The 288358-nt window shown below is 42.7% G+C and overlaps 3 protein-coding genes, 1 long non-coding RNA gene and 1 other non-coding gene across 5 annotated transcripts; 2 read left to right on the forward strand and 3 right to left on the reverse strand.

The window, feature by feature from the left end:
- Positions 1-35213: 35213 nt before the first annotated feature.
- LOC140495734 (sodium- and chloride-dependent neutral and basic amino acid transporter B(0+)-like) lies at positions 35214-66197 on the reverse strand. Its single transcript, XM_072594786.1, has 14 exons — positions 65893-66197; positions 65530-65683; positions 61140-61271; positions 58790-58957; positions 56648-56786; positions 54788-54920; positions 53287-53427; positions 51451-51679; positions 49194-49319; positions 46077-46195; positions 41526-41625; positions 38144-38253; positions 37869-38039; positions 35214-37398 (listed from the first exon to the last, which is right to left on the reverse strand). Exons 1-14 carry the CDS (start codon positions 65962-65964, stop codon positions 37273-37275), a joined length of 1920 nt encoding a protein of 639 aa, XP_072450887.1. The 5' UTR covers positions 65965-66197; the 3' UTR covers positions 35214-37272.
- A 13465-nt stretch (positions 66198-79662) lies between these two features.
- Positions 79663-79736, forward strand: trnai-aau (transfer RNA isoleucine (anticodon AAU)). The gene has a single exon. It is a non-coding gene; the product is annotated as a tRNA-Ile (tRNA).
- Positions 79737-93390: 13654 nt separating this feature from the next.
- LOC140495617 (sodium- and chloride-dependent neutral and basic amino acid transporter B(0+)-like) lies at positions 93391-184525 on the reverse strand. The gene is made up of 14 exons (XM_072594616.1): positions 184481-184525; positions 173348-173501; positions 162502-162633; positions 156385-156552; positions 131713-131851; positions 131057-131189; positions 130357-130497; positions 125997-126225; positions 119237-119362; positions 108510-108628; positions 106748-106847; positions 99145-99254; positions 97970-98140; positions 93391-93528 (listed from the first exon to the last, which is right to left on the reverse strand). The coding sequence occupies exons 1-14, from the start codon at positions 184523-184525 to the stop codon at positions 93391-93393; spliced, it is 1905 nt and encodes a 634-aa protein (XP_072450717.1).
- Positions 184526-201612: 17087 nt separating this feature from the next.
- On the forward strand, positions 201613-282932 carry LOC140495739 (sodium- and chloride-dependent neutral and basic amino acid transporter B(0+)-like). The gene is made up of 15 exons (XM_072594790.1): positions 201613-201734; positions 228539-228641; positions 229898-230051; positions 233264-233395; positions 238431-238598; positions 246822-246960; positions 257720-257852; positions 258716-258856; positions 260603-260831; positions 270196-270321; positions 273163-273281; positions 273606-273705; positions 277945-278054; positions 279022-279192; positions 282573-282932. The coding sequence occupies exons 2-15, from the start codon at positions 228579-228581 to the stop codon at positions 282723-282725; spliced, it is 1938 nt and encodes a 645-aa protein (XP_072450891.1). The 5' UTR covers positions 201613-201734; positions 228539-228578; the 3' UTR covers positions 282726-282932.
- LOC140495740 (uncharacterized) lies at positions 260719-266754 on the reverse strand. Its single transcript, XR_011964087.1, has 3 exons — positions 266664-266754; positions 262284-262315; positions 260719-260912 (listed from the first exon to the last, which is right to left on the reverse strand). It is a non-coding gene; the product is annotated as an uncharacterized lncRNA (long non-coding RNA).
- Positions 282933-288358: the final 5426 nt, after the last annotated feature.

Raw genomic sequence — 288358 nt, forward strand, 5'->3', positions numbered from 1 at the left:
GTCCGCGGGTACAGCATGTGCTGATGCCAGTTCCTGTGGGCCGGAAGCCACACAGTGGAACTGACAGACGAAGTGGCCTGTCAGTATCACCCAGCAGAGGAAAGATTAAGTGGGGGATGAAGGGGCCGTTGATAACAGGGAAAGGAGGGGGTCAAGAAGAGTGCAGGTAGGGGTGATGGGGCAGGATCAGGCATACCAGGAGCCTGTCTGATTTGGGGGTTCTTGGATGCGGGTGATTGCCGCCTGCAACATGGAATAGTGGGTGTCTGGGATCTCCAGTGTGAGGCCCTCCGGGGAAGAGTGAATGCTGGCATTTAGTTTGCATAAGGTCTGTCGGCCCAGGAGGGCGACTGGGCAAGTAGCGGAAATGATGGCTGCATCAGGGACAGTGGCTGGCCCGACACTAAAGTTCACGGGTTGGGAGAGTGGCTCTGTCATGGGCACTCCCGAAAACCCCCACCGTATGGACAGTCTTGGAACTCAGGGACAGTTCCGCAGAGGGAGGCGCAGGCGAGTGGGTGACCACGGAATCCACCAGAAAGGAGATGAGCTGCCCCCTGCACCCAACTTCCACATCCATCATCGGGTTTTCCGATGGGGAATTGGAGAGATGTATTGAGACCACCTACCTGCAGAACCTCCCTCTCGCGGCAGCCCCAGTTAGTTTCAGGGGCACAGGGGGAGGGATCAGCCATAGTGTAGGCAGCCTCTGTGGGGTGGGGGGACTGAGGCGGCTGTGCCTGTGGGAAGTGAGGGGGGGAATGGAGTGGCCTGGCCGCCCCTGCCTGGGTGGTAACCAGCAGCGTCTAGCCATGTGGCCTGGTTTGCCACAGTTCCAGCACGGTCCTTTAAAGAATCCTAACAGTCCCTGTACTGGTCTGGCTGTTTCCCGAGGGCAGTCCAGTTGTGCAATTCGGGGGAATGCCCCCATCTGTCTTGGTGTGGTGAACAGTCCATTCCTATCCAGGTTAGTGAGTGTGGTTAGGGTATCCCCCCAGTACATTGTTTGCCAGGTTGTTATGTGGCTTGTATACATGGGCATATGTAGGGAGCATGCAATTGATGAGAGTCTGTACAGCCAGCTTCTCATTCTCTGTTAAGGGGATACCTGCTGAAGAATCCCAGATCTCCCTAAAGCGGGCAATCAAATCTGGCAGGGGCTCGTTTGTTTTCTGCAGACACCGGGTAACAGCACCAAAGTCTACGTGCTGCCTTGCACTAGTTTTTGTCGTCTCTTTTACAGTGCTGTCCAGCCATCTGCAGCAGTGTCCCAGGGTTGGGTGGGGAAGTTAAACTCCCCACATATGTTCGAGACACCACCCACGCCCTCCACCTCCTCCAAGACTTCCGTTTCCCCGGCCCCCAACGCCTTATCTTCACCATGGATATCCAATCCCTCTACACCTCCATTCGCCATGACCAGGGCCTCCAAGCCCTCCGTTTTTTCCTCTCCAGACGTCCCCAACAGTACCCTTCCACTGACACTCTCATTCGTTTGGCCGAACTGGTCCTCACCCTTAACAATTTCTCCTTTGAATCCTCCCACTTCCTCCAGACCAAAGGCGTAGCCATGGGCACACGTATGGGCCCCAGCTATGCCTGTCTCTTTGTTGGCTATGTAGAACAGTTGATCTTCCATAATTACACCGGCACCACTCCCCACCTCTTCCTCCGCTACATTGATGACTGCATTGGCGCCACCTCCTGCTCCCGCGAGGAGGTTGAGCAATTCATCAACTTCACCAACACATTCCACCCTGACCTTAAATTTACCTGGACTATCTCTGACACCTCGCTCCCCTTCCTGGACCTCTCCATCTCCATTAGTGACGACCGACTTGACACTGACATTTTTTACAAACCCACCGACTCCCATAGCTACCTGGATTACACCTCTTCCCACCCTATCTCTTGCAAAAATGCCATCCCATATTCCCAATTTCTCCGCCTCCGCCGTATCTGCTCCCAGGAGGACCAGTTCCACCATAGGACACACCAGATGGCCTCCTTCTTTAGAGACCGCAATTTCCCTTCCCACGTGGTTAAAGATGCCCTCCAACGCATCTCGTCCACATCCCGCACCTCTGCCCTCAGACCCCACCCCTCCAACCGTAACAAGGACAGAACGCCCCTGGTGCTCACCTTCCACCCTACAAACCTTCGCATCAACCAAATCATCCACCGACATTTCCGCCACCTCCAAAAAGACCCCACCACCAGGGATATATTTCCCTCCCCACCCCTTTCCGCCTTCCGCAAAGACCGTTCCCTCCGTGACTACCTGATCAGGTCCACACCCCCCTACGACCCACCCTCCCATTCTGGCACTTACCCCTGCCACCACAGGAACTGTAAAACCTGTGCCCACACCTCCTCCCTCACCTCTATCCAAGGCCCTAAAGGAGCCTTCCACATCCATCAAAGTTTCACCTGCACATCCACCAATATCATTTATTGTATCCGTTGCTCCCGATGTGGTCTCCTCTACATTGGGGAGACTGGGCGCCTCCTAGCAGAGCACTTTAGGGAACATCTCCGAGACACCCGCACCAATCAACCAAACCGCCCCGTGGCCCAACATTTCAACTCCCCCTCCCACTCTGCCGAGGACATGGAGGTCCTGGGCCTCCTTCACCGCCGCTCCCTCACCACCAGACGCCTGGAGGAAGAACGCCTCATCTTCCGCCTCGGAACACTTCAACCCTAGGGCATCAATGTGGACTTCAACAGCTTCCTCATTTCCCCTTCCCCCACCTCATCTAGTTTCAAACTTCCAGCTCAGTTACTGTCTCCTTGACTTGTCCGACCTGCCTATCTTCTTTTCCACCTATCTACTCCACCCTCTCCTCCTTGACCTATCACCTTCATCTCCTCCCCCACTCACCCATTGTACTCTATGCTACTCTCTCCCCACCCCCACCCTCCTCTAGATTATCTCTCCACGCTTCAGGCTCACTGCCTTTATTCCTGATGAAGGGCTTTTGCCCGAAACGTTGATTTCGCTGCTCGTTGGATGCTACCTGAACTGCTGTGCTCTTCCAGCACCACTAATCCAGTATGGGGAAGTTAATGGTAGAGTGTATGGTCGCCCAGTGGGTACCAAAGGCGAGTTGTAACAGGGTCCGCACATCTTGTGGCAGACAGTTGTAAATGGTGGAAGTTTGTAGCAGCCAATTATAAAATGCGAGTGGTCTTTTCAATGGGTCTGGGGCATCCTGTAACATGGCCCGGACCTCTGCGTGGGTCCAGGGCTTATCAAGGGGAGTAGATCCAATCATAATGCGTGGAAGCTGGCATTCAGTGCCCTGGTTTTTCAGGGCAGTAACTGTTGTGTGTGAGCCTGACGTTATTGTCTGAGTGAGGCAGCGGTACTGACTCAGAATGCTCAGCGCCTGCTGTATCCTGCTGCAAGCTCCTCCTGGGCTGCATGGTAACAAAGGCAGCCACTTCATTTAGCAGCGGGTCTGGCTCTGGGACCAGTAAGGGAAGTTTAGGGTATTGCGGGGGGGGGGGGTAGAGTGGTGGAGCTGTGCCTGGGGTGGTAGGGGTCTCCGCAGTCGGGGTTTTATTGCTGCGGCCTTTAACTTTAGGGGGCTGGTGGTGTTTGGCAATGTCCCAAAATTTTGCAAGACCTTGCAACATGCCACCCTGTAATATCCGTGGTCCAGTAATCAATTTTGAAGGGCCCCCTACATGGCCAGTTCCATGGGACCAGGTGTAAAGGTCCCTTGTGAAGGGGATAATGTCACGGCTGTCCCCTGTGTCTTTTAGCACTGTCTGCAGGTGACCCAGGTGTAACAAGAGCATCTCCTACCTTGTTCTTACAGTCAACGTATTTACCATGCCTTTTCAGGGTACTCTCCTCCATTTTTGGCCCCGGGCCGTTCTCACCACATGGTTGGGGTTACCCAGCTCCCACAGCTGGCATCTCCCAGCAGACAGTGGATGTCCGTGCCCCCATGGCATCCTGGATGTCTTGGGATGATTTCTAAGTGCTGTATTAGGTTTCGAGGGAAAAAACAGAAATAGAGAGCTAACAGCATACAGGCAGTGAGTGATTGACAGGCTAGGCAATGCAAGTTACTCAAGCCTGTAACCACTGACCACAAAGTAAGCAAGTGCTGAACAAGCACAGCCAGGTGGGACACCTGACATTGGCAAAGCAGCACTCAGTAAGCACAGAACAAGCAGACATACCCAAAACAAACACTTAGAAACCACAGGACAGGACAACACAGCTGGGCCCGAGTCAATTTTGTTTGAGCTGAATGTATCAGTAGTAAAGCGAGAATTTGATGAGCGGTCTCTCCACGTATTGTGCCGAGCTTTCTCTGCCCGACCGTCCTTTCTCCTGGCTAGAACAGGTTCATGGCAGCAAGTCTGACTCAAGGTGAGTCACGCGTGGGCCAAATTAAGGTTTGTTGTAAAATTTCAGGTAGTTAATTTAGCACAGGTGACGACTTGCTGTGTTGTACTGAATTACCGGCTGCCGGTTCACTTATTTTCCCACCAGGCGATGTCCTCAGGCCCAGAAATGGCAGCTTAAAAGTCAGTTAACAATTTAGGAGCCAAATGCTCACCTCCACAGGCCAGAGTCATTACTCACATTTCAAATTGTAGCAGCAGCCGGCTGCCAGTTAGTTAAATTTGAAAATTAATTTAGCCACTTACTAGATTACCTCCTCAGGCCAAGTTTTGGCAGCAATTTAGGAGGCAAATGCCCACCTCCCCAGGCCAGGGTCACTACTCAATTTCTGAATTACAGGAGGTGAAGCCAATTCACCGCAGATCAGAATTGTAGCCACCCTCTGCAGTCGTCCAGCCTTTCTCTGGTCTGACCCACTGGGCAGGGCTGGCCGCCAGGTACCAATCGGGTTAAATTTAAACTGTAAGGTTCGCTTACCCTGTTGAGAGAGAAAAAAAAGGGCCTGCCGACTAACACTAAACTGTCGCAGAAACTTGCCCAGTAGGTTAGAGATCACAAAACACAGCTCGGAGTGAAATTGACAAACAGTTTATTGCAAGTGATATCGCTGGAGGAGAAACCAGACCAGCTGAGACAGAACTGACAGTCCAGACAGAGAATTTGATTTCTCCTCCCATAGCTGAGGATGCAGTTAGTTTTATAGTAATGCTGCACAATGACACTGATTAAGAAAAGGGAAACTACAATGTTTCTGGAAATGGAGTAATTTAGTTGCAAGGATGCTAATTGGAAAACAGTTTCTCGAATGAATGTCCTGTTCCTTCACACAATGCAACATCCTGACAGTATCATGGTTCCATTCATCTTCCCAGGTAGGTGTTAATGTCTCTTCTGGAGTGGTGAGGTGCTTCCATTGTCCTATGGTGTCTGTCTGTCTGTCCTGCTCTTTGTGTGGCTTTGGTGTTGCTGGGTTTGAAACTGCCCCGAGGGCTTGAGATCTCTGTCATGTCCATGAGAGTTTAAAACGTATTCCATTGTCTGTCTGCCGTCTGACCCGGTTTGTGAGCTGCTCGGGAATTCTGGGTGTCCTGGTACAATTTGGCCAATTTGCTTTTGTGGGCCTATCATGGTTTCGCAAATCTTTTCCCACAATCTCCCATGCACAAAGCCATGTTGACTATCACTTATCAGTCCTTGCCTTTCCAAATACATGTACATCCTGTCCCTCAGGATTGTCTCCAACAACTTGCCCACTACCGACGTCAGGATCACTGGTCTATAGTTCCTTGGCTTGTCCTTACCACATTTCTTAAATAGTGGCATCACGTTAGCCAACCTTCAGTCTTCCGACACCTCACCTGTGACTATCAAATATCTCAGCAAGGGGCCCAGCAATCGCTTCGCTAGCTTCCCACAGAGTTCTCAGGTACCCCTGATCAGGTCCTGGGGATTTATCCACTTTTATGCATTTCAAGACATCCAGCACTTCCTCCTCTGTAATATGGGCATTTTTGCCTTCATTCAATATCTTCCATGTAGTTTTCCACAGTAAATACTGATGCAAAATATTTGTTTAGTATCTCCACCATCTCTTGTGGCTCCACACAAAGGCTGCCTTGCTGATCTTTGAGGGCCCCTATTCTCCCCTAGTTACCCCTTTGTTCATAATGTATTTGTAAAAACCCTTTAGATTCTCCTTAACTCTATTTGCCAAAGCTATCTCATGTTCCCTTTTTGCCCTCCTGATTTCCCTCTTAAGTATACTCCTACTGCCTTTATACTCTCCTAAGGATTCACTCAATCTATCCTGTCTATATCCGACATATGCTTCCTTCTTTTTCTAAACCAAACCCTCAATTTCTTTAGTTATCCAGCATTCCCTATACTACCAGCCTTCCCTTTCACCCTGACAGGGATATACTTTCTCTGGATTCTTGTTATCTCATTTCTAGAGGCTGCCCATTTTCCAGCCATCCCTTTACCTGCGAACATCTGCCCCCAATCAGCTTTCAAAAGGTCTTACCGAACACCGTCAAAATTAGCCTTTCTCCAATTTAGAACTTCAACTTTTAGTCTAACATTTTTCATCTCTATTTTATATCTAATGGAATTATGGTCTCTGGCCCCAAAGTGCTCCCCCACTGACACCTCAGTCACCTGTCCTGCCTTATTTCCCAAGAGTAGGTCAGGTTTTGCACCTTCTCTAGTAAATACATCGACATATTGAATCAGAAAATTTTCTTGTACGCACTTAACAAATTCCTCTCCATCTAAACCCTTAATATCATGGCAGTCCCAGTCTATGTTTGGAAAGTTAAAATCCCCTACCATAATCACCTTATTATTTTTACAAAATACTGAAATCTCCTTATAAATTTGTTTCTCAATTTCTTGCTGATTATCAGGGGATCTACAATACAATCCCAATAAGGTGATCATCCCTTTCTTATTTCTCATTTCAACACAAATAACGTCCCTGGATGTATTTCCGGGAATATCCTCCCTCAGCACAGCTATAATGCTATCCCTTATCAAAAGCACCACTCCCCCTCCTCTCTGCCTCCCTTTTTGTCCTTCCTGTAACATTTGTATCTTGGAACATTAAGCTGCCAGTCCTGTCCATCCCTGAGCCATGTTTCTGTAATTGCTATGATATCCCAGTCCCATGTTCCTAACCATGCCCTGAGTTCATCTGTTTTCCCTGTTAGGCCTCTTGCATTGAAATGAATGCAATTTAGTTTATCAGTCCTACATTGTTCTCTGCTTTGTTCCTGCCTGTCCTGACTGTTTGACTCGCTTCTGTTCCTAACTGTGCCAGTCTCAAATTGATCTCTTTCCTCACTATCTCCCTGGATCCCACCCACTCCTGCCAGCCTTACTAATTTAAATCTTCCTGAGCAGCTCTAGCAAATCTCCCTGCCAGTATATTAATCCCCTTCCAATTCAGGTGCAATCTGTCCTTCTTGTACAGGTCACTTCTACCCCAGAAGAGATTCCAATGATCCAAAAATGTGAATCCTTCTCCCATACACCAGCTCCTCAGCCATGCATTCATCTGCTCTATCCTCCTATTCCTGCCCTCACTAGCTCGTAGCACCAGGAGTAATCCAGGTATTACTACTCTCGAGAACCTCCTTTTTAAATTCTCTATATTCTCCCTTCAGAATCTCATCCTTTTCCCTTCTTATATCATTAGTTACAATGTGGACAATGACCTCCTGCTGGGCCCTTTCCCCCTTGAGAACATTCTGCACCCTCTGAGACATCCTTGATCCTAGCACCAGGAAGGCAATACATGTGTAGTTTTAAAACCAAAAGAGAAAATGCTGGAAAATCTCAGCAGGTCTGGCAGCATCTGTAAGGAGAGAAAAGAGCTGACGATTCGAGTCTAACTGACCCTTTGTCAAAGGGTGAGATTTTCTATTTTGGTTTCAGATTCCAACATCTGCAATAATTTGCTTTTAACACGTGTAGTTTTGTTCTGTTTGGAACAACTCAGTTCCTTGTTTGGTCACTTGAAGGTAGTTAGGAGTCAATCAAATCATGAGTCCCGAGTTACATCGTGACAGGTAAATATTGTAAAATCCCTACAGTGCAAAAGCCATTCAGCCCATCAAGTCCCCATCTACCCCCTTGGCAACATGGTTTGTGAGGCACGACCTACCTTTCACAAAATCATGTTGTCTATCCCTAATCAACTTATTCGTATTGAGATGATTATAAATCCTATCGCTTATAACATTTTCAAACACTTTACCCACAACTGAAGTAAGGCTCACTGGTCTATAATTTCCAGGGTTGTCTCTCCTCCCCTTCTTGAACAAGGGGACAACGTTTGCTATCCACCAGTCTTCTGGCACTATTCCTGTAGACAATGACGACATAAAGATCAAAACCACAGCCTTGGCAGTCTCCTCCCTGACTTCCCGGAGAATCCCATCTGGCACAGGGGACTTAGGTATTTTCACACAGAATTGCTAACGCATCATCCTTGTGAACCTCAGTCCCAGCTAGTCTAGTAGCCTATTTCTCAGTATTCTGCTCGACAACATTGTCTTTTTCTAGTGTGAAAACTGATGGAAAACATTCATTTAGTGCTTCCCCTATCTCCTCGGAACACACGTATAACTTCCCACCGCTGTCCTTGATTGGCCCTAATCTTACTCTAGTCATTGTTTTATCCTTATATACCTGCACAAAGCTTTAGGGTTTCCCTGATCCTACCCACCAACAACTTCTCATGTCCCCTCTTCGCTCGTCTTAGCTCTCTCTTTAGGTCTTTCCTGGCTACCTTTTAACTCTCAAGCGCCCTAACTGAGCCTTCACATCTCATCCTAACAAAATCCTTCTTCTTCCTCTTGACAAGAGATTCAACTTCCTGAGTAAACCACGGTTCCCGCGCTCAACCACATTCTCCCTGCCTGACAAGTACCGACCTATCAAGGGTACGTAGTAGTTGTTCCTTGAATAAACTCCATATTTCTCTTGTGCCCATGCCCTGCAGTTTCCTTCCCCATCCTATACATCCTAAAGCTTGCCTAATCACATCATAATTGCCTTCCCCCCATCTATAACACTTGTACTGTGGTTTAAACCTATCCCTTTCCATCGTTAAAGCAAACACAACCGAATTGTGGTCACTATCACGAAAATGCTCACCTGCCTCCAAATCTAACACCTGGCTGGCTTCATAACCCAGTACCAAATCTAATATGGCTTCACCCCTTGTCTACGTACTGTGTCAGGAAACCCTCTTGCACACGTTGGACAAAAAAAATGACCCATCTAAAGTACTTGTACTATAGTATTCCCAGTCAATATTTGGGAAGTTGAAGTTCCCCATGACAACTACCCTGTCACTCTCGCTCCTATCGAGAATCATCTTTGCTATCCTTTCCTCTACATCTCTGGAACTATTTGGAGGCCTATTGAAAACCCCCAACAGGGTGACCTCTCCTTTCCTGTTTCTAATCTCAGCCCATACTACATCAGTAAAGGAGTGCTCAAATGTCCTTTCTGCAACTGTAATACTGTCCTTGACTAACAGTGCCATACCACCTCTTCTTTTACCATCTTCTCTGTTCTTACTGAAACATCTAAATCCCGGAACCTGCAACAATCATTCCTGTCCCTGCTCTATCCATGTCTCTGAAATGGCCACAACATCAAAATCCCAGGTACTAACCCATGCTGCGAGTTCACCCACCTTATTCTAGATGCTCCTAGCATTGAAGTAGACACACTTCAAACCAACGTCATGCTTGCTGGAGCCTTCCTTCGACCCTGAACTCTTATTTTGGACCTCCCTACTCTCAACCTCCTCTTTACTCAAACTACTACTTTGGTTCCTATGCCCCTGCTGAATTAGTTTAAACCCACCCAAAGAGCATTAGCAAATTTCCCCTCCCAGGATATTGGTATCCCTCTGGTTCAGGTGAAGACCATCCTGTTTGTAGAGGTCCCACTTACCCCAGAAAGAGCCCCAATTATCCAGGTATCTGAAACCCTCCCTCCTGCACCACTCCTGTAGCCACATGTTCAACTCCTCTGTCTCCCTATTCCTCGCCTCTCTACCACAAGGCACGGGTAATAAACCAGAGATAACAACCTTGTTCATCCTAGCTCTTACCTTCCATCCTAGCTCCCTGAATTTCCACCTTAAATCCCTATCTGTTCCCACCTCTGTCATTAGTATCTATGTGGACCACGACTTGGGGCTGCAGCCCCTCCTCCGCAAGAATCCCGAAAACACGATCAGAGACATCACAGACTCTGGCACTGGGAGACAACACACCAACCGTGAATCTCTCTCGTTCCCACAGAACCTCCTATTTGTCCCCCGAACCATGGAATCCCCAGTGTCAAATGCTCTGCTCCTCTTCCCACTTCCCTTCTGAGCAACAGAGATGGACTCCGTGCCAGAGACCTGTGTCCCATTGCTTACCCCTGGTAAGTTGTCCCTCTCAAAATGGCATGCTTGTTGTTGAGGGGAACGGCCACAAGGGATTCCCGCACTGCCTGCCAGTTCCCTTTCCGTCCCTGATGGTAACCCATTTACCTTTTTCTTTTACTTGAAGTGTGTTTACCTGAGATCTGAGGCAATATGTACAGCATTAGTCATCTCATTTAAAGGCGGCTGCAGCTGTATTGGAACCAGTTCAGACAATGTTTAGTAACACCCAGAGGTGGCAGGTTGACTGTGGAAGAATCAAGAACGAGGCTCCACTATTTAAACCAAAGGGTCACCCTTTTAAAATGGAGAAGAGGACATTTTCTTTGTCCTTTGAGTGTTTTGAAAAGATTGTGGGAGCCAAGTCCTTGAATAGTTTTAAGGTAGAGATAGGTCAATTCTTGATAAGCAAGAAGGTGAAATGGTTACTGGGGGAGGCAGGAATGTGGAATGAGGTTACAACCAGATCAGCCGTGATCTTATTAAATGGCGGATCAGACCTGAGAGGCTGAGTAGCCTGCTCCTGCTTCTTGTTTGTCATTGCAGATATACAAGATGTTAGAATGAGAGGTACGCAAATATTTTGCATGGTTCCGGGGCTGGGAGAAATTGCAGAGGTAAAGGGAGGGTTAAAGTGTCCACATGGGCTTTCCTCAACAGTCCAAAGATGTGCAGGTTAGGTGGATTAGCCATGCTAAATTGCCCATAGTGTCCAGGGATGTACAGGCTGTGTAGATTAGCCAGGGGAAATGCAGGGTTACAGTGATAGGATGGGGAAGGGGGGAGTGAGTCTTAGTGGGATGCTCTGCAGAGGGTCGGTGTGGACTCAAAGGGCTGAGCGACCTCATTCCACACTGTTGGGAATTCTATGATTCAGTGATTTGAAAACGAAGGTGATCATTTTAAAGCTAAGATGCTGTTTGATCCAGAGCCACTGTCAGTCAGTGGGGAAAAGTGGATAGGTAAGTGGGACTTAATGCAACTTAAGATGTGGGCAGCAGAGATTTGGAGAACCTCAAGTTTACAGAGTGAAGCAGAAATTAAAATAACTTCGTTTTACAAGGGCCTTTCTTCAGACTGCATTCAGTTTACTTCTTTGATTTTCGAGAAGCCTTCTGTATTTCCAATTATACGTGTATTTTGTCTTGCAGTCACCTATTAGCATTCCAGCCTGAGTTTGCATTAACATATAAAGTACTTGGCCTCTTGCAGAAGAATTTTTAGTTTGAAGAATTTGCCAATATCCTCAATAATCATCAAATTTAAAGTCACAAGACACAATGAAGGCATTAATTTTCTAGATACCGTCAAACTTAAGTTGGCACAAGGCAACACTCAGAAGTTAGCAATAAATGTTTTTGTTAAGAAAGATGACACACTTTTCCATGCAGTAAACCATAACCCTTAGAGCACGTTATGCAAATTGCTGAGGTCACAATTGAAATGTTTCCCCTATTCACAAAGAGATGGAAGACTTTTACCAAGCGGTTGCTATACTTTTTTTTTGAAACTGCATTTGAGATCTCAATCTCAGATTTACATTTAACAATTGATCCAGGATTGATGATGGTTTAGTAAGGTTGCTGTTTGCAGTACAATTCCACCATGGTTTGTGTTTGTGCATTTGAGTGTTTGGATTACCAAGGTGAGCAACTTTGAGAAAGACACATGGAATATTTAGCCCCTTGAATTGTCAGCAGTTAACTCGATATTTATTCATTTATACCTCAATTCTATTTATCTGCTATTGCCGCAAATACTGATACTTTCACACAAAATGATTGATTAATGTCAAATGCCAAAACCTCAATCATTCTAGTCATCCAGCATTCTCTGCATCTACCAGCTTTGCCCTTCAGCCTAACAGGAACATACTGTCTCTAGACTCTCGTTATCTCATTTCTGAAGGCTTCCCATTTTCCAGCCATCCCTTTACCTGTGAACATCTGCCCCAATAAACTTTTGAAAGTTCTTGCCTAATACCTTCAAAATTGACCTTCCTCCAATTTTGAACTTTAACTTTTAGATCCGGTCTACCCTTTTCCATCGCTATTTAAAAACTAATAGAATTATGGTCACTGGCCCCAAAGTGCTCCTCCACTGTCACCTCAGTCACCTGCCCTGCCTTATTTCCCAAGAGTAGGTCTGTGTGGTTTCCTCTGGGTGCTATGACTTTCTCCAACAGTCCAAAGATATGCAGGTTAGGTGTATTGGCAGTGGGAAATACAAGGTTACAAGGATAGGGTGGGGGGGGGGAGGTGGGTCTCTGTGTGATGCTCTTCAGCAGTTGGTGTGGACTTGATGGGCCGAATGGCCTGCTTCCACACTCCAGGAATTCTACAATTCCATCAGTCTTCCTGACTACCTACTGCACCTATGTGCTAGCTTTCGGTTTTTCATGCACAAGTCTCCCCTAACTTCCTTTGCGTTGTAGTGTTTATCCATTTAAATACTATTCAGTTCTTTAGTTCACCCTTTCAAAAAGAACAACTTCACATTTTCCCACATTATACTCCATTTGCCATCATGAAAATGAATCCTTTATCCCCACTTATGGAGTGCTTGACTGTGGACAGAGCAGGATTAGTTTTCTCTGTCAAAACATTCCATTTCAGTTTGAATCTTTGAAATCTTAAATAAAAGCAGAAAATATTGAAAATATTCACAAAGTCTGAGAACACATTTGGAAAGAGCAGCAGGTTACTGGCTTAGGTTTACAACCTCTGCCCAGAACCTATTAATTCAGCTTAAGAATGTTTTAAGCATTCCAAGTCTACTCACAAACATAGCTCCTCATTCCTGGCATCAGTCAAAACAAGCTCTGTTGTATGTTCTCTACGAGTTGAATGACCTTTATATTATGTGACATCAAGTCTGCTCACTGTATTTTAACCACTTGTGACTTCGCTATTGATTTGAAACCATCTATTATTAGTTCTTTGTTTCTTGACTAAAATTATTCTAAGTACAAAATCCTACCTGCATTTGTGCTCTCAAAAGGATTGATACATTTGAGTATTTAGAACTATATTTATCTTCAGTTAGTGTCTTTTGTTTTTTGTGTTCCCTCTCATTTCATATTCTGTCCATGAAATACATTCCCTCCATTCCAACGCATTAATTGCTTCTGACATCTGCATAACTTGATCTAAAATCGTGGAAAGGACATTCAAAACTATGCCGAGCCATTTAAGCAATGCTGTTGCTGTACTCATTTTCTATAGTAACTTAAGTATTTACTGTATGAAGAAAAGAATCCTGCAACTTATGCGCACGGATGCACAGACGCCTAAGAAAAGGCATGCAAGATGAGCAGCCTGCCCTGAGCAATGCAGTCAGTGGAGTCTTATAATTCCACCTGAAGGCTTGGCTGGTTTTGTTGGCAAAGGCAGATCCAAGCAAATAAATCTCAAGCCCGATTAAAAGGTTGCGGAAACATGAGACGCAAGTGGTTGGAGGATGTAACTCATTATGGTAAATGTTGCTCAATCTTTGCAAAAGTTTGAACAATTTTGCCCAGATTGCATGACTGAATAGCGGGAACTATATCTTCTCCTACCACTCCCCCCTCCCCTGCTCACCTTAACCAGATACGATATCTCATGGAAGTTGTGGGAGATTTGTACTCATCTCAATGCCAGATGCTCTGAAGCAATGTTTGAAATACCCACATTATAAGATCTAGATGAGTGTCTCAATCCCCTCTACTGTGTTCTGCACCGTCTCTGCTCTTTATAACCGCAGCACTGCCTTTTCTTTTGGGGCTTGGCCAAGTTATGTGGTACTGGATCCAGTCTCCATCCAATATACCTCTCATCCACAAACAAGTATTAGCCCAAAGTGATAAGTTCCTGCACTTCCATTAATTGCTCACAGAAAGCAGATAGCTCTCCTCAGCAGCCAGACCCCATTCTACTGGGCCTCCAAACTTGGGCCTTTGACATTTGAAGACTCACTGTGGAGATGGGAGCAAAAAATTACATGAGGTTATGAGGACAGGTTTGTATTCCCTTCAAATTAGAAAAATATTGAATATTTTTAACAACAATTTGAAAGAGTACACACAAAGAATGCTATTCCCCCCGCATCTGAACAATGTGGGCAATGAGGAGCAAACTGCGAGAATGAGACACATATGAAGAAATTTGGTTCTAAATGTCAAATAAAAAATATTATTTTCCCCATGAGGTTCTGATGGCCAGGTGAATCTTGCCAGTAAGTAGTGAGGGGCCTATTTGAATGCGGTAATATCTAACCCCACCTGTTTTATAAGCACCCAGGTACTGCAGAGAAACTGGAGGCGAGAGTCAGAGTTGTCACCTGTGAGCCTCTGCTCACTGGCATCATTGCCAGGCTTCCACCTTGGCCCAGCATCCCCCGACATTTCAGTGCATGCTAGTTACACCAGAAGCTGCCACGATGCCTATATCCTTAATACTTCTCAGGTTCCTGCTTCATTGCAAGGGTTGGCTGCATTACAAGGGCGGCTGCTGGGAAACTCAAATCCAAACCTAACCCTCTCTAATCACGCCTCATGGCTCCATTACACAAACCCCTAAAGCTGATCATCGATATAATGCAGCCTATTCAGAAGGTAGGCCTCCTGAAGGTGAGGGTCCAATATTTGGATCAGTCTGGAGGGACCTCACAATACACTCCAGAAAGATTGATTGCATGCTATTCTTTATATAACTGGAGCATCCAAAGAGGCAATGCGATGCTCTCTGGAGAGCTGAGAGAGCATCAGTAGTGTTCTGAGGAGATTGAGCAAGAAAAACATCACCTACACCATTATAAAGGACTTTAGTGTTGGACACAACAAGTCATTGTTGTGGTTCTGTTCACCGAGCTGGGAATTTGTGTTGCAGACGTTTCATCCCCTGTCTAGGTGACATCCTCAGTGTTTGGGAGCCTCCTGTGAAACGCTTCTGTGATGTTTCCTCTGGCGTTTATAGTGATTTGTATCTGCCGCTTCCAGTTGTCAGTTCCAGCTGTCCGCTGCAGTGACCGGTATATTGGGTCCAGGTCGATGTGTTTGTTGATAGAATCTGTGGATGAGTGCCATGCCTCTAGGAATTCCCTGACTGTTCTCTGTTTGGCTTGTCCTATAATAGTAATGTTGTCCCAGCCGAACTCATGTCGCTTGTCATCTGCGTGTGTGGCCACTAAGAATGGCTGGTCATGTCGTTTTGTGACTAGTTGGTGTTCATGGATACGGATCATTAGCTGTCTTCCTGTTTGTCCTATGTAGTGTTTTGTGCAGTCCTTGCATGGGATTTTGTACACTACGCTGGTTTTGCTCATGCTGGGTATTGGGTCCTTCATTCTGGTGAGTTGTTGTCTGAGAGTGGCTGTTGGTTTGTGTGCTGTTATGAGTCCTAGTGGTCGCAGTAGTCAAAACAAGTCAGACAGAACTTAATTAACACTCACTTCCAATACATTTGGGTGAAGTGATCATTCATTGACTGTAAATGTATTGTTCCTCCAAAAGCAAACTCCCAGAAACCACATTCCTTTCTCACTTCACTTTTCCTGTTGTGCAACAACAATCTGACTGAGTGACTGATCACCAGATTCTCCCACATTCAGCAATGACAAGATGTCTTGCTACAATGGGTTGCTGGCAAAGAATAGCACTGTGTCTGACAGGTAACATTGAATGGTGCCTGGGAAACGTCAGTAGATTGAGTGAGAACATGGAGCTTGCTGTGAGTCAGTACCAGCGCAGCAGAATTTTTAATGATCTCAGATTTACAGTAGTTAGAATGAGATACGCCAAACAGGAGCACAATTAGAATGGACAAATCTAGTAGTAACCAAGGCATGAATGCATGTTAGCAACAGATGAGCTGAAATGAGTGTGTGAAACAAAAGCATAGAATGCTGGGGAAACTCAACAGGTCTGACAGCATCCATGGAAAGAAACAGAGTTAACATTTTGAGTCTGCTGTGATCCTGCAGAGGTTTGTTCAGTTCTGAAGAAACGTCATATTATAGAATCATAGAGATGTACAGCATGGAAACAGATCCTTCGGTCCAACCCATCCATGCTGACCAGATAGCCCAACCCAATCTAGTCCCACCTGCCAACACCCAGCCTGTATCCCTCCAAACCCTTCCTATTCCTTTATCCATCCAAATACCTCTTAAATGTTGCAATTGTACCAGCCTCCACCACTTCCCCTGGCAGCTCATTCCATACCCGTGCCACCCTCTGCGTGAAAAAGTTGCCCCTTAGGTCTCTTTTATATTTTTCCCCTCTCACCCTAAACCTATGGGAAAAGACCTTGTCTATTTATCCTCTCCAAGCCCCTCATAATTTTGTAAACCTCTGTAAGGTCACCCCTCAGCCTCCGATGCTCCAGGGAAAACAGCCCCAGCCTGTTCAGCCTCTCCCTATAGCTCAAATCCTCCAACCCTGGCAACATCCTTGTAAATCTTTTCTGAACCCTTTCATGTTTCACAACATCTTTCCAATTGGAAGGAGACCAGAATTTAAAATATTAACTCTGTTTCTCTCTCCACAAATGCTACCAGACCTGCTGAGTTTCTCCAGCAATCACAGCATTTTGCTTTTATTGAAATGGGAGTATAATCAGAGAGTCATACAGCATAGAAACAGACCCTTCATCCATGCCAACCAAATTTCCCACTTGCCCCACTTGTCTGCATCATTCATGCACCTGTTCAAATGCCTTTGAAATGCTGTCATTCTACCTGTGTCTACTGTTTCCTCTGGCAGTTCATTCCACACATGAACCACCGTCTGTGAGGAAAAGCTGCCACTCAAGTCCCTTTTAAATCGTTCTCCTCTCACCTTACAAATATGGCCCCTGGTTTTATCGGTAATGTTACAGAGGTGGAAATAAGAGGGCAGTGTAATTAAATCAGAGGTGAGCTATTCAGAAGGGAAGCACTTTTTTCACGCAATAGTGGAAATCCAAAAACTTTGTCCCAATAGATTGTAGACAAGGGATTTGTACATGATAGGGCCTTGGGGATTGTTGAAGAACAAAGCCACCTAGAGGTTCAGGTACATAGTTCCTTGAAATTTGTGTCACAAGTACATAATGTGGTTAAGAAGGCGTTTGGCATGCTTGCCTTAATTGCTCAGACTTTTGAGTGTAGTAGTTGGGACATCATGTTGAAGTTGTACAGGACGTTGGTGATGCCTCTTCTGGAATAATATGTGCAATTCTGGTCTTCCTGATATGGGAAGGATATTATTAAACAGGAGCTGGTTCAGAAAATATTTACCAGGCTGTTGCCAGGACTGAATGTAAAAATAGATTGGAAAAACTGGGCCTTTTTTCAGTGTAGCATAAAAGGTTTGAGGGGTGACCACATTGAGGTTTATAAAATCATAAGGAGCATAGATAGGATAAATGATAAGGGTCATTTCCCTAAGGTTGGGGGTTGGGAGGCGAAGTTCAAAATTAGGGGGCATATTTTTAAGGTGAGAGAAGAAAGTTTTAAAAAGGACATGAGGGGCAACTATTTTTCATGTGTGGAATGAACTGCTAGAGGAAGTGCTGGATGCAGGTACAGCTATAATGTTTAAAAGACATTTGCATAAATTCATGAATAGGAAACGTTTGGAGGGATATGGACCAAGCACAGCAAATGGGATTAATTTTATTTAAGAATATGGTCAGCGTGGAGTTATTGGACTGAAGGGTCTGTTTCCATGCTGTATGACTCTATGACACTATGACATCGATCACTCTTTGATACTGTTCACATTACTCCAGATGTGGTCTCACCAGAACCTTGTACAATTGCAGTAATACTTCCCTACTCTTAGACCCTATCCTCCTTGCAAAAAAGACATTTGTATGACTTAAGTGAAACATATAAGACCCTGCTGGGACTGACTGGGTGGATGTGGAAAGGGGTAGCGCTGTGTTTAGCACTTCTGCCTTACAGTACCTGGGATCCAGGTTCGATTCCACCCTCTGGCAGCTGTCATAGAGAAGAACAGCACGGAAACAGATCCTTTGGTCAAACCATCCACACTGACCATATATCCTAAATAAATCTAGTCTCATTTGGCTCATATCCCTCTAAACCTTTCCTATTCATATACCCACCCAGATAGTTTTTAAATGCTGTAATTTTCCCAGTTACCACCACTTCCTCTGGCAGCTCATTCCATACACGCACCACCCTCTGTGTGAAAAAGTTGCCCCTTAGGTCTCTTTTATATCTTTCCCCTCTCATCCTAAACCTATGCCCTCTAGTTCTGGACTCTCCCACCCCAGGGAAAAAAAACCTTGTCTATTTACCTCATCTGTGCCCCTCATGATTTTATAAACCTCTATAAGGTCACCCCTCAGTCTCCGACGCTCCAGGGAAAACAACCCCAGCCTGTACAGCCTTCCCTGTAGCTCTCATTCTCCAACATCTTTGTAAATATTTTCTGAACCCTTTCAAGTTTCACAACATTGTGCTGATGGGAGGGAGATCAGAATTGCACACAATATTCCAACAGTGGCCTAACCAATGTCCTGTACAGCCGCAACATGACCTCCCAACTCCTGTACTCCATGCTCTGACCAATAAAGGAAAGCATACCAAATGCCTTCTTCACTATCCTATCTACCCGCGACTCCACTTTCAAGGACCTATGAACCTGCACTCCAAGGTCTCTTTGTTCAGCAACACTCTTTAGGACCTTACCATTAAATGTATAAGTCCAGCCCTGATTTGCCTTTCCAAAATGCAGTACCTCACATTTATCTAAATTAAACTCCATCTGCCACTCCTCAGCCCATTGGCCCATCTGTATACGATCCTATTCTACTCTGAACCAACCTACTTCGCTGTCCACTACACCTCCAATTTTGGTGTCATCTGCAAATTTACTAACTATGTCTCCTGTGTTCACATTCAAATCATTGATGAAATGATGAAAGACAGTGGATCCAACATTGATCCTTGCAGCACTCCACTGGTCTCAGCCTCCAGTCTTCAACCTTCCAACACCACCCTCTGTCTTCTACCTTTGAGCCAGTTCTGTATGCAAGTGGCTAGTTCTCCCTGTATTCCATGAGATCTAACCTTGCTAATCAGTCTCCTATGAGGAACCTTGTTGAACGCCTTACTGAAGTCCACATAGATCACATCCACCACTCTGCCCTCTTCAGTGCTTGGTGTTGAGCCCATTACTATTCATTCATTTATATTAATGACCTGGTTGTTGGTGTTGGGAGCATGAGCAGCCAATTGGCAGGTTACTCTGAAATGTTAGCAAGAATTGAGAAGTAGACAATTACAATCTTTGACAAAAAAGATTGGACGTGCTATAGGAGTGGACTGAACAATGATAGGTGGGCTTTAACCTAGATAAATGCAAAGGCATATTTGATAGTCTAGCACTATCGTCTGATGCTAAGTTGGGAACAGGCAATTAATGCAACCAACTCTTTTATTCCATGAGCGAATGATTCAAATGTTAGCAATATTGAGAGTAGAATCAGTGGACGCTGTTTAAAAAAATGTATTGTTGATTTAAGATGGTAGAAAGGAGCATATTTGTCTCCCAGAAGGTCGTACAGTTGTGAAATTCTGTTCCCTCAAGCGCAGAAGAGGCACTGAGTAATTTTAAGGCTGAGTTGAAAAGATCCCTGCCTAACAGGGGAATCAATGTAGGGAGTAGACAGAAAAATTGAATGCATAATCAGATCGGTCTTGACATTCTGAAATTTCAGAGCAGGGTCAAGGTGCCTACTCCTCCTGCTCCAATTTTGTGTACTCTTCCATTTGTATGTGATGTGATTCCCTTCAGAGCCTTGTTCAAGGAGACAAGAACTACCTCTCATGTTTTACAGCAATCCAATGGAGAAAGTGATTGCTTTTCGGTTTGCCCATTGGTTAATCATTACCGATGGAGGTGCTTTGTGACTTAATTCAGCTCATCAAGCCCAGGTGGCACCTCCTGAAATGACATTTGTGTGATTAAGGTGTACGGTGTTCCTCAACCAAGAACGTTCTTTTAAATTTGGACAAGAAGTGTCAAAACAGCGATATGAATTCAGCCATCATTATAACCTCTCTCCATCTGAACAGAGCGAACATCTACAGAGACGTATAATGGGCATCACTCCCTGTATTAGCTCTTACGATACTGCAAAGGTCAAAATACCATCTCTATGCTTAGTCTGCTGTTTTCAACTAAAGTATGAAAAAAACAACATTTTATACAAAAGTTATTTTCATTAATAAACCAGGAAGAGCATCAATTTCAAGAAACTACCCCACTCCAGTACTGAAACTATGATGTTCATATTAATGTTGCATCATTCTCAATACATTTATTGCATATTGCCCTATGTTTAGCGAACAATCCAGTTTCCTGAGAAAAGACATTTTTTCTGGATAAAGTGGAGGACAGGAAAAATGTCTGGCTGTAACAGACTGTTCCTTTTGGAGGTATTTTCAGTGTTAGAGGTGATTTCCTCGAACTCCAGGAGCAGCAATTACTGTTTTATATGAAGTGCATTGTTTTGGGACTTTGGAGAGAAAAAAGTCAAAAAAACAGCACTTTCAAAAAGGAGAGGAACAGACAAAGGCAGCACATGGTCTGCACTGAAGAGAGAGAGGGAGGGAGAGAGAGAGAAAGAAACCCAGACTGCTAACTGCCACAGCAGTGAACCTGCACAGTTACTGCCTTTGCTGTTGAATTAATGTGTCACTGGACATCAGAGTGCGTCTGGGGAAATTAACAAACAGTGAAATTCACAACTGATCTTGGAGGAACCTGTTTGGGAGAGGCCACAACATCGAAACAGATAAGCAAATAGTTTTAAGTGTGGCCTTGCTGTAAGTCTACAGTAGTGAGTAGAGTGGGTTCTTTCTTGATTATATGTTTTATTGAGATCTGTCTCTTGATTAAACTTAAAAATATAAGCCATAAGTATTACATTAGTCTAGAGCAGTATTTGCAGAGGAATAAGACAGTGCTATTTTCTGGGTCTGTAGATTGGAAGAGCAAAAATGGCCTTTAGTAGAGTGATATGCTCTTCTTGTCGGATGTGGGAATTCAGGGAGAACTGAGGATTATATCTGCAATAAATATCATTGGTCGCAAATCCTATCAGATTGAATGGATTGGTTGGAGAGACAGTTAGAGGCAATGAGGAATCGACAAGAGTTAGGGGGGGGTGATGGACGGCAGTTATAGGAAGGGAGAAACGCTGCAGATACAGTCAAGTAGATGGGTTAGCTCCAGGAAAGGTAAGAGAGGTAGGCAGCTAGTGCAGGAGCCTTCTGTGGCTATCGCCATTTCAAACAAGTATGCTGTTTTGGAAAATGTAGGGGGTGATGGACTCTCAGGGGAATGTGGCATGAATAGCCAAGTTTCTGGTATTGACACTGGCTCTAATGCCACGAGGGATACGTTGTGTTCCAAGAGTTCAATTGTGTTAGGGGACTCTCTAGTCCGAGGTACAGACAGATGTTTCTGTTGCCAGCAGTGAAAAATCAGAATGGTGTGTTGCCTCCCTGGTGTCAGGATCAAGGATGTCTCAGAGAGGGTGCAGAATGTTCTCAAAGAGGAGATGGACCAGCAGGAGGTCATTGTACATATTGGTACCAATGACATTGGAAGGGAGAAGGATGAGATTCTGAAAGGAGAATACAGAGAGTTAGGCAGGAATTTAAAAAGGACGTCCTTGAGGGCAGTAATACTGGGATTATTCCCAGTGCTACGAGCTAGTGAGGGCAGGATTAGGAGGATAGAGCAGATGAATGCATGGCTGAGGAGCTGGTGTATGGAAGAGGAATTCACATTTTTGGATCATTGGAATCTCTTTTAGGGTAGAAGTGACCTGTAAAAGAAGGACAGATTGCACCTAAATTGGAAGGGGACTAAGATACTGGCAGGGAGATTTGCTAGAACTGCTTGGGAGGATTTAAACTAGTAAGTTGGGAGGGGAGAGCGGTGGGACACAGAGAGATAGTGAGGAAAGAGATCGATCTGAGATGGGTACAGCTGAGAACAGAAGTGAGTCAAACAGTCAGGGCAGGTAGGGACATGGTAGGACTAATAAATTAAACTGCATTTATTTCAATGCAAGGGGCTGAACAGGGAAGGCAGATGAACTCAGGGCATGGTTAGGAACATAGGACTGGGATATCATAGCAATTACGGAAACATGGCTCAGGGATGGGCAGGACTGACAGCTTAATGTTCCAGGATACAAATGCTACAGGAAGGATAGAAAGGGAGGCAAGAGAGGTGGTGGAGTGGCATTTTTGATAAGGGATAGCATTACAGCTGTGCTGAGGGAGGATATTCCCATAAATAATCCAGGGAAGTTATTTGAGTGGAACTGAGAAATAAGAAAGGGATGATCACCTTTTTGAGATTGTATTATAGATCCCCCAATAGTCAGAGGGAAATTGAGAAACAAACTTGTAAGGAGATCTCAGCTATCTGTAAGAATAATAGGGTGGTTATGGCAGGGGATTTCAACTTTCCAAACATCGACTGGGACTGCCATAGTGTTAAGGCTTTAGATGGAGAGGAATTTTTTAAGAATGCACAAGAAAAATTTCTGATTCAATATGTGGATGTACCTACCAGAGAAAGTGCAAAACTTGACCTACTCTTGGGAAATAAGGCAGGGCAGGTGACTGAGGTGTCAGTGGGGGAGCACTTTGGGGCCAGCTACCATAATTCTATTAGTTTTAAAATAGTGATGGAAAAGGATACAGCAGATCTAAAAGTTGAAGTTCTAAACTGGAGAAAGGCCAATTTTGACGGTATTAGGCAAGAACTTTCGAAAGCTGATTGGGGGCAGATGTTCACAGGTAAAGGGATGGCTGGAAAATGGGAAGCCTTCAGAAATGAGATAACGAGAATCCAGTGACAATATATTCCTGTTAGGGTTAAAGGTAAGGCTGGTAGGTATAGGGAATGCTGGATGACTGAAGAAAATGAGGGTTTGGTTAAGAGAAAGAAGGAAGCGTATGTCAGGTATAGACAGGATAGATCGAGTGAATCCTTAGGAGAGTATAAAGGCAGACGGAAAGCAGGAGGGAAAAAAGGGGACATGAGATAGCTTTGGCAAATAGAGTTAAGGAGAATCCAAAGGGTCTTTACATATTCATTAAAGACAACAGGGAAATAGGGAGAGAATAGGACCACTCAAAGATCAGCAAGGCAGTCTTTGTGTGGAGCCACAGGAGATTGGGGAGTTATTAAACGAATATTTTGCATTAGTGTGTACTGTGGAAAAGGACATGGAAAACATAAAATTTAGGGAAATAGATGGTGACATCTTGAAAAATGCCCATATTACAGAGGAGGAAGTGCTAGATGTCTTGAAGTGCATAAAAGTGGATAAATCCCCAGGACCTGTTTAGGTGTACCCTAGAACTCTGTGGGAAGCTCGGGAAGCGATTGCTGGGCCTCTTGCTGAGATATTTGTATCATCGATAGTCACAGGTGAGGTGCCAGAAGACTGGAGGTTGGCTAACGTGGTGCCACTATATATGATAGGTGGTAAAGAAAAACCAGGGAACTGTGGACCAGTGATCTTGACGTCGGTGGTGGGCAAGTTGTTGGAGGGAATCCTGAGGGACAGGATGTACATGTATTTGGAAAGGCAAGGACTGATTAGGGATAGTCAACATGGCTTTGTGCGTGGGAAGTCATGCCTCACAAACTTGATTGAATTTCTTTGAAGAAGTAACAGAGGATTGGTGAGGGCAGAGCGGTGGATGTGATTTATACGGACTTCAGTAAGGCTTCAACAAGGTTCCCCATGGGAGACTGGTTAGCAAGGTATACAGGGAATATAAGCAGAATGAGCCATTTGGATACAAAACTTTTTTTAAAGATTAGATTCCCTACAGTGTGGAAACAGACCCTTCGGCCCAACCGAAGAGCAACTCACCTAGACCCATTTCCCTCTGAATGATGCACCTAACACTATGGGCAATTTAGCATGGCCAATTCACCTGAGCTGTGTGAGGAAACCCATGCAGACGCGGGGAGAATGTGCAAACTCTACACAGACAGTCACCCAAGGCTAGAATCGAACCTGGGACCCTGCTACTGTGAGGCAGCAGCGCTAACCACTGAGCCACAGTGCTGCCCAGAATTGTTCAAAGGTAGAAGACAGACATTGGTGGTGGAGGGTTGCTTTTCAGAGTGGAGGCCTGTGACCAGTGGAGTGCCACAAGGATCGGTGCTGGGCCCACTACTTTCCATTATTTATTTAAATGATTTGTATGTGAGCATTAGAAGTATGGTTAGTAAGTTTGCAGATGACATCAACATTGGAGGCATGGTGGTTAGCAAAGAAGGTTATCTCAGATTACAAAGGGATCTTAATCAGGTGGGCCAATGAGCTGAGAAGTGGCAGATGGAGTTTAATTTAGATAAATGCGAGGTGCTGCATTTTGGGAAAGCAAATCTTAGCAGGATTTATACACTTAATGGTAAGGTCCTAGGGAGTGTTGCTGAACAAAGAGACCTTGGAGTGCAGGTTCATAGCTCCTTGAAAGTGGAGTCGCAGGTTGATAGGATAGTGAAGAAGGCGTTTGGTATGCTTTCCTTTATTGGTTAGAGTATCGAGTACAGGAGTTGGGAGGTCATGTTGTGGCTGTACAGGTCATTGGTTAGGCCACTGTTGGAATATTGCATGCAATTCTGGTCTCCTTCCTATCGGAAAGATGTTGTGAAACCTGAAAGGGTCCAGAAAAGATTTACAAGGATGTTGCCAGGGTTGGAGGATTTGAGCTATAGGGAGAGGTTGAATAGGCTGGGGCTGTTTTCCCTGGAGCGTTGGAGGCTGAAGGCGACCTAATAGAGGTCTATAAAATCATGAGGGACATGTATAGGGTAAATAGAGAAGGTCTTTTCCCTGAGGTGGGGGAGTCCAGAAGTAGAGTGCATAGGTTTAGGGTGAGAGGGGAAAGATATAAAAGAGACCTAAGATGCAATGTTTTCAGGCAGAGGGTGGTACGTGTATGGAATGCGCTGCCAGAGGAAGTGCTGGAGGCTGGTACAATTACAACATTTAAAAGGCATCTGGATGGGTTTATGAATAGGAAGGGTTTGGAGGGATATGGGCTGGATGCTAGATTGGGTTGGGATATCTGGTCGGCATGGAAACATTGAACTGAAGGGTCAGTTTCAGTAGTGTACATCTCTATGATTCTGTTGTCGTTCCCCTGATCAAGTGCAGCTACAGCGCTGGCATCTATACAACAATGTGGAAAATTTACCTGGTATGTCTTGAACAAAAAGCAGGACAAATCCAACCCAGCCAATTACTGCTCCATCGGTCTATTTTCGATCATCAGTAAAATGATTGAAGGTGTCATCAACAGTGCTATCAAACAGCACTTGCTCAGCAATAACCTGCTCAGTGACGCCCAGTTTGGCTTCTGCCAGGGCTACTCAGCTCCTGACCTCATTACAGCCTTGGGTCAAACATGGACAAAAGAGGTGAATTCCAGAGAGGAGGTGAGAGTGACAGTCCTTGACATCAAGGCTGCATTCGACCGAGTGTGGCCCCAAGGAGCCCGAGCAAAACTAAAATCAATGGGAATTGTGTGCAAATTCTCTGCCGGTTGGAGTTATACCTGACACACAGGAAGATGGTTGCAGATGTTGGAGGTAGGCATCTCAACTCCAGGACATTGCTGCAGGAGTTCCTCAGGGTAGTGTCCTTGGCCCAACCATCTTCAGCTGCTTCATCAATGACTCCCATCATAAGGGTCAGAAGTAGGGATGTTCCACGGTGGTTGCACAATGTTCAGCACCATTCGTGACACCTTAGATACTGAAACAGTCCATAATCAAATGTAACAGGATCTGGACAATATCCAGGCTTGGGCTGACAAGTGGCAAGTAATATTCACTCCACACAAATGCCAGGCAGTGACCATCTTCAATAAGGGACAATCTAACCACTGCCTTTTGACATTCAATGGTTTTACCATCCCTGAATCCCCACTCTCAATATCCTGGGAATTAACATTGACCAGAACTGAGCTGGATCACCATACTAATACTGTGGCTACAAGGGTAGGTCAGAGGCTTGGAATCCCAAATGAACTCACTTCCTGACTCCCCTAAGCTTGTCCACCATCTACAAGGCACAAGTCAGGAGTATGATAGCGTACTCCCCACTTTCTCATTGAAGTTAGCTCCAACAACACTCAAGAAGCTTGACACTATCTAGAACAAAGCAGCCCACTTGAATGGAACTACATGCACAAACATCCATTCCCTCAACCACTGACACTCAGCAGCAGCAGTGTTTACTATCTAGAAGATGCACTGCAGAAATTCACCAAAGAAACTTGTAGGCGGCACGGTGGCTCAGTGGTTAGCACTGCTGCCTCACAGCGCCAGAGACCCGGGTTCAATTCCCGCCTCGGGCAACTGTCTGTGTGGAGTTTGCACATTCTCTCTGTGACTGCGTGGGTTTCCTCCGGGTGCTCCGGTTTCCTCCCACAGTCCAAAGATGCGCAGGTTAGGTGAATTGGCCATGCTAAATTGCCCGTAGTGTTAGGTATAGGGGAATAGGTCTGGGTGGGTTGCGCTTCGGAGGGTCGGTGTGGACTTGTTGGGCCGAAGGGCCTGTTTCCACACTGTAAGTAATGTAATCCTCAGACAGCATTTTCCAAACACACGACTACTTCAATCTAGAAAGACAAGGGCAGCAGATACGTGGGATCACCAACACCTGCAAGTTCCTGTCCAAACCACTCACTATCTTGACTTGGAAATATATTGTCGTTCCTTCGCTGTCGCTGGGTCAAAATCCTGGAATTCCTTTCCTAATGGCATTGTGGGTCAACCCTCAGCACATGGACTGCAGCAGTTCAACAAAGCAGCTCAGCACCACTTTCTGAAGAGCAACTGTGGATGGGTAATAAATGCTGGCCAGCCAGCGACACCCACATCCCATGAATGAATAAAAAAACAATTGCACTCATTGGGACAATTCATAAGCAAAAGCAATCACGTGAGCTGTCCTGAGGAGTGCACAATGAAACATTTGACACAATGTGCCTTTCTTCAGTACAGGCAGTCTCTGGGTTGCAGATGGATTCTGCTCTGGAGTCCTTTTGCAAATCATTTTATAAATTTGCAGAACACAATGTAAGATAATGGAAAGCAACCATTAATACATCCAGGCGATGTTTACATGTTGGCCCTTAAAAATTAAAGCCATGAATGGGGTGGCATTGGGAAGGAGCCAGTGTTGGGCTGGGGTGTACAAAGTTAAAAATCACACAACACCAGGTTATAATCCAACATGTTTATTTGGAAACACTAGCTTTTGGAACTCTGCTCCTTCATCAGATGGTTGTAAGTTGGCAACTCCCTGTATCGTTCAGGTTCTGTGCTATCATACGATTAAACCACATTTTGTTCTTTATTGGACAGGTTGCTACATACAATGATTCTGCTTGAATCTGTCTGTACTTTCTACGAATAGAAAGAATCGCAGCAAGGTGGAATTACCTGACAGAATTTTAGGAGTTGAAGGAACAATTCCCTCAATGCTGCTGAAAATGAACTTTTCAGAAAGTAAATTGCTCAGTGTTTATAAGTTCTCCAAACTTGAATCGGCAAATTAACTAACCAAGTAAACATTGAATAGGTGAGAACTTGCTAAATGAAGAAGCTATGGACTTTGCTGGGAGCGAAACAATGAGCTTTTAATGGAGACAGTGGGAAAATCCATTCTTATCTTTTACTCAATCCAAAGTCTGCTGATTATTTAGTTAAAGCAGTGGACCAGAAGGTAATTGACAGCATGTTTATTTAATGCATGCCATAGCGTTGATCAGTACAATGGCACTATTGAAGGCTGTGACGAGAGCTTTAAATATGCCCACAGCAGTCAATGAATGAGCTCCATTGTTTGTCATTGATTTTCAACATTCTCTTGATTCTTAGAACGGTGATTAAATAATCAATCAAAATCAACAAGCAGGCACAAGATGATTCTTCAAATGATCCTGTATTCTTATACATATTATAGCTGACCTAATTAATTTGGAGCCTTTCAATCCAGACTTCCAATTTCTGGGGCTAGTAATGTTACCTTCTTTTATATACAAGAGGCTGACCACACAGTAGGGTCCCTTGTACTCGCATTAGTTTTGTTATCAATTGCAGTTTTGTGACAGTATCCTGTCATAGATGGGAACAAATCTGCATTCCAGTGGTTTAATCATTGTCTATATTTCAATGGAATAAAGTGCAGTGTACTCACAAGCCCTGAGCAACATAGGAAGACAATACAAATGCCAATGTCCATTAAGCTTATCTCTCCCGAACGTTTGGCCATAGGTACACAGTCATGGAATTATTGATTAATCATTTTCTACAAAATAGAGTTGCTACAGTTCTAAGCTTAAGATGTGAAAAATCCCAATGGGAGAAAAGATTTGGGAACCATCAGCTCAAAGTCTTCTTGTTTATCAAATGGCACCATTTTCTTTGGTCATAATATTAACACAGAGATGTACAGGGAGTGGGGGCTGCCTGACACCATGTGGGAAAGTAAAAACTAAATTCAGCCCTTCTGTCAGTGACTTCATAACTCAGCAAAAGTATCAGAATTTTACATCCAGCTCTGCCCTCCAGTCCACGGTGGTGGCGGATGTAATAAGGACTTGCCTGACATGATCTTGAAAAAACTCCACAGAGGCTGGTATACTAGAGGACAAGGCTGTGGACTTCAAGAGGTTATTTTGTCCTGTTTTGTTATGAGGAGAAGTTGTAAGGCCGAGGAAGAAAGCTGTCTCTTAGAAAGTAAACAGCTAGTCAGGTGTTTGCTTTTGGAAGTGGCTTGGGTATGGCCATCTTTCAGAGACCTAGCTCTCTAGTTTGTTTTTTAGCTTTTAGATTTAGCTTTAAGCAGAAGCTATTGGGGTCTCAGGAGAGTTGGACACTTCAGTGAAGGCCTCCTGGCTGCTACACTCTCTGACTTTTCTCTTGATGCTTTCCTCCTGGATTGGAGGACTGTGTGTGAGAATTTGTGTCTGAATTTGCCTTTTTTTTGCCAAGGAGTGTGTTTCAGGGATGTTACTATATTGGAACAGTTAATTGGAACAGTTAGTTAGTAATAATAACTGTGTCTATTGTTCTGTTAAGTTTTCCAGTTGAGTTGAATTATTCTAAATGCCTCTTTCTTTGGTTGTATTTTAATTACAGTGTTTTACATAATGTCAAGTAGTTTGACCAGTTGCTTCACATCGCGACGAGACTCTTTACACTTGCCTTTAAAATAAAAAAAGTTTAGGGTATAGTCTACTTTCTTAGAATGTTTTAAAGGGGTCTGGTCAGGTCCAAAACACCCGTCAGCAAGTCATCCTTTACTTACAGAGAGAGAGAGGCCTTGACACTGGTCTAACTCCCTCAGAACCAGCTCTCAGAGTGAACAGAACCTCTGACACTCCTGTTCCTGCCTGTTAGCCAGGGCTCCCTGATTGGATCAGGTTAACAACCCCAATCAGGGAACTCAGATTCTATGAGGTCTACCTGTCTGACCTCATTACTATCACTGCTAATCTCAACTCCTTACTGAAAAGGGCCGACCTAAAATGCAATTTTAGTAATTGGGAAAGAGAGAGAAACAACTTCAACAAGGGATTCAAGACATTGAGGAGCCAGTTCACAGATGCCTTTGTTGATATCGTGCTGCGTGCTGTGAGAAACATACTACTCCTTGGCAACCAAGGGGTGAAAAACGTTAGTCCAAATCAAAGAATGTGTGGCTGCAGATTGCCCAAGGGGTTAACAGCAGGACTGTGTGGACCCACATGTTTGGAGGCAATGCAGTAAGCATTTAATATTGCCCCCAGGACAGGTAAATGTTGCAGATTCATATACATCCTGGTGCGTGCATCACCCTAACTCCCTTAGTCTGCCTTGCCAAGCATAGGTCATATTGCTTTTAACACTTACCTACCCTGAAGATGCACACACCCTGCTATGTCTCTGCACCTTCTCATGTTTCCATTAGGGCACACACCACTGCAACTCACACTCACTTTTTATTGCATCCTTTGATATTCTTTGTCATCAAATGCAGTGCATTCCACCAATTAGGGGAATAAGAGCAGTAACTCATAGATTTATTCTTTCCCTCAATGTAGGAGCTAGAGAGTATGAAACAGAGAAACAAAAAGGCCAGGAAAGAAGGTGGGCCTACAAATATCTGGCAACAGAGGAGCTGAGGAGGAAGGAATGGAAATTAGAGGAGTTTTGGCATCACTTACCCTGGGAGATGGGCAGATTGGGGCTGCCTAGTTACCAAGTGAGACAAATAAAAATTTATGTTATACAGCACACAGTCACATTGACCTGATTTCAAAGCAAGTAAAATATGTTCCTTGGCATAAACATAGCATGCACCATCACCTCACCTTGCCAGCACGAATTCAATTCTTTTATCATTGACATTACTTTTCATGTGTGGGGCAGAAGTAGGTGGGGGTTTCTTCTCACATGAACTTGACAGACCTGAGTGTTTCTTCAGGAACGTAGCCAAGTAAGACCAGGCAATTGGCAACTTAGACCCTCTAGCCAGTTACACCAGTCAATGAGATCATGGCTGTCTGTGATCCAACTCCACTCTGGCTCAGCTTCATGTCTGTTCATACTTTTGTTTAGAAAGAAAAATCAATCAAGCTCAGATCCAAGATTAATAATTGATCCAGCATCAACTGTTATTTGTGGAAGGGAATTCCAAACTAATGCCATCCTTCACATGAAGGAACATTTTTGAATGGCATTTCTGAAACGCCTGATATAAATTTTGGACCATGTCCTCTAATCCTGGCCTCCCCACTTTCTCTATCCTTGTGCAAATATTTTATCTCCATCTAACCTGCAGTTTCCCTCGATACCTTGAAAACATCCATCATACCTTCCCGTGTACCTCTAAATTGCAGGAAATACAACCCTAGTTCATGTAATCTCTTCATCCAATTCAAACTTGAAGCCTGTGTCACTCTGTTTAGTTTATGCTGCACTCTCTACATGGCCACTGTAACCTTCTTAAAGTGTGGTGCCCTGAATTGAATAGTTTTCCAGGTTTGGTTGAATTGGAACCTTAACTTCTCCCGTCCTATATTATCATGCATTGAATTTAAAGTTCAGCCTTCCTTTTGGCTTTCTGATTAATTTCTGAAGAGATGGCCTAGTGGTATGATCACTAGACTATTAATCCAGAGTTCCAAGTAGTGTCTGGGGATCTAGGTTTGAATTCTGCCATAGCAGATGGTAGAATTTGAATTTAATAAAAATCTGGAACTAAGAGTCTCATGATGACAATGACACTATTGTTATTTGTCGGAAAAACCCATCTGATTTACTAATGTCCTTTTAGAGAAGGAAATCTTCTGAAATGGGTCACTTGACCCGAAATGTTAATACTGATTCCCTCCACAGATGTTGCCAGACTTGCTGAGCTGTTCCAGCAATCTCGATTTTTATTTCTGATTTACAGCATCTGCAGTTCTTTCAATTTTAAATCTGCCATCTTTACCTAGTCTGGCCTATATGTGACGCCATACCCAAGTCAGTGTGGTTGACTCTTAATTGCCCTTTGGCCAGTTAGGGATGGACAGTAAATATTGGCCCAGACAGTGATACCTGCATCCCATGAATGAATAACAAAATATTCAGTCGGTTTCTCTTGAAAGATGAAAGGAAAAACAATACTTAGCTTCCTACTGCTGGATAACCTTGAGGAGTAGGCCTCAACTGGGGGAATCTACAGAATGTTGGCCTCTGATTGGCCAGCAGCTTCTGCTGTGTCAAGGCCTCTGATAAGGGCAAGATACACACCCTTACACTCCTCTCAGCTCTTAGTGAGCTGTCTGTTGCGTAAAACAAGAAATTAGCTCACACTAGCAGGGATGATGAATGAATTACCACCTAATGTATTCACCTCCACACTTAGATAATGGGCACAATTGCCCATATTGTCTTTCTAAATATGACCACATCTCAAATTTGATTGAGATTCTTTTTGATATTTAGTAAAAAGGAAGAAATTCCTGTATTCTGAAATCATTTTAGCTGAGTATTTTAAAAAAAGTGAATCTCTGTGGTAAGTAAAATGTGGTGTTCGTGGTGCAGTCATGGTTAGGCGAAACCATTTCTGAGGTGCTTAATGCATCTTCCTAACCCCATCCCCACTCACACTACTCAAATGAAATGATTTGTTGTCTGTATTTCTGGTCTTCATTTATTCAAAATGCCTCACGAGGATGACTGAGCAGTTTTGTAGGTGAATCTGAATGTGTTTGCATTCTTTATAAGACAGGTAAGTGAGAATTGCGTTCAGCTGATGACCTTTCTTCCCGATTGAGTTGGATGACAATGTATTGGATATCTCTATGTATTCCATCGTTGTTAATAGTTCGCAAACACCCAGTTTCTTACTCATAAATTACAAACGCACTTATAGAGGAAAGTCAAAATAATCCTGGTAACTGATTTGATGTTTTGTTGATCAATGTGGCTGAGCAACTGATTTATAGAACATAGAACATTACAGCGCAGTCCAGGCCCTTCAGCCCACCTGTGAAAACCAATCTGGAGCCCATCTAAGCTACACTATTCCATTCTCATCCATATATTTATCTGATGACCATTTAAATGACTTTAAGATTAGCGTCATGATTTGAAGATGCCAGTGTTGGACTGGGGTGTACAAAGTTAAAAATCATGCAACACCAGGTTACAGTCATTTGGAAGCACGAGTTTTCAGAGTGCTGCCCCTTCATCAGATGATTGTCAACCTGATGAATCATCTAATGAAGGAGCAGCGCTCCGAAAGCTAGTGCTTCCAAATAAACCTGTTGGACTGTAATCTGGTGTTGTGTGATTTTTAACTTAAAATTAGCGAGTCTACTCCTGCTGCAGACAGAGCATTCCACACCTCTACTACTCTCAAGGTAAAGAAACTACCTGTGACATCTGTCCTATATCTATCACCCCTTAATTTAAAACTACATCCCCTTGTGCTAGTCATCACCCTCTGAGGAAAAAGGCTCTCACTGTCCAACCTATCTGACCCTCTGATTATCTTATATGTCTCAGTTAAGTCACCTCTCAACCTTCTTCTAATAAAAAAAGCCTCAAGTCCCTCAGCCTTTCCTCGTAGGACCTTCTCTCCAGAACAGGCAACATCATAGTAAATCACCTCAGAACCCTTTCCAAAGCTTTCACATCCTTCCTATAACGCGATGACCAGAACAGTAGCAATACTCTAAGTGTGGCTGCACCAGAGTTTTGTACAGCTGCAGCATGACCTCATGGCTCCAGAATGCAATCCCTTTGCCAATAAAAACTAACACACTGTATGCTTTCTTAACAACCATATCAACCTGGCTGGTAACTTTCAGGGATCTATGTACATGGACACCGAGATCTCTCTGCTCACCTATACCACCAAGAATCTTACCATTAGCCCAGTACTGTTTATTCCTGTTACTCCTTCCAAAGTGAATCACCTCACACTTATCCGCATTAAACTCCATTTGCCACCTCTCAGCCTTTTCTATGTCCCTCTGTAACCTGCAACATCCTTCGGCATTATCTACAACTGTACCGACCTTAGTGTCATCCACAAATTTACTAACCCATCCTTCTACGGATTAAAGTCATTTCATGGTGAAGTAATGTTCAAACAAAAAAGGTAAAGGAGGTGGTAAACCCTTTAATTGATTTTGGGCAGATCAAAACTCAAAAAGGAAGGTTGAAATTGGATCTGAGGATAACATCAGAAGTCACACCACGTGTTATTGTCCAACAGGTTTATTTGAAATATCAAACTTTCGGAGCGCTGCTCCTTTGTCACCTGATGAAGAAGCAGCACCTTGAAAGCCTGTGATTTCAAATAATTTTGTTGGACCATAACCCAGTGTCATGTGACTTCTGACAATATCCAGCTCAGTCCAACACCACTACCTCCACATCACGGAGTTTAGGATGAGTAAAAAGTGGGATTGAACTGGCTTCAGATTTCAAAGTGAAGGAGGAATCTGACACTTTGACTAAATAGGTTCAAATCCAATCTAAAGATGCGCAGGTTAAGTCAGTTGGCCATGCTAAATTGCCTATAGTGTTCAGGGATGTGTGGGTTAGGTACATTAGTCAGGGGTCAGTATAGGATAAAAGGGTAGAAATGTGTCTGGCTGGGATGGTCTTGGGAGGGTCAGTGTGGACTTGTTGGGCCAAATGGCCTGTTTCCACACTGTAGGGATTCTATGACATTCAATGGGTTGGAAGCTTGATTGTGAGGTCAACTAATGGTCATAATCCTGTACTATGAGTTAAAGTGGGGCCTCTGCAATGATGTTCCTTGGATTGGTTTATTAATCATCTCATGGTGAACTCAGGCAGTGCTTGAAGCTGGAGGGACAGTTTGGAAGGAGCACTTTGGGTAGAGAGAGAGAGGGAGAGAAGGAGAGCTGCCATTACCTTGAGCAGTACTCGCTCTGCAGTTTTTAAAACATTTGCATTGATATAGATACTCAGCAGCCGGGAAACTGTAGGTAAAGGAATGCCAACCACCCTGCCATCGCTCCCATAGGACAGCCTGCAACAACTGTCGCCATGTAGATGGTGATGGTGGAAGAAGCATTGATGCCCAGTCCATGGCCAGGAGGCCTCATCAGGTCCAAGGGCCTAGTGCCTACCTATCAGGGTACCAATTGACCTCTGACACTCGGCCTTCATAAACTGCGATCACATTGCGCTGATTACCCAGAATACGGATTGGCTAAAGTGGTGTGAAAGTCCTACCCATTAATTCATAGGAAACAAACACAGAGAAAGAAATCTTCAGTGAGTTAAAGTTATTTTATTTTATAAATGTAATAGATTCTAACACAGAAACACAGTCTTCAACCCAACAGGTCGATGTCATTCTTTATTCTTTCCTTGAGCCTTACCTTAGTAGCACATTTTTGAAGGTCACAATTAATAATATGGTTAGTTGCCCATACCTCCATGGGAAATTACAGAATCATTGGCAGCCATAATGCCCATGTTGTCAGTCCTTGTTCTATGCTACAGAACCTAAACTAATTTCACTTCTCTGATCACCACAACTCGACTGCAACTTGCTTTGACCTGTGTTATTAAATCATTTTGCAGGAATTTGTAGTTTCTTAATTAATATCCATTCTTACTTTGAATATTTTGAGTATTCTGTAATCAGGAAGCGAGCTTATGTTGACAAGTTGGATACTGTAGTTTGGGCCTGTATCCATTGAAGCTTAGAAGAAGGAGAGGGGATCTTATTGAAACATAAGATCCTGAGGGGACAATGAAGAGGAGATCTTTTTAATTCACCCTTGAGAAAGGATGTTTCCCTTGTGGGGGAGACTACAATTTGAGGATACAGTTCAAAAATAAGCAGCCTCTGATGTAAGATGGGCATTTAGAAAATGTCTTTCCCTCAGAGAGGGTTGTGAGGCTGTGAAATGTTCTTCCCCAGAGAGTAGTGGAAGCAGGCTCACTAAATATTTCTAAGGCAGAGGTAGATGAATTGTCAAGAACCAAGGGTGTCATGTGGCACCAGAGGTAGACAGGAAAGTGCAGTTCAGGCAACAATCAGATGGTCTTATCGATTGGTAGTGTAGGTTGAAGGGATCAAATAGCCCATACCTGTTCCTAATCTGTATATGACGGACTCTGATATTTGGATGTTCGTTCAGTTGAATTGTAACTGTGGATTAGATATGTTAACACAGCAAGCACCGCTGCATTGTGTGACAGTGACTGAAGAAATCAAACTGTGCTTTTCTTCGTCTGATGCATTGGGTTGGCGTTTGACCAAGCTTTCAACTGCAGGGAACTGCAAATACTTCTTGTATCTCAGAGCAGTCCATTGATATTATGACAACTCCTTAACTATGATTAAAAGAAGGTGGATTCTTCCTCATCGAAAAAGAATGCCAAAAACTTACAAGCAAAGTATTTATGGGATGTATTTAATTTTACGTGAAACACCAAACTGATCCCTTCGGCATGTGTAGGCTACTAGTGAATAATTCTGGCCTGTAATTTGAGATAATTACACAATTTGTATTTGTGTACCTAGCAGATTATTGTTTGGAGTACAAGAAAGAAATAATAATAATTGCTTCCTGAATTAACTCCACAGAGACTGGTATTCCATCAATAAATCACCACTCTTTCTATCAGAATTGGAAGAAGGAAAGGAAGTACTTTTGGGAAAAAAATAAATCTAGTTTACTTCACTCAGACTTAAAAAAGCCTTAGTCTTTGTTTAAACTTCCTCATTCCTCCTTAAGTATTGCTATAGACAGAGTTGGATTTTCCAAGGATTGACAATCACAGTCAAATTGGTATTTGTTCTACCCCAGTCTAACAGAAGGGGTGTGTGTTTGTGTGTGTGCGAGCACACGTGTGTGTTTGTGTGTCTGTCTGTCTGTCTCTAACACTTTGGGGTGACCACTTACTTAACAGCAGTGATAGTCTCTGAATTCTCTGATTTAATGGACATCTTTGGAGTGGTCCATGCATTGGAAAATCATCCATCAGAATATTCAATGTCCCTTGAGAGTGCTACCTCAGGGTCCCCCTGAGCAAATCCCATCCATGCTACAGAAATGACCATCTGGTCATCAGAAAATCTGGCCAACATATTTTGAGTGAAATGGTAAAAAGGGCAATTTTATGAATGCATACTTCAAATGCAGAGCCTTGTTCACTGGAGTCCTTAAAGGGAATTCAGCCATCTGCTCCATATGATTTGCTATTGAAACGGAAGTCCAAATTCCTACTAAGCGATCCATGCTGGCAAAATTCCAGAGGCATTATGCATTTTTAAATTTAACTTGAGTGGTGTGTCAATGGAACTGAAAATGTTCCTTACATTTTTGCCATCTCAGGAATGCCAGTTTGTGTTGAGTCCCTATTCGTGTCATATCTTTCTCCCCTGTGTTGTTTCAAGTACGGGCCCCAGTCTGGAGTTGGCTTGGAAGCTGCAACAATTTTCTGTGGAAAGAAAATGTTTAAATTAGGTACATGGAACCAAGTGAAGGGATTACATTGAATTACAAAACAGCCATGGTCAATGGTAGAACAGACATGATTGGATGAATTGCCTTTGCATTGTTTCTTATGCTATAAAGTTCCTTGATTACTGCAGTTTTATTCCAATGCATTATCAAAAGGCCTGTTGACAATGTGTTGCTTATTTCCATCCAGCACCATCTGCCTTTCCTATTAATCACAACATTAGTCTATTTATATTGTGCCCTTAACGTTGAGAGAAAAAACATATAATCCCTACAGCTCAGAAAGAGACCATTCTGCCCGTTGAGCCCATACTGACCTGCTGAAGAGCATCACACCCAGGCACATCTTGACCAAATGCTGTGTTGATGATAATGGAGGAAACAGAGAGAAAATTGCTCAACAGAATAGAGTGAGCAATGGAGGAATAGATCAACATATTTTCTTACCTGCCATAAATTGGAGCCCTTGCTTTGGACAATTTTCACAATGGCGACAACGGGGATCCACAAAATAATGAAGATGATCATACACCAGCCAAGTGCTGTCGCCCAAACAGGGTATTCTATTTTTCCATAAGTTGGTGGTACAAATGTCACTAAGGACCAGATTAAGATGGCCTGGATAAAAGGAATTCACAAAACCAGATCAATATCACAATGAAAGACTACCTGCAGTTTGATAATTTCATTTTTATTCATTAAAAGATGCAATATTTGCTTACCATCAACAAACATGGGGTGATAAAAAACCAGCAGGCTCTCCACCACAGCCAGAAGACCCAATTCTTTTCCCCAATCATCATCTCAATGTCCTTGATGAATCTGTTTATCCCTGTGAACAACAAGGAAGCAGACAGATACCATCATTCACTCTGTCCTGTCTTCAGGGCAGCTTATATACTGTTGATGTTCATCACATACTGGCACTAATGAACAGGTTTAGTACAAGAGGGTGGATTAGGAGGTACACAGCATGTAACTCCTGGTCACCCAGGAACATCTCTCATCCTCAGCTCACGCATGCACACACTCCTGACAATGTCAGAGATCGAGCGAACAAACAGTGCCATGCATTAACGACACCTCCCTAGACGCACTGCCAAAGGCTGTCCCAAAATAAGGAAATGGCTTTCCCCTAGTGATGACAACAAAAACCCCATTCTTACTGATGAAGACACAGGTGTTTGTGCAGGACTAGTGGTATTATCTCTGTACTTTTATTCCAGAGACTCAGGCAATGTTCTGAGGACCCGGCTTCGAATCCCGCCCCAGCAGATGGTGGAATTTGGATTCAATAAAGGAAATCTGCAATTAAGAGTCAGAGGAAGACTAGGAAACCATTGTCAATTGTCCAAGAAACCAATCTGGTTCACTAATGTCTTTTAGGGAAGGAAGCTGCCACCCTTACCTGGTCTGGCCTGCATATGACTCCAGATCCGCATCAATGTAGTTGGGTCTGATCTGCCCCATGGGCAATTAGGGGTGGGCAATAAATACTGGTCTAGCCAGTGATGTCCTCATCCCATGAAGGAATTTAAAAAATGAAATCAGCACACTCGGATGGTTTAGGAGAGTCTGGGCCCTGTGCCACAAGGGGATGAAAACTCCACAGTGCCAACCAATGCCTCAAGCTCCAGTCAGGATGAATGAGCATTAGAAAGTTGCCATTGCAGAGGACTGTTGCTCCGCATTTAGCGCTCCAGGTACCACAGGGGTATCACTTCTCATACATCTGCCAGGCTTAAAACATAAGAGGAGCTGCAACGTTCAGCATATCACACCATTGGCTCACTGATATTTAACCACAATGAGGAAAATGTACACAGCTGTTAGCTTTTCACTAAAGCCTTGCCTGAGTAAAGTACACAACCGCAAAGGATGGTCTTCTGAGGTTCAGCTCACCTTCTGAGTTTTGGCCTGTCTGCCAAGCTCAGTCAGGTTTACTGGCATCAGCCAATGGGGTGGCCTCACTTGGGTAGGGTTGCTGATCTAGTCTCCTTCTTACACCATACGGTGTTTAGCAACAAGAAGCCAGACACACACGTTGCTGCGGCTTCTCATGAACTGATCAGCACGGAGAGGCTTCACCCCCGACACTGAGCGTTTCGGTAAAGAAACAGCTTGTAACACAAAGGAGTCAAGTTCCTCAACAGAGCCTGGCAGAAACAGTCTACCCCACCAACTCTGCATCCTATAGTCGGGTTTGTAAATCCACGTGGCTCACATTTCTGACTAACAAAATCGTACCCATGAATATCAGTCTTGCAGCTGGGATCTTAATGAATATGCATGACAAATGTTGATGAGTGCAAAAGAGGGGTCTTGCTCAAATGTTCTGAGAACTTCTCAACACACCTTCGGCTTGCCTCAAGAAACTAAACTTTTTGCCTGCTGTCCAGTGAAGATGCCCCACCATGCCCACCTCTGACTGAGGTAAATTCAGAGAAGGGATTACTGGCTTTTCAGAGTTGTTCCCTGTCCCCGTGAAAGTGAAAGGTTCATGCAAATCCTGAGGAACCCTTCAAAGAAAAGTTTGCACTTTTGATCTGTGCTGAGATAGGGAGGCCTCCGCTGTCAGAATGGGGCAAGGTGGACAGTGTTGTATCATACCTGGAAGGTAGCAAGTGGATTTTACAATCCTCATGGACATGCTACAGCAGAGACTGGCTTGTGGTTCCACTTGGCTCTCCATTTGGGAGAAATTAATAACTGACTGAGGCAAGTGGCAAACTCATGATGAAGATGTTTGAACAACCTCCAAAGTGTAACGAGCTGAAAAGTGGTTGCTCCACAATTAAACCCAATAACTAACCAACTGTAACCCAACAAGAGAAAGGCGAGTTTTTCAAACAAAGTATGCAGCAGATATCGTCTAAGTCATAATGTCCCAAGTGGGGAAAGATTTGACAGGGAATAGGAACACTGGACTAGCTAGTCATCTGTGAAGGATTATCTCTACAACAGCTTTAAATTATGCCACCTTCCAAAACAGTGCTGCTGTCATGGCTTCCTTCTTTCATAACCGGGGTTTCCCACCCACTGTGGTTGACAGGGCCCTCACCCATATCTGACCTATTACCCGTGACTCTGTCCCTGCCCTTTCCTGTCACTCACAACACCGTGATCGGGTCTCTCTAATCTTCACTTTTCATCCTACCAACTTCCGCCTTCAAAGGATCATTCGCTGCCATTTCAGACATCTCCAGCAGAATTCCAAAACCGAACACATCTTCCCCACACTTCCTGTGTCTGCATTTTGCAGGGATTGTTCCCTCCAGAACGCATTAGTCATCCTCCAACCTTGTGCATTATATTCACTGCGCCCAATGTAGCCTACTCTGCATTGGAGAAACCAAATGCAGACTGGGTAATCACTTTGCAGAACACCTCCGATCTGTGCACAAGCATGACCCTGACCTTCCCGTAGCTGGTCATCTTAACAAAGCGTCCTGCTCACGTGCCCACTTGTCTGTCCTTGGCACGCGGCAATACTCCAGTGAAAATGGGAGGAGCAACATCTCGTCTTCAAACTGAGCAGTTTACAACCTTTTGGGCTCAACACTGAGTTCAACACTTTCAAACCGTAAACCCATTCCTTCCCTTTCCTTTAGCGTTGCTTGTTACATTCTCTGTCACCATGACCTCTCTCCCCTCCCCCCACCCCAGGGTTCCTTCCAGTCTGGCAGTTAGACACATCTTCGTTCTGCCATTTTCACATTTCCAAATTTTAATCTGAACCATCAACACCTTTTCTCCCCCAGCACTCCTACACCCCCACCCTCCCACTATTGCATCAATGCTGCCCCCACCATCCTTTACGTCAGCTCTAGTGAAAGGTCATCTCGACTCGAAACGTTAGCTTGTTCTCTCTCCATGAAAGCTGCCTGACCCGCTGTGATCTCCAGCACTTTTTGTTCTCATTATATGATTCACCTTGTCGCTTCTTAAGAGCCGTGATGTGGAGGTGCCAGTATTGGACTGGGGTGGACAAAGTTAAAAATCACACAACACCAGGATGAAGAGGCAAGAACCCACAGGAGTATTATTATCAAAATACAACCATTTCATTTCATTTCATTTTGGTGCTGTCCCTGCTGTACTTACCATAAATCCAACTTATTCCAGCAAGTTCTGCAATCGCAGCAACGAGAATTCCCCATCCAGCGCAGAAGTGGTCAATTAAATTGATCCAGTAAATCCCAGCCTGAAAATACAACAAATATTAGAAAATAGTCAGCATGAAGAAACTGTAATACTCCGCTATTCAAAATAAAAGCTTTCGTTGGCTGTGACAAAACTACATTTTTCTCAACCACAAACCAGCTAGTCCAAAATGGTTTCTGAGATATCAGATCGTTTTTTGTTTCCATGGGGGTGGGGAACAGCCTGGTGGGCAGACCTACAATACCATATGACCAGCTGCTGTGTTGCTCTTCTGTCATGGTTTCACCTCCAGGCCATTATCATTCAGGTCGGATTGGAAGGCGCAGAGATTAGAGACAAAGAAACTGCAGATGCTGGAGTCCAAAGTAGACAGGCAGGAGGCTGGAAGGACGCAACAAGCCAAGCAGCATCACTCCTGCCTGTCCAGAGATTAGTCTCTTATGCCTACAAAAACATCTAATGAGGTCATTATGCAGAACGTTCTGTATTATGAGGTCTCCAGTTGAGACTGAAATAAGGTCAAGAAAGGGAGGCAGCTCTGAGGCAGCAGAGTAGGTTGAGGTGGGGAATGGTTCTATCCCATAATCAGTCCCTTTCCATCTCTCCTATCATCATAGAGTCACTGCTCTCTCCTATCTACATTAGGAGTATTCACATCTGAAGGTGGTGCTGTCAAATTTTCACTGCTGGTAGATCTCTCACTGACTCTGCAAACCTATCCAATATCCGTAATTGGATGGAGAGATTCATCTGAGTATTACAAATAGAGTTATTTATTTATTCATAGGCTGCGAGCATTGCTAGCTGGGCTGGCATCTATTGTTCAACATTAATTGTACCAGCAAAGCTGGTGGTGATCTGTTTCCTTGAATCACCACATTCATTGGAAGGTAAGGATCCCTGCAGTGCTGTTAGGAAGACTTTGGCCCCAGTTACAGGAAGAAAATGACACCAAACCAGGATGGAGGTGTGTGACTGGAGGGAAATGGCAGGTGGCAATGTTGTTGTGCACCTGCTGGCTTTGTGGGAGGGAAAGTTCAAAGTGTTGCATGTGGTGCCAGACCAACAGCCTCCTTTATCCTGGGTTGTAAGTCTCTTAACTGTTGTTGGAGTTGCACTAATTCAGCATAATCAATGGGTTAGCACAGCAGGTGAAAGGGGACCAGAGATATGTTTCACATTTTCTCCCTGTTGAAGAGGTAACATGCTGTTTTGAATCTAGCCTCAGGAGATCTTTGGGAGAGAGAAGGCACCCTTTAGTGCTATGACTCAGCAATACTTAGGTTCTGTACTGTCAAGTGACTTACAAAGGGAACCTGTCATTCTTACTCAGTCAGGGCTGATATGCGGCCTATACCTCAGTAACACATCAACTATCCTCTGAAGTGGATTGTGCATCCCATTCTCCTCAGGAAAGAAATATTTTCTGGCCCCCTGTTATCGACCTCCTCACTCTCAAAAGACTTTACTTGAAATATCTGCTGTCATATATTCAGGGTGAAGCAGTCTAGAATGTGAACCTCAGAATTCGGAATCATACAGTTAAGGCAGAGATCAGGAGGAATTTCTTTTCTCCGAGTGTAGTGAATCTGTAAAATTCTTGACTCCAGAGACTGGGTCATTAAGGCTGAGATAGACACATTTTTCAGCCACGAGGGAATAAAGAGTTCTGTGGCACAGTGGTTAGCACTGCTACCTCACGGCACCTGAGACCCGGGTTCAATTCCCGCCTCAGGCAACTGTCTGTATGGAGTTTGCACATTGTCTGCGTGGGTTTCCTCCTGCAGTCCAAAAAAAATTTGCAGGTTAGGTGAATTAGCCATGCTAAATTGCCTGTTGCATTAGGTGAAGGGGTAAATGTAGGGGAATGGGTCTGGGTGGGTTGCTCCCCTTTGGAGGGTCAGTGTGGACTTGTTGGGCCGAAGGGCCTGTTTCCACACTGTAAGGAATCTAATCTAAAATGAAAAGGCACACTCTGTAATTAATTGCAGAATTGGTATTAGCAAACTGATGCTGACTCATTCACGAAACTTTCCCTACATTAGGGCATGACAGTCCCACTGGATTGCTGAATTCAAATGTTTGTTAATATAAAGGAATTAAACAATTATTTTAAAAGAACGATATAACAATAGACTAGCAACTTTAGTTTGCTGTCATGATGTGCCCTGATTAATGCTGGATATGAGTAAACTGCCATGGAGAAGAAAAGGAAAGAATTCGTGGATAAGACCACATGGTCAGACCACATTTGGAGTATTGTGCGCAGTTTTGGGCCCCATATCTCAGGAAGGATATACTGACCGTGGAGCGCATTCAGAGGAGGTTCACAAGAATGGTCACAGGAATGAAAAGCTCAACGTATGAGGAATGTTTGAGGACTCTGAGTCTATACTCAGTGGGGTTTAGAAGAATGAGGAGGAATCTAATTGAAACATACAGAATACTGAATGGCCTGGACAGAGTAAATGTTGGGAAGATATTTCCATTAGTAGGAGAGAGGAGGACCCTCGGGCACAGCCTTAGAGTAAAGGGAAGACCCTTTAGAATGGAGATAAGGAGAAGCTTCTTCAGCCAGAGAGTGGGGAATCTGTGGAATTCATTGCCACAGAAGGCTGTGGAGGCCAGGTCATTGAGTCTATTTAAGACTGAGATTAATAGATTTTTGGGTTACAGGAAGAAAGTGGGAGAATGGAGTTGAGAAACTTATCAGCCATGATTGAATGGCAGAGCAGACTCAATGGGCTGAATGGCCTAATTTCTGCTTCTAAGCCTTATGAGGTCAGTTGTCAGAAGGGCTAAAGGCAGTTCACCACCACCTTCTTCAGGTCAATTAGAGATTGTCAATGGAGACTGGCCTGTTCCAACATAACAATGTCCAAGGCTAGGGAACAATTGAAAAAAACATTGAGTCCATTGAGAGTATCTTGGCATGAGGGATAACGGGAGATTGCACAGGATGTATGAGTGGCAATATGGGGGTTGACCTCAGGGCCATAGTTTTGTAAAGGGGTTATGAGGGGCCTGGGGAATGGCTGGATTCACCTCGGGTGACACAGGAGTTAAGAAGGACCACAGGGGTTGGTGGTGGGGCATGTGTAGTCATGAGTGGGGCATTGACAGTGAGACAATGGGAGCAAGAATGATGTTTTCCATTTTAATCTGTGTTTCTAAATTTGTTGTATGGTGCCAGAGTCCTCATGGAAAGCTTCCCACCAAGTCCAGCTTGGGAATGGGCAATATTCTAGGTTCACCAATCCAGAGTGCCCAGCCTGGACCAAAATCGTGCCAGCGGTGGCCATTTTTAAAGGTCAAATTCACAGACTTGTGCTTTCTCCCACCATTGTGCTTCCAAGTTGGAAGGACATCACTGCCTAATAGTTTATCTTGTGTAGATCCTATGCTTATAAGGGAAAATACTTCCCATGCAGCAAAATTCCATAATGAACAGTAAAATGAGCCTTTAGTGCCATGGGAAAATGAATTAGAAATTGTGAAGGAAATCTCAGTAGGCAGCTGATCAAGTAGAGGCAGGTCTTGCATAACACTTGCAAAGGATAGCATCTATACTAATGGAGCAGTCCCTTTCTTACTACTTTGAAATCTCAGCCTCGAATATATACTTCAATTTGCATTTTCGGTTTGAACTCCCACTTAACAGTGTAGTGAGTTTCAAATGAGGTGAACAAACTTTAAAACAGAGATTTATCAAGGTGGACAACTCTTGAACAGAAAGAATTCATATCCAAAGACATCCTCGGGATCTAAAATGAATACAATGGTCTACATGTTGAAACAGGTAACAGTGATAAAGTAAATGAAAATAAGGACATGACAGACATCACTTTGCCTCAGTATTTACGACAGGTGAAAACAATAGAATTTCAAATGTTCCTAGGAAACTTGCACTTAATCAAAGTTAAAAATCACACCACACCAGGTTATAGTCCAACAGGTTTAATTGGAAGCACACTAGCTTTCGGAGCGACGCTCCTTCATCAGGTGATAGTGGAGGGCTCGATCGTAACACAGATCGAGCCCTCCACAATCACCTGATGAAGGAGCGTCGCTCCGAAAGCTAGTGTGCTTCCAATTAAACCTGTTGGACTATAACCTGGTGTGGTGTGATTTTTAACTTTGTACACCCCAATCCAACACCGGCATCTCCGAATCATGCACTTAATCAGGTGGAGAGACTAAGTAAACAAAATGCCAGTAATCAAGAAAATGACCATGCTGAAGACTAATGTATCTCCAGAAAATTGCTCTCCTAAGGCTTTAAAGCAAAGAAGGTGACTTTCAACATCTTAACCAGGGGGGAAAATCAGTCAGTTCCATACCATCACTTCGCAATTTTAAATGACTGGGAAAGAAAGACAGAACCAACATAGAAGATCCTTCCTAATCCCTGAATCCTGTGAAACTGCAGATTTCAATGATAATCAGCACCACAATGTAGACACAATGCACAGTATTAAAAGATAGGCATACCTGTGTTACACATACAAGGCCCAAGAAAAAAAATATCAAGCACACGCCAGATGTCACAAAAATGCGTTTTGTTCGTAGAAAGTTAGGGAACTGGTCCAGCAAGGTTGTTATAATTGTTTCTGAAGAAACAAAATATTAAATGCAGTCAATGATTAATAATTTCCACAGCTCAATAAAATCCACCATTACAGCAGAAAGCCTGGTGATGATGTAGTCTTCTCACTAAGTGCCCACTTTCTGAAGCATTCAGGGGTCTGGGTCAGGCCTTTACAAGATTATAAACAGAATGTCATCACAAGGTTTGCTTGTACTCAAGTTGTCCTTACCCCAGGACTACAGGAATCATTTAAACTGACCTTTGGACAAGTTGATAACTTTATCACTCTGCAAGTAAGCTCCTCAATGCCATACCACAGCGGTGAAAAAGCCAAAATTTCATGAATATCTTCAGTGTGGGGCACTGCAGCACAGCCCTCATAATACAGCTTAACATATTCAAAACCAATGAGAGTCATATTAGATTAATTAGCCAGAATTAATGAGCCAGAATTAGTTAAGAGTTTAATGGCCAGTGAAATATTTATTTCACAGTGATCATAACATGATTGAACTCAGTGTTTTGTTTAAAAGGGAGAAATGTGAAACCATTTTTGAAACCAGTCTTGGGCAAATGCCTGTGTGGACTTTGCACATTCTCCCCGCATCTGTGCGGGTTTCCTTCGGGTATTCTGGTTTCCTCCAACAATCAAAAGATGTGCAGCTTAGGTGAGTTAGCCATGCTAAATTGCCCATAGTGTTCAGAGATGTGTTGGTTAGGTGCAATAGTCAGGGGCAAATGTGGAGTAATAGGGTAGAGAATGTGTCTGGAAATACATGTTGCCAGGAGGAATGCATCTCTTGAAATAGATAACAGTAATAAAGTAAATGAAAATCAGGACATGACAGACATATTTGAATATCACTTTGCTTCAGTATTTATGGTAGGTGAAAATGATAGAATTTCAAATGTTCCTAGGAAACTTGCACTTAATCAGGTAGAAAGAATCTTTAAAATTAATGTAAACCAATAATGAAGAAAATGACCATGCTGAAGACTAACATATCTCCAGCATGCAGATGATTGCTCTCCTAAGGCTTTAAGTGAAGTAGAGTGTATGACAATGTTGCAGACACCCTAATCCCAATCTTCAAAGTCCTCTCATTTCGGAAAGTTAAAAATCACACAACACCAGGTTATAGTCCAACAGGTTAACCAGGAAGAGCTTTTGCCCGAAACATCGATTTCGCTGCTCATTGGATGCTGCCTGAACTGCTGTGCTCTTCCAGCACCACTAATCCAGTATTTGGTTTCCAGCATCTGCAGTTATTGTTTTTACCTCGTTGGTTTTAACCAGGAATATAACCTGGTGTTGTGTGATTTTTAACTTTATACACCCCAGTCCAACACCGGCATATCTGAATCATCATTTCAGGAACAGATCCTTTTGATTGGAAATGTATACGTATCTCTCCAGCTGATTAAGAGAAGTAAGTGAGGGAAGCCAGGGAGTTATCATCTAAAACATGTGTTGGGAAATTGCTATCATTAAAGGTGGAATGACTGAACAACTTGAAGATTTCAATCAATCAGAAAAAAAAAATCAGCATGGGTTTTGTTAAGAGTCAATTTTGCCAGGTCATAAAGTCATAGAGATGTACAGCACGGAAACAGAGCCCTCAGTTCAACTCATCCATGCCAACCAGATATTTTTAGATGAGATTAGATTACTTACAGTATGGAAACAGGCCCTTCAAGCCCAACAAGTCCACACTGACCCTCCGAAGAGCAACCCACCCAGACCCATTCCCCTACACATAACTCTACAGGCAATTTAGCATGGCCAATTCACCTGACCTGCACATTTTTGGACTGTGGGAGGAAACCGGAGCACCCAGAGGAAACCCACGCAGACAATGTGCAAACTCCACACAGACAGTTGCCTGAGGCGGGAATTGAACCCAGGTCTCTGGCACTGTAAGGCAGCAGTGCTAACCACTGTACCACTGCACCTTCCTAACTTAATCTAGTCCCACCTGCCAGCATTTGGCCCATGTTCCTCCAAACCCTTCCTATTCATATACCCATTCAGATGCGTTTTAAATGTTGCAATTGTACCAGCCTCTACCACTTCTTCTGGCAGCCCATTCTACATATGTACAACACACACGTGAAAAAGTTGCCCCTTAGGTCTCTTTTATATCTTTCCCCTTTCACCTTAAACCTATGCCCTCTAGTTCTTGATTCCCCCCACCCCAGGGAAAAGACTTTGTCTATTTATCCTATCCCATGCCCCTCATGACTTTATAAACCTCTATGAGGTTGCCCCTCAGCCTCCGATGCTTCAGGGAAAACAGCTCCAGCCTATTCAGCCTCTCCTAATAGCTCAAATTCTCCAACCCTGGCAACATCCTTGTAAATCTTTTCTGAACCCTTTAAAGTTTCACAACATCCTTCCGATAGGTGAATCTGATTGATTTCTTTGAAGGGGTAATAAAAGTTGTGGGTAAGGAAATGTCTGCAGAGGTTGTTATTTATATGGCCTTTTTGACAGCATTTGATTAAGTTTCCTTCTAAGAGATGGTTAGCTAGAGTTGAAACTCATTGAAATTGAGACCAATGATTGACCCTGCTAAGGAAGTTGGATGAGTGGGGAGAGAGAGTAGGTGTTATCGGTCAATTCTCTAAATGACCAAGTGGGATTTTTGATGCCCTCCATGAATTTGTAGAGAGATTTCAACTGTCCACCAAATTTTTAGATGACCTAGATATCAGCATGGAAAGCCACTTATACAAGGTAGCCAATGATAAAAAGATAGGTGACATTTTAATTCATGTAGATGGAAGCATGTCGTTAAGGTGGGATTAGGTTGTGCAAATGAGCAAACTGTGGTAAATGGCTTCCAAGTTAACAAGTGCCATTCATTTTGATCTAAAAGAGGTAGAACAGTGTACGTTTTAAGTAATAAGTGGCTAGACATAATGAAGGCCCACAAAGATTCAGCGCCCTAAATACTTAAATCAGTGATATGTGAGGGATAACTACAGAAGGAAATACTTGGAAATAATGTGACTCTTACCTATACTTGCAAACTGACTATCCAGTCCCAGAGTGACCAACATGAAGAAAAATAAAATGGACCATAAAGGTGCCACTGGCAACTGTGCAAGGGCCTCTGGGTAAGCAATGAAAGCCAAACCGAAACCTAGACAGTGAATCAAAAGAGAAATTGTGCAATTAATGGTACATAAGCTAACGATACTGTAAATTTGCACCATTTATTTAAGACATGTTAATTAATTTACAATCCATTTTACCAAAAAAATATAACTTTTGTTCAGTATTTATATTGCAGCCTGAGATTTTGTATTCATTATATCAGGGACAGTGAGGGTAGAGATGTTAACAGGGCAGTTTTCATTTCACGCCTTGTGACAACTCCTTACAAGACACATGGTAAATCATGAAGGAATCTCCCTGTGGAGCTCAACAAGTGCGAGTTCTCTTGGTAACAGGCAAGGGTCGGCCCAGCTGGAACTCATCACTTGAGCCCTTTATAGCGGTAGTGTCCCTGCCACTTTACCAGGAGGCCCAGGTTCAAGTCCTATCTGCCTCCAGAGGTCTGTATTAACATCTCTGAACAGGTTCATTAGAAAAACAGGTTAAATTAATAAAAAAGAGATAAAGCAGACCCAGAGATTGGTAATTAGAATAGCATGCCCTGGGCCTGGACTAGCTTGTGGACTGGAGTGGCTCTATTTTGGTGTTCAACAATAAAAGATACTCCTTTCAAGTTGGGCTTCCTGAGTTATTGTGCACCTCAAGTTTTTAGCACAGTTGTCTGCAGAGTATAGAACCCTCTACCAATCGTTGTGGCAGTGTGACCATTTCTCATTGCTCATAGAAGCTATTTTGGAGTTGATCAGAGTGATGTTACCAAGTAAGTGCTAATTGGTGCATTAGTTCCTTGCACAGCATGAGCAGCTTGGATCTGCCCAATTCTTCTCAACAGCACTGTAGGTGAACTAACAGCTGCAGGAAAGCAGAGATTCAAGGAGGCATCTCACTAGCACCTTTCTCAGGGCAATTAGGGATGAGCAACAAATACTGACCTAGCCCGTGATGCCCACATCTTGTGAAAAAGATGTACAAACCCTTCATACTCGGTAGCTAGGGAAACATTAATCACATTAGCATTGTACTAGTTATGAGAAGCAAAAATATCACCTTGCCCAAGAATCTAATATTGAAAGGGACCGCATTTTATTTCTTTTGGACAATAAACTGGAAAATGGAAGCTGGACATAGCTATGTAGCTAAAAGCATCAGGAGTATTACATTGCTCCTGCAACTTGAAGCTCAAGTGAGATTGTGTGGTGGACACACTAGCTATGCATTCTATATTAGTTTTCAGAGCAAAGAGGTGTGCACTTTTGAGACAGAGTGACACCAGGTGCCTTTGAGCTAAGGAAACATTGCTTGAGAACAGCCTTTAGATTAGTCCAGCTGTGATTTTCTGTCGATCAGAGGCCATAGACAAGAAGCATTTCCTGTTACACCTCTCTCTGAGTGAAAAGATAAAAACCGAGAGACCTTCTGAAAGAATTCTAATGCAAGGTAAGACCCAGGTACACCCAATTGAATTGAAGAGTAACCATCATTCTGCATACAACATCATGTCATCAGTGCTAGAATCAAAATAATCTTGGAATTAACTATGAGCACCAGAATTCATTACTCCCTATCTATATTCTCCCATGCATAGCATTTGTGTCAAATGAAACTATTCTCTTTTTTGTCAGTCCTATTTGTGAATGAAAGCATGGGTATATGTTTGGGTTTCAAATGGATATAACTTAAGCCACATATTAGTAAATTAGTAATCTTATTTTGCCAACTGTTAAAGAAAAGGTTTGTTTACAATAAATAAAACTATTTTCCTATCAATGACAAAACCATGTAAAATACTTTTATTGTGAATAGCGCTTTGTCTGGCAAATGGTGATTTATTTGGGTGGGTACACATTGGTGATGACATGTGAAATACGAGACTTGATTGTCAGCACACTCTGCCATGATTATATTAAGTCATGATTATGTTGTTCAAGATGTTTTAAGTTGTGAGTCTTGTTGATATTCTTGCAAATCCTTATTATTCTTGTCACAAGCAACTTAACAGTTAGCATTGCTGTTGCTTCTTTAGATTACAGCATTATTACCTTAAACTATTACCAGGTAAAACTACAGGAGGTAAATTGTGGAATAGCTGAGATTGTGGGACAATTTTATCTAACACTTTTTCTTAACAAAAGATGATAAGGTGAATGGGCAGGTACCTGACTGGGCAACCTCTGAAACAAGCTTGTCTTGTTTATGAGCCATATGTCCAAGGATGGAGAAGATGGCGAACCCAGCAAACACACTGGTAGCGCAATTAATAATACAGACAATGATGGCATCTGTATAACAGTTGTTGTGGAATTTGTTGTAGGATGACAGTGCTGTTAAACCTCCCCAAGCGACTGACAGTGAATAGAATATCTGTGTGGCAGCATCTTTCCAGACCTGGAAAATAGAAAGCAGAGTTAATCAGCTGTGGGACTTTTTTACGTGACATTCTGAACTGTGATAGGTAACAGTGTATTAACCATGAGTAATCTGTGGGAAGTAGTATCAGAACTCAATGGTGAGCTGACTGAATGAAAGTCCCTTCAGCCAATGGAGTCTTTGTTGAATAGTATGACATACATTCATTCATTTTCCTTTTCCAATTCCCAAAAGGAGATCAAAAGCTTTGCACAGCTCTGTTTACAAGAAACTTACAGCTAAATTAAGTTACAAAAGCATAAACTACTGGAAAATCTCAGCATCTGTGGAGAGAAATCAGAATTAATACTTCAGGCTCAGCGATCCTTCTTCAGAACAATGTTTAGTTAAGCTTCAGTTTCAGCTTAATGTAAGCCCCTGTCACCATCGTTGAAAGCAGCACAAATCGAAGATTCACCGGAACTCCATCAGAATTGTAGTAAAGCTAACAATCAAATCTCAATGTCAATTAATGGGTTGTTGAATTGTCTTAATTGTTACTCGGTGACTTCCCAGCTAACATATTTAGATACTTAACAGATAATTTTTTACCAGATTGTTTACAAGCTAAAGAGAAATGGTGGCCATTATAATTGTAATCTACTCTGTCCATTCCAATTCAGATATGTCATTCTATGCAATCATTGTTTCATTTAATCACAGCCCATTCTGCTATTGTAATCCCATTCCACCTGCAACTGGCTACATCTTAGGCAGCACACATTAAATCATTAACTTTCATTGCTAGCTTTCACTTACAAATACTTTCTAATTCTAAAGCAATCAGAATACAGAGACTGAAATCAATTTTCCCTAAAGTTCAAGAGCAGCACAAATTTTACTTCAAACGTGTACCGCATATCCTCATGTAAAAGTTGAGTCTTTTTGACTATGTTTTAAGATTAAACTTATGGGGTCAACTATTACATAGAAACAACTTTTGAGGGGCTGAAATTCATTCTACAGTCAAAAAACCATATCATTAGCAGAAGCCCAATTGCTCTCTAAACGAATAAAGAAAAAAAACACAATGAATGATGGTAATTATTGCATAAAGACAATTGAAACAAAAACGAATTAGTTGTTATTCTGTCCACTTTTTTTTTCTTGTTATTCTCACGTTTTTTTAAAAAAAGTACTTACCTTGGAGCGGCGATGACATCACTGGTGCAGCTGAGGGCCAGAATAGAGTAGACTTGAGGCCCGGAGTGGAACAGAATGGCCATACAGAACGTGAATATCAATTATACCAGTAATAGAGCTCGTTTAATAATGAACTTAAGAAATCCATACACTAATGTTGGTGTGAAATTTACATCAAATCACATAATAGCATGAAAAAATATTCATTTCCTCATTGCAACATTTATGTACAGGATAATACCTTGACTCATAAATGTTGATTTGTTATCTAAGAAGAACTAGGGTTGATATTTACTCGAGATATATGGAAAATTCCAGATTTTTTGGCCAAAAGTAGTCGACTTTTGCATGAGATCAACTAATAATTAACCAGGAAATTAAAGGTTAACCAGGTTGACAGAATAACATAATTGAAATTATTTGGTTTACCCTGGCGTATTTACCTCAGCATCTCTCAATTTAGTGATGTTTGATTGGGATCCAATGTAGTATTCAATTCCTTTATAGGCTCCATCCAGAGTAGCACCTCGGATTAGAAGTATGATGAGAACCAGATAAGGGAATGTTGCAGTGAAGTAAACCACCTGACCAGAGAGAGTAAGTTTAGATTACTTACAGTGTGGAAACAGGCCCTTCGGCCCAACAAACCCACACCGCCCCGCCGAAGCGCAACCCACCCAGACCCATTCCCCTACATTTACTCCTTCACCTAACACTACGGGCAATTTAGCGTGGCCAATTCACCTGACCTGCACATTTTTGGACTGTCAGAGGAAACCAGAGTACCCAGAGGAAACCCACGCAGACACAGGGAGAATGTGCAAACTCCACACAGTCAGTCACCTGAGGTGGGAATTGAACCCAGGTCTACTTGCGCTGTGAGGCAGCAGTGCTAACCACTGTGCCACCGTGCCACCCACAAAGTCATTGTTAGATTTTCCTGTTAGTATATCAATTGCATTCAATTTAATGACAAACTAATAAAGCAGAGAATGAACCAATAGCTAAATAAAAGAGTAATGACTACTGTGAAGATACTTCTAACGCAGTTTAAGTATTAGTCTGGATCGTGCTGCAAGAATGATATGTTCATAACACTATTAGTTATGTGCAAATCAACCAGCAAATTCTGGGATAAAGAGCTGTGAGCTAGAAATCTCTCCAATTTGATCAACTTCCTGTCATATTCTGCTGTCGGCTTTACACAAATGCCCTCTAGCCTCCTATTAATTTTAACAGCTTAGTGGATTTACACATATACTACATACTTGAAACATGACAGAAATGTAGTCATTCAATGAAACAAACTGTAAAGACCTTTTTAATGAAGTGACACTTGGTTAATCTCAAGTCAATCAACCTCTGATCTTGAAATTGAACAATCTACACCATGGAACTTCAGGTCTAAAGTTGTTCTTTGAAATTTCCTGTCTTTCCCCTTCCCTTAGCCTCTCTCTATAACATCCTTTGATTTACTCTCCATTTCATTTGTCCATCTGTCAATTTAATGTTTAACTAGGATGCTGATTTCCCTTGCCAATCTGTAACCAGCTCTAATTTCTCATGTTTTTCAACAGAAAATCAGGTTTGAAGTTGTCGCGTGTGGAAAAATGCCTAATCTGCGGCTGTTACATCACACAGGAGAAAATTGCCCACATCCTATTGAGGCCCAAAGTGCTCGTGAACTGCAGATCTCACACTCTCCGCAGAGAGAGTTAGTATTAGCTTTGAGATAAACCTGGCGAAAGTGAGGACTGCAGATGCTGGAGATTAGAGTCGAGAATGTGATGCTGGGAAAGCACAGCAGGTCAGGCAGCATCCAAAGAGATGGAAAATTGACATTTTGGGCAGAAGCCTGTCCATTTTACAAATTTATTCATGTATCATTGCAGAAAAATTTATTTTGTCACTAATTTTAATTCTATTCACAAACTTTCATTTTACCTTGCCTGAAGATTTGATTCCTTTAGATAGTGCTATCCCAACTATAATCCAGGCTAGCAGCAGACAGAGGGCTAAATACCAGACTACCGGCCCAGTCTCATCTATTGAGCTGCTTCGGTGCAAAGCCACACTACTAAATAAAATGAAAAAAAAGTCTTGTCAGGGCATATTATTCATTGCATTTGATTTTTTAGACAATAACACTTCATCATAGAAACCCTACAGTGTGGAAGCAGGCCATTCAGCCAATCAAATCCACACCAACCCTCTGAACAGCATCCCAATCAGACCCGACCCCTTAACCTATCCCTGTAACCTAGCATTTCCCATGGCTAATGTGCACATTCCTGAACACTATGGGCAATTTAGCACGGCCAATCCACCCAACCCTGCACATCTTTGCACTGTGGGAGGAAACCTGAGCACCCAGAGAAAAGCCATGCAGATACGGGGAGAATGTGCAAACTCCACATAGATAGACGTCTGAGGATGGGATTGAACTTGCATCCCTAATGCAGTGCTAATCACTGAGCCATAAAACCATTGTACCACCCATAATAATTGATTTGAAATATAAAGAGAATGAATACTGTGTTTAGAAGTGAATTGGCAATGGATTAAAATTAAATTTCATCTTTATTTCCTTTGTGTTTAAGCTACCCAGTCTTTATTTTCTGCTGCCATCAAGTAAAAGGAGCATAAAGAATATAGAAATTTGTGAACTGAGATTAGCATAGTGCAAATATAAAATACTGGACACCATTGCGGAGAGAGGGACAGTGTTGCCGGGCAGAATTACCCACACTCTCTAGTGGTATCTGGAAGTGGAGGAGCAGGCATTTGATTGGGCAGGAAGATTGGGGAGTGAGCATCCAGCTGCCTTTCTGCATCCATTTTGATTAAATGTGAGGAAAGAAGGCTTCTGATTAGCTTTTCCATCCTGCTTACAATGGACACCCTTAAGTGGACAATTAATGACCACTAATAGCCTCATCCCACTGCTGCTGCGATTGATGGGGCTGCAGGTGGACCATCACCAGAGGGGAGCACTCTACAGGTAAATCAGAGTGGGCTCTGGAGGTTTGGGCCCTTCTTTCTCTGAAAGTAATTCAGCCACTAACTGAAAAATGGTTATTCCGATGAAGGTCCAACTGCGAACCACCACCAAATTGGCTAATGATCCTCCACCATCGAGCACAGCCCTGAAGACTTTGTTGGAAGAACCACAACATGTCCTTGGTTCTATTATGGATGCCAACTGCTGGCAGTTTTTGTTCTTCCCAAAGGATATCCGATGCCAACTCCATAATATTCTTCCACCTGGCTCTTTGGAGGCAATATACCATTTGGGAGTCAGGAGGGTTAGAGGTGACCTGATGAAGTTTATAAAATAATGAGGGCTGTAGATGGAGTTAATGGTAGTTGCCTTTTCCCTAGGGTGGGGGATTTCAAGACCGGGGCACATATTTTAAGGGGAGAGGAGAGAGATATAAAAAAGACACGAGGGGCAAATTGATTAGAAAAGAGGGTGGTTTGCTTGTGGAATGCACTTTCTGAGGAAGTGCTGGATGTGGGTACAATTACAATATTTAAAAGACATTTGGATAAGTACATGAACAGGAAAGCTTGGTTTAGTTTGGGAACATGGTCAGCATGGATTGTTGGACTGAAGGGGCTGTTTCCGTGTTGTACAACTCGATGACTGTAAGTGCTTGTCCTATTTAATTCTCAATGACAATTGCATTTTTATACATTCTTTTCATTGATTAAACAAGGCATTCAGCAATCAAGTGTCTCAAGAGGAGTTACTGGTCCAGCTATGCAGGTTATAGGTGTAGCTCTCCACAGCAACGTACTTACTCCCAGTATTGCTCACTTGGACCCTGGTGAGGAATGGAGATTTCTGATCCATTTGGACAAGTTTCATTGTTTGTCTGCAGCCATGTTGTATTAACGATTTCAAAATATCCATCATTCAGAGTGAGATTGCAGAGTGGATCTAGAAAATATGGAATTTAGAAGACTAAAAGACATGCATTTTCATTAAGGAAGTGACAACATTTGGAATCGCAAAGCGTTCTACAGTAAAAGAAGTACTTTTGAAGCTTTTGCAATGTAGGAATCATAATAGTCAACTTGTGCACTGCTAGATTCCAATTCCTCGTCTTGACTGATGAATCAGCATACTTCGATGGTGAATCACACTTGGAGAAAGCAGTGACTATGGCACTGGACACAGAATATACACTAGGTGGCAGACAACAATACCCGTCACCGAGAGTAACTCAGTAATTCCACTATAATTGGCGATAGAGCTGGCCAAGTCTTAACGGACATACCTACTACACTCGATCTGTAGCATGAACTGAGGCTGTCAACAAAAGGGAAAAATCTACTTGATTTTGTCCTCATCAATTATTTGTTGCAGATGTATTCTTCCATGACAGTATGGTGAGGATTGACCATCGCACAGTCCTAGTGAAGACAAAGTCCTGAGGATTGCAATGTACAATGAAACATAGGTCCTCATTTCTCCTGCTTTATGACCATATAAATGCTCCCATTTTGTATCACAAAGAGAGCAATGATGTACCCATAAACTTGACTAAAGCAATGGCCCAGTGGTATCATCGCTGGACTGTTGATCCAGATAATGTCCTGGGAACCTGGCCTTGAATTCTGCCATGGTAGAATTTCAATTCGGTGGAAGACAAAAAAAAAATCTGGAATTAGGAGTCGAATGATGACCATGAAACAGATTGTTGTGGGGAAAAAAAATCACCCTCTGGTTCACTAATGCCTTTTAGGAAAGGAAACTGCTATCCTGATCTGGACTGGGCCTACATGTGCTTCCAGACCCACAGCAATGAGGATGATTCTCAACTACCCTCTGGGCAATAGATGTTGCCAATGAATGTAGAAATCCCCCTTCAAAAAATAGCACGATGTACCCTGACAGGGGTCTGCTAATCCTGATTTGTGGGCAGGGAGATCTGTATTCTTGATACCACTTTGAGAGCTGTACAAAAGGACTCTTTAAGGAATAGAGTCCCACAGCCAGATTTAGAGGATGCACATTGTTTACAGACAAACAAATTAGAGAGCATATTTTCAATGGAGAAGATTAGTCTCATCAGCCTATTTGTAAAATAAAATTAGCAACTACAAGTTGTAATAAATCCTTATGTATTGGGTCTTTTTAAATTGGGATTTGGGAAGCTGAGTAAGTTTCCATCAGTCATGGTTCTGCTGTGGAAACTTAAAAGGTGGAGAAATGAAGGGGGTTAGTGTGGAATATATAACTGGAAGGAATTGCGGAGGAAGACACTGATTTATTTGAAGATACTAAACAGGATCCAGCAGATATAGTGGCTTGGAATTTTCACTAACATGGGCCTTTAACATAGCTGCTGCTCTGCACTACTGGCTCCAGTCTACTTTGTGCTAAACTTTAACTGAAGAGGATGTGCAGTTTTGAACGTTCAATTAAACATATGTGACTCAGGGCGTTTTGTTAGACTGTTATATGACCTCAAAATGATGTTAATGAAGTAGACCGAAAAAAAGTGGCCGCTTTTGGAGTGTGGTAAGTGAGTCTTGTGCTATTTATTAAGCAGTGTTAGGGACAGGGAGTGGGTTGGACTGGGAGTAAAGAGTGAGTAATTTCATGTAAAGTACAGGGATGAATGATGTAGGTTACCTTGCAATCAGCAGTTTAAGTTCTTGCTTCTTTCACAATTTTAATCTGTATTGAATTTAAAATAAACAGTTGGCATCTATACTCTCGAGAGTGTGGTGCTGGAAAAGCACAGCAGATCAGGCAGCGTCCGAGGAACAGGAGAATCGATGTTTCAGGCATAAGCTCTGATCCTCCCGGTCCTCAGATGCTGCCTGACCTGTTGTGCTTTTCCAGCACCACATTCTCAACTCTGACCTCCAGCATCTGCAGTCCTCACTTTCTCCAGGTATCTATACTTTCCCCACTAGAATTGAGCACTGTACCTTTGGGAGTTCTGCTGCATGTTTCATCTGCTCCCCACCAACTGAAGCAGTCTGCCCACGGCAGGGGCGATTGGAAGGAAGCAAACAGGTAGTATAGACTGTAGCCAATGATGCAGTTGTAGTAAATGGTCACAAATGTCGATACTAGGACCATGGTGATTCCCACACCTTTAAATGGACAGAGAAAGCAATGTAAATTAGAAACTTTTAATGGCAGTATTTGTTTTTTTTACACACATTCAGCTGTCAAACAAATTGATTAACAAACTACTGGCTGTGTGCATGTCTTTCTCTAGAACTAAATAAGGATAAAAGGAGTGATAAATTGAGAACGAGGGAGAATACCAGGGTACACTGAGAGAGTGGGAAGACAGAGTATCATTGAAAGAGTGGAAAGTTGGTTGGTGTATACACTGATTGTCGTTTGGTGAGAAGGAGGTGGGTGGTGTCCAAAACCTGTGCTGTTTTTGGTATTTAAATATTTCATTAGAATGATCTCACTTGATTGCAAAGCAGCTCGATGCAAATGCTTATACTTTTGTCAATGGCTCTGTTCACAGGCCTCTCACTTCAAGATGAGTGGGTTGTGGGCTTACTTGTGCACAGACTGACCCTGCAATGCAGTAGAGAGGGTGCTGCAATATTACAGGTACTGCCGTTTGGTTGTGACATTAAATTGCTCTCTTTACTGCTCTCTCCTGTGGGTGTTAAAAAAGACATGGTGCTATTTCAAAGACAGCAGCTTTCTCCCTGAAGGGTGACAAATTTTAAATAATTATCTCTCAATCAACAGCAGTAAAATAATAAAAAAAATTATGCAGTTACCAAATTGCTATTGTGAGCGCTTGCTGTCTGCAAATTGGTTGCCCTGTTTCTGACGCACCATTGGAAAGGTGAAAGATCCTTTCAGCTGCTGGGGATTTTCAGACCTGAAACTTTCATGCACTCCTGCTGTGGACTTAGGAAGAAAAAGGGATTTTCGGGATTTTCCCTTCCCCCTCCACCCGAACTTCAGGAATATTGCATTTATAACTTTCTTCCAAGTATAGAAATAAATCATGTTGTGGAAACTTCTGAGGTACTTCCCTCTTGTCTGGTTTAGGGAGAATCCTGACACTCATTCTCCTGTATTACCTCCTTCTTGTGCCTGAGAAAGTCCAGCCTGGTTTAGATTTTTAAGAGAACAACAGCGGAAACTCCTCATCGCCTTCATTGACCTGACCAAAACATTTGAATCAATAAATCACATGGAGCTCCGTGCTCCAGAAATTTGGAATGACCAAGAAAGTTCATCGCAATCCTAAAACTTGCCAACTTGTTCCATAGACACACCACAATCTGAATGAAAAAGTTGCCCCTTAAGTCCCTTTTCAAACTTTCCTCCCTCTTCTTAAACCTATGCCTTCAGGTTTTGGCCTCTCCTACACTGCGATAGGCAATTCATCCTATCCGTGGTCCTTATAATTTTATAAACCTCTATGAGGTCACCCCTCAGCCTCCAACGCTCCAGGGAAAATAACCTCAGCCAATTCAGCCTCTCCCTGTAACTCAAACCCTCCAGACCAGGCAACATTTTTGTAAATCTATTCTGCACCCTTTCAAGTTTAACAACCTCTTTCCTATAGCAGGAACATGGTGTTTGTCTATTTTCTGTCCCTTCCTCTGTTTAAGGACCTGGGGGGAGTCTGCAGCCTGGTTGTGCTACTGAGCTGTACACTCTGACAGCTCTCCACCAGGACTGAATTATTTTCTCCACATTTTATGAATAATATCAATCTTTGAATTACCTTCAGTGACCTCAAGGTTTAAAAAAGTGAAACGGAGATACTCTGAGTTAAGTTTCGACTATTCTGGAGAAAGGTGGCAGGATGCAAAGTCTATAACCAGGAAACGAACTTTATGCAGGGCCGATGGCATTGTCTGTAAAAGTGTGGGGTGCAGTTTCCTTCACATTGTTGCTGACCCCCTACCATAGCCATTTCACCTCTGCTGGTTCACAAGTGGACCCCATGCTGTGCAGTCACCCCCCCCCCCCCCCCCCCACCTCCACCCCCAACTACTGTCAATTCACACTTGGGATAAGTGGAAAAAAAATCAGTTGAGATGAAAGGTAGAGAATTTTCTATGTGTTGGGTCTAATATCTTGCAAAAGAGGAAAGCAAACATTTATTTGCTGTGCATGTCACATCATTATCTGTGTCTGTAGTTTTAAAAGTGTACAAAATATCCAATTTTCAACAATAATTCAGTAAGGCCAGCTTATTTTCCTATCTGATGAAGACAGTGTAGCCAAAGTATTACTGTGAAATAAATAGCATTATTTCAGCTTGGTTGCTAAATAAACTTTCACCTTGTAATATTGGCACAGCTTTCCACACTGCCACAGGCCCGAGGCTGGCAAACTGCCCAAAGGAACACTCCAAGAAAAACAAGGGGATTCCAGCAAGTGTCAGCATGACTATGTAGGGAATCAGAAATGCGCCTGAAAAAGATAGAAATGTTAGAAAATGTTACAGGGAATAATTCATGTTGTTTGAGACTGAACATTTAGCGAACAAGAACACAATTTTGATGAGGAAGCTCATTACAGTTTAACTGCAGAAGGCACTCAGTATTGAATATAAAAACAAACGACGAGAAATTAACATTCAGGTTCTTATCCAGTCCCTAGCACTCAAAAAGACACAAATTGCATCTGTAAATATGCGTGTTTACACAGTCATGGGATTTAAATGGAATTGATTATGACATCTGAATTACAATATCTCTTGCTTTGATTTCTCACTAAGAAATAAAGAGTCTGCCATTATGTCAGTGCTGCTGAGTCAAAATCGTGAAACTGGCACCCTAGCAAAGTGTAGGTCAACCTAAACTGTAAATGGACTGCAGCAGTTCAAGACAGCATCTCCCCACCATCTTCTCAAGGGCAACTAGGGGCGGGCAATAAATACTGGCCCAGCCAGCGACGCACTCATTCCATGAATGAATGAAAGTAATTACTTTACTTAAAGAGATGGTTAATTCATCAGATATCACCACTACTTCAGGTAAACAGTGGAGCAAGTTCAAATTTCCAGATAAAGTAAATATCTGCAGTGAATAAAAACCTAACAATCTGGGAAACAAAAAAAGGTCTTTAATAAATTAGGTACTTTTTATAATTGAATGACTGAAAACCCACAGGCAATAGCCTCCCTGAATTTATAATTGGCTTTTAACGATGCATCTACCTTGACATGGCCTCTATTGCTATTGACTGAACTTCAGTTAGAATGTGTGGCAGAGAGCACAGAAAATCAACTTTCACCTTCTTTCCAAGTGAGGCAGTGAAGCAGGTCATTGAACAATTCATGAAACCAATTTATGTTGTTCCTTTACATATTTCATTTAAAAGTACCACATGAATTTTGGGAATTAAATTAGAAACTAAGAAACTAGGGCCAGGATTAGGCCATTTGGCCCTTCGAGCCTGCTCTTTCTCTTCATTATGATCATAGTCGATCATCCAGCACAGTACCCTGTTTCCACTTTCTCACCATAACCTTGATACCTTAAACTCTCAGAGCTTTATCTAAATCCTTCTTGAAAATATCCAACAGTTTGGCCTCAACTACATTCTGTGGCAAAGAATTCCATAGACTATATCTGGGTGAAGAGATTGTTTTCATTTTCGTCCTAAATGGCCCATATGGACTGTGACCCCTAGTTCTGGACTCCCCAGTCATAAAGTCATAGTCATAGAGTCATACAGTATGGAAACAGACCCTTTGGTCCAACTCATCCATGCTGACCAAGTTTCCCATATTAAACTAATCCTACTTGCCTGCGTGTGGCCCAAATCCCTCTGAACCTTTCCTATTCGTGCACCTGTCCAAGTGTTGTAACTGTACCTGCATCTACCACTTCGTCTAGTAGTTTATTCCATTTACAAATTTTCCTTTGTGTGAAAAACTTGCCCCTCAGAAGCCTTTTAAATCTTTCTCCTCCCATAGGGAACATTCTTCCTGCATTTGCTTTTAGATAAGATTCCCTATAGTGTAGAAGCAGGCCATTTGGCACAAATCCACACCAACCCTCCGAACAGTAACCCATCTAGAGACATTCCCCTACATTTACCCTGACTAAAGCACCTAACCTACACATCCCTGAACACTATGGGCAATTTAGCATGGCCAATTCACCCTAACCTGCACATCTTTAGCTTATGGGAGGAAACCCACACAGACAGTGACCTAAGGCAGGAATTGAACCCAGATCCCTGGTGCTGTGAGACAGCAATGCTAACCATTGAGCCCTGTGCCACTCTCATTAGCATGGTTAGAATTTTATAGGGTTCTATGACAGTCCTCACTTCCCCGACTTATTCTTCTAAACTCCAGTAAAAATAGTCTGAACTAATCTAGTCCTTGTTCATACATCAGTCCTACCATCCCAGGGAGTAGTCTGCTAAACTTTCACTGGACTCCCTCCATAGCCAAAACGTCCTTCCTCAGATAAGACCAAAACTGCCTGCAGTATTCCAGCCATCGTCTCACCAAGGCCCTGTACAATTGCAGCATGACATCCCTACTCCTATACTCAAATCCCTTCAAGATCTGAGATATAGGGAGCAGATTGTATTAAGATTGTTTTGACACGTATCAGTGGCATTCAGTGGCAAAGTAGATTTCAATATAATTCTACACATATCTATTTTCACATGATGGTCAGGAAACAGAAAGATGTTTTACACCTGTGTACTTTCAAGTGCCACAGTCCAATGACATTTCATTGGAATGATTTATATTGATGGGAGGTTTCCTTGTAACTTAAAGAATGGGAAAAGAAGCCAATGGGAATATTTTTCAAACTAACTTAAAGGAGCATTCCTAATACTTGCGCATCTCTAGCAAAACTAAGGCAAGAAATGACTTGGAAGTGGAAACCTGAGCTGTAGGTATGTAAGTAAGCTAACCTGTTGTGTGAATAATTCTTTAGCAATTATATATTTAAAGACATCCTGTAATCTGATTCCTAAGGGTGGGGCTCTGTTCAGAAATTGGAGAAGTTGCTTTGTAAATGCTTCTTGTTACACATTATATGGAAATATGAATGTTTCACATAAACATGAGGAAGAAAAAGGCTGGAAGTTCTGTGCACGATCTCCAGGCAGACATATTAAACAGTCTGTGTGAAAGGGCAGTGCTCTGTCTCCCCCCCTTCTGACAATGCCCTGGAGTTGGATATTACTCATTTCTAAAGGATGAAAAATGCTGGAGATGTCTTCATAGAAGTACTATTTTCACGGAAGATCAATTTAATTTTAGATTATTATGGGGCAGCATGGTGGCTCCGTGGTTAGCACTGCTGCCTTACCCGGGCTCGATTCCAATCTTGGGCGGCTAACTGTGTGGAGTTTACACATTCTCCCCACGTCTGCGTGGGTTTCTTTTGGGTGCTCCAATTTCCTCCCACAGTTCAAAGATGTGCAGGTTAGGGTGAATTGGCCATGCTGAATTGTCCACAGTGTTCGGGGATGTGTAGGTAAGGTGCATTAGTCAGGGGTAATGCAGAGTGACAGGGGATTGGGTGTGGATGGGTTACTCTTCACAGGGTCAGTGTTAACCTGTTGGGCCAAATGGCCTGTTTCCACATAGTAGGGATTCTAAAAAAAAGTAATTAGCACTCTAAACCTCTGTAAGGACAGGGCATAGGTATTGTTTTGTTATTGAAAATATGTAATTGTTTGACATTCATCCCTCTATTCTGAAAGACTTCTCTCTGGCACTGCACAGAATAATCAATGAGTCTTCAGTCTCACCTATTCAATTGGCCATATCATAATTTCCAAAGAAATTTATGATGTCAATATACATTAATGTATGGAGCATGTTTAATGCTTAGTTCCAGTTCTGAAATTCAATCCATCAACGAAGTGAAGCCGGAGAAGACCGAGCTTGTCGAGTTCATGTCAAACTGAATTAAAATACTTTCTGTCTCTTTGATACAGTGTATTGATTAAAAATGTTGTGACATTTCTGCTCTTGGTTTCCTTTGATCACTTTCATTGCATTGCATTAACCCGACTTCAATATCATTGAAGTTTACATTATTTGCATGCATGATTCATAGAATCTCTACAGAGTGGAAAGAGGCCATTCATTCATTCTGACCCGTGGAAGACCCCCCCCACCCCGCACCACGTAAACTAGCAATAACCATGGCCAACCCACTTGGCCTTGGATACTACAGGGCAACTTAGCATGGCTCATTCGCCTGCACATTTTTTTAGATTAGATTCCCTACAGTATAAAAACTGGCCCTTCTGCTCAACAAGTCCACGCCGACCCTGTGAAGAGTAACCCACCCAGACCCATTAACCTACCCTATATTTACCCCTGACTAATGCACCTAACATTATGGGCAATTTAGCATTGCCAATTCACCTGACCTGCACATCTTTGTGACTGTGGGAGGAAACTGGAGTGCTAGGGGAAACCCATGCACTCTGTAAAACAGCAGTGCTGACCATTATGTCATTGTGAACTTGCATCTGGAATCCTCACTAGAATTTCTAGACAATGTACAGTTTAAAGCTATAGTGAAATTAGTATTCTTTATACTTAGCTCAAATCTACATGATTTATCTCGTACTAAAGGGTTTCCAGCTTTATTGAATTGAATTTTTTTTACTTCAAGGGTTGACCCCTTTAATTTCTTTCTGCTTTCTCTGCCCTGTAGTTTGGACTTGATTACAGTACCTCCTCCGTTTCTGTAAGCCAGGTACGGGAATCTCCAGACATTGCCCAGACCCACAGCGTAACCGATCATCGAGAGCAAGTAGTCAGCCTTCGAGGACCAGTTCCCTCGTTCTACATTCTCATCACCTTCACTTACATGGTCATTGGTTGCAGCCTGGGGGAGAGAGAGGAAATAACTGAATCAGAAACTACACCTGCTCTGTAAAAGCATATAACTACAAAAACACTGTGCTCTTCTCCATCTGGAGTAACCGGTTGGTAGTTTGGAACCTACTGCAAACCTCCACAATTCACACTTGTCAAATTCCACAACACCTTTCAGGGATTTGTATGAGTTTACTTTCACGACTGGTAAATACTCACTGTGTTCTCTGGAAGTTGTATTTGTTGACTTTTCTTTAAGAACCCAGGTAAAGGCAATTGCTTCTTGTCCATTTTTGAACAATGATGAATTTCTCTTGTTTATTGAGGGTGGGATGGAAAACTCAGCAGCTTTTTTTGTTCAAAGATCTTCCAACTTTGTCTTGCTCCGGGACACTTGTTGAGGTTTACTCAGCTCCACAGTAGGTAATGCCTGTTACACAGTCAGAACCCAGTTCCTTATATGCAATTTAAAAGGGGTGTTGCTCTGTTTATTCAGATTATGATGACATCCAAGTTCCCAGAATATTTCTTCAATTAATACATCGATCTGCTAGAACAAAATGATCAATTGTTAACTATTTGTATTAGTGTTGAAAATTAAAAACAAGTAAAGCTATTCAGTATCCGCAGGTTAGGTAGAGCTGAACTTTTTAAGGGAAAAACATCAAACACACCTGCATCAATCAGGAGGTTAGGCAAAGCAGGACTGCGTGTTGCTTAAAAATAGAACAATCTTTTCAAATGCAGAAACTTAAAGGAAATCTATTGGTGCCTGAGTTTCTTTCAGACTTTGAACTGGCAGTCTGACCATTTGGTCACGCTCCAGTTATTCTGAATCTACCTGCTTCAGCTTCACTTCCAAGTGGGCTCACATCCACCGCAAAGTGAAATCTGTACATTTGTACCTGTGCTGCTTACGGTGTACCTGTTATCTTGTGCATTTGGTATTTACATTGTGTTGCAGTAGCAATGCTGTACTGTTAAATCTAACAGGATCTTGGAATCAACTGTCCTTAACATTGTTAATCTATTACATCGATAGACATTTATTGTTGTTTGTATTTGTGAAAATACAGTAACTGTGTATAAAGTCATCACAAAAACAGCACAATTACATTATTAGTGGACAGATGATATTTCGATTAAATGAAGTTCCTCACTTTAATCTATCTGTGGTAAGGTAACATTGAGCATGCTGTCCAATATCTGAAAGCTCCACATATTTTCTCACGAACATCATTCACAGTAATTGTTACTCAGTTGGGTAAAGGGTGTGATTTATTAAAAAAAAGGTTAGTTGTGTTTAGTAGAGCTGCAAGAACTGGCCTTTGAAGCTGATTTTTAACTGCTCAGATGATAATATTTTTGAAGTGGCATCCATCTCTAAAGAATAATAAAATGATTTAAAAACAATTGCATTGTTGTAAAATCATTTCATTATACTTTTGAGATGGATGTCACTTCAAAATTATTATCATCTGAACAGGTAAAAATCAGCTTCAAACTACATTGTTTTTAATGAGTAAAACATATTTATTTTATAATATCATGTAAAGAATTTTGTGTTTTGAGTAATTTATATTGTACCAATGAGACATTATAGTGTTTCAACAGGACCTTGCAAAACCGGTATGTCCAGGGCAGGAGGGACTTTCCTGAAACTGTTTCAGAATATATTTTCACATTGTGCGGCAGTTTTTTTATAACAAAAACTGCAGTAATTTTGGAATTAAGCTGCTTCGAAGGGATTGATTATTACATTTGTAAAGTATTTGGTAAAAATATCATTGTGATTCTGATTGGTACGAAGCACAGCACAAATTCCATTCCTTAAGATACACACAGTGCTAATAATCAATAAAATAAAACCATCATAAACATGATACTGAAAGTGAGGAATGAAACATTCACAGTTTGCTTTAACCTTCACAGGAGAAAGACAATGACTTTATCTTTGAGGTAATAAAATGCTACAAAGTGCTTCACATGAGCGTTACACAGAAAAAGAGAAAGGCGAGATTAGGTAATGAAAATGATCAGCTTTAAGGAGTGTCTCAAAGGGGAAAAACAAAGTAAGACATTTTTAGGAAAGGCATTCCGGAGTTTAGGTGACTGTAGGCATTGTTATCAGTAGTTAGAGCACTTAAAGTCCAGTTGCTTAAGTGGGCGGAATGAGGCGAACACAGAAATCTCAGTAGGTGGAGGGGCTGGAGGACACAGAAGCATTCAGGAGGAGCAAAGTCGGGGAATGATTTGAAAACAAGGATGAAAAGTTTAAAATCAAGACTTTGCTTGGTTGGGGACCAATATTTCTGTGTGCACATGGGTGCTTGGAAGTTTTTTGGAAGTTGGATGTAGGCGACGAACCGGGGGGTGTGTTGGAATAGTCAGGCTGAGGGAAATTAAGGCATGAATGAGAGTTTCAAGAGCAGTTGAGACGGAGTGACGTTGGTTGATGTTGTGGAGCTAAAAATAGCTGATCTTAGAGGAGACGTCATGATTATGGTCGTGGAATATCATCTTGTGGTAAATTTTGACTCCAAGGTTGCAAACAGACTGGTGTCATTTCAGACTGTTGCCAAAGACTTTGAGTATTTAATAATGCTCTGGGAATATTTGTCAGGTTTACTCAGAGCTCATTACTTGCCAAAGATTGTTGCAGTCTGGTTTCACCCACTGGCTAAATTAGATGAGTCAGATCTATAGGGCAGAACTTAATGAGATTTAAGTACATTTCAGTACAGAGAACAGCACCCAGACTATATCCCATTTACTGAGGATGAATAGAAGATTGCAGTTTCTATAGACATATTTGAATGTCGATATCCACTCTTGTTGTGCCTCAAATTATTCAGGCACTCAGTCATCAAAATGAGTGTCAGTTTCAAATCTCAACAATGCATTTTCACAGTTCATTTCAAATGAACAATATATATCTTTGATGAAGGGCTTATGCCCGGAACATCAATTCTCCTGCTCTTCGGATGCTGTCACCTGCTGTGCTTTTCCAGCATCAGTCTCTCGAGCATCTGCAGTCCTCACTTTCTCCTAATATATATCCCTCAGCAAAGCTAAATATACTTGAACTTGTGGAAATGTTCAGCAGCAGCATGTCAATCCCATTGATTACAAAATCAAAAAATTGCTACAGAAACTCAGCAGATCTGGCAGCATCTGTGGAGAGAAGGCAGAATTAATGTTTCGGGTCCAGTGACCGTTCTTCAGAACTGATGAGGGAGGAAAATATATGATGGAAGGAAGGAGAGGAATGAGAGAGGTAAAATGATCAGGATTCAGGCACTGGGAGGTCTAGGGTAGGTTTGGTTTTATGTTCAAAGGCTCATGCAATAAAGGCAACTTAATAGATGGTCCAAACCATAATGGCAAAGATGTCCACCAGCTCTTTTATTTCTTGGAGAAGATGTGGTTAGAAGGAATAGAGAGATTGGTTGATAATAGGCAAAAGAAACTAGGGGTTTTCTTTGAGCCCCAAGATAATACTGAAATCACAGTCTGTTTTGACAAAGGGAATGATTAGCAATATTGCTTGATGAGGTATTTATATTATATAATCATCACAGTGTGGAAATAGACCATGTGCCCCCTTTGAAAAGCATCCCACCCAGACATATCCCATTCCTGTAAACATGCATTTCCCTTGGCTAACTTGCCTCTCCTTGGACACTGTGAATAATTCAGCATGGCCAATCCCCCCAACCAGAGCAGACACAGGGAGAATGTACAAACTCCACATGGACAGTCACCCGAGGCTGGAATTGAACGTAGGTCCCTGGTGCTGTGAGGCAGGAGTGCTTAGCAGTGAGCCACCATATCGCCCAGTAAACCTGGTGAGTAATGCTGAAACAACTGTGTGCATCTTTTGGGTATGTCTATAGGCCCTATGTTTGGGTGGAGTGGGAGGTTAATGATATCGACTGTTCCGGGGGAATGGACAGAATGGGAAAGGATGAAGGTTTTGCCAGGAGCTGAATATGAGGGAAAGGTTGAGCAAATAAGCAGCTGCATTAATATTGCGTCAAATGATGAGAGGAAAGCCAGTCAGCTGGAAATTGAACGCTCAGTTGGAAGTGAAGGATGGAGGAATTTGGTTTTCTCCTGGGATGGACACAGAAAGAAATGAGGTCAGAACAATATTCTTATATAATTCGCTTGCATTGGAATCTTTGCTGCCTTTGTCCTTCTAGATGGCAGTAGTCATGTGTCTGGAAGTGTTCTCTAAAGAACTTTGGTGAATTTCTGCGGCAAATCTCATAAGTTGAGGAAGCAGGATCAGACAGCGCTGTAGAGAGTTACAACGTAGCCAGGAAGGAACTGAAGAATGGACTTAGAAGAGCTGGAAGGGGGTATGAAAAAGCTTTAGCAGGTAGAATTAAGGAAAACCTTAAGACGTTCTACACTTACATGAGGAACAAGAGGATGGGCAGAATGAGGGTAGGGCTGATCTGAGATAGTTGAGGGAACTTGCGTCTGGGGTTGGAGAAAGTAGTGGATGTCCTTAATAAATACGTTGCTTTAGTATTCACTACTGAGAGGGACCTTGACGTTTCTGAGAACAGCATGAAACAGACTGATATGCTTGAACAGGTTGATGTTAAGAAGGAGGATGAGTTTAACATTTTGAAAGACATAAGGAGAGATAAATCCCCTAGATCAGACAGGATATACCCAAGGTTACTACAGGAAGTGAGGGAAGCGATTGCTGTGCCTTTGGCGATGATCTTTGCATCCTCACTGTCCACTGGAGTAGTAGCAGATGATTGGAGAGTGGCAAATATTATTCCCTTGTTCAAGAAAGGCAATAGGGATAATCCTGAGAGTTACAAAGCAGTCAGTCTTACGTCAGTGGTGGACAAAGGATGGAGAGGATTCTAAGAGACAGGATTTATGATTAATTGGAAATCTATGAATTGAGTAGAAATAATCAGCATGGCTTTGTGAGGGGCAAGTCATGCCTCATAAACCTTATTGAATTCTTTGAGGATGTGACAAAACACGTTGATGAAGGTAGAGCAGTAGATGTGGTGTATATGGATGTTAGCAAGGCATTTGATAAGGTTCCCCATGGTAGGCTAATTCAGAAAGTAAGGAGGTATGGGATATAGGGAAATCTGACTTCTGGTGGCAGAATTGGCTGACCCATAGAAAACAGAGGGTAGTAGATGGAAAGTATTCAGCCTGGAGCTCGGTGACCAGTGGTGTTTCTGCAAGGATCAGTTCTGCTGTTTATGATTTGTATAAATGTCATGGATGAGGAAATGGAAGGGTGGGTTAGTAAATTTGCCGATGATACAAAAGTTGGTGAAATTGTGGAAAGTGTGGAGGGCTGTTGTAGGTTGCAGAAATGGGCTGATAAGTGTCAGATGGAGTTCAACCTGGAAAAGTGTGAAGTGATTCACTTTGGAAGGTTGAATTTGAATGCGGAAAGAGGGTTAAAGGCAAGATTCTTGGCAATATGGAGGAACTGAGGGATCTTGGGGTCCATGCCCATAGATCCCTCAAAGTTACCACCCAAGTTGATAAGGTTGTTAAGATGGTGTATAGTGTGTTGGCTTTCGTTAACAGGGGAATTGGATTTAAAAACCATGAGGTTATGCTGCAGCTCTGTAGAGCCCTGGTTAGACCACACTTGGAATATTGTATTCAGTTCTGGTTGCCTCATTATCAGGAGGATGTGGAAATGTTAGAGAGGGTGCAAAAGAGATTTACCAGGATGCTGCCAGTACTGGAGGACATGTCTTATGGGCGGCACAGTGGCACAGTGGTAAGCACTGCTGCCTCACAGCGCCAGAGACTCAGGTTCAATTCCCGCCTCAGGCGAGTTTGCATGTTCTCCCCGTGTCTGCGTGGGTTTCCTCCAGGTGCTCCGGTTTCCTCCCACAGTCCAAAGATGTGCAGGTCAGGTGGATTGGCCATGCTAAATTGCCCGTAGTGTTAGGTAAGGGGTAGATGTAGGGGTATGGGTGGGTTGCGCTTCGATGGGTCGGTGTGGACTTGTTGGGCTGAAGGGCCTGTTTCCACACTGTAAGTAATCTAATAGAAGTTGAGGGAGCTAGGGCTTTTCTCATTGGAACGAAGAAGGATGAAAGGTGACTTGATAGAGGTGGACAATATGATGAGAGGCATGGAGTGGATAGCCAGAGACATTTTCCCATGATGGAAATGTCTATCACGGGGGGCGTAATTTTAAGGTGATTGTAGGACGGTTTAGGGGATTTGTAAGAGGTCAGTTCTTTGCAGAGAGAGTGGTGGGTGTGTGGAATGCATGGCCAGCAGTGGTAGTAGAATTGGATATTTTATGGACGTTTAAGCAACTCTTGGATAGGCACATGGAAGATAGTACAGTGAAGGGTATGTGGGTTAGTCTGATCTTAGAGTAGGATAAAAGGCTGGCACAACATCGAGGGCCGAAGGGCCTGTGCTGTGCTGTACTGTTCTATGTTCATGTAATTATTCTTTCTGAAGCCACATAGGTTCCCAAATTGCATGGCTAACATGAAGGTAATGTTGATTTTGTTTGGGAGCTCAGTAAACAGTATTTTGGAATAACATTAATGCAAAAAAAATAAAGTAGAGATATTTAATAAATAATCTACACATTGTAGTCATGCCCAAAGTTAAAAGAAATTACCCATCCATCTCTCATATTTCTAACCTATACTAACCTTAAAAATAATTACCTAATATAACCATCTTCCTTTGCCCAAACTTCATTTTCTGTGGCCGTTGAACTCCAATCCCACAAATTGTTACATTTAACTCTATATATTACACTTAATAATTTAATGTACATTACTCTGTCAATGATTGCTTTCTTTATTTATACGAAACATTGAATTAGCCTCAGATCTTCATGGAACTTGTCATCAAATGTTTTCCATCCCTGAAGGTTTGTACCTCAACTAAAGCAAAAAGTATTTCTCATGCTGATCGCTCAAGATCAATAATGAACTCACCAGCCCAAGATACACAGAGTGATTCAGTACCTCTTCGAAAATGTCCCACTGAGATTACAATGGGACCATAGAAAGCATCAAGAGTGAATTATGTGGCAGTAACACAGTCACGCCGATCAGATAGCTTTACAACATTATTGTTTTATCATTAGATGTGTTTTTTTTTCTCAATCTGTCATTTATGTGATGGCTACGTGACACATCCCTGTATATGTGATATTCTGCATGGCAGGCAGACAAAGAATAGGAATTAAAGAACAACAATTCCCTTTCAGCATTTTGTGGGTCATAACACATTGGAGGTATCTGAACTTCCCATTTTCATCATTAATTTGTTATTTGGATCATACATCGATGTTATCATCTTCTACACACCTTGTGTAATGATATCTCCTATTCAGAACATGCTCAAAGGCTTCTTTTACGTTTGTCGTCTTCATGAATTATCGAAGAATTGATTTAATTCCTTAATGTGAGATAAATGTCAGTCATGACATGTAACATATATGTCTCCTGGTCTTTGTCCCATCTGCTCACTATATAAGGATCATTAATCCAGCTATTTGTAATGTGGAAACTAGAATGACATTGAAAGCACTGGCAATGTTTATCGTGGGGCTAGCTCTGACCAACTGCTGTCTCAGAGTGGGGTTTCATCTACTGGGAGTGTACATGAGGACACATGGAATTAAATCCATATTCAGAGAATCATTCGCTGTCATTTCTACCACCTCCAGTAGGATACCACCACCAAACACATCTTCCCTTCTCCTCCACTGTCAGCATTCCACAGGGATTATTCCCTCCTTTGTCACTTTCAACAATTCCTCACCTCCCCCTCTCCCATGGCAACTTCCCATGCATTGACACCTATTAAACTCCTTCCTCTGCATTTTCCAAGGACCCAAACACATCTCCCAGGTGGAGCAACATTTTGCTTGTACTTCTTTCAATCTGGTCTACTGTATTTGCTGCTCACAGTGTGGTTTCCATTACATTGGTGAGACCTAATTCAGACTGGGTGACTGCTGGAACATAGCTGCTCTGACTGCAGTAATAACCTCAATCTTCCTGTTGCTTGCCATTTCAATGAATCCCCTTCCTCCTATGCTAATGTCTCTATCCTTGATTTGCTGCTGCGTTCCAAAGAAACTCAATGCAAGCTGGAGGAATAGTTTCTTATTTTCTACTTCAGGACTTTCCATCCTCTGGGATTCAACATTGAATTCCACAATTTCAGAGCAAGACCTCTGTCCTCCAGTTTTCTTACAATTCCGCTCCTTGACAAGACTATGTCTTGCTGGTTTTTTCAGCAGAAAGTTCCCAGTTTTTCATTTATACTCTCACTTTGTATATCTATCTCTCCTTTTACCACCACTGGCACTCTCTTTGCCCTTTGCCCTGGGCACTCTCACAATCCTACCACTCACTCGTCCTCCTCCTCCTCTTCCATGGCACAAAAAAAAATCATTTCAGTTCTTAAGAAGTCTTAAATCTGTTTCTCACTCTAAAAGTGCTGCCAGGCCTGCTGAGTTTCTCCGGCATTTTCTCTTTTTATTTCAGGTTTTCAGCATCCACAATATCATCCTGTTATTATGGTGTCACATTCCTCTTAATCTGATGGTAGCAATTAAGACCCACTTCAGAAAGCTGAGCAACTAATTTAGGCTGACATGTCAGAGCATTGCTGAGAGAGTGGGGTGTGATTAGAGGAACCGTCTTTTGGATGAAAGGTAAAAATCTCCCTTCCCAGATGCACAGGAAAAAATGCTTGGCATTGTTTAAAGATGTGGGAGTGAAACCCGTTGAATGGCCTGACCAACATATATCTACCAAACAATTTCTACTGCAGATAATCTGTTTTTTATTGAATTGCTTTTTTGCTGTGGACACTTTGGCTGTCACACTTCCTGTTTTGTAACACTGACTTCACTTCGAAAGTGCTTCAGTGGTTGAGATGGACTAGGATCCTGAGATTAAAAGGGACAACCAGAAACCACAGCCTGGTAAACGATCAGGAGAATGTTGAGCAAATGGATTGGGATTGGTTAAAGGCATTTTTCTGACAGATTAACATCACTGTGCAAGCATAATCTGGCAGGGTGGAGTAGGAAAGTGATAAATTGTCAAATAATTTTAAGCAAACAAAATGTGCATACAAATATCCACATGTATCCTTCTTTAACATCCAGTTGTGGTATGGTGGCATTGTCACTGGGTTACGAGCCCTCAAGCCGAATGCTGTGGAGACATAAGTTAAAATCTGAACACAGCAGATGGTGAAATTTGAATTCAATAAAATTAAAACGGTAGCCATTGTCATGTGTCATTAAAAAACAATCCCTATCTGATTCACAGACGCCCTTTAGGGAAGAAAATCAGTCATCCTTGTCTGGTCTGTGTGTAATGCTAAACTCTCACATTCCCCCAAGGACATTCAAATCCTGGGCCTCCTCCACCGCCAAATAAAAGCCACCTGCCAACTGGAGGAAGAATGCCTCATCTTCCACCTCGGGACCGTCCAACCACATGGCACCAACATTGGTGTCACTGGTTTCCAAATCTTCCCAACCCCCCACCCCGATCCAACCCTTCAAGTTGGCACTGCCCTCCTGACCTGTTCCACCTGTTCATCTTCCTTCCTACCTATCCACTCCACCCTCCCCACCGACCTATCGCAATTACCCCCCATCTGCATCCACCAATCACCTTCCCCCAGCTCCAGCCCATTATTGATCTCTCAGGTCCCTTCCCCTTCCACATTCTTGATGAAGGGGTTGTGCCTGAAACGTTGACTCTCCTGCTCCTCGGATGCTGCCTGTGCCGGCTGTGCCTTTCCAGCAACACATATTTTGACCCAGGATGATGTGGTTAGCATTTATTTGCGTTCTGTCATGGTTCAGAGAGCTAATCTGCTCAAGGGCAAGTAGAGATGGGCAATGAATGCTGGCCTTGGAAGCGTTATCCATCTTCCAAAGATGATTGCCAATTATCACATGATGGTTTCAGTGCCAACTGCTCCACTATCCCCCAGTAACAGAATTCAACAACTGGAAGTGTCTTTATTGGTTCTTTTCTTCACCCCGCCTCCATCACTCAGCGTCTGTAGATGGCCTCAAAATTTGACTTCCGCAACATCGATGGTTCCAGGGCTGTGGGAGCTCGGAGAGATGGAAGTGGTACTCTGACCATTTCCAAAGCAGTCCATACTGATCTTCGTGCCTTTGAGGGTGATAGCATAGAAATTCCCAGGGCAGGCAGCCAGTAGTGTAAACCTTGAATGACGACATTGGAGCTGACTCCTTAACCTGCCATTTTGAACCATATCAATATCTTGACTGGATGAGGGATGGTCATTCCTCAGTAATGCTATTTAAAGGCACTTCCACTCAGTCAGCAGGCCTGTTCATTTATTTGGCTTTGCAGCAGTGAATCAGATTCACTGAATTATTCCGGTGCGGAAGGAGGCCGTTCGGCCCATCTTGCCTGATTGAAGGAGTTGTGAAAAATTCGGCAGGCTGTTGAGGAGTGACAATGCCTCTGAATACACTCCTTGCCCCCAGTCATGGGGATGATGGGAATCGTTCCCCTTGCGATGTAGCAACAAAGTTGGGTTGGGGGGGAGTGGAGCCAGAGTCGAGTGGAAGATGCAAGGAAGACAGACTGCTTGGCAAGAGAGGAGGAGTGGGGAGGACTCTCCACACTGTATTTAGCAACTCCATTTTACTAAGACCGTAGTTGCAGAACTGCATCATCTCTTGGAAGCGGACCGGCCAGTCACAGAGCAAGGCGAGGATGGTACTGTCAGCAACTATCAGGGTGAGGATGGCCCTCAAACCTTTCATCAGAGCATTTCCAGAAATGAGCCAGAAATGTTACCAACATATTGCTGTCTGCTGTTCATTGCTGTATCCAGGAGCCACAGCCATTAGGCTAGTACTGTGGCTCAGTGGTTAGCACTGCTAACAACGCCAGGGAGCCAGGTTCAATTCAAGCCTTGGGTAACTGTCTGTGTGGAGTTTGCACATTCTCCCTGTGTCCCTGTGGATTTCTTTCAGGTGCTCCGGTTTCCTCCCAGAGTCCAAAGGTGTGCAGGTTAGGTGGATTGGCCATTATAATTGCCCTGTTGTGTCCAAGAATGTACAGGTTAAATGGATTGGCCAGATAAATACGGGGTTAGGGAATGGGGCAGGGGTAGCAGGTCTGTGTGGGGATGCTTTTTGGAGGGTTGGTGCAGGCTCAAAGGGTCGAATGGTCTCTTTGGAGAAAGTGAAGACTGCAGATGCTGCAAATCAGAGTCGAGAGTGTGGTGCTGGAAAAGCACAGCAGGTCAGGCAGCATCCGAGGAGCAGGAGAATCATTGTTTTGGGAAGGACTTATGCCCGAAACGTCAATTCTCCTGCTCCTTGAATACTGATGTCCTGCTGTGCTTTTCCAGCACCACACTCTCGAATGGTCTCTTTGTGCACAGTAAGGATTCTATGATTCTACATCAGGAGAGAGGACTTTGTTGTGTCCTCTCAGTCAACAAAGAGAAAAAGGAATAGTGGAATTTTAAACAGAGGAGAAAAAAACTGGAAAGACCCATCAGGTCAGGCAGAGAGAAAAACATCAGGTCTTAACTTTCAGACGAAAAGTCAAGATCTAGAATTAACACTGTTCATCCAACCACATCTGCTGGGCTTAGCTGACTTTTCTGTTTCTTTTTCGTTGGAGTTTCTAATCCATGGCATTTTGTTTCTCTGGGGACAGGAAGCTGCTTGGCTTTAGCAGGTTGTTGATTTCCCCCTGGTACAGGGACTCCTTGATTACATGGAGATGGGTACAGCATCTCAGTGGGAGAGGCATTGTAATAGGGAGGGGTGCAACCTCTAGTTAGTTGTTAGGTTACCCATGCCTGGAACGCTGTGTGTTGGTGAATGTCGACTGTTCTGGCAGCAGGTGTGAGGGGTTTATTGTGCGTCAGTTCCAGTAAACACCACAACCCCAAGTCAAAATGCTGTCCATCCAATTCCCCGGGTGAAGTCGTCCACTCTGCAAAACCACCACACGTGGGCTGCACTTGCGTGGTGACCACTCACGGGAAATGTCATGGGAATACTGAAGAGAAATGAACCATGTGGGAAATACCTTCCAGGGTTCAGCTGGTGGCTTGGCTCATGGGAATCCTTAGCATTAGGTACAGTCCTTGACACCACGGGTTCAATGGTCACCTCAGGAGAAGGGGTTGGGGGAGTGCAGGAGGGGGTGGGGAGCAGTGAATGGAGGAGGAGGAAGGCAAGAGGCAGGTGAGATATCAACCATCCGATCCTGCAAATGGTCCTTAAGGAACCGACTACCATTTCCACATGAGCATGGCATCAACTCTGAGCTCCACACAAAACCTTCAGCCAAGTTGCGCTTGAACACTTCTGTGAGCAGCAGACTGAGGGCAGGCTGGCTCTCTGCCAATACATTTCTCAGGTGTACTCGTTTTGGACTTTTCTCTCAATGTTGCCCTGCTGCGATTGTCACCTTGGCAAGAGAGCTCATGAATGAGCTCTTCAGAGAGCTGGCCCTCACACTGACCTTTGCCCTTGGCCAGCTGCAGTGTGACCTTACCCAAGGTTTCATCACTTTGTGCCATTGTGCAGACTCTGTGGCTAGACTATCCTAGGAATAACACATCTTGCCAGCACCTGAGCCGTAGGTGTTGGATCTAGTGATATTGTGACCCATCCCTCAGTGTCTTGATTCTCAGTCAGTTCATACTCTTCTCACTCTGACTGTTAACTAACTGCATTATGGGTGGCACGATGGCTCAGTGGTTATCGCTGCTGCCTCACAGCACCAGGGACCTGGGTTTGATTCCAGCCTCAGGCGACTGTCTGTGTGGAGTTTGCACATTCTCCCTGTGTCTGTGTGGGTTGCCTTCAGGTACTCCAGTTTCCTCCCACAGTCCAAAGATGTGCAGGTCAGGTGAATTGGTCATGCTAAAATTCCCCATTCAGGGATGTGTAGGCTAGGTTCATTCATCAGGGGTAAATATAGAATAGGTGGAATGGGTCTGAGTGGGTTACTCTTCAGGGGGTCAGTCTGGACATGTTGGGCCAAAGGGCCTTTTCCCACACTGTAGGGATTCTATGTTTAAATTGATGTTCTTCTGTATATGACTGAAGGGAGACATTAGGGTAGGAATGCGTGAACACAAGGTTGGAGGGTGGGCATGAAGCAACAACATGTGCTAATTTATACGTTCTGCAGCCTGGAGATTGTGGGTTGAGGGTGCAGAATGAAGGTGAGTTAGGAACAGTCATACTATCACCCTGGAATGAAAGGATAATACTGCAGATGCTGGAAATCTGAAACAGAAATTTTAGCATGACAGTAAGATGACCTATTGAAATGGCAGGAAACTGGGTGGTCAGGGTCATTGCTGTGGACAGAGCAGAGATGTTCTGCAATGTGGTCACCCAGTCTGCTGTTGGTCTTATAGAAGTTATGACCTGGGCCTTCTGCAATGTTCCACCAAAGCCCAATGCAAGTGTGAGGAACAAGACCTCATTTTCCTCTTAGGCATTTTATAATCTACAGGTCTCAATATCGAATTCAATAACTTCAGAAACTGACCACATTATGCCTGATCTCTATTTTTTTTACATTCTCTCTCCCCCATGCCTTCTCTGACAGCGTTGTCTTGTTTCTGTTTTGTTTACTTTGGTCTCAGTAGAAAGGACCCATTCTCTCCCTTTCACACCTTAATATACACCCACTCCATATCTCTATTTCTCTTCCATCACTATTAACAGCCCTACATAGGTGCTCGGCACCATCTTCCTCTTTGCTCCTTCTCTGCCTCTGTCAAAAGTATTTAAAAAACCCTCTATTCAACAACTTTCAGTTCTGAAGAAGATTCAAACTGGACTCAAAACGTTAACTGTTTCTCTCTCCACAGATGCTGCCCTGACCTACTCAGTTTCTCCAACGTTTGATACTGTCATCCTGAAAGACTCCAGGCAAAAGCATGGTTATAGTTGGTCAGTTAGCTCAGATGGTTACAGCATGGCGCTAATAACGCCAAGGTTGTGGGTTCAATCCCCACACTGACCAGGTATGTTGTTGGGATTTGCAAGTCACAGGTTCATGCATGCAGGGTATGTGTTTGCCATTGCTTTGGGGTGGCATGGTGGCTCAGTAGTAAGCACTGCTGCCTCACAGTGCCAGGGACCTGGGTTCAATTCCCACCTTGGCAACTGATGTGTGGGTTTCCTCCGACAGTTCAAAGATGTGCAGGTCAGGTGAATTGGCCATGCTAAATTGCCCATAGTGTTCAGGGATGCATTAGGGGTAAATGTAGAATGGGTTGGGTGGGATATTCTTCGGAGGGTCAATGTGGACTTATTGGGCTGAAGAGCCTGTTTCCAACTGTAGGGATTCTATGAGTCCTGTGCTCTTAGAGCAGGGAATAGTGATCAAGGTTGCCTGTTCCCTGTCGATACATTGCTGCTGTGTTATGGGTCAACTTATCCTGTGAGACAGAGTTAAAAATCACACAACACCAGCTTAAAGTCCAACAGGTTTATTTGGAAGTACCTGTGGGATTATAACCTGGTGTTGTGTGATTTTTTTAACTTTGTTCATTCCAGTCCAACCTCCACATCATATCCTGAGAGAGATGGAGAGGCAGTGGGAGAGAGGAGTGAAAATCAGGGTGGTGTCATGTGTTTGGGTGATGCATCAGTTGGGGTAGAATGACAGTCAGTGAGTGCAAGCTGTGAGAACTGGGTGTGAGTATCAGTGGTTAATGAGTGATGCTAAGGTGGAACACATGATTATATGAGTGATTGGAGTGTGGGAGAGTGGTGTAGCGAGAATTGTGGGTGAATATACTTGAAGATTCATCCAGTGACCTCAATCACCCACTAGAGGTCAGTGAACTTTCTTCTGGCATTGTATCCAGGAGGTGGAATTTTAGTGTTGGTGCGCAGAGATTTTGCTCCAACAATATGTGCCTGGAAATCCTCTTAGAGACCTCTAGATGGTGCTTTTCTCTATTTCTTACAGCTTCCTGCATCAAGCTTTCCAACAGTGAACTGCAGAGTTCTCTTTCTGGTTTGAAGCAACATTGTTCAGGGTTCTTGCTGCTCAGAATGTGTTTCCCAGCCTGCAGAATGACTTGCTACTACCAGAGTGTACCTTCTGCTTAATAGATGTGGAATGGCTTTAATTAAAGCTAGCCTTCCTCTTATCAGGCCCCTCTAGTTTCTTCATTGATAACTGCTAGCTGCTAATTAGCTGCTTACATAATTTGATTTTTAAAAAGTATTGAAAATCTCTTCAGGTATAATGGGTGAGCATTTTACTTTTTACGAGGTATTTCCACATTGACATAACCAGGCATTGGAATTTGAAATGCAAATAATGGATCCTCTGTGGCCTTGAGACATTCAGACAATATCAAGTTCAGGAGGACGTTGAGGGGAGGAAACACATGTGATAACAGGGTTTAGTAGGCTTGGAGCGAACATGGAAGAAGATGGAAAGAAATGCAATCAGAGAGTATCGAGAGAGTGAAGGTAACAGTATGGAGGGGATGAGAGTGAAAGTATCAAATTGAAAGGATGGGGAAAAGCATTGGGGAATGCTGACTTAGGCTGTTGACTTCAATGGGATTAATATTACTTGGTGGGGAGGGCAGTGGCTTCCAGTCATTAAAGAGGGCGAGTGGGTTTCGTGTTGCTGGTTATTGACAGGGTGAGTTTTAGGGGTTAAAGGGATGTGGTCAGGTGGTCAGGTAAGTAGGACAATTTTCCTGGTTGGTTACAGGAGGTTTCTGTTCTGAAGGGAGACTGTAGTTGGTTTGAAGAATTTAAATATCTGGTCAGTTTCGGAGCAATTTCGGAGAAAGTGAGGACTGCAGATGCTTGAGATCAGAGCTTAAAAATGTGTTGCTGGAAAAGCGCAGCAGGTCAGGCATCATCCAAGGAGCAGAAGAATCAACGTTTCGGGCCTGAAACGTCGATTCTCCTGCTCCTTTGATGCTGCCTGACCTGCTGCGCTTTTCCAGCAACACATTTTTAAGCTATAAAGCAATCTTCAATTCTTTCAGCAATGTCAGGATGTCTTTCTCAGCTTACCCTTGGAGTGCAGCTACTGATAGGTTCTAGTTATGATTCGCTGACTGAGGCAAACATTCCAAGTTATTATTTTATACCTGTCTCCTCAAACTTAGTTTCTTAGACTTTGTTCTTATTTCTTCTCTCTTGCCATGACTTACATCAAAATTGATTCAGTCGCTATCAGGATTCCTTTTTTGTAATCTTTACAGATTCTGCTTGTGCTTGTTTTGTCTTTGCAATGTATTTTACATCCCAGCAAATAAAATAACTCGTTTGCTTGCACCTTTATGCACAATCACATGATGTAATGTGTTTGGATGACGCACCATTCAGGTTCAAGAACGGTCAGTAAGTGCAAGCTGTGAGGGGTGGATGTGACACTTGCTGCAGTGGTTAATGAGTGAGGCTTAGGTGAGCCTATTATTAATTAAATGGTCGGGGTGTGGAGGGTAGCGTAGCGAGTATTGTGTGTTGGGCATGTTAGTTGTGGAGCTCCTGGAATAAACTTGAACGTTAATCCACTGACCTCAAACACAAAGAAAGAGTGACGCTATAGCACCATCCAGTGGTAAAATTATGAAACCATTGTGGAAAAAAACCCTTCAAATTAGTCACTGACATTAGTGTTATTCTGATATCAATGCAGTCATAGCGTAGGGTCATACAGGATGGAAATTGACTCTTTGGCCAACCAGTTGATGCTGACCATAATTCCAAACTAAACCTGTTCTGAGGAAGGGTCACTGGACTCGAAACGTTAACACCGGATTCGCCTTACAGATGCTGCCAGACCAGCTGAGCTTTTCCAGCAACTTTTGTTTTTGCTTCTAAACTAGTCCCACCTTCCTGCATTTGGCCCAGATCACTCCAAACATTTCTCATTCATGTACTTATCTAAATATCTTTTCAACATTGTAACTGTACTCACATCCACTAGGTTCTTTGGAATGCGAACCATTCTCTGTGCAAAAAAAAAGTCAATGAGGTGCATAATGTTAATCTACCACTAATTGTTCCCTTGTGTCATTGCATATGACAAATTTGAAATATAATCAAAAAGTATGGAAAGGCCCTGATTTGTTTTGCAAATTCTATTTTGTACTCAATTAACTTTTAAAAAACTAGCAGACCCTCACGATAATGGTAAGTGAGCTTTGTCAGAAAATAGGAGTTTACAGGAATCAAAAAAAAATCTGGCTTATCTTTTATTTGTTCATGGTATGTGGATGTCATTGACAAAGTCAGCATTTGTTACTCATCCCTAATGGTCCTGGAGACGTTGGTATCAAGGTGTCTCATTGAACTGTGGCATTCCTTGGGACATAGGGACAACTACATTTATGTTCCAGGATTTTGACTTAGTAACATTGGAAGATTGGCAATATAGTCACAATGGTGGGGAATTTGTTAATGGTGTGTTCCCATGTATCCGCTGTCCTTGTCCTTGTCCTTCTAGACCGTAGATCAGGCAGCATCCAAGGAGCAGGAGAATCGACGTTTCAGGCATGAGCCCTTCTTCAGGAATGAGGAAAGTGTGTCCAGCAGGCTAAGGTAAAAGGTAGGGAGGTGGGACTTGGGGGAGGGGCGTTGGAAATGTGATAGGTGGAAGGAGGTCAAGGTGAGGGTGATAGGCCGGAGTGGGGGTGTGGGCGGAGAGGTCAGGAAGAAGATTGCAGGATGGGAAGGCGGTGCTGAGTTCGAGGGATTTGACTGAGACAAGGTGGGGGGAGGGGAAATGAGGAAACTGGAGAAATCTGAGTTCATCCCTTGTGGTTGGAGGGTTCCTAGGCGGAAAATGAGGCGTTCTTCCTCCAACCGTTGTGTTTAGAAAAGGTCAGGAGTCTAACTTCAGGCACAGCAAATATGAGGACAACTAGGAGAAGGGGGCAGTCAATGTAAGACTGATGGTGTTGTACTCAACTGCACATACAGTTTATGAAACAAAGTAAATAAACTTGCAGCACAGATTACAATGTTGTGGGTATCACAGATCCATGGCTGCAAGGGGATCAGGGCTGGGAACTGAATATCCAAAGATACACAGCCTATTGAAAGGACAGCCAGATGGGGAGAGAAGGTGGGGTGGCCTTATTGTAAATAAATGATATTAAATCAATAGCAAGAACTGATATAGAGTTGAAAAGCACAGAATCTGTATGAGTAGAGGAATCACAAAGGAGAAAAGACCCTGATGGAAGTTGTGTCCTAACAGTAGTCAGGATGTGGGGAAGAAAATACGTCAGGAGATAGAAAAGGCAAATAGGAATGACAATATTACTATCATCATAGGGGACTTCAATATGCAAGTGAACTGGGAAAATGAGTTGTTAGCAGTTCACAAGAAAAGGAATTTGTAGAATGTCTACAAGATAGTTTTCTTGGAGCAGTTTGTGGTAGAGTCCACTCGGGAACACACAATTCTGGATTTGGTGCTGTGTACTGAGGCAGACTTGATTAAGGAGCCTAATGTGAAGGAAGCCTAAGGGGGTAGTGACCATAATATGATAGAATTCACCCTGCAGCTTGAGAGGGAGAAGTTGGGATCCGATGTAATGGTATTACAATTGAGTACAAAAGCATGAGGGAGGAGCTGGTCAGAGTTGATTGGAAAGGGGGGCTTAGCAGAGAAGACAATGGAGCAGCAATGGCAGGAGTTTCTGCATGTTACAAATTTAATGATGAGCAAAGCATTTAAACAAATTAATGAAAACTTTACATGGGAGGCATTTGGGGATAGGGAGTCAGTGAAGGTCAGTAGGAGCTGGTACAATGGAAGATCACAGAACTAGTCAAATTTTGAAAAGACAAATGTTGAACACTAGATTGACCATAAGATATAGAATATAGAATATAGAATAATACAGCACAGAACTGGCCCTTTGGCCCTCAATGTTGCGCTTATCTGTGAACTAATCTAAGTCCATCCCCCTACACTATCCCATCATCATCCATATGTTTATCCAAGGACTGTTTAAATACCTCTAATATGGCTGAGTTTACTACATCAGCAGGCAGGGCATTCCATGCCCTTACCACTCTCTGAGTAAAGAGCCTGCCTCTGATATCTGTCTTAAATCTATCACCCCTCAATTTGCAGCTATGCCCTTCATACAAGCTGACATCACCATCCTAGGAAAAAGACTCTCACTGTCTATACTATCTAATCCTCTGATCATCTTGTATGTCTCTATTAAATTCCCTCTTAGCCTTATTCTCCCCAATGAGAACAAACCCAAGCTTTTCCTCATAAGACCTTCCCTCCAGACCAGGCAACATCCTGGCACATCTCCTCTGCACCTTTTCCAATGCTTCCCCATCCTTCCTGTAATGGGGCGACCAGAGCTGCACACAGTATTCTAAGTGCGGCCACACTAACATTTTGTATGGTTGCAGCATGGCATCATGGCTCTGGAAATCAATCCCTCTCCCAATAAAACCTAACACACCATATAACTCTTAACAGCCCTATCAACCTGGGTGGCAACTTTAAGTGGTCTATGTACATGGACACCAAGATCCCTCTGCACATCCACACTAAAAAGAATCTTTCCATTAACCCAGTGTTCTGCCTTTCTGTTATTCTTCCCAAAGTGAATCATCTCACATTTAGCTGCATTGAACTCCATTTCCCACCTCTCAGCCCAATTCTGCAATTTATCCAAGTCCCCCTGCATCCTGCAACATTCTTCTACACTGTCCACCACTCCTCCGACTTTAGTGTCATCTGCAAACTTACTAACCCATCCATCTATGCCTGCGTCCAAGTCTTTTATAAAAATGATAAACAGCATTGGTCCAACACAGATCCTTGTGGCACACCACTAGTAACCAGACTCCAGGCTGAATATTTTCCATCAGCCACCACTCACTGCCTTCTTACAGAAAGCTAGTTTCTAATCCAAACTGCTAAATCACCCTCAATCCGATGACTCTGTATTTTCTCCAATAGCCTACCATGTGGAACCTTATCAAAGGCTTTACTGAAGTCCATGTTTATCATGTCAACTGCCCTACCCTCATCCACATGGTTGGTCACCTTCTCAAAAACCTCCGTGAGGTTTGTGAGACACAACCTGCCCTTGAATAAGCCATGTTGATGATCTCCAATCAAATTGTTGCTTGGTAGATGATTATAAATCCTATCTTTTATAATCCTTTCCAAAACTTTTCTTACAGCATAAGTAAGTCTCACTGGTCTATAATAACCTGGGTCATCTCTGCTGCCCTTCTTGAATAAGGGCACAACATTTGCAATCCTCCAGTCCCCTGGTACTATAACCTGGAGACAATGACAATGCAAAGATCAAGGCCAAAGGCTCTGCTATCTCCTCCCTAGCTTCCCAGAGAACCCTTAGATAAATCTCATACAGCCCAGGGGACTTATCTACTTTCACACCTCTAGAACTGATAACACCTCTTCCTTACTAACCTCAATCCTTTCTAGTCTAATAGCCCATCTCTCAGTCTTTTCCTCCATAAAACTCTCCTTTTCCTGAGTTAACAGATGAGAAATATTCACTTAGCACCTCTTCGATCTCCATAGGGTCCACACACAATGTCCCACTTCTGTCTTTGACTAGCCCTATTCCTACCTTAGTCATCCTTTTATTCCTCACATACCTATAGTAAGCTTTAGGGTTCTCCTTTATTCTACCTGCTAAAGACTGCTCATGTCTCCTCATTGCTCTTCTTAGCTGTATCCTTAAATCCTTCTTTGTTAATGGTTAGATTAGATTAGATTACTTACAGTGTGAAAACAGGCCTTTCGGCCCAACAAGTCCACACAGACCCTCCAAAGAGCAACCTACCCAGATCCATTCCCCTACATTTACCCCTTCATCTAACACTACGAGCAATTTAGCATGGCCAATTCACCTAACCTGGACATTTTTGGACTGTGGGAGGAAACCGGAGCACCGGGAGGAAACCCACGCAGACACGGGGAGAATGTACAAACTCCTCATAGACAGTTGCCTGAGGCGGGAATTGAGCCCGGGTCTCTGGCGCTGTGAGGCAGCAGTGCTAACCACTGTTCCACCCTGCCGCCCACGGTGGTAACTTACCATCACCTCAACTGAACCATCTCGTCTCAACGTCACAAAAGCCTCCCTTTTCTAAGCCATTCGATCCATCGAGTCTGCTGTGTCATTTGCTCATGACTGATGTTTCTCAACGCCTTTCTCCGGCCATCTCTCTGTTATCCTTGATCCACTAACTAATCCAGAACTTATGTAATTTGATGTAGTTCAGTGATCTTGTTGGAACATAATAATTAGACCTTCTGACCCTTCAAAATTGTTCTTCAGTTTAATAAGGTCACAGTCCATCCTGAGGCTACACTTCCCTTTCCTCCCTAGATTTACATTTGTTTTGATTCACTTACAATAAAAAAGTTATCAACATTAGATTAGATTTGATTCCCTCCAATGTGGAAACAGGCTATTTGGCCCAACAAGTCCACACTTACCATCCAAAGAGTTACCCACCTAGATCCATTTACCTCTGACTCATGCACCTAACACTATGGACAATTTTGCATGGCCAGTTCACCTAAATTGCACATCTTTGGACTGTGGGAGGAAACTGGAGCATCCAGAGGAAATCCATGTGGACACAGGGAAAACGTACAAACTCCACACAGACAGTCGTCAGAAACTTGAATTGAACCCGGTTCCCTGGTCCCTGCAATGCTAACCACTGAGCCACCGTGCTGCCCTGAACCTTGAATATATTAATTGACAGAAGATCCATAGTTCTCTAGGGAGTGGAGCGTGGTGACGACTCTAATCCTTTGTTATGAAGAAATGTTCATCCTAGACTGAAATGGCTGTTATCTTATCCTAAGCGTGTATGCTCTGGTGAGACACTTTATTCTGGGGACATAACCTCTCCTGCCAAACTATGTCACGATCAAATATGTTTTAATGTGCTTTCTGCTCATTCTTTTAAACTCTACAGCCTATTTGACCTATTTGACTTGATCTGTCCTTATAGACATTTTCATTCTCAAAATCAATCTAGTAAACTTCTGTTGGACTCAAAGGCAATTATATTCTTTCTTAGATAAGAAGATCACGACTATGTACTCTAGATACAGTAGTCCCCAAAGCCTTGTACAATTACAACAAACTTCTTTACTCCTGCACTCCGAGGCCTTTGCAATAAAGAACTCCACACCATTTATAGAGTAATAGAGTGTTAGAGACGTTCAGCACGGAAACAGGCCCTTCGTTCCAACCTGTCCATGCTGACCAGATATCCCAACTCAATCTATTGCCACCTGTCAGCCCCCAGCCCATATCCCTCCAAAGCCTGCCTATTCATATACCCATCCAGATGACTTTTAAATGTTGCAATTGTACCAGCCTCCACCACTTCCTCTGGCAGCTCATTCCATACACGTACCACTGTCTGCAGGAAACCGTTGCCTCTTAGGTCTCTTTTATGTCTTTCCCCTCTCACCCTAAACCTATGCCCTCTAGTTCTAGATTCCCCCACCCCAGGGAAAAGACTTTTTCTGTTTATCCTATCCATGCCCCTCATGATTTAATAAACCTCTATAGCGTCACCCCTCAGCCTCTGGCGCTCCAGGGAAAACAGCCCCAGCCTGTTCAGCCTCTCCCTATAGCTCAAATCCTCTAACCCTGGCAACATCCTTGTAAATCTTTTCGGAACCCTTTCAAGTTTCACAACATCCTTCCAATAGGAAGGAGACCAGGATTGCAAGCAATATTCCAAAAGTGGATTAGTGGTGCTGGAAGAGCACAGCAGTTCAGGCAGCATCCAAGTAGCTTCGAAATCGATGTTTCGGGCAATCCTGATGAAGGGCTTTTGCCCGAAACGTCGATTTCGAAGCTACTTGGATGCTGCCTGAACTGCTGTGCTCTTCCAGTACCACTAATCCAGAATCTGGTTTCCAGCATCTGCAGTCATTGTTTTTACCTCATATTCCAAAAGTGGCCTAACCAATGTCCTGTACAGCTACAATATGACCTCCCAACTCCTGTACTCAATACTCTGACCAATAAAGGAAAGCATGCCAAACGCCTTTTTCATAATCCTATCTACCTGTGACTCCACTTTCAAGGAACTATGAATCTGCACTCCAAGGTCTCTTTGTTCAGCAACACTCCCTCGGACCTTACCATTAAGTGGATAAGTCTTGCTAAGATTTGCTTTCCCAAAATGCAGCACCTCGTATTTATCTGAATTAAACTCCATCTGCCACTTCTCAGCCCATTGGCTCATCTGGTCAAGATCCTGTTGTAATCTGAGGTAATCTTCTTTGCTGTCCACTATACCTCCAATTTTGGTGTAATCTTACTAACTTACTAACTGTACCTCTTATGCTCGCATCCAAATCATTTATATAAATGATGAAGAGTAGAGGACCCAGCACCGATCCTTGCGGCACTCCACTGGTCACAGGCCTTCAGTCTGAAAAATAACCCTCCACCACCACCCTCTGTCTTCTACTTGTGAGCCAATTCTGTATCCAAATGGCGAGTTCTCCCTGTATTCCATGACATCCAACCTTGCTAATCAGTCTCCCATTGGGAACCTTGTCAACGCCTTACTGAAGTCCATATAGATCATGTCTCTTGCTTTGCCCTCATTAATCCTCTTTGTTACTTCTTCAAAAAACTCAAATCAAGTTTATGAGACATGATTTCCCATGCATAAAGCCATGTTAACTATCCCTAATCAGTGTGTGCCTTTTCAAATACATGTACATCCTGTACCTCAGGATTCCCTCCAACAACGTGCCCAATACCAATGTCAGGCTCACTGGCCTATAGTTCCTTAGCTTGTCCTTACCACCCTTCTTAAATAATGGTACCACATTAGCTAACCTCCAGTCTTCCGGCACCTCACCTGAGACTATCGATGATAGATACCTCAGCAAGAGGCCCAGAAATCACTCCCAGAGCTTCCCACAGAGTTCTAGGGTACACCAGATCAGGTCCTGGGGATTTATCCACTTTTATGTGTTTCAAGACAGCCTCCTCTGTAATACGGGTATTTTTCAAGGTGTCACCATCTATTCCCCACATTCAATATCTTCCATGTCCTTTTCCACAGTAAACACTGATGCAAAATACTCATTTAGTATCTCCACCATCTCCTGCAGCTCCACACAAAGGCCCCCTTGCTAACTTTGAGGGGCCCCATTCTCTACCTAGTTACCCTTTTGTCCTTAATGTATTTGTAAAAATCCTTTGGATTCTCCTTAACTCTATTTGCCAAAACTATCTCATGTCCCATTTTTGCCCTCCTGATTTCCCTCTTAGGTATATTCCTACTGCCTTTATACTCTTCCAAGGATTCATTTGATCTATCCTGTCTATACCTGACAAATGCTTCCTTCTTTTTCTTAACCAAACCTTAACTTCTTTAGTCATCCAACATCCTTTGCACCTACCAGCCTTTCCTTTCACCCTGGCAGGAATATACTTTCTCTGGACTCCTGTTATCTCATTTCTGAAAGCTTCCCATTTTCTAATCACCCCTTTTTCTATGAAATCTACACCCAATCAGCTTTTGAAAATTCATGCCTAATACTGTATAAATTGACCTTTCTCCAATTTAGAACTTCAACTTTTAGATCTGGTCTATCCTTTCCCACCACTATTTTAAAATAGGATTATGGTCACTGGCCCCAAAGTGCTCCCCCATTGACACCTCCATCACCTGCCCTGCCTTACTTCCGAAGAATAGGTCTGGCTTTGCACCTTCTCTAGTCAGTACATCCACATGCTGAATCAGAAAATTTTCTTGTACACACTTAACAAATCCCTCTCCATCTAAACCCTTAAAATTATGGCAGTCCCAGTTTATGTTTGGAAAGTTAAAATGCCCTACCAAACCACCCTATTATTCTTACAGATAACTGAGATCTCCTTACAAATTTGTTTCTCAATTTCCCTCTGACCACTAGGGGCTCTATAATACAATCCCAATAAGGTGATTTGCCTTCCCATTTGTTGTGCTTACAAAATGTCTTCCTTTATTTCATGTTTGAGGACAACCAATTTCTCTCAACATCAACATTTGTATATTAAAAAAAATGGAGTGTTTCAGTTTTTCCTACCAAGGTCAATTTGCCCAAATGTCCTCCACCAGCTTGCACATTCACTTGATCCATGTAGGGCCCTTTCCAGACTCTTCAGAGAGAATTTTCATTTCAGGTTTGGAACTGGTTCTGAATCCCAATGCTGCTTGATGCTGTTGTTGGATGATCAATAGCATTTTGAAGGAAGGTCCAAATTGTGTTGCACAGAGTGAATTAGGTGCTGCAGACTCTATGAAGAGGTGAGCTGAAGAGGTGATGGGCCTGATTTATGCACGTGATATCGGGCTGTGGGTACTAGCATTCTGGGTGACTGCAAGGTCCAGAACACAGTGAAGTAGCAACATGACATGCACTAATGGAAGACCAGACTTCTCACTAGGAAGGCTGTTAGAGATGGTGAATATTTATTTCTGGAATGTGGAAGGAGGAAACTAACCAGTCATAAAAAACCATGGCAGCTGTCTCTGATCAGTTGAAACATGTCAAGGCATTTGTCTCCCTATTCTTAATTTTTAACTTTAATGCTTTCCTGTCAATAGATTTCAGACTAGCTGGTCTTTTATTATCTGTTTTTGCTTTCTTATCTTTCTTATATACCACAGTGCAGAGCATTTTCCAATTAAACAAATGATTCACACATTGAGACAATATTGAAGGACTGTTGTTAAGGTATTTCGGAAGAAATATTTGGAGGAGTATGGGCCAAGTGCAGGCAGTTGGGACTAGTTTAGTTTGGGATTATGGTTGGCATGGACTAGTTGAACCGAATGGTCTGTTTCAGTGCTGTAAGACTCTATGACACTGCCTGCAATGCTCCAACCTACTTCATTTTTAGATGGAAACTACCTGGTTTGGGGAATTTGCCATGTTTTAATACACCAATTTTCTCTAGTGTTGTTTTCTTGCTCTCCTTGATTTTGTTGAATCACATCTGTGATCCACTAGCAGCCTTTTGAACTAAACACTGATGCAAAGTCATTTCAACATATCCGACATTTCCTTGTTGTCATTGGAAGCATCATCATTATCAAGGATCATAGGGCCCACACTGCTACAGGCTGCACTATTTCTCAAATGCACTTAGAGAAGTTATCAGATTGGTTATTATACCCTTTGTGAACTGCTTCCATTCTCCCTTTAATAGCTCGAACCCTTTGCTTTATCACCCATTGTTGCTCTTTGCATTCGCCAGGATCTATGCTGATTTTTTTTGCATTTCTCTCTGTTTTGCCTTTTACTTTCATTTTCTATCTTATCTCTCTGGTTGTCTGTGATTGTCATTTCTTTGGGAAAAGAACCCTTATCCATTAGGTATGTGAGCTGGTTCTGTGTCATATTGAATTCCTTTTTGAAAACCTCTCACTTATTCCCTGTTCTTTACTGCATTAGTATATTTCCTCACCTTTCTGAGGACCATCTGTTTCATCCCATCAAAGCCAATCTTATCAAAATCTAGAGTAATAGAAGTTATTTGATCTTGCACATTTTCAAACAAATTGTTGAACTTTGTTAGCCTCCTAGTGGGCCATATTATAATCACAAGTGGACAGGCAGGAGGCTGGAGGAACACAGCAAGCCAGGCAGCATCAGGAGGTGGAAAAGACAACGTTTCGGGTCCTGAAGAAAGGTTGCACCTGAAACATCGACTTCTCTGCCTCTTGATGCTCCCTGGCTTGCTGTGTTCTTCCAGCTTCCTGCCTGTCTGCATTGAATTCCAGCATCTGCAATTTTTTTTTGTCTTTAATATTAAAATCAGTTTTTCTTTATTCTGGAATGGGATTTTGGCGTCATTGGCAAGACTGGAATTTTTTGACTAACCCAAATTGCCCTTGAACTGACTGTCTTGGAATTGAGGAAGGGTCACTCGACCCGAAATGTTAACTCTGACTTCTCTCCACAGATGCTGCCAGAGCTGCTGAGCTTTTCCAGCAATTTCTGCTTTTGTTTCAAATTTCCAGCATGTGCAATTTTTTTTTAACTTTGATGAATTGTTTCAATTGGAGATGTTGTGCATTAAATGTGGTTATAGGTTATTAAAAATAATACTCGTCAAAAGTCAGAAAGTGGACAGACTGAGTAATCAAAGTCTCCTCTTGTTTTTTCAATACATTCAGCTGCACCAAAGTAAAGATTAGTGCAAGCAGAATTCAAACAGGGATCAGTACAGAGAGAGAGAGAGAGAGAGAGAGAAAGAGAAAGAGAGAGACAGCAGCAGTTAACCTGAAAAGAATTACTGTCCACACAATTGTGGAGTTTGAAAAAGTGAACGCTGCAGGATTGTAGTGAGTAAAAAAATAAATTGTAAGTTCAACACCATACGACAAGAATAGATATTGAGAAATTGAGGTTGAGTTAGAGCCACATGAGAAAAATTGAGAGGCAGAAGCACTCAGCTGGACAGACCCAAACAGATTCAAACAGAAAACTAAAGATGCAGAGCAGAGATAAATTGTGCTGAATGATTTACTGGCTGCACAAGAGAATCCCCATTGAAATTACAATGAATGAACACCAGAAGAGAAGAGGATTTTACAATTGATCACAAGTTAAGAATACATTTTTCATTAAAATTTCATAAAGATCCTAATGACAGAGTTTCCATAGTGACATGGGCTTCTGGTAAATCAGGCCTTTTCCTGTATCTTGCCCCTCTATGCTGTTCCAAGTACGGACCCCAATCAGGGGCTGATTTGAAAGCGGTTGTAAATTTCTGCGAAAGGAAAAGCAAAAGTATTTTGACCTAATTTTAACCAAATCATTAACCCCTAACCAGAGAAAGGAATCCCAGTCTCAATCAATTTATTTTGCAATGAGGATGTCAATCCCTGCTCCAGGATTCCTGACCAGTCCCGGAGTCCTAGTGTCAGCTCCTACCTGTTCATGTAAAGCTCTATATTTAAGGGAACCTAAGCAGCAGTTGGAATGGCTGTGTCCTAGTTTCCTTGGGAAAGCAGAAGAACGATGACACAAAGGTATGAGAAAGCTGCCCCTGTCCCAACCCTCCATCCCATCCCATTCTGACTCATTTCCCAACACTCAAGGTTAAGGGGGGGGGCTAGAGGGAGGGATTGCTCCCCATGGAGAGAGCAAGGGACCAGCTGCCTTGTTGTGGCTGGAGTTTGCAGGAGCAGTGAGCAGCGGTAGGGGAGGACATTGGAGAAAATATAGCTGTGTAAATCACTGCCCAATAAAAGGACAGGTGGCACTGAATGTAGTATTTTGCAGTGAGGAAGAGTTCATTCATAAAGTAGTAGTAAAGAAATAGCGGGGATAGAGTAATTATAAGTCAGAATTTTATAATTTATTTTGAGATTGTGGGTGGATGTGAGAGTGAGAGGGATTGGTGGGTGTGAGAGTGAGAGGGGTTGTTGAGTGTGAGAGAGAGGGTGGTTGGTGGGTGTGAGAGTGAGGGGGATTGCTGGTTGTGAGAGTGAGGGGGATTGGTGGGTGTGAGAGAGAGGGGGTTGGTGGGTGTGAGAGTGAGAGGGATTGTTGAGTGTGAGAGAGAGGGGGTTGGTGGGTGTGAGAGTGAGGGGGGTTGTTGAGTTGAGAGAGAGGGGGTTGGTGGGTGTGAGAGTGAGAGGGGTTGTTGAGTGTGACAGAGAGGGGGTTGGTGGGTGTGAGATTGAGAGGGGTTGTTGAGTGTGAGAGAGAGGGGGTTGGTAGGTGTGAGAGTGAGAGGGGTTGTTGAGTGTGAGAGAGACGAGGTTGATGGGTGTGAGAGTGAGAGGGGTTGTTGAGTGTGAGAGAGGCGGGTTGGTAGGTGTGAGAGTGAGGGAGTGGGGGTGGTGGGTGTGAGAGTCAGGGTGTTTGTGAGTGTGTCATAGAGTCATAGAGATGTATAGCACGGAAACAGACTCTTCGGTCCAACTCGTCCAAGCCGGCCAGATATCCTTATCTAATCTAGTCCCATTTGCCAGCATTTGGCCCATATCCCTCTAAACCTTTCCTCTTCATATATGCATCCAGATGTCTTTTAAATACTGTAATTGTTCAAATCTACCACTTCCTCTGGCAGCTCATTCCATATATGTATCACCCTCTGTATGAAAAAGTTGCCCCTTTGGTCTCTTTTATATCTTTCCCCTCTCACCCTAAATCTGTGCTGTCTAGTTCTGGACTCACTCACCCCAGGGAAAAGACCTTGTCTATTTACCCTATCCAAGCCCCTCATGATTTTTTTAAACCTCTAAAAGGTCACCCTTCAGCCTTTGAAGCTCCAGGGAAAACAGCCCCAAACTGTTTAGCCTCCCCCTGTAGCTCAACCCCTCCAACCCTGGCAACATCCTTATAAATCTTTTCGCAACCCTTTCAAGTTTCACAACACCCTTCTGCTAGGAAGGAGACCAGAATTGCATGCAGCATTCCAAACGTGGCCTAACCAATGTCCTGTACAGCCACAACATGACCTCCCAATGCCTATACTCAATGCTCAGACCAATAAAGGAAAGCATATCAAACACCTTCTTCACTATCCTATCTACCTGTGACTCCACTTTCAAGGAACTGTGAACCTGCACTCCAAGATGTCTTGAGAGTGAGGGGGGTTGGTGGGTGTGAGAGTGAGGGGGTTTGGTGGGTGTGAGAGTGAGGAGGATTGGTAGGTGTGATGTGAGGGGGGTTGGTGGGTATGACAGTGAGGAGGATAGGTGGGTATAATAGTGATGGGGATGGTGGTGTGAGAGAGAGGGGTTTGCTGGGTTTGTGAGTGAGGGGTGTTGTGGGTATGATTGTGAGGGGAATTGGCAGGTGTGAGAGTGAGGGGAGTTGGTCGATGTGAGAGTGGGAGGGGTTGTTGGGTGTGAGAGTGAATGAGTTGGTGGGTGTGAGAGTGATGGGTGTGAGAATAAGGTGGTTTGGTAGGTGTGAAAGTGATGGGTGTTGGTGGGTGTGAGAGTGAGGAGAGTTGGTGGGTGTGACATTGATGAGGGTGGTAGGTTTGAGTGAGAGGGGTGTTGATTGGTGTCAGACTGAGGCAGTTTGGTGGGTGTGAAAGTGAGCGGATTTGGTGGGTGTGATAGTGAGGGGGGTTGGAGGGTGTGTGAGTGAGGGGTCTTGTTGGGTGTGAGTGATGGGGATTAGTGCATGTGAGAGTGAGGCAGTTTAGTGGATGTGAGAGTGAGCGTAGTTGTTGGAAAGGAGAGTGAGGGGGGTGATGGGTGTGAGTGTGAGCTGGGTTGGTGGTTTGAATGTGAGGAGGGTCGGTGAGTGTGAGAGTAGTGGGGATTGGTGGAAGTGAGAGTGAGGAGGCTTGGTGGGTGTGAGTGTGAGCGGGGTTTGGTGAGTGTGAGTATGAGGGGGCTTAGTGGGTGTGAGAGTGAGGGGGGTTGTGCTTGAGAGTATGGGGGTTAGTGGATATAAGAGTGAAAGGGTTTGATGGGTGTGAGTGTGATGGGGTTTGGTGGATGTGAGAATGAGGTGGGTCAGTCGGTGTAAATTTGAGTGCGTCAAGAGTGTGGTGCTGGAAAAGCACAGCAGGTCAGGCAGCATCCGCAGAGCTGTAAGAGTGACGGGGCTTGTTGGGTGTGACTGAGCGGTGTTGGTGGAAGTGCGAGTGAGGAAGATTGGTGGGTGTGAGAGTGAGAGGTATTGGGTGTGAGAGTGAGGGGTGTTGGATGTGAGAATGAGGGGGATTGGTGGGTGTGAGTGATGGGGGTTGGTTCGTGTGAGAGTGAGGGAGGTCGGTGGGTGTGAGATTGAGGCGGGTCGGTGGGTGTGAGGAAAGGGGCTTTGATGGGTGTGAGTGTGAGGGGGATAGTGCATAGAGAGTGAGGGGGGTTGGTGGATGTGAGTGTGAATGGGGTTGGTGGGTGTGGGAGTGAGGGGGCTTGGTGGTAATGAGTGTAAGGAAGTTGGGGTGTCTGCGTGTGTGTGCGCGTGTGTATGTTTATGTGTGTGCGTGTGGGTGTGCGCACATGTGTATGTGTGTGTGTTTGTGAGGAGATGGATGAACTTGAGGAGGGTGGGTGAGTGTTAGTGTAAGGAGGTGGATGGGTGTGAGAGAGTGTCGGGGTAGGTGAGTGTGAGGAGGTGGGTGAGTTTGAGTGTGAGGAGAGTGAATGAGTGTCAGAAGGTTGGTGGGTGTGAGTGTAGAGCGGATGGTGGGTGTGAGGAGGTGGGTGAGTATGAGTGTGATGAGTGCAAATAAGTGGGTGGCATTGTTGGGATTGTGAGAGTGAAGGGGTTTGGTGAGTGTGTGAATGGGGACCATGGTAGAATTGTGAGTGTTGGGGAGGTTAGTGAGAGTGTAAGAGTGTGCATAGCCTTTATGATGCACCTTGATGTGACCCAGCACTCTCAGATGAGTTGAACTATTTCAGGCTGAGGCTGTGTCAGGCTAAGTGATTTGCTGCAGACCACATGACCATGTTTCCCTCCCCTGCCTCTTGTTCCTTCAGCATGTTGGGGATGCCAAGCCTACCTTAACACTTAAATGGCTGGTCCAGTTGGGTGCAAGTCAGACGTTTACTTTGGTTGGGAAATCTGGAACCAGGTGGCTCAATATAAAAATAAGGGGGAAACGATGAGAATTTTTTTAAACTCAGAGGGTCTGGAATTTCTTCCCACAGAGTCAGTCTTTGAGAATGTTTAAATTAGAGATTGATAGATTTCTGATTACCTGTGGTGTACAGGATTGTGGGTGTTGTGGATAAAAGGCTTTGAAGTGTCTGATCATCCATAACTACATTAAATGGTGAAAAGCCTCGTGCTCTTCCTATGTTCCTAGTGGAAACTATCTTTCCGTGGGGCACTCCTCCAAAAAACATGGGCCCCCTGCTGAAGTGTGCAGCTATTCAACAGTACACTTAAGTGTGCACATTGCAGTACACATGTAATTCTCCTTTAGGTTAGCAGGCAGCATGATATCTGTGTGCTATTTCCATCAAAAGGAACAGGCTTGGGTGAATCACATCTGCTCAGCTCATTTTCAACTTGTCCAATTTTTCTCCCTGGAGTTTCTCATTGAAATAACAAATAAATACAGATTAAATTCACTCCAACTTAAAAATATTGGGAGAATATCTGAAATAAAATTAACATAAACCTTAGAATAATTGTCATTCACCTTCTCCATACTTCCACTGGTGATGCAGTTTATATATTGGAAACTTATTCTTTCCTCTTTGAAATTTATTAAGGTATATCCTTACCTCGTACAAGTTGGAGCCATCAGCTTGAATAATTTTTATTACAGCCACAATAGGGATCCAGATAACAATTATAACAGTCAGACACCAGCCAAATGCTATTACCCAGCCAGGATATCGAGTAGATTGGTACATTGGTGGGACAAACGTCATTAGGGACCAGAAGAAGACCATCTGTTTAAAATGATTACATAAGTCAAGACCAAAAATACAGAACAAAATCTAATATCTCAAACATGAGTATCTTCAGTTTTGTTCACAGAAACATCGCAATAATTACATATCAGAAATTCAAGTAAAGCCTCTTCAGCAAGCAAACATTATGTAAGGTGGTTTGTGGTGTATCACCTGAAAAACGTCAACATCAGGCTGTGTTCTCGTGCTTTTCATGTCCTTTCTATCCAATTCTTTCCCTCTCTTACTCACAACAGCACTTTTCTTTCTCTGATATTTCTCCCATGGCACAATGTTTCCAAAACATCTTTATCGGTTTTTATTTGGAATGACACTCTTCATGAGTTCAGGTGAGGGGTGTGGGGTAGGTGATGTAATTATTTTTGGAAAGCGGGCTTCTATATTCAGGATTTTCAGAAATTTTAAAGAATGTGTTCAATTTATATGTTTTTTATTACTTTACTGCCGCATTTACTATTTTAAATGCATTTAGTTTCCAATCACATTTAATCAGTAACTGTCCTGTAATGTTGTAAATTTAATTCCACAATATTAATTATTCATGCTCATTAGATTTTTAATGATCAAGCAAAATACCAACAACGAAGAACTGAATTGACAACAAAATGTACAGTACAAAAGCAGGCCATTTAACCCAACAGACCTTTTTACCAGTGTTTACACTCCACATAAGTCTCCTCTCACTGGTTCTCCTTGAACTGTACATTTCTTTCTTCCTCATGTACTAACCTGATTCCTCTTGGCTACATCTTTGCCACTTGCTTCAGCTCTTCCCAATAGAAAGTTCCACATTCCATTTGTTTCCCGAGCAAATTCCTTATTGGATTTATTAGGGACCATCTTAGATTTGTGCCTCCTCATTTTTGTCCCTCTCACAGAATGAGAATTTTTTTTCAGTGCAAACCTTTGCTTATTTCTAAACTACAACATCATTTTAATTAGTTGACAATAATCTATGTAGTAATAATATAACATCCCCTTACTGCTAATACAAACGGAGAGACAAATAACCAGCAGAGTTTCCACCACAGCCAGAAGAGCCAGGTCCTTTCCCCAATCATCATCTCAATGTCCTTGATGAATCGGTTTGTCCCTGTGAACAAGGAAGCAGAGAGACACCATCACTCGGTCTGTCCTGTCGTTAGGGCGGCTTGTTTACTGTTGAAGTTCATCTTGTACTGGGTCGCACTAATGAAAAGGTTAAACCAGAGAAGGGATCGCTCAGGATTTCAAACCAGAGGAGTAACTTGTTCCCTGTCACCAGCCCAATTATCGTGAAAATAAAATGTTTCTTTACATCCTGAAGAAGTCTCTCTAAGAAAAGCTCATGTTTCTGATCTGTACTGAGATGGACAGACCCTGTTATCAGAATGGGGGAGCATCGAGGGAGATCCAGTGGATGTAGTGTACCTGGACTTACAGAAAGCTTTTGATAAAGTCCCACACAAGAGGTTAGTGAGTAAAATTAGGGCGCACGGTATTGGGGGCAAAGTACTAGATTAGATAGAGAATTGGTTGGCTAATAGGAAACAAAGGGTAGTGATTAACGGCTCCATTTCGGAATGGCAGGCAGTGACCAGTGGGGTACCGCAGGGATCCGTGCTGGGACTGCAGCTTTTTACAATATATGTAAATGATATAGAAGATGGTATCAGCAATAACATTAGCAAATTTGCTGATGATACAAAGCTGGGTGGTAGGGTGAAATGTGATGAGGATGTTAGGAGATTACAGGGTGACCTGGACAAGTTAGATGAGTGGGCAGATGCATGGCAGATGCAGTTTAATGTGGATAAATGTCTGGTTATCCACTTTGGTGGCAACAACAGGAAGGCAGATTACTACCTCAATGGTATCAAATTAGGTAAAGGGGCTGTTCAGAGAGATCTGGGTGTTCTTGTCCACCAGTCAATGAAGGCAAGCATGCAGGTACAGCAGGTCGTGAAGAAGGCTAATAGCATGCTGGCCTTCATAACAAGAGGAATTGAGTATAGAAGCAAAGAGGTGCTTCTGCAGCTGTACAGGGCCCTGGTGAGACCACACCTGGAGTACTGTGTACAGTTCTGGTCTCCAAATTTGAGGAAAGACATTCTGGCTATTGAGGGAGTGCAGCGTAGGTTCACGAGGTCAATTCCTGGAATGGCAGGATTGCCTTACACTGAAAGACTGAAGCGACTGGGCTTGTATACCCTTGAGTTTAGAAGACTGAGAGGGGATCTGATTGAAATGTATAGGATTATGAAAGGATTGGACACTCTGGCAGGAGGAAACATATTTCCGCTGATGGGGGAGTGCCGAACCAGAGGACACAACTTAAAAATACGGGGTAGACCATTTAGGACAGAGATGAGGAGAAACTACTTCACCCAGAGAGTGGTGGCTGTGTGGAATGCTCTGCCCCAGAGGGCAGTGGAGGCCCAGTCTCTGGATTCATTTAAGAAAGAATTGGATAGAGCTCTTAAAGATAGTGGAGTCAAGGGTTATGGAGATAAGGCTGGAACAGGATACTGATTGGGAATGATCAGCCATGATCATATTGAATGGCAGTGCAGGCTCGAAGGGCTGAATGGCCTACTCCTGCATCTATTGTCTATTGTCTATTGTCTATCAAAGGAAGTTCTGTGCAGAGATAAAGAATGGAAGGTGGATTTCAGGAGATCACAGGAAACATCATGAATACACAAGCTGTTATGTTTTCCCATCTGCCTGAATGATTGGGGGGAACTGAATGAGTTCTGTAGTAAACAGCAATTGAGCTTGGAATGAAGATGTTTGAACAGGTTCCCCATCAGCAATTAACAGGAATATGCCGGCAGCAAAACTGACCCCAACAACAGCTAGCTGTAACCCAGTAATACAAGGTATTCACATGTGGTTGGACAGATCTTTGACAATTAAAGATTACACTTGCAAATGAAGATCTAAATCACAGGACTGTGGGTAATCCAAGATGGAGGATGGGGAAAAAATTAAGAATGTAAGAGCTGCTCCTTTTTCGAAGTGTTTTCAGTGTTGGAGCTGATTTTCTCACATTTTTGGAGCTGTAATCACTGTTTTATAAGGTGTTGCATTGTTTTGGTACTTTGGGAAAAAAAATCAAAACAACAGTACTTTATAAAAGGAGAAAGGGAGAGCAGATATGGATAGGATAAATAGACAAAGTCTTTTCCCTTGGATCGGGGAGTCCAGAGCTAGAGGGCATAGATTTAGGGTGAGGGGGAAAGATATAAAAGAGACCTAAGGGGCAAAATTTTCACGCAGAGGGTGGTACGTGTATGGAATGAGCTGCCAGAGGATGTGGTGGAGGCTGGTACAATTGCAACATTAAAGAGGCATTTGGATGGGTATATGAATAGGCAGGGTTTGGAGGGATATGGGCCAGGTATTGGTAAGTGGGACTAGATTGGGTTGGGATAGCTGGTCGGCATGGACAGGTTGGACCGAAGGGTCTGTTTCCATGCTGTATATCTCTGACTCTATGAGTAAACCTGCTTAGATGTCTGACCAGGCAGTAAACTTGCACTGCTGACCGCCTCTGTTGTTTAGTAACAAGTGTATTTGGACATCAGAGTTCCTTCGAAGAAAAATAAACCAACAGTGGAATTCACCTTGGAGAAACCTGTGTGGGAACTTCACAGCAGGGAAGCAGATAAGTGGAACTTTTTTAGTGTAACCTTACTTTTTTTGTAAATTTATAATAGTGAGTAGAGTGGTTGGTTTTTATTATATCTTTAATTGAGATCTGTCGCTTGATTGAACCTTAACAATATATAGCATAGGTACAAAGAGGAGTGCTTTTAGAGTAGTACGACTGTGCTATTTTCTGGGTCTGCAGTTTATTAAAGTGTAAAGACGGCATTTAGTAGAGTGATGTGCTCTTCCTGTCGGATGTGGGAGGTTAGGAAGAAGTTCAATGTTACTGATGATTGAATCTTTGGGAAGTTTGTTTGTTTGCAAATCCTATCAGATGGCATGGATTGGTTAGGGTGGAATTTATAGGGGCTAGCAGGTGCGACAGGTGGCAGATGCAGGACGGGAGATAAACCTCAGATACAGTCAGGTAGATGGGTTACCTCCAGGAAACATAGAAGAGGGAGGTAGGTAGTGCAGGAGTCTCTTGTGGCTATCCCCATCTCAAATAAATATGCTGTTTTGAAAACGTACTTGAAAAACATCACTAGTTACCTGATGAAGGAGCAGTGCTCTGAAAGCTTGTACATGTAGGCAACACTTTATCTGAAATCCCGAAATCCGAAAAGCTCCAAAATCTGAAGGTTTTTTTGTGAAGATTTTATCTCATTAACAAGGTTGTTTGGCATGCAAACAGTTAACCCAACTCCACATGCACTCCGTGTGTGTCACTCAGATGTGACATGAATGGGTATGGCCCAGCACTGGCTGGCCTCAATTCTGTCTCAGGGCCCGTTTCTCATAGTGAGTCTGCTCTTTGGTAAGATTCTTTAAAATTTCACCATCAAACTGTCAATTATTCTCAAATCGAAAAATTTCAAATTCCAAAAGCCAGGTGGACAGGAGCATTTTGGATAAAGGATTGTGCATCTGTACTTCCAAATAAACCTGTTGGTCTATAACCTGGTGTTGTCTAATTTTTAACTTTGACAAATGTAGGGAGTGATGGACTCTCAGGGGAATATAGCACAGACAACCGGGTTTCTGGTACCAAGACTGGCTCTAATATAATGAGAGGTATGTCAGGTTCCAAGCAATCAATTGTGATAGGGGACTTTCTAGTCAGAGACACAGGGAGACACTTCTGCGTGCGATAGCGAGTTGGAATGGTATATTGCCAGTCTAGTGACAGAATCAAGGAGAGGGTGCAGAATATTCTCAAAGGGGAGCGCGACCAGCAGGAATAGTTTTACACATTGCGACTAATGTCATAGGAAGAGAAAAGAATAAGGTTCTGAGGAGAGAATATATAGCAAACTAGGCAGTAGGTTAAGAAGTAAGTCTAGATTACTCCCGGTGCTATGAGCTAGAGAGGGTAGGAAAAGGAGGATAGAACAGATGAATGCCTGACTGAGGAGCTGGTGCAGGGAGAAGGATTCAGATTTTTGAAATCTCTTCTGGGTAGAAATGACCTGTTTAAGAAGGCTGGATCATACCTGAATTGGATGGGGACTAATATGCTGGCAGGGAGATTTGCTAGAGCTGCTTGGGAGGATTTAAACAAGTAAAGGTGGGTGGGGTTGGGGTCACAGGGAGATAGTGAAAAAAGGGATCAGTCTGAGACTGGTGCAGTTGAGAGAGGGAGTAAGTCAAAGAGTCAAGCCAGGCAGGAACAAAAAAGATGAAGTAGGATTGATAAATTAAACTGCATTTACTTCAATGCAAAATGCCTAATAAGGAAGGCAGATTAACTCAGGGCATGGTTGGGAACATAGGATTGGGATATCATAGCAATTATAGAGACCTGCCTCAGGGATGGACAGAACTGGCAGCTTAATGTTCCAGGATACAAATGTTATAGGAAGGATAAAAATGGGGGTGGGGGGTGAGAGAGGAGGGGGAGTGGTGTTTTTGATAAGGGATAACATTATGGCTGTATTTAAGGAGGATATTTCTGGGAGTAAGTCTAGGGAAGTTATTTCGATGAAACTGAGAAATAAGAAAGGGATGATCACTTTATGGGGATTGTACTATAGCCAGTGGGAAATTGAGAAGCAAATATGTAAGGAGATCTTAATTATCTGTAAGAATAATACTGTGGTTATGGTAGGGGATTTTAACTTTCCAAACATAGACTGGGACTGCTATGGTGTTAAGGGCTTGGATGGAGAGGAAGTTGTTAAGAGTGTACAAGAAAATCTTTCTGATTCAGTATGTGAATGTACCTATTAGAGAAGGAGCAAAACTTGACATACTCTTGGGAAATAAGGCAGGGCAGGTGATTGAGGTGTCAGTGGGGGAACATTTTGGGACCAGTGACCATAATTCTATTAGTTTTAAAATAGTGATGGAAAAGGATAGACCAAATCTAACAGTTGAAGTTCTAAATTGGAGAAAGGCAAATTTTGACAGTATTAGGCAAGAACTTTCGAAAGTTGATCGGGGTGGATATTCACAGGTAAAGGGACAACTGGAAAATGGGGAGCCTTCAAAAATGAGAAAACAAGAGTTCAGAGACAGTATGTTCCTGTTAGGGTGAAGGGCAAGGCTGGTAGGGTATGCTGGATGACGAGGGAAAGTAAGGTTTTGGTCAAAAAAAAGAAAGAACCATATGTCAGGTATAGATAGCAGGGATCGAGTGAATCCCGAGAAGATTAAAAAGGCAGTAGGAGTATACTTATGAGGGAAACCAGAAGAGCAAAAAGGGGACATCTGATAGCTTTGCCAAATAGGGTCATGGAGAATCCAAAGGATTTCTACAAATACATTAAGGACAAACAGGCCACTGGGTAGAGAAAAGGGTCCCACAAAGATCAGCTAGGCTACTTATATGTGGAACTGCAGGAGATGGACGAGATACTAGACAAGTTTCTTGCATCAATGTTTACTGTGAGGAAGGATATGGAAGTTATAGAACTTGGTGAAATAAATAGCGACATCTTGAAAAATGTCCACACTACCCAGGAAGAGGTACTGGACGCCTTAAAATGCGTAAAGGTGGATAAATCTCAGGACTTGATTGGGTGTAGCCCAGAGTCCTGTGGAAAGCTAGGGAAGTGATTGCTGGATGCCTTGTATCATCCATAGCCAAGGGAAGGTGCCAGAAGACTGAAGGTTGGTTACTGTGGTGCCACTATTTCACAAAGATGTTAAAGAAAATCCAGGGAAATATAGACCGATGAGCATAACATCAGTGGCGGGCAAATTGTTGGAGGGGATCCTGAGGGACAGGATTTACATGTATTTATAGAATCAAAGAATCCCTACAGTGTGGAAACAGGCCACTTGGCCCAGCAATTCCACACCAACACTCCAAAGAGTAACCCACCCAGACCCATTCACCGACTCCATCACTCTACATTTACCCCTGATTAATGCATCTAACCCATACTATAGGCAATTTATTATGGCCAACTCATCTAATCAGCACATCTTTTGGATTGTGGGAGGAAACTGGAACACCCAGAGGAAACCCATGCAGACATGGGGAGAGTATGCAAACTCCACACATGCGGTCCCTGAGGGTGGAATCGAACCCGGGTCCCTGGGGCTGTGAGGCAGCAGTGCTAACCACTGAGCCACTGTGCCACCCCTTTGGGGGGGCATGAATGATTAGGGATAATCAAAATGGTTTTGTGGGTGGGAAATTGTGTCTCACAAACTTGCTTGAGTTTTTCAAGACATAACAAAGAGGATTGATGAGGGCAGAGTGGTAGATGTAGTCAAGATGGACTTCACGAATGCATTCAACAAGTTTCTGCCTGGTACTCTGGTTAGCATGGTTAGATCACTTGGAAACCAGGGAAAGCTAGCTATTTTGATACCAAAGTGGTTGAACAGGTGTAGGGTTGCTTTCCAGACTGACCAGCAGTGTGCCATAAGGATCGGTGCTGGATCCACTGCTTTTTGTCATTTTTATAAATGATTTGGATGTGAACATAGGAGGTACGGTTAGTAAGTTTGCAGATAACACCAAAATTGGAGGTGTAGTGGATAGTCAAGAAGGTTATCTCAGAGTACAAGGGAACATGGATCAGATGGGCTAATGGGCTGAGGAGTGGCAGATGGAGTTCAATTTAGATAAATGTGAGGTGCTGCATTTTGGAAAGGCAAATCAAGGCAAGTTTCTAAGGAGTGTTTCTGAACAAAGAGACCTTGAAGTGCAGGTATGTAGTGCCTTGAAAATAGAGTTGCATGTAGGCAGATAGTGAAGAAGGTGTTTGGTATGCATGCCTCTATTTGTCAGTGCATTGAGTATAGGAGTTGGGAGGTAATGTTTTGGCTGTACAGGATTTGTTTAGTCCATTCTTGGAATGTTGCATTAAATTCTAGTCTCCCTCTGTCAGAAAGATGTGAAACTTGAACAGGCTGAGAAAAGAGTTACAAGGCTATTGCCAAGATTGGAGGTTTTAAGCTATAGGGAGTTGCTGAATAGGCTGGGGCTATTTTCCCTGGAGCATTGGAGGCTGAGGGGTAACTTTAAAGAGGTTTATAAAATCATGAGGGGCGTGGATAGGGTGAACAGACAAGGTCTTTTCCACAGGGTAGGGGAGTCCAAAACTAGAGAGCACAGGTTTAGTGTGAGAAGGGAAAGATTCAAAAGGAACCAAAGGGACAACTTTTTCACACAGAGGGTAGTGTGTATATGGAATGAGCTGACAGAAATGTGGTGGAGGCTGGCACAATTGCTGCATTTAAAAGGCATCTGGATGCGTCTATGAATAGGAAGGGTTTAGAGGGATATTGGCCAAGTGCTGGCAAATGGGAACAGATTAATACAGGAAATCTGTTCAGCATGGATGAGTTGGACTGAAGGGTCTGGTTCTATGCTGTACAACTCTAACTCTATGACATCATTCAATTAATTTGTCTTATGTTTTCTGAAGAGACATGAAGATACATGCAAGTAATTCTAACTGCATCATTTTGTGTTGTTTCAGTTCTTTCTCAACTTACCATAAATAGCAACTATACCGAAGAGTTCCTGCAGTGCTGTTAAAATGAGGACCCATCCAATACTGAAATAATCAATTATATGCATCCAGTAAATTCCAGCCTGAAATTACAATGAGACATGAGCTCTTCAGAAAACCACAGCAGTCTCCTGCACAAAACAGGTGCTTCCTGTGACATAAAAGTTGTGTGCTTCTATTCAGACACAATCTGATCTTGGCCAAGATCTCAGGTTGAAAATGTGTTGCTGGAAAAGCGCAACAGGTCAGGCAGCATCCAAGGAGCAGGAGAATCGACGTCTCGGGCATGAGCCCTTCTTCAGGAATTCCTGAAGAAGGGCTCATGCCCGAAACGTCGATTCTCCTGCTCCTTTGATGCTGCCTGACCTGCTGCGCTTTTCCAGCAACACATTTTCAGCTCTGATCTCCAGCATCTGCAGTCCTCACTTTCTCTTACAAGATCTCAGGTTCTATATTTAGTAACAGGAGATGGGACAGAGTCACTCAGTCCCACAGCTTCATTGTAGGCATCCTTGCAAGAGGATTTGCAGTAAGGTTAAAATCAACTAGGCAAAAGTGAGGACTGCAGATGCTGGAAACCAGAGTTTAGATCAGAGTAGTGCTGGAAAAGCACAGCAGGTCAGGCAGCCTCCAAGGAGCAGGAAAATTGACGTTTTGGGCAAAAGCCCTTCATCAGGAATACAGGCAGGGAGTCTCCGGGGTGGAGAGATAAATGGGGGGGGAGGAATTGGTGCGGGTGTCCCGGAGATGTTCCCTGAAGCGCTCTGCGAGAAGGCATCCAGTCTCCCCAATGTAGAGGAGACCGCATTGGGAGCAACGGATACAATAAATGACATTGGTGGATGTGTAGGTAAAACTTTGATGGATATAGAAGGCTCCTTTGGGGCCTTGGATGGAGGTGAGGGAGGAGGTGTGGGTGCAGGTTTTGCAATTCCTGCGGTGGCAGGGGAGGGTGCCAGGATGGGAGGGTGGGTTGTTGGGGGGCATGGACCTGACCAGGTAGTCACGGAGGGAACGGTCTTTGCGGAAAGTGGAAAGGGGTGGGGAGGGAAATATATGGTGGTGGAATCGTTTGGAGGTGGCGGAAATGTTAGCGGATGATGTGGTTAATGCAAAGGTTGATAGGGTGGAAAGTGAGGACCAGGGGGTTTCTGTCCTTGTTATAGTTGGAGGCGTGGGGTTTGAGGGCGGAGGTGTGGGACGTGGATGAGATATGTTGGAGGGCATCTTCAACCACGTGGGAAGGGAAATTGTGATTTCTAAAGAAAGAGGCCAGCTGGTGTGTTCTGTGGTTCAACTGGTCCTCCTGGAGCAGATACGGTGGAGGCGGAGGAATTGGGAATACGGGATGGCATTTTTGCAGGAGGTAGGATGGGAAGAGGTGTAATCCAGGTAGCTGTGGGAGTCGGTGGGTTTGTAAAAAATGTCAGTGTCAAGTCAGTCGTCATTAATGGCGATGGAGAGGTCCAGGAAGGGGAGGGACGTGTCAGAGATGGTCCAGGTGAATTTAAGGTCGGGGTGGAATGTATTGGTGAAGTTGATGAACTGCTCAACATCCTCGCGGGAGCACGAGGTGGCACCGATGCAGTCATCAATATAGCAACATTGCACATTATCTCACAAATAGTAATATACTGCTATCAAAATCACAGTCTTTCTTTATTTCTAAATAATTTGAAGCTTTAACTTCCTAGCTACTACAAGCAATATACAAAAATTCAGAACAAATTATAAACGCAACTTACCTGTGTTACACTCACAAGGCCAAACAAATAAAGCAATATGCAAATGCCAATTGTCAGAAAAAAGCGCTTCGCTCGTAGATATTCCGGAAACCTGTCCAACAGAACTGTTATGACATTTTCTGGGAAAATGAAAATTGTTATATGCGATCAGTAATTAATTGAAAAAAAGCTTTCACAGGTACTAAAACTGAGCAGACCAGAGGGGCAGATGGAGACACGTTCCATTTTACCATGAGTCTGCTCTCTCAGTTATTGGAGAGACTCTCAGGCTGTCAATCTTTTACAGCATCCAAACCTGAATATTACTACATTTATGGTTAAACCTATTTGCATCAAAAGTAGAGGAGTTTTATGATGCAGAGACTGTTTTTCTGAAATCAACTGAGATTTGGACAGGAAGAGGCAATGTGGATTTAGTCCAACATGGGTACATCTTGTATAATTAACCTATTTACATGTTTTTGAGTTGACCGACATGAATGCAATTTATGTGGATTTCCAGAAGCATTTGTCTGTGTTTCTCTTAGGACTCACTTGGCCTTATCAGTATCTCTTTGTAATACATAGGAATTTAGTTAAGAGTTAGGAAGGAGAGAGTTTGGAATAATGAGTATTTACTCCAATTGATAGGAAAAAACAAAGTTTCCAAGACAAATCCAGACATATCTGAGATTTCCACAATATTTATCATGACTTAGATGAAAGAATGGAAAATGATATATCATGTTTGTTGCTGAAAAGTTGGTTGTTAGTGAGTCTTGGACTGATTGTTGAGTCAGTAGTTAGTTCAGACTGTAAGTAGTGCATTACTTATTAAGGAACTGTGACAAAGACATGATCAACTTTTTTGGTAACATGTTTTCTGACAGATATTTTTAATCAACGTGTTCAGAGATGTGCTGGTGCCCTAGGGCTACTGGCTCAGAGATATGTATACTATCACTGTGTCAGAAGTGCAATCTGTACAAACACTCATATATATAATTACTATGTGAGTTACTATTCACATGTTCATGGCCAATGTATTCTTTCAACCTTAATGTGACATTTTCTCACTCATTGTGATATTTATTTTCTTTCACATGTTGTTTTATATACACCCTCACTGCCTCTCAAGTCCCTGACAACTGCCTTCTAGTCACACACAAAAATTAAGTCATCTTTCTCTGAATTCCAACCTGATGCTTGCATGGCCTTTGCTGAGTTTAGGAGAAAGTGAGGACTGCAGATGCTGGAGATCAGAGTCGAAAAGTGTGGCACTGGAAAAACACAGCCGGTCAGGCAGCATCCGAGGAGCAGGAGAGTTGACCTTTTTGGGCATAAGCCCTTCATCAGGAATGTGGGGGTGGGGAAAGGGACTGAGAGATAAATAGGATGTTGGAGTAAGTATGGGGCTGGGGGAAGGTAGCTGGGAAGACGGTAGGTAGATGTAGGTGGGGGTGATGGTGATAGGTTGGATGGGAGGGTGGAGTGGATAGGTGGGAAATAAGATAGACAGGTAGGGTAGTTCAAGAAGGCAGTGCCAAGTTGGAGGGTTGGATTTGGGATGAGGTGGGGGAGAGGGGAAATGAGGAAACTGATGCTGGGTGGTTGGAGGGTCCAAAAGTGGAAGATGAGGCATTCTTCCTCCAGGCGTCGGGTGGCTAGAATCTGGCGGTGGAGGCAGCCCAGGACTTGCATGTCCTTGGTGGAGTAGGAGGGGGGAGTTGAAGTGGTCAGCCACAGGGCAGTGGGGCTATTTGGTGCAGGTGTCCCAGAGATGTTCCCTGAAATGTTCTGTGAGTTGGCGTCCTGTTTCACCAATGTTGAGGAGGCTACATCGAGAGCAGAGGACACAGTAGATGACGTGTGTGGAAGTGCAGAAAAATTTCTGCCAGATGTGGAAGGATCCTTTAGGGCCTTGGATGGAGGTGATTTGGGAGGTGTAGGTGCAGGTTTTACACTTGCGGTGGCAAGGTAAGGTGGTGGCAGTGGAGGGTGGCTTGGTGGGAGGCATGGACCTGATGAGGGAGTCATGGAGGGAATAGTTTCAACTGAATGCTAATCGGGGTAGAGAGGGAAATATATCTTTGGTGGTTGGGTCTGATTGCAGGTGGCAGAAGTGGAGGAGGATATTGCACTGTACCTGGAGATTAGTAGGGTGGAAGGTGAAGAGTGGGGGTGGGGGTTGGTGGTGGTGGTGGGGGGTTCTATCTCTGTTGTGGTTCGAGGGGTGTGGTTCAAGGGTGGAGTGCAGCAAGTGGAGGAGATGCGTTGGAGAGCACTGTTGATCACGTGGGAGGGGAAACTGCGGTCCTTGAAGTAGGAGTCCATCTGGGATGTCTTGGAGTGGAATTGCTTCTCCTGGGAGCAGATACAGTGAAGAAATTAGGAGTAAGGGATAGCATTTTTATAGAAGATGGGGTGGAAGGAGGTGTCGTCCAGGTAGCTGTGGGAGTCAGTGGGTTTGAATTAGTTGTCTGTGTTGAATCAGTTGCCGAAGATGGAGACAAGAGAGGTCCAGGAAGGGGAGGGAGGTGTCCGAGATGGTGCAGGTGAACCTGCAGGTCAGGGTGAAAGGAGTTTGTGAAGTTGGTGAACTGTTCAACCACCTCGCACGAGGTGGTACCGATACAGTCGTTAATGTAGTGGAGGAAAAGGTGGGGAATGGTGCCAGTGTAACTGCAGAAGATGGACTGTTCCAAGTATCTGAAAAAGACGCAGGCATAGCTGGGGCCCATGTAGGTGCCCGTGGCTACCCCTTTGGTCTGAAGGAAGTGGGAGGATTTGAAGGAGAGGTTGTTGAGAGTGAGAACCAGTTCAGCCAATCGAATGAGTGTTGGAGGGGTATTGGTTGGATTGGTGGGAGAGGATGAAACGGAAGGCTTGGAGGCCTTTGCCATGGTGGATGGACATGAAAAGGGACTGGATTTCCTGGATCAAGGGACCTACTCAGCCTACTTCAAACCTACGGACTCCCACAGCTACCTGGACTACACCCCCTCCCACTGCGCCCTCCTGTAAAAACACTATCCCTTTCTCCCAATTCCTCCACATCTGCCATATCTGCTCCCAGCAAGAATAATACCACTCCAGGACATCCCAGATGGCTTCCTATTTCCAGGACCACAATTTCCCCTCCCATGTGATCAACAATGTCCTCCAGCTCATCTCCTTCAATTCCCGGATCTCCGCCCTGGAACCCCACCCCTTCAACAGCAACAAAGATAGAACCCTCCTGGTCCTCACTTTTCACCCCAGCAATCTCCAAATAAAATGTATTATGCTCCGTCATTTCTGCCACCTACAATCAGACTACACGAACAGAGACATATTTCCCTTTCCACCCCTATCTGTGTTCTGCAGAGACCATTCCCTCAGTGTCCATGGCCCCCACCAACCCACCCTCCACTCCTGGCACATTCCATTGCCACCGCAAAAGGTGTAAGACCTGCGGCCACACCACCCCCCTCACCTCTGTCTAAGGCCCTAAAGGATCCTTCCACATCCGGCAGAGATTTTTCTTCACTTACCCACACATCATCTAGACTGTCCGCTGCTCTCAATGTGGTCTCCTCTACATTGAGGAGACAGGATGCCAACTCGCGGAACGTTTCAGGGAACATCTCTGGGGATACACGCACCAAACAACCCCACTGCCCTGTGGCTGACTACTTCAATTCCCCCTCCACTCCACCAAGGACATACAAGTCCTCAGCCTCCTCTATCACCAAATCCAAGCCACCCGAAGCCTGGAGGAAGAACACCTCATTTTCTGCCTTAAGACCCTCCAACCACACGGCATCAATGTTGATTTCACCAGTTTCCTCATCTCCCCTTCCCACACATCATTCCAGATCCAACCCTTCAACTCAGCACCACCCTCTTAAACATGCCCTACCTGTCCATCTTCCTTCCCACCTATCTGCTCCACTCTCCCCTCTGAACTATCATCACCCTCACCTGCATTTACCTATCGCCTTCCCAGCTACCTTCCCCGCATCCCCACCCCCACCCCAGCCTCCTATTTATCTCTCAGCCCCCTTCTCCCACCCCCACATTCCTGACGATGGGCTTATGCCTGAAATGTCGATCCTGCTGCTCCTCGGATGCTGCCTGACTGGCTGTGCTTTTCCAGCACCACACTGTTCAACTACATTGAGTTTAGTAGCATTTGGTTCTTTCTGAATTTCCAGCTCAAGATCTAGATCATTCAAATGTGTCCAACAAATAAAAATAAGATCCCTCCTATTTTTATCTATAGTAGCTTCCACAGTATGTACTAAATAAGATCTCTGTTGATTGTCAAGTACTCCTTTCTTAACCTAGTCTTGAACTCACACCTTCTCCCCTTTCATCAATTTGAGATACTTACTGTTATGGTGATTCCGAATATAGTTAGACAACTGCATTTGATTAGACTTTTCTTTTTCTTGAATTCTTTGATAATCTTGGACTTTGGGCACTGGACATAATTTTTTGTACAGAACAGGGGCGGTGTTTGGAGTTTTCTACCCATTGTTTTGAATATTCAGGAGACATGAATGAATTGCCTTCCTTTCCTCACATCCACAGAACATAGAACATTACCAGCCTTGGGCGACTGTCGGTGAGGAGTTTGCACATTTTCCCTGTGTTTGCATGGGTTTGCTGCAGTTTCCTCCCACAACCCAAAAGATTTGCACGTTAGGTGAATTGGCCTTTCTAAATGGCCCACAGTGTTCAGGGATGTATAGGTTAGGTGCATGAGTGTGGTGAATGGGTCTGGGTGGGATACTCTTCGGAGGGTCGGAGTGGACTTGTTGGGTCAAAGGGCCTGTTTCCACACAAGTAGGGATTCTAATTACAGTTCAGCACAGGCTCTTCAGCCCTCGATGTTGCGCCGAACTGCGAAACCAATTTGAAGCCTATCTGAGACAATTCCATTTTCATCCATATGTTTATCCAATGACCATTTAAATGCCTGTAAATTTGGCGAGTCTACAACTGTTGCAGGCAGTGCCTTCCAAGCTCCTACTACTCTCTGAGTAAAGAAACTACTTCTGACATCTGTCCTATATCTATCACCCCTAAATTTAAAACTATACCCCCACGTGCTAGCCATCTCCATCCGAAGAAAAAGGCTCTCACTGTCCACCCTATCTAAACCTCTGAACATCTTATATATCTCAAATAAGTCACCTCTCAACCTTTTTCTCTCCAATGAAAAGAGCCTTAAGTCCCTCAGCCTTTCCTCATATGTCCTTCCCTCCATACCTGGCAACATTCTAGTAAATCTCCTCTGCACCCTTTCCCAGGCTTCTCTGTCCGTCCTATAATGTGGTGACCAAAACTGTATGCAATACTCCAAGTCTGGCTGCACCAGAGTTTTGTATAGTTGCAACATGACCCCATGGTTCCGAAACTCAATCCCTCTACCTATAAAAGCTAGAACACCGTACGCCTACTTAACAACCTGAGTGGCAACTTTCAGGCATCTACGTACATGGACACTGAGATCTCTCGGCTCATCCACACTACCAAGAATCTTACCATTAGCCCAGTACTCTGCATTCCTGTTGCTCCTTCTAAAGTGAATCACCTCACACTTTTCTGCACTAAACTCTATTTGCCACCTCTCAGCCCAGCTCCGCAGCTTACCTATGTCCCTTGTGACCTGCAACTTCATTCGGCACTATCCACAACTCCACCAACCTTAGTGTAATCTGCAAATTTACTAATCCATTCTTCTACGTCCTCATCCAGGTCATTTATAAAAAATGACAAACAGCAGTAGACCTAAAAAAGATCCTTGTGGTACACCACTAGTAACTGAACTCCAGGAAGAACATTTCCAATCAACCACTCCCCTCTGTTTTCTTTCAGCTAGCCAATTTTTAATCCAAACCACCAAATCACCCTCAATCTCACGCCTCTGTATTTTCTGCAATAGCCTATCATGGGAAATCTTATCAAACATTTGACTGAAATCCATATACACCACATCAACCGCTTTACCCTCATTTACCTGTTCGGTCACCTTTTCAAAGAGTTCAATAAGGTTTGTGAGGCACGACCTACTCTTCATAAAACCATGTTGACGATCCCAAATCAAATGATTCCTCTCTAGATGATTATAAATACTCTCTTATAATCCTTTCCAACACTTTACCAATGACAGAAGTAAGGCTCTTTGATCTATAATTAGCAGAGTTGTCTCTACTCCCCTTCTTGAACAAGGGGATAACATTTGCTATCCTCAGTCTTCTGGCACTATTCCAGACAATGACGACATAAAGATCAAAGCCAAAGGCTCTGCAATCTCCTCCCTGGCTCCCCAGAGAATCCTAGGATACGTCTCTTCCAGCCCAGGGGACTTACCTATTTTCACATGTTCCAGAATTGCTAACACCTCCTTCTTGCGAACGTCAGTCCCAACTAGCCTAGTAGCCTGTATCTCAGTATTCTCTTTGACAACATTGTCTTTTTCCGGTGTGAATACTGATGAAAAATATTCATTGAGCATCTCTCCTATCTCCTAGGAATCCACACACAACTTCCCACTTCTCTCCTTGATTGGCCCTAATCATATTCTGAAAATGCGTTGCTGGAAAAGCGCAGCAGGTCAGGCAGTATCCAAGGAGCAGCAGAATCGACGTTTTGGGCATGAGCCCTTCTTCAGGAATCTGATTCCTGAAGAAAGGCTCATGCCCGAAACGTCGATTCTCCTGCTCCTTGGATACTGCCTGACCTGCTGCGCTTTTCCAGCAACACATTTTCAGCTCTGATCTCCAGCATCTGCAGTCCTCACTTTCTCCTAATCTTATTCTAGTCATTCATTTATTCCTGACATACCTATAGAAAGCTTTAGGGTTTTCCTTGATCCTGTCTGCCAATAACTTCTCATGCCCCCTCCTGGCTCTGCTTAGCTCTCTTTTTAGGTCTTTCCTGGCTAATTTGTAACTCTCAAGTGACCTAACTGAGCCTTCACGTCTCATCTGAACATAAGCCTTCTTCTTCCTCTTGACAAGAGATTCAACGTCTTTAGTAAACTACAGCTCCCTTGATCGACCACGTTCTCCCTCCCAAGATAAAACTGACACATTATGGTACGGAAGGAGGTGAAGATTGTTGGAAAAATTACAACACTTCAATAAGATTTAGATTTAGATTAGATTACTTACAGTGTGGAAACAGGCCCTTCGGCCCAACAAGTCCACACCGCCCCGCCGAAGCGTAACCCACTCATACCCCTACATCTATATCTACCCCTTACCTAACACTACGGGCAATTTAGCATGGCCAATTCACCTGACCTGCACATCTTTGGAGTGTGGGAGGAAACCGGAGCACCCGGAGGAAACCCACGCAGACACGGGGAGAACGTGCAAACTCCACACAGACAGTCGCCTGAGGCGGGAATTGAACCCGGGTCTCTGGCGCTGTGAGGCAGCAGTGCTAACCACTGTGCCACCGTGCCGCCCACAATAAGGAATAATGAGCACCAGTTCAATGCTTTTTGAGATCTTGACAGGTGAGTTCAGTATATCAGTTGCCAAAATCTAATTGTACTCCTGAATATAGCTTTTGGAGGAGGCTCTCATGCTTTTAACACATTTCTTGGTTAATAGTCTGTTCCTTCAAGTCAGTCAACTCAGCTTAGTTCCTTGAAATAGTTGCTGTTAATGTATTCTATGTCAAGAGATTATTGTCTCCTGCTAATAGCCATAACAAGATATTTCATCTACAACTTGTAAGGATTCTCATAACGGTGTAAACAAATAGGAAATGAGGACCATTTCACACTTCCTGGATGTCTGAGTAACTGCTGCGAGTCTTCATTGAGGGAATGACTTCCAGGTATGTGTGTTTATCCCACTTGCTTTTGAAATTTCAGAATGTTCTGTGGCCTTTGGCCAATAGGCTCATGAATGGAGTTCAAAGTATCCAATAAGGCCAGGCCAACCCCTTCACTATTGTCATGCCAGGGAGGTATAAACATCCTCAGGCACTGGTTGGAAATCAAGGTGCCAGAAGGTCTGATCGAAATGTCTTCAATAAAGATTCCTCAGACTAGTCACAACTGGTTCCCTCTGAACCTTTGTGACCTCTTTGACCTTGGTTTCCATGTTTTCTATAGCTAACAGCTACTGGTTGCTGTTTAATTTAGTTTGGCCAATCTTCTGTCAGGCCAGATTTTTTACAAAGTGTTTGAAGTAGTCATTGGCAAATTGTGGACTCTTATCAAAGGCAATTGAACTCTTAAAGACTTTGGAATCATTTAGAAATGGTAAACAGGATGCAATTCTAGAATTCTTGGAGCTCCCAAGTTTTTGTGATGCAGGATAACTGTCTGAGCAATGAGGCCACATTCTGCTCTCCCAACATTGCTAGGGTAGCTATCTCCCAGTTCCTGGCAATTTCCATGGAATCGTGCCATCTTCTCCATGAAAGAGGATGGCACGGGGTAATCAGCAGGAGGTTTCCTTGCCCTAGTGTAACCTGAAGCCATAGACTTCATGAGGTTTGGATTCAATGTTGAAAACTCCCAGGGGAACTCCCTATGGACTCGGTACTACTATTACCATCATCTCTGCTGGGTCAGTCCTGCTGGAAGGACAGGACATATCCAGGGATGGTGATGGTGGTGTCTGGGATATTATCAGTAAGGTATGATTTTGTAAGTATGACAATGTAAGGTCGTTGATTAACTAGTCTGTGGGACAGCTCTCCCAATTTTGTCACGAGCCCCCCAAAATGGTTGTGAGGAGGACTTTGCAGGGTCAACAGGGCTGTTTCTGCCATTGTCTTTTCTGGTGCCTACATTGATGCCAATGGCCTGTCAGGTTTCATTAATACAACTGCGTGGCCTGCTAGGCCATTTCAGAGGGCAATTGAGAGTCAACCACATTGCTATGGGTCTGGAGTCACATGTATGCCAGACCAAGTGAGGACTGCAGATTTCCTTCCCTGAAGGAGATTATTGAACCAGATGGGTTTTTCCAACAATTAACAATGGATTCACAGACATCAATAGATTCTTAATTTCATATTTTGTTTAATGAATTCAAATTCCACCACTGCCAAGGGCCTGATTCAAACCTGAGTTTCCAGAAAATTGGTGAGATTCTGTCTTCATAGCTTAACAATAATACCATTGGGCCATTGCTTCCCCACAATTTTTGAAAGGATGGGGTGACAGTGACACAAAGGTGTTGGGTCTACTGCTTGTCATCATTTATATAAGTGATTTGGATGTGAACATAGGAGGTGCGTTAGTATGTTTGCAGATAACACCAAAATTGGAGGTGTAGTGGACAGTGAAGAATGTTACCTCAGAATACAATGGGACCTTGATCAGCTGGGCCAATGGGCCGAGGAGTGGCAGATGGACTTTAATTTAGATAAATGTGAGGTGCTGCATTTTGGAAAGGCAAGTCAGGGCAGGACTTATACACGTAATGGAAAGGTATTGCTGAACAAAGAAACCTTGAAGTGCAGGTTAACAGTTCCTTGAAAGTGGAGTCGCAGGTAAGCTTGCCCTTATTTGTTAGTGCGTTGAGTATAAGATATGCCAGGTCATGCTGCTGCTGTACAGAACATTGATAAGGCACTTTTGCAATATTGTTTGATTGTGGTCCCCCTGTTATAGCAAGGATGTTGTGAAATTTGAAAGGGTTCAGAAAAGATTTACATGGATGTTGCCAGGGTTGGAGGATTTGAGCTACAGGGAGAAGCAGAGTAGGCTGGGGATATTATCCCGGGAACGTTGGAGGCTGAGGGCTGACCTTATAGAAGTCTATAAAAATCAGGAGGGGCACGGATAGGGTTAATATCAGAGGTCTTTTCCTCAGGGTGAGGGAGTCCAACACTAGAGGGAATATGTGTAAAGGTAAGAGGGGAAAAATTTAAAATGGACATAAGGGGCAACATTTTCACACAAAAGGTGGTGCGTGAAGGAATGAGCTGCCAGAGGAAGTGGTGGAGGCTGGTACAATTACAACATTTAAAAGGCATATGGATGGGTATATGAATAGAAGGAGTTTACAGGGAGATGGGCCAAATGCTGGCAAACGGGACTAGATTAATTTAGGATATCTGGTCAGCATGGACGGGTTGGACTGAAGAGTCTGTTTCCATGCCGTACATCCCTATGACTTCGTTTGAATCACACGTGATTATAGTCTTTAGCTCAATAAAACACAGCCAAAGTCTCCATTAAGATATGTGCTGAGAATTAATATAGAAATATAGTGAATATTCATTACCACATCAAGAAGAGTAATTTATTCTCTATAATCTTAATTATTGCAAAATCTTCCATGATCTTAATTTTGAAGAAAATCATGTGGTAATTGTAATGGGCAAAGCTAGCATTTACTGTCCATCTCTAATTGTCCTTTGAAGGCTTACCAGGTCGATCAGTGGACCTTTCAGCGCTAACAATGTTGCTATGGATCTGGAGTTAGGTGTAGGCCAGACCAGGTAAAGAAGGCAGATTTCCTTCACTGAAGGACACGAGTGAACTGGGTGAGTTATAATGACACTTCAATGATAGTTGCATGAACAACTTTACAGACTCGCTATCAATTCCAGATTTGTTGCCAGGAATTGAATTTAAATTTTACCACTGACATGTAATGGAATTTGAACAGTGTTCCAAGAGCATTAGCCTGGTTTTGTGTAGTATTACCAATGCGTGAACTGTGCCTGATGTATTTCTAACACATTCCTTTACAAAGGGACTGGTTAAGTAATGTCATGCTTACCTAAATCTGCAAACTGACCGTCGATTCCCAGCATGAAAATCATAAGGAAAAATAAAATGGACCAAAACGGTGCCCATGGCAACTGTGAAACAGCCTCTGGATAGACAATGAAAATCAAACCGAAATCTAAATAGTGGCACAATTGAAATTGTAAAATTAGTGTTGCTGAAGGGAGACAATGAAGATCCCTCATTATTACAATAACAATGCGCCTGAGACCCAGTCTTAGGAAGGTGACCAGTTTAACATTATCCCATTAACCAATAGACAATAGACAATAGGTGCAGGAGTAGGCCATTCTGCCCTTCGAGCCTGCACTACCATTCAATATGATCATGGCTGATCATCCTTAATCAGTATCCTGTTCCTGCCTTATCTCCATAACCCTTGACTCCACGATCCTTGAGAGCTCTATTCAACTCTTTCTTAAATGAATCCAGAGACTGGGCCTCCATTGCCCTCTGGGGCAGAGCATTCCACACAGCCTCTCTGGGTGAAGAAGTTTCTCCTCATCTCTGCCCTAAACGGTCTACCCCATATTTTTAAGCTGTGTCCTCTCGTCCGGCACTCACCATCCTGGGGCATTCTTACATCATAGAATCCCTACAGTGTGGAAGCAGGCTATTCAGCCCATTGAGTCTGCACCAACCCTCCAAACAGCTTTGCACCCAGAACCACCCACTACGCTATCCCTGGAACCTGCATTTCCCATGGCTAATTAACCTAATCTGCACTTCCCTGGACATTATGGGAAAAACCTGAAGCTAGAAAATACAATAAACTGACCTAATGGTCAATCTCATAAACAGCAAGCCTGCTAAGGCCCAAATGACCAATTCAGGACAGGGTGGTAGATCTTGGAAGAGTACTACTTAGAGCTGCAAAGCTAAAAGCAGCAGCACAATTCCCCATTCTCACAATACAATGGGAAATTACGAGGTGCTTGGAATTGAGTGGGCCCTACTGAAAGATCCTACCAAAATTTTAGTGCAGTATTTATTTTAAACAGTATAACAAATAAGCATGCAAAGCATTTAAAGTAGCCATCGATGTGAATGACATTGGAGTAGGGGTTGCTGCCCTTCAGGAAGATCAATCCAGTATTGTGAGACCAATCAGGTACGAGAAGAGGTCCTTTCTAAATTAGCCTTGTTCTGACCAACTAAGGGGATGTGTACAGCTCAGTGTACCCTGTCTGGAGTCATCACATAATGGGAAACCTTGCCTTTGATTTGGCCACAAGAATTTCAATAACGACAATGCCATTAAATGTCGAGAGGTGAGGGTTAGATTCTCTCATGTTGGACATGGTTTTTGTTCGACACATGAGAGGTGTGAAAGTTACTTTGTTTTTAGCAGCTCAGGTTTGCATATTGTCCACGTTTCACTGTATATGGGCCACAGAGTACTTCAGTATCTGATGAGATGCAAATGGTGCTGAAGACAGCGTGACTATCAGTGAACATACCCACCTTTAACCTTCAAGATGGAGAGAAGGTGTTTGATGAAGTAACTGAAGATAATTGGGTTCAGGGCAATACCCTCAGAAATTCCTGCAGCTAAGCCCTGAGTCTTAGAACAAAGAACAAAGAAAATTTACAGCCCAGGAACGGGCCCTTCGGCTCTCCAAGCCTGAGCCGATCCAAATGTACAGTCTAAACCTGTCGGTCAATTCCTAAGCATTTGTATCCCTCTGCTTCCCACCTACTCATGCATCTGTCCAGATGCATCTTAAATGAATCTACCGTGCCTGCCTCTACCACGTCTGCTGGCAACATGTTCCAAACGCCCACCACCCTCTGTGTGAAGTACTTGCCACGTGTATCCCCCTTAAACTTTCTACCTCTCACCTTGAAAGCGTGACCTCTCGTTATTGAATCCTTCACCCTGGGAAAAAAGCTTGTTTCTATCCACCCTGTCTATACCCTTCATGATTTTGTAAACCTCGATCAGGTCCCCCCTCAATCTCTTTTTTTCTAATGAAAATAAACCTAACCTACTCAACCTCTCTTCATAGCTAGCACCTTCCATACTAGGCAACATCCTCGTAAACCTTCCCTGCACCCTCTCCAAAGCGTCCACATCCTTTTGGTAATGTGGCGACCAGAACTGTACACAGTATTCTAAACGCGGCCAAACCAATGTCTTGTACAATTTTAACATGACTTGCCAGCTCTTATACTCAATACCTCGTCCAATGAAGGCAAGCATAGTAGATGCCTTCTTGACCACACTATCCACCTGTGCAGCAACCTTCAGGGTACAATGGACCTGCACTCCCAGATCTCTCTGCCCATCAACTTTTCCCAAGGCTCTTCCGTTCATTGTATAATTCGCTCCAGAATTCGACTTACCTAAATGCATCACCTCAAATTTGTCTGGATTAAAAGTCATCTGCCACTTTTCCGCCCAACTCTCCAGTCTATCTCTATCCTCCTGTATTCTCTGACAGTCCCTTATGTTTTCTGCTACTCCACCAATCTTTGTGTCATCTGCAAACTTGCTGATCATACCAACAGTGCCTTCTTTTAGATCATGTATATATATTACAAACAACAGTGGCCCCAATACTGACCCCTGTGGAACACCACTGGTTACCTGTCTCCATTTCGAGAAACTCCCTTCAACTACTACTCTCTGTCTCCTGTTGCTCAACCAGTTCTTTATCCACCTAGCTAGAACACCCTGCACAGACTTTCTCCATTAATCTACCATGGAGAACCTTATCAAACTCCTTACTAAAGTCCATGTATATGACATCAACAGCCCTTCCTTCATCTAACAACTTGGTCACTTCCTCGAAGAACTCTATCAAGTTGGTAAGGTACGATCTCCCCCGCACAAAACCATATTGCCCATCATCGATAAGCTCATTCCTTTCCAAATATAAATAGATCCTATCTCTCAGTACCCTCTCCAGCAACATCCCCACCACCGACGTCAGGTTCACTGGTCTGTAGTTACCCGGAATATCCCTACGACCCTTCTTGTACAGAAGGAAAACATGAGCAACCTTCCAGTCCTCTGGCACCTCACCTGTATTGAAGGATGCCACAAAGAAATCTATCAGGGCCCCAGCTATTTCTTCTCTCGCCTCCCTCTGCAACCTAGGATATATCCCATCCGGTCCTGGGGATTTGTCCACCTTAATAACCTTTAGCCTACCCAACACAGCTTCCCTACTTATGCCAACCTGATCCAGACTAATCAAACTTCTATCTCTAATCTCAAGATTCATCATCTTCCTCTCCTCAGTGAACACTGATGTAAAGTAATCATTCAGAATCTCACCCATTCTCTCAGGTTCGGCACACAGCCTTCCTTCATGATCATTCAGTGGACCAATCCTTTCTTTAGTTACCCACTTGCTTCTTATATAAGAAAAAAGTGCTTTGGGATTTTCCTTAATTCTGCTTGCTAAAGCTATTTCATGACCCCTTTTAGCCCACTTGATTCCTTGTTTAAGACTTATCCTACTCTTCCGATATTCCTCCAGGACTCGTTCTGTTCTTATCTGCCTAGACCTTATGTACGCTTCCCTTTTCCTCTTGGCTAGTTGTACAATTTCTCCTGTCATCCACAGTTCATGAATCTTGCACTTCCTATCCTTTGCCTTCAACGGGACATGCCTATCCTGCACTATCTTTAACTTATCTTTGAAAGCCTCCCACAACTCAATTGTGGACTTCCCTTCAAATAGCTGTGTCCAATCCACATTTCCCAACTTCTGCCTAATTTTGATATAATTGGCCTTGGCCCTGTTTAGCACTCTTCCCTTAGGACCAATCTCTTCTTTATCTATGAGTATTATAAAACTTACAGAATTGTGGTCACTGTTCCCAAAGAAATCCCCCACCGCAACTTCTACTACCTGTCCTAGCTCGTTCCCCAGTACCAGGTCCAATATGGCCCCTTTCCTCATCAGACTATTGACATACTGCTCTCGAAAACTCTCCTGGACGCTTTGTACAAATTCTACTCCATCCAGACCTCTGACGCTAAGTGTATCCCAGCCAATGTTGGGAAAATTAAAATCTGCCATCACCACTACTCTCTTGCCTCTACATCTATTTCATAATCTGTTTATTTATTCTTCTACCTCACGTTCACTGTTGGGAGGTCTGTAATACAGTCCCAACAATGTAACTGCACTCTTCTTATTTCTCAGCTCCATCTATAATGCCTCACTACCCAAGACCTCCATAGCGTCCTCCTTTAGTACAGCCGTGATATCGTCCCTGACCAGCAATGCAACTCCATCCCTCCTTTTACTTCCCTCCCTGTCCTGTCTGAAGCGTCTATATCCTGGAACATTTAGTTGCCAATCATCATGTCCTTCCTTCAACCAAGTCTCTGTTATTGCAATAACGTCGTACTCCCATGCACCAATCTAAGCCCTAAGTTCATCTGTCGTACACACTACACTCCTTGCATTAAAGTAGATGCATTTCAGGCCACCAGTTCTTTTGCGCTCACCTGCTCTCTGCCTATTTTCCCTTTACTAATGCTATCTTCGTGACTCTTACAGTCTCCAATCTCCACCTCGCTGTCTACTTGTTTTCTCTTCCGGTTCCCAGTCCCCTGCCACATTAGTTTAAAGCCTCCCCAACATCAGTAACAAAACCCCCCCCCAAGGACATTGGTTTTGGTCTGGTTCAGATGTCCACCGTCCATTTTGGAATAGTCCCACCTTCCTCAGAACCGGTCCCAATGTCCAACAAATCTGAACCCCTCCCTCCTACACCGTCTCTCAAGCCACGTGTTCATCCTGCCTATTTCTTTCATTTCTACACTGGCTAGCACGTGGCACTGATAGTAATCCCGAGATCACTACCTTTGAGGTCCTCCCCTTTAACTTCTCTCCTAGCTCCCTGAATTCTTCTTTCACACCTCATCTCGTTTTCTACTTATATCGTTAGTGCCTATATGCACCAAGACAACTGGCTGTTCACCCTCCCCTTTTAGAATGCTCTGCAGCCAATCAGTGACATCCCTGACCCGAGTACTTGGGAGACAATATACCATTCAGGAGTCCCTTTTTCGGCCACAGAACCGCCTATCGATAGAATCCCCTATGACTATGGTCCTATGAGTCTTTTTCCAACCCTTCTGAACAGCAGTGCCCGCCACGGTGCCATTATCTTGACAACTGCTGCCCTCCCCTGGTGAGCCATCTCCCCCAACAGTATCCAAAACGGTATCCCTGTTTTGGAGGGAGATGACCGCAGGGGACACCTGCACTGCCTTCCTACTCTTTTTCTGTCTTTTGGTCACCCATTCATTGTTTTCCTCAGCAATTCTAACCTGCGGTGTGGCCAATTCACTAAACGTTCTATCCACGACCTCCTCAGCATCGTGGAAGCTCCACAGTGCGTCCATCCGCAGCACCACAGCCGTCATGTGGTCAAGGAACAGCTGCAGCTGGACACACGTCTTGCAAGTGTAAGAGTCAGGAATGTCAGACATGTTCCTGAGCTCCCACATCAAACAAGAGTCACATGCCACGGCTCTGAGGTCCCCTGCCATTGTAAGCTTAGCTTTATATGAACTAACTAAAACCAAACAATGCACTTAAATAAATGAAAAAGAAGGATAAGAAATAAAAGCCTTACCTTACAGGTTTTTTTCTTCCGGTTAGAGGAGGGATGGGGGAGGGAGATACGACACGTGTAGTATCTCGGGTATAGCCACTGCCCAAATATAAATTAAACCCTTACCTTCCCGGCAGCCCTCGCTTCACTCCTCCTTCTCTCCTCGCTGCTCTGGCAAAATGGAGGCCCGGCTCCCGAGGCAAGTCCCTTTTTATGTGGGAAAACTTACCCTTCCTGGCAGCCCTCGCTTCACTCCTCCTTCTCTCCTCGCCACTCTTGTTCCAGGAAGTTCCACAGCTTGACATACAATGGACTCACAAACTCTTAGTATTTGCCTTTTACCTGTGTTTTGGTTTTTGCCACTGTTTACCTATCAGTTACTTATCTATGCTATTTAACTATGCGATCTGCCTGTATTGCTAGCAAGACAAAGCTTTTCACTGTGCGTCGGTACACATGACAATAAATTCAATTCAATTCAAGGCCATTTTGTGGCTAGCATTATGAAAACATCAAAAGAACCAACTAATAGGAAGAAAGAACAACAACCAGTAAATGTGCTGTGCATGATGCTCAGCCTGTCGTCAGCTCGATGGGATACTAATACAACTGTATGCAGGATAAGACACCACATGACAAAAGGGGAACCCATTTCCCCAAATGTTGAAGTGCTCAAGGGGCTGTTGAACACTGTTATCTTAGTGCTGATACCCTAAACCAGACTGGAGTCATGTATTCTGTAGAACAAATGTGAAGAACATTCTGATACTTATCAATGTATATTTAAGCTTGTTATTTAAAACTACTTGGCTGTGTATTATACAGTGATTTTTGTTGCCAACAAGTCTTAGTTGCAACCTTGTATGGGACCTCTGTAATCTCCTCCTTCAAATCATTTAGGATTCTAAATTACATCTTGTCAGGTCTGAAGTACTTACGTAATTAGCTGAACTAATTGATCTTAACTATCCATCACAATATTTTGCATAACTCCCGAACAACTTCAGGATCCTTCTCCCCTACTCCATAAAAGTTAATTACTCAGCTAAAACTGTCAGACCCAGGCTTTTCTAACAGAATGGAGATGTGTAAACTGTGCAATCAATCCATTTTTATCATTTGTTTTGAAATGTTTTAACAGATGTTGTTAAGTTTGATTCTGCATTTACCTGACTGTGCAAGGTCTGAAACAGTCTTGTTTTGGACATGAGCCATATGTCCAAGATTGGAGAAGATGACAAATCCAGCAAAAAAACTCGTGAGAGAATTAACAACACAGACAATGATGGTGTCTTGATAACTGTTGTTATGGAATTTGTTGTATGAAGACAGTGTTATTAAGAGGCCAGAACCCACTGAACAAGAAAAGAAAATTTGAACTGCAGCATCTATCCAGACCTGGAACAAAGAAAGGAGAAATAATTAGTATCAGGAAGCATCATTTGAACCCATTTAATAAACAAATCTGTGGCCTGGAGTTTATTTTCAGGGTCAGTGTGGAAATGGGTGTTACAATGAACCATGTGTGTCTCTGGTGCTTAGGTTGGTCACTTGGCGCCCTGTTTGCTAAGGCACTGGTGGCTTGCACCCTCTGAGGACAATGGCTGATCAGGGTAGATCATAGAATCTTAACAATATGGAAGTTGGCCATTCGGCCCATTGAGTCCACACTACCCTACAAAGAGCATCCCACCCAGACCCACCCCACTACTCTATCCTTGTAACCCTGCATTCCCCATGGCTAATCCACCTAGCCTGCACATCTTTGGACTGTGGGATGAATCCAAAATGTCTCTGGGAGAATGTGTGAGCTCCACACAAACAGTTGCCTGATACTAGAATTAAATCCAGATCCCTGGCACTGTAAGGCAGTAGTGCTAACCACTGAGCCACCATGCTGCTCTAAGACTCTGCGATGTCACAGGAAGGGGAGAGTTGGAGGGGATGAGTTAGAGGAAAGGGTAGGGGTGTGGTTTTCAGCAGGAACTCCAAGCAACCTCAAATTGACTTAGTTTGAGGTCACCTCCATTCACCAAACCCAGCAAACAGGCTGCGCCATCTTACTAGTTATGAAGGCTAACACTGAAGGTGGTGATAAGGACATAAATTAGTCATTAACTGTTCACTTAATTAGTGGCACCTCAAGACTTGTGAGCAAGGACCTTCCTACATACAACGTAGTTTGTGACATGGTGGGAAGGGGACTTTGCCAACCTGCCCAATTATTTGTGCTTTTTGCCACTTTTTGGGAGGGGAGAAACTCGATCTACATTAACCCCAAGGGACCAGGGCTGGTTTTGTGCCACAACTCAATGCTGAACAGAATAAGGTTGCTTTGGACGACAATATCTTCTTTCAACAGTTAGGAGCATCACTTTGTTTCTGTGTCTGCTATTTCCTGCCAAATTCTCACAAGTTAGTTGATGGATTCCCTTATTAACCATTTTATAGAATGAAAAATTTTATTTTTCTTGTGTGACCCATTCGTGAGGAAGTTGTCATTCTGACTGTCCATTGAATGATGCTTTGATAAAAATCAAATCAGCCCAGCACATTAGTCTAACAATTAACTGAAATTAAGATACTAAACTAAAGTCAGCCCAAAGAGTTAAATTGCTGCAATTTCCTGAAATTCCATCCCTTCCTGTTCAATTTCATTGAATCTGACTATTTTCCATCTTACATTGTTTTACTCCACAGTTTCTCTTCCTATCTCACCATACTCTAACCATTCTGCCCCCTTCCCAACATTGATATCAAAATGTCAAAACTTAGAAGCTTAGCACATTTTTATTTGTCACAGAATCTCGATGTTAACTTAGTCTCAAAAGAATGAGAAATGGGAGGACCCGGAGACAGTCACCAGTACGTTAAAAAAAGCAATTTCTGAGCCAGCATGAGAATGATCGGGGGGACAGTGGCTACATTAAGAATGGGAGACAGAGAACAGGGTAAGCAGCTTTACAAACAGCATGAGGGAATGGGGATAGCAGACCAATAAGGAGTAGAATAGATGTGTGTGAGATCTGCAATGAGGGTGCAAGAGTAAATCCAGCAGCAGAACAACCCATTTCTATGTCACAGAGAAACAGGTAGATGGTTTGCGTGTATTTCTTCCATGTCTCTTTTAATTAGTCAAGTAGTCTAAATCAGGAGATACTATTACAGCTGAAGAGTGAAGAAGTTAAGAAATTTGTCTTGAAAATATTTAAAATCCAAATTAATTAATAAAATAAAACTGTGATGGCTGTGTAAGTGATGTGTTGCAGCTTGAGTAGATGGGAGCTGGTGGAGTCTAGTGCTAGCCACAGTGACTATATTTGCAACAAGTATTGGTTGATCGAGGAACTTCAGCTCAGAGATGAAGAACCAGAACCTTAACTGCGGGCTTTGCAGCACATCAGAGAGGGGGAAGAGACAGTGGACTCTGTACCTCTGGGGGCTTTCAGACCCATTAGGTTAATAACTTCAAATTTAGCCTGTGCTGAGGGACAGGGACAAGGAGGGGGCGGGCGGGGTGGAGGGGTGTGTGTGTATGTGTGTGTGTGGGTGTGTGTGTGTGTGTGTGTGTGTGTGACTGAGAGTGAGGCAGGTATGGAGATCTAGAGCAGAACTTTGGAGAAGCCGTCTCTTTTGGGCTAGGGACGAACTTGGGGTGGGAAAGGAATGATCCGGTTGTTGTGTTTGAGATAGATATCAACAACACTTGGAAATAGGATCGCCTGTGTGATTATGAGCAGTTTAGGATAAATTATAAAGTAAAGACATAGAGGTAATAATATCTGGATTAGTATCTGAGCCATGTGCAAATTGGCATGGGGCAATTAAGTTGGAGAGGTAAGTGCATTGCTCAAAGACTGCTTTGGGAGAAATGGGGCTACAGTTCATAAGGCACCGGTGCAAATACTGGAGAAAATGAGAGCTGCACAAGTGGCTTAATTTGAATTATGCTGTGACCAGTGACCTAGCAAATCATACAATCAGGGTTGTAGATAAAACTTTAAACTAATTAGTGACAGGATGGGGTCCAATTCAAGAGAAGCTGAAAAAAACTAAAAGCTTTACGCTGCCATGGAATGGACATGGGCTTAAATCCCCGTAGATTGTCAGTGTGCCCAAAACCCGATATAATCCTGCCGTCTTCCAGCATTGACTGGGTCAGGTTTGGAGTTGTGAAACAACCCATTCAGGGGTTGTAATGAATAAAACCAAGGAATGTGGAAATCTAAAACAGAAATTGCTGTAGAATCTCAGCAGGTCTGGCAGCATCTGTGCAGACAAAGCAGAGTTAACATTCTGAAGGAGGGTCACTGGACCTGAAACATTGACTCTGCCTTCTCTCCACAGATGCTGACACACCTGAGTTGTTCCAGCCTTTGGACAAGTAACCAATTAATCCAAACTTAACCTCAGCCTCCTGACTTTAAAAGCTAGGCACACATTTGCTAGCATCAATAAAGTGAGACCACAGGGGATATCTATCACTTTGTGAAACTTACAAGCTAAATTTACTTCAAAGACTGGAACTGCTGAGCTGCCTATATGAAACTCCTGCACTCAGCACTGCTTCTGAGAGGCCAGTTTTGCAGCTTCATTGTGGAATAACTTTTTGGAAACTTTCCTGATTTTTCCACTTCGATCTGGACTGCCCTGCTATAAAGCAGGACTGCAGAATGGGAGCTTTTACATCTCCAATTGGGACCTCTGATGAGGAACAGGAGGGATACCAATAGCAACAGCACAAGAACAAACAGCAGCAACCCTCTCCACAGGCACATGCCTCTCCATCACATAGACACAGTGGAGGCAGAGACCTAGTTCCAGGGAAGATATATGCCTAGCACAAGGTATGCAACTGGCAGTATAGTGGCTTAGTGGTTAGCACTACTGCCTCAGTGTCAAGGACTGTAGTTCGATTGCACCCTCAGGTGACTGTCTGTGTGGAGTTTGCACATTCTCCCCGCACCTGCGTGGGTTTCCTCACGGTACTCCGGTTTCCTCCCCCAGTCCAAAGATGTGCAGATTAAGTGGACTGGCCATGGGAAGTACAGGGTGGTCCCACACTGTCTGCAACATGACCATGAGGATCAATTGAAGGAGCACTGCATAACACTGTGAGAAGAAATTTTTCCATTAGCTGGTGAAGATTGTCATCGCACCCAAACACTCATGTCAATGCCATGGTCACTGTCATAGCCAAATCCATGACACTGAGAAATGGTTCCTGACCCACTGCTGACACTCACACTGCACTTTCACAAAAATTCTGTCTTTGTTTCCCCACATTTGAGCAGGAACACAAAGGTAGCATGGAGCTCTTTAAAATTATTACCTTCGGTATGAAACAAAAACAAAGAATGACAGATGCTGGAAATTAGAAACAAACACAGAAATTGCTGGAAAAGCTCAGCAGCTCTGGCAGCATCTGTGGAGAGAAACCAGAGTTAACGTTTTGGATCTGGTGATCCTTCCTCAGAACAGGACTGAAAATCACAGCTGAACATCTATGGATTATTCTGAAGTGCATACCTGAGCCTCAGTCAGTTTGGTGAAGTCTGATTGGCTTCCGATGTAGAATTCAATTCCTTTAGAGGCTCCTTCCAGTGTAAGCCCTTGGATCAGGAGGATGATGAGAATCACAAAAGGAAATGTTGCAGTGAAATAAACCACCTGTACATGGAGAAAAGCTTATTAGATTTTCCTGTATTACTGGTACAGTATTCAGAGTCGAAAGGTGTGGTGCTAGAAAGGTACAGCTGGTCAGGCAGCATCTGACAAGCAGGAGAGTCAGCGTTTTGAGCATGGTGAATCAATTGTACTCCTCATATTGATTCCTCAGGGTTTTTGCTGTTCTCACTGTCCAGACAAAATTGCATTTCATTCAAATCAAATGCTTGCCCTAATCTACTCAGTCCCTTCCCCCAGTTCTTCTCAGCCTTCCAGAGCAATTGAAAATTCCCCCAGAGTGCCAGTAGCAGAGATGAAACCCTTAGAAGGAGGGAGACATTGCAGGGGTTTGGGGGAATTGCTGCTGTTCTTTCCCTCAGGAGAAAGATCTTCAGATCTCCATCAGGCCTGAAGTGCTGATGAATTATCGATCTCCCACTCCCTAGAGAGACACAATTAACATCACCTACACTTCACAAAAGATTCATAAGTCCTAGTTTCATTGTTACAGAAATCTGTACTTTGTCTCTAGTTATAACACGATTCATCACTAATCATTTACCTTTCCTGAAGATTTGATTCCTTTTGATAACGCTGCCCCAACGATTAGCCAGGTCAGAAGCAGACAGAGGGCTAAATGCCAGACTATCTCCCCAGTCTCATTCACTGAACTTGTACGGCGTAAAACCGCTTTACTGAAGAAAATGACAACAGAAAAGATATGAAATGCTTGCTATAGATGAAAAATATTAGATTAATGTAATTGCACTGTTAAGCTAACTATGTTAGTCACTCTGCATCCCAATGAATTCAGCTAAAACATATTGTTGAACATTGTGCCTGTTCCCAGAGAGTTTTCCTAATTCATTCCAAAGCCTATGGAATTAACACAGTACTGTATTAAATTAAAAGTACAGAGAAAGGGACATCAACTACAGAATCTCTGATAAACAAGAAAGTAAATATAAGAGTTCACGCAAGGTTTCAGTGCATAAATATTGTTCAAGGAAGCTCATAGTGTTAGAGGTCAGTGTATTATTAACTTATGAAAAGACCTCTCTTGTGATGTTATTTTGTATCAAGAGTATGACATAAATAACACCTCTATTGAAATCAAACATCTTCTCTCTCATTAAAACAGGACATTCACAAATCGTCTGTCCCGAGAGGAATTACTGTTTAGGTTATTGATGCAGCTCTCTGCAGCAATGTACTTACTCCCAGTATTGCTCACTCGGACCCAGGTGAGGAATGGAGATTTCGGATCCATCGGGACAAGTTTTGTTGTTTGCCAACAGCCATGTTGTATTAACGATTTCAAAATATCCATCATTCAGAGTGAGATTGCAGAGTGGGTCTGGAAAAGTGGAATATATTTTTGAAATAAAATTTATTTCAGATTTGTTTTTATATCTTGCTCTTGGGATGTACAGAATATTAGGAGAGCAAGCATTTTCTATTAATCTTAATAGATGAGGTTGATATGCTTCTTCCGATGGCAGTTAAGAGATACAATTTTTGTCAAGCATCCAGTAGCACTTTCAGTCATACCATCTTTTTTACTTTGTTTCAAATATTTTGTCATTTCTAATAGTATAACCAGGGCCATTGTTTCACCTTATCTGATTCAGCTTGATCTGTTTGAGGTTACAGAGGAGTCAGAACACAGAGGCACATTCTAACAACAGCACAGTCCAGCTCTGTTGCTCGGTCTGTGTAATGAGAGATGTTACTTCATTGTTAACTTTGCTTTTTCTTCTTTCTGTTTCTCTAGATAGGACTTTAAACAAGACTTGATTTACTTATGTATTGTCAGGTGTACCAAAGTACAATGAAAAGTTTTGCTTACAAGCAGTACAGACAGTTCATGGTAAGCAAGGATGTATAGATCAGAGGGACCTTGACAGAAGCACAGTGGTTACATTGCACAGAGCATGCACTAGGCGAGAGTAATGTTAGCAAGATCAGCATTATTTGAGGCTAGGGAGTCTATTCAACAGTCTAGTAATGGCTGGGATGAAGCTGCTGCTTCTGAACCTGCTGGTGCGTGTGTTCAGGCTTCTGTATCTTCTGCCTGATGGAAGAGGTTGTAGGAGATCATTACCTATGTTCTTCTTGATGATGTTGGCAGCCTTTCTGCAGCAGTGAGCCATGTAAATGGAGTCCATGAATGGAAGGTTGGCTTCTGTGATGGTCTGGGCTGTGCACACCAACTTGTGTAGTTTTATGATTTTGGGCAGAGCAGTTGCCAGACCAGGCCTTTATGCACACAGACAGTATGCTTTCAACTTGGAGAAGTTGGTGAGGGTCTTTATGGACATGCTAAATGTCCTGAGCCACCTGAGGAAGAAGAGGCATTGTTATTCCTTCCTGACTGTCGTATCTATGTGGACAGTCCAGACCAGATTGTTAGTTATCGTCACTCCGAGGAAGTTGATGTTCTCCACCCTGTCATCCTCAGCCCCGTTGATGTAGACGGGGATGTGTTCTCCTCCTCTCTTTCTGAAGTCAATGATCAGTTTTTTAGTTTTGCTGACATCGAGAGAGGGGTGGTTCTCATTGCACCATGTCACCAGGCTCTTTATCTCCCTTCTGTATTTTGACTTGTCGTTGTTAAGTATCTGTCCTACGATGGTGGTGTCATCATTGAACTTGTAGATGCCGTTCATTTGGAATTTGGCAACACAGTCGTAGGTGTACAGGGAGTACAGTACATAGCTGAAGACGTATCCTTGGAGGGGCTCCAGTGTTGGGTGTTACTGTGGAGGAGGTGCAATTGCCTATCTTCACCAATTACAATCTATGGGTCAGAAAGCAGAGGATTCAGTCTCAAGGGGTAGAGCCAAGACTTAGATCTCACAATTTTGAGATCAGTCTTGGGGGAACAATGGTGTTGAAGGTGGATATGTAGCTGTTGAGCAGGAGTTTGACTTAGGTGTCATTGTTGGCAAAAGTGATGACTGCAGATGCTGGAGATCAGAGTCAAGATTAGAGTGGTGCTGGAAAAGCACAGCAGGTCAGGCAGCAACCGAGGAGCAGGAAAATCAACATTTTGGGCAAAAGCCCTTCATCACGAATGAGCACAATGATCAGGAAGGATCCACAAGCCTGACCACCCCAGCCGACCCATTGTCTCAGCCTGCTTCTGCCCCACCAAACTCCTCTCCGTTTACCTCAGTACTGTCCTCTCCCCCCTAGTCCTGGAACTCCCCACATACCATCGAGAACTACCCACGTCCTCCACCTCCTCCAACTCATGTCCCTGGCCCCTAACACTTCATCTTCACCATGGACATCCAATCCCTTTACACCTCCATCCGCCATGGCCAGAGCCTCTAAGCCCCCCGTTTCTTCCTCTCCCGATGTCCCCACAGGTACCTTTCCACTGACACTCTCATTCTTTTGGCTGAACTGGTCCTCATCCTTAACAATTTCTCCTTTGAATCCTCCCACTTCCTCCAGACCAAAGGGGTAGCCATGCGCACCTGCACGGGCCCCAGCTATGCCTGTCTCTTTGTTGGCTATGTAGAACAGTCCATCTTCCATAGTTACACCAGCACCACTCCCCTCCTCTTCCTCCGCTACATTGATGACTGCATCAACGGATCCAACGGTTGAGCAGTTCATCAACTTCACCAACACATTCCACCCTGACCTTAAAAGCTCATTCCTAATGAAGGGCTTTTGCCTGAAACATCAATTTTCCTGGTCCTTGGATGCTGCCTGACCTGCTGTGCTTTTCCAGCACCACTCTAATCTTGACTTAGGTGTCATTGTTATCCAGATGTTCCAGGGATGAGTGCAGAGCTAGGAAAATAGCATACACTGTGGACCTGTTACACTGCTGGGCAAATTGCAGCAGATTATTGCATGCTAGGAGGCTCGAATAGCTGCAAGCCATGACCAGCCTCTCAAAGCATTTCATGATTGAAGACAGAGCTATTGGGCGGTAGCCAATAGACACATTGCATGTGCTTTCTTAGGTATGGGGACGATTGGGTGTCTATGTGTGGTGAGTGTAAAATAGGTGCCTGTGTATGCGTGTGTATTTATGTGTGTATCATACTGCTATGTGTCTGTATGTTTGTGTGTGTGTGAGAAAGAGAGGGAGATGAGGGTCAATTACCTTCTCTGCTGCACCAGGGCGAGTGCTGCACCTCACTCTCTCTTTCTGCTGCATCACACTCACTCTATCTCTGCTACTGCCAAGATGCATGCTCTACCACACCGACCATTACAATATCTTCCCTCATTTGCTCTTGTTTCCTCTGCCTGACACCACTAATCCTCCATGCCCTCTGCGCCAACCCCTCATTCACCTGCCTTTCACTCACCTGCACGGCCTACTTACATCTCATTCAATCCCTCTTTCTCCCATTACAGGAGAAAACAGCCCAGTACAACACGGGAAGAGCCAGGACGCAAAACACCCATTGAACATTAAACTCTTCACCCGATGAGAGGAGAGTTTCCTGGCCCTTCCAGGAGAATCTGGCACTGATACCATGAGCATGCCGAGACATTCATGGCCCACCAACTGAGTAAGTACCACTCTTTGCTCCACTGTGACTCAGTAACTCCACTTTCAGCATGACTGATTGCCCAACATTCCTAACCTTGGCAATGATGCCTTTTCTCTCATATCTTGCAAGAAACAGCGAGATGTCCTTTTCTCCAGTGGAGAAACTGACACCCTTTCCCCTAGTTCCTTTATAGGGATCCAACAGATTGACAATGGCACTTGGAGTAGGTTTGAGATTGATGTAATACACTGCTGCACTGCAAGGTGTCTGTCCCCTTGTGGGTAGCTAAGCAGCAAATCAGGCCTTCTGGTGTGACTGCAGGGAAAGGAGCTGCAAGCCTAGAATGTTGTGAACATGCAGGTAGGTGCTACATGAGCATGTGTCAAGACAGTAAGCGAGCAACCCTGAGATACTACCTGGTCCAATTGATGAGCTGAATGTCTGTCCCTGTGTGTAAAGTCTCAATGTTGTATCAATCCTAAAATCTCAAAAGAGATAGCTACAGAGCCAGGAGATGCATTATTTGTAATTTTCCAGAAATCCTTGGGTTGTGGAAAATCTAGAGGTTTTAAATTGATTTTGCTTTGTCATATGTCCCTAAGTACAGTGAAATGTTTTGTTTTGCATGCAGTGTAGGTAGATCATGTCATTCAAAGTGCATTAGAGTAATAGATATGAGCGAAGAATACAGTGTTATGGCTGCTGAGAAGGTGTATAGACAGCAAGATCAACATTAAATTTAAAATTTGAGAGGTCCGTTCAGAAGTCTAATAACAGTGGGGAAGAAGCTGTTCTTGAATCTGTTGTTATGTGGGTTTAAGCTTTAGTATCTTTTGCTTGACGGAAGAGGTTGGAAGAGATTATAACTGAGGTGGGAGGGGTCGGAGAGGATTGAAAAACTATTCATGTGACACTTCTATTCAAAAAGGGAGGGAGGCTAAAAGATGGTAACTATTGGCTGATTATCCTAACATCTATTGTTCAAAAAATATTAAAATTATTTAAGGAAATAATGGAACATTTGGAAAATCAAAATCTAAATAAGCAGAGTCATCATGGCTTCATGAAAGGAATATTGTGTCTGACTAGTTTTTTGAGAAAGTATCAACCAAAGTGGAGAGAGGGGAACCACTAGATGTGCTGTATTTGAACTTCCAGAACATGTTCTACAATGTAACAAAATAAATGTTGTCATAAGGTAAGAGACCACAGTGTTGTAAGCAATATATTGACATAGGTAGAGAACTGGTTAATGAGTAGGAAGCAGTGAGTTTGGATAAGGGGTTCTTTTTCAAACTGATGACCTGTAACCAGTAGGGTTCCACAAGCTTCAGAGCTGGGACCGAAAATGTGATTTGGAAGAAGAAAGTGAATGTGCTGTAGCCAAATTTGAAGATTACAGAAAAATAGTTGGAAAGGCAGGTTGAGAGACAGATACAAATAGTTACAGAGAGATATTGACAGATTAAGTAAATGGACAAAATGTTGGCAATAGTGTAAAATGTGAGAAAATGTGAAGTTATTTATTTTGAAAGAACAAGAGGACAGAATATTATTTAAATGGAGAAAAGCAGCAGAAAGTTGCAATATAAAGGGACTTGGGCATATTTGTACATGAAACAGTGAGCACACAGATACAACCATTAAACAGGAAGGCAAATGGAAATGTTGTAATATTTCAAAGGGGTTGGAGTATAAGAGTAGGGGAGCCTTAGTGCAACTGTACAAGGTGCTATTCAGACCACATCTGGAGTACTGAGAGTAGTTTTGATCCCTTATTTAAGGAAAGATATCATTTTCTTGGAGGGAATTCAAGAAAGGATAATTCAAGATACGGGGGCATTGTCTTATGAACAGAGGCAAAACAGAGTGGACTCTACTTACTGGAGTTTAGAAGACTGAGAGGTGACCTTATTGAAGATTCTTAAGGGGCTTAACAAGGTGAGTGCTGAAAGGATGCTTCTTCTCACGAGAAAATCCAGGACTTGAGGGAACAGCCTCAGAATAAAATGGCACCAATTGAAGACAGATGAGGAAGAATTTCTTCTCTCAGAGGGTTTTAGGTCCCACAAATGTGAACCGACCTGTCCAGCATTACAATCAGCACAACTAATGCTGTGCATTCTGCAAACTGGACTGATTTGATGATTTGTTTGCTTTCCAACCTCTGATTTCAGCCTCTACTTTTGCCGTATGTCAAATGGCACTGGGTGGGCCTTGTAGAATCATGGAATTGCTTCCTGGTCAACATGTAAGGTGACTTTTTCTCCTCTGATAGTCCTGAGAACTTCCTGCAAACCTTCCAGGCATTTAATTAGGGCTTCACTCATGCAGCCATTTTCTAATTTAAAAACATTGAACCAAGCTAGGTGAATCTTTCTTAACTGATTTAGCCCCATCTAGCTTGGGCCTGAGGTTTTTACCACAATCAGTGGTAGCTCAGCAGCTGCTTCTCATAAGAGACGAGAACCGAAGTTGTACCCTTAATCTGTAAAGGTTCTCCAGTACAGGTTGTCAGTCTGGCCGAGGTCTTATGCAAACTTAAGGGTTGGAATCCAGAGTGAACTTTGTTAGAATTATTCTATGATCACTGAATCACTGTTATTGATCTTTATTAGAACCGGGTAACCATTTAACCATTCATTTTGATTGGTTTTGATTTGGATGTTGCTAAGTAATTTAACTGTTCCAAACCAAATGTAGGTGGATTTTCCAGGGCGTGTAGTCTCCTGGATACCAGCCAATGAGTTATTTTACTCAATTTAGGTCTAGTGAGACTCCTTTACTTTCTTGAATTCATATCCCAGCATGGTTTGCCAGCCTGGATCCAGAAGAAAATTTTAACTATTTGCCTGAGGCTTGGCTTTGTTTGGGGTTTTGCTAACCAAGAGTCTAAAGGTGAGTGAGGTTATGCAATTACCTTCACTCAAGTGGTGTTCCCCAAGCTCAGTCAGCCTGGCGAGAGTGTCCATTTCCATCAGAATACCCTGCAACTCATATGTTCCACTTGCTGCTTTTTCCAATGTTAAAGCCAGTTGTACTGCCTGTTTGAACTCCTTGTTGGGCTTCAGCCAAAAGATGCTTTTGAGTGGTCACATAATTAATTCCACGTATAAAATGGTCTCTCTGCATCTCATTAAGGGTTAAACCATAGTCACATTCCTCTGTCAGTCATCTTAATTTAGCAAAACCCCCAGTATGGATTCCACTGGTTCTCGAATTGCTAAATAAAATCAAAAGCATCTCAGGATTAGAGATGGCTTGGAAATATTCCTTAACTCATTCTTTCAACTCTTGGAAAGTTTTAGTATCTGGTGCCTCAGGGAAACTGAGGCTCTGAATAATCAAAAAAGCTCCACAAGCTGTCAGGAGAATTATTCATTGCTTTTTATCTATCTTAATGTCAATTGTCCAGAAAAGTAAAGCATTCTTTCCACATACTGGGCTCAATCGTTGATGGCAGAAGCAAAAGAGTCAAGTTCCCAAATAACAGCATCATGCCAGAAATTCTTAGCCCAATACAAAGATGACTGTTGCGAACAAATTTCTTCAGGCGCATTCTTTTCCCTTGTTGCCACTGAAATAACTCAATAGTGGCCAGTAACTCATCACCTTTTATTTACATGTGGAAAGCTCTTGACACTAATCCAGTTTCCTCAGACCTAGCTCTCAGAGTGAACAGGATGTTTGATATTCCTGTTGTTATTTGTCAGCCAAGGCTCCCTGAGTGGACCAGATTAACAGCCCAAATCAGGGAATTCATATTCCATAAGGTCCACCAGTTGACCTTGTTATAATCACTACAGCAGGTTCAACCTTCTTGCAAATAGCATCTAAGATCTAGTTAGAAACTGACTGTTTTCAAGCCGCTTCACTTGGTAATCTGTTTCCTTTACATCAGGTGAAATAAGAAGATTTTCCTTTATAAATTCTGACAATATTTCTTTAATTGTCAGTATGGATTGTGAGATCTCTTCATCCTTCAGGTCGATACATAATTTTAGCTTTCCAGTTTGTTTCACTGTTACCCATTCTGTAGTAGGTGTCACTTTCTGGGTGCTCCCTTCTCTTCCAGATTTTCTACCTCAGCTTTCAAGCTGGACCAGAGGGCAGCTGGAATTTACTTTGGCAGATGCTGAATTGGTCTTGCAGCTATTCAAGATGTCATTCTCCAGGAAGACATCCGAATCCTGTCAACACACCATTGTACTCCTTGTGGAATCCGTTCCACATCAGGGGTCTAACAGCCGCAACATGTTGCAAGTTGTTTTTGAATGTGAAGGTTATCAGTTAAGCTTTGGGTTTGCTGTGGCTGAACTGAGTGGCCTTATTTCCTGTCATCAGTGACTTGGAACTCAATGTCTTCATATTGCATTTGGTTCTCAGATGAACTGTCCTCTGGCACAGGAATGGTATCATCATATAGCTTCAGATTTACTTGCTCCAAGGCTTCATTTGTGGATCACCATGTTGCACCACTTTACACAAATCTTTGAAGATCAAGTGTTGCATCAGTATCTATCTGACATTTTATCTTGACCTGATGTTCTTATTCTGCATTCCTCATTCAGTCACAATTCATCTAGCGGTTGTTTGGTGCAGGGTGATTTGTCAGAATCTTCAGCCGATATCTCTTTTGGCCATTTGGACTTGCTTCATTGTGTTTCCTTTGGAGCACATTTGTTGTGTGCAAAATGATTCTGTTTTGTCTTCTGCAGTATTTTCATCCTGCCCTCTGTCTGTGATTGTTCGACTCTTTCGGCCTGATGTATCTATCAGCACAATGCAAGACCTGAACTGTTCTGCCTTGATTATGCTGTATATTCTAATTTTCAACCTTTGCACAGGCCAATCATTTTCCTGAGAGTAAGCTTCTTCTCTTCCAATAGGATCACAGTCTCTGGAAAAAAATGCACACGTCCAGTGTCTGTTTATATCACTCTGTTCACTTCTGTTCAGCTGCCATGGGATGCCAATAGTGAGTAATTGCTCTTATTATTGCTGCACTAGTTGCCTCAAGATTGATCTATTCACATTCCGCCTTTTATCCAAGGAAGCTGGAATTCTTGCTGAACATTTCTCAGTTCATGTGTTTGTTATTGTCATGTATAAATATCAAAACTGGTTTCTGAATACTTTTGATTGTTGTGGACTGGAAACTACACCAGTCTAAATTGTGTGTAGGTATTTAAGCATCTGAAAAAGGTTGCCGTTAAGAAGACTCATGAACATTTGATTTTATTTGATTTATTATTCTCACATGTACCTAGGTACAGTGAAAAGTTTTGCATGCAGTACAGGAAGATCATACTATACAAAATCTATAAGAATAATGAAACAGAATGGGGAATATAATGTTACAGAGAACATTGTTAGCAATTTTGACAGACTTAGAATTGAGGGTTAAAAGAGCAGAATACTTGCACGATATGTAAGAGCAAGTTCTACTGTAGAGAGCTCAGAAAGAGTTGTTATGCTGGCACCATAGAGTCATAGAAATGTACAGCATGGAAACAGCCCCTTCAGTCCAACTTGTCCATGCTGACCAGGTATCCTAGTCCCACCTGCCAACACTGGGCCCATATCCCTCCAAACCCTTCCTATTCATATACCCATCCAGGTGCCTTTTCAAATGTTGCATTTGTACCAGCCTCCACCACTTCCTCTGGCAGCCCGTTCCACTCACACACCATCATTTGCACGAAAAGGTTGCCCCTTAGATCTGTTTCATATCTTTCCCCTCTCACCCCAAACCTTTGCCCTCTAGTTCTGGACTCCCAGACCCCAAGGAAGAAACTTTGTCTATTTACCCTATCCATGCCCCTCATGATTTTATAAATGTCTATAAGGTTACTCCTCAGCCTCCGATGCTCCAGGAAAAACAGCCCCAGCCTATTCAACCTCTCTCTATAGCTCAAATCCTCCAACAATGGCAACAGCCTTGTAAATCTTTTCTGATCCCTTTCAATTTTCACAACATCCTTCCGATAGGAAGGAGACTGGAATTGCACACAATATTCCAAAAGTGGCCTAACCAATGTCCTGTACAGCTGCAACATGACTTCCCAACTCCTTTACTCAGTGGTCTGATCACTAAAGGAAAGCATACCAAATGCCTTCATCACTATACTATCTACCTGTGACTTCACTTTCAATGAGCTCTGAACCTGCACTCCAAGGTCTCTTTGTTCTGCAACACTCCCTAGGACCTTACCATTAAGTGTATAGATTTGATTTCCCAAAATGCAGCACTTCGCATTTATCTAAATTAAACTCCATCTGCCAGTTTCTCAGCCCATTGGCCCATCTGATTAAGATCATGATGTAATCTGAGGTAACCTTCTTCACTGTCCACTACACCTTCAATTTTGGTGTCATCTGCAAACTTACTAACCATACCTCCTATGTTCACATCCAAATCATTTATATAAATGACGAAAAGTAGTGAACCCAGCATAAGACCTCCAGTCTGAAAAACAACCCTCCAACACCACCCTCTGTCTTCTACCCTTGAGCCAGTTCTGCATCTAAATGGCTAGTTCTCTTGCGAACCAGTCTCCCATGGGAACCTTGTTGAATGCCTTACTGAAGTCCATACAAATCACATCTATTGCTCTGCCCTCATCAATCCTTTTTGCTACTTCAAAAAACTCAATCACGTTTGTGAGACATGATTTTCCATGCATAAAGCCACCTTGAATCTTAATGGTGTGGACATAAAACAACCACAAAAATACAAGAGAAACTCAGCTGATCTGTCATGATAATGTCATGATGTGGAGATGCTGGTGTTGGACTAGGGTGCACAAAGTCAGAAGTCAACCGACACTAAGTTATAGTCCAACAGGTTTATTTAAAATCACAAGCTTTTGGAGTGCTGCTCCTTCATCACCTGATGGTGTAACATCTGATGATGATGTCACATGAACTTGTGGGCGGTTCAAATGAGTAAGATCATTTCCTCAAGATTTGTCTGTCATATTAATATAACCTGTAAGTAGTTGCAATAAACCATACCTTAACCATAATAGACTCTTTTAGTTAGACCAAGAGGTGTAACCAGACCAAGCAGGTCCTATAGTTTCCCAAACCTTCATCATGAGGAGAAGCTCATATAGGGCAGTGAGCTGCCATCGGCAAACAACATATACAAATTATTAATAGAGACACAATTCATCTATTTCCCTCATCTCATCACATAAGAGCTATTTACCTCCTGTGCTATAGTTTTTTTGAAGACAAAAACAGAATCCATATTGATACAGATAGAATAAATAACTAATCCATCTCACTAATTGTGTAGCATACCCCAAGATCATTTCATAATGGAAGTGAGTTGAAGAAAAATGAGTAGACAAATTACAAAGTGAAATAAAAAGAATATAATAATAATATGGGTGGATTTTTAAGTACTGGTATTAATTGGAAAGATAGATAATGATGACATGAAATAGAGTTCCTGTAATGTGTTCAGGGCCCCTTTATATAATCCAACATGAAAAAAAATCAACAAGGGAGCCTTGGGGGAGGAGTGCGGTTGCTATGAGATCTGATAACAGGGAATGAACCAAACCAGCTCAGAGAAGTAAAAAGAGGGTAACATCTAGGTAATAGTGACCGTAATGAAATTGGTTTTAATTATTAGTTCCATTGGTTTGTGATTAGAAAGACACAATAGCAAGGGTCCCATTTGCGCACCAGTTGTGGTTACCATAAAGGATTCTCCTTCTCATCCTCTCCCCTCACCTGAGACATGGTGACCCTCAGGTTAAATCACCACCAGTCATCTCTTTCTAATGAGAGAGCATCCCTGGCTAGGACTATGGCAAGAAGGTGGTACATATGATAAAAACAAAATTTGGAGAAAACTAATGTTGAAGGTTGAGAATACAAAATTATAATATTGAAAAACAACATTGTAAAATAACAATGGAAACATATCTAACCAAATTCAACATAGACTCATAGATTCAAGTGCATTGTTTGGTTTTAGTTAGTTCATATAAAGCTAAGCTTACAATGGCAGGGGACCTCAGAGCCGTGGCATGTGACTCTTGTTTGATGTGGGAGCTCAGGAACACGTCTGACATTCCTGACTCTTACACTTGCAAGACGTGTGTCCAGCTGCAGCTGTTCCTTGACCACATGACGGCTGTGGTGCTGCGGATGGACGCACTGTGGAGCTTCCACGATGCTGAGGAGGTCGTGGATAGAACGTTTAGTGAACTGGCCACACCGCAGGTTAGAATTGCTGACGGAGACAGTGAATGGGTGACCAAAAGACAGAAAAAGAGTAGGAAGGCCGTGCAAGTGTCCCCTGCGGCCATCTCCCTCCAAAACAGGTATATCTTTTTGGACACTGTTGGGGGAGATGGCTCACCAGGAGAGGGCAGCAATTGTTAAGATCATGGTTTACTGTGGCAGGCACTGCTGTTCAGAAGGGCGGGAAAAAGACTCATAGGGCCATAGTCATAGGGGATTCTATTGTGAGGGGAGTAGATAGGCGGTTCTGTGGCTGAAAAAGGGACTCCCAGATGGTATGTTGCCTCCCAGGTGCTCGGGTCAGGGATGTCACTGATCGGCTGCAGAGCATTCTAAAAGGGGAGGGTGAACAGCCAGTTGTCTTGGTGCATATAGGCACCAATGATATAAGTAGAAAACGAGATGAGTTCCTGAAAGAAAAATTCAGGGAGCTAGGAGAGAAGTTTGGGATGGCATGGTGGCACAGTGGTTAGCACTGCTGCCTCACAACGCCAGAGACCCGGGTTCAATTCCCGCCTCAGGCGACTGTGTGGAGTTTGCACATTCTCCCTGTGTCTGCATGGGTTTCCTCCGGGTGCTCCGGTTTCCTCCCACAGTCCAAAGATGTGCAGGTTAGGTGAATTGGCCATGCTAAATTGCCCGTAGTGTTAGGTAAGGGGTAGATGTAGGGGTATGGGTGGGTTGCGCTTCGGTGGGGCGGTGTGGACTTGTTGGGCCGAAGGGCCTGTTTCCACACTGTAAGTAATCTTAAAGTGGATGACCTCAAAGGTAGTGATCTCGGGATTACGACCAGTGCCACGTGCTAGCCAGTGTAGAAATGAAAAAATAGGCAGGATAAACACATGGCTTGAGAGACGGTGTAGGAGGTAGGGGTTCAAATTTGATGGACATTGGGACCGGTCTGGGGAAGGTGGGACTATTCCAAAATGGACGGTTGACATCTGAACCAGACCAAAAGCAATGTCCTTGGGGGGGTTTTTGTTACTGCTGTTGGGGAGGCTTTAAACTATTGCGGCAGGGGACTGGGAACCGGAAGAGAAAACAAGTAGACAGCAAGGTGGAGATTGGAGACTGTAAGAATCATGAAGATAGCATTAGTAAAGGGAAAATAGGTAGAGAGCAGGTGAGCGCAAAAGAACTGGTGGCCTGAAATGCATCTACTTTAATGCAAGGAGTGTAGTGTGTACAGCAGATGAACTTAGGGCTTAGATTGGTGCATGGGAGTACGACGTTATTGGAATCACAGAGACTTGGTTGAAGGAAAGGCATGATGATTGGCAACTAAATGTTCCAGGATATCGATGCTTCAGACAGAACAGGGATGGAAGTAAAAGGGGGGGAAGTAGCATTGGTGGTCAGGGATGATATCACAGCTCTGCTAAAAGAGGATGCTATGGAGGTCTTGGGTAGTGAGGCATCATGGATGAAGCTGAGAAATAAAAAGGGTGCAGTTACATTGTTGGGGCTGTATTACAGGCCCCCCAACAGTGAAACGTGAGGTAGAAGAACAAATAAGTAAACAGATTATGAAAGGTGAAGAGGCAATAGGTTAGTGTTGATGGGTGATTTTAATTTTCCCAACATTGACTGGGATACACTTAGAGTCAGAGGTTTGGATGGGGTAGAATTAGTACAAAGCGTCCAGGAGAGCTTTCTAGAGCAGTATGTCAATGTCTATCAATGGAAGAGGCCATATTGGTCCTGGTACTGGGGAATGAGCCAGGACTGGTGGTAGAAGTTGCGATGGGGGATTTCTTTGGGAACAGTGACCACAATTCTGTAAGTTTTATAATACTCGTAGATAAAGATGAGAATGGAGGAGCACTAAACTGGGCAAAGGCCAATTATATCAAAATTAGGCAGGAGTTCGGAAATGTGGATTGGACACAGCTATTTGAAGGGAAGTCCACTATTTCATATGTGGGAGGCTTTCAAAGATAGTGCAGGATAGGCATGTCCTGTTGAAAGCAAAGGATAGGAAGGGTAACATTTGTGAGCTGTGGATGACAGGAAAAATTGTATGACTAACCAAGAGGAAAAGGGAAGGGTACATAGGGTCTAGGCAGCTAAGAACAGTACAAGCCCTGGAGAATATCGGAAGAGTAGGATAAGTTTTAAACGAGAAATCAAATGGGCTAAAAGGGGTCATGAAATAGCTTTAGCAAGCAGAATTAAGAAGAATCCCAAAGCATTTTATTCTTATATAAGAAGCAAGTGGGTAACTAAAGAAAGGATTGGTCCACTGAATGATCATGAAGGAAGGCTGTGTGTCGAACCTGAGAGAATGGGTGAGATTCTGAATGATTACTTTACATCAGTGTTCACTGAGGAGAGGAAGATGATGAATCTTGAGATTAGAGATAGAAGTTTGATTAGTCTGGATCAAGTTGGCATAAGTAGGGAAGATGTTTTGGGTAGGCTAGAGGTTATTAAGGTGGACAAATCCCCAGGACCGGATGGGATCTATCCCAGGTTGCAGAAGGAGGCAAGAGAGGAAATAGCTGGGGCCCTGACAGATATCTTTGTACCTTACCAACTTGATAGAGTTCTTCGAGGAAGTGACCAAGTTGTTAGATGAAGGAAGGGCTGTTGATGTCATATACATGGACTTTAGTAAGGAGTTTGATAAGGTTCTCCATGGTAGACTAATGAAGAAAGTCTGTGCAGGGTGTTCTAGCTAGGTGGATAAAGAACTGGTTGAGCAACAGGAGACAGAGAGTAGTAGTTGAAGGGAGTTTCTTGAAATGGAGAAAGGTGACCAGTGGTGTTCCACAGGGGTCAGTATTGGGGCCACTGTTGTTTGTAATATATATACATGATCTAAAAGAAGGCACTGTTGGTATGATCAGCAAGTTTGCAGATGACACAAAGATTGGTGGAGTAGCAGAAAACATAAGGGACTGTCAGAGAATACAGGAGGATATAGATAGACTGGAGAGTTGGGCGGAAAAGTGGCAGACGGCTTTCAATCCAGACAAATTTGAGCAGACGCATTTAGGTAAGTCTAATTCTGAAGCGAATTATACAATGAACGGAAGAGCCTTGGGAAAAGTTAATGGGCAGAGAGATCTGGGAGTGCAGGTCCATTGTACCCTGAAGGTTGCTGCACAGGTGGATACTGTGGTCAAGAAGGCATATAGTAGGCTTGCCTTCATTGGACGAGGTATTGAATATAAGAGCTGGCAAGTCATGTTAAAATTGTACAAGACATTGGTTCGGCCGCATTTAGAATACTGTGTACAGTTCTAGTCGCCACATTACCAAAAGGATGTGGACTTTTGGAGAGTGTGCAGAGAAAGTTTATGAGGATGTTGCCTGGTATGGAAGGTGCTAGCTATGAAGAGAGGTTGAGTAGGTTAGGTTTATTTTCATTAGAAAAAAAGAGATTGAGGGGGGACCTGATCGAGGTTTACAAAATCATGAAGGGTATAGACAGGGTGGATAGAAACAAGCTTTTTCCCAGGGTGAAGGATTCAATAACGAGAGGTCACGCTTTCAAGGTGAGAGGTGAAAAGTTTAAGGAGGATACGCATGGCAAGTACTTCACACAGAGGATGGTGATCGTCTGGAACGCATTGCCAGCAGAGGTGGTAGAGGCAGGCATGATAGATTCATTTAAGATGCATCTGGACAGATGCATGAGTAGGTGGGGAGCAGAGGGATACAGATGCTTAGCAATTGACCAACAGGTTTAGACAGTACATTTGGATCGGCTCAGGCTTGGAGGGCCAAAGGGCCCGTTCCTGGGCTGTAAAGTTTCTTGGTTTTTTGTTCTATTAATAGAGATGTACAACACGGAAACAGACCCTTCAGTCCAACTCGTCCATGCTGACCAGATATCCCAACCTCATCGAGTCCCATTTATCAGCACTTGGCCCATATCCCTCTAAATCTGTCCTATTCATATACCCACTCAGATGCCTTTTAAATGTTGTAATTTTACTAGCCTCCACCATTTCCTCTGGTAGCTCATTCCATACATACACGACAATCTGCGTAAAATGTTGCCCCTTAGCACCTTTCATTTCTTTCCCCTCTCACCTTAAACCTATGCCCTCTTGTTCTAGACTTTTTCTATTTACGCTATCCATGCCCCTCATGATTTTATAAACCTCCATGAGGTCACCCCTCAGCCTCAGCCTATTCAGTCCCACCTGTAGCTCAAATCCTCCAACCCTGGCAACATCCTTGTAAATCTTTTATGAACACTTTCAAGTTTCACAACATCCTTCCGATAAGAATGAGACCAGCATTAGAATTAGAATCCTACAGTATGGAAACGCCCTTCAGCCCAGCAAATCCACACCAACCCTCCGAAGAGCATCCCAACCAGACCCACTCCTCCACCCCACCATCCCAATTTACCCCTGGCTAATACAGCAAGCCTATACATCTCAGAACACTATGGCCAATTTAGCATGGCCAAACCATCTGCTGTGGTTTGACCCACAATGCTATTAAGGAGGGAATTCAAGGATTTTGACCCAACAACAATGATGATATATTTCCCAGTCAGGATACCAAGTGGCTTGAATTGCACACAATATTCCAAAAGCAGTCTAACCAACATCCTGTACAGCCACAACATGACCTTCAACTCCTATACTGAATGCTCAGATCAATAAAGGAAAGCATACCAAATGCCTTCTTCACCATCCTATCTACCTGTGACTCCACTTTCAAAGAGCTATGAATGTGCACTCCAAGGTCTCTTTGTTCAGCAACACTCCCGAAACCTTACCATTAAGTAAAAATCCTGCTAAGATTTGTTTTCCAAAAATGCAGCATCTTGCAGTTATATCAATTAAACTCCCTCAGCCACTCCTCAGCCCATTGGCCCATCTGATCAAGATCCCGCTGTAATCTGAGGTGATCTTCTTCGCTGTCCACTGCATCTCCAATTTTGGTGTCGCTGCAGACTTACTAACTATATCTCCTATGTTCATATCCAAATCATTTATATAAATGACGAAAAGTAGTGGACCCAGTATCAATCCTTGTGGCACTCCACTGGTCACAGGCCTCCAGTCTGAAAAACAACCCTCCACCACCATTCTCTGTCTTCGACCTTTGAGCCAGTTCTGTATCCAAATGGCTAGTTCTCTCTGTATTCCATGACATCTAATCTTGCTAACCAGTCTCCCATGGGAAACCTTGTCAAACGCCTTACTGAAGTCCATATCGATCATGTCAACTGCTCTGCCCTGATCAATCCTCTTTGTTACTTCCTCAAAATACTCAGTCAAGTTTGTGAGTTATGATTTCCTATGCACAAAGTCATGTTGATTATGCCTAATCAGTCCTTGCCTTTCCAAATACATGTACATCCTGTCCCTCATGATTCCCTCCAACAACTTGCCCACCACCAACGTCTATAGTTCCCTGGCTTGTCCTTACCACCTTTCTTAAATAGTGGTACCATGTTAGTTAACCTCCAGTCTTCTGGCACCTCACCCGTGGCTATTGATGATAAAAATATCTCAGCAAGGGGCCCAGCAATCACTTCCCTAGCTTCCCATGGAGCTCTCGGGTACACCTGATCAAGTCCTGTGGATTTAGCCAGCTTCATGTGTTTCAAGACATCCAGCACTTCCTCCTCAAAATGTCACCATCTATTTCCCCACATTCGATATCTTCCATGTCCTTTTCTACAGTAAATACTGATGCAAAATACTTGTTTAGTATCTTCTCCATCTTCTGCATCTCCACACAAAGGCTGCCTTGCTGACCTTTGAGGGGCCCTATTCTCTCCTTCGTTACCCTTTTGTCCTTCATGTATTTCTAAAAACCCTATTTAACACAGCTATCTCACGTCCCCTTTTTACCCTCCTGATTTCCCTTTTAAATATACTCCTACTGCCTTCATAGTCTTCTAAGGATTCACTCAATCTATCCTGTCTATATCTGACATATGCTTCCTTCTTTTTCTTAATCAATGCCTCCATTTCTTCAGTCATCCAGCATTCCCTACACCTACCAGCCTTTTCTTTTACCCTAACACAACTATACTGTATATGGACTCTCTTCATCTCACTTCTGAAGGCTTCTCATTTTCCAGCTATCCCTCTACCTGTGAACATCTGCCCCCAATTAGCTTTCGAAAGTTTTTGCCTAATACTGCCAATATTAGCCGTCCTACAATTTAGAACTTCAACTGTTAGATCTGGTCTATCCTTTTCCATCACTATTTTAAAACTAATAGAATTATGGTCGCTGGCCCCAAAATGCTCCCCCACTGTCACCTCAGTCACCTGCCCTGCCTTATTTCCCAAGAGTAGGTCAAGTTTTGCACCTTCTCTAGTAGGTACATCCACATACTGACCCATAAAAATTTCTTGTACACTCTTAACAAATTCCGTTCCATCTAAACCCTTAACACTACGGCAGTCCCGCTCTATGTTTGGAAAGTTAAAATCCCATACCATAACCACTCTATTATTACATAGAACATAGAACATAGAAAAATACAGCGCAGTACAGGCCCTTCGGCCCTCGATGTTGTGCCGACCGAAGCCTACCTAACCTACACTAGCCCAATAACCTCCATATGCTTGTCCAATGCCCGCTTAAATGACCATAAAGAGGGAGAGTCCACCACTGCTACTGGCAGGGCATTCCATGAACTCACAACCCGCTGAGTTAAAAATCTACCCCTAACATCTGTCCTATACCTACCACCCCTTAATTTAAAGCTGTGTCCCCTAGTAACAGCTGACTTCATTAGCGGAAAAAGGTTCTCACTGTCAACCCTATCTAAACCCCTAATCATCTTGTACACCTCTATCAAATCTCTCCTAAACCTTCTTTTCTCCAATGAGAAAAGCCCCAAGTGCCTCAGCCTTTCCTCATACGATCTTCCTACCATGCCAGGCAACATCCTGGTAAACCTCCTCTGCACTTGTTCCAATGCCTCCACATCCTTCCTATAGTATGGCGACTAAAACCGCACACAATACTCCAGATGAGGCCGCACCAGAGTCTTATACAACTGCAACATGACCTCAGGACTTCGGAACTCAATTCCTCTACCATTAAAGCCCAGTACGCCATATGCCTTCTTCACAGCACTATTTACTTGGGTGGCAACTTTCAAAGATCTGTGTACGTGGACACCAAGATCCCTCTGCTCATCCACACTACCAAGTAGTCTACCATTAGCCCAGTAATCAATCTTCTTGTTACTCCTACCAAAGTGAATGACTTCACACTTAGCTACATTGAATTCCAATTGCCACCTTACTGCCCAGCTCTGCAACTTATCTATATCCTGCTGTAACCTGCCACATCCTTCTTCGCTGTCCACAACTCCACCGACTTTCGTGTCATCCGCAAACTTGCTCACCAGCCTTCAAGCCCCTCCTCCAGGTCATTTATAAAAATGACAAACAGCAATGGTCCCAAAACAGATCCTTGTGGAACACCGCTTACAGATAACTGAAATCTCCTTACAAATTTGTTTCTCAATTTTCCGCTGACTATTAGGGGGTCTATAACACAATCCCAATAAGGTGATCATCCCTTTCTTATTTCTCAGTTCCACCCAAATAACCCCTGGATGTATTTCCGTGAATATCCTCCCTGAGTACAGCTGTAATGTTATCCCTTATCAAAAACACCACTCTCCCTTCCCCCCCACCCTTTGCCTCCCCTTCTGTCCTTCCTATAGCATATACTCTGGAACATTAAGGTGCCAGTCCTGTGCATCCCTTAGCCATGTTTTTGCCTGTGCCCCTGTCTAGAGAGTCCCCTCACACAACTGATCTCTTGGAACCCAATGTACCCCTCATTACATTGAGAGCCAGTCCTAATACCAGAATCTTGGCTGTTCGTGCCACATTCCCCTGAAAGTCCATCACCCCCTACATTTTCCAAAACAGCATACTTGTTTGAAATGGGGATAGCCACAGATGGGTCTGTATTACCCATCTACCTCTCCTACCTTTCTTGGAGTTAAATCATCTACTTGACTGTATCTGCAGCTTTTTCTCCCTACCGAAAACTGCCATCCATCACACTCCCTAGCTCTTGTAAATTCTTTATTGCCTCTAACATTCGCTCTAATGATCCATTCGATCTGACAGGATTCACAACCAACAACTATTACTGCAGATATAATCATTAGTAACCCTTAAACTTTCCAGAAACTTCCACATCCAACAAGAAAAGCATATCACACTACTAAAGGGCATTTTGCTCCTTCCAATCTACAGACCCAAAAATAGCACCATCTTATTGCTCTACAAAATACTGCTCTAGGGTAACTTGATAGTTATGGCTTATATTTTAAAATTTAATCAAGAGACAGATCATAATAAAAACATATAATCAAGAAAGAACCCATCCTGCTCACTATTATAGATTTACAGCAAGGCTATACTTAAAACTATTTACTTACCTGTTTCTGTGCTGTGATCCTTCCCAAACAGGTTGCTCCAAGATCAGTTGTGAATTTTGCTGTTTGTTAAGTTTTCCTAGACATACTCTGATGTACAGTGATATGTGAATTCAAACAGCAAAGGCTGTAACTGCGCAGATTCACTGCAATGTAAGTTAGCAGTGTGGGCTTCTTTTTCTCTCTCCCTTACAGACCATGTGCTTGCTGCCTTTGTTTGTCTTTCACCCTTTTATAACTGCTGGTGTTTTTGACTTTCTTTTCTCCCAAGTTTCAAAACAATTGCAATAGCATATAAAACAGTAATGGCTGCTCCTGGAATTCAAAGAAATACTTCTAACACATAAAATACCTCAAAAAAGGAGCAGCCTGTTACAGCCAGAAATTTTTCCCGTCCTCCATCTTGACAGAGTGCAGGAAATTTTATTCCAGGAAAAGGAATGAAAGAAATAAACACTATCCAGACTTCATGAATAAATCAAGACATAAAATAATATTTGAATTTTTTAAACAGACAAAAATTACTTCAACAGCAGAGGAATGCAGATTAACAGTATACAAAGAGATTTGGAGAAAAATGACAATCAATTGGAAAACAAAAGGAACTTTAAAATTCAATTGTCAAGGAACATAAATCAAAATAATAAAATGTTTTACACTTCTGCATTGATTAAATGGGAAGCTTGTGATTAGAATGGAACCGAAAATGTGTTGCTGGAAAAGCGCAGCAGATCAGGCAGCATCCAAGGAACAGGAGAATTGACGTTTCGGGCATAAGCCCTTCTTCAGGAATGAGGAAAGTACGTCCAGCAGGCTAAGATAAAAGGTAGGGAGGAAGGACTTGGGGGAGAGGCGTTGGAAATGCGACAGGTGGAAGGAGGTCAAGGTGAGGGTGATAGGCCAGAGTGGGGTGGGGCGGAGAGGTCAGAAGAAGATTGCAGGTTAGGAAGGCGGTGCTGAGTTCGAGGGATTTGACTGAGGCAAGGTGGTGGGAGGGGAAATGAGGAAACTGGAGAAATCTGAGTTCATCCCTTGTGGTTGGAGGGTTCCTAGGCGGAAGATGAGGCGCTCTTCCTCCAACCGTCGTGTTGCTGTGGTCTGGCGATGGAGGAGTCCAAGGACCTGCATGTCCTTGGTGGAGTGGGAGGGGGAGTTGAAGTGTTGAGCCACGGAGTGGTTGGACACCTGGACCAACCATCCCAACATATTAATAACTGGTTAGAACAAAAAAAGGTATAGTGGCTGAGGAATGGCAGAAAACTAATTTTAGCCCTATATTTGAGGAGGGAGAGAGAACATGTCCAGAAAATTATCAACCTGTCAGCTTGATACCATTAGGAAGAAAGTTATAGCATCTCCAATAAATGAGAGATAGAAGAACATCTGGGAATAAAAAGGTAACACAACTTTTATAATATGCCCCATATTAGGTAAAGGAAAATGGAAATGGGGGCAAATGGTAGCATTGATTGGCTGGCTGGCTTTAAAACTGAAAGCAGAGTGAGGACAGAGGGATGTTATTCAGTCTGGTAGAATGTAGAAATTAATGTTCTATAATGATCTGCTGTAGTGCAGTTCACAATTTACATGAGTTATTTGGACAAATTTATAAATTTGTACCTGACAACAAATTGAGGTGAACTACAACAATTTTCAGTAGAATATTAATAAAACTTGCTGACTGAACAGATAATTGGTGAATGAAATTAAGCATGAAGAAATGTATTCTGATACATGTTGCTGGCAAGAACAGGGAAGCCACTTATTACCTAGAAGGTACAAGCCCAAGAAGGAGAAGGAACAAAAATACCAAATAGGTTTTAATGGAGTGGACACAGAGGTAATTTTATTTTGGGATGAAGAGTGTATTGCAGCCCTCAATATAGGTGATCACCACAAAATTCAATCAAAATTTCAGAAGAAATGTCTGCACCCAGAGTGGTAAGAATGAGGAAATTGCTACCACAGGAAATTGAGGCAAGAGTTGCAAATGTGTTTAAGAGATGCATTTCCACATTGTAGGGATTCCATTCTAATCTATTCTATTCATATAATACAATCAGACGAGAAGAAGAAACAATATGTTTACAATGGGAGATCAGATGAGAAAAGGTGGAGAGAGGCTTACTTGGGAGAGCAGTATTACCATGGACTTGTTGAGCCAAATGACCTGCTCTGTGCCATATTTTCTATATAATCCTGTATAATTACTTTGAGAGAGATAGGTTAGCCATCCACTATGCTAACCACACACACACACACACATGATCCTCTATTGAGGCAAACTTGCGTTTTGCAAACTGCTGCACACTGCAATTATGTGGATGAGCAGCCAGTAAGATGTTGAGCTGCTGTCTGTCCCAACACAGCTGGGCACAGTCAGCACAGTGCAATGCAATTCCCTGTCTAAAGACTGGCATTAGTATGGCAATTTTTTGCATTTCAATTTGATGAAAAGACAATTCAGAAGACGCATAAACAGGATGTCAAACTTTCATGGCCCATTTTGTCCTCCAATCCAAGATGTATTTAAAACCCGAAGTTTATTGAATTCTTCACATGAGAAACATCAGAGGTCATTATTTTCTTCACAGCTTTTAAAGTTTTAAAACCAATGTTTATTATAAAAGTCCAGTGACTCAGTAATAATATTCTTGCTGCATAAAGTCATAGAGTCAGAGAGATGTACAGCATGGAAGCAGACCCTTTGGTCCAACCCGTCCAAGCCAACCAGATTTCCCAACCCAATCTAATTCCACCTGCCAGCACCCGGCCCATATCCCTCCAAACCCTTCCTATTCATATACCCATCCAAATACCTTTTAAATGTCACAATTGTACCAGCCGCCACCACTTCCTCTGGCAGCTCATTCCATACACGTACCACCCTCTGCGTGAAAAATTTACCCCTTAGATCTCTTTTATATCTTTCCCCTCTCACCCTAAACCTATGCCCTCTAGTTCTGGACTCCCCGACCCCAGGGAAAAGACTTTGCCTATTTACCCTATCCATGCGCCTCATAATTTTGTAAACCTCTATAAGTTCACCCCTCAGCCTCCGACACTCCAGGGGAAACAGCCCCAACCTGTTCAGCCTCTCCCTGTAGCTCAGATCCTCCAACCCTGGCAACATCCTTGTAAATCTTTTCCAAACCCTTTCAAGTTTCACAAAATCTTTCTAATAGGAAGGAGACCAGAATTGCACTCAATATTCCCACAGTGGCCTAACCAATGTCCTGTACAGCTGCAACATGACCTCCCAACTCCTGTACTCAATACTCTGACCAATAAAGGAAAGCATACCAAACACCTTTCTCACTATCCTATATACCTGTGACTCCACTTTCAAGCAGCTACGAACCTGCACTCCAAGGTCTCTTTGTCCAGCAACACTCCCTAGGACCTTACCATTGAATGTACAAGTCCTGCTAAGATTTGCTTTCCCAAAATGCAGCACCTCGCATTTATCTGAATTAAACTCCATCTGCCACTTCTCAGCCCATTGGCCCATCTGGTCCAGATCCTGTTGTAATCTGAGGTAAGCCTCTTCACCACTATACCTCTAATTTTGGTGTCATCTGCAAACTTATTAACTATACCTCTTATGCCCGCATCCAAATCATTTATGTAAATGATAAAAAGTAGAGGACCCAGCACCGATCCTTGTGGCACTCCACTGGTCACAGGCCTCCAGTCTGAAAATAACCCTTCACCACCACCCTCTGTCTTCTACCTTTGAGCCAGTTCTGTATCCAAATGGCTAGTTCTCCCTGTATTCCGTGAGTTCTAACCTTACTAATCAGTCTCCCATGGGGAACCTTGTCGAACGCCTTACTGAAGTCCATATAGATCACATCTACTGCTCTGCCCTCATCAATCCTCTTTGTTACTTCTTCAAACAACTCGATCAAGTTTGTGAGACATGATTTCCCATGCACAAAGCCATGTTGATTTTCCCTAATCAGTCCTTGCCTTTCCAAATACATGTATATCCTGTCCATCAGGATTCCTTCCAACAACTTGCCCACCACCGAGGTCAGGTTCATGGGTCTATAGTTCCCTGGCTTGTCTTTACCACCCTTCTTAAACAGTGGCACCACGTTTGCCAACCTCCAGTCTTCCGGCACCTCACCTGTGACTATCGATGATACAAATATCTCAGCAAGAGGCCCAGAATCACTTCTCTAGTTTTCCACAGAGTTCTCGGGTACACCTGATCAGGTCCTGGGGTCTATCCGCCTTTACCCGTTTCAAGACATCCAGCACTTCCTCCTCTGTAATCTGGACATTTTGCAAGGTGTCACCATATATTTCCCTACAGTCTATATCTTCCATATCCTTTTCCACAGTAAATACTGATGCAAAATATTCATTTAGTATCATCCCCATTTTCTGCAGCTCCACACAAAGGCCACCTTGCTGATCTTTGAGGGGCCCTATTCTCTCCCTGGTTACCCTTTTGTACTTAATATATTTGTAAAAACCCTTTGGATTCTCCTTAATTCTATTTGCCAAAGCTATCTCATGTCCCATTTTTGCCCTCCTGATTTCCCTCTTAAGTAAATGCCTACTTCCTTTATACTCTTGTTTCTATTCAGTATTTCTGCTAGACAACACAATAAAGATGATCACTGGAACAATCGGCTATTTTTGCACTGACAGATCAACAGAATGAAATATGAACAATATCCCCAACAGAAGTGAACATTGTACCTTTGGGAGTTCTGCTGCATTTCTCATCTGCTCCCCACCAACTGAAGCAGTCTGACCATGGCAGGGGTGATTGGAAGGAAGCAAACAGGTAGTACAGACTGTAGGCAAGGACACAGGAGTAGGTAATTTTTCCGAAGAATCCTTTTACTACCAAAGTTATGCCCACACCTTAAAGAAGGAACATAAATTTAGATTGAAACTGCAATAAATTCCTTCACATAATTTCAGCTTGTCGACAAACCAACCTTGTCTCATTGCCAGTCACCATTGCAATTTCTGCAGTTAGAATCATAGAATCCCAACAGTGTGGAAACAGCCCATTCAGCCCATCGAATACACATCAGCCTTCTGAAGAGAACCCCACCCAGACCTGCCCCATTCCTGTAATCCTGCATCGCCCATGGATGATCCATCTAGCCTGCACACTATGGGCAATTTAGCATGGTCAATTTATTTACCCTGCCCATTTTTGGACTGTGGGAGGAACCCAGAGCAAACTCACACAGACACAAGGACAATGTACAAACTCCACACAGACAGTCGTCCAAGCGCTGAATCGAACCTGGGTCCCTGGTGCTGAGGCAACAGTGCTAAACCACTGAGTCACTGTGCTGCCCAGTTATTTGCATTTCCATCATTCTCTGGAATTATATCACATTTGAGAATTAGCTATCCCACCAACTTCACTGTGAAGATATATGTTTCTAATTGTAGAAATGTATAAATATGAAATTCCACCGACTTCAGGGGTGTTTAACAACACTTGATTGGTGAAAAAGAACCCTTGTGTATCAACTTCAGATGCCATATCTTCATTACATTTGCTTATAATCCTGAAAATTATTGGCTGATATTGGGATTTTCAGGGCCCTTTGAAGACACCACTGTATCAGTTCCATATTTTACAAGGATGTGATAATATGCTGAGGTTATATATGTGTGGATATGACAAAATGCAAGATAAATCAAGATCCAATAGACTGAGGCCTAATTTTGGCAATGACAGAGACATCTTTGTTGTTGCAAAAATACCAGATGTTAGTGGGAATTCGAAGTGCTATTTCTGATACTGGTGTTTCTGTTTTTGCTGTTTTTTGACTGTGGGTAGTTCATGCATGTCTGGCTCCTGAAGGCAGATGGTCATTTGAATGACCAGTTAACAGCAGGTCTGTTTTCAGTTTTTTTTTGGATGTCAGGTACTGTTTTGGAAGTTTGAAGTACCCCTCTGGATATAGTCTCAGCCTTGGGGATGGGAGTGTGGGATTGTTTTCTGGAGGCGAATGTATGCTACCCTTTGGGTTTGGCATCAGCATGCTCTTTGAAACTGTTAACTATGGAAATAATGTGCATATAAGGTAAATAGACTCGGTGGAACTGTTGGACTTGTTTGGACCTGTCAAGGATTGTTGCAAAGTGTCGCGAAGTGTCAACAAGTGTCGAATGATGTCAATTGAAGAAGTGTCAATATTGCCCATGACTACCCATCTATCAAGAAGCATCAGCAAGATCAAATGTGTTTTAATGAATAAAATTGTAATCTCAGTATAGAACTCTAAGTAATAAAACTATGTTTTTCTTTAATGTGGTATTGGTGTCAGATGTCAGATACCAGATGTCAGAACCTGTCAAAATCACAGTTGCTGTTGGTGTAATGCCTCTGGTTCAATCCCGGGGCCTAATGGAGATATGTGTGGCATCTCAGAATCAGTAATAATTCTGATAATTAAGATGATGACTGATGTCAGGACAATCCACTGAAACATTCATTACCCCACTGATCCAGATAGTTGTTCTGAGTGTGTCAGAGATGTGGGGCTAGAGGTGTATACAAAGTTCCATTAGGTATAGAGTATGATAGATTGTATACATGTGGCCTGAAAAGCTCAGGACAATGAATGTGAAACTGATCTACAACCACCTCCAATAGATCTCAGAAGGTGTGTGTTCATGATACATTGGATTGACAAGCAGGAGGCTGGAAGAACACAGCACGCCAGGCAGCATCAGGAGATAGATAAGGGTCCTGAAGAGTCCTAAAGAAGGGTTACACCCAAAACATTGACTTCTCCACCTCCTGATGCTGCCTGGCTTGCCTTGTCAGGCTGAGGTGCTCCATGGAACCTAAATGTTTCCATCATCTACTCATGCCTTCAATTCACGAATTCGTAGTGATGTAGATTGACCATCAAAAGAGTGTCTACTGACTCCAGTGAGGAACTCCACCTTGGATTCTCTCCTATCCAAGTGGACATTCTTCATCAGGCAGAAATTAACCACCTTGGGTCATCTTTGATGAATCACATTCAAGATGCAGACCTCACGATTGGTAACTAGGTAAAATTGTCACCTCTGCATATAGAAATTTAAGACTTCTATGGTCTATTTTGTTGACAGGCATTCTTTGTGGGCTTTAATGTAGTGTTATCTTGTAGGTCTGATATCTGCTCAGATTAGACATTGGGTTTTCATGTCCTCAAGTTATGTGAGTGACTATAGACACTAAACCTCTGAAGCAATGCTATTTTTCCCAAAAGTCTGGGACCATGAGCACAGGGCTTTATATGGTGTTTGGCCCCAGTTTCTGAAAGTTCCTCTATCTTAAGGATCCATTTCAATGATGGTTTCATTTCAATGAGGGGGGGGTGGGGCAGTAAGGTAATAAAGGTATTTAAAAAAAAAAGTCCAAAAATGTTCTGAGTTGCTCATTATCTTGAATTGGACTAGACCTTTTAGAATTTCAACTTTCTGTACCTAATGTATTTATTCTCCACAAACACAAGGATCTACTTGACATGTGCCCAAAATTCATTCTCAGTCGAGTAATGCCTGCTCTCATGAAGAAATGAACCTCAGCCAATCTTAACTGTAGGTATTTATAACCAACCTGTCCAGGATCTAGACAAGCCATTTTCTATTTCAATATCCTATTAAAGGGGTCAATACCCTTTGGCCAGATTCAAGTTTGTGAATCGGCTGTTCCCAATTTTGAACCAACTTATCCAACTGCCCCATCAAGTAAGCACCTCACATCAGCTTCTGGATGTCATTATATAACTGTCAGTTCCTGTTCAGGTTTCAGAATGAATATAATACATCTACTCCATTTGCACTGTAATTCTTCCCTCACATTCTCCTAGTTTCTGTCCTTTTTTGGCTTTTGGGATTTGACAAAAATTTGATAACTTTTATTATGACTGAGTAGTGTTACCATGTCATTGTAAACCTCTGTCATCAGCTGTGTCAAGCTGTCAAAGTACTATTGTCTAGGTACCATGTCCTAAACCCATTTATACCGATTACTAATCAGTTGACTGGGAAAATGAACATTTCTCTGTTCCCTGGGATCAAGGTGTCTCAGTAGTTCGTCCATCCCCATAAGATCCTTTCTCTTTCTCTATCTGTCTCCCTCTTCATCACTCCAGGGTATAAACAAACAAGCAGAAATTGCGAGAAACTCAGCAGGTCTGGCAGCATCTGTGAAGAAAGACAGTTTGAGTCGAAATGTTAACTCTGTTTTCTCTTCACACATGCCAACCCTGCTGAGTTTCTCCTTCGATTTCTGCTTTTGTTGGTTCAGATCTTTAGCATCCGCAGTTCTTTATTGATTACCTGGATTCTGTGCTTTGGATTTTCTGACCATGGACTTGTCATTATGTTGGGCTCTTGGATTGTCTTGGAACAGTTTGCTTCCTACTAATCCTCATGTCAAAGGCTCCATGAGGAAGTCATTCATCTAACATCTCAAACAGGGCAAAGCCTATAGTTTCCCATGACAGCCCACAAGAGAAATAGCAAGAGGGTACAATATTTTCTCTTCATTCCCCAAAACCAATTTTAGCACAATCTTAAGGGTTATATGGGGCTTCTTTGGAAGACAATCTACTTGAGAGTGCTGTACAGACACGTATGTGAGGAATAAGAAAATGATCAAAGAAAGAGTAGGGCCGATCAGGGATAGCATAGGGAACTTGTGTATAGAGTCTGAGGAGGTAGGGGAAGCCCTAAATGAGTTTTTTGCTTCTGTCTTTACTAAAGAAAAGGACCTTGTAGTGAATGAAACCATTGAGGAGCAAGTAAGCATGCTGGAACAGATAGAGATTGAGGAAGCTGATGTTTTGAAAATGTTGACAAATATTAAGATTGACAAGTTGCCAGGGCCAGACCAGATTTGTCCTTGGTTGCTTTGGGAAGTGAGAAATGTGATTGCTTTGCCACTTGCGAAGATCTTTGCATCCTCACTCTCCACCAGAGTCGTACCGGAGGACTGGAGGGAGGCAAATATAATTCCTCTCTTCAAGAAAGGAAATAGGGAAATCCCCGGCAATTACAAACCAGTCAGCCTCACGTCTGTCATCTGCAAGGTGTTAGAAAGGATTCTGAGGGATAGGATTTATGACCATCTAGAAGAGCATGGCTTGATTAAAGTCAGCACGGCTTTATGAGGGGCAGGTCATGCCTCACAAATCTTATTGAGTTCTTTGAGGATGTTACTAGACAAGTTGATAAGGGTTGAGCGGTGGATGTTGTGTATTTGGACTTCAGTAAGGCATTTGATAAGGTTCTCCATGGTAGGCTTGTTCAGAAGGTCAGGAGGAATGGGATACAAGGAAACTTAGCTGTCTGATACAGAATTGGCTGGTCGACAGAAGACAGCGAGTGGTAGTGGAAGGAAAGTATTCTGCCTGGAAGTCAGTGGTGAATGCTGTTCCACAGGGCTCTGTTCTTGGGCCTCTACTCTTTGTAATTTTTATTAATGACTTGGATGAGCAGATTGAAGGATGGGATAGCAAGTTTGCAGATGACACAAAGGTTGGAGGTGTCGTTGACAGTATAGAGGGCTGTTGTAGGCTGCAGCGTGACATTGACAGGATGCAGAGATGGGCTGAGAGGTGGCAGATGGAGTTCAACCTGGATAAATGCGAGGTGATGCATTTTGGAAGGTCAAATTTTTGGCAGTGTGGAGGAACAGCGGGATCTTGGTGTGCAGGTACATAGATCCCTTAAAATTGCCACCCAGGAGCACAGGGTTGTTAAGATAGCATATGGTGTTTTGGCTTTCATTAACAGGGGGATTGAGTTTAAGAGCCATGAGATCTTGTTGCAGCTCTATAAAACTTTGGTTAGACCGCACTTGGAATACTATGTCTAGTTCTGGTCGCCCTATTATAGGAAAGATGTGGATGCTTTGGAGAGGGTTCAGAGGAGGTTTACCAGGATGCTGCCTGGAATGGAGGGCTTATCTTATGAAAAGAGGTTGACTGAGCTTGGACTTTTTTCATTGGAAAAAAGAAGGAAGAGAGGGGACCTAATTGAGGTGTACAAGATAGTGAGAGGCATAGATAGAGTTGATATCCAGAAATGTTTTCCCAGGGCAGAAATTGTCATAGTTTTAAGCTGTTTGGCGGAAAGTATAAAGGGGATGTCAGAGACGGGTTCTTTACACAGAGAGTTGTGAGAGCATGGAATGCATTGCCAGCAGCAATTGTGGAAGCAAGGTCATTGGGGATATTTAAGAGACTGCTTGACATGCATATGGTCATAGAAATTTGAGAGTCCGTACATTAGGTTTACCTTACATGAGGATCAATGGTTGGCACAACATTGTGGGCTGAAGGGCCTGTTCTGTGCTGTTATGTTCAATGTTCTCTGTGTTTGATCTTTGCATTCTCAATTTGGAGCAGGATATCCAGTTCGTTTAAGACAACAAACAGAAAATTCTGGTTCCATTTATGGGTCACTGCCAGAAGAATATTTTCAATAATCCCCTTACTCAGGTTTTAGAGATTATGTTCCTTAATGGAATTGACTTTGATTATCATGCTTATGAAACTGTTCTATGATATATCAGAATGTCTTCCTTATTTCTCAAGCAGCCCTACTAGGTCTACATCAATTATTGAGAGAGAGGCCATTTAGAAAATTGTGATCAAAGAAAGGCAAACAAATCTACTCATTTTTAATATCTGCCTTTGTTTGAAGTACTGTCATGTCAGTGTGACAGCAGTATTTTTGCTAGGTTGGCTAACAATGTCACCTGATAATGAATGCAGTCAGTTTATTAATTTGTATTAAACATCTGAAAGGTTTCTAAGTCAGTGCTGATTAATGAATATTCACCTTGTAATATTGGCACAGCTTTCCACACTGCCACAGGCCCGAGGCTGGCAAACTGCCCAAGAGAAGACTCCAAGAAAAACAATGGCATCCCAGCAAATACCAACATAGTAAGATAGGGAATGAAGAATGCACCTGGAAAATATAGAATATGTTATTATCCCAGATATAGCTCTGACTGAACAGGTCAGAGGAGTGAGGACTGTAGATGCTGGAGATCAGAGTCGAGAGTGCAGCACTGGAAAAGCACAGCTGGTCAGGCAGCATCTGAGGAGCAGGAGTCGACGTTTCAGGCATAAGCCCTTCTTCAGGAATGCCAGCACCACACTCCCAACTCTGAATATGCACAAACCTGTTTTTATGAACCATAAGATTTATTTTTACAATTCTTTTACTGTTGCGGTCAGTCACTAAACATATTCAAAACAGCATTCTCTGAACTTACAAATGGCTCCTTTAGATTGTCCTACATTGTGTTCCAACTTGCGTACAAATCAACTTGTGAATAGGCTCAGGAATGGAACCTGTTGTCAACCCGTGGATGGCCTGTATTCCTTTCCTGACTCTTGAGATGCTCCTAACCACACCTCTACCTCTACATCTCAATTCCTTCACCCTCTGTCTGGCTCCTGAATTTGTCAATGGTCCCAGCTGTCTCAAATGCAAGTAATGTAATAAGTCAGTTTCCTGTTCCATTAGATTGGCACAACATACCTAGCAAAGGTGTATTTGCACACAGACACCTCAGAGCCATCGTTGTGAAATGCTACTTCCAATATAATTTACATGTTTGATATCTGACTAAAGATTTGACTCATGGCCTCGCTAACATAAAGTGACATTGAGTATTGTGTTGACAGGAATACCAAAGCCCATCAAGCAATCCATTGCCTTGACATAGTGCACACTCACTGACCAGAGAATATGCAGTGCTGGCACGTGCATTAATGTATTTCCTATAAATTATAGTGTGCAAGAAAGTCACTTATCAGGCAGAGTCTTAACAGGTTCTGAGCAATGGGCGTGATGGCAAGATGAGTGGTCGAATCAAGTGAGATGTTTAGCTCTTAACATCAGGAGCATCTCGCTGCCTCTTGTAAACATCTTTAATCAGCCTGATCGGACATGTTATTTTGGAAGACTTTATAGGGTAGGTAGGAATTTATACTAGCCTTCTTGGCCTATTGGCAGGTACATTACCACTATGCCACACTAATGGCATGGTGAGATTCTCACCGAGCAGCAGTGAGTTGCCAACTGAAACACATTTATTGCTTGTTAACAGTTCCACTTGTGGATAAAGAGGGGAGGTGGAAAAAGCACAGAAGGTCAAACAGCATCAGAAAAGGAGGGCAGTCAGAATTTCAAGTTGGAACCTTTCATCGGGACTGAAGTTTATTGGAGGCAGGAGAAGGGGTGTTTGGATTCAAATTTGAACAAGTAGACATGGAGGCAGGGGCAGCAGAAAAAGTGTTCAATATCGAGACGTGTGTGAAATTCATTGATATGTGGACACGGTGGAATGAAAGCGAGTCCTTTGCTGAGGACTGACTATTCTTCCTCAGTGAGGGAGAGGTCGGGAAGATGGTAAATACCCAACAGGGTTTGGGGCTGGGACCTCGTGTGAGTTGGGAGTGGGGGGATGAGAGGTTCCAACCTGAAATGTTGGCTTCCTTCCTCCTCTGATGCTGCTTGCCCTGTTGTGCTTTTTCCAGCTCCACTCTTTATTCACTCTGACTCTCCAACATCTGCAGTTCTTACTATCTGCAAGTAACAGTCCCACTTGCCATGAGTTGTGATCTCACCTAACTCACCGTACAAGCAAAAACAGAAAAGCTCAGCAGGTCTGGCAGTATCCGTGAAGAGAAATCAAAGTTAAAGTTTTGGGTCCGGTGAGCCATCCTTGGAACCCAAGACATTTACAGCATCCACAGTTCTTTCAGTTTTTATCACCTTACCAACAAATTGTCAGAAAACCAGACAGGTTGCCATGTTGGGCAGCAGTCCTCAGTCAAGGGCACGTACATCTTAAAATCATAGAGTTGTACAGCACGAAAACAGGTGCTATGATTCAACATATCCATGCTGACCAGACATCCTAATCTGATCAGGTTCAGTTTGCCAGCATTTGGCACCTATCCTTCTAAACCCATCCTATTCATAAACCTATCCAGATGCCTTTCAAATGCTGTAAATGTACCAGCCTCCACCACTTCCTCTGTCAGCTCATTCCATATCTGCACCATCCTCTGTGTAAAAAAATTGCTCCTTAGGTCCCTTTAATATCTTTCCCTCTCACCCCGAACCTATGCCGTCTAGTTCTGGCCTGCCCCACCCCAGGGAAAAGACTTTGTCTATTTATCCCTCCTATCTGGCAGCAGCATTCACGCCAATCTCACTGCATCGTTCATCAAGTAGTGGGACATGCCTGAACCAAAGTCCATAGGGGCACCCATTGGCGAGGAAAGTGGTGGGGACAATCTAGGTTCATCAAGTGCAGCTTCCTATCCCAGCCCCAAGTTTCATCCTACAGTCAGACATCGTATCAGGGTGGATGGCTTGGGTGATGACATATGGAAGAGTGGAGCCTTTGCCATGTATAGAATGGGTACCTAGCTAGAAGAGGTGGATGTTGGCAGTCCCAGTGGCATGTTACTGTCAGAGGACTACTCACTGTTGTCAAAATTGTGAAGATCATGGACAGGGCACAATGTTGAGATGAATGGTTGCAATAGACTCATGTTGGGAGGGGTAAATATGGCAAAGTGTGAGGGTGAGGGTTGCATCTGCCACCAGTCACTGGGACTTCAGCTGGGAAGCAGATTTGTCACCAACACATGTTATCTTGGCCACTAAGGCATGCAGCGTGCCTATTCCCTGGCATCCTTCAACATTGATTCTGTCTTTGTGTTGCACCTCTCTGACACTGGGAATCTCCATGAGATGCACACTTCTGTGCACAGCAGTGAAAATGAGGATTGTATTTTGTGGAACACATAACCCTGTTGGTCATCGCCCCCAAATATGCTTGGTATAATTTTCTTTTCCTTTTCCACCCACTCAGATTACAACAGGATCTTGACCAGATGGGCCAATGGGCTGAGAAGTGACAGATGGAGTTTAATTTAGATAAATTTGAGGTGCGGCATTTTGGGAAAGCGAATCATAGATGGACTTATACACTTAATGGTAAGGTCCTAGAGAGTGCTGCTGAACAAAAAGACCTTGGATTGAAGGTTCATAGCTCCTTGAAAGTGGAGTCACAGGTAGATAGGATAGTGAAGAAGGCATTTGGTATGCTTTCCTTTATTGTTCAGAGTACTGAGTACAGGAGATGGGAGGTCATATTGCAGCTGTACAGGACATTGGTTAGGTCACTTTTGGAATATTGCCTGCAATTCTGGTCTCCTTCCTATCGGAAGGATGTTGTGAAACTCGTAAGGTTTCAGAAAAGATTTATGAGGATGTTGCCAGGGTTGGAGGGTATGAGCTACAGGGAGAGCTTGAATAGGCTGAGGCTGTTGTCCCTGGAGCATTGGAGGCTGAGGGGTGATCTTTTTAAAGTTTATAAAGTCATGAGGGGCATGGATAGGATAAATAGACAAAGTCTTTTCCCTGGGATGGGGGAGTCCAGAACTAGAGGGCATAGGTTTTAAGGTGAGATGGGAAAGACATAAAAGAGACCTAAGGGGCAATTCTTTCATGCAGGGGTTGGTACATCTATGGAATGAGCTGCCAGAGGAAGTGGTGGAGGTTGGTACAATTGCAACATTTAAAAGGCAACTGGATGGGTATATGAATAGGAAGGGTTTGGAGGGATATGGGCCGGGTGCTAGCAGGTGGGAATAGATTGGGTTGGGATATCTGGTCAGAATGGATGAGTTGGACCAAAGGGTCTGTTTCTGTGCTGTACATCTCTATGACTCTATGACATACTCAGCTAGCACATACCGCAGATGGGGTGAAGGAAACCAGCTCCACAGTGAGCCTATTGGCCGTGGAAGCATGAGTGGGAAACCCCTGTAGTTTCGATCTGGGCAGGTCAGACATTCTGAGGGTTTTCTTGGCAGAGACAAGTGAACTATCCTGAGCTGGAACTGTCAATCGTCAAAGGGGCCCAGGCAGGGTGGATGTGGAGGAACTAGCTACCTCTGTAGGCTCCTCAGTGGACTCTCCATGTGGCTCCTCCTCCAGCTAGGTGTATTTCAGATCACCTTTAACTTTTATATTATTTTAACAATGTCTTTGTTTACTTACATATCTGCATATTTAGAAGAATCTTGACAGACACCATTCTCATCAGTTTCATCACCAATGCAGCTAAATGCAGCTTAAGATGCAATAGGCTATGATGTGTGAGCTCTTACTGCATTTTGAATACAATAATTGCAATAATTACAATATTTTTCTTTCCTCAAAGAGGAAAAGCCAGGGCTCACAATTGCTGATCACTGGCCAGATTATGAATGGAGGCTAGTGCAGCCAATGTGATGTTATGAGAGGTATTGAATTTGTGGCGTTTATTTATGAGGCTAACTAAATGCAAAGAACCCTGGCAAGCTTGTCTTAAAATCCCTAAATGTTGATTTTAGAACTTTGAATGTACAGTGAACCATTGATCTATAATTGCTTGTCACAACAAAGGTGAACTTTGACAGATGTGTCAATAATGGATGTTAATGCCATGTCCAGGTGCTGTGCCAATGTTGCACAGCTTTCTTATCAAAATGACAATCTTAACATTGTTCTGCTCGAAACTTAACATGAGGAGCAGAATGAGTTAAGTAGATGTTTTGCAGCTAGCTCCTATGCAATGGTTGCTAGGTAAAGGGTAGATGGGCAGTACTGGTCCTGCTATCACAAGAAGCAGGTGGAGGAGTCAGGACTATCACAGAAATGGGCTAAGAAAGCAGTGTGTCCAGGGCAGGAGGCAATGACCTATTTCCGCACAGTGCTCAATAAACCTCAGGGTATTTCCACAGCCAGTGAAGGAAGCAGGTAAGAGTCATAGAGTAAAACAAAACAGGAACAGACCCTTTGCTCCAACTCATCCATGTTGACCAGATAACCTAAATTAATCCAGTCTTATTTGCCACCATTTTCTGCAAATTCACCTCTCCCATTACCCCCTGATCTGTTGGACTTATCCTCACTCAGCATATTGCGTTGAACATACAATGCTAGCCACAAGCTTGAGGGGCCTTCCTATCTTTCAACCCATCACCTCAATTACAGACTAGACACCAGCAATGATAGCTCCATAGTACACCCTATTCATGTGGGTGGCACGGCGGCACAGTGGTTAGCACTGCTGCCTCACAGCGCCAGAAACCCAGGTTCAATTCCCACCTTGGGCGACTGCCTGTGTAGAGTTTGCACATTCTCCCTGTGTCTGCATGGGTTTCCTCTGGATGCTCCGGTTTCCTCCCACAGTCCAAAAAGATGCGCAGGTTAGGTGAATTGGCCATGCTAAATTGCCCCTAGTGTTAGGTGTAGGGGAATGGGTCTGGGTGGGTTGCTCTTCGGAGGGTTGGTGTGGACTTGTTGGGCTGAAGGGCCTGTTTCCACACTGTAAGTAATCTAACCTAATCATGTACCCATCAGATGCCTTTTAAATGTTGTAATTGTACCAGCCTCCACCATCACCTCTGACAACTCATTCCATACACGCACCATCCTCTGTGCGAAACGTTACCCCTCAGGTCCCTTTCAAACCTTTCTCCTCTCACCTTAAATCTGTACCCTCTACCTTTGGTCTCCCTTACCCTGGGAAAAAAAGAACTTTGGCTATTTAATCTATCCATTCTCTTCATGATTTTATAAACATCTGTAATATCACCCCCCTCAGCTTCCGACCCTCCAGGGAAAATACCCCAGCCTATTCAGCCTCTCCCTATAGCTCAAACCCTCCAACACTAGCAACATCCTTGCAAATATTTTCTGCATCCTTTCAAGTTTCACAATACCAATAACTCAGTCAGTTACAGAACAACAGGAGGGAGACTGACCACTCAAATGCAAAGAAAGCAAACAGTATTCCAGGAATCATTAATAGGGACATAGAGTGCAAGAGCATAAAATTAAGATGAACTTCTCTTGGACACTGGTTAAACTTCAGCTGCAGTATTGTGGCCAGGTCTGGAAAGATATGAGTTGGTGTGAGTGCAGAAGAGATTTAAATAATAATCCCAGAGATAAGTCACTTCAATTATGAGGACAGATGGGAGGAATGAGGAAGGATGTTGTGAAACTTGAAAGGGTTCAGAAAAGATTTACAAGGATGCTTCCCAGGTTGGAGGACTGGAGCTACAGGAGAGGCTGAATAGAATGGAGCTGTTTTCCCTGGAGCGTCAGAGGCTGGCGGGTGACCTTATAGAGGTTTATAAAATCATGAGGGGCATGGAAGGATAAATAGACAAAGCCTTTTCCCTGGGGTGGGGGAGTCCAGAGCTAGAGGGCATAGGCTTAGGGTGAGAGGGGAAAGATATAATAGAGACCAAAGGGGCAACTTTTTCACGCAGACGGTGGTGTGTGCGCGTGGAATGAGCTGCCAGAGGAAGTGGTGCAGGCTGATACAATTACAATATTTAAAAGTTAAAAATCACACACAACTAAGTTATATCCAACAGATTCATTTGGAAGCACTAGCTTTCGAGGCACTACCTCTTCATCAGGTGGTTGTTCCACAACCTGGTGTTATGTGATTTTTAACTTTGTCCACCCAGTCCAACATCGGCAACTCCAAAAATTTTAAAAGGCATCTGGATGGGTTTTTGAATAGAAAGGGTTTAGAGGGATATGGGCAAAGAGCTGGCAAATGGGACTAGATTAGTTTAGGATATCTGGTCAGCATGGACGAGTTGGACCGAAGGGTCTGTTTCCGAGCTGTACATTTCAATGACTCTATGACTCTATGACTGATTTCATCAGAGAAGCGAAGATGAAGGTGCAATTTGTTTGAGGTTTTCAAATTCCTGAAAGGACTGGACAGTGTGCATAAGCAGAAACTGTTCCCAATCATGGAAGGATTGAGAACCAGGTACCAAAGATTTGAAGTGTTTTGCAAAAAAAGCAAATGTAAGGTGAGAAAGAGGTTTTTTGCACAGTGGGTAGTTAGAGTATGGACTGTGGTGGAAATATTGAGACATTCAAGACAGCATAGGATGATGATTTAAATAGAAGCATTGGGCAGAGCGACAGGGGAAAAAGGCAAGAGATTGGCACGAAGTCAAAATGCTCAGCTAGCTGACATAGATGTGATGGGCAGAATGGTCTCTTTCTACACAGTGGCAATTCTATGATTCTGTCTATGGTTCTGTCCTCTAATATCTGAAATATTGTTGTACTGTGTGGGTAATGTGATTGACAGTCAATACATGACTAATTGCTGGGGCATATCTGAATCATTGATACCCTGAGTGAACCAATTTGAACCAATAGGGGCAGTAGGAACCCAGTGGAAGTGGTCGACAGGTAGAAGCTGTTTGTCACTGTCCATACTTGCTTGCAAACAGCAATCACAGGAGTTATTCTGGCCATTGAAAGCATAGAAAGCAAAAGAACCTATTGACAATTAATCACACTTTAATGAAATATATATATTTGCTGGATCTGTTCAAAATTGACAGGGATGGTGGACAGTGGGAGTAACAGAGGGCACAACATGAGGGAAAGGAGGTAAATGTTCACTCCCCTTAATCCTGCTCTATCAATTATCCCCTTGGCCTGCTCCACCATTTACCCCATGAACCTTCTTCCCTATTCATCTCATAGAATCACAGAATTGCTATGATGCAGAAGGCAGCAATTCAGGCCATAGTTCTAATGTTCTATCATCTCATGTCAATTTTCTGTCTTAGCTCATATTGCTGCACAACATGAATATTCAAACAATATCGCTGCTAAATTTCACAACTGAACCTGCATCCACTCCATTTCCAAGTAGCGCCATCCAGACCTATGGAAAATAAAGAGCATGAACGTATGGTAAGGGTTAAAGCATGAAGACCACTGACAACCTGTGTTCTGTGGAAGGCAGGATGGGATAACCATAGTGGAACATTCTTACACCAATTAGCAGAGTAAGGTTAAGGCTGAAAGGTCACTATGGCGAGATGAGATAACACAGTAATAAAGCAAGTTTCTCTGTTAAGTGTTATTATGACAGGATTGGGACAATAAGTACTTGGGACATGACATTAAAATATCTAATTAATAGTTAGTAGAGTCAGCTTGAGACAGGAGACTATTGTAACAGATGGAATAGCTAAATATCTATCATGACAGGTTAATCTGGAATTGAAGATCACTGTAGCACAGTTAGCAATAAATATCTAACCGTGAAATTAGAATAGCATTCGGTAGAATGTACAACTAAAGAGATAATGGGAACTAACATCACTGGTATATTGTGTAGCTAGAGTGAGGTACTTTGATTAATATAGTTGGACATGCCGATAAGCTAACAGAAACATGATAAAAAAAAAATCCACGGACCGTGAGCTTCGGGGGCATTTGAGAATCTGTTTTCTCAGTGTCACGGTTTTTTGTTTGCAAATAAAAGATCTACTTCTTGAACAACTCTCTGCATCTCCTGGTGGTTCTCTATATTTTCTCCACAACAACCCTTAAGATTGGCTGTGGAACTTTTTAAAAATTTCGCAACACACTTGCTTCATTTGCACATCAGTTTAAATTTACATTGAGATGTGCAAATCTTATAAAAACAGTTAATCAGAATTTTAGGGCCATCGTGTTCTTGTGAGGATGAAGGATAAGAATGGCAAAATGCGAGGACTCTGGATTAGTCAAAAAGCTTTTAAAAATATATAAAAGGTTTAAGAAATTGAAATCAGACAAGATCATTGAGGAAGGTAAAGGGAACAGGAAAGAACCTAAGAAATCAGAAGAGTTAAAAGGGCCATGAAATATTTTTGGCATATTAGGATTAAGGAGAATCCCAAGACATGTTATACATGTATTGGGAACAATGATTAGCTAGGGAAACTGCGGGCCCACTCAAGAACAATGGAGGGAATATATGCATGGAGCCAGAGGAAGTGGGTGAGGATTTTAATGGGTACTTCAACTGATATTCACCAAAGAGAGGGATGTAGATGATGGTAACATTAGGGAGGGATGTGTTGATATTCTAAAGCATATCAACGTATCAACAAATCTTCTCAAAACTTGTTAGCATGTCAACGATTAGAAGAAGGTGTTGGGGGCCTTCAAAAAAATATTAAGGCAGATCAGTCCCCAAGGCTGGATGGGATCTATGCCAAGATAATGAAAGAGACAAGGGAGGAAATTGCTGGGCCTTGACAGAGATCTTTGCATAAGCGAGTTCCCAGAAGACTGGAGAAAAGCCAATGTTGTTCTTTTATTTAAAGAAAGACAACAAGGATCATCCAGGAAATTATAGGCCAGTGAGCCTTAACATCTGTGGTGGGGAAATTATTGGAGAAGATTCTTAGGACTTATTACGGATAGTCAGCATGGCTTTACATAGGGGAGAGCTTGTTTCACAAATTTGATTGAGCTTTTTGAAAAGTGATGAAGATGATCAATAGGAAGGGGGCATGAACGTTGTCTACCTGGACTTGATTAAAACATCTGTCAAGGTCCTTTATTGTAGGTTGGTCCAGAAGATTAACACACATGGGAACTATAGTGAATTCTGAGTTAGAAACAAAATTGGCTTCATTATCAAAGACAGAGGGAAGCTGTGGACAGGTATTTTTCCGACCGGAGATTTGTGATCACTGGTTTTCCACAAGGATAACTGCTGGGACCTCTATTGTTTGTAATGTGTATAAATAATTTGGATGGAAATGTTTGTCGCCTGATTGGTGCTTTTGAAGACAATACGAGAATTGATGGAGTTGTGGATATTGAAGAAAGTTATCAAAGGACACAGCAGGATGTAGATCAGTTGGAAAATTGGGAAGAGAAATGGCGGATGGAGTTTAACATGGATAAGTGTGATCTTGCATTTTGGCAGGTCAAATGCAAGAGCAAAGTATACAGTAAATGGTAGGACCCTAAGAAGCATTGATATATAGAGGGATCTAGGGGTGCAAATGCATAGCTACCTGAAAGTGGCAATACAATTGGATAAGGTGGTAAAGAAGACATGAGGCATGCTTACTTTAATCAGTTGAGGGCATTGAGTATAAATGTTGGTAAGTCACGTTGCAGCTGTAGAAGACTTTAGTTCGGCCATGATTGGAATATTGTGAGCAGTTCAGGTTGCCATGGGTATGGAAAGGATGTTAAGGCTTTGGAGAGAATGCAAGACATGGATAGAGTGGATTGTTAGAGTTTGTATTCCAAAATGAAAATGTCAAATGTTAGGTTTAAGGTGAGAGGGGAAAGTCTAAAGGAGATGTGCAAGGATTTTTTTTTACACAGAGGATGGTAGGTGTCCAGAACATGCTACTATGGGAGGTGTCGGAAGTAAATATGATAACAACATTTAGACAGACCCATGATCAAACAAAGAATAGAATAATACAGACTATGTGCAGGCAGAAGGGATTAGTTTAGAATGACTTTATGGTTGGTACAGACATAGTGGACCCAGGGGGCCTGTTCCTGTGCTGTACTGCTCCATGTTCTACATTCTAGTTGGTGAGCTTAATGAATATATTTAATTAATAATAATGTCTAGTATAATAAACACTATCTGTATGATAGAGACCTGATCTCACTGTTAGCTGGATGGACAGCATAACTGTGGCTTACAGTTCCCTCTTTCATTGAATATAATATTTTTTGTCAATCAATGATTTGTCCCTATTATTTATGATTTTCTCTCATTCCTGTCATTCAGATTTCACAACATTACCTCCTCCATTTCTGTAAGCCAGGGCAGGGAATCTCCAGACATTGCCCAGACCCACCACACAGCCGATCGCAGAGAGCATGTAGTCAGTCTTTGAGGCCCAGTTCCCTCGCTCGACATTCTCATCACCTTCAGTCACTTCTTCATGACCAGCAGCCTGAGGGATAGAGAGAATTCAAAAATAATATGAGCAGAAACTACTGAAGGAACTCAGCAGTCATGGCAGCATCTGTGGAGGGAGAAGCACAGACATTGTTTTGAGTCTGGAAGACTCTACCAACACTTTCCGGGTTTTCTTTCAGGTTTCTAGCATTGGCAGTACTTTGCTTTTACTTTGGCTGATTCATAAATTGGATTTCCCAAGAATAGAAGGTATGAAAATCCTTCACACAGTACAGAAACACTGAGAAGAATCTTCCAGTATCTGAGCAATGTGGGTTATGGAGAGACTTATGTCAGAATTTGACACGAAGTCCAGAGAGAGCCATCTCAACACCAGAACATCTTGGCTTCATCGTCTATGTTTTTCACAAACGGCCTGGTGAGTTTCTCACGAGGCAATATTGAGTTACTAATTAAACACGATCATTGCTTGCTAAACAATCTGGAACAAGAGGTCATAATTTTAGATTTAAAACAGAGATGAGGAGGAATCACTTCTCTGAAAGGGTCTGTGGAATTCACTACCCCAGAGTGCAATGGACACTGGGACATTGATTAAACTCAAGGAGGAGCGAGACAGATTTTTAATTAGTAATGGGTTGAGTGATTATGGCGATCAGGCAGGAAAGTGGAGTTGAGGCCAAGATGCAATCAGCTATCATTGTATTAAATAGTGGAGCAGGCTCAAAGGGCTAAATTATCTACTCCTGCCCCTAGTTCTTTTGTAAAAACCTTGTTGAGATTCTAGTTCGCTTCTTTGACATTCAGCTTTCTAACTTAACAAACAAGCCAGATGTTAAGAAAGCTTGACATGGAAACCCAAGGAGCTGCTGGCAAATTCAGTTCGCTACTTGATCTGAAGGTTGAAAAGCCACACGAAAATCTCAGGCTGCACACCACAGGCACTGCTCACATCCAGGGACATCATTATCTGATATGAGCCAGCTTCTCTGAACCCTCAAAGCATATCTCTGAACGACATACAGAGCACCTCTGCACATCAATGCTACATCTCAGGCTGTACCACTAACTCTCATTGTAATGCTGCAGCAAGGAAATTGTGTGCTCATGGATATACACCCAGCTCATGGACTAGACAAGGCTGAGTCTCCATGCTCTTAACTCACTCACTCTTCTTGGTGCTCTGGTTTCCTCCCAAGGTCCAAAGATGTGCAGGAGAGGTGGATTGGCCATACTAAATTGCCGATAGTGTGCAGGGATATGCGGGCTACGTTGGATAGCCACGGAAATGGATGCTATAGAGATAGCAAAGGGGTTGGGTCTGGTTGGTTCTTTAGAGGGTTGGTGTGGATGCGACGGGCTGAATGGCTTGTTTCCACGCTACAGGGATTTTGTGATTCTATGTTGGAGGAGTCGGAGAGGTTTCACAAGTGAGAGAGTGGGCAGTGTAGAGGGTATGCAGGATTAGTGGTACCAGGGGTTGGGGTGAGGAAAAATATCGAAGGCAACAGTGAGAGTGATAGAGCATTGGTACAGCACAGAGATAAATTGAGTGTGAAGCATCAGAGAGAAGATAGTGGCACTTACACTGGCAGACTGGAGAAGGTCATTGACCTGCATCCTACAGAGTTAGACATTCCTCCAGATGGCTGAGACTGTACTGACCCGAGTAATACCATCATACAAAGCTGGCATGGTCAGTGTCGTGCTTTCCTCTGCCAGTCCTGGGGGGGGAGAGGAATTCCTGCTTTTGAGCTCCCTCTGTTAGGATCTCCAGATACCTATCTGAAAAGCAGGGCACCAATTGCTGCCTGTCTACCAATGACCAAGGCAAATGTCAGGGAACTGTGCAAGGGCCTTTAAAAATGACACAAACTGTAAGGGTTTGGGGTTAATTGCGGTATATCCACCAAGCGGTGAGTTGTTCTGCGAATGGCATATGGTAAGATGGGGCAGGAATCTTATAAGAGGGAAGCATTATTGGCGGGATAGGGTAGTTAATGCAGCGAGGTTGGTAGCAGAGGATGAGAAAACTTGTTAGGCCTCACAGTGGAAATCCCTCCAAAAAACAAACTCTAATGCAGTTTACACTTACCAAAAAGAAAAACATATAAGATTTAGCCCTCTGTGTAGATCTCTATTTAACAGCAACCAGTTGCTAGTTTGGAAACCCCTTGAACAACACAGAGAGACTCTGCACTTCACAATAATCAAAATCATCAGCCATTTTGCCTGAGTTTACATGCACATTTTGATCAGGTACTCACAGTGTCCTCTGAACGGTATATTAGATGGTAAAGTTGTAAGAACCTTGACACAGCCAACTGTCGTATGTCCATACGGTGAATGATGAAAGATTCTTCTGTTTACTGATGATGTAGAATTCCAGTTTGAAAACTCGAACTGCTACAATAGTCTGACTAAAGGAGTGACTCCTGGCACAGTCTAGGAACAGGTGAATCTGTTGGTCCAAGGCTACTAATGTGTATCAATTTCAGGACACTCAGTGTCAAAGTGCATTTACATTTTTGTTACATTTTTAAAATGGGACAGAACTTTGCAGCTGCAGCAATCAGTCCATGGAATTTTGAACCATCCTGAAATAACCGGATTTTTAAAAAAAGTCTGATGCTTAGCTACTGTTTGACTATTTATTTTGTTGGGCTTAAATTGCAATAATTAACTTTTAGATTAACTTTCACGGTTAACAGTACTAATAGTATACTGGGAATTGAGAAGCTTCAGCACCACATTTGTCTGTTGCCTTTTAACCCAGTCACAATACATATATCAGCCTTTGGGGTTTCGTGACTGTCGTGAAGTTGAAGGCGTGCACTGTACCTTTAAGAAAGACAACTGCCATCCAGACAGAAAAGCCTGGAGATCTAACATTTTGCTCTCTAAGAAATTAGGAAACACTCTCTATCAAAGGTACCTATGCATACAAAATGTACTCGCAATAAAAAGAAAGAAGACAATCAAGGGAATTCAGTAGCCAGAAGAGTGAAGTCACAGAAGACGACAGTAGCTGTGTCATTTTTGAAATTAAGGTGATGTAATTTTAGAAATGTCTTATTGAAACAGCATAATGTTATAGAGTTGGAGGCAGATAACAATCAGTTGAGAAAAGTGGGGTCTTAGAATTGTGAATAGTTGTTTAAGGTTCACTTTTAGAGTAAATAAAATAAATTGATGTTATTTTCTTTAAATAGTGGAATTTGGGAGTTCTCTGTCACTCATATTTTAACAGATTATGTGTTGAGGTGAGCTTTGGTTTAATTAACAGAAGGGTTAACCTCCGTGCCATAACATGACTTTCACCGATTAATTGGAGTGGGAGCAACCCATGGCAGTCAAAAACTACCGAAAAGGACCCGACAAGGACCAGAATTGAAGAATTGCATATGTGTTTCGATGGGCCTGAATTGTCACAGGTACTGAAGTACAGAGAAAATCTTTATTCACAAGCAGTCCTGAGTGTCATGCTGTGAGCTGTCAGGACTAAAGGGAATCTCTGATCCTGATAAACGGGAGAAAGATAGGCCCAGGGAACAAGTAAGTTTGACCTCAAGTGATTGGGGTTCACTGCAGGAGTGTGGGTCCTCACTCCTGGCCACATCAGGTGCTGTCACAGTTATATGACTGGGGCTCTAAGACACAATCCTCATGCTTATGTTCCAGAGGATGTATCTTTGCATCCCACCATGGCCATTAATGAAACATCAAATTCAATTTGTTAAAATATGGAAAAGAAAGCGAGCCTAATTGCAATGAAGCAACCACGATCTACTTCCCAAATGTCCTTTAGGAAAGGAAATTAGCCATGATTGGGAGGCAATGGCCTAGTGGTATTATTGCTGGACTGTTTTTTCAGAGAGTCAGATAACATTCTGAGGACCTGGAGTCGAATCCTATGATGGCAGATGGTGGAATTTGAATTCAAAATATATCTGGAATTTAATGATGACCATGAATCCAATGTTGATTGTTGGAAAAACTCATCCAATTCACTAATGTCCTTTAGGGAAGGAAACTGCCATCCTGACCTAGTCTGGCCTACATGTGACTCCCAACCACAGCAATGTGGTTGACTCTTAATTACCCTCCGGCCAAGTCGGGATGGGCAATAAATGCAGCCTGGCCAGCGATGCCCTCATCCTGTGAATGAATAAAGAAAAGATTACATGTGACTCCAGAACCACAGCAATATTCTGGGCTCTTAACTGACATTCATTTAGAAATGGGCAATAAGTATGACCCTATTAACACATCTATCTCATGAAAACAGTTAAAAGAGATGAAAAGGGCTGCTCCAGGCAGGAGAGATTAGCAGGAAGCACATTGAATTACAAAGCCCTTCACTCTGCCTTCCCAAACCTTTTCTTGTACATTCCTCCTCTGACCAACATAGCTGTTCGGGGGAGAGAGAAAATGAGGACTGCAGATGCTGGAGAGTCAGAATTGAAATGTGTGGTGCTGGAAAAGCACAGCAGGCCAGGCAGCATCCAAGGAGCAGGAGAGTCAATGTTTTGGGTCTCTTCATGAGGAATGTGGTTTGGGGGGTGGGGAAGGGGGCTAAGAGATAAAGAGGAGGGTGGGGGTGGGGCTAAGGGAAAGTTAGCTGGGAAGGCGACAGGTGGATGCAGGTGGGGGGGGTAATTGTGATAGGGCAGTGGGGAGGGTGGAGCGGACAGGTGGGAAGGACGATGGACAGCTGGCACAGTTCAACAGGGCGGTGCCGAGTTGGAGGGTTGAATCTGGGATGAGGTAGAGGGAAGGGAGATTTGGAAACTAGTGAAGTTGACACTGATGCCATGTGGTTGAAGTATTCGAAGTCAGAAGATGAGGCATTCTTCCTCCAGTCGTAGGTGGCTTAGATTTGAGGGTGGAGGAGGTCCAGGACTTGCATGTCCTTGGTGGAGTGGAAGGGGGAGTTTAAGTGGTCAGCAAAGGGTGGTGGGGTTGCTGCTTGCGTGTGTCCCAGAGTGCTCTGTGAATTGGTGTTCTGTCTTGCAGATGTAAAGGAGACCACATTGTGAGCAATGGACACTTCTCACATCCCTATCTGAGCAACCAACTCTGACCGTAATGCTATTGCAATCTCACAGTGACTCTCCATTCTCCCTCACATCCTCTCAAAACAGCTCAAATTCAGGTTGCTCCTTTGTCTTCTTGCGTTTTCTTCATCTGATTCATGTTTATGATACATAAAATATATTTCAACGTTCCATTGTCCTAACCTCCCTCCTGCTGTCTGCCAACTACCTCATGAAGCAAGATCTGATGCATCAGAGATGAGAAACTGAACTGTCTGAGGGGGCTACATTGTGGAACTTGTTTGCTCTGTGGCTGGGGTAGGGAACAGTGGGTTCATAACTGATGTGCTAGATGTATGTACTGTCGCACATTCATGCCAGCGCATCGAAAACCATCCATCCAGGCCATCTCTGGAACTAAGTGTGCATATACCCTCATCAGGTTAGTCTCCTCCACTTGGGAAATAGTTAGTAGCCCAGAATAATGAGTTGCCAGTCAAATCAAACATGAGTGTCATACAGGTAGTTGCCTACAATTGTGTTTATTAAATGCGATTTGTGAATTGCCGACAATTATTTTATAAAGTGAACTGCCTTCGCTGTTACGTGAGTCTCCTCCCCGGCACTAGGTGTCGCGGTGCGTGGAGGACTGGACTTTGTGTCACCATCACGTGTTCAACAGGCTCATGCGTTTCCTCGTGAAGGGATGTGAGATGTTTACATTAGTGGACTTGGAAAAGCATGTCAAATAACTTCACCAACACTTTCCACCCTGACCTTTAATTTACCTGGACCATCTCTGACACCTCCATCCCCTTCCTGGACCTCTCCATCTCCATTAGTGATGACCAAATTGACACTGACATTTTTTACAAACCTACCGACTCCTACAGCTACCTGGATTACACCTTTTCCCACCCTATCTCTTGCAAAAATGCCATCCCGTATTCCCAATTTCTCCGCCTCCACCGTATCTGCTCCCAGGCGGACCAGTTCCACCATAGAACACACCAGATGGCCTCCTTCTTTAGAGACCGCAATTTCCCTTCCCACGTGGTTAAAGATGCCCTCCAACGCATCTCGTCCACATCCCGCACCTCCGCCCCCAGACCCCACCCTCCAACCGTAACAAGGACAGAACGCCCCTGGTGCTCACCTTCCACCCTACAAACCTTCGCATAAACCAAATCATCTGCCGACATTTCCGCCACCTCCAAAAAGACCCCACCACCAGGGATATATTTCCCTCCCCACCCCTTTCCGCCTTCCGCAAAGACGGTTCCCTCCGTGACTACCTGGTCAGGTCCACGCCCCCCCCCCCCCCCCCCCCCCCACGACACACCCTCCCATTCTGGCACTTTCCCCTGCCACCGCAGGAACTGTAAAACCTGTGCCCACACCTCCTCCCTCACCTCTATCCAAGGCCCTAAAGGAGCCTTCCACATCCATCAAAGTTTTACCTGCACATCCACTAATATCATTTATTGTATCCGTTGCTCCCGATGTGGTCTCCTCTACATTGGGGAGACTGGGCACCTCCTAGCAGAGCGCTTTAGGGATCATCTCCGAGACACCCGCACCAATCAACCAAACCGCCCCGTGGCCCAACATTTCAACTCCCCCTCCCACTACTCCGAGGACATGGAGGTCCTGGGCCTCCTTCCCTGCCACTCCCTCACCACCAGACGCCTGGAGGAAGAACGCCTCATCTTCTGCCTCAGAACACTTCAACCCCAGGGCATCAATGTGGACTTCAACAGCTTCCTCATTTCCCCTTCCCCCACCTCATCCTAGTTTCAAACTTCCAGCTCAGCACTGTCCCCTTGACTTGTCCGGACTTGTCCGACCTACCTAGCTCCTTTTCCACCTATCCACTCCACCCTCCCCTCCCTGACCTATCACCTTCATCTCCTCCCCCACTCACCCATTGTACTCTATGCTACTTTCTCCCCACCCCCACCCTCCTCTAGCTTATCTATCCACGCTTCAGGCTCACTGCCTTTATTCCTGATGAAGGGCTTTTGCCCGAAACGTCGATTTTGCTGCTCGTTGGATGCTGCCTGAACTGCTGTGCTCTTCCAGCACCATTAATCCAAAATGTTATTGCAGTCTGAGGACAAGAAGCTGGGAGCAATCTGTAAATTTAAATAATTAAAGTGTTGAGATAAGAGTGAAATTTCACTGGAATTGACTAACAGTAAAATGACAGTATTGAGGAGCAGTTTGAAACGGCTTTGTTGTTTGTATTAAGAGCTTTTTTGTCTCGTTTTGTTTAACATATATGTTTAGATGTTAAGAAATATCTGTAGACTCAGTATTGGAGAGGAACCTGAGAGACAGGATGTATGATTACTTGGAAAACCATAGTTGGATACCATGACCTTGTGAGGAACAGGCAAAAGTGAGGACTGCAGATGCAGGAGGTCAGAGTCTAGATTAGAGTGGTGCTGGAAAAGCACAGCAGGTCAGACAGCATCCGAGGGGCAGGAAGATTGACATTTCGGGCAAAAGCCCTTCATCAGGAATTCAGTGAAAGAAATTAAGATTCAGCCCTTGATTTATCAAGGCAGGTTTCATTCCGAGATTTGATGTGTGCAGTGGATCAGATCAGAGGACTGGATAGAATGTAGTGCAGCCAGCAGGTATAGATGCCAGTGAAGAATCAAGTTGAAGATTCTGATGGATTGCACTAAACAGATCAGTTACAACACATCAAAATTTACTTAGACTGCGCTATCATATGTGTTAGGCTAAGTACTATTTTTGTTTCGATTTTTTAACTGGTTTTTATGGTAGTTTGCCCCAAACCTTAGGCCCCACTATTTCTATTGCACCATTCTCTATAATATGGCATTGCATAGAGATCTACCTGTATGCATATAGACATTGTAAGGCCCTGAACAATTTTAACAAATTAGGAATTTTATTTCTGAATTTCAGTCTCTCTACGGGGTTCAGGTATTGTTTACAATCGTAACTTTTCACTTGGAGACATTAAGATTTGAAGTAAGTCTCAAATTTTTCCCCCACACATTCCTGAATTGTGCCTTGCAGGTAGTCAAGAAAAACTGAGGAGTCAGCAGATGAACCACCGTAGCAGAATATTCAGTTGCGAGTTTTGAATGTGGGGACTCATCAATGGTAATACTGCTGTAGGACAAGTGAAGATGGTTATTTGGACATGGAGTGCTCATTGTTATGACCAAACCCACTCAAAATATTCAGAAGATAGTCTAAACCAGAATGTTTTCTGACTTTAAAGTTAAATGTAAGGTGATGTGTTCTAGATGCCATTCAATTGGTCAAACTAACAGATTTACAATATAGTTAAAATACAACAAAAGAAAGAAGGAATTGAAATAGTTGTATTCGAAGACTTAACAGACTAGATACAGCTGATACAGTAACTATTCCTAATTAACTGTTCCAATACAGTAACATCCCACAAACACACCCTTGGCAAAAAGCAAATTCAGAAAACAGATTGTCTCACATGCAACTCCCATATAGCATAAAGAGAATCCAAGCTTTTGGCTGTTACCACGAGAGGGAGAAAATAGCTTTCCCTTCTTCAAGATTCCAACAGCAACTGCTAAAAGCTAAACTAAAAACCCTGGTTCTATGGGAGTTCAACCACACCTATTCAGGCTGCTTCTATTATTCCAACTTAAAAAAAACAAAGCTTTGTTTATCTTCTGAATCTTGACACCTGTCCCCCAATCTGTGTCTCAATGAAATCAAGAAAAAAATACAGCTTTTAAAGCTGCAGAATCATCACATGAATTGCCTGGAAATTGTGTGCCACAAACAATATTTGCTACTCATCAAGCATTTCTTCAACATTGTTCAGGTCTTGCTGCATGTGGGTTTGAATTGCTTTCCATTTGGAGGAGTTAAGAATGAAACTGAACTCTGTGCTAACATCAGTGAAAGCAGGAAATGGAGTCAACATTTTCATAAGGAGAATGATGACAGAAACTTGATAATCAACCAAATCCCTCTCTGTTTCACCTTTTAGCTGTTTCACGAAACACTTGTTTCCTTATATTCTGTACTATTTTCTGGTTATCCATAATGAGCTTATGAGTCAAAGATATAACTATTTTCTGATAGGCTCTGCCTCCCTTGGTGGGTTACACTGGTTCCCTGGAGATAACTAACCTCCTATTTAGTATCTTCCATGGACTTCATCAGGGATTTGGTTTACTGCCACGGCTAGGAGGTGATACAAAATGGTGCCAATGGCATGGAATCAATTCCTATCGTCCATTTGTGGAGATCCTGCTTCATTGGATGTGCTGGTGTTGTCGTAGTGCACAACGTTTAAGGAAGAAAATTATCTCTCTCTCTCTAATGGACGGAAATGAGTGTGGTCTGTTGTGACCAAGGATTAATGATGATGAATTTAATACCTCCTCCTGTCTTCCCCAGACCATGACCACCATGGAATGTCAGGCTATTGTATCAGCTATGGCCCCTAATCTTATTTCATTTGGTTTCATGAAGGTAATGAATACTGGAACTCAGCACTATCTTTTTGTGATATGCCACTCAGCAGTTGACTATCTTCCTGATGCCACCTTCCTAATCTTTTCTACCTTCAGTCATGTTCACTGTCATAGCCCAGAAGGACTAAAGCTCCAATCTCTGGAGTAGACACTCATTTTTAACCCTCATGCTGCTTTTCTTTGTGACCCACTAGCATTTCTTTTTAGCCAAAAGCTAGAGAGCTTTTTGCTGCAGTTTCTTGTGATATTCAGCACCAAAGTTAAGGTATTTCTCATGTCTTCAAGGTTAGAATCTGAGTGTTCAGATCATTGGTGGGAACCAACATATTCTCAATGATCCGATGTCCAATGTTGAATGTTCTGTACTCAGCAAAGGTCTCAGTGTCCCCACCTTAATGAATTTCGGGCAAGACATGATGTTGAACTCTTCTTCCGTCATCTTTGCCTCCATGCCCATTTCTTTGGACAAGAGTCCTCTTTCCATCCCACAGATTCCTTTGCCCAGCTCCAACACTCTCCCTCTCTCTGGTCTTCTGCCTGTACTCGATCTGTTCATTGAGAACTGTCGACATGACATTGCTCACCTCAATTTCTCTGCACCCCTCACCCATTTAAACCTGTCTCTTCCTGAACTGACTGCACCCTGTGCACTAAGATCCAATCCTGACTTTGTTATTAAGCCTGCTGATCAGGGTGGTGCTGTTGTAGCCGGGGATACTGGTCTCTACATTGCAGAGATGGAGTGCAGTCTCTCAGATACCCCCTCCTATCTCCCTTTGGACTAATGACCCCACTATGGAACATCAGGCCATTGTATTATCCATGGTCAGTAACCTAATTTCATTTGGTGATCCCTCCCCCCCCACCCCCCCCTGCCTCCAAGCTGACAGTAATCTAAACCCACATAGCTTATTTCTACTTCTGTCTGAAAATCCACAAACAGAACTGCTCCTACCAGACAGAACCCATTTCTTCCTACCTTGATTTGGTCTTTTCTCTCCTGGTCCAGTCCCTGTGTATTTAACATTTGCAATTCCTCTGATGCTTCAAGAGGAATTCCAAATTTGCAAGCTCCAGCCACCTCCTCTTCACCATGGACATGCAATCCCTGTACATGTCTATTCCCCATCAGGATGGTCTCAGGGCTCTTTGCTTCTTCCTGGAACAAAAACCTGAACTATCCTCTTCCTCCTCTGCCTGCGCAAGCTCATCCTCACCCTAAACAACTTCTCTTTTCATTCCTCTCATTTTCTTCCGGTCAGAGGGGTGGCCATGGGTAGACACATGGGTTCCAGTTATGCCTGTCACTCTGAGGGGTAAATAGAACATTCCTTGTTCCACTCCGATTCTAGCCCCTACCCATAACTTTTTCTTCAATATATCAATTATGTCATTGGTGCTGCTTCCCTCTCTCATCTAGAACCGGAATGGCTTATCAATTTTGTTTTCAATTTCCAGCCCACACTCACTTTCACCTGGTCCACCTCTGATTCCTCCCTTCCCTTTCTTGACATTTCGCTTTCTATTTCTAGTGATAGACTGGCCATAAATATCCACTATAAGCCCACCTACTTCCACACTCATCCACAATATACATCCTTGCACTCTGCTTCCTGAAAAAACTCTATTCCATTCTCCTAGTTCCTCTATCTCCATTGCATATGTTCCAATAAGGCCAACTTCTACAAGGGAGCCTCAGAAATGTCCACCTTCTTGCTGAACCGAGGATTCCCCAGCACCATTGTTGACAAGGCCCTCAACTGCGTCTGACCCATCTCCTGCAATCCCACCCTCACCCCCCTCTTCCCCTCCCACAATAGCAATAAAGTTCCCCTTGTCCTTACCTACCATCCCATCAGATCATCAGCACCATTTCTGCCATCTCCAGCGAGATGCCACTACCAGACACATATTGCCCTACCCTTGGCCACCTTCCGCAGAGACCATTTCCTCCAGGATACCCTGGTCCACTTTTCCTTCACTCCCAACACCCTCCCACAGCCCCATGACCCCTTTCCCTGCAACTGCCAAAGGTGTAACACCTGCCCATTTACCTCCTCCCTCCTCAGTATCCAAAGGCCCAAACATAACTTCCAGGTGAAGCAGCACTTTACCTGCACCTCTCACAATCTAGTCTACTACATCCGCTGCTCACAAAATTGTCTCTACTACACTGGGGAAACGAAGCGTAGACTGGGTGAACACTTGGCAGAATGTCTACATTATCCCTGCAAACATGACCCTGAGCTTCCAGTTGCCTGCCACTTGGACACACGACCTTGTCCCTAGCCAATATCTTTGTCTCAGACTTGCTGCAATGTTCCAGCAAAGCTCAGCGTAAGCTGGTAGAACAACACCTTATTTTCTGCTTTTGGACCCTGCAACCTTCTGAACTCAATATCAAGTTCAATAACCCTCAACCACACATATCAGGCCTTGTTATCACGAAGTCTGCTATTACACATCAGCCATTATTAGCCACTAACGGTCTCCATTAACAGTTATTCATCCTCCGAGCCAGCTCATTGTCCTCTCCTTTGTCTATCCAACTGTTATTCTCTCTCCTTGGGCTCTAGCCCTACCTATTGTTTACTCCTTACCCTCTCCTACCACCCTATCTTCTACATTAAAAAAACGGCATTTTCTTCATTCCCATTGGTTCTGAGGAAGGGTCACCGGACCCAAAACATTAACTCTGATTTCTCTTTCCAGGTGCTGCTGGAGCTGCTGAGCTTTTCCTGCAATTTGTTTTTGTACTGACAGTTACCTGTTGTCTTCAATGTTCCACGCAGATTAACTCTCCATCCATCAGTGTTAAGGACTGAGACATCATAGCAATCATTTCAGGGATGAACTCTTTCAATCTCTCTCTGGTGTATAATATGGCCAGAAAAGTAGTCAGAACTTCACATGGGTTTCTGCATCTACAGTGACTGAGCAGAGCCTAGAAAGGCTGAGACCTTCCAATAGGGGCCCTCCACTACTGTCCTTCTGTCCAACACCCTCCTTGCTTATTTGTGATGTGTGACTCATTAGGTCATAAGTCACTGCCTTTCCTTATTGGTCTCACTGAGCTGTGTGTATCTCAGCTGTGTGGATGGTGTGTATGAGTCCTCTGCTGCATGTTGGAGCCTGGTGATCGCCAGCTCCGGTTATTGGCTTGTACAGAGAGGACAAGAGTCAATTCTCTCATAACTCACAAGTCACTTTGTTAATGTTGTTACACAACACGTGTGTAGCTTATACATTTGTTGGCATAAACCAAAAGTTAGAACATATTTGTGCACACAACTAGGGACCTCTGATACTCCCTGAGTAGTCACAAAATATAAAAGCTAATATCCAAGCAGGATAGTTGCTGATGATGACAAGGGCTGACGCTGGCCAGGTGCTTCTTTCCCTGCCTCTCTCTCAATGTTGTTACTGTATTCTTGATGTAGGGTTCACTTCTGTGATGGTCAGTCTCTGGATTTTCCACTGGCTCCATGTCCAAGAGTCATCTTCTTATTCCTTTCCTTTCTAAATGTCTGTCTCTGCGCCATTGGCTCAGGCTCATTTGCTTTACCTTATTGGCTCTGACCCACCGACTTGGGCAGCTTGCCCAAATAAGGGTTTTGCATTACTTCATCTTCCTTTGATATTACTTCATCTTTCCAAGAAACTTGATATAAACTGGTTTCAAGTAGCTCACACCAGCATCTGGACACGGGCCATTTTAGTTCACAAGCCACTTCTTTCTATGTGTCAACAATTTTACATTCAGTATTTTTCTGCAGCATTTTGGCAGCTTGTATCCCTCTCTTTCACTCTCTTTTCCTGCAGCCGCTGGCTAATATCTCCCCCTACCTTGATCTAAAGATACTTCTCTTAGGATCATCTTCTGTCTATTTCTGTCGACCACTCCAGGAATTGTCAGTGTCTCACACTGAATGTGTCATATGTGCTGTGTTATATCATTGTAGTAAAATAGAGAAAAGAACACATACAGGGCACTAAAAAAAAAGTATATATATCCAACACGCCACGTTTCTACAGATTACCCAAAATTCATAAACCAGGAGCTCCCCTCAGACCCATAGCCTTGCTACCGGTAACACCAATGTACAGATTAGCCAAGAAACTACACCAAAGTCTAAAACAGATGGTAGAAGAATCACACCATTCCATTCATTCCACTCAAGAATTCCTGAACACCATCTAAGACACCAGGATAGAAGAGGATGAAGTAATGGTCCCCTTTGATGTAACAGCTCTGTTCACACCATCAACATTAACCAGGCAAAAGAAATACTGACTATACTATTAGAAGAACCAAAGACACATTCACTAGACATCACTAACTTTATCACCCACTTCATTTTCAATGACAAACCCAACAGACAAACCAACAGAACACCCATGGGATCTCCGAGATCAGCATTCTTACCAGGAGCAGAAATGCAAAGACGCGAACAAACAACTCTGCCAACAATCCAACCCAAACCTGGGGTCCGCTACATGGATGACACCTTTGTCATCACTAAACAAAACAAATTAGAGGAAACCTTCAAGACTATCAATAACATCCTTACAGGCATGAAATTCACAAAAGAGGAGGAAAACCACAACAAACTGCCATTCCTAGATGTCACAGCAGAGCGAAAGTCAACAGGGAACTTCAAACCAGTGTCTACGGGAAAACAACACATACAGACCAAATACTGAACTATAGAAGCAATCATCCCAACACTCACAAACGAAACCACTTTAGGACATTATTTCAAGAAGCCACCACGCACTGCAGCACAGAGGAATTATGCAGACGAGAGGAAAATCACCTATGCAATGCATTCAAAAAGAATTGGTATTCAATGAACACAGTCTAGATTGGAATGGTGCTGGAAAAGCACAGCAGGTAAGGCAGCAACTGAAGAGCAGGAAAATCGACGTTTCAGGCAAAAGCCCTTCATCAGCCCTGAAACGTTGATTTTCCTGCTCCTTGGATGCTGCCTGACCTGCTGTGCTTTTCCAGCACCACTCTAATCTAGACTCTGATCTCCAGCATCTGCAGTCCTCACTTTTGCCTACCCAATGAACACAGTCTGTTGATCTCTCAGCAACAAATCCAAACAAGTAGACACAATACATCCAGAAACTCTAGCCACTTTCCCCGACATCAAAGACATCTCAGAAATGACTGCCAGACTTCTCAGACCTCTTGGCATCATGATAGCCACAAGCCCACCAACACAGTAAAGCAGCGGCGAATGAACTTGACAGACCCTATACAGACAACAAGCAAAACTAATGTCATTTACAAAATATCTTGCAAGGACTGCAACAAACACTACATTGGACAAGCAGGCAGAAAACTAGCATCCAGGATACATGAACATCAACTAGCCACATCCACTATCACGAGTATCCTTACATACAGATGAGGAAGGATACCACTTGACTGGAACATCACATCCAATCTAGGGCAAGCAAAACAGAAACATGCACAAAAATTCCTAGAAGCATGGCATTCCAACTGAAACTGTCAACAAACACGTTGATTTGGATTCCACCTATCACCCTCTCAGAAAAGAACAGGATGGGTATATGAATAGGATGGGTTTAGAGGGATATGGGCCAAGTGCTGGGAAATGGTACTAGATTAGGTTGGGATACCTGGTCGACATGGATGAGTTGGACCAAACGGTCTGTTTCCGTGCTGTACATCTCTATGACTCTATGACATCACCAACCCAAGGAAACTTAAACACATAAATAGAAAGTGGGCCATAACACCAGTGCTTCACTGGACGTTCACTGATGATATTACCTAGTATGGTGACAAAACATCTGAAAATGAACCTTCCAGCTTACATTCAAGGTATATATATAAAACAAACATGCAAAAAACGAGTCATAGAGTCATAGAGATGTACAGCCCAGAAACAGACCCTTCAGTCCAACTCATCCATGCTGACCAGATATCCCAACCCAATCTAGTCCCACCTGCCAGCACCCAGCCCATATCTCTCCAAACACTTACTATTCATATACCCATCCAGATGCCTTTTAAATTTTGCAATTGCACTAGCCTCCACCACTTCCTCTGGCAGCTCATTTCATATACATACCACCTTCTGCATGAAAATGTTGCCCATTAAGTCTCTGTTATATCACTTCCCTCTCACCTTAAGCCTATGCCCTCTAGTTCTGGAATCCTCCACCCCAGGGAAAGACCTGCTCTATTTACCCTAGCCATGCGCCCCTTGATTTGAGAAACCTCTGTAAGATCACCCCTCAGCCTCCGATGCTCCAGGGAAAACAGCCCCAGCCTGTTCAGCCTCTCCCTGTAGCTCAGATCCTCCAACCCTGGCAACATTCTTGTAAATCTTTTCGGAACCCTTTCAAGTTTCACAACATCCTTCCAATAAGAAGGAGAGCAGAATTGCATGCAATATTCCAAAAATGGCCTAACTAATGTCCTGTACAGCCGCAACATGACCTCCCAACTCCTGTACTCAATACTCTAACCAATAAAAGAAAGCATACCCAACGCCTTCTTCACTATCCTGTCTACCTGTGACTCTACTTTCAAGGAGATATGAACCTGCACTCCAAGGTCTCTTTGTTCAGCAACACTCCCTCAGACCTTACCATTAAGTGTATAAGTCCTGCTAAGATTTGCTTTCCCAAAATGCAGCACCTCGTACTTATCTAAATTAAAGTCCAGTGGCCACTTCTCAGCCCATTGGCTCATCTGGTCCAGATCCTGTTGTAATCTGTGGTAACCGTCTTCGCTGTCCACTACATTCCACTTTTGGTATCTGAAAAAATATTGTGTATATAACTTAGTTCACAATGTTTTCGTAATATTCCTTCTGTTTCATTACAGCCTCAACCTCCATTCTCGTACAATTTCATTTGTCCACCTCCTAAGCCAACATATATTGAGTATGACAATTATTAATGCACACAGAATCGCTACCACAGTAACACGTAACAGAATTCTGATCCATAGATATATTTGAATATTGACTCTCCAATTCCAGAACTTGTTCCACAACAACTCCTTCGCTTTATCAGGAAGAATTCTAATTATTTTAGTGTGTTTGGTCCATTGATGGATTATCTCTTATGCCTCTCTGCTTTCAAGCCCCATCTTACCCACTCCCAACTGTTTTGATACAAGTGGGATCTTGGGATCATTTACTGCCGTCAATTACCACTCAAGTTTCCTCCCTGGTGTATGAAGTTGTCTCCTATTATGGTGATGGTTTTTACCCCTTTCCCAGGTGATACTCCTTCCCTGCAGCAACAGTGTCCACCTAGTAATTCCGTTTCAGCTAATCGAACCATCTTTAATCCTTCTGTTTAATAGTCGCTGTGCTGAGGTATGTTCTGTTAATAATTGTAAATGGGTTTAGTTGTACTATGTAGGTAAAATGCTGCACTGTCCAGAAACAGCTAGCAAATGTTTTCCACATACTGTGTACCCCTGCTCTACCGGTGACAGCATGTGTAAGGTGTATGCTACTGATCTTAATTTCATGTGCATCTCCTGTAAAAGAAATTTAAAGAAGGTGGTGCCTACCTCCAATGAAAACAGCTCAGTTGGATTTGGGGTTTTCAGAACAGGCATGGCAGCTAGTGCTTGCTTTAGAGCTGCAATGGCTTGTCTGTGTTTCATTTTCCACTCGCATGCCACATTCTTTTTTAATAATAATGGGCAGCACGGTGGCTCAGTGGTTAGCACTGCTGCCTCACAGCACCAGGATCCCAGGTTTGATTCCAGCCGCGGGCGACTGTCTGTGTGGAGCTTGCACATTCTCCCCATGTCTGCGTGGGTTTCCTCCGGGTGCTCCAGTTTCCTCCCACAGGTCGAAAGATGTGCAGGTCAGGTGAATTGGCCATGCTAAATTGCCCATAGTGTTCGGTGCATTAGCCAGAGGGAAATGGGACTGGGCGGGTTAATCCTCAGAGGGTCGGTGTGGACTTGTTGGGCCGAAGGGCCTGTTTCCACACTGTAGGGAATCTAATCTGAAAAACAATCTAATCTAAAACTCCACCAATGGGGCTGCTTTAGTGGTCAATGTGTGGTCCACTAAAGACCCCACTAAGTCTGGGAAGGATCTCAACCCTTTGACATCCCACAGAACAGGGAATCTGCTGATTGCCTTGACCCTTCATTTGTCCATTTCTCTTTTCCCCGATGACAGAATCATTCCCAGATAAGTAATGTCCTGCTTCATACCTGCGCTTTCTCAGAGTTCACTTTCAGACCTAACTCATACCACAATTACAGTAATTCACTGCTGTGAGGCAGCAGTGCTAACCACTGAGCCACTGTGCCGCCCATTATTATTAAAAAAGAATGTGGCATGCGAGTGGAAAATGGAACACAGACAAGCCATTGCAGCTCTAAAGCAAGCACTAGCTGCCATGCCTGTTCTGAAAACCCCAAATCAAACTGAGCTGTTTTCATTGGAGGTAGGCACCACCTTCTTGAAATTTCTGTTACAGGAGATGCACATGAAATTAAGATCAGTAGCATACACCTTACACATGCTGTCACCGGTAGAGCAGGGGTACACAGTATGTTCCTCTTTAGTTTCAGTTTGTAGAAGCAAGTTGTCTACATACTGCAGCAGACATTAAGGTTTCGAAAATTCTTTTAACCCTTCCCTTAGACGTTGTTGAAATATGGACAGGGAATTAGGAAATCCTTACTAAATTACCTCAAGAACAAAAACATGTCTTAGGGAGCAACTATAAGATCTAAGTGGAACTCTGTTTTGATCCCATTAGTTGGATAATTTGGCAGTAGTGTAAACTGCAAACTTATACAAGTGGGGTTTATCAGGATAGGGTCTGCACGGTCAGAGAAATGTGGCAGGGTGGTCCACGTATATTGCTGATCTTGGAAAGTAAATGCCGATTTATATTGGCACTCTTTCTCCAGTGGGATTGACCAAAACACATTACTTTACGTCCAAAAAGGTGACCCACTGCACATCCTCATTTTACTTGACTATAATCTCTATGGTGGGGGCTGTAAATGGGGTGGCCTTGTTCAATGCTTGGTTGTCAATTGCTATTTTCAAGCAACTGTCTGGCTTAGTAACCGGCTAAATAGGTGAGTTGTTAGTGGAAGCTACAGGTCTCATTATTCCTTGTTGCAGCAAACTCTGTATTACCTTCCCTACCTCTTCTTGTGACTGTTTTGGAACATCATATTGTTTGGGATCTGGACCCTGTATAAACACACTCTTGGCCATTCTCCCACAGTTATGTATATGTCGGGCAAATACTGCTGAGTGCCATACAATGACTCATTGCACTTCATAACTGTCACTCATCTCCCCTGGTTTTATCGACATTTCCCTGACCGTGCAGACCCTATCCTGATAAACCCCACTGGTATAAGTTTGCAGTTTACACTACTGCCAAGTTATCCAACTAATGGGATCAAAACAGAGTTCCACTTAGATCTTATAGTTGCTCCATAAGACATGTTTTTGTTCTTGAGGTAATTTAGTAAGGACTATTGAATCCTTTAATACTACGCCTCCCACACTGACTTCCAACAGTACACTCACAGTACACAGTACACAGTACACTCACATATCCCCAATTGTGAATGTCCCATGAATCCGCTTAGAATGATTTTACTTTGAATTTTCCAATCTGCATCATTGATTTAAGTGTTCCCTTCTCTCTCTCTCTCTCTCTCTCACTTTTCCTGCAGCTGGTGGCTAACATGCTGTTTCCTCAGAGTGAGTGACCTCCTTTCAAAGGATCTCTTCATAGCCCAGAGTCCTGTGGCAGGCTAGAAGGGTGTCCAGAAGATGAAACAAGAATTAGGAGAAGCAGCAAGGATTCCGAGACATCATATTTCAATGTCTTTTGAAAGTAACTCAATACGAATGAGTACTGTTTGCCACTGACTGATGCTGTGGCGCAAAGTGCAATTGGCACTTAAAGTTACCATTTTTAAGTCTGAAATCTCTTGGAGAAGGCAATAAGACTATGAGATATATTAGCAGAATTAGGCCATTCAGCCCATTGAATCTGCTCTTCCATTCAATCATGGCAGGGTGAGTCAACCAAATTAAGGCCACTGCTGCACAGCAACTGAGAATAGCCAATTAAGTAATAGACTGGTTGGAAACAAAAAGTTTGTTTCCATGCTATATGACTCTGACTTAATTGGTGTTCATATCTGCTTAATAAGAGATTGATTTTAAACCCAATAGAATAAATAAGGCAAGTTAATGGAATGGAATGTTCAGTAGAAACACTAAGTTTGGTGAGAGGTGAAAGAGATGCTTTTATTTTACCTACCATGCTTGATCCTTTTTATTTTTCGATCTTCAACCTCAGTTGACAAGGGATTTAAAAACTGCATGATGTGGGTAAGTTTTTAAAACATTTAAACTGAATACCACAGGGAAAGCATTTGTTCATGAAATGGGAAATGGAGCAAGTGTGAGATGAGCAGTGGCCTTGGTAAGTAAAATCAGGTGAGATTTATACTGTTCATTATGTAAAGTAAAATCTGATCTTTTAGTTCAAGACTTTCAATGCTTAAGGAAATAAGTATAGTCCCTGGTATACACTTAAGTTCTCTTTAAACTAGAGGAAGTAAACAAAGGGGACTAATTTAAGGGGAGATAGTGATAATGACATTAGACTAGTAATATAAATCCTCCTGTTAGATAAGTTCAATTGATAGATCTCAAACCTGGTGTTGTGATTTTTAACTTTATAGATCTCATTTACCAAGTTACATTCAGTGACCATTGATTGTTACAAAAACACATCTGACTCACTAATGTTCTTCAGGGAAGGTAATCTGTTGTTTTTACTGAGTCTGTCCTATATATGACTCCAGATTTACAACAATGTAGCTGACTAGTTCATAACCAGCCTGTATAATTTTCTAGCCAGGAATCCACTTCAAGGGTGTTGAGGGATGAATAACAATTGTTGGTCTTGACACTTATGCCCATATTCCATGAAGGAATCTGTAACTAAGCATCATGTTCTGGTGACACCATGGAACTGCACTGCTGCCTTGCTATACTGAGTGCTATGCTCTCTCTAGTTACCCTCTTGCTGTTTAATGCATTTGTAGAATCTCTTTGGACTATTCTTAGCCTTTACCTGCCAATGCTACCTTGCATCCTGTCTTTGCGTTCCTGATTTCTCTCAAGAATGTCCCTACACTCTTTTTTTTTTATATATTGATTTTTGAGATTCAATTGAACCAAATTGTCCATATCTGAAATAAGATTTTTTTTTCTTAATGAGCACCTCAATATTTTTATTCATCCATTGTTTCTAATCTTACCAGCCTTACCCTTCACTCTGACAGGAAGAAAATATCTCCGAACTCTCGTCATCACATTCTTGAACGCTGACCAATTGTCAGATGTCATTTTACCTGGGAGGGTGGTGGAGCTGAGGGGAAGGTATCTTGGAATGCGATAGGTAGATGAAGGTGGGGTTGATGGTGATAAGTTGGAGTGGATAGGTTGGAAGATGGACAGTTCAAGAGGGTGTTGCTGAGTTGGAGGATTGGATCTGGGGTAAGGTGGGAGAGGGGAGAGGAGATGAGCAAACTAGTGAAATTGACACTGATCCCATGTGGTTGGAGGATCCCAAGGTAGAAGATGAGGTGTTCTTCTTTCAGGTGTCAGGGGGCTAGAATCTGGTGGTGAAGCAGGTCCAGGACTTGCATGCCCTTGTTGGAGGGGGAGTTGAAATGTTTGGACACAGGGTGGTGGGCTTGTTTAGTGCGTGTGTCACAGAGGTTCTCTGAAATATACTGCAAGTTGGTGTCCTGTCTTGCCAATGTAGAGGAGACCACATCGGGAGCAATGGACACAATAGATAGTGTGTGGAGGTGCATGATCCCCCACCTTCATCTATCTATCGCATTCAAAGCTACCTTCCCACCTACCACTGTTTTCCCCACAGCGCCTCCCCACCCCACATTCCTAGTGAAGAGCTTACACTTGAAACATTGACTCCCCTGCACCTTAGATGCTGCCTGACCAGCTGTGCTTTTCCAGCACCACATTTTGATACTATGCACCCTCACCTTGTTTCCTGTAAGGACTCCATCCCATTCTTTCAGTTTTTTTCATCTCTGGTGCATCAGTTCTGATGTCACCTTGATGCAGGGTCACTCAAAGGTCCACACTTTTTCTGAACTGAGGATTCCCAGCCACTGGAGTTAGCGGAGCACATAGCTGTGTTTTGACCCACTTTCCACACTTTTTTCAATTTGGTCTATGTATTCACTGGTCACAATGTGGTCTCAACACTGGGGGAGATAAGTTGCAGAGTGGGTCACTACTTTGTGCAACATTTGCAGTCTGTAAAATGACCCTGAGCTTCCAGTTCACTGCCCCTTCAACACACTACTGTTCCCTGGCCAACATCTCCACCTCAGGCTTGCTGCAGAGCTAAGTTCCAGCAAGGCTAAGTGGAAGCTGGAAGAACAACCTCTTGTTTTCTGCTTGGGGACCCCTCATCCTTTAATATTGAGTTCAATTTTAGGGGCTAAGCACCTTTGTCAGGTCATGTCACCATTGTCCTACCGGACTATAGGATTGCTCTCTCATTCGAGAGTGATGAATGGTAGTGGTTAAAGCTGAAGGTCACCACGCTTGAATGGTTGAGAAAGAGTTCTTTATTGTAACCTCAAAGTGCAGGGATTGAATTCTTGCAGTTTGCGTTGGTTTACAATGCAAACCATCCATCTGGCCAACTGAGCTAACAATGTCCTTGACCTATTCTAGGCCCAGTCATGACCTGGGCTGCTTTTAACTGAGTCAGTCAATTTTCACTTCACTTACTCATGGTCCCTATCATCAGCTTTTTCCCCCTTCCCTGTTATACTATCAACCATTCCTTTGTCTAACTTTCTTTCTCTTTGGGCTTGGTCGGCTCACTTTCCATCATCAACTTTTGTACAGTTTTGTTCTCGGTACTATCAGTTCTGAAGAAAGGTCACTGGACTTGAAACATTAATTCTGTTTTCTCTCCATACACACTGCCAAGACTTGCTCAGTTTCTCCAACAATGTCTGTTTTTTAAATCAGCCATTTCCTCTTTTTTTATTTTCCCCCCCCCCCAGGCTGCCACCAGTGAATGTGATGAGAATATGGTATGAGGTAACTGGTCCTTGAAGACTGACTACTTACTCTGTCAGTAGTGGGTTTCGGCAATGTTTGGATATTCCTGTATTTGTTGTGGTTTTTTTCGCCGAGCTGGGAATTTGTGTTGCATACGTTTCGTCCCCTGTCTAGGTGACATCCTCAGTGCTTGGGAGCCTCCTGTGAAGCGCTTCTGTGATCTTTCCTCCGGCATTTGTAGTGGTTTGAATCTGCCACTTCCGGTTGTCAGTTCCAGCTGTCCACTGCAGTGGCCGGTATATTGGGTCCAGGTTGATGTGTTTATTGATTGAATCTGTGGATGAGTGCCATGCCTCTAGGAATTCCCTGGCTGTTCTGTTTGGTTTGTCCTATAATAGTGTTGTCCCAGTCGAATTAATGTTGCTTGTCATCTGTGTGTTGCTACTAAGGATAGCTGGTCGTGTCGTTTCGTGGCTAGTTGGTGTTCATGGATGCGGATTGTTAGCTGTCTTCCTGTTTGTCCTATGTAGTGTTTTGTACAGTCCTTGCATGGGATTTTGTACACTACATTGGTTTTGCTCATGTTGGGTATCGGGTCCTTCGTTCTGGTGAGTTGTTGTCTGAGAGTGGCTGTTGGTTTGTATGCTGTTGAGTCCTAGTGGTCCCAGTAGTCTGGTTGTCAGTTCGGAAATGCTCTTGATGTATGGTAGTGTGGCTAGTCCTTTGGGTTGTGGCATGTCCTCATTCCTTTGTCTTTCCCTTAGGCATCTGTTGATGAAATTGCATGGGTATCCAATAGACCGACCACTGCAGCGGACAGCTGGAACTGACAACCAAAAGTGTCAGATTCAGACCACTACAAATGCTGGAGGGAAGATCACAGAAGCGCTTCACAGGAGGCTCCCAAGCACTGAGGATGTCACCTAGACAGGGGACGAAACATCTGCAACACAAATTCCCAGCTTGGCGAACAGAACCACAACAACAAGCACCCGATCTTCTCACAGACTGTGCATTCCTGTATTTGGCTTACAGAAATGGAGGAGGTAGTGTCATGAAATCCAAAATACAGGGGAGAGTAAAACACTAAGAACAAATAAATGGTGTTTTAAAAAAAAATCACGTTCTATGAACCAGAAAGCACTTTAACCTGCAGTCACTAACAGCTATGCCATTCACACTTACTCCACACTAGCGCTGTGATCAAGCTTCAATTATTAAAAACTGTATGTCTGCAATTTAACAAAAACACTCACAAACTGTCCCTACAAAAATAGCTGACCTTTCTGACCAGATGGAAGTTGCTGCTAACTTCAAGACATGTGACTGGTATATTACTTTAGTGGTTCAGGTGGTGCCAGTTGTGATTTCTGCTGGAGGCTAGGAGGAGAACTGAGGACAGCATCTCAAAAAAGGCTTCAATTGCAAACATTTTGCTCCAGTGACCCTTAGGAACTATTATTTGTGCTCCTTTGTGTTTAACAGTAGCTTAGCAAATGTGAGAAGATTGCTGAGAGCCTACACTGTGGCTTTTATGAAGGATGAATGTGCTCTTTCATCGAAGTGCAGTATGGAACAGACCCTTCGGTCCAACTCAGCCAGGCTGACCAGACATTCCAACCTAATCTAGTCCCATTTGCCAGCACTTGGCCCATATCACTCTAAACCCTTCCTATTCATATACCCATCCAGATGTCTTTTAAATGTTGCAATTGTACAAGCCTCCATCACTTCCTCTGGCAACTCATTCCATACATGCACTACCCTCTGTGTGAAAACATTACCCTTTAGGTCCCTTTTGTATCTTTCATCCCGCACCCTAAACCTATGCCCTCTACTTCTGGACTCCTCTACCCCAGAGAAAAGACTTCGTCTATTTATAGATCATATAACAATACAGCACAGAACAGGCCCTTCAGCCCTCGATATTGCGCCGACCTGTGAACTATTCTAAGCTCATTCCCCTACACTATCCCCATCATCATCCAAGGATTGTTTAAATCTCCCTAAAGTGGCTGAGCTAACTGCACTGGCGTGTAGGGCATCAACACTCTTACCACTCTCTGAGTAAAGAACCTGCCTCTGACAGTTGTATTAAATCTATCGCCCCTCAATTTGTAGTTATGCCCTCTCGTTCAAGCTGTCATCATCATCCTAGGAAAAAGACTTTCACTGTCTATCGTATCTAATCCTCTGATCATCTTGTATGTCTCTGTCAAATCCCCTCTTAGCTTCCTTCTTTCCAAAGAGAACAGACCCAAGTGTCTCAGCCTTTCCTCATTAAGCTTGAGATAATAGCATTTAACACTGCTATTCAACTAATGATCCTTCATACTACTGTACTCCTGTCAAATTATGCATCTCCAAACAAATCAGAGAATCCCTAACATTGCAGATAGAGGCCATTCGGCCCATCGTCTCTGCACTGTCCCTCCCTCCCACCCACCCTATTCCTATTCCTATTCCTATTCCTATATCCCCGCGTTTCCTACACATCCCTGAAAACTAGGGACAATTCAGCATGGCCAGTCGACCTAAACTGCAGACCTCTGGAGGAAACCAGAGCACCCAGCGGGAACTCCTGCAGACGTGGGGAGAAGTTGTATCCTCCCCACTGTGTGAACAGCCTGGATGTTGCCGCTCTCTAAACTGGGGATCCCGGTGTGAATAGTTGATAGGCAGAAGGATTTCAGCCGCTATCTCTGTAACTTTCCAATAGGGGTAGGGCTCTCAGTGGAAGTAGTTGATTGGCAGGATCGGGGTAGTTTATATAATGAGGAGGATGTTGATTGAGGGAGTGTATAAACCATCGCCCCCTTCCCACCGGTATTTCCAGATACACTCCAACAACTCAAGCCGTACCACGTGACCGTCGTTCGTGGGCTCTCGCGCGCTCCAATTCGAACTCCCGGCCGTTGGCCACCAGCTGCTGCGGAGGGAGCACACGTCAGAACTACAACTCCCATGAGGCACCGCGGATAGCCCCACCCGCTGATGGGCGGAACTGCGCAAGTGCGGGGTGCCTCACAGCAGCATGGGCAATGTAGTCCAAACTGCGTGTACTGGGTGAAGTCTTGTGAGGAGAGTCAAAGACTTAAAGGTATGACCTAGAGTCTGACCTAACTTGTTGAGGACTGAAAGGCGAAGGAAAATTGTGTTTTTGATGTTATGAACAGGAGGGAATAAGAATGAGGGGAACAGATGGTGAGAGTGTCTTGGGGCTTTTGCCTGAAACGTCGATTTCGCTGCTCGTTGGATGCTGCCTGAACTGCTGTGCTCTTCCAGCACCACTAATCCAGAACCTTCAACATATTGTCTGGCTAACACCCATTGTTACAGCTAAGCTGAGAATGCAACTTTTTAAAAAAAGATTTTGTGATTTACGCATGAAAGAAGTGAAACTATCATGGTATTTGAACAGGTGGAAGACTCAACAGACAATCAAGGTATTTTTCAATGTATAATTTCAGTTACATCACACTGTAATTTTTTTTGCTATAATTTCTGTGCCTTAGATTTGTACCCTCCACAATCACCTGATGAAGGAGCGTCGCTCTGAAAGCTAGTGTGCTTCCAATTAAACCTGTTGCACTATAACCTGATGTTGTGATTTTTAACTTTGTACACCCCAGTCCAGCACTGGCCTCTCCAAATCATTTGTAATTCTGTACTGCATTCAATTCTGGTTACCCTTCTATAGGAAAGACATTGTTCAATTTGAGAGGGTGCCGAAAGGATTTACAGGAATGTTGCCGGGACTGGAGGGACCAAGCTATTGGGAGTGGCTGAATAGGCTCGGGCATTTTTCCCTCGTGCATCGGAGCGGAGGGGTAACCTCAGAGAGGTTTATAAAATCATGAGGGGCACGGATAGGGTAAATAGCCAAGGTCATTTTCCTTGGGTGGAGGTGTCCAAAAGAAGAGGGCATAGGTTTAAGGGGAGCCAGGAAAGATTTAGCAGGGAATCAAGGGATGTTGTTTTCATGCAGAGGGTGGTGCGTGTATGGAACAAGCTGCCTGATGATGTGGTGTTGGTTGGTACAACTAAAACATTTGAAAGGCAAGTTTTCTATCAGATACATGATATAAAACAGGGTTTAGAGATATTTGCCAAATGTTGGTTAATGGGACTCTATCAGATTGAAATGTCTGGTAAACATAGACGAGTTCGACTATTTTTGTGCTGTGTGACTCAACGACTTTATGCTAACTAGCGAGCCATCGTACCGTCCCAGTCTGAAGCCAGGCTTTCACACCATTTAGCTGTTTGAAGATACTGTGCATGGCCATCCGTAGTTTCCTGCTTTGAGAGTCACCAGTTTGCATCAGTCAAACTTCAGTCACTGGGTCAGGAATGTAGCATTAGGCTAGGTGGCAATATCTGAAAGACCGGGAGTAAAGGCTTGCGCACACTGGTGAAGATTTCAGTGGTGTAAAGCTGGCTTGTGAAGGTTTTTTGTTGGTGGCTTTTATTGATTGATATTGGTGCAGGGGCTTCCTGATTGTCCCTCCAGTCCTGGCAACATTCCTGTAAATTCTTTCGGCACCCTCTCAAATTTAACAACGTCTTTCCTATCGAAAGGTGACCAGAACTGAATGCAGTACAGAATTACAAGAGTGGCCTCACCAATGTCCAGATGAGTTTATCATGAGTGTGATGCTGGTGAATGCTTGGTGTGTGTTAGGGTGGGGAAGTCTGTGATCACTGAGGGAAGGCCTCGCAATCTTGCAATACCCTTATATAGGGGGTCAATGTCGCCTTATCCCTATTTCCTATTTTCAAGTTTTTGTCCCTTCCTCTTTCCAAGACAGAAAATGGTGCACAGAGATAACATTGGGGCTCTCCAAAGGCCAGGATGAAATGGAGAATGTGGTACATCACCCCAAACTTGGAGAGATTCTCTGGCATTCTTGTAAAGATTGCCCTGTTTGCAGGTAGCCTTGTCTTGTGGTGTCACACTATATTTTGTTACATTTATGATTCTTCTCCCTGGTCCATAAGCATGAGAGAAACAGCTGTCCTGAGGGAAATGGAATCAATGTAAGAAGTATCATTCGGCAGCACTGATTGTACTTTCACTCCAAGCTCCAACCCTATAATGAGGCCCTTTCCAACTTCCTGACTGTTGGAATCATGCATTTTCCCTTCTGACAGTCATCTTGAGGCTGCCAAGTATAATTATCAAAGCAAAATACTGCTCATGCTGGGTGTGTGAAACAAATAGAGAACACTGGAGAAATCGGCAGGTGTGGCTGACCTAAGATTTTGGAGCAACACTGTTTTGTAGATCCCTGAATGTTGTTTGTATCTCTTTTGTATTCAGATCCTGTGTACAGACTACAATCTGCAGCCATACTCTTCTGTCAAAAACATTTCATTCCTGTGTTAATGTGAAATGAACTATTAGTTATGAAAACTGGTGACATTAATATTCAGGCAATCTATTTTACTCTCCCTTTTCTATCTTTTGCAGGTGCTTTCCTTATTCCCTTCATTCTGATGCTGGCAGTCACTGGGGTGCCAATGCTTTTCTTGGAAACTTCCTTTGGGCAGTTTGCCAGCCTTGGACCGGTTGCAGTGTGGAAAGCTGTGCCCATGTTACAGGGTTAGTGTTCACTGAACAACCTTGATTTGGCAACAGTTTAAATGAGCAATTGTGTTTTATACCCATGAATATATTCGCTGTATTTCCTTCACCAGCTGTTGGTGTCACGTCGGCTTGCAGAGATGTTGTTCACAATCAAAACAGAGTGAAATAATATTGCTTTTCAGTGTTTCAAATTCACTTCCTGAAACAGCGGTAGAGGCAGGAACCGCTACAGTCTTTAAGAACTATCTTGAAACACCAAAGGATACAAGGCTAAGTGTTGGGAAAAGGGAATTAGAGTAGTTCAGTTCTTGATAACTGTTGAGAGTTTGGTGCTGGAAAAGCACAGCAGGTTAGACAGCATCCGAGGAGCAGGAAGATTGACCTTTAGGGTAAAATCCCTTCATCAGGAATGAGGTTGGGAGCCTCTGGGATGGAGAGATAAATGGGAGGGGGCTGGGGGGAAGGTAGCTGTGTGTGTTGTAGAGAAAATATAGAGAACCACCAGGAGACAGAGTTCCTCAAGAAGTAGGTCTTTTATTTGCAAACAAAAAACCGTGACACTGAGAAAGCTGATTCTCAAATGCCCGTGAACCTCAGGGTCTGTGGATTTTTATATTTTTTTAAAATCATGTTTCTGTTAGCTTATCAGCATGCCCAACGATATTAATAAAAGTACCTCACTCTAGCTACACAATAAACCAGTGATGTTAGTTCCCATTATCTCTTTAGTTGTACATTCTACTTAATATTATTCTAATATCACTGTTAGATATTTATTGCTAACTCTACTATAATGGTCTTTCATTCCAGACCCTCCTTGATATTTTCCTAATGTCATCATTAGGTATTTATTATCACTTCTGCTACAGTGATCTTTCATTGCAGACTAACCTATCATGATAGATATTTAGCTATTCCATCTAGTACAATAGTCTCCTGTCTAAAGCTGACGCTACTAACTATTAATTGGATATTTTAATGTCATGTCCTAAATATTTACGGTCCCAATCCTGTCATAATAACACTTAACAGAGAAACTTGCTTTATTATTGTGTTATCTCATCTCGCCGTAGTGACCTTTCAGCCTTTAACCTTACTCTGCTAATTGGTGTAGGAATGTTCCACTATGGTTATCCCATCCTGCCTTCCACAGAACACAGGTTGTTAGTGGTTTTCATGCTTTAACCCTTCCCATGCATTCATGTTCTTTTTATTTTCCATATTTGCCTCCTTTACCATCCCCCCACCCTTCCCCGAGACCTTCTGGTCTCACCCAGAGAAAGAAGACAATAAGCTCAGCCTTTCTTGTGCCCAATGCAAACAATATAGGTCCCAACACTGACTGACTAAATAATTTTTGGAGTCTGAGACTTAAAGGGTTCTTCCTCCATTCCTGGCGTCCCTTGGGCTAAAAGCCTGCTCTTCAATAACCAGAGCTGATAAATGTGTTGCTGGAAAAGCGCAGCAGGTCAGGCAGCATCCAAGGAGCAGGAGCATCGACGTTTCAGGCATAAGCCCTTCTTCAGGAATCCCCTGAAGAAGGGCTCATGCCTGAAACGTCAATTCTCCTGTTCCTTGGATGCTGCCTGACTTGCTGCGCTTTTCCAGCAACACTTTTTTTTTCAGCTCTGATCTCCAGCATTTGTAGTCCTCACTTTTTCCAATAACCAGAACAGGACAAAAGACCCAAGATCCCTCACAATCTAGGACTTGTGCGTTCTTCAGAAGTATCATTGATGTCCCCGCGTGGTCATATTCCTTGTACTGTGGCGGTTGTTAGATCATAATAATAGAGCAGTGGGGTTCCATCAGAGGAACCTGGGGTAGCTGAAATAACCACAAGTTGCTGTGCAGTGACACGAACTAAAAAAGACTTAATAAAAGGTAAAGCACAATGAAGGCAGCAACAAGCAAAACCGCACTACAATAAGACCAATCTTGACAAACTATGCTCCCCGAGACCTTTTATATTATTCAGCCAATCAAAAGCCTGATGTCCAAACGCTGCATTGTCTTTAAGCTCCCGTCTTAGATTCTTTAGTTTTTCCATTGCTTTAGTAAAAGACCCCCCAGGGCTAGTGTTGTTGGGTATGTTCCCCAAACATCTCTCAAACTCCGCCTTTTTCTGCCAGTATCTAATCCAAGGCCTGTCTGTTTTGCCATGTCATTTTGGTAGTTGCATCCAATTGTTCTCCCAAGGCCACAAGGGCATCATCAGTATAATTGATAAATCTCTGCTGGTTGTAATAAATGTAATTAATCCATGCAGCATTCTTGCTAACCCCTATCACTGGGATGAGAGCTTCCCAGCCGGCAGCAATCGCATTGCGGGCCTTAAACTCATTTGGAATACCTCTTGCTATCAATCTGAATTGTTGGATCAGGGACATACCGTCGCTTAGTACAGCACAAAACTGATTGTGACATCACATCAAGCTGTGTGTGTGCTGATGTAACTACCTCGTATAGGAGCATTACACGGGCACAGCTGCCACTCCAGTCAACGCGCAGCGTCGGGTGCAATCCTCCTTTCCTACCACACAGCCGCCACGTATCTGCCAGTGGGACGCGTTGAGAATTTAAAACCGCCCCAAATGTGGTGTCCACCTCGAGTTTAATCGTATTCCCTCAAAGACCCTTAAAATAGCCAAGTGGTGTGGAGCCATTTTGCTTAAAGCATTTAAAACTCAACCCTTCCCGTATCCTGAAAGCAGCCACAGGGAATGTGTAATTAGTCTTACTGGTGGTCAAGGCGTACTATAGCCACACCACCGTTGGAGTTGCTGCCTGCCCACACCATCCTGCTGATAGAACGTAGAGGCCTGAAGTAAGAGGCACCAAAATGGGCAATGAAATTGCCTGTAAATTGACTAATCATCCAGATTAAGAGGTCAGCTAGAGTGCTGCAAACGCCATTGAGTACAGGTGGTCGAGTTATAAGGCATAGGGACTTAGTACAGAAGAAACAGTCCTGTCTAGCCATCATTACAGCTGTATAGTTTGCCTATTGATACTAGTGATTGTCACGGGTGCATACCCATGTTAGGGCAGCAAGGTCTGCACTTCGAATAAGTCTTTGCCTCCCAACCTGAGCGACCCTGGCATTACCAGTCCAGATCTGCCAAATTAATGGTCTCCAAGTTTGATAATGCAGACCTGGCATCAGAGAGGGTGGTGTCATGGGCATCCCCATGTCTTCCCCATCCCCACTGCCAGGCAAACTATGCTCCACATCTTCATCACAATCATTTCTAGAGTGATCCGTATCCCCAAGAACTTCACCTGCACCTTGTTCGGAATCCTGCTGAGAGGTACTAGCCTCCTGTGTGCCCTGCCTGTGTCCAAGTTCCTCAGCCTCAGCTCCATTTACCTCAGTGTTAGAGTTAGTTTGTACTGGTGGGAGAGCTTTAATACAATGATTAAGGTGGTACCATATGTGTCGTCCTTCCACGTGATTGGCGGTAGATGATGACTTAGTCACTACGTAAGGTCCCTCTCTCCTCAGCTCATTCCAGCGTCTTCGAAAAACCCGCATGTACACCCAAACCCGGGGATTAATAGGTCCTTCCTCATTAACAGGTGGTGGTTTCCTTTGTGTTTCTTGCAGGTGGATAGCCTCATGTATCATAGTTAGCTGCTGCATATATTGCTTAAGTTCTAAGCTTAACCACATCAAGCTAGGCCCTTCATATGGGCTTCTCCACCTGGGCACTGGCATAGGTCTACCTGTGAGCATCTCATGTGGTGTTAGGTTGGTCATGCGATTAGTCTGCATGCGATAACTCATTAGCGCCAGCGCATCAACCCAATTAAGGTTGGTGCTTGTGCAGATCTTGTTTAATTTGGCTTTCAATATCCCATTAATCCTTTCCACCATACCCTGTTACTGGGGATGATGCACACACCCAAACCTCTGTTTGATTCTCAAAGACTGCAGCACCAACTTAACTACTTTCTGAATGAAGGTAGACCCATTGTCTAAACTAATTTCCGATGGTATACCAAACCTTGGGATAACTTCATTTGTCAGAAATTTCACTACTGTCCCAGCTCCTGGTTTCAACCTTATTTCCATTGGGCTAACTGATTTCACTCTCCCACATCTGTATCATGCTGTGACCACAAAATGGCTGGTAATGCATCCAATTGCTCATTACCATATTGATCACCTTCCTCCACTATCACTGGCATGCTCTGCTGGAGTGTTACCTTGACTTCCTTCGGGTTCCCTGTCAAGTTGCAGCATGCTAAGATTTTGATATAGCTGCCATCCCTGGATTCCCCTGTCATGATGATATGCCATTCCCTGACTGTTTGTTTCTACATGCCTGGCCATAGATCCTAAGTCTTTAGATTGATATCCCTTATTTACCAGTAAGGTTACATGTGGTGTGGTGCCTGTTACTTTATACCACTTTTCCAGGAACACATTTCTCTCTATTTGCAGGATCACTCCCTGCTCCCCTAAGACTATTGCTTCACTTCTCAAATGTTGTGGAGCAGTGACTTCCTGCTGCCACTGCCTCTCTATCACCTCATCCTGAGACTCATCAAATATCACTGTACAGTGTAGCTCAGACTTAGGTTGTCTTGCTTTGGTCAGCATCGTCAACACTTCTGCTTCCCATATCCCCCAAATGTCTTGAATATCACTTGCTATATCCCCTATTCAATAAACATTAACATCTTTAACTTCTTGCATCACTAATTATGTGTTGGGCTTTTCTATGATCAAGCCCTGCTGTGTGCACTCCAATCTTACCTCGAACTGTAGTAAAGCATCCCTACATAACAAGTTAATTGGTGTCTCTTTTGACGCTAATATTGGCAGAACTATCTCACTACCTTCCATTTCTAATCTTATTGGAGCTGTAAATCAGGTGAAATGTAATTTCCCTGAGAACCCTATAGTTTTAACAAATTTACTTGACATGCGAAGGTGAGAGGCATACCACGGCTGTACACAAGTGTATGTAGCTCCAGTATCTCTCATCGCTGGTGTCTGCCGTCCTTCTATATTAACTTGTATTACTGGTTCTTGATCAGCCTCCCATGCTACTACAGGGTATTGTCCCTTCCCACCCAGGTTCTCAGGGCATCCTTAACACCTACCATACAGGTTAACAGGTCCTGCTGGGCCTGTAGGTGTCTGGAAAGTGGCCACTGGGGATTCCCGCTGTCCAGGCCAGTTGTAGGACAGAGGGGGCCCGGTCCAATAAGGGCAATTCCTCCTAAAGTGGCCTGGTTGATGACATCCCCAGTTCTTAATTTCTGGCCTCCCTTGAGCCTGATTATTTATCATGTACCTTAGTCCCCCATTCTTACGTTCTTGTCCTTGGGAACTCCAGTTCTGTTTAGGCTCTTGTTTAAATCTGCTCTGCCTCGGATGTGTCACCCGCAGGAAAGCTTCTCTTAAAAACCTCCATTGCTGGCATAGACCTTTTTTGGCCCCTGTCTGGCTACCTGATAGGACTCCCCTTGCACTGGCACTTGGTTCATGCCAGTGTTGCTTACTGTGTTGGTTCTTGCTGGCAACACCTTTTTAGCCTTCTCTTTTTCTTTCTTTTTAAGCTCTTTGAGCTGCATTTGCACCACCACCTGCTGTTCAGACAGTTTCACTTTGTCTTTTCGAAACCTTTCAACTGCATGAGCTACATGATCTCTAAATTGATCATGATCTCAAGGGCGGCACGGTGGCACAGTGGTTAGCACTGCTGCCTCACAGCGCCTGAGACCCGGGTTCAATTGTGTGGAGTTTGCACGTTCTCCCCGTGTCTGCGTGGGTTTCCTCCGGGTGCTCCGGTTTCCTCCCATAGTCCAAAGATGTGCAGGCCAGGTGAATTGGCCATACTAAATTGCCCATAGTGTTAGGTAAGGGGTAAATGTAGATGTAGGGGTATGGGTGGGTTACGCTTCGGCGGGGCGGTGTGGACTTGTTGGGCCGAAGGGCCTGTTTCCACACTGTAAGTAATCTAATCTAATCTAAATTCCTGGTGTCTCATTGATGATGTCAGACCCACCACCTCCAGCCTTGACCTGATTTGGGAGGGCATTGCCTCAATGTTGGAATTTCGGAACATTGTGGTCAGCAACTGATTAGTCTCTGTCTTGCTCTGTTTCCAGCCTCCCCTTCTTTAACTGTTTCCCCAAGTAGCCAGCTGGGTTTTCACTTTCACCCAGTGGATCCCCTCTCGGAGCCTTGGGGTCCATTTTGGGTGGATAACAGACTCTTAAGGCCTGCCATACATTCTGTCTAACTCAATCAAACCCGACCCCGTCAATCATTGGATTGTCTGCCACATTTTTCAAATGAGTTTGGATCGTTATGTCCTTTAACTTCGGGAGTCCTACCAACCTCACCAGCAGTGCATTCAAGTCTCCTATAGCCAGTAATTGCCCTGTGGTTTCATCTTCAAAAGCCCTGATCCACTTTCTCGCTCCCTCGTGTAAGCTGGGCAGCGCATTCTTCAGCCCTTCCAGATCCTGAGTTCCCCAAGGAATATATTGTGGGTTTCTCCCCTCTGTTGACCCTTTTTCCCTTTACTGACCCCACTTCTCAATAAATCCCCCTCTGGCTCGGAGTCCGATGCTATTTCTAATTCCTCCCATTTTTTAGGTACTGGGGCCTTTTTCTATCCTTGTGTCTCATCGTCCCTTTCTTCTTGCTCTGCGCCACTTTCACTGCTTTTCTCTTTAGCCCTTCTTTCGTATCGCAATGAGTATTCCTCAATTTCTTTTTGTTCCCTTAGCAGCACACTAATCTCATGTTTCAGCTCTACTTGTTCTTGTTGTATGGCTTCTATTTGCTCCTGCCTGTCCCTTTTCTCTCTTTTTCTCTTCTTTCCCTCAGTTCATTTTTGTCTTCCGCACTTCTATCCCATTCTAACTGTCCTTTTATTTCTACTATTCCCTTTATTACTGCGCACTGCTTCAATGCCTCTTCATTTGAGTAGGGAGGAGGTCTATTCAACTTCTCCACATCTGGGTATAGAGAGGGTGAGGTGGGGGGAACTGATTCCTGCTTTCCTGTTTCCTGTAACTGCTCAGCTTGTTCTTTTGCAGCTTTCCTAATCACCACAGGTGCCTGACAAGCTACCTTTAGTTCCTCCCCCTCTTTCCTGAAAAGTTTCAGTATTTCCATCTCCTGATCCCTTTTTTGGTTTCTATTTTTCGATTTATCTTTTAGCTTATAGTTCTTAATTAATCCTTCCATCTCATTGCACATGTGTATGTAAAGGGTACCTTCTTTTGGCCATTTAGTCAATAAATCCTTAGTTCTTTTTTCCCCATTTCTCAGAAATTTTTACTATCATTTCTTGCCAGTGGAAATTTCTTACTCAGTATATCCTACGATATATTTCAGTCCAACTAATGTATTATCTTTGCTCTCATAAATCACTTCCTCATACCATTCAAGTCCGGTAGTTCTTTGTTCGGTAGTATAAGCAATTCCTAACTTTATAACTTGCAGTTGCCCCTTACCAATCTATCAATTTAAGACTAAAATTGGGCCCTTGAAGACAGAAACGGGAATATATTATAGGGAACAAAGAAATGGCAAAAGAATTGAATTGGTACTTCAGATCTGTGTTCACTGGGGAAGACACAAGCAGTTTCCCTGAGGTAACAGTGGCTGAAGGACCTGAACTTTAGGGAATTTATATTTGCCAGGAATTGGAGAGACTGTTAGGTGTGAAGGTTGATAAGTCCCTGGGGCCTGATGGTCTACATCCCAGGGTACTGAAGGAGGTGGCTCGAGAAATCGTGGATGCGTTGGTGATTATTTTCCAGAGTTCGATAGATTCGGGATCAGTTCCTGCGGATTGGAGGGTGGTTAATGTTGTACCACTTTTTAAGAAAGGTGGGAGAGAGAAAGCAGGAAATTATAGACCAGTTAGTCTGACCTCCAGTGGTGGGAAAAATGCTGGAGTCTACTAAAAGGATGAAATTACGACACATCTAGATAGTAGTAACAGGATAGGTCAGAGTCAGCATGGATTTATGAAGGGGAAATCATGCTTGACTAATCTTCTGGAATTTTTTGAGGATGTAACTCTGAAGATGGACGAGGGAGATCCAGTAGATGTAGTGTACCTGGACTATCAGAAAGCTTTTGATAAAGTCCCACAAAGGAGTTTAGTGAGCAAAATTAGGAAGCATGGTATTGGGGGCAAGGTACTAACTTGGATTGAAAGTTGGTTGGCTGTTAGGAAACAAAGAATAGTGACAAATGGCTTCATTTTGGAATGGCAGGCAATGACCAGTGGGGTACCGCAGGGATCAGTGCTGGGACCGCAGCTTTTTACAATATATGTTCATGATCTAGAAGATGGTATTAGTAATAACATTAGCAAATTTGTGGATGATATTAAGTTGGGTGGCAGGGTGAAATGTGAGGAGGATGTTTGGAGATTGCAGGGTGACCTGGACAGGTTAGGTGAGTGGTCAGATGCATGGCAGATGCAGTTTATTGTGGATAAATGTATGGTTATCCACTTTGGTGGCAAGAACAGGAAGGCAGATTACTACCTAAATGGAATCAATTTAGGTAAAGGGGCAGCACAGAGAGATCTGGGTGTTCTTGTACACCAGTCAATGAAGGTAAGCATGCAGGTACAGCAGGTAGTGAAGAAGGCTAATAGCATGCTGGCCTTCATAACAAGAGGGATTGAGCATAGAAGCAAAGAGGTTCTTCTGCAGCTGTACAGGGCCCTGGTGAGACCACACCTGGAGTACTGTGTGCAGGTCTGGTCTCCAAATTTGAGGAAAGACATTCTGACTATTGAGGGAGTGCAGCGTCGGTTCACGAGTTCAATTCCTGGAATGGCGGGACTACCTTACGCTGAAAGACTGGAGTGACTGGGCTTGTATACCCTTGAGTTTAGAAGACTGAGAGGGGATCTGATTGAGACATATAAGATTATTAAAGGATTGGACACTCTGGAGGCAGGAAACATGTTTCCGCTGATGGGTGAGTGTCAAACCAGAGGACACAGCTTAAAAATATGGGGTAGACCATTTAGGACAGAGATGAGGAGAAACTCCTTCACCCAGAGAGTGGTGGCTGTGTGGAATGCTCTGCCCCAGAGGGCAGTGGTGGCCCAGTCTCTGGATTCATTTAAGAAAGAGTTGGATAGAGCGTTCAAGGATAGTGGAATCAAGGGTTATGGAGATAAGGTAGGAACAGGATACTGATTAAGGATGATCAGCCATGATCATATTGGATGGTGGTGCAGGCTCGAAGGGCAGAATGGCCTACTCCTGCACCTATTGTCTATTATTGTCTAATTTCTAAACTTCCTCAATTGCAGCTAGTTAATAAAACAACCTATTCTCATTCATTCAACATAAACCAATCCAACACTGCACCTTCCAAATGCACCAATCACTAACAGTTTCTTGAGAAATTTCTCTCTCAAAAAAACTATCTTAAATTCTTACAGTGCAAAATCAAAATACCCTGAATCTCGAGCTCCAGGGAAACAAAACACAAACATTTAACCACCAACAAACAATTATGCATACAAATCAGATCGCAATGATTAAACTATAAACTCTCTCTCTCTTTCACACACACACGCACACACAGAGGTTTGCTGCTAATAGCTAAAAACTCTGCTATAAATCAATTGCTGTCAGCCAAAGCCTTACTTAAACAGACCCATTATTCATTTCCAGAAGTCTAATTATCTTACAGGCCTTATCTAAAACATTTAACAGTCTAGTAACACTAAAACACTATGACTATTCACTGCTATTTTTACTTTTAATCATCCGCTACCAATTTGCCGGCTTTCTAAACACGTTTATCAGCACTTCTAGTAAAGCAATTTCCCTTCTTTATTCTGCCCTATCTATCTCTCGGGTCTATCTATAAGTGGAATTTCTGCTACTTTTTATTCTTACTTACCCCTTACCCCACTGCGCAGTTTTCTTGACCAATTCTCCATGTCTCCTTCAGCAGCAATTTACCCCTGGCCTTTGGATCCTGGATCGGAGAGACTCTCCGGCAGGTTCCCACACCTGAGTCCCCAAGGACCACTCAAAGCCAACAGAATATAGTCCGAATTCACAGCAAAAATGCTAATTTTTTTTTTTGTTGGGTACCCTTATTCTGTCAGTCTTTGGAGTGTCCCCGGTGGACCAAGAAGCGCCCTGTAACTGCCGGCCCCTGTCCTGGTGGGTCTCTGCACGATCCTGCTCGCAGCACTAAATTTGTTGTGGAGAAAATATAAAGAACCACCAGGAAACACAGTTCCTCAAGAAGTAGGTCTTTTATTTGCAAACAAAAAACTGACACTGAGAAAGCTGATTCTCGAATGCCCGTGAACCTCAGGGTCTGTGGATGTTTATATTTTTTTTATCATGTTTCTGTTAGCTTATCAGCATGTCCAGTGATATTAATCAAAGTACCCTAGTCTCACTACATAATAAACCGGTGATGTTAGTTCCCATTATCTCTTTAGTTGTACATTTCTGCTTAATGTTATTCTAATATCACGGTTAGATATTTATTGCTAACTCTGTTATAATGGTCTTTCATTCCAGACCCTACTTGATATTTTCCTAATGTCATGATTAGATATTTATTATCACTTCTGCTACAGTGATCTTTCATTGCAGACTAACCTATCATGATAGATATTTAGCTATTCCATCTAGTACAATAGTCTCCTGTCTCAAGCTGACTCTACTAACTATTAATTAGATATCTTAATGTCATGTCCTAAATATTTACGGTCCCAATCCTGTCATAATAACACTTAACAGAGAAAATTGCTTTATTACTGTGTTATCTCATCTCGCCGTAGTGACCTTTCAGCCTTTAACCTTACCCTGCTAATTGGTGTAAGAATGTTCCACTATGGTTATCCCATCCTGCCTTCCACAGAACACAGGTTGCTAGTGGTCTTCATGCGTTAACCCTTCCCATGCATTCATGTTCTTTATTTTCCATAAGAGTGCAATAGGTCAGAGAGGACTCCACCTCCATCTCTCTGACCTGTCACCTCTACCCCCACCTTCATCCACATATTGCGCTCTCAGCTACTTTTCCCCCCAGCCCCAACCTCCTTCCATTTATCTCTCCTTCCCGAGGCTCCCAGCCTCATTCCTGATTAAAGGCTTTTTCCCGAAATGTCTTTTTTATTTTTGTTTTTTTTTTCCTTGCTCCTTGGATACTGCCTGACCTGCTGTGCTTTTCCAGCGCCACACTCTCGACGCTGATCTCCAGTATCTGCAGTCCTCACTTTCGCCCTGTCTTGATAACTGGTGCAGATACGATAAGTTGAACAGCATCTTCCTATGCTGTAACACTGTATGACTTGTGCTTCTAATTGAGGTAGACAGAGTGGACCTCAACTCCTGAATTTGACAGAACTTATTTATAAACATGATATTGAGGGTGATTCTGCTGGGATCTGCAATAACCTCTGAAACTTGAGTGAGTGAATTAGTGAAGACTTTCTCCAGTATAATTATCTTGAGATTTTAATGGATCAGGACAACCCCCTTGTTATCCAAACTGGTGAAAGATTTTTGTTTGCTGCTCCACATTCATAATGTAAGAACGTTTGTGCTCTATTTTCAAACAGATAGCCTTGCAATGAGATTCAAGTACAACAGTTTCCTGCAATAATCCTGTGTCCCTTGATATATAGAAATCTATCAATTTCAGTCTTGGGCATGCTCAACTATTGTGTTTCCATTGTTGTTTGGGTTAAAGATTTCCAAATATTCACAGCAGCTATTTTTGACTGATTAATGAAATTCGTGCACGTCACAGTCTGAAATGATCCACCCTTTGCTATAATATAGGAAACCTCCTTCCTGCATTGACCATGTCAGTCTTGGAAAGAATTTTGTATGGTGGCATTAGATCACTGCTGCCTCACAGGGGTGGCACAGTGGCTCAGTGGTTAGCACTGCTGCCACACAGTGACAGGGACCTGGGTTCGATGTGAAGTTTGCACATTCTCCCCGTGTCTGCGTGGGTTTCCTCCCACAATCCAAAGATGTGCAAGTCAGGTGAATTGGTCATGCTAAATTGCCCATAGTGTGAGGTGCATTAGTCAGGGGTAAATATAGGCTAGAGGAGTGGGTCTGGATGGGTTATTCTTCAGAAGGTTGTATGGACTTGTTGGGCCTGTTTCCATACTGTAGGGAATCTATTGCCTCTCGTTCTTAAACTCTATCTGCAAATTTGGAAATATGATGTTGAACCCGACTGAAGAAGAGTCATAATGAACTTAAAAATGTTAACTCTGTTTCTTCTGCATGGATGCTGCCAGGTATGCTGAGTTTCTAGAGTGTACTGTCTGTGTTAGTTTCAGATTTCCAGGATCTGCAGTATTTTATTTTTATTCAAATCATTCCTATGGATTATGAATAACTGGGGCCTAATCACTGACCCCTGTGGACCTACATTCATTGAAGTTGACCAAACTAAAATTGAATCAGCTGTTATACTCTTTTTTTTTTATGTTCATTAATCAATTCTCAATCCATGTTAATATATCCCCATCCCCCCCCCCCCCCCCCCCCAACTCCCACATGCCCTAATTTTTTTCACTACCTTCCAGTGTGACCCTTTTTGAAAACATTTTGACTATCTAAACCAACAATATACACTTGGTTCTCACTTAATATATTATTTAGATCCTTAAACACTCTCAGGATTGTCAAAAATGATTTTTTTCTTTTCTAAATCCATGTAGACTTTACCAAATCCAATCATTATTTTCTAAGTGGGCTGGAATTGTGTCTGCTTCTAATGGATTCACATTTGTTTTTGCTGTTTTCCTTTTTACACATATATAAGAACTTTTACACTCAGCTTTTATGTTTCTCACCCGTTTAATCCATTTTCTCAATGTTTTTCTCTGTACTCTTTTGCTAAAATGCTCTGAATCTTTTATTTGCTTTCTTCCCGAAACTTAACAGGCATATTCCTTTGATCCAATATGATCTTAGATTTGTTTTGTTACCATTGGTTGAAATGCTTTTTTTTGGGGAGGAGGTTTCTGTGCTTTAAAATAATGTATTTTTATTGCTAATTGTAAAGAGTGAAGTTGGTTAGTCTGCTTCCTCCGTCATCCAGAAGCAAAGTTAGCAGTGAACTCACAGGCCAAAGCGGGCCCTAAAGCGCCATAGATGGGCAAATATGAAACACAGTGAAAAACATCCCACCCAGTGGTGATACTAAACAATCTGATTGTTATAAGAATGAAATCACACTCCTGTCTGCACCAACTGTTTGGGGTGCGGTGTGCTATTGTGGTCAACTGAGTCTTTAACAGATCATTTGACCATTAATTATTTGCGTACGGTGAGAGAGCAATTGACTTTAGCGCTCCATATTTTAGAGATGAGCTCAGAAGTGTACAGGAATATTGCAGATTAGCCTACAGTTCTTTATAATATTTATCCCCACCAAAAACAATTTACTGCAGTGACCTGTGGTATCCCATCATCTTTATTTGTCTTTTCAGTGTTAACCATTGTCTGTCTACTATCGTACCTTTCATTTTGGGTCGTAGTTCATCCATAACCAATTTTTCTCTTCACAGTTTCATAAATTCTTTTATTTATATTTGATATCATTATTTCTGATTGCGTTTGAAAGTGATGTAGTTCAGTATAAGCAGCTATCATATACTGTATCATATAAATAAAATGGTTTATTGTACATGAAAGGGAAAAGAAGTAGTAATTGTCGTTCATTATACAAGAACTAATTTAAAGGGTCTTATTACAATTGTCAAAAATAAAAAGTCAATCTTCTTATGAGTCATCATTAAACTCTTCATTCCAGATTTGTATTGAATTGAAATTTTACGATCTGCCATGGGCAGGAATCGAACCCTGGTTCTCGGAACATTATCTTGGTCTCTGGATTAACAGTGTAGCAATAATATCACTAGGTCGTTGCCTCCCCCTATAAGTGATCTGAATGATGCCTAGAGATGTCTTAAATTTACGCAAAAGACTATATAAATGGATACCTTACTTGTCTCTTTCACAGTGAAAGGTAATGTCCTCAGTGTTTGAGCCTTGCTGTTAAGACATGCTGCCTCACTGAGTAGATGATTCTTTGCTGTTTTCATTGGATTCAGAGCAGCCCCTTTGCCCTTGGTATGACATTAGGACAGGCCAGTACAATCTCAGACTACAATCAACATCCATTTCAGTCCCTTCATGTTGGTCCCCTCCCCTTTCTAAAATGCGTAACTGACATCAGCATATTTGGAACCCTCAAAACGTCAGCCTATACTGTTCAGGATTTTTGTTGCAAATGCAATGAAAATGTGACATTTGAAGTTGAATGGACTCAAGAATTTTACATTTCAATAATTAGAAACATATCTACCCAATTTAAAGTACTTGGAATTAAAGTAGAGCTTATACTCATCCATAGTGTATTTCCAGAGAATTATGTATGTGCGAACAACAGCAGAAATTGCAATGCCAACTGGCAACTAGACAATGTTGATTTGTCTACCAGCTAAATCTATGTGAAGAAATGTTGTGCCTTTATTCAAGAAGGGCTGTAAAGAAAAGCCTGATAGCTATAGACCAGCAAGCCTAACGTGTGGTGGGTAAGTAACTTGAGCAGATTCTAGGGATAAGGTATACATGCATTTAGAAAGACAGAAAGACAGGGTCTGTTTTGGAGTAGTCAGCATGGCTCTGTGAGTGGGAGATCATGCCTCACAAATTTGTTAGTGTTCTTTGACGAAGTGACCAGGAAGGTTGATGAGGGCAGGGCAGTAGACAAAGCTGATATGGATTTCATTGAGGCTTTGATAAGCTTTCACATGGTAGGCTGCTCTGGAAGGTTAGATCACAGGTAATCCAGTGGGAGCTGGCAAATTGGACACAATTGGCTTGATGGTCAGAAGCAGAGAGTAATAGTGGAAGGATGCTTGTTGGACTGGAGGTCTGTGATGAGTGGAGTGCTTCAGAGGTCGGTGCTGGGTCCACTACTGTTGTTATCTATAGCCATGTTTTGGATGAGTGTGCAAAACATGATTAGTAACTTTGCTGATGACACTAAAATAGGTGGTATAATGGACAGTGAGGAAGGTTATCATAAATTGGACCTTGATCAGTTGGCGAAGTGGGCTGAGAAATGGCAAGTGGAGTTTAATATAGACAAGTGTGAGGTCATGCATTTTGGAAAGTCAAATCAAGGTAGGAGTTTCATGATGAATGGTAAGGCTATAAGGAGTGTAGTGGAACAGAGGGATCTTGGAGTTCAGGGGTTCACAGTTCACTGAACGTGGAGTCATGGGTAGACAGAGCGGTGAAGCAGGCTTTTGGCACACTGGCCTTCATCAGTCAGGGCATTGAGATTAGAAATTGGGAAGTTGTGTTGCAGATATATAGGGCATTTGTGAGGCCGCGCTTGGAGTATTGTGATCAGTTTTGGTCACCTTGTTATAGGAAGAATGTTATTAAACTGGAAAGAATGCAGTGGAAATTTACAAGGATTTTGCTTGTACTCATTGGTCTGAGTTATAGGGAGAGCTTGGACAAGTTAGGACTTTTTTTCTTTCGAGCGTCGGAGACTGAGGGAAGACCTTTAGAGGTGTATAACATCATGGAAGGCATACGTAGGGTGAATGCACTCAGTCTTTTTCTCAAGGTTGGGGAATTGAGGACCAGAGGGATCAGTTTAAGGTTAGAGGGGAAAGAATAAAAGAGAACCTGAGGGGCAACTTTTTTATATGGAGGGTGTATGCAAATGAGATGAGCTGCCAGTGGAAGTGTGTATATTAACACTTAAAAGGCATTTGGACAAATACATGGATTGGAAAGGATTAGATGGATATGGGCCAAGTGCAGGGAAATAGGATTAGCATAGACTGATCTTTTGAGAAGATTAGGAGCTCAGGTTGTGTTTCAGGTTGTAAGTTTGCTTGCTGAGCTGGTAGATTTGTTTTCAGATGTTTCATCACCATGCCAGATAACATCAGTGAGCTTCTGTTAAAGCGCTGGTGTTCTGTCCTGCTTTCTATTTGTGTCTCTTGGTCTGAGTTGGCGGATGATATCACTTCCGGATCTTCTTCTGAGAGGTTGGTAAATGGGGTCCAAATTGATGTATTTGCTGATGGAGTTTTGGTTTGAATGCCAGGCCTCTAGGAATTCCCATGGGTGTCTTTGTTTAGTCTGTCCCAGGATGGATGTGTAATCCCAGTTGAACTGGTGTCCCTTTTCATCTGTGTGTAAGGATACTAGTGATAGTTGGTCATGTCTTTTGATGGCTACTTGGTGCTTGTATATCCCGGTGGCTAGTTTCCTGCCCATCTCTCCGATGTAATGCTTGTTGCAGTCCTTGCAGGGTATTTCGTAGCGTGGCGTTTTGGTCAGCATGGAGCAGTTTGGGCCAGAGTTTCAAATCTACTCTCATGCTTCTTGTTCAGTGTTAAGGTGTGGGCATAAATATTGTTATATTTGCAGTTTTGACAGCATTTCATATACCTGCATCCTCGTCTAGTCTGTACTACCTGTTTGCATTCTTCTAATCACCATTGCAGTGGGGAGACTACTTCAGTTGGGTGGGGAGCAGATGATACAGCAGGACTCCCAAAGGTACAGTGCTTAATTATTTTGAGTAAAGTATAGACACTGATTGCTCTGAGAGAAATGGGCAATAGTTTTGCGACCGTACAGCAGAACATCTTGCAGCTGACATCAATGCACAAATATTATTAATGAGTCACTGGACTTCCAAGGATAATCAATGAAAACGTTTTTTTGCATTTGGGATAAGCTTTATTGAAAATAATAATTTCTGTTGCAGGGAATTTAGTACACTTTGGGTTGTAAATATACATTATATCAGAACAGACAATTGTGAATTGTTTGAATTATGACCTGAATTTCAACATTTCCATTCACTTCAGTGTGTTAAAATTGCTGACTAATAATGTTCTAACAGCAGTCTTCAGGCAAGGAATTGTACTGCGAATTTGTCTGAGTCCAGTTGAGTTGAGATGCAAGCTTTATGCTGTCTGCTCATCAACATGGTTGTCAGAATCACATGCAGTTGACGACACAGGAATAGATCATTCGCCAATTAAAATTCTGCAATTCAGCAGGGGAGAGTGAGAGCTGTACAAGAGATGGATAAGTGTTGGGTGGTCTGATATTTGTTCCCCTCATGGCACTTTTTGCTCTTGAATACAAGGCTGGCCTGCTCCTTCTGACGGACACTGATCTGTGATGGCACTGTACAGCTATGATGGTCACGGGCAACACACGTTTGGCTGACTATGCCCAGTTGGAGTCAAAAAGTATGGGGTTGGAAAAGCACAGCAGGTCAGGCAGCATCTGAGGAACAGGAGAGCCGATGTTTTGGGCATAAGCTCTTCATTCGAATCGTTATTCCTACTCCTTGGATGCTGCCTGACCTGCTGTGCTTTTCCAACACTACACTTTTTGACTATGACTCTCCAGCATATGTAGTCCTCTCTTTCGTCTAAGCCCTGTTGGGACAGTTGAAGGGTCTGTGAAAGAACAAAAGTTCTGCATACACCATTTAACAATTCATTCCTGAGACACTTTCTAATCGAGGTAGCAAAACCCCAGAATACCAGCAGAGTCAACTCTTACCAGAATTAGCTACTAACACAAAAAGCCGCTACTTGCCTTCAGAGCAGCTGCATTCTTCTCCTTTTTGTCGGTCTCTCTGTCGGTCTCCATATCCAAAAAAATGTTCCTTTTCTGTGTCAGGTTGTCAAAACTGTCATTTGATTTTGTCAGTTTTGAGTTTGACTTTGTTTTTCATGATGTCCCAGTTTCTGAGCAGAGCCATAGTCCTACCACCATTTTCCCCTCAGGAACATTTTGGTTTAATTTTAAACTAAGGAAAATTTGTAAAACGTAACCATGACTCCTGTAAATTGTATCCCCTCCACCATCTGTAACTGTTACTGTCATGATAGGATCCAGCATTTTGCCCACTAAGTTAACAGGTCTATGCTTCTATTTTTTCTTCTGAAATGGCAGGACTATGTTTGTTAATTTCCAAAATCTTGTCAAATCTCAATTTCACCTCTCTGCATCTGATAGGCACGTTTTTATTTCATCTAATTGCTTTAGATTTATATTCCCATGGAAACATTTACAATCATGTCTCTCTTGCCGAATCTCATTGTCATTTTTCTTTCCTTATCCTTCACTGAAGTCTACCATGCCCCAAGCTCAGCTCACTACCTTTTTAGAGTCACAGAGTCATAGAGATGTATAGCATGGAAATGGACCCTTCGGTTCAGCTCGTCCATGCTGACCAGATATCCCAACCCAATTCAAGTCCTACCTTCCAGCACCCGGCCCATATCCTTCTGAACCCTTCCTATTCATATACCCATCCAAATGCCTTTTTAAATGTTACAATTGTACGAGCCTCCACAACTTCCTTTGGCAGCTCATTCCATATACGTACCACCCTCTGTGTAAAAAGTTGCCCCTTAGGTCTCTTTTATATCTTTTCCCTCTCACCCTAAAACTATGACCTCTAGTTCTAGATTCCCTGACCCCAAGGAAAAGACTTTGTCTATTTATCCTATCCATACCCCTCATGATTTTGTAAACCTCTATAAGGGAACCCCTCAGCCTCCATTGCTTCAGGGAAAACAGCCGCAGCCTATTCAGCCTCTCCCTATAGCTCAAATCCTCCAACCCTGGCAACATCCTTGTAAATCTTTTCTAAACTCTTTCAAGTTTCACAACATCTTTCTGATAGGAAGGAGAACAGAATTGCAAGCAATATTCCATCAGTGGCTCGACCAATGTCCTGTACAGCCGCAACATGACCTCCCAACTCCTGTACTCAATACTCTGACCAAAAAAGGAAAGCATACCAAACGCCGCCTTCACTATCCTATCTACCTGCGATTCCACTTACAAGGAGCTATGAACCTGCACTCCAAGGTCTCTTTGTTCAGCAACACTCCCTAGGACCTTACCGTTAAGTATATTAAGTCCTGCTAAGATTTGCTTTCCCAAAATGCAGCACCTCACATTTATCTAAACTAAACTCCATCTGCCACTTCTCAGCCCATTAGCCCATCTGATCATGATCCCATTGTAATCTGAGGTAACCTTCTTCGCTGTCCACTACACCTCCAACTTTAGTGTCATCTGCAAATTTACTAACTGTACCTCTTATTCTCACATCCAAATCATCCATATAAATGATGAAAAGTAGTGGACCAACACCGATCCTTCTGGCTCAAGACCTCCAGTCTGAAAAACAACCCTCCACCACCACCCTCTGTCTTCTACCTTTTGAGCCAGTTCTGTATCCAGTTGCCTAGTTCTCCCTGAATTCCATGAGATCTAACCAGTCTTCCATGGGTAACCTTGTCGAACGCCTTACTGAACTCCATATAGATCACATCCCCCACTCTGCCCTCATCAATCCTCTTTTTGTTACTTCTTCAAAACACTCAGTCAAATTTGTGAGGCATGATTTCCCACGCACAAAGCAATGTTGACTATCCTGAATCGGTCCTTGCCTTTCAAAATACATGTGCAACCTGTCCCTCAGGATTCCTTCCAACAACTTGGCCACCACTGATGTCAGGCTCACTGGTCTATAGTTCCCTGGCTTGTCCTTACCACTTTTCTTAAACAGTGGCACCATGTTAGCCAACCTCCAATCTTCCGGCACCTCACCTGTGACTATCGATGATATCTCAGTAAGAGGCCCAGTAATTACTTACCTAGCTTCCCACAGAGTTCTAGGAATCTGATCAGATTCTGGTTATTTATCCACTTTTACACATCTCAAGACATCCAGCACTTCCTCCTCTGAATTATGGACATCTTTCAAGATGTCACCATCTATTTCCTGACATTCTATATCTTTCATGTCCTTTTCCACAGTAAATACTGATGCAAAATAATCATTTAGTTCCTCCCCCCCCCCTCCCATCTCCTGCAGCTCCACACTAAGGCTGCCATGCTGATCCTTTAGTGCAACATTGAGGATTTTAACTTGCATTGAATGTTGTCTTTACTTCTATTTTTTTTGCCACAGGTGGCTACATTTTCTGTGCAGAGTTTTTGCCTTAAAGGAACTTAAATACAGTGCAGATTCGCATTAATTTATATTCATCTCATATTATCTTTAAATTCTGTCTGCTGCTTGCCTCCCAGCTTAACTTTTAATTGAGTTTCCCTGTCTATTGTATGCTACTTGTCTGCTATTTAGATATGAGGCCCTAGATTTGATCATCACTTAGTGTGAAAACATTTCAGTGTTAAACTATTTCATATGAAGGGTGACATGGTGGCTCAGTGGTTAGCACTACTGCCTCACGGCACCAGAGTCCCAGGTTCGATTCCAGCCTCAGGTGACTCTGCAAATTCCACACAGACAGTCACTGTGTGGGTTTCCTCCCACAGTCCAAAAATGTGCAGGTTAGGTGAATTGGCTGTGTTAAATTGCTTATAGTGTTAGGTGCATTAGTAAGAGGGAAATGGGTCTGGGTGGGTTACTCTTCAGAAGGTCGGTGTAGACTAGTTGGGCTGAAGGGCCTGTTTCCACACTGTAGGCAATCTAATCTAATATTATAGTCAGTCAGCCTTTCCGAGAGACTCCTTTTCTACAAGGATGTTATTTAGCCTTTTCTCATTACAGGATACTTGATCCAAAATGTTGGTTCTTGAACACACTGATCTCAAAAACCGACCTGCAAACTTTCTCTGTACCCGTCCTGCACACTTGCTGCTATTAATGTCTGTCCAGTCAATATGAGGAATATTTTTGTCAATGATAAACGATTACCCTAATTACATGGAGCACAAGTTTCCTGACATTCACTCTGCCTTACACTGCAGCTACTGTTGGGGGCTGTGTAATAACGTACATAAGTGCTTTCTCCCTCTTGATTTTTCTTGGATCCACCCAAACTGATTCTAGTTCTGGATTTCCTGAGGTTAAGTTCTTTCTCTGTACTGTTATTATCCCAAAGTTTTGTTGGTATTGAAACAATTTTAAGTTAGTCGCAAAGTCATTTGGCATGAAAATTGACCCTTTGGTCCAACTAATCCGCGTCAACCATGTTCCCAAGCTAAACCTGTCCCATGTGCCTGTGTCTGGCCCACATTCCTCCAATTCTGTCCTATTCAAGTATTTATCCAAATGTCTTTTAAATGTTGTAACTGTACCTGCATCCATCACTACTGGCAGTTCATTCCATGTATGAACTGCTGTGTATAAAAAAAAAAGTTGCCCCTCATGTCTGTTTTCAATCTTTCTGCTATTCTCTTTAAAAATAAGGCCAGACATTGTGAACTCCCCCACACTAGGGAAGAGACTGTTGCTATTCACCCTTTCCATGCCCTTCGTGATTTTAACAACCTTGATAAGGTCACCTCTCAACATCCTAAATTCCAGGAAAACGTACCAGTCTACCTAGCGTATCTTTATAACTCAATCCCTCCATATCTGGCAACATCCTGTTAAACCTTTTCTGAACTAATGATATCAGCAATGATATTTATTGTTAGATTATATATAATTTTAATTTGCACTCATAGTTCATCTAGTTTGTCCCAAGTGCATTTGAACTGGTGCTTTTATCAAACACTTCTACCTACTTCTTTCTGACACCACATTAGTCACTAATGTCCTTTCTTTTCCAATCTTTTCCAAATGCAAACATTTCAGTTTCATTCAAAACACTGCTGCATATCAATGTCTTGGCATTTCCTTTACTGCCTTTGTATTTTCTGAAACTACTACTCTGTCCTGCTGCTGCCACCATCCAACACAAATTGTGTTTGGTTCAAGTTCTATCTTGAGAATCTGAAAGTAGAAGAGAAGAGGTTGAGCAAATAGGGGGAAGAAACACATGAAAATTGGCAAAACTGTAGTTGCTGATTATGGGATCATGTGATACCGATGAGGTTTACGCGCACATAGTGTGTGCTCAGAGGTCAGGTCATTTTTCTCTACTGTCATTATCCCAGAGGTTTTTTCTTTAATATGGTATTGACACAATTGAGTTTGAGTCATACAGCATGAAAACAGACCCTTTGGTCCAACAGACCATGCTAACAATGTTCCCAAACTAAATTGGTTCTGCTTGCCTATGTTTGGTCTAGATACTTGCAAACATTTCGTATTTGTGTACTTAACAAAATGTCTTTTAAATGTTGTAACTGTACCTGCATCCACCACTTCCTAGATTAGGTTAGATTACTTACTGGATTAGATTACTTACAGTATGGAAACAGGCCCTTCAGCCCAACAAGGTCCACACCGACCCGCCGAAGCGCAACCTACCCATTCCCCTACATTTACCCCTTTACCTAACGCAACGGGCAACTTAGCATGGCCAATTCACCTAACCTGCACATCTTTGGACTGTGGGAGGAAACCCACGCAGACACGGGGGAAATGTGCAAACTCCACACAGTCACCATGCCGCCCACAGTTTGTGGCAGTCCTCTGGCAGTTTGTTTCACATCTGTGGTTGCCCCTTATTTCATTTTACAATCTTTCTCTTTTCTTATTAAAAATATGCCCCCAAGTTTTGAACTCACCCACCCTAGGGAAAGGACCCATCCTGGTAAATCTTTTCTGAACTAATGATATTGGTAACAATATTTGTTATTACATCATATATAAATTTGATTTGTACTCCTAATTGATCTAATTTATCCTAAGTGCTGCTTGTATTTGAATTTGTGCTTTTAGCAAGCACTTTTTCCTACTTTTTTCTGGCACCACATTAGTTGTTAATGCCCTTTCTTTTCCTGTTTTTTCTGTATGAACACATTTTCATCCAAAACGCTGTTCTATCTCAATGCTTTGCATTTCTGTTGCTGCTTCTGTTTTTTTCTGAAAGCTCCTACCTCCAAGTCTGTCCATCCATTCTCTTCACCCAAATGGAAACAAGGTTTACCGAATAGAGGGAAGAAACAGAAGAAAATTAGCAAAACTGCAGTTGCTATTTATGGGATGATGTGATGCCGATAAGGTTTGTGCACACAGATCATCTGTGCTCGGAGGTTCATTCAATAATCTCTTTTTCTGTGTGGGTTTTATTAACAATGAGTGTAAGTTCTTCAACAGTGAGTCTTCATTGGAAATACGTTGAAGTCTTGTAGTATACTCTTGTCCACGTTCTTGCCAATCCCAATATCTGCGATAAATCAACAGATATTAAATCATGCTTAACTGAAGTAAATGACCCTTTAAAAACATGTTCCACATTTTCCAGATCCATTCTGCAATCTCATTTTGAATTATAGATATTTTGAAATTGTTAATGCAACATGGCTGAAGACAAACAATGAAACTTGTCTAAATGGATCAGAAATCTCTATTCCTTACCAAGGCCTGAGTGAGCAATACTGGGAGTAAGTCATAGTCATAGAGTCATAGAGATGTACAGCATGGAAACAGACCCTTCGGTCCAACCTGTCCATGCCGACCAGATATCCCAACCCAATCTAGTCCCTCCTGCCAGCACCCAGCCCATATCCCTCCAAACCCTTCCTATTCATATACCCATCCAAATGCCTCTTAAATGTTGCAATTGTACCAGCCTCCACCACATCCTCTGGCAGCTCATTCCATACACGTACCACATCTCTGTGTGAAAAAGTTGCCCCTTAGGTCTCTTTTATAGCTTTCCCCTCTCACCCTAAACCTATGCCCTCTAGTTCTGTACTCCCTGACCCCAGGGAAAAGACTTTGTCTATTTATCCTATCCATGCCCCTCATAATTTTGTAAACCTCTATAAGGGAACCCCTCAGCCTCTGACACTCCAGGGAAAACAGCCCCAGCCTGTTCAGCCTCTGTCTGTAGCTCAGATCCTCCAACCCTGGCAACATCCTTGTAAATCTTTTCTGAACCCTTTCAAGTTTCACAACATCTTTCCGATAGGAAGGAGACCAGAATTGCACGCAATATTCCAACATTGGCCTAACCAATGTCCTGTACAGCCGCAACATGACCTCCCAACTCCTGTACTCAATACTCTGACCAATAAAGGAAAGCATACCAAACGCCGCCTTCACTATCCTATCTACCTGCGATTCCACTTACAAGGAGCTATGAACCTGCACTCCAAGGTCTCTTTGTTCAGCAGCACTCCCTTGGACCTTACCACTAAATGTGTAAGTCCTGCTAAGATTTGCTTTCCCAAAATGCAGCACCTCTCATTTGTTGGAATTAAACTCCATCTGCCACTTCTCAGCCCATTGGCCCATCTGGTCCAGATCCTGTTGTAATCTGAGGTAACCCTCTTCGCTGTCCACTACACCTCCAATTTTGGTGTCATCTGCAACCTTACTAACTGTACCTCTTATGCTCACATCCAAATCATTTATGTAAATGACAAAAAGTAGAGGGCCCAGCACTGATCCTTGTGGCACTCCACTGGTCACAGGCCTCCAGTCTGAGAGCAACACCTATGAGCTTCATAGCTGGGCCAGTAACCCCTCTTGGGATGGTTGATTGGTAAATGAGAGAGAAGCTGTTTGATTTTGATTGAGGTACTACATTATTCTCCTCTTGCGTACCAACAGGGGCTCCTGCTTTAGTTTGTATTTCCATGGTTTCCAACACCGCAGCTTTCCTTTAACAGGAATTTAAACAGTGTAAACCTTATCAAACAAATATTTATTTTCTTGTATATTCTGGTTTCAAGACTGATCTCCCTTTCTTTGTGTTATCAATTGAATATAGTATTGTGTTTATCCCATAGTCCTGGTAAATGAATTAGGGAAATTGGGAGTAACACTGTTTAATGATATGAAGGAGCTGAATTCACTGGGAGACACAGTGACTAACTCAGGTAGTTTTAACAGTGTATGTAAGGCTGTCAATGAAGCACCGTCAGGAACTCCTTCAAACCAAATCAGCCACAAAGGAATCCCATCAGCATGGACTGTTTAACAAAACTTTATATTTTAAAAGAAAAATGAGAGAATATTTAAAACATTACCAAATTTAGTCTCTCTTCTTAATACCACTGGACACTGGGATATAGTTTTACAAGGATGTTAACAACAACCACTAATATTTATATAGAGCTTAGTTCCCCTAGGACTGTGTAGTCTGGAGGTATTCATGTTACTCCATAGCTCATCAGACCATAGACCTGTATTCTGGATGTCTGTCAGGGCCATGCTGGGCCATCACAGCATCCTTGCTTCCAGCTACCTCAAATAAAAATTCATATCCTTTCAACTCTTCACCTCCTAAGAAATTACCCTTTGGTAAAATTAAGGTTGTGGAGGACATGTAAACAACTATGATGGCGGACACCGTTTATAGTCCACAGCATTGTACTTGATCAATCTAGGCATCTTTGTTAGTGGTCTTATTGTGATGGTATTGTGCCTTTGAGAGACATATTCTCTGCTGTTTCTATTGCAGAGAGGTGTTGCCACAGTGGTGTCAAGCGGTCTGTTGCAGGCAGACAGTTGGTAAATAGTTTGACGATTTTTTTTGTGTGACAAAAGAAACCTGAGTGGATAGAGTCAGGGTTAACACAGACCCAGGAAAGTTTTAGTTTTTCTTTTAGTTTGTGAGATGGTTTCTTCTGCTGCTGAGCTAACAGCTTGAATTCTCTGACGTTAGAGTCTTAAGTGAAAGGTTTCCCCGAGAAATAAAATGAGGCAGATGATTCCTTTCAGTATTTTGTTCTGCTGGACTGGAGAGAGATAGCATATGAGACCCTTAATGTTTTACTAAATTGTCATGTCAAGTGTGTGTTTATGGGGTGCTTCCTATATTGGAACAGGTGATAATTAGTCCTGAAGTCAAACATTATCTTGTTAAGTATTTCAATAGACTTAAAGATATGCCAATTCTTTTTGGATTTTAATTGTCATAAGAATAAAGTTTGTTTTGATTTAAAGCCTAGTTGGCGACCAATTCATGTCAAATTTTATAACAAGGATGAGATGTGGGTTGTGTATTACTAAAGAATTCAATGGACTTTTATTATAGCTCCTCATATGTACACACATACAGTACAATCTCTGGCAATTGTGTGTTTCGACTCAAGCTCAGCAATTCAAATGTCATGCTGGAAGAGGACCAAGCTTAGTAAGACAAAGTGAGAACTTTATACGATTAGGTCACGTGCCATGATATATTGCTGGCATCATGACCATATTCCATAATAATATATCACACATTGATGTTGAGATATAACAGCATGTTACCCTTTTTCCAAAGATAAGAAATCTCAGACAGATATATGGAACTGCTTTATACAGGTACCTGTTGTCCATTTAATAATTATAGAAATGTGTACAAACAGTGTTAACAATATTAATAATTGAAATTTCCATTTAACTTTGGAGTGCTGCTATTTGACAGGTACCTGATGAATAAGTGGCGCTTTGAAAGCCAGTGCTTCCAAGTAAACCTGTTGGACTATAACCTGGTGTTGTGTGAATTTTAACTTTGTCCACCCAAGTTCAACACCGGCTCCTTCAAATCATATTTTAGTGAATGCATGGAGGGTTTGGCTTTACCTTGTTTTCTGATATGTACAGCTGTAATGTACTGTCCCCTTTAAAAATTCACCTATAGTCAAAACTGTAAATGCACTTTGATACTGAATGCTCGGACAATGATGTACACAACAGCCAATTGGAATATTGAATCCAAGAATAGCTTAAATATTCTAGGATCTTAGATAAATCCATAACCTGTGTAAGCAGAGTTGCACATACTTCAAGTCACATGTGGAAGAGTTACTGTACTTTGCACTGCACTTACTCTGTTTCAGAATTCTGTCACTTCTTTAACCATAGTACTATAACACTCTTCTTCAAGCACGCCTTCAGTAACAGAAGAATCTTTCAGCAGTGACCAAATGGACAAAAGAAAATTTGCTTTGTCTGGGTTCTCACATCAAACACGTGCTCCAAAGCATAAGGTGAGTATCTATCAAAACATTAGACAGTAGTCTCAAGTAAAACCCTGAGAGGTATGGATAATTTGGGGAATTTAGTTATTGTGAATTGCAGAGCTTCTTTGAGAGTTCGGTTCACCAACTGATTCCTGGCAAACTGGGAACAGTTACGTTGTTTATTTGCTGGATGGAAACGTATCATTTGCTTTGGTTCCAGATGGAGAAAGCAAAATGAGCTATCATCCACTCCAAACCCATTGTGTCCCACCTTTACCTAAACTATTCATCCTCCACACCCTCTTTTCTGTAAGGACTCCATCCCATTCTCCAAGTTACTCTGACTCTGGTGCCTCGATTCTGATGCTGCCACTTTGATGCATGGGTATATCAGAAATGTTCACCCTTTGCGTCTGCAGCTGGGGTTAACAGACCACTTAGCCATGTTTGACCCATTTCCCACAATTCTAGTCTGTTGTATTCGTTGTTCACAATGCGATCTCCTCTACACTGGGAGAGAGAAGTTGCAGAGTGCGTCACCACCTCGTGCAACATCGACACTCTTTTTTAAAGTGACCCTGAGCTTCTAGTTGCCTGCTGGTTCAACGCACTATCATGTTCCCTGGCCAACATCTGTCTCAGGCTTGCTGCTGTGCTCCAGCAAGACTAAGTACAAGCTGGAAGACCAGTATCTTGTTTTCTGCTTGGGAAACTCACAGCCTTCCGGATCAATATTGAGTTCAGTGATTTTAGGGCCACAGCACCTTCTTCAGGCCAAGTCATCCCCATTGTCCTACCAGGCCATAAGACTGCTCAGTTGTTAGAGAGAGCTGGTGCCAAAAGCTGAAGGTCATCAAACCTAAGGCGAGTCCAATATTGTAACCTAAGACAGTACAGGAGCTGAATTCATGCTGCGGGCATCACATGCATTGCAAACCAGCCATCCAGCCAACTGAGCTAGCAATGTCCTTTATCTACTCTAGGCCTGGTCACAACATGGCTGCTTTCAGCCAAGTCATCCCATTTGCACTTTCTCATGGTCCCCATCATTAGCAGTTTTCCCTTTCCCTGCCATACTATCAACCATTCCTTTGTCTATCTTACTTTCTGTCTCTCCTGAGCTCAGTCAGCTAACTCCGTGTTATCAGCATTTATATAGTTTCTTCCTCTGAAGAAGGGTCACTGGATTTGAAATGTTAATTCTGTTTTCTGTCCGCACATGCTGCCAGACCTGAGTTTATCCAACAATTTTTTAAATCCGCCATCACCCCTCTCTTCCTCAGGTTGCCACTAATAATCCTGTGAGTGAAGGTGATGAGAATGTGGAGCGAGGTAACTGGACCTCAAAGACTGACTACCTGCTCTCAGTGATTGGTTCTGCAGTTGGTCTGGGCAATGTCTGGAGATTCCCGTATTTGGCTTACAGAAACGGAGGAGGTATTGTCACGAAATCCAAAATACAGGGAAGATAAAAAATTTACAGAGAGCATTAAATGGCGTAAAAAGGTCGCATTAAGTGAACCAGGTAGCAATTTAGCCTGCAATCATCAACAGTTATGCTATCCACCATTACTCCACACAAGGACGTGTCTGCAATGTATGATCACTAATAGGCACTACAAAAATAACTAACCTTTGTGACAAGATGGAAGCTGATGCTGACTTCAAGATGTCCAATTGGTGACTGGTAGTTTACTTCACTGTTTTAGTGGTGTCAGTTGTGGTTTCTTTTGGAGACTGTGGAGAGCACAGAGGAGAACAGCACAGCATCTCAGAAAGGGCTTCTAATTTCAAACGTTTTGTTCAGGGATGACAGTTTAGTGGACATCAACCGTCAGTGATTCTTGCAATATGTTGGGTCACTAACTTGGACAATATGAATTCTAGGAACCACCTCATTGTGCATCTGTTAGCACTCAGTAGCACCCAGACGAATTACTTGTTGTGATTTATTGTTGCTTATGTTGTAGTGCTGCTAATGTTGCTTCACACTAGCAAGGGCTCAAGTATCTTCTTCAGGTGTGTATCAAGTGAGAAAAAGAACATTGTGTGTTACAAGTAATATTCTGCTGCACTGATCCTTAAGTATCTGTGTAATGATCCACCTGTACTCAGCATATTGTGTTAAAACTCTGATAGGACTCCTTACACTGGACACAGCTAGACTCACTGCCTTCTTGAACCTTGCAGTATATTTTCTTACCCACCTACCTCCCCCTATCCCGCGCACTCACTTGCCTACCACCCTACCTGCTCACCTTATACACTTGTTTTCTGAGGCTTTGGGACATTTAAACCTTCACTTACTAGAATATGGCAGCTAGTGCTGTTAAAAAGGGGAATAACTTGGTTCCTCCCAATGGCTCTGTATTCACGATTCCGATGGATTAAAGATGCACTGCATATTTCTCCAGTGTGGACCTTTGTACGACAGCATGTAGATACAGGATAAAAATGTAATTGTTACAACAAATTGCTGCCATCAATTCTATTGCTGTCTCAGAGACTCTGCCAGATCTGTTGAATATTTCTTACATTTTCTATTTTTTTTAGTTCAGATTTCCAGCATCCATTGAATTTTCCTTTTCTTACTTTGCAGTCTGTATCGCATCCTATTAAAATCGGCCCTTCCTCAGTTGAGAATTTTCCTGGCTGTTTCATGTTTGTCATTATCTTGTTGAACTTGTGCATTATGATCATTATTAAATAACTGCTCCCACCTCGTTTGGCAGCTAACTATGGTTCATTATTCATTTCTAAATCTGAATCCTTTGTAACAAAAACAGAAATTGCTAGAGAAACTCATCAAATCTGATAAAACTATGAAGAGGGAAAGCGCAGTTAATGTTTTGGGTCCAGTGACCCATCATAGGAACTGTTTTAACTGCAGTTCAACAAATTTGAGAGGATCATTGAATTTCCACAGAATCAAACATATTGTGGCTTTGAGAAGCACAAATGTACTGTGTCCTATTTGATCTTCTTCCACCACTGCTGCTGAACCAGTGACCTTCCTGATGCCTCTCAGGCAGGCAGCCAGCTCATACTACTGCTGCCCAAGTCAAAGAATCATGATAGTGCCATTTGCCCATCAAATCTGCAGCAACCCTATGAAGAGCATCCCACCCAATACCCTATCCCTGGTAAGCCTGCATTTATCAGAGCTAATCACCTAACTTGCACGTTCTTGTCCATGATGGGCGATTTAGCATGGCCAATCCACCTCACCCTGCGCATTTTTGGACTGTGGGAGGAAATCAGAGCAACTGGGGGAAATGCGCACACTCACCGAGAGAATGTGTAAAGTCCACATAGACAGTCATCAGAGGGGGAATCGGACTGTGAGGTATTGTGAGGCAACAGTGCTGTCCCAGTTTGAAGCCAGGCCCTCAGTGAACATAGACTTCCCCACCTTAACACACACCAATCATTCACCAGCATCACTTTCTCATCAGGAAGTTCCTGCACCAACATCAATTAATAAAAGCCACCAACCAAAAGCCTTCACAAGCATACTTTACCCTTCACACTCATGTGCAAGCCTTTACTGCCTACCTTCAGATAATGCCACCCAGGCTAATGTTACAATGCTATGCCAGTAACTGAAGATTGACTGACTGGTGCAAATTGCTGACTCTCATAGCATGAAACTGCAGTTGGCCGTGCAAGGTTGAAGAGTTCAGTGGTTTAAAGCTGAGTTGTGAAGGTTTTTGATGGTGGCTTTTATTAATTGATGTTGGTGCAAGGACGTCCAGATGACAGAGTGAAATGAGTGTGATGTTGCTGAATGATTGGTGTTTGTTAGGGTGGGGAAGTCTGTGAGGCTATCCCCCAATGAACACAATTTCTCTATACCCTTATACAGGGGTCAATGTCGCCTCATCACCACCTCTTTCTAGTTTCTGTCCCTTTCTCTTCCCAAAACAGGAAACTGTGCACAGAGGTAATATTGGGATTCTCCAATGGCCAGGACAAAATGGAGAATGTGGTGCATCACCCCAAGCGTGGTCATTCTCTCTTGCAATCCTGTAAAGATTGCCCCGTTTGCAAGTAGCCTTGTCTTATGGTGTCACAACAAGGGGACATAAATTTAAGGTGAAGGGTGGAAGGTATAGGGGAGATGTCAGGGGTGGGTTCTTTACCCAGAGAGTGGTGGGGGCATGGAATGCGCTGCCCGTGGGAGTGGTAGAGTCAGAATCATTGGCGACCTTTAAGCGGAATTTGGATAGGTACATGGATGGGTGTTTAATCTAGGATAGAAGTTCGGCACAACATCGTGGGCTGAAGGGCCTGTTCTGTGCTGTATTGTTCTATGTTCTATGTTCACACTGTTTTGTTACATTCACAATTCTTCTCCCTGGTCCATAAACATGACAGAAACAGCACTCCTGAGGGAAATGGGATCAATGTAAGTAGTATCAGGCAGTAACACATTGTATTTTCACTCCAAGGTCCAACCTTATAATAAAACCCTTTCCAATCCCTTGACTGTTGCAATTGTGCATTTTCTTAGCTGCGAAGTACAATTAATGAGGGTAAAAAGAAGTAACGGTCACTGGATGTTGATTGTGTCTGTTTTGTATTCCGATGCAACCTGGTGACATTAACATTTAGACAATGGTTTGCTTTCCCTTTTCTATATTTTGCAGGTGCTTTCCTTATTCCCTACATTCTGATGCTGGCAATTGCTGGGATGCCAATGCTTTTCTTGGAAACTTCCTTTGGGCAGTTTGCCAGCCTCGGACCGGTTGCAGTGTGGAAAGCCGTGCCCATGTTACAGGGTTAGTGTTCACTTAATTTGGCAACAGTTTAAATGAGCAATTGTGTTTTATACCCATGAATATACTTGCTATATTTCCTTCACCAGCTGCTGGTGTCAGCTAGCCTTGCAGAAATAGTGTTCACAGTCAGCATAATAAGGGGAATGTCCCCTTTCAATGGCTCATTCACTTTCTGAAAGGGTGATAGAAACAGGAACCACTGCAATATTTAAAAACTACTTAGATAATCACTTAAAACACCTTCGCATAGAAGGCTAAGTGCTGGGAAATGGGATTAGAGTAGATCAGTTCTTGATAACTGGTACAGATGTGATAGGTTGACGAACATCTTCCTTTGCTGTAACACTGTATGACTCTAATTGAGATAGCACGAATGGAACTGCTAGAGAGAATTTTCGTGACTCCTGAAATTGATAGAACTGTTTATAAACATGATGTTGCGGGTGATTCTTCTGGGATCTGCAATAACTTCTAAAACCAGAGTGAGTGTATTAGTGAAGACCTTCTCCAGTACAATTATCTTATGGAGATTTTAATGGATCAGCGGAATCCTCTTGTTATCCAAACTAGAGAAAGACCTTTTTTATGCTGCTCCATGTTCATAATATAAAGATGTTTGCAACCTCTTTTTTTTTTTCAAACAGATAACCTCGCAAAGGGCTGCGATATAACCCTCACGATTAGGCTATAACATGTTGACAAGAATGAAGAGAAAAACCTTGTCACATTTTGAACAAACTCTGCTGTTCAGTGAGGTCAAGTTTCTACTACAGCACAGTTCCTGCAGTAATCCTTTGATATATAGAAATCTATCGATCTAGTCTTGAGAATGCTCAGCTATTGTTTCCATTGTCCTCTGGGGCAAAGGTTTCCAAATATTCACTGCCCTTTTTTTTATTTGATTGATGAAATTCCGACTCATCACAGTCCAAAACGACCCACCCTTTATTCTAATGTAGGAAGCTTCCTTCCTGAATTGACCATGTTAGTATTATTGCAATCGATCACCTCTCATTCTTCTGGACTATATCTGTGAACTTGGAAATATAATGTTAAATCCCCACTGAAGCAGAGTCCTATTGGACTTGAAATATTAACTCTGGGTTCTCTATCCACACATGCTGCCAGACCTGCTTTGTCCAGCTTTCTATGTTTGTTTCACATTCCCAGCATATTTTATTTTATTCCAAATCATTCCTACAGATTGTAAATTGCTGGGGCCCAACCACTGATTCCTGTGGAACCACACTAATTGAAGCTGGCCAAACTAAAAGTGAACCATTAGTTCCTACACTGTTTTGCGTCCATTAATCTGTTCTCAATCCATGCTTACAAGATCTCCTCACACCCATGTAGTCTAATTTTATTTATTTCCTTCCAGTGTGGAACCTTGTTGAAAACATTCTGAATATCCGGAGGTTCTCCCATATACGTTGTTATTTATATCCTTAAACTCTGACAGGTTTGTCAAGAATGAGTTCCCTTTCATTAATCCGTGTGGACTTTGCCAAATCGGATCATTATTTTCTAAGTGGGCTGGAATTGCATCTTCTTGTAATGGATCCAGACTTGATTTTGCTATTCTTTTCCATTTTACACATCTATAAAAAGTTTTACAGACTGCTTTTATATTTTGCACTCATTTAGTTTCATATTCTCTTTTCCCTTTCTTAATTTGTTTCTTGGTTCTCTTTTTTGCTAAAATGCTCTGAACGTTTTATTGACTTTCTTTTCAAATCTTTACAGACGTCTTCCTTTGATCTAGTAAGATCTTTACCAACGAATGGAAGACTTGGTGGGTTTCTGTGCTTTTAAAGCATGTATTTTACTGTGAATTATGGAGTGAAATTGGCTAGATCCCACCTCCAGAAGCAAAATCAGCAGTGAGCTCATGGGTCATAGCAAGCCTTAAAGCACTATAGATGGGTAAATATGAAACAGTGAAGAACATCCCACCCAGTGGCGATACTAGCCAATCTGATTAGTTTGAAGCTATGGCAAATATGATATTACTACAGAAACCCACCAAGTCTTCCATCTCTAGTGGTGGCTGCAGGGACTGCAAACAGACCCACACAAAAGTGCTGATTCCAGAGTGAGGGGATGGGGGGAGCCTATATGATTGTTGTCACATCTTCTCAGGACAAAAGGCACTCAAACAACAAAGAAAATTTACAGCACAGGAACAGACCCTTTGGCCCTCCAAGCTTGAGCTGATCCAAATCCACTGTCTAAACCTATCGCCCAGTTCCTAAGGATCTGTATCTCTCTGCCCCCCCACCTACTCATGTATCTGTCCAGATACACCTTAAATGAATTTACCATGCCTGCCTCTACTACCTCTGCTGGCAACACGTTCCAGACACCAATCACCCTCTGTATAAAGTACTTTCAGCGTGTATCCCCCTTGAACTTTTCACCTCTCACCTTGATTGCGTGAACTCTCGTTACTGAATCCCTCACCCTGGGGGAAAAAAAAGCTTATCTATATCCACCCTGTCTATACCCTTCATGATTTTGTAGAACTCAATCGTACAATTTTAACGCGACCTGCCAGCTCTTATACTCAAACCCTGTCCAATGAAGGCAAGCATACCATAAGCCGCCTTAACCACTCTATCCATCTGTACAGCCACCTTCAGAATACAATGGACCTAAACTCCCAAATCTCTCTGCTCATCAACTTTTCCCGAGGCTCTTCCATTTACAGTATAGTTCACTCTAGAATTAGACTTCCCAAAATGCATCACCTCACACTTTGCCGGATTGAACTTTATCTGCCACTTCTCCACCCAACTCTCTAGTTTATCTATATTCTCCTGTATTCTTTGACAGTTCCTCTGCCTTCTGCTACTCCACCAATCTTAGTGTTATCTGCAAACTTACTGATCAGACCAACAATGCCCTCTTCCAGATCATTAATATATATCACAAATAAGTGGTACCAGCACTGATCCCTGTGGAACCTTTCTCCATTTTGAGAAACTCCCTTCAACTACAACTCTGTCTCCTGTTGCTCAACCAGTTCTTTATCCACGTAGCTAGAACACCCTGCACACTATGTGACTTCACTTTCTCCATTAGTTTTCCATGGGGAACCTTATCAAATGCTTTACTAAAGTCCATGTATATGGCATCTACAGCCCTTCCTTCATCTATCAACTTGGTCACTTCCTCAAAGAACTCTCTTAAGTTGGTAAGGCATAACCTCCCCTGCACAAAACCTATCACTGATAAGCCCATTCTTTTCCAAATATAAATAGATTTTATCCTTCAGTATCTTCTCCAGCAACTTTCCCACCACTGACGTCAGGCTCACTGATCTGTAGTTACCTGGAATATCCCTACTACCCTTATTGTACAGGGGGACAACATAGCAACCCTCCAGTCTTCCAGCACTTCTCCTGTGTTTAATGATGCCATAAAGATATCTGTTAGGGCTCCAGCTATTTCCCCTCTCTCCTCCCTCAGCAACCTGGGATAGATCCCATCTGGTCCTGGGGATTTGTCCACCTTAATACCTTTATCCTACCCAATGCATCTTTCCTCCTTATGTCAACATGATCCAGAGTAAACCAACTTCTATCTCTAATCTCAACATTCTTCATATCCCTCTCCTCATCCATCCTTCCTTGCTGTTTTAGACATTGTTACACAAAAGGAGTCACACTCCTCCCTGCCGCAACTGTTTGATGGGGTGTACAGTGTAATATTGTGGTTAATTGTGTCTTTCAGAAACCACTTGACTGGTAATTATTTGCGTATGGTGAGAGAGCTACTGACTTTAGCACTTACAAATGCTCTGTGCTTTGGGAATGAGCTTAGGGAGTGTGCAGGAATGTTGTGGATTAGGCTACAATCCTTTATTACATGTAACCCCACCAAAACTATCTGCTGCAGTGACCTGTGGTATCCCATCATCTTTGTCTTTCAGTGTTAATCATTGACTATCTACTATCATATGTTTCATTTTGGGTCATAATCTACCCATAACCAATTTTTCACTTCACAGTTTCATAAATTCCTTTGTTTATATTTAATATCATCATTTCTGATTGAACTACATCATTTTCAAACTCAACGTAAGCAGCTATCATTACTCTATCTTATAAATAGACTGGTTTGTTGCACACAAAAAGGAAAAGAAACAGTACCTATCGTCCATTATCCAAGAACTAATTGAAATGATATTATTGCAACTGTCAAAAATAAAGAATCAATCTTCATATGAATCATCATTAAACTCTTCACTCCAGAATTGTATTAAATTCAAATTTTACCATTTGCCATGGCAAGAGTTGAGGCCTGGTTTCCAGAACATTATCTTATTTTCTGGAATAATAATTCAACGATAATACCACAAGCCATTGCCGCCTCCTATTGATGATCTGAAAGGTGCTTAGAGATGTCCCAGGTTTGTGAGAAAGGCTACATAAATATATATCTTTCCTACATTTATTCAGAATCAGAGGTAATGTCCTCCGTGTTCTAACTTTGCTGTTAAGACATGCTGCCTTAAATGGTAAATCATTCTTCACTGTCTTTATGGGATTCAGTGTAGCCCCTCTGCCCTTGGGACAGGCCAGAAAAATCTCAGTCTATTGGCTTTGTTATTACATTATTTCTCAGATCAACATCGACTTCAGTCCCATCATGTGTGGCCTCCCCCACCGCTTCCAAAACAAGTAACTGACATCAGCATATCCTACACCCTGAAAATCACAGCCTATATTGTTCAGACTTTTGGCCGTAAACGCAGTCAAGATGTGATGGATGAAATTGCATGGACTCAACATTTTTACATTTATATAATTAGAAATATATCTATTTGTATTCAGGTCCTTGGAATTAAAGTATAGCTTACACTCACCCATCACGTATTTCCAAAGAATTATGGACACACAAACACCCACATAAATTGCAATGCTGCCTGTCAACTAGACAAGATAGATTTAGCTGGTAGACAAATCAATGTGAAGGGATTTCTTTCAAAGCAGTTTCAAATCTAACCTCATGCTCTTTGTTCAATTTTAAGGTGTGGGCGTAAATGTGGTTCTGCTTGAATCATTCAGCATCATTTCTTATACCTGCATCCTCGCCTACAGTCTGTACTACCTGTTTGCATCCTTTCAATCACCCCTGCCATGGGCAGACTGCTTCAGTTGGTGGGGAGCAGATGAAACATGCAGCAGGACCCCCAAAGGTACAGTGTTCACTTCTGTTGGGGAAAGTATAGACACTAACTATTCATTCTGTCAGTCCAAATGAGTGAGACAAACAGACAATAGTCTTCTTGACTGTATAGCAGAAAGTCTTGGATAGAACTCAGTAGCAAGAATATTATAACTGAGTCACTGGGCTTCCAAGGATAATCATAGATAATCTTTTTTTTTGAATAAATGTTAAGCTTTAATGAAAATAATGCTAATGTCTGTGGTAAGGAATTCAATACAATTTGAGTTATAAATATACATTACATCAAAGCAGGCAATCGTACATTGTCTGAATTCTGACCTGAATTTCAACTTTTTCATCAACTTCATTGTTTTACAATTGCAGAACTAACAATTTTGACTTCAGGCAGGGAATTGCTCTGCAAGATCTGTCTGTTGCCGTTTGAGGTGAGATGCAAGCTTTTTGCTGTCTGCTCATCATTGTGAGTGGCACAGTGGTTAGCACTGCGGCCTCACAGTGCCAGAGACCCGGGTTCAATTCCTGCCTCAGGCAACTGTTTGTGTGGAGTTTGCACATTCTCCCCGTCTCTGCATGGATTTCCTCTGGGTGCACAGTCCAAAAATGTGCAGGTCAGGTGAATTGGTCATACTAAATTGCCCATAGTTTTAGGTGAAGGGGTAAATGTAGGGGAATGGGTCTAAGTGGGTTGCTCTTCGGAGGGTCGGTGTGGACTTGTTGGGCAGAAGGGCCTGTTTCCACACTGTAAGTAAGTAATCTAATCATCAACAAGTTGCCACGATCACAAGGTTTATGACACAAGAACAGACTATTTGGCAACTGAAATTCTGCAGTTCAGCAGGGGAGAGTGAAAGCTGCAGACGAGCTGTGTAAGTGTAGTGTAGGATATTTGTTCCTCTTATACAAAGCTGGCATTTTTTGCTCTTGAATGCAGGGCACTGCTGGCCTACTCCTTCTGATGGACACTGTTCTGTGATGGCACTGGACAGCTATGATGGTCATGGGCAACACACGATTGGCTGGCTATGCCCAGTTGGGTCAGTGAAAGAACAAAGGTTCTGAATGCACTGTTGAACAATTTGTTTCAGAGGTATTTTCTAATCTAGGTTAAAAATCACATAATACCATGTTATAGTCCAACAGGTTTATTTGGAAATACTAGTTTTCTGAGTGCTACACCTTCATCAGGTAACTAGTGAGGCAATCTGACTCAAGATTGGGATACAGACAGACTCGAACCTCGCACCTTTAATGCATTTTCTGAGCTGAGATGTCACCCTTATTTATAAAATCTTAAGTTATCTCGAGAATGTGACTTAAAAGAAGTTATGGGATTTACGTATTAATGAAACAAAGCCTGCAACCCATTCTAAAGATGAAAAGCTAAACAGCAATCACGGTTTGTTGAATATATCATTTTAATTGCATGACACTTGTGACCTCTTGCTATAAATTTTGTGTTTTATGATGCTGCCCACGAGGTGTCGGAGCAGAGCTCTGAAAGCTAGTACTTCCAAGTAAACCTGTTGGACTATAACCTGGTGTTGTGTGATTTTTAACTTTGTCCACTCCAGTCCAACACTGACACCTCCACATCTTTTCTAATCCAGGCAGCAAGACCCTAGAATACAAGCTGAGCCAATTCTTAACCGAATTGGCTGCTAACACAAAAAGTTGTTGTGTCTTCAGCGCAGTTGCATTCTTTATCTCTCTGTCTCCCCTCCCCTCTCTGTCTCCCCCCCCCCCCCCTCTCTGTCTCCCCCCCCCCCCTCTCTGTCTCCCCCCCCCCCCTCTCTGTCTCCCCCCCCCCCCCTCTCTGTCTCTCTCTCCCCCCCCCCCCCCCCCCCTCTCTGTCTCCCCCCCAAAAAAAAGCTGCTGCTTTTCTGTGTCAGGTTGTCAAAACTGTCATTTACTTTTCAGTCAGTTTTGGGTTTGCCTTTTTATCATGGTATCCCATTTCTCAGCAGACCCATTGTCTTCCCACCATTCTCTTCTCAGGAACATTTTTGGTTTCATTTTAAATTAAAAAGATTTGGAAAACAACGATTATGTAAAATCTATATTTGTAACCCTTCCACCACCTGTAACTGTGTTCCTGTTATGACAGAATCCACTATTTTGCCTCTAGGTTAACTGGTCTCTGGTTCCTTATTTTTCTTTTCCGTGTTTCTTAAGCAGTGGGGCTATGTTTGCCACTTTCAAAATCCCAGTTTCACATAGGCACATTTTTATTTCATCTTAATTGCTCCAATACAGACAGAAACATTCACAATCTGTTTTCATGTCTCTCTTGCTCGCCAATTCTCATTGTCATTTCTCTTTGTGTCCTTTATTGAACTCTACAATGTTTTTTACCTTTTATAGGGCAGCATTATAAGATTGCAGCTATCATTCAATATTGTATTTACTTTTTAGCCACAGTTGGACTACATTTTCTCAGCGGTGTTTGTGCCTTAAAGCAATTTATATTCAATGCAGATTATGCATTATTTTATATTCATTGCAGATTATCCTTAAAATTCTGGCCACTTCTTGTCTACCACCAAAGATCAGCAAGGTGGCCTTTGTGTGGAGCCACAGAAAATGGAGATACTAAATGAATATTTTGCATCAGTATTTACTGTGGAAAAGGATATGGAAGATATAGACTGTAGGGAAATAGATGGTGACATCTTGCAAAATGTCCAGATTACAGAGGAGGAAGTGCTGGATGTCTTGAAATGGTTAAAGGCGGATAAATCCCCAGGACCTGATCAGGTGTACGCGAGAACTCTGTGGGAAGCTAGAGAAGTGATTGCTGGGACCCTTGCTGAGATATTTGTATCATCGATAGTCATAGGTGAGGTGCCGGAAGACTGGAGGTTGGCAAACGTAGTGCCACTGTTTAAGAAGGGCGGTAAAGACAAGTCAGGGAACTATAGACCAGTGAGCCAGACCTCTGTGATGGGCAAGTTGTTGGAGGGAATCCTGAGGGACAGGATGTACATGTATTTGCAAAGACAAGGACTGATTCGGGATAGTCAACATGACTTTGTGCGCGGGAAATCATGTCTCACAAACTTGATTGAGTTTTTTTCAAGAAGTAACAAAGAAGATTGAGGGCAGATCAGTAGATGTGATCTATATGGACTTCAAGTAAGGCGTTCGACAAGGTTCCCCATGGGAGACTGATTTAGCAAGGTTAGATCTCATGGAATACAGGGAGAACTAGCCATTTGGATACAGAACTGGCTCAAAGGTAGAAGACAGAAGGTGATGGTGGAGGGTTGTTTTTCAGACTGGAGGCCTGTGACCAGTGGAGTGCCACAAGGATCGGTGCTGGGCCCTCTACTTTGTCATTTACATAAATGATTTGGGTGCGAGCATAAGAGGTACAGTTAGTAAGTTTGCAGATGACAACAAAATTGGAGGTGTAGTGGACAGTGAAGAAGGTTACCTTGGAATACAACAGGATCTTGACCAGATGGGCCAATGGGCTGAGAAATGATAGAGTTTAATTCAGATAAATGCGAGGTGCTGCATTTTGGGAAAGCAAATCTTTGCAGGACTTATACATTCAATGGTAAGGTCCTAGGGAGTGTTGCTGAACAAAGAGACCTCGGAGTGCAGGTTCGTAGCTCCTTGAAAGTGGAGTTACAGGTCGGTAGGATAGTGAAGAAGGTGTTTGGTATGCTTTCCTTTATTGGTCAGACTATTGAGTACAGGAGTTGGAAGGTCATGTTGTGGCTGTACAGGACATTGGTTCAGCCACTGTTGGAATATTGCGTGCAACTCTGGTCTCCTTCCTATCGGAAAGATGTTGTGAAACTTGTAAATCTCTTCTGAACCCTTTCAAGGATGCTGCCAGGGTTGGAGGATCTGAGCTACAAGGAGATGCTGAACAAGCTGGGGCTGTTTTCCCTGGAGCATTGGAGGCTGAGGGGTGACTTTATAGAGGTTTACAAAATTATAAGGAGCATGGATAGGATAAATAGACAAAGTCTTTTCCCTGGGGTCGGGGAGTCCAGAACTAGAGGGCATAGGTTTAGGGTGAGAGGGAAAGATATAAAAGAGACCTAAGGGACCACTTTTTCATGCAGAGGGTGGTACGTGTATGGAATGAGCTGCCAGAGGATGTGGTGGAGGCTGGTACAATTGCAACATTTAAGAGGCATTTGGATGGGTATATGAATAGAAAGGGTTGGGAGGGAAATGGGCTGGGTGCTGGCAGGTGGGACTAGATTGGGTTGAGATATCTGGTCGGCATGGACGGGTTGGACCGAAGGGTCTGTTTCCATGCTGTACATCTCTATGACCTTAACTTAGAGTTTCCAAGTCTGAGCTGAAAATGTGTTGCTGGAAAAGCGCAGCAGGTCAGGCAGCATCCAAGGAACAGGAGAATCGACGTTTCGGGCATCAGCCCTTCTTCAGGAATGCAAGAAGGGCTGATGCCCGAAACGTCGATTCTCCTGTTCCTTAGATGCTGCCTGACCTGCTGCGCTTTTCCAGCAACACATTTTCAGCTCTGATCTCCAGCATCAGCAGTCCTCACTTTCTCCTCAAAGTTTCCAAGTCTGCCCTAGTTCATCTGTCTGCTATTTAGATACAGGGCCCAAATTTTGATCATCACTAAAATGCTTTCACACTCAATGTTAAACTATTTTGTATTAGTCAGTCTTCCCTGGAGATTCATTTTCTACAAGGATGTTAATTAGCCCTTTCTCATTACACAGTACTTGATCCAAAATGACCCCTTATTCCTAACATACTGATCTAGAAAACTATCTTGCACACTTAACCTCCTCTACTTAACCTCCACCCTGTTACTGCTATTAATGTTTGCCCAGTTTATGTGAAGAAATAAATTTGCCAATGATAAATGATTACCCTAATTACATGGAGCACAAGTTTCCTGATATTCACTGCAGCAGCTGTTGAGGACAGTGTAATAACTTCCACTAGAATTTTCTACCTCTTGATTTTTCTTAGATCCACCCAAACTGATTTTAGTTCTTGATTTCCTGAGGCTAGATTATTTTTCTCTATTGTCATTATCCCAGAGTTTTGTTCTTGCTGTGGTATTGACATAATTATGACTTATAGTCGTAGTCATACAGCATGAACACAGATCCAACAGTCCATGCCAATTATTTTCCCAAACAAAACTGGTTCCGCTTGCCAACGTTAGTCTAGATCGCTCCAAATCTTCCTATTCACGTACTTACCCAAATGTCTTCTAAATGTTGTAACTGGACCTACGTGCACTATTTCGTCTGGCAGTTCATTCCACATACAAACCACTCTCTGTGGTTGCCTCTTATATCCTTTTTAAATCTTTCTCCTCTCACCTTAAAAAAATGCCCCCTAGATTTGAACTCTTCCACCCTAGGAAAAAGACTGGTAAATCTTTTCTGAACTAATGGCATTAATAAAATATTTGTTATTAGATTTGATTTGTACTCAATTCATCTAATTTATCCTAAGTGCTGCTTTATAGAACATAGCGCAGTACAGGCCCTTCAGCCCCAGATGTTGTGCCAACCTGTGTAATCTGATGCTCATCTAACCTACACTGTTCCATTATTATTCATATGTATGTCTAATGCCTATTTAAATGCCCTTAACACAGGCGAGTCTATTACTGTTGCAGGCTGTTCCACGCCTCTACTACACTGAGTGAAGAAACTTCCCCTAATATCTGTCCTATATCTATGACCCCTCAATTTAAAGCCATGTCCCCTTATGTTAGGCTTCTCCATTTGAGGAAAAAGGCTCTCACTGTCCACCCTATCTAATCCTCTGATTATCTTGTACGTCTCGATTAAGTCACATCTCAACCTTCTTCTCTCCAAAGAAAACCGCCTCCGTTCCCTCAGCCTTTCTTTTCTAGTAAATCTCCTCTGAACCCTTCCCAAAGCTTACACATCCTTCCTATAATGTGGTGACCAGAACTGCATGCAATACTCCAGGTGCAGCCTTACCAGTGTCTTGTATAGCTGAAGCATGACCTCATGGCTCCGAAACTCAATCTCCCTACCAATAAACACCAACACACCATATGCCGCCTTAACAGCCCTATCAACCTGGGTGGCAACTTTCAGGGATTTATGCACCTAAACATTGAAATCTCTCTATTCATCCACACTGCCATGAATTTTACCATGAGCCCAGTACTCTGCATTCCTGCTATTTCTTCCGAAGTGAACTACCTCACACCTATCCGCATTGTCTATGTTTCTCTGTAATCCACAAAATCCTTTGGCACTATCCACAACTCTGCCTACCTTAGTGTCATCAACAAATTTATTAACCCATCCTTCTCCACCCACATCCAGATCATTTATAAAAATGACAAACAGCAGTGGCCCCAAAACCGATCCTTGCAGCACACCACTGGAAACTCAGCTCCAGGATGAATATTTCTCATCAACCACCTCCCTCTGTCTTCTTTCAGCTAGCCAGCATCTGATCCAAACCACTAAATCACCTTCAATCCCAAAACTCCAAAGTTTGTGCAATAGCCTACTGTGTGGAACCTTATCAAATGTCTTACTGAAGTCCATATACACCACATCAACTGCTTTACCATCATCCATCTGCTTTGTCACCTTCTCGCCCTACCCTTCACAAAACCGTGTTGACTATCCCTAATCAAATTATTCCTTTCCAGGTGATTATAAATCCTATCTCATAACCTTTCCCAACACTTTACCCACAACCGTAGTAAGGCTCAATGGCCTGTAATTATCAGGATTGTCCCGACTTCCCTCCTTAAACAAGGGGACAACATTTGCTATCCTTCAGTCTTCTGGCACTACACTTGTCGACGATGATGACATAAAGATCGAAGCCAAAGGCTCTACAATCTCCTCCCTGGCTTCCCAGAGTATCCAAGAATAAATCCCATCAGCCCAGGAGTCTTAACTATTTTCAGATCTTCGAAAATTGCTAAAACCTCCTCTTTGTCAACCTCAATCCCATCAAATCTTGTAGCCTGTATCTCCATTTTCTAACTAACTTTGCCTTTTTCCATGTGAATACTGACAAAAAATATTCATTAAGTACTTCCCCTATGTCTATAGATTCCACACACAATTTTCCACTATGATCTTTGGCCCTAATCTTACTCTAGTCAATCCTTTTTCCTGATTTACCCATGGAAGGCCTGAGGGTTTTCCTTAATCCTATCTGCCAGCAACATCTCATGTCCCATCCTGGCTCTTCTTAGCCCTCTCTTTAGATCTTTTCTGGCTAACTTATAACTCTCAAGCCCCTTATCTGACCCTTCATGCCTCATCCTCACATCAGCCTTTTTCTTCCTCTTCAACATCTTTAGTAAATCATGGCTCCTTCTTTCAACAACAACCTCCCTGCCTTTCCTTTGCTGCTTTTGAATTTTTTGAGACCTCCCACTTCCGAATCTGTCCGTCTGCTCTCGTTGCCCAGCACTTCAAGTTCCGTCTCAAGAAACAAAGTAGGAGAAGAAACGAGGTTTACCAAATAGGGAGAAGAAACAGAAGAAAATGGCAAAACCGTAGTTGCTGTTTATGGGATGATGTGGTGGTCGATGAGGTTTATGCACACAGATCATGTGTGTTAACAAATCTCCCATTCTGTGTAGATGTTTTTCACAATGAATGTAAGTTCTTCAACAGTGAGCCTTCATTGGAAATATGTTAAAGCCCTGTAATACACACTTGTCCATATTCTTGCTTATCCTGAAATCTACTGTGATAATTAACATTTATTGAAGTCATGCTGAATACCTGAATGCAAAATTAGCAGGTGATCAGCAGTTCGGAATTGTGAAATCGACCATAGCAAACAGAGTGATCTCCTGAGCTGAGATACTGTGTAAGCAGAGTGTGCAGACTGTACCTTTGTTTTCTGGCCCATCTGTAACCTTGCCCATGCAAAGGGATTGGACTGATTCAGACAGAGTGAAACAATGACCCTGATAATACCACGAGAATTTGCAATATAAGAATTTGAGCAAAGAACTCTAAATAAAAAGTTGACATCACTGAAAGTCAACAGGGAAGCAATTGGGTTGTTGACGATACCTCACTGGCAGCCTCCTCTATAGTAAACTTTTCTTCTGGAAAATGTGATGTGGTTATCTGTTAACTGCCATCTAAAGTGACTATTGACCTCCACAACTAAGATTAGCAGTAAATGACTACCCTCCTAATAATATGTATATCCTAAGAATATTAATACATTATCCCTTGCAAACATGTTCTGCATTTTCCAGACCCACTCTGCAATCTCACTCTGAATGATGGATATTTTACAATTGTTAATACAACATGGCTGCAGGCAAACAACAAAACTTGTCTAAATGGATCCGAAATCTCCATTCCTCACCAGGGTCCGAGTGAGCAATACTGGGAGTAAGTACAGAGAGCTACACTTATAACCTGCACAGCTGTGCCAGTAACTCCTCTTGAGATAGTTAGTGAGAAAATGAGAGAGAAGCTGTTTGATTTCAATCATGATGTTACATTATTCTCCTCTTGTATACTAACAGGGATTCTCCTTTATTTTGAATTTCCCTGGTTTCTAGCACTGCAACTTTTCTTTAGCAGTATTTAAATTGTGTAAACCTTATCGATCAAACATTTAATTTCTTATTTGTTTGAGTTTCTGAGACTGATCTCCCTTTCTCTGTATGATCAATTGAATGTAGTATTGTCTTTAACCCATAGTCCTGATAAATGAATTAGGGAAATTGGGAGTGACATGATGTTTAATGATATGAAGGAGCTGAATTTACTGGTAGACACAGTGACTAACCCAGGTAGTTTTAACAGTGCAATGTCAGGCTGTCAATGAAGCACCGTCAGGAAATCCTTCAAACCAAATCAGCTCACAAGGGGAATTACATCAGCATTGACTGTTTTAACAAAAATTAGTAGAATGAGAAAGTATCGTTAAAACAATACCAAATTCAGTCTTTTTTTTTAAACTCAACCATTGGACACTGGAATGTTGTTTTACAAGATGTCAACAATAACTACCCGCATTTTTATAGGGCCTTTTTTAATTTGAATACCAGAAGCAAAACCAAAATATATTACAAGGACAGAAAAAACAGATAGACTCCACTTGAGCCTAGCTTTCATCATAATCGGATCAATTTCTCATCTGCCTAGCACTAAGGATTGACTTTTTTATCCTGAGACTGGACTCCCAATGTTCTAGATTCTCTAATCAAACAAAACAATGAATGGGATTTTCTGTTCTTAGAGCGGGTGAAAATAATGTAGGCAGGTGAACTTGATTGGGTGAGAGGAATAATGTCAGAATTTCTCCCCCTTCCAGTGCTGGCTTAGCTATCTGACCAGCAAGTTATGAGTACAATGGATCATGAGTAAGTCTCAGCACTTGCCTTCCATAACACAATGTGTTTATTACATAACAGTAATTATGTACTGATTTCACTAATCCTTAACACATTTTAATACCTATCAGCCAGAGGTAGCAAAGACGTGTGTCTCCATCAGGAGACCAGTTCAGACACCAACTGATTTCCAACCCAGAGTTGTGGGACATCAACAGACCAGGTAGAAATGAGTCCAGCTCAATATTGAGTTGCTGTGCAGCACTGAGTACTTCTGCAAGGGTCATTCTAAAGCAGACCATAGTGGTATGGACCAGACCAGAATATCTCTGCCATCACCAAAGCATATAGTCAGCAGATAACCTGGACTCTAACTTTTATACTTATTTAAAGGCAAGTGTGAGGTACTGAGTTTCAGATGTGATTTGATTCGACTACCGTAAGACTTTAATCAATACACTCCTTATTCGTACGACACAATTAAAGCTATGCCAATTCTTTTTAAAAATTATTTTAACACTATTGAACTACTTAACAAGATAATGTATTATTTAACTAACTATTATCAATCAACTGTTGTAATATAGGAAGCGTCGCATAAGCACACACTGGGCAAGGCAATTTAGCAAAACAGTTACGGTTCTCATGTGCTGCCTCTCTGCAGTCCAGCAGAACAAAAAAAAAACAGTCTGCACTTTTTTTATTTCTAGAAGGAAATGCCTTGTCTAAGACTGTAGGAGTAGAGAACTCAAACTTTTAGCTCAGCTGCAGGAAAAACCTCATACACTGAAAGCAAAACTAAAAACCTTCCTGAGTCTGTGTGAATCCTGACTTCACCCACTCATAATTCTTTTATCCAGTCTAAAGAAAACTGTTTGCCTGCAACAGACAGGCTATCACCACTGTGGCAACACCTCTCTACAAGAGAAACCGCATAGAATACATCTCTCTTAATGGTACAATACCATCACAATAGGGCTACTGAGGAAGATGCCCAGATCAGCCAAGTACAATGCTGTAGACTCTAAACAGAGTGTCTTACATCATCATAGTTTGCATGTCCTCCACAACCTAACTTTATTAAAAGGTAATTTCTTCGGAGGTGAAGAGATGAAAGGATATGAATGTTTATTTCAGATAGCTGGAAGTGAGGGTGCTGTGGTGGCCCAGGAGGGCCCTGACAGATATCAGGAATACTGGCCTATGATCTGATGAGTAATATGAATACCTCCCAGGCTGCATGGTCCTCAGGAAACTAAGCTGCACCGACGCATTTCTTTTACTGGTCTGTTTTTGTTATGGACCAGGCTGCTGGAGTGTCACAGAGTCCTCCCATTGACTTGTTCTCATTGGCTGAGAAGCATCTCTTTATGTCCACTGAGTTATAGTCTGACTTAGTAAAAATCACACAATATCAGGTTGTAGTCCAACAGGTTTATTTGGAAGCGCTACCTTGCGAAGTGCCACTTCTTCATCAGGTAGTTTATCACTTGATGAAGAACCAGCGCTTTGAATGCTAATCAATCCTCCACATTCACATTCAAATGTCTTTCTGGCTTCAACAATCAATGCAAAAGAAGCACCAACAACTTTCAATCATATAATACTCTTTATAGCTGTGTCATTAAATCTTTGGTGCCTCCACTCATCATTTCTGCCCAAATACATCACCTTACATAGAATCCGTACAGTGTGGAAACAGGCCATTTGGCCCAACAAGTTCACACCGACCCTCCAAAGAGTAACCCACTCAGATCCATTCCCCTATTACTCTACATTCTCCCTGACTAATGCACCTGACCACTATGGGCAATTTAGCATTGCCAATTCACCTAACCTGCACATCTTTGGGCTGCTACTGGAGGAAACCGGATCACACAGAGGAAACCAACGCAGACACGGAGAATGTGCAAAGTCCACACAGACAGTCGCCCGTGGCTGGAATCGAACCCAGGTCCCTGGCACTGTGAGGCAGTATTGCTAACCACTGAACCACCGTGCTGCCCTGTCTTTGGATGAAATCCTATTTAACAATTCCTGCCCATTTGTCCAGCCAACTCTTCTCATAGAGATCAGATATTTTTCCTTTTGAGGGATCTTTTTCAGATTTTCTAGAGCTACATTTTGATTTTTGGGGGCTGCTTTTTAGTTTTCATTCATCCTCACACCTTTTTTAGGGTGATGTCATTTACTAATATTTTTGACCTCAGTCAGAAGCAGAATTTGAAGACTTCATCAAATCCTCAATAATTGTCACCCATCCATTAGTATGGAGACACTACACCCAATCGTATAACTGGCACAGCAATGTTTAAATTGGCAGAAGGCAATAGGCAGAAGTTAGAGACAAAAGGGTTTTTTTTCCCAAAATAACTGACCAGCACTGCAACTCAGAAAACCATTGCCCTAAACACACTGTCCACACTGGTGATGTCACAGCTAATATCTTTTCATTGGATATGCTTCAAGTTGGAGGATTTTAACTGGGCAGTAACTATCCTTTTTACTATATCTTAGACTCAATCTCAGATTTAAATTTAACAATTTATCTAGCACTAATTTTATTCAAGCATCAATTGTTAGTTGAGTATGAGAGCCCTAAACTGCTTCCAGCCTTCTTCTAGAAATGTTTCCTAACTTCACTCCTGAATGTCTTGGCTCTAATTGCAGTTTATGCTCCTTCACCTTCAACTTTCTTCACTGACTAACACTTTGTGAGATCTTCAAGTCATGACAAGCACTGTTAATTATTATTTGGGATCTTAGTTCATGAGAAAACATTGCATGTTTATCTGGGACGCAGTCCTTGCAACTAATGTATTCATGACATGCAAAATGTTTTGAGAAATGATAGAACCAAAATGAAGTTCATTCCTATAAAACAAATCTATTCAGTATTAAATTGTCCAAATGGTACAGTGTGCAGTAGAATCGCATCCCCGTGCTGTAGCTTTTGAATTTACACAGTCTTAAATTTTTTTATTCATTTGTGGGACTTGGGTGTCACTAGCTGGCCAGCATTGATAGCCCATTCCTGTTTGCCCATGAGAAAGTGGTGGCGACCGACCTTCGTGAATCATTGCAGTCCACTTGCTTTGGGTTGACCCACAATGCCGGTAGGGAGAGAATTCCAGGATTTTGGGAACAGTGGTATATTTCCGAGTCAGGGTGGTGAGTGGCTTGGAGGGGAACTTGCAGATAGTAGTGTTCCCAAATACCTGCTGCTGTAGTCCTTCTAGATGGAAATGATCGTGGATTTGGAAGGTGCTGTCTAAGGATCTTAGGTGAATTTCTGCAGTGCATCTTGTAGATAGTACACACTGCTGCTACTGAGCGCCGGGGTTGGAGGGATTGAATGTTTGTAGATGTGGTGCCAATCAAGTGAGTTGTTTTGTTCTGGATGGTGTCAAGCTTGAACGTTGTTGGAACTGCCCCTATTTAGGCAAGTGGAGAGTATTACTCCACACTCCTGACTTGTGCGTTGTAGATGGTGGGTAGACTTTGGGATCTCAGGAAGTGAGTTACTTGCTGCAGTATCCTTAGTTTCTGACCTACTTTTGTAGCCATGTTTATGTCGTGAGTCTAGTTGAGTTTCTGGTCAATGGTAACCCCAAGGATTTTGACAGTGGGGGATTCAGTGATGGTAATATAGTTGAATGTCAAGGGCGGTGGTTAGAGTGTTTCTTACTGGTGATGGTCATTGTCTGGCATTTGTGTGGCATGAATGTTACTTGCCACTTGTTGGCCCAAGCCTGCATATTGTCCAGATCTTGTTGCATTTGAGCACAGACTGCTTCAGTATCTGAAGAGTTGCGAATGGTGCTGAACACTCTGTAATTATTGGCGAACATCCGCACTTCTGACCTTATGACAAAGGGAAGGTCATTGATGAAGCAGCTGAAGATGGTTGGGCCTTGGACACTACCCTGGGGTACTCCTGCAGAGATGTCCTGGAGCTGAGATGACTGACCCTCCAGAACCACAAGTATCTTCCTTTGTGCCAGGTATGACTTGAACCAATGGAGTGTTTGCCCCCAGAAACCCATTGATCCCAGTTTTGCCAGGGCTCCTTGATGCCATACTCTGTCAAATGCGACCTTGATGTCAAGGTCTGTCTCTCTCACCTCATCTTAAGCTGGAAGACTTCATATTCATTTGCAAGTAATTCATTGTCTCAGAGTTTTCCTGACCACCAGTAAATTCAGTTGACAAGATTTAAAGCTGTTCTCTTTCCTTCACAGCTTCTTCTCTTCCTCACCTTCTTTTCCTTGTAGCCTTTGCATTTTAGCCTTTCTCTCCCAGCAACCATTCTCCCCCTAGTAGCCTCTAACACCAGCAACTACACATTCTTTTCCCCACAATACCATCTCGTTATGGCAGCCTTGTTACCATCAAGCTCTTCTTACTACCGCTCTCCTCTGGCAGTCTCTGTCCCCACACGAACATCTCTCCGAAACGTCTCACATTGCTACCAGCGTGGTGCTGAGACTGACATGCCCCCATTCACTTTTCTACTGCTTACTGCTCCTGCAATCACAGGCTGTTTCTCTCTCACATTTCTGCACTAATCAGCCTAACAGGAGTAAGCATAGGAGTAAGCATGAAGTCGCAAATTAAATCTGTGCATTTAGAACTCTTCTGTGTGAAGTTGCAGGGAATTTCTTCTATTGTCACTGCTCACCAATCTTTAAAGTCTGGTTTCCTGAGCAAAATTTGAAATTCCACTCTGTATAACAAGGTCAAACTATTTCGACAGAAAGCAAGTAAAATAGTGGATCTAGCACTGACCCTTTGGGAACACCACTGTAATATTTTCTTCACTTTGATAAATAACCAGTTGCCATAATTTGCTGTTTTCTGCATTTAAACCATTTTTTAAACCCACTTGGACATTGGTCCTCCTATTCCATGAGCTTCAGTTTTGTTAATGAGTTTTTTTTGTGTCAAATACATTTCTAAACTCGATATGGACAACATATATTGGATTTCCTTCACCAACATTATCTATTATTTCATTAAAATTATTAATTAAATTAGTCGCGTTACCTCTACCATTTAAAGTTATGCTGTCTGTTCTCCATCCATGGTAATGTGCCACTCTGATCTCCATGAGCACTTCACTTGTACACTAACCTTTTCTGTGGCATAACTGAGTACCGTTGAAAATCCAAGAGAACCATACTGAGTGATTCTTCACTATCTATCCTACTCTTTGCATCCTCGAAAGACTAATAAATTCATTGGATACGATTTTCATTTCGTAAAATCATGCTGACATTTTCTGATCATATTATTAGTTTGTAATGCACTGTTACATTTTCCTTGATAATATGTTAAAACATTTTGCCATCAATTGATGTCAGCCGCCTAGTTGGCCAGTCACCATTTTCTCTTTCCCATCTTTCTTGAAAAGCCATGGTACATTTGCTAATTTGCAGTTCACTGATATCATTCTAAACTATAGCAGATTCTGAAAAATATTCACTCATTGGTCCATTATTTCTGTAGATACTTCTTTTCAGACTAGGATGTACTCTGTTGGGTCCTGGGGATTTATTGGCTTTCTGTCACTTTGGTTTCTCCAGTACTTTTTCACTGCTGATATTAATTACCTTAATTTCCTTATTATCATTAATTCCTTGGTTATTCTCTATTTCTGACCTTGCCTTGATACAGCATGATATACTGGTGGTCTGCAACTATCACACTATGATGTTTATGTTCGCTCCTATAACATAAAGATGAGACGAGGGCGATGTAGTACTGAAGTTTTCAATGACCATGTCCCTTAATGGTATGTCACACATTGATGTTAGGATATAATGCAACATTACCCTTTCTCCAAAGAAAACGAAATCTCAAACTAATATACAGTACTGCTTTATATTGGTACTTGTTATCCATTATAAAAATATACAGAAACAGTTTTAAAATGTTAATAATGGAAACTTCTTGGAGATTTGACATCTCCACCTGATCTGGTGATTGTATACCCATCAGCTGAGGTCTAATTGCTCTCAGCTGACAATTTGATTTTCTTGCAAAAAATGCTGTCACTTAGTATCATTGGACAATCATCATCCTTCTTTTGCTAGTAACCAGGTATCCATAACTAGATTTCTGACTCACACTCTCTGTTTGGGCTTGTAGTTGTGGTAGTCCTCGATCTGCTTGCTGGTCATGGATCTCTTTCATTCTCCTTTTGATATTGAAGAACATCTTGAGTCTCTAAATAACTGGATAGCTGGTTGTTAGGCAAGATTGTTCACATTTACCTTTCAAACACAAGTTATGCGATGGATGGATGTCCTTCTCCATCGGTGTTCCACAAAAATGTGTCAGTGCAATGCAAACAGCTTGTTTTGATGTTCAAATTCGATGGACATGGATTTTGCATTGTGTACCATTTGTAATGCAAGATGGTTTCAGCATGGATAGTCGGGTGACAATGTAATGTGAGTCACTCCTCTTTCAGCACAAACATCTGAGAATGGTCAGGCAAAGAATTGTAATCCATTGTGAGATAGTACCCAGTTTAATATTGTTAAAAAGCAGAGGTTGATCCTACTCTGAGAATTAAAGCCTAACCATCCAGAGAAGAGTACCTCGCCCCATAATTTGTAATAAGAGTGTGAAAAGTGGTGTAACCTGCTCTTCAGCAACTTCTAGTGGTTAAATAAAGTAAATCCCTAACAGTCACTTTAAAATCAACAAGTAACAACTTCTATTTATCTAACTCTTAACAATGAACAAATTATCTAAACTATTAACAAACTGAATAAATCCCTTCTGATTGCTATTACCAAATAAAGCAAGATTGTATTGTTATGCTGTTTCAATAAATACAAGTCCTTCATATAACAAAAAAAGAATCTAGTCTCAAAATTACAGCCAGATCACATATCTTCCGGAATGTTATGTGCCTCTCCTATCTATTCTTCCGTCAGAAATACCTTATTCTGTCTTTGGTACTATTCTTATTTAGATGATGCCTTCTCTAGTACATAGATGACTGTTAGAGCCAATCTTTAGAGCTGTGGGCTGTTAGCTCTGGTGGATGGAGGGGGTTTTTGTCCAACTGCCCCCTTTTATACCTGTGATGACATATCAATATTCCTTACAATAGGATTGGCCCTACGTTGTCAAAACCATCAGATTTAAATTTAATAGGTTTTGGTATCTAAGTGCCTGGTTCAAACTGATTGGCTAATTCAAAAACCTGTTATCTTGGTGAAAACTGCTGCTTGACCTGCTAACTGTACCACATTTCGATAGAAATACTTCAGTCTGGGATCTCTGTGCACTTGCCTTTTAAATCTGTAAGCACAGAAAAAAACACCATCTTTTTAAGGGACCAAGCAATGCTTTCCCCAGTCAGGTGAATTGGCCATGCTAAATTGCCCGTAGTGTTAGGTAAGGGGTAGATGTAGGGGTGTGGGTGGGTTGCGCTTCAGCGGGGCGGTGTGGACTTGTTGGGCCGAAGGGCCTGTTTCCACACTGTAAGTAATCTAATCTAAGTAATCTAATCTAATTTAATCTAATTTATAATTCTAACTTCCTGTTTCCTAATCCACAACTACTCTACCCAACTTCCCACAGCTATGTCAAATAAACTGAAAATTGCAGGTGTTATTTCAGTGATGATTGCACTCACTGTGTTACCAATTCATTAAACAATAAGAAATTTGGAGGAGCTATCAGTCATGACGGTGTAATCTTCCCTGTGCACTGTAATTCATTGTTCCTTGAAAGTGGAGTTGCAGGTAGATACGATAATGAAGAAGGCGTTTGGTAAGTTTGCCTTTTTTGGTCAGTGCAATGAGTATAGAGGTTGGGACGTCATGTTGCGGCTGCACAGGACATTGGTTTGGTTACTTTTGCAATATTGTGTTCAATTCTAGTTTCCCTGCTATAGTAAATATGTTGTTTAACTTGTAAATCTTTTCTGAACACTTTCAAAGATGTTGCCAGGGTTTGAGTATTAGGGAGAGGCTGAATAAGCCGTGGCTATTTTCCCTGGAGTGTTGGAGGCTGAGGGGTGACCCTATAGAAGTTTATAAAATCATGAGGGACATGGATAGGATGAATAGCCAAGGTCTTTTCCATGGACTGGGCGAGTCCAAAACTCGAGGGCATAGGTTTAAGGTGAGAGGAGAAAGATTTGAAAGGGTCCAAAGGGGCTACTTTTCCACACAGAGGATGATGCAATTCTGGAACGAGCTGTCAGAGGAAGTGGTGAAAGCTGGTACAGTGATAACATTTAAAAGGCATCTGGAGGGGTGTATGAATAGGAAGAGTTTACAGGGATATGGCCAAATGCTGCCAAAGGGACTAGATTAATATAGGCTATCTGGTCAATATGGATGAGTTGAACTGAACAGTCTGTTTTCGTGCTCTACCATTCTATGACTCTGTTTCTACAAGTAAGTCAGTTGCAATTATTCTCCAAGGAGTGAATGGAACATTGTGTAAATGACAAGGTTGCCTGCATTGCTAGGCTTGGTATGTTTTATATTCAGCATGTGTCTACATGAGTTGCTGGGTATCCTTATTCAACCCAAGCGAGTATCTGTTTTATTAAAGAGTGAGGGCAAAGGTGATCTGGTGGAGGTCAGGTCTCTGATCAGCCACAACCTCACTCAATGGCAGGACAGGCTCAAAAAGTTAAATAGTCTCTCCATGTTGCTGTGTCCCTCTCCCTGTTCATGGTCAGAAGTCAATGAATCAGTGTCATGAATATCTTCAAATCAAATTAGAACCCCAGGAATGTCATCAATGCTCACAGTGTAAACAAAACCTTGAAAGGCCCTCGTGATGCGTTGGTAGTGTCCCTTCATTTGTATCAGGAGTTCTGTTCCAGAGATATGCCAATGGGCTGAGGAGTGGCAGGTGGAGTTTAATTTAGATAAATATGAGGTGCTGCATTTTGGAAAGGGAAATCAGGACAGGACTTTATACCTTAATGACTTGGACCTTATCATTAAGGTCCGAGGGAGTGTTGCTGAAGAAAGAAATCTTGGAGTGCAGGTTCATAGCTCATTGAAAGTAGAGTCACAGGTAGATAGGATAGTGAAGAAGGCATTTGGTATGCTTTTCTTCATTGATCAGAACATTGAGTATAGGAGTTTGGAGGTCATGTTGCGGCTGTACAGGACATTAGTTAGGCCACCTTTGGAATACTGTGTGCAGTTCTGGCCTCCTTCCTATTGGAAGGATGTGGAACTTGAAAGGGTTCAGAAAAAATTTACAAGGCTGTTGCCGGGGTTGGAGGATTTGAACTACAGGGAGAGGCTGAACAGGCTGGGGCTGATTTCTCTGGAGCATCGGAGGCTGAGGGGTGACCTTAGAGAGGTTTATAAAATCATGAGGGGTGTGGATAGGATAAATAGACAAAGTCTTTTCCCTGGGGTCAGGGAATCCAGAACTAGAGAGCATAGGTTTAGGGGGAAAGGAGAAAGATATAAAAGGGACGTAAGGGGCAAACCTTTTACACAGAGGGTGGTACGTGTATGGAATGAGGTGCCAGAGGAAGTGGTGGAGGCTAGTACAATTGCAGCATTTAAAAGACATCTGGATGGGTACATGAATAAGAAGGGTTTAGAGGGATATGGGCCAAGTGCTGGCAAATGGGACTAGATTAGGTTAGGATATCTGAGTAGGACTGAAGAGTGTGTTTCCGTGCTGTACTTCTCTATGACTCTAACAGTTTAATTGGAAAATATTGATACAAAATCCTGTTAGCTAGAAAATTTCTATGTGCAATGAACTTTGACCTTATACAAACCGTCTTCTATTCTTATTTTGTTCAGTAAAGTGGTTTTACGCCGTACAAGTTCAATGGATGAGACTGGGGAGATAGTCTGGTATTTAGCCCTCTGTCTGCTTCTGGCCTGGCTAATAATTGGAGCAGCGTTATCCAAAGGAATCAAATCTTCAGGAAAGGTAAATGATTGTTGATGAATCGAGTTATAGCTAGTGACAAAGTACAGATGTCTGTAAGAATAAAACGAGAATTTATAAATCATTTGTGAAATGGCTGGTTTATTTCCCATATGGTGTTAACAGTGTCTGCATGGGAAATACAAGATCCATAACTCATCAAAACTTCAGGCCTGAGCGAGATCTGCAGATCTGTCTCTTGAGGAAAGCAACAACAATTTCCCCATACCTCTGCAATGTCTTTCTCATTCTAAGGGTTTCAGTCACTGCTACAGGGACTCTGGGGGAATTTTGTATACCTCATGTATGTTTTGAACCCTGATCGTTTGGCCAAAAGTACAAACCTTTGTACATACCATCCACTTTAAACTTGAAAGCAAACATGTTGTAATGTAAACTTACTGTATAGCAATATAGAACAACATACCTGTGATGGTACATGAACAGCTTCATGTGTTTGCTTACACCATTTTATCCCCTTGCATTCCTGTTGGTGGTAGGGTTGGTGGGAACAGTCTCTGACATAGCAACTACAATAGCACATTGATTAAACAAAATGGATTACAATCTCTCCAAAATCTCGCTCCTGTAACATAGACTCACAACCTTGGATTAAAACCTTACCCTTAGAAATACAACTTTTACGTGAGTATATACAGTAACTTAGAAAAATAATGTATGATTTGAATTTAGTTACAATACATATCTCAGTTTCAAATTTGTACTTCATCTAATTATTGTTCCTCTAATTCTATACTATTTGATTCTCTGCATTGATTAAAATCCTATTGCCTTAATATTTCGTTAAGTTGAATGCTTTAAATGGGGAATATGGAAATACCTAACAATTTATTCTCCGTGCTCAGGTGGTTTATTTCACTGCGACATTGCCTTATGTGATTCTGACCGTACTCCTGATCCGAGGGCTCACCCTGGAGGGAGCCTCTAAAGGAATTGAATTCTATATCGGAAGCCATTCAGACTTCTCCAAACTGGCAGACGCTCAGGTGTGTACACCAGAATAATCCATAGAATTTCAGCTGTGATTTTGAGTCAAGCTCTGATTTTCAGTATTTTCCTGCGTAACAAAGGTAATCATTTTAAAGAGCGATGTGCTATCGCTATGTCCCTGCCCAAATATGGGAAAAGAAAAACACAACTTTTGTGAAACTGACCTGCCTGCAGTGGGACTGTGAACAGTGAAGTGGGTTTGGCTGTGACTGAGAGTCAGCCATGCCATTAACATCAGTGGTTGGGTGTGATCAAATTACCTGCCTTTACATTTGCTGAAGTGACAACGATAGTCCCAAACTTGTTTCATTGAGAATGGAAGAGGAAGATTTTTTAATTGAATTGAACAAAGGGCTCGATTTGAAATGAAACAATTAGAGAAATTACATGATATGCATGAAAATCTCAGTGATTAAGCTCTTCAAAACGTCTTTGGCCATTTGCTCTCCCAAATGGATATGAGTCTTCAGGTGAAGGATATGAACAGAGTAGGTGATGAGCAAAGTATGTGACCGAAATAAAAATTGTATTATCTGTCGGAATGTTTGGGTTGAGGGAGTGGGAGTGGGGTCAGTGGATTTGTATTGGAGTACCTTATGGCTTCACACACGCTAATTAGTTGAATGACGCCAATGGCTGTATATCAGGCCTCTCTGGGAATGCCATAAATGGGTGAGAGGTGCTCTCACCATTTAGGTCTCCTGCTTCTAAATTTCCTGGTCCTCCAAGGATGATCAGCGACTTCTTCTGTGCAGTACTATATTGTACCAGATGACAATCCTGGACACTATTGTTTGTGAATACTGAATGGCAGCTGCAGATTTATCCAGGGACCTGAATCATATCTTTACTAATTAAATGTTTGGCTTGATAATTGTCTTTATGTTTGTGTGATAGTTGTAACTTTCCGCTGCATCAGTCTCAAGGTTAATCATGGATATTATATCCATATCCTTGGAAGCTTGATCTTATCTCCAAAGAACCATCCACAATTTTGCATCGTTGCAGGTCTTTGGGCATAATAGTGCTGAATGAGCTAGGGAAGCTGCCAAAATGTCATTGAATGATATGCATGAAAGCCTTCCTGTGATCACATGCCATTTGAACATTCATGGAGTGGAATACCTAGAAATTGTCAAAAATTACAGTTGAATCTGAGGATGTCTTGAATGCCACATGTATATTGTCCGTGGGTCCATGTACCAGCCATGGCAATGAATTTCTATGTCCAAGGGTCTTATTAGCATCAATGTGGGTATAAGGGGCAGCCTTGGCAAACAGCAAAGATATGCCACAGTGGTCTGACTTGCTCAAGGTACTATTTATCTGTCATATCAAGGAAGCTAATCCTCCACTTGTACACCTTGTGCCAGGTGTATGTCCTCCTTGGAACTAGGTCTCTATCTCCATCATCTTTGTGTGATGGAAAGGCATGTGGCTGTGGAGAAGATGTGTTTCTCCTTGTGCTGTTGGTATTAGTATCTCTCCTGTTCCTCATCAGAGGTTTGTAGGGAGAAACAATCAAAGTTCCTGAAATGAATTTGGTAGTGAGTATAAGACAGGTATACAATATACTGTTTAACAGAGATACCAATTAGCAGTGGAAAATTCATTCATTTAGCCCCCCATTAAGTTGGAGAATAAACCCATTCCAGGCTTTTTATGGCTAATGCAAGTTTACACGTGCAATAAGCTTCAGTGTGATTTCCTGATGCTGACTTTTTTTTTCCTTTATTTTATAGGTCTGGAAAGATGCTGCGATACAAATTTTCTTTTCTTTGTCAGTTGGTTCTGGAACTTTAATAGCACTGTCATCCTACAACAAATTCCACAACAACTGTTACCAAGATGCCATTGTTGTCTGTGTTGTTAATTGTGGCACGAGTGTGTTTGCTGGATTTGTCATCTTCTCCATCCTTGGGCATATGGCTCATATCCAAGAGAAACCTGTTTCTGAGGTTGCCCAGTCAGGTAAATGCAGTGTCCACTTTGCTATCTTCTGTTAAAATATTTCCAAACTTTCCAAACATAATGCTGATGGGCAAAGGTGGCCTGGTTGAGAAATTCATGGAATGATGTCAGGATAGTTTTTTAGAACAACAAGTTTGGAAACCAACAAAAGAGCAAGCTGTACCAGACCTGGTATTGTGCAACAAGAAAGGATTAATGCCTAGTCTCGTAGTGAAGCTGCTCCAAGCTAGCATTTTATATTCCGCTAGAGGTGCAGAAGTGAGTGCAAGATATTATAGTAAGCTTAAATGCGGACAATTACGATGGCAGGAAAACAGCTGTCTAAATTGAATTGGCAAATTTGATTGAAGTGTGTAATTCAATTGAGTCACAGAAGCAGCCATATAGTGGGATTTTCAGAATAGATAGAAGATATAAATTCTAAAGAGAAATAGCAATTCCAAGGGACAGTCCCACCATTCGTGGTTAACTAGAAACATTAAGCAGCATCAAAGTTAAAGAAAAAGAATATAATTGTGGGTAGAAAGTTGGCAGGTCAGAAAATTTGGCAGAATATAAGGTACAGCAAAGAATGATTTTAAAAAATTCACAAGGTAGAATTAGAATTGTAAAGAGAGATACATAAAGGTTTAATATAAAATATAAAAGATAAAATATAAAGATTTTAAAATATTATATATATTTTAAAAAAAGTTAACAGGCTGAGCATTGGGCATATAGAATGCGAGTCTGGAGAATTAATCATTGAAAATAAAGAGATGGCAAATCAGTAACATTCCAAAAGGAGCAATAAATCTGGGAATGGAAGGGAGGGAGGAACTCAGGATAAACACAAAAACCTGAAGTAGAAATGAGCAAATTGTTGCAGAGTGGTCTGACGAATCTGAGTGCTGAATGACTTTATCCTTGTGGCAAGTGATGTAGTCGATGCATTTACTTTAATATCCCAAAACTCCCTTGATGCAGGAAAAATGTGATTCATTTGGAGAAAAGCAAATGGGCCTGCTTGATTAAAAAAAAGGGAGAGAGAAAGAAGGCAGGAGAATACAGGTCAATTAACTTAACATGTATCTTGGGGAATATGTTATAAACTATGATTAAATAAATAAATTATATTGGAGCATTTAGATAAATTTCAGATTATGATGAAGATTCAACATGCAATTTTGGCGGCAAGAAGATGACTCCCAGCTTTTAGCTGTAACAAAAAAAGGTAAAACAGCTTCCACATCTAGCTGCAAGACACCAGCAACAACTACTACTGGAAAAACTAGAACTAAAAATCCCTGGTCCTGCAGAAGCTTGATCTTACCCATTCACACTGCTTCTATTGTTCCAACTCTGAAAAAGAAAAAGGCTTCACAAGCCGTTTACTTTATTAGCTCTGAGCAGACTGCTTGGAAACTCTATCTCAAATTTTTTTCACAAAAAAAACAACAGGACAAAACATACCTCTTAAACCATAGTGTCGTTGTACTTTGTCTCTGGAAAAAATGAATCATCAATACATAAAGTTGGCTTCATTTTAAAAAAACTTTAGTATTATACTATTAGTACACTATAATACATATACATTACACTGACTCTAAGTATGCAGCGATGCCTTACCACAGTCCATTTCATTCCATTTTGTCCTGCCATCAAACACCTCAGTCCTTCACAAAGCCGTGACAATGCGTCGGCAATTACATTCTCTCTTCCTGCCATGTGAATATTTTCAAGTTGAATGCTGCAAGAATAAGCTCCATCTCTTACATTTACCCTTAATTTTTTCCAGAATCTTTAAGGGGATATGATCAGTATATATACTTGTCTCAGATGGATTACCAGCAATATGAATGTTGAAATGTTGATGTGGACTTGTTGGGCCAAATGGCCTGTTTCCTCACTTTAGAGAATTTAAGATTATATAAAGTGAGGTTAGATAGTCCAGTGAGAAGTGGTGAAGTGATGATGGGAACAATAAAGAAATTCTCAGTTCCAGAGATACAGTTTATCCCTGGTAATCATCTAGCTGGATCACAGGTGGGTGTGATGCCTACTGTGGTTGAAAGGCCAGTGGAAAATCAGGCAACTAAGGTGTTAAAGGATGTATATCCTGCAATTTCTCCCAACTGTGATAACAGGTCACAAAGCCATAAGTGGAAACAGAGAGGAATCAAAGAGTAAAGAGATGGAAGTGGATTTTCAATTATCAAAACCTATATTTGATCAAATGGCTGAGAGAAAAAAAACAAGAACAGGCGGAGGTCAAATTGGATATTTTAAATTCAGAGAATTTAGCTGGATTACGACAGAAAAATGATAAACTAAAGCAGTTGTATCAAAAGCTATATACAGAAAAAGAATGAGTTTATCCCAGAATATTACTATTATAAACATGAAACTTTGATGAGGAAATGGAGATGATAGCAAATCCAGCCAGATGACAAATGGGCAGAAGTTATATTACCAGCAGGTTATAGAAAGGAAGGTAGCAGGTAACACACGGATTACCAGGATGTGGGCATTTTGGGGGTAAGGAAACCTCAATTCAAAATACAAAAACATTTTTATTGGCCTGGACTGTATTTGGAACATAGTTGACTTTTGCCAGACATGTGGAAAACCACAGGCAGTGATAAAACCAGCACCCTTATTCCCCATTCCCTCGTTTGTGAATCCTTTTACAGATGTTTTAATTGATTGCTTAGGATCCCTACCGAAATGAAAAATGGGAATCAGTATTTGTTGATCATAATGGATGTGTCTACTCAATTTCCAAAAGCCAATCCATTATGCAGTATCATGTCTAAAAGGATTATGGAAGAGTTACTCAACTTGTTTTACAAGATACGGACTACCCACAGAAATACAATCGGAAAACGGTTCATATTTTACACCAAAATTATTCAAGAAAGTTATGAATAACTTTGGAACAAAAAACTTCAAATCCACTGCACATCATCCAGAATCACAGGGAACATTAGAACCACGTTGGGGGCTGAGAGTCATGACTATCCAGATAACTGGGACAAAGAAATTCCAGTAGCAATGTTTTTCAAATAGAGATGCGCCAAATGAAACTACCAAATTCTGGCCATTTAAGTTAGATTTCTGGCGAGAAGTGAGAGGATTACTGAAATTAAGGAGAAATTGGGGAGTCAGAGTTCGGAGACCACATATGTGTCAAATTTCATGGGAAGATTAAAGTGAGTGAATGAATTGGCCAGACAGCATTTTGAAGTAACACAGCACATGATGAAACAGGAAGCAGACAAAAAAAATCGAAAAGTTGCAATTTTGCCAGCAGAGATAAAATGTTGGTGTTACACCCAGTGGCAGGTGAATGTTTAAAGGCAACGTTTGGTCAGCCTTAACAAATCAAAAGTAAATAATCAAGTGAATTGTTTAATAAGAACACTGGATTGGAAGAAATTTCACATTGTGTATCATGAGAATATGTTCAAAAGGTATTTTGATAGGCAAGAAAAGCAAAACAAAAATATGTTACTGGTTACAACACAGTGGGCGGCACGGTGGCACAGTGGTTAGCACTGCTGCCTCACAGCGCCAGAGACCCGGGTTCAATTCCCGCCTCAGGCGACTCTCTGTGTGGAGTTTGCACATTCTCCCCGTGTCTGCGTGGGTTTCCTCCCACAGTCCAAAGATGTGTAGGTCAGGTGAATTGGCCATGCTAAATTGCCCGTAGTGTTAGGTAAGGGGTAGATGTAGATGTAGGTGTAGGGGTATGGGTGGGTTGCGCTTCGGCGGGGCGGTGTGGACTTGTTGGGCCGAAGGGCCTGTTTCTACACTGTAAGTAATCTAATCTAAGAGTGTAGAACCAAGTTCAGAGGACTCTGAGCTGGACATTCCTCAAATTATATTGGACAATGAAGAAGTTCTCAAAAATTGGAATATGTTAATGAATTACCTTCCAGAGGAATACTGAAATAAGAGTTATTATAATCATTCAATGCTCTCTTCTCACCATGAATTCCACATATTACTACTGCTTCTGGCAGTATTCCTTCTGAAGTACATATCTCTTCATCTCTCACAATCAAAGGTGGACTTGCTCCTGTATCTCTTAAAATCTGAATTTCTTTTCCTGCTCTTGTTGGGATACATGAGTTAAACCTTGCCATGCAAATTCATTCTTTAAAGAGATCTGGCACTTCCTTCTCAACCAACTCTTGATTTGGTTGTAAATTCTTTACATTTTATTAGCCTCCACTGTGTTTTCCTTTACCACTTCAACAAAATTCACTGGCTTGTCCTGTTTTCCCACATCTGTCTTCTCAGTGCATTTTCTAAATCACCAAAACCGTGACTTAATGTGGCCTACTTTATTACAGTGAAAACTCCTGAGCTTTTTTACTTCTCTTTCCCCCTCATGGGTCTCCTTTTTATCTTCTGGTAAACTATCTTTACTCTCTTCAATGTTATCTATTTTTCCTTTACCACCTGAGGATTTCTCTTTTCCCTAATTTAGATTGAAATTGATATTGGAAGCTAAACTTTGATTTATGAACCAGCTCATAATCATTTCCCATTTGTGCTGCGAACCTGACAGTCTTAACTCTCTGCTTTTTGACATGAGTTCTCACTACTTCAGGAAGTAAATTTTTGACCTCCTCCAAAATAATCATCTCTTGAAGCACGTCATATGTTTGATCTATTTTCAGTGCCCTTATCCACTTATCAAAATTGCTTTTATTTTGATCCTTTCAACTTTTCTGAACATTTGACCAGGTTCCTTCCCTAGATTCCTAAAACGTTGTCTTTATGCTCCTGGTACTAGCTCATATGCACTTAAGATGGCTTTTTTCACCTCATCATACTCCCCGGGTACCTCTTCTGATAGTGATTCAAATACCTTACTGACTGTACCTACCAACTGTGTTTAGATCAGCAATACCCACATGGTCACCGGCCATTTCAAATGTTGAAACACTTTCTCAAATGAAATGTAAAAGGCTTCTACATCCTTATCATCAGATTTAGACATCATAGAACATAGAACATAGAAGAATACAGCGCAGTACAGGCCCTTCGGCCCTCGATGTTGCGCCGATCAAAGCCCACCTAACCTACACTAACCCACTATCCTCCATATACCTATCCAATGCCCGCTTAAATACCCATAAAGAGGGAGAGTCCACTACTGCTACTGGCAGGGCATTCCATGAACTTACGACTCGCTGAGTGAAGAACCTACTCCTAACATCAGTCCTATATCTATCCCCCCTTAATTTAAAGCTATGCCCCCTTGGACACATCACTTGGACACATTTAAATAGATCCCCACTGGGCCTTTGGCTACAATGGGATTGCTCTCCATCACTGTCCTCTTCACAACTCCTACCTTTCAATTCTACCTCCACCATTTTAAGTCGACTTTGAATTTTCAGTTCCAACCTCTGAAGTTCAAAAGCTCTCTCTTTCTCCCTTTCTTCTCTCTGTTTGTCCCTTTCATTGCTCAGGTCTTCCTTTCCTTTTCTTTTGGTTCTGCTTTTAATCATAATATAAATTGTTTCATTTCCTTTTTTCTTTTTGTTTTTGTTTTGCCTCTAACTCAAGCTGCTTCATTTTCAATTGAATTTCACCATTTCAGTGGCATTCCTGGCTGTGCTGTGCGAGTGCCACACTTTTTTCCCTTTCCTCACAGACTCAGGCAACACAAGTTCTAGGTTGTTTGCCCATTGCCTTGATCACTTTCTGTAAAATTCCCGAAGTGACTTCTTCCACCCCCATGCTACTCTTAGTAACTGAAAGAGCCATTACTATACAAAGCATCCCGTATTTAAATCAACCAAATGCAACACCTGAAATTAAAACACCAACACTCACCATTGCTTTTTAATCCAATTATCCTGAACCCAGTTAGAGATTTTGATCCTGACAGGCACCCTCATTTTGTTATGGGCCAGACCAAACCCCGTCGAAATATTAAGAAAATAGCTTAGACCTTGACGCTTTCCTTATTTTAAAGGCAAGTGCCAGCTGTTGTGTTTTGGATGCAATTTGATTGGTCAAACTACCAGTCTTGAAGCAAAGCACACTTTATTCATACACTATCATTAAAATATAACAAAAGAAACAAGTAATTGGAATAAATTATCTCTTTTGGAAAACTTAACAGAATACTAGATTAATTAACTACTAAACAGTAACTGTGCTAATATAGTAACGTCCCATAAGCATACCGTTAGCAAAGGCGAATTCAATCAAATAGATTGTCTCATGCAATTCTAGCAGCAAGAAGTGAAACCCCAGCTGTTAGTTGTAACAGAGAGAGGAGAAACAGCTTCAGGACCCCAACAACTGCTATTAATAAAGTAAAACTAAAAGACCTGGTTCTTTGGGAGCATGACCCTCCCATTTGGGCTACTTCTGTTGTTCCAGCTGTTAAAAATACTCATGACTTCAGTAGTTGTTTACTTTCTTGGCTTTAAGGAAACTGCTGTGTACATCTGTCTCAACCTTTCTTCAGAAAAGAAAACAGAACAAAATGCACTTCTTAAAGTATCATCACAATAAGTAGCAAAATGAGCTGAGAAGGGGACATAAGGAGGCCATAAAAAGATATACATAAGATATACATAGGTAAAGATGTGACAAATGGAGTGTAATGTCAGAAAATGCTGTGTTGACAGGAAGAATACAAAGGAAACATCTCATTTGACTAGTGAAGTAGTTCTGAGTTCTAAAATGCGGAGGTATTTTGTTGTCTTACTGCATGAATCACAAAAATAGCTAATATGCAGACTTAGCATGGAAGGAGCAAAGCTTAGAGAAGGTTATAGTTTATTGTAGGGGGGGTATTGAATGTAAAAGGGGGTAGGTTATAGTTCAGTTATGTAGGGGATTAGCAAGATCGCCTGTGTACAGGCAACTTATTTAAGGAGGAAGTAAATGCATTGGAAGCAGTACACAGTAAGCTTATCAGTCTAATACCGGGAATGTGTAAGATAAAGCGATTGGTCGGGCTAGACTTGTATCTGTTGGACTGACACAGTTAAGATCCCAACGGGTCTTCATGGAAGAAATTAGAACTAAGTATTAGAAATAAAGGTATTAGAAATAACCCCAACCTCACTATCAAACCGGCAGACAAGGGAGGCATGGTGGTAGTTTGGCGCACTGATAAAAATTGGACACCCTGTGCTGGCCTCTTACCCGCCCTCTATCTCTTCATAGCCAACTGCCGCCGTGACATTAACCACCTCAACCTGTCCACCCTCTTACCCACTCCAACCTCTCACCCTCGCAAAGTGCAGCCCTCCACTCCCTCCGCTCCTACCCCAACCTCACTATCAAACCAGCAGACAAGGGAGGCGCAGTGGTAGTTTGGTGTACCGATAAGAAGTCCCTCCTCCCTACCTTTTATCTTAGCCTGCTTGGCACACCTTCCTCATTCCTGAAGAAGGGCTTATGCCCAAAACGTCGATGCTCCTGCTCCTTGGATGCTGCCTGACCTGCTGCACTTTTCCAGGAACATATTTTTCAGCTCTGATCTCCAGCATCTGCAGTCCTCACTCTCTTTGAAATAAAGGGGTACCCATTTAAAAATATGTGTTTTATTTCACTCTCGTAGAAGATTGAGAGTCTTTGGGACTCTCTTCATGAATACCTGGTGGAGACAATGTCTTTCCATATTTTCTAAGGTCAAATTCAATAGATTCTTGTTAAGCAGTGGGTGAGAGATAATCTGGTTTGTGCAGGAATGTCGATTTGAGGTTACAGACTGATCAGGTTTGATCTAGTTGAATGGTGGAGATGGGTCACAGTGCAGAGTGGATGACTCCAGCACCTTTTTCTCATGTTCCAATTTCACCAAACCACAATCTCTCTATTCTGTTGGCAAAGTCTGGATCCAATAGTTATTGCTGCAGAATAATATGTACTGACTTTTACAAATTATTGGAGATTGGTTCTGAAGAGGTTTGGAGTTCCATTAAATATTGTGACGTCTTACAATAATTTTTTTAAGTTAGTTAATTGAACTTCCAACTGAGGGGATGTAATCTCAGAGTTGTGGACTGGGGTGGTTTGTAGGTGGGTTTTGTGCAGGTCTCAGGTTAACCAAATTCTTTTGGTCAAGGTTGCAATGAGGATTTGTTAGTAAAGCAACAGTAGCCATTGAATGCTTCAGGCATAAATGGATCGAAACCAACATTGATAAATGATAATATGATCTGATCTTCAAAATACATCAATACAAACAATTTGCACATTTTAATTCTTAAGCTCAGTGTGATAGCTCTGGCTCTCTAGGCTCCCAAAATGGTGAAAGGAGTTACAAGTTTCGCAAGAGCATTATAAAGTTGGAAGGGAAATTATAGAGACATAGAGGTGTACAACACAGAAACAGACCCTTCAGTCTAATTCGTCCATGCCGATCAGATATCCCAATCCAATCTAGTCCCACCTGCCAGCACCCAACCCATATCCCTCCAAACCCTTCCTATTCATATATCCATCCAAATGCCTCTTAAATGTTGCAATTGTACCAGCCTCCATGACTTCCTCTGGCAGCTCATTCCATACACGTACCACCCTCTGTGTGAAACCGTTGCCCCTTAGGTCTCTTTTATATCTTTCCCCTCTCACCATAAACCTATGCCCTCTAGTTCTGGATTCCCCCACCCCAGGGAAAAGACTTTGTCAATTTATCCTATCCATGCCCCTCATGATTTTATAAACCTCTATAAGGTCACCCCACAGCCTCTGATGCTTCAGGGAAAACAGCCCCAGCCTGTTCAACCTCTCCCCATAGCTCAAATCCTCTAACCCTGGCAACATCCTTGTAATTGTTCCACTTTTATACTATTCAGTACATTGCCCAGCACATAGTCATGGTACCTCACCAACTTCAATGCAGACTAAACATTTTACACAGCAGGAAAATAAAAGATTGCTCACTTCTCCAACCTATTAGTCTTTACATGTTTCCATAATGCTAGCTTCCATGACGGCTTTGCATGTCAGGTTGTGGCAGTCTTGGAACTAGCCTGTGTCCTAGCTGCAGATGTTCCTCGGGTTTGTGTCCTATCACTAGCCATCTTCACAGATGTTTCATCTATAACCTTCCCCAAATTAAAAAAAAATGTAAATAATATTTTATATCTATACAGTTATGGCCATATGTACGCTGTGAAGATAACATGTTGGAAATATCTCCATAGCACAAATCTGTCATTGAATTGACAATATAATTTAATGGTGACCCAGGATGGATTGATAAAGGGAAAATGTCACAATAGGGACTGTATTGAGATTGTTTTGGTCTCCTGGTACATTGTTGGTTGAAGTAGAGGGACCTTTATTCTTTCCTTACAGCACAATTGTTTTTACTGAATCACATGTATCCACCATTTAGGTTTTGGTTTGGCTTTCATGGCGTATCCGGAGATTGCTGCACAGTTGCCGTGGGCACCTTTATGGTCCATTTTATTCTTCCTCATGCTGGTCACTTTGGCAATCGACACTATGTTTGCAGCTTTAGGTAAGAACAATGTTTTTTAATCATTCTCTTTGTGGGTTAGAATTACAATCGAAAATAATAAACTACTCTTGGTGAATAATTGGGTGGACGTCCAACCTACCAGTATATCAGTTCTCTGCTCATTGTGTTAGTGGAGAATGGGGATGATTTAACTGAGCTAAAAGTTACATTCAAATTCAGAGGAAATCACCCCAATATTTAGAAAAACTCACAGAAAATTTTATGGTTATTCTATTCCTGAAAATTTATTGCAAAAATTAGTTAAACTGTTTCAATTTTCAATATATTTACCAAAACAATAAAGTTTATACAAATTGCAGGAGGACGTCACTAACCCACCTCAGTTAGCTGCTCCACTGTTGCTTTATAAACCGCTTTTAACTGTCCAAATTGAATTTCTTTGCATTCTCATGAATTGTTTTCTTATTGTTCCTTTTCATTTCTTTATCTAATTCCCTTTTAAAAAATATAATGCTTGTTACCGATGTGCATAGCTATATTTGGGAAATATTCCATCAGGCTGCACTCACCTCTGTAGGAAGTGCCTGGAATTATATGGGTTTTCACTCCTATGATGGAAGGATGGGTGTTAGGTGAATTCAGGTCTATTGTGTCCAGACACAGTTTGGAGGTGTCAGCATGATCTACCCAGCGCTGAGACAGACCCTTCAAAAGATTGGCCTTTGGTCTTTAAGATGCATCTTAGTTGTTAATCATATTTCAGACACTCTGGCTCACTTCTTGCCATCCCAACCCCACCATGCCAATTCAATTCCAGCTCATGCATGAACCCATTACCTCAGAATTCTGACTGAACTTAATGCCACTCAGTACCACCCAATGTTCCTTTATAATCTCCATACCAGTTCATCCCACCCCCTCAATCCCAATGGCCTCTGCTTGCACTACATATTGACACATCAGCCACACCCATACTCCATGGACCCTCATATACTCTCTTGTCACTCATTTTGTTTCCATGCCCACTCATTCAACTCACATTCTGAATAGGAACAATGGATTCCATGGAAATAATCACTTACAAACATGCATTCATATTTTTAATAAAATATCATGCTACAATCCTGAAAAAAATCAATCAACCAGACTACTAACACACCAAAAACTATTGACATTTACCATATCTTTACCTTGCACAAATAGCATTGAGCCATTGGCAACAGAGCTCACAAGGAAAAATGTTTATTATAACATACAGCTGGCATGCATCTCATCAAATGTGTCAACAAATTAGATTAGTCCTTATATGGGAGTATAGACTCTCAGTGAAGTATGCATAGTGCACCCCGCCCCCCCTCCCCCAAGTCTGAAAAGGAACATTTGTTTGGGAGTGGCACATCTTTCAAGGACTTGGTGAATTTTCTGTCTCTTCTTGCTCTTCCAGATGGTATCAGATTTTTATACTGACCCCTCACTGCCTGTGGGATGATTACCTTCTGCAAAGTATGACCCAGAAACCTCTCATCCTGCCTGACCATCCACAGTGACTCCAGTTTTCACACAGACTCTGAAATCCTAAGCTTGAAATGGAGCAGCAGGAGACACTCTATACACACGTAACCACCCAAGACAAAATGTAGTGTCCTGAAGATCCTCCAAGGGGCAGGAATAGCATGTAACAGATCTCGGATGTCCATCCATGATATGAAACCTCCTCACTACTCCCTCTCAGGATTCCTCCCACACAATCACACACAGTCTCATTCCTACATTGCTTTCTCAGTTCTCTCCTTAATCCTACCCCAGCTCTCCTCATCTTCCACTACTCTTGTGCAAGAGCATAGGAATAACATCCTTGTCTAACACAAGTCTATCAGTCTCAGTTTTGAAATTTTCTAATAAAATTCATTTTTCCCTGATATAATTTTGGTGAACTTTAGATAAGATTCTATTAAACTTTTCGATTTTTTTTATACCTGTCTATTATGTTTTTATGATTTTCTTGCTTGCACCCTTGAATCTCGCTTCTCGTCCACACTTTTTACTTTCCTCACCATTTAAAAATTACTGTAATGAATACATCTTAAGTCCAAAGGTGTTGTTTGAAACTTGCCTCATTGAGCTCAGTCTACCACTTTATCCCACTCACTTAATCTAATGGTTTCTTTCAACTTTCAGCGCCACTTACCGCACTAACTGACTTAATGTTGTCAGCAAGTTTTTATATGTGGCTTTGAATTTCTTCATTTAAGTCACTGGTGAAAAATTGATAATCCAGTGCAGATTTTGTTGAAAACATACAGTCGCATCCTACCAACTGCAGTAATTATCTGTTATTCTTACTCTCCGTTCCCTACTTGCTAACCAATTTCTGATGTATGTCAGAGATATGCCTCTTATAGCATTTATTTACATTTCTCCGAATGGACTCTTGAGCAGAACTCAATTAAATGTCTCTGGAAGTCCATCTATAGTCTCTTAACTAGCATGTTACTTATTGTAAAACATTCAAATCCGTTTCATTGGACATGCTTTATCCAAAATAAATCTTTGTTGACTCCCCCAGTCAGTTCATATTTGTCCATATCTTAATTGTTTGCCTTTGAATGCAGATCCTACGTTGTCAAATCTCTGTTTTGGGGGCAAACATGTTTAACCACAAATGAGGCTTGCAATAATATTCAGGTTTGAATGTTGTAGAGGATTGACAGCCTGAGAATCTCTCCAATAATTGACAGATCAGACTCAGGATAAAATGGAATGTGTCGCCGTCTGCCCCTCTGATCTTTTGAGCTTTGGTACCTCCGGGTCGGGTTGTTGAAGTACTGTGTAACTTATTAATTTGTTACTGATTGCAAGTAATGATTTTCATTTTCCCAGAAAAACTCATAACAGTTTTGCTGGACAGGTTTCCAAAATATCTACGATCAAAGCGCTTTGCTCTGACATGTGGTATTTGCGTGTTGTTTTATTTGTTTGGCCTTGTGAGTGTAACACAGGTAAGTTGCTTCTATAATTTGTTCTGAGCTTATATATATTGCTAGTTATAACTCGGAAGTCAAAAACTTCAAATTATTTAGAAATAAAGAAAGAGTGTAATTTTGATAGCAGTTATTTTACCATTTGTGTGATAATGTTCAATGATACTGTGGACTGAGTGACTCTGCCACATCTCCTGTTACTAAATACTGAGCCTGAGATCCTAGCCAAGCTCAGATTGTATCTGAATAGAAGTGCACAACTTTTATGTCACAGGGATCATCTGTTTTGTGCAGGAGACTTCTGTGGTTTTCTGAAGAGCTCATGTCTTATTGTAATTTCAGGCTGGAATTTACTGGATACATTTAATTGATCATTTCTGTATTGGATGGGTCCCCATTATAGTAACACTGCTGGAACTCATGGGTGTAAGCTGGCTGTATGGTAAGTTGGGACAGAATTGAAACAGTATTAAAAAAGGCACAAAAATAATTCTGGATGGAGGATTTAAATGTTCACCACCAAGCGTGGTTCGGTAGCAACACTACTGATCAAAGCGGTCGGGTCCAAAGGACATAACTGCTAGACTTGGTCTGTGGCAGGTGGTGAGGGAACCAACAAGAAGGAAAAACATACTTGACCTCATCCTAGGCAATCTGCTAGCTGCAGATGCATCTGTCAATGACAGAATTGGTAAGAGTGACCACTGCACAATCCTTGTGGAGATGAATTCCTACCTTCACATTGAGAATAATCTCTATCGTTGTTGTGTGGCACTATCACTGTTCTAAATGGGATGGACTTCGAACAGTGTGGTGCTGGAAGAGCACAGCTGGTAAGGCAGCATCTGAGGAGCAGGAGAGTCGATGCTTTTGGCATAAGCCCTTCATCAGAAATGATCTCCAGCATCTACAGTCCTCACTTTCTCCTAGACTTGGAACAGATCTAGCAACTCAAGACTGGACATCCATGAGGCACTGTGAGCCATCAACAGCAGCAGAATTGAACTCCAACACAATTTATAAACTCATGCCCTGGCATAATCCCCACTTAACCATTACCATGCTCCTCTCATTTATCTCTTCACCCTTTAGGCACTCTGCCTGTATTCCTGATGAAGAGCTTTTGCCCGAAACGTCGATTTTCCTGCTCCTTGGATGCTGTCTGAACTGCTGTGCTTTTCCAGCACCACTCTAATCTAGAATCTGGTTTCCAGCATCTACAATTATTGTTTTTACCATTACCATTATGTCAGGGGATCAACCCTGGTTCAATGGAGAGTGCAGGATGATATGCCAGGCGCAGTACCAGGCGTAACTGAAGATGACGTGTCAACCTGGTGTGAAGCCAACAAACAGGACTACGTGCCAAGCAGTATAAGCAGCAAATGGTAGGTAGAGCTAAGCGATCCCACAACCCATGAATCTGATCTAAGCTGAGCAGTCCTGTCACATCCAGTTGTGTGTGGTGGTGGTGGAGAAGGCTCTACAAATATCCCATCCTCAGTGTAAAAGATAAGGCTGACGCTTTTGCAGCAATCTTCAGCCAGAAGTGCCGAGTGGATGATCCATTTCGGCCTCCTCCAGTGGTCCCCAGCATTACAGATACCAGTCAATTCAGTCCACATGAAATCACGAAATGGATAGAGACACTGGATACTGCAAAGGCTACGAGTCCTGGCAACATCTCAGCAAGTGTATTGAAGATATGTGCTCCATAACTAGCCGCTCCCCTACTAAAGATCTTCCACTATAAATACACCACTGTCATCTATCCAACAATGTGGAAAATTGCCCAGGTGTGTCCAGTATATAAAAAGCAGGATATATCCAACCCAGTCAATTAGCGCCCCATCAGTCTAGTCTCGATCATCAGTAAAGTGATGGAAGGTGTCTTCAACAGTGCTATCAAGTAGCAGTTGCTCAGTGACACCCAGTTTTTCTTCCGCCAGAACCACTCAGTTCCTGACCTCATTACAGCCTTGATTCAAACATGGACACAAGAGCTGAATTCCAGAGGTGAGGTGAGAGTGACAGCCCTTCACATCAAGGCTGCATTCGACTGATTGTGACATCAAGGAGCCCAAGCAAAACTGGAATCAATGAGTATTTGGGGGCAAACTGTCTGATGATTGGAATTATACTTGCCACACATGAAGATGGGTTGAAAAGTGTGGCACTGGAAAAGCACAGCAGGTGCCCTTCACAGGAATGTGGGAGTGGGTGCAGGAAGAGGAATGAGAGAAAAATAAGAGGGATGGGGTGGAGGACAGGTAGCCAAGAAGGCAATAGATGGGAAGGATGATGAACAGGTAGGACAGGTTAGGAGTGTGGTGCTGAGTTGAAAGGTTGGATCTGGGATGAGGTGAGGGGTGTGGGGCTGAGATTTGGAAATTAGTGAAGTCGATGTTGATACCGTGTCATCGAAGGGTCCAAAGTTTGACCAAGGACACGCAAGTCCTGTACTGACTCCACTGCCAAATCCTGGCCGCCTGACAACTGGAAGAAGAACGCTACATCTTCTGCCTTGGGATACTTCAACCATACGGCATCAACATTGACTTCACTAGTTTCTAAATCTCCCCTCCCCTCACCTCATCCCAGATTCAACCCTCCAATTCGACACCACCCTGTTAACTTGTCCTACCTGCCTATCATCCTTCCCACCTACCCGTTCCACCCTCCCCACCAACTTGTCACAATCACCCCCCTTTGCATCCACCTATCACCTTTCCAGATACCTTTTTCCCAACTTGAACCCTCCTGTTTATCTCTCAGCAACCCCTCCCCAACTGCCCCACATTCCTGATACAGAGATTATGCCTGAAACATTGACTTTCCTTCTCCTCCAATGCTGCCTGGACTGCTGTCCTTTTCCAGCGCCGCACTTTTCTACTCTGACCTCCAGCATCTACTGTCCTCACTTTCTCCTAGTCCACATAAGAAGATGGTTATTGTTGTTGGGAGGTCAGCTATCTCAACTCCAGGACATTGCTGTAGGTGTTCCTCAGGGTAGTGTCGTGGGCCCAACCATCGACAGTTGCTTCGTCAATGACTTTCCCTCCATCATAAGGTCAGAAGTAGGGAGGTTCTTCGATGATTGCACAGTGTTCAGAACCATTTGCGATGATTCAGATACGAAACACTCCATGTTCAAATGTATCCAAGATCTGAACAATATCCAGGCTTGGGCTGACCAGTGGCAGGCAACATTCGTGCCACTCAAATACCAGGCTATGGCCATCATCAATAAAATATGATGTAACCACCTACCCTTGATATTCAGTGGTATTACCATCACTAAATTCCCCACGATCAACCTTCTGGGTTATTATCGTTGACCAGAAACTCAACTGGACCCAACACACAAACACAGTGGCTACAAGAGCAGAGTAGAGGCTAGGAGTACTGTGGCATGTAACTCACCATCTGACTCCCCAAAGCTTGTTCACTGTCAATAAAGCATAAGTCAGGAGTGTAAAGAAATACGTCCCATAGGCCTGGATGAGTGCAGCCCCAACAACACTGAAGAAGTTTGGTATCATCCAGGACAAAGCAGCTTGCTGGATTGGTACATCCACATGCATCTACTCCCTCCACCACTGATTCACCAAAGATCCTCAGACATCGCCTTCCAAACCCATGACCACTTCCATCTTGAAGGCCAAAGGCAGCAGATATATGGGAAAGCCACCAACTTCCAGTTCCCCTCAAATATATTCACCTTCTCAACTTGGGAATATATCACCATTCCTTCACTGTTGCTGGGTCAGTATCCTGGAACTCCCTTCCTAATGGCATTGTGGGTCAACCCACAGGAGGTGGTCAGCAGTGGTTCAAGAAGGCAGCTCACCACCACCTTCTCGAGGGCAACTAGAGACTGGCAATAAATGGTGGCCAGGCAGCAATGCCCACATCCCACAAATGTATGAATAAATAACAAATTTAGATAAAATTGCCGACAGTTCTTCATGGTTCTTCAAAAAACACAACACGGATGAATTGAATTATATGACCTGGATAGTACTTCATATGGGAAGACAATTGGATAAGAAGATGGACCCTCTTTTTAATTATCAAAGATCTGTCCTTAAGTAGTTAAAGAGCTTCCTGCACCAACCACTTGTGAACATCTTTTGTTGATGGGTTCCAGGTGGTTGTTGTTGGGATCAGTTTTGCTGCCAGCGTGTTTCTGTTATTTGCTGATGGGGAGTCTATTCAAATATCTTCATCTTAAGTCCAACTGCTGTTTATTATAGAACTCCTTCAATTCCTCCCAATTATCAAGGCAAGTGGGGCAACAGAACGGCTGGTGTATTCATGATATTTCCTGTGACCTCCTGTGCTCCAATCTCCTTTCTTTGTCTCAGCATAGGACTCACTTTGATTCTCCATGCTCCCTCATTCTGATAACAGGTTCTGTCTGTCTCAGGACAGATCAGCAACATGAGCCTTTTTTAGAGAGAGACTTCTTCAGGATGTATCCAAATATTTTATTTTCATGATAACTAGGTTTGTGACAGGGAACAATTTACTCCCCTAGTTTGAAATCTCGAGTGATCCCTTCTCTGGTTTAACCTGTTCATGAGTGCCACTCAGTCCAAGGTGACCTTTGACAGTAAACAAGCTGCCCTGAAGACAGGGCAAAGCATGTAATGGTGTCTTTCTGCTTCCTTGTTCACAGGGATAAACAGATTCATCAAGGACATTGAGATGATGATTGGGGAAAGAAATTGGCTCTTCTGGCTGTGGTGGAGAGCGTGCTGGTTTTTTATCACCCCGTGTTTGATGGCAGTAAGGAGATGTCACATTATTACTAAATAAGTAATTGCCAACTAATTAAAATATCAAATATATATTGATTAGAAACATCAACATTGGCAGAGCTTTGGAACTGCGATTGGTAGAATTTTATAGACAACAAGGCTTCCTAGAATACCATATCTTCATAACATGGCTACTGTGGCTCTCCACCTCAGTAACATGGGCACTCCTATGGTGTAAGGGATTGGGAGGGATAGTCACAGTTTTCTCCAGAGTCAGTCACAACTCAAAGGAAAGCAGAGTTTCAGGGATTGGAATGTGTTGTGAGCAAGACAGGGGGGAGTTACAGGAGGTCAGCAAGGAGTTTCCGCAGATAGGAATCCTAAACAGCAGGTACAGTGTACTTGCTACTCGTGATCATGGGATAAAGGCTGTTCACTGAATAGCCAAATGGTTAACCAAGGGATTATGTAGTAAGAGGCAGTCCAAGTGGCTAAGGGGTTATTTATAAACAAAATGCTGCATTCCTAAGAGGTGTGATATCTTGGGGAGTGATTGCATTTTCTGCAACCTTAGACAACTGAGGATATGTCATGTACACATGGTACAAGAAGGGCACAGCTACATGTTAGACATTTATAAAGCTAGGAAGAAATTCAGGAGAAAACTCTTTAATCAAGGAACAAATATAATGTGGAATTTGCTAATATGAGAAGCAGTTCAAGGAAATAGTAAATATTTAAGGGAAAACCAGATTGCCATATGAGAAAGAAAGGATGAAAGCTGGGACAGATAGAGTTGGATGGAAAGCAGTGGGAAGTGTATCATTTGGAATTTAAGCACTAGCATCAATCTATTGGGTTGAATGGCCCTTTTTCAGATGTGTGTTCACATGTAATTTTTCAATGCTTTAGTTTCAACATTGTTCAGCAATCAAAGTGGAGAGAATCAGTCTCATTGTGCTTATGATTTTGTTTTGTGCAATCATTTTAAATAGGTTCTCTTGATTTGGTCCTTGACAACATTGGCCCCACCAACATATGGACCTGTTGAATATCCTGTCTGGGCAATAGCACTGGGCTGGTGTATGATCATCTTCTGTATTATGTGGGTCCCCATTGTGGCCGTGGTGAGAGTTGTCCAAGCTGAGGGCTCCACCTTGTGGCAGGTAAGGAAACATGTTGATGAATTTCAAAGAGGATATACAGAGATATTTCCTCATGTGGGGCAATCTAACAAGGGGTAGACGATTTACAATAGAGATGAGAAATTACTTTTGTCAAAGGCTCATAAATCTGTGGAACTCAGTGCATGGTGGATGCCAAGATATTGAGTAAATGTAAGGTGGAGATGGACAGATTTTTAATGAGCAATGGATTAAAGTTTATGGGGAGCGCAGGAAAGTGGAGTTGAGACAGAGATGAAATCAGCCATGATCATATTAAATGATAGAGCAGGCTTCAGGAGCTGAATTATACTCCTGCTCATAGTTAGAGTCATAGAGAATCACAGACCCTTCGGACCAACTTGTCCATGCTGACCAAATATCCCAAACCAATCTAGTCCCACCTGCCAGCACCCAGCTCATATCCCCCCAAACCCTTCCTACTTATATGCCCATCCAGATGCCTTTTAAATGTTGCAATCATACTAGCCTCCACCACTTCCTCTGGCAGCTCATTCCATAAACACATCATCCTCTGAATAAAAAAGTTGCCCCTTAGGTCTCTTTTATATCTTGCCCTCTTACCCTAAACCTATGCCCTCTAGTTCTGGACTCCCCCACCCCAGGGAAGAAACTTTGTCTATTTACCCTATCCATGCCCCTCATGATTTTATAAACTTCTACAAGGTCACCCCTCAGCCTCTGACGCTCCAGGGAAAACAGTCCCAGTCTGTTCAGCCTCTCCATAGAGCTCAAATCCCCCAATCCTGGCAACATCCTTGTAAATCTTTTCTGAACCCTTTCAAGTTTCACAACATCTATCCGATAGGACAGAGACTAGAATTGCACACAATATTCTAACAGTGGGCTAACCAATGTCCTGTACGGGTGCAACATGACCGTCCAATTCCTGTACTCAATACTCTGACCAATAAAGGAAAGCATACCAAATGCCTCCTTCACTATCCTATCTACCTGCAACTCCACTTTCAAGGAGCTATGAACCTGCACTCCAAGGTCTCTTTGTTCAGCAACACTCCCTAGGACCTTACCATTAAGTGTATAAGTCCTGCTAAGATTTGCTTTCCCAAAATGCAGCACCTCGCATTTATCCGAATTAAACTCCATCTGCCACTTAGCCCATTGGCCCCATCGGGTCAAGATCCTGTTGTAATCTGAGGTAACCCTCTTTGCTGTCCACTACACCTCCAATTTTGGTGTCATCTGCAAAATTACTAACTATTCCTCTTTTGCTCATAACAAAATCATTTATGGAAATGACGAACAGTAGTGGACCCAGCAATGATCCTTGTGGCACTCCACTGGTCACAGGCCTCCAGTCTGAAAAACAACCCTCCACCACCCTCTGTTTTCTACCTTTGAGCCAGTTCTGTATCCAAATGGTTAGTTCTCCCTGTATTCCATGAGATAGTTCTTCTGTTCTGATGAATTGGTTTCCCAATTTGTACTACTCCTTCAGTGAGTCAGCAGAACATTTGAGAAAATAAACAAATAACTATTTATGTTCTTTTACTGGGTAATCTGGTATACTTTTGTATGCTGCATCGATTTTTATTCATGCCGTTACTTAAAAAGGGTCAATGTGTGCAAATTGTGGGTAAAATATCATAATGGGCTGAAAACAAGCAAGGTACGACAAAGCCACGTTGTTGCTTTCGTTCAGGTAACACAAGACTTTCATACTGCCTGCGAATTTAAACGAGTTATTTATTTCTAGGGTTGGAGGAATGCATCAGTTAGCTCAATTGATTAGGCAACCGGAACATGGCACAGAATGAAGTCAATAGCACAGGCTCAATCAAATCTGTACCTATTCTGATTGTTCATGGAGATCCTGCCTCCTCACCTAATGCCATGTTTGTGGTGTAGCTATCCTTAAGCTGTATGGAAACAATTGTTTTTCGCTACTGGGGAGAAATGCCTATGGTTTTTTTTCTCATACTGTACACTGTATCCACCAAAGTCAAGCATGCTGTTGAATGGCTGTACATCACCGAAGTGAGCACCAGTAGCAGGATAGCTGCCCCCTTCTTTTATTTCTGAATTTAGCCCAACATTGAGATACACGTATTTGTGGCAAAGTTGGTTCCTCATCATGTCCAGAAGTATTTCTTATATTTTCTATCGGGTTAAAGTGTGCAAAATATTTATTTAAGCTCTTTGCTGTTTCCTCATTCCCCATTGTAACACCTGTTGACAAAGGGCCTATGTCAAATTCCAATACATATTTCCTGTTTACCGTAATGAGAGAATATTTCAGTCACTTTCATATGTCTTGTTGGTTACCTCTGTATTGTCTTCTTTATTTCCTTTCCAACCTCTGACTCCCAATTGTCTGACTTATCTTCCTCTGCATCCTTAGGCCTACCAGCCTTCTTAGCAACAGATCAATTTGTACTGCTCCTTTGATCTATGATTGTCTTCCATTTGTTTGGATTTAAGACCCTCGTTCTCAAGAGCTGACAATATGAAATAGAGAAATTCAAGATACTGCCGTCATTCTTCCATGAAAGCTCCTGTCCCACAATGTTACTGTTAAACTCTTCTGATCACAAAGTCTTAGATTCAGTTCAAGCTGTTTCCCAACTGGTTTGCTGAGATATTGTATTACAAAGTACATTTTAAATATTTGATGAACTTTCCCTACCCATTGTAACAATGTTCAGACGAGGCTGGAAGAGGGATGGATGAGTGGAGGTGCAGAGGAATTTGTTCTGATAGTGCTGTGCGGGGGAACACTGGGGTAGACAGAAAGTTGGGACTATCACCTGTAAGTGCTTTGTGATTTACTTTTCCTGTCCTTTCTAGGAGATTAAACCACCTGGGGACTGTTTCCATGTTCTCAGGAGTGTCCTACCGCTGCACACTGCTCCGGCAAACTCCAGCCACAACAAGGCAGCTGGCTCCTTGCTCTCTCCATGGGGAGCAATCCCTCTCTTCACCTCGAGTGTTGGGAAATGAGTCAGAATGGGGTGGGATTGAGGTTTTGGCAGGGGTTTAAAGGCAGCTTTCTCATACCTTTGTGTCATCGTTCTTCTGCTTTCCCAAGGAAACTAGGATATAGCCATTCCAACTGTTGCTTAGGTCCCTTTAAATACTGAGCGTTTCATGAGCAGGCAGGACCTGTCACTGGGACTCCAGGACTGGTCAAGAATCCTGGGGCAAAGATGAATTAAACCATCACGACCAAGCCCAGCACTGAAACAATGAGACCACTTGGGCTTCCAAATGTGATTTCTTCATTACATTAAAATCAGGATTGATTGATTACAATCAGGATCTCTTCCCCACATCCCCCTACTAGAAGTTGATGAACTGGTTAAAATCAGGCGGGATGTAATACTTTGCTTTTCCTTTTACAGAAGGTATCTGCTGCTTGTGCATCAGCCCCTGATTGGGGTCCATACTTGGAACAACACAGAGGGGAAAGATACAGGAAAAGGCCCAATTCAACAGAAGTTTCTCATGGGGTACAGCTTCTAGCCACTCATCCAAAATGTGAAACTTTACAGTAAAAGTTTATTTTCAATTTGTAAACGATTGTCTTAAAATAAACCACCATTCTAGTGTACTTATAGAATGATAGAGTCATAGAGATGTGCAGCATGGAAACAGACCCTTCAGTCCAACTCGTCCAGGCTGACCAGATATCCTAATCAAATCTAATCCCATTTGCCAGCACTTGGCCCATATTCCTCTAAACCCTTCTTATTCATATACCCATCCAGATGCGTTTTTTAAATAGATTTTTTTTATTGAAAAAGAAGATTTTTATGATTTTTTTACAAAATTACAAAAATAATACGATTAGTATATTCCACTTTACAATATAATAACAGCACCAATATGAAATTAAAACAAAAACTAACTACCAATCTATTCTACAAACAACCAAAATATAAAATAGGGTTTCATATGTTACTAACAATAAACAAATAGGTAAATAAATAACTTAATAATTATTCAAAGTAGATTTATATCAAGTCATAACAAAACCTGTATTTATACGGGATTCCTCCTCCCAGAGGTCCCCGAACCAGCCAGAACTATTACCATGGCTAAATAACGGCCCTGGACTGTATGGCCAAAATGTGTCAGTATAGCTCACAAAAGGCTGCCATGTTCTGTAAAATAATTCCGTTTTTTGGTGCACCATATTCATAAGATTGTCAAGGGGGATATATTCCATGACTAACCTGTACCAGTTTGAGAGTCTTGGGGGACTTTTGAACACCCAATTCACTTAAATATTTTTCCTCGCACAAAAGGAAAGGATAGTGAATAATCTTCTCCCGTATACATCCAAAGAGGGGAAATTTGGGGAGCCCAAGAGTAGGGATACCGGGTCCAATCCAATCGCCATACCCAAAATCTTTGTCAAGACATTCACTACTCTGTCCCAATACCTACGGATCTTATGGCATGTCCATAGACAATGCGTGAGAGTGCCAACTTCGATTTTGCATTTAGGGCATATCGGAAATGCTCCTGCCTTGAAGTTTGCAAGTCGTTCAGGTGCCTTGTGAACCCTGTGAATTACCTTCAATTGAGTAGACTGAGTTCTGTTACAAATAGAGATCTCCCTGGCATTTTCCCAGACGTCCTCCCACATTTCTAAGGAGATTTCCAATCCTAATTCTTGACTCCAGGTTTTATATAACAGTTCCATATCCTTCGATGCCTTTATTGCATAGTAAGTGGCAGAGAGTACTGACCAAGGGTGGACGTATCGGCTGGAGCACTCTCCTTTCCCTATCCGATTTATAACGATTGATTATCAGTGTGGTCCTCTTTTGTATAAAGTCTTATATTTGAAAATACCGAAAGAGGTCCCTGCTGGGCAGCCCAAACTTCTGGTGTATCTGCTCAAAGGAGATTGTAACCTCCCCGTCAAACAGATCTCCGAAACAGGAGATACCTCTGGACTCCCAGATTTTGAGCATAGCATTGGTCAGCCCTGGCTGGAATCCTAATGCTCCCACTATAGGGGTATAAGGGGAGGTTTCGTTTTTTGCAGGTTACCCTCATCTTGTCGCATTATCCTCCAGGCTTTGATTGTACTTAATACAATAGGGTTTTTACAATAATCTGTAGTAACTCTAATCTTGCCCATAAATAGTAAATTGATGAGATATTTTGCTTGGGAGGCCTCAATATCTAACCAGATTGATTGATTGTGGGTCACAAGAGACCCAATCAGCTACTTAAGATAATCGGGAGCTCAATTGGTTCCTCCTGAAATCCAGAAAGTCCAACCCTCCCCTTACTTGTGGAAGCTGCAGCTTTTCTAATTTGATAAGAGACTCCAAATAAAGAAGCCGAGCTAACCATAAAGCTTACGCAACGCCTGTCTCGGTAACAGCAAGGGGACCGTTCTCATAGGGTATAAAAGACAGGGTAAAATATTCATCTTAACTAAGGCTACTCTACCTAACCAAGATATAGGGAGATCTTCCCAGCGTTGAAGGTCCTGTCTTATTTTCTCTAATAAGTGTGTATAATTGGCTTTATGTAGCTGACCAAATGCCGGAGTGATGAAAATACCAAAGTACAGAAAACCTTCTAGTGACTACCGAAAGGGAAAACTGGATTCGTCTGGAAAATTGGATATACTGGCAAGACCACCCAGTGGCATGGCTTCCGATTTCACAAAATTGCTTTTGTAGCCTGAGAACATACCAAATAAATTGACCACTTGAATTAGACAGGGCACAGATATCAAAGGATCACTTAAGAAAAGGAGGACATCATCCACATAGAGAGTAATTTTGTGTTTGCCCAATCCAACTGTTATGTTAGTGTCAGTTCATACAGCTTCTACCAGCGGCTCAATCACTAACGTAAATAATAATGGTGAGAGAGGACATCCCTGATAGCCTCTGCTGATGCTAAAGCCATTCTAACTTAAGCTGTTGGTGATCACCGCTGCTTTGGGATCATTATATAATACTGAGACCCATTTAGCAAAGACCTCTCCAACGCCAAACCGTTCCAGCATATAAAAAAGATATGGCCAATCTACCTGATTGAATGCCTTCTCTGCATCAAGGGAGACAACGTAACCCGATATTGCTCCCTGCTGGTAGGCTTGTACCATATTTAAGACTCTTCTAATGTTACTAGTTGATCTGCAAACCTTTATAAACCCCGTCTGGTCCTCTTTTATAATGAATGATAAGACCCTCTCCAGTTTTAATGCTAACATTTTTGAGAGAATTTTAAAATCCACATTTAACAAGGTTATGGGTCTGTATAAGGAGCAGTCTTCTGGGGTCTTTCCCTTCTTAAGACTGAGAGAGAAATATTTGCTTCTCTCGGCGAAGGTCGGAGGCAGCCCTGATTATATGAATAGTTATACATATTTATAAGTGGCCCGACCAGTTCCCCGATAAATTCTTTATAAAACTCAGCCTGGAATCCGTCTGGTCCAGGCGCATTGCCACTCTGAAGCTGCCTCACCGCTTCCTGTACTTCCTGGGTTGTCAAGGGGGCATTCAAGAACCGACACCTGCTCCGAGGTCAGGCCCGGCAGGGCCAGAGTTTTAAAGAAAGACTCCAGCTTCCTCGTTCTGTCCTCACAGACCTGCGACTTATACAATTCAAAATAGTACTGCCTAAAGGCTGCATTGATCTCCCTAATGGATGTCATGGCTTGGGGAGCCTTTTTCCTTGTGGCAAGGTACGCTAGGTACCTGCCAGGCTTATCACCATATTCGAATAGTCTCTGCTTCGCAAATAATATCTCCCTCTTTGCTATTTGAGTAAGTGCTGTATTCAATGTTGCCCTAAGGGCTGTGATCCACTGTAGTTTAGTAATGGAGGGCCTATCAACATACGCTGTCTTGGCTGCCTTTTGTCTTTTCTAGGTCACAGAATATGAGATGACCAAGCCTCGCGCTTATGCCTTTGCAGTCTCCCACATCGTTGAGGGGTTACTGGCCATACCTGAGTTGATATCCCAGAAGGTTTTAAATTCCTGCGAAAAATATTTTATGAACTTGCTATCCTTCAATAAAAAAGGGTTCATATGCCAATGGCGGGGACCTACCCCATCATCGCTAGTCTTAACCTCCATATATACCGCAGCATGAGCAGAAATAGTTATATTACCTATTTTACAGCACAATATCAAAAGGGTAGAGGGGACAAAAGACATGTTGATTCTGGTATGGCACTTGTGTGGGTTAGAATAGAAGGTGAAGTCTCTACCCTCAGAATGGAGACACCTCCACACATCTACCAGCCCCAACTCCCTATTCAGATCCACCAGCTGCCTAGATCTCAAAGATTCGGAGATGCCGGTGTTGGACTGGGGTGTACAAAGTTAAAAATCACACCACACCAGGTTATAGTCCAACAGGTTTAATTGGAAGCACACTAGCTTTCAGAGCGACGCCTGATAAAGGAGCACCGCTCCGAAAGCTAGTGTGCTTCCAATTAAACCTGTTGGACTATAACCTGGTGTTGTATGATTTTTAACTTTGTAGATCTCAAACACATGCCTGCAGAGCTCCTAGGTATCCTGTCCATCTCTGGGTCAATGATACAATTAAAATCTCCCCCTATAATTGTATGTCGGACCCCTAGAGCCATCAACTTAGAGAATGCTTCCATTACAAATTTAAAAGGGTGCTCCTGGGGGCAATAAAGATTCAAAATCCCATATACCTCTTCATATATTAGGGCTTTAATCAATATATACCGTCCAGACTCATCTTTTATCTGGCTTAGCATTTGGAAGGGAAGATTCTTCCGAATAAGAATGGCTACTCTACTTTTTGAGCTGAAAGCTGAAAAAAACACCTGGCCAAACCCGCCCTGTTGCACCTTCGAGTGCTCCTTATCAAGTAGATGTGTCTCCTGTAAGGGAGGTACATCAACCCTTTCTTTTTTAAGACTTGATAATATCTTTTTCCTTTTGATTGGCGAGTGGCCCCCCCTTGACATTCCAGGTGCACCACCTAAACAAATGGCTAGCCATGATCATCCAGGCAAGCCCGAAACCCCCCAGGAGAAAGAACCCCACCCAAATGTTATTGAATACAGACCAAAAACAATTCATATATTAAAAAAAACTCTTTAAAACAGTTAAATCAAAACAACTAAGAACTACTCCTAAATAAAAATAACAGAAAGTATATTTAGAGGGAGACTTTCCCCCTTGCCCAAGGGGGCACTACTACCTTCCAATAACCCTGCCATAACCTCTCCCAGCTAGAGCCCTGCCCTCAGCCCAGGCGTTGCAAAATAAAATAAATAAATTCCAGTATCTTATGAAACAGAAAAGTGGGCAACCCATCCACCCCCCTACACTATTAACTAGATATACTTAACAAAACAGCACAACATAAAAATATATAAGATTACAAAATTAGAATCCCAGCAAGTATTAAGCAACTAAATTTAAAAAAAAAACCCACTCAGAGACATCCTCCAATAATCAAATAAACCGCGTGAGCTATAGATAAGAGACTAAAGAACGAATAAGGAATGAACGACCCCCTCTTCCCCCCTCCCCCCTTCCCAAGGGAAGATGTAAAAAAGAAGGAAAGATAAATGAGGGGCAAAATAAAGTCGTTGTCCATACAGTTCAACTCCCGCAATTTATTTGAGAGTGTCCAGGAATTCTTTTATTTTTTCCGGTGATCCAAAGTTATGTACAGATCTTCCATGACTGAAGCACAATGTTGCCGGATATTGCATGGAATATTGAATATTTGAGTCTCTCAGACACTTCTTTGCCTTGTCAAATGCCCTCCTCTTGCGGACCACAACCAGGGAAAAGTCCTGAAACAACATTGTTTTGGAGCCCTTGTACATCATGGCATGGAGATTCTTCCCAAGACTGTGGAGGCCTCCAGCAGCATTTGTTTTTCCCGTAGTGTTGAAGTCGGACTAGGACCTGGTGGGGGCGCTGGTCCGACCCAGACATGCATACAATGACCTGGTGGGCCCGCTCAACCCACACCCAGGCAAGCTCCAACTCCAGTTTCAACAGCTGTGGGAGCCATTGCTCTAGGAAATCCACAAGCTGGCCTTCCTCCTCCCGTTCAGCAACCAACATTCTTGAGGTCGTCGATATATTCCTCCAGGGTCTGGACTCGCCGCTCCAGAGCTCGGACCTGACCCACGGATGACTCAGCAGCAG

The sequence above is a fragment of the Chiloscyllium punctatum genome, chromosome 25 (genome assembly GCF_047496795.1).
Source record: "Chiloscyllium punctatum isolate Juve2018m chromosome 25, sChiPun1.3, whole genome shotgun sequence".
Lineage (NCBI taxonomy): Eukaryota > Metazoa > Chordata > Chondrichthyes > Orectolobiformes > Hemiscylliidae > Chiloscyllium > Chiloscyllium punctatum.

Bases quoted from the DNA above. Each gene is read 5' to 3' on its own strand.
- LOC140495734 (XM_072594786.1), bottom strand. From the start codon at position 65,964: ATGGACAAGAAGCAATTGCCTTTACCTGGGTTCTTAAAGAAAAGTCAA. The intron at 65,684-65,892 runs GTGAGTATTTAC...TCTCTCCCCCAG, and splicing joins TACAACTTCCAGAGAACACA to GCTGCAACCAATGACCATGT. The intron at 38,254-41,525 runs GTAAGTACAGCA...TGTTGTTCACAG, and splicing joins TGGAATAAGTTGGATTTATG to GGATAAACAGATTCATCAAG.
- LOC140495617 (XM_072594616.1), bottom strand. From the start codon at position 184,525: ATGTCAAGAAAGGGAAGGGAGGAATCAGAGGTGGACCAGGTGAAA. The intron at 119,363-125,996 runs GTAAATGCAGAA...GCCACTATTTAG, and splicing joins TTCAGACCTTGCACAGTCAG to ATTTCGGTTTGATTTTCATT. The intron at 93,529-97,969 runs GTAAGGATATAC...TTCCTTTCGCAG, and splicing joins ATGGCTCCAACTTGTACGAG to AAATTTACAACCGCTTTCAA.
- LOC140495739 (XM_072594790.1), top strand. From the start codon at position 228,579: ATGGACAAAAGAAAATTTGCTTTGTCTGGGTTCTCACATCAAACACGT. The intron at 257,853-258,715 runs GTAAATGATTGT...CTCCGTGCTCAG, and splicing joins GAATCAAATCTTCAGGAAAG to GTGGTTTATTTCACTGCGAC. The intron at 273,282-273,605 runs GTAAGTTGCTTC...TTGTAATTTCAG, and splicing joins GCCTTGTGAGTGTAACACAG to GCTGGAATTTACTGGATACA.